The 258,048-nt window shown below is 43.0% G+C and overlaps 2 protein-coding genes across 10 annotated transcripts; one reads left to right on the top strand and one right to left on the bottom strand.

The window, feature by feature from the left end:
- Positions 1 to 37,515: 37,515 nt before the first annotated feature.
- Positions 37,516 to 47,556, top strand: DUSP29 (dual specificity phosphatase 29). Its single transcript, XM_053306961.1, has 3 exons — positions 37,516 to 37,691; positions 44,230 to 44,450; positions 46,314 to 47,556. The coding sequence occupies exons 1-3, from the start codon at positions 37,516 to 37,518 to the stop codon at positions 46,601 to 46,603; spliced, it is 687 nt and encodes a 228-aa protein (XP_053162936.1). The 3' UTR covers positions 46,604 to 47,556.
- A 6,962-nt stretch (positions 47,557 to 54,518) lies between these two features.
- Positions 54,519 to 257,505, bottom strand: KAT6B (lysine acetyltransferase 6B). Of its 9 annotated transcripts, none has more exons than XM_053306954.1 (17): positions 257,284 to 257,505; positions 228,083 to 229,014; positions 171,777 to 171,885; positions 147,538 to 147,653; positions 147,209 to 147,290; positions 141,602 to 141,734; positions 136,392 to 137,332; positions 135,126 to 135,247; positions 133,647 to 133,762; positions 127,779 to 127,920; positions 123,037 to 123,198; positions 110,723 to 110,816; positions 74,541 to 74,772; positions 70,449 to 70,608; positions 69,609 to 69,944; positions 64,321 to 64,621; positions 54,519 to 58,373 (listed from the first exon to the last, which is right to left on the bottom strand). In XM_053306954.1, exons 2-17 carry the CDS (start codon positions 228,698 to 228,700, stop codon positions 55,942 to 55,944), a joined length of 6,096 nt encoding a protein of 2,031 aa, XP_053162929.1. In that variant the 5' UTR covers positions 228,701 to 229,014; positions 257,284 to 257,505; the 3' UTR covers positions 54,519 to 55,941. The 9 variants fall into 9 exon arrangements, with proteins under 9 accessions (XP_053162929.1, XP_053162928.1, XP_053162930.1 ...); XM_053306953.1 differs by lacking the exon at positions 257,284 to 257,505 and adding an exon at positions 243,097 to 243,216; XM_053306955.1 differs by lacking the exon at positions 257,284 to 257,505 and adding an exon at positions 242,816 to 242,905.
- Between the last annotated feature and the right edge of the window lie 543 nt (positions 257,506 to 258,048).

Genomic DNA, 258,048 nt, shown 5'->3' with positions numbered 1-258,048 from the left:
CCAGGAACCACAATTGACTCACAGCCTAGGCTAAGGTGGGTCATGCCACTGGCACCAAAACCATATTTGTTGTCTTGTTTTAAGCGTTGTACAGCATCTGTAGCTGCCTCTCTTCCCCCAGTGAGCTAAAGCAGGCAAGGACCACCTTAGGGGGCAATTAATGAATAATTTTTTAAAAATGCATTGGAGATTCATCTCACCTTTCCTCCAAGGAGCTCAGAGTAGCATACATGTTCTACCCATCTTATCCTTACTGAAACCCTGCAGGGTAGGTTAGGCTGACTGATTTTGACTGGTCCAAGGATCTTCGGAGTTCATACTAGGACAAGAGCATGGGAGGAAAGGGTTACAGTCTCGTCTAACATGCTACTGTCCTAACCTTCCAGACAGTCCTATGGGCCTGCTAATTATTTTTTAAAAAATCCACAGCAGATCCTGATCATGGATCTCCTATAACATGAGTTGTTCTTTATTGCAGTTGTTTGTTATTATTATTTTCCTCCTGTCTACAACAAAGTGCCCCAAACAGCATACAATTACAGCAAACAATTTTTAAAAAACGGAATGGAGGCAAACATTTAAAATAGAGGCTCCATAATATAATAGTCACTTTAAAACAGTTTGGTCAACTTAAAAGTAAACTCTGCCTGCCAGTAGCAGCCAAAGGAACAAACAGAAAACTTCTGCTATTAGTTCCAGCCCTTGACTGCACTGATGCTGCCCAGGAAATAGAGGTTCTGAATCAAAAGTTGGCAACCCTGTTGAGCATCAACCTGGCTGTCTTGCTCCTTCCTGTCCAATCCTCCTTTCTGGCTCAGCTCCTTCCTCTCCATCTGGGCTTAGTGAACTAAGTAACTTATTTGGCTCTGCTTTCTCTGCACTAGGCTCTTCACAGGACTGATTTATTACCTCACTTTCCTGCTGCAAAGAAAGCCTCATGTGCAAAAGCCAAAAAGATAAATAATACAACATGGGCATTTAAAGCACCCTGGACTCCAAACAGAAAGCAGGAGGTCTTTTTCATCTTAAGGCCATGGATGTTTATTACAGCTCTTAGCATGCAACTCCTGAAACAGAGTAACTCCCCTCCTAACAGACCCACACCCTCGCCCGTCAACAAAGAGAGAAAAGTGAAGGGAAAATTCCATATAGCTTAAACTAGTTGTCAGTCCTGATTATTAGCCCTATGACACAAATCCTTATCTGGAGATGCTGGCAAGGAATGAGGCCACTTACTACAAAGCAATGGTTATGGGGAGACAATGAGACCAATTTTAATTTGCATAATATTAGTTAATTTGCTTGAACATTGTCCATTGCTTAACATTGAAGGGGGGGGAGCCACATGGCAAAAAACAAAACTGCTCCCCAACCCCCACATTGGTTTCAGATTATAATTTTGTGGGCTTATAGCCTGCCTCTTCCCCCTTCCTTCTCCTCAGGAAACTTTTAAACTTGGGCACAGTCAGGTTTAAATGTTACCTGAGGAAAGGGGGTGAACAAAAGGGAGGGACAATTATTTTATAAAAAGCATTGGAGACATGAAAACCCCCAGGAGACATGAAACTGCTGGAATTGATCATCAGGAGATTTGGTGTGGGGAATTATCAGTATGCTGATGACACCCAAATCTGTTTCTCCATGTCAACCTCATTGGGAGCAGAAATAACCTCCCTAAATGCCTGCCTGGAGGCAGTGATAGGCTGGATTACAAACTGAATCAAAATAATATGGAGGCACTTATTGTGTGGGGCTGGAACTCAGGAGACAATTTTGATCTGCTGGTTCTGCGTGGGGTCACACTTCCCCAGAAGGAACAGGTACGCAGTCTGGGGATGCTTCTGGATCCTAACCTCTCCCTGGTGTCCCAGGTTGAGGAGATGGCCAGAGGTGCTTTCTATCAGCTTTTGCTGATACGCCAGCTGCATCCATTTCTTGAGATCAACAACCTCAGAAAAATAGTGCATATGCTGGTAAACTCCAGACTTGAGTACTGCAATGCACTCTATGTGAGGCTGCCTTTGTACATAGCCCAGAAACTGCAGTTGGTACAGAATGTGGCAGCCAGGTTGGTCTCTGGGTCATCTAGTAGAGACCATATTACTCCTATACGAAAACGGCTACACTGGCTACCAATAGGTTTCCAAACAAAAAACAAGGCATTGGTTGTAACCTATAGAATCCTCCCTAAGCAGCTTAGCCCTGGAGACTTAAGAGAACACCTTCTTCGCCATGAGCACCACCGCCCATTGAAATAATCTGGAGATATTCATCTGCAGTTACCACCGGCTTGTCTATTGGCTATGCAGGGACAGGCCTTTTCTGTTGCTTTCCCAAGACTCTGGAAGGCACTCCCTGCTGAGATAAGAGTCTCCCCGTCTTTGACAACTTTAAGAGAAGTCTCTAAAGATATATTTTTTTCACCCACACTTTTTAACTTGACTATGGTTTTAAATTGTTTTAAGGTTTTCATTTTTAATCTGCTTTATGTTGTTTTGATATGCCCAGTGACAGAAATTTGGGGCGGTCTACAAATCTAACAAACAAACAAACAAACAAAATAAACTACTCTACCTACTTTCCTTTCTCTCTAATCTTAATTGGTAATTACCATCTTCACAAGTTAGCCCATTTCTGTCTCAAACATTCACATATCCACCCTCTTGAATTGGGGTAGATGACATCATCACAAACTATGCCATTGAGGTGTCCCTATGTGCCCCAACAACTGTACCAGATTTGGTTCAAATTGGTTAGGTGGTTCACAAGTTATCCCTCTTGCACCTCAAATGTTAATGCATCCGTCATCTTGAATTGGGGTGGATGACATCATCACAAAACACACAATTGAAATGCCCTTACAGGTATGTGTGCCTACAACTGTACTAAAATATAGATCAGATTGGTTCCCACTTGCACCTCAAATGTTCACACATCTGCCATCTTGAATTGGGGTGAATGACATCATCACAAACTACACCATTGAGGTGTCCCAATGTACCACTGCAACTATACCATGAGGAAACCTCCATGGACTGCCTCCTATCAGGTGAACCTTGGTTCACTCTGTTGCCATCACATGAAGGCTGTGCACACAGGGATAAGGAGGAGGTGATTCTGAGTCCTGGACTCTTGGAAGCTGCCCAATGATGTCAGCTTTGTTCCTGTCAAAGTTTGGTCACAGTAGCCACTGGGGTGACTTGAAAATAGCAATAATGCCATCATTTGTAATTACCTGGTTTGGTATATGCATTTTTCCTATTTGTAATGCTTGGATATATTATGAATCAAGCATCATTACCCCCTGGAAATTCTTCTGCAAGTCACAATGGTAAATAAGATTCTATGCATACATGGTCAGCAAAGGTGGCTGCTTTTTTCTGATGTGCATAGGAGTTCTTACTCCTGATTAAACTCTCAGTGTGAGACAATATGAATTTTTAAAATAGTAATGTCAACAATATCCTACTGTATAAGCAAATAAACTAACAATCTTTACACATTTAGTCACATTTCAAGTTCAGAAATCTCCCATAGAAGGTATACATGTGATTAAAACACCCACCAACCTTGTGGAATAACAAAAAATGGCAGCACTCACATGTCTGTTCCTTTTGCTAGGTATCTGCCAGCAGTTAATCACAAAATGGGCAGTTGCAACTTCAGTATGAAAGCCAAACTACAATTCCCAGGGAGCAATGCAATAATGTGTACCATCAACATGTCTGCAACATTACAAGCCAGGAGAGAAGTCACAGAAACAAAATGAGCTTTTTTCAAGTTTTTCAGGGGCTTGACCACAAATCAAATTGCCCTCAAAATAGAGGGTCCAGTTTGGGGTTGAGAAGAATCACCCTCGATTTGACCCAAATCGATTTGGGTTATTCAAGTGCCATTTTTCTAGGGAGAGCTGGTCTACCAATTAGAGTTGTTGGGTAGACCAGCCCTCCACTCTAGACTTTGTGTGTCTGCCGTCCTTGGAGGACAGCTCTCCCTGGAAAAATGAGCCTCAAAATGGCACTTGAATCACTCGAATTGATTAGAGTGATTTGAGGTTGATTAATTGAGGCAGCTGGCCAAACCAGCTGTTTTCAACAAATCAATTTGAGTTTTTGCAATTTGATTCAAGCTTGAATCTAAAATTGATTCATGCACACTCCTAGTCCTGATTGTGAGTCAATTTTCCGACAACATGATTCCACCAATCAGGAAGCAGTTCTTAAGATTGTTGAAGGTGGCATGAGAGAGCCATTGAACTGAAGGTGGTGTGATAGAACCATTGTCACCTCTGGTATGCACATTCATTTCTTTGAGGGATTAATGTTCCGCTGCGGGCAACAAGCCACCTTCAGTACTAAGTAACTACTGACCATCCCCAGCCAGCAAAACTCAACTGACACAAGATATGCATATGATTTTATATACTGATAATGGTTTGGGAGTTTTTTTGGTCCTGTACATCTCCCACTGGGAAATCAACTTCTCATTATGTGTTTGAAAAGTGAACTGGTGGTAGGGGTGTGTATAGGACCATTTTTGGTGGTTTGGTTCAAATTCTAACCAGTGAAGTGACAGGGTTTACAGGAGCCACTGGTGGTAAAGTGCCCTCTCACTGCCTCCCCCCACCGGCTGCCCTTAGAAGTCTTTTAAAGGCAGGATGCCCCTTTGCTTGTAAAGGGGAATCTTCACCGAATTCCCCTTTACAAGCATCGCCCCTCGGACTGTTGAACTGTGTGGAACTGGTACGTAACAGACTGGGCCCAGTTCAATTTGAACTCAGACTGACCGCCTTTTTGTGAGGCCAAATCAGTTCAAGTTTGAATCAGTCAAACCAGGTCAAACTGGTTTGACACCTCTAACACCTCTAACTGGTGTCTATCCTCAACCAGAACTCAGTTTGCATTGAATTAAGGTGGTCGCTCTGTTCTTGACAGACATAGCAGTCCTTCACTTACAAATGAGCCCCACCGCTCATTATGATCATCTGGGGAGGTCTGCCTAGAGTTGCCACCAGCTTATCGAGTGGTGACTCAGGATCAGGGCTTCTCTATAGCTGCCCCAAAACTTTGGAATGCACTCTATGTTGAAATGAGCACTTTAACAATTCTGACAACTTTTAGAAAAATGCTCAAAATGCATTTTGTTAATTAACAAAAAATAACTTTTGTTAATTTCTAAGTTTTGCAACAGCCAGGTTGGTCTCTGGGGTTACTCAATGAGATCATATTACACCCATTTTAAAAGAACTACACTGGCTGCCAATAAGGTTCCAGGTGAAATACAAAGTTCTGGTTATAACCTATAAAGCTCTGAGCAGTTTGGGTCCTGTGTTCCCAGATGTTGGGCTTCCCGGATGTTGTTGACTACAACTCCCATAATCATCAGCCAATGGCCACGGTAGCTGAGGATGCTGGGAATTGTAGTCAAGAACATCTGGGAATTCCTATTAGAAGTAACACTGCTGGGGACCATGGTACTTGAGAAAGTCTTCTTCATGAACATTGCCGCCTATTAAGATCATCTGGGGAGGACTGGTTGCGATTGCCACCAGCTCGGTTGGTGGAGACTCAAAACCAGGCCCTTTCTAGGGTTGCCCTGAGACTTTGGAACATGCTCCCTAACAAAATTAGAGCCTCCCTTTCTCTGGATGTTTTTAAGAAGGACCTGAAAACCTACTGCTTAGTCAGGCTTTTAGTTAGACCTCTTGCACCTCTAACGTTCATGCGTCCGCCATCTTGAATTGGGGTGAATGACATCATCACAAACTATGCTGTTGAGGTGTCCTTATGTGTCCCTCCCTACATCTGTAGCAAATTTGGTTCAAATCGATTAGGCGGTTCACAAGTTAGCCCACTTGTGCCTCAAAGGTTTACACATCTGCCATCTTGGATCGGGGTGGATGACATCATCACAAACTATGCCGTTGAGATGTCCCTATGTGTCCCTACAACTGTACCCGATTTGGTTAATATTGGCCCAGGCGTTGTGAAGTTGATCGGGTGGGGGAGGAACACACACGGAATGCCAGGTGATCTCACAAGCCTACTGGAAAGTAGGCTAAAAATGATGCTTAAGTGATGCAGCAGGGTGGGGGGGAGGGTCCTCCAAAGGCCTTTAGGTCCAGGCTCCGAATTTACCTAGGTGCTGCCCCTCCTGCATACATGACGTGCGGCCCTTTGCCCCTTGCAGGACTGCAAAGCATCCTAAAGCCTGTGTGCCCGGTGCTAATGTGCTCCGGTCATCGCTTTTCATTCCATGTGTTCCAGAGATAGCTCTGCTTTTGAGGCATGCCTAGCAGCACCATGCTTTGGCATTAAGAGGAGCTCATGTACAGAATAGTTTAATGCTTTGCAAGATCACTTGAGAGTTCCCAAGAGCGAAGAATGTGCATGCATTGTTTGGAATCATATCAATCAGCTGTCTTGAACCCAACCAGTTTGACCTAGTAAAAATTCCCAGTCCTTGATGTGTTGTACAAAACAGAATACTGATTAACACAAAGCTGCACTGAAATCATCAGATGAGCCTAGGTTGTCACAAGCTCTGTGTCTCCTTTGAATCAAGGCTCAGTGTGGTTTTATTATCCTCTACATTAAAAGGGATCAAGGAGAGACTCTCAAAAGTTGACATATTAACCTGTGGCAAGGTGCAAGCAATTCAGCTTCAACACTTCAAAGTCAAGTCTTTGTTTGCAGGGGCCTACCCTGTATTGTGCTCATTGCATGAAAGGTGGCCATCTGTGAGTCAGACTCTAGTTCTCTTCAGACATTCGGCCAATATGTGGAGAGGGGCAAAGAGAAGGCTGCCAGTTAGCCACACCCCGTTTGTGCTGGTGCGCCAATGTGCCACACCTGTGGGCTAGCTGGTAGTACATTCACATTTCCCCTCATAGATTCACTGAACGTGTGTGGGGAAATTGGGCACTGAAGGAAAGATAAGCAACAGAGAAAAATGTCCAATGCCACTATGATCCTCATCCAGCTTTCTCTGCCAGTCTGAAGGGGAGCTTACATATGGCTGTTTCTTACAGTATTCAGAAATTACATTGTACATGCATAAAGGTTTCTGTACACATGTACATTTTGTGTGTGTGAATGACTGTACAAATGTCCATTTTCAAAGTGAACCTGGGTACTGGGACCCTCAAATGCTACATACAAAGTGTACCACTGTACATGCATTGCACATAATGTGTGCATAAGTGTACATATGCATAATGAACTTAATGTGTAAATAAGTCTATGTATGTATGTATACACACTGTGTACAGATTGTACCTGTGCTGAATACAGCATGTGAGTAGGACAATGGTGTAAACATTGAACCAGGCTCTTTAACTCAACTTCTCCTCCACAATTACAATGTGAAGATAATAATACTGTTCTGCCTTACCAGATTATTATAAAGATTCCTTAAATACTGCATATGAAATGTTTTGAGTGTTCTCAAGTTCTATATAAGATATACATTGAGAGCCAACCTGTGAAGGAACCTACTGTAACTCAATTACCTAACATGAAATAAAGATGATATCTGATAATGTAATAATGTAGACGTTCTGCAGATGTTCAGGCTATCATGTGAAAACTGCAATTACCACATGAATGCAGAATGTGTTAACTCAAACTGAAGAGAAAATAAAACCAGGCAGCTCAACCTCTGGCTCCTCCTCTACTCTTGGCCCCAGGAGTAAGCAAAGAAAAAGGTCGAGAGCAAGGACATGCAGGCTATAACATACCTTGGGGGCGGACCTAAGGCAGAGCAGCTCTATTTTGGCCCTCCTGCAGATGTTGGCCTTCAGTTCCCATCCTGGGGATTATGGGAGCTGTAGTTCCAAAACATCTGGGAGGACCTAAGTTGAGCAGGTCTGACCTAAGGCAGTGAAACCAAATTATAGCAAGTGAGGGCATAGTCCCATTGGTCATCAGCACTTAGCTCACCTAATTGTGAGGCGATTTTTTAAAACCCTCTACAACCCCCTGAGTCAAAGGTACGGAGTCCCCCACGCCACAAGCATATGAGGAGTTCCCTCAAATTGTGCTTCTCTGTCTCCCACAAAACACATTCTCCTCCCATCAAAAGTCCTTTTCTCTCTCCTGCTAAAATGTGAGTAGTTGCTCCTCAAGCTTCCCCTGCATTGAGCTGTGTGAGCCTCCAAGGGAAGGGAGTTCAATGGTCTAGATGCCATTATCAAGAAGGTTCTGGCACTTTGCTACCGCCGACTAAACTTCCAGTGGCAACAGAATACGAAGCAGAGCCTCTAATGAGGATCTCAATAAGTACACAAGCACATATAGGAAATGATGGCCCTTCAATTGTTCTGGGTCCAAGTCAGGTAGGACTTTAAAGGTCACAACCAACACGTTGAATCTGTTATGTGTATATGTTAGGCTCATTTGATATGAGCCTAATGTGGGTCTCCATCAGTCTCAACAGCAGCCTAACCTACTTCACAGGGTTGTTGTGAGCAGAAACTTAAGTATGTAGTACACCGCTCTGGGCTCCTTGGAAGAAGAACGGGATATAAAATGTAAAAACAACAACTACTACAACAACTTGCACATTAACTACAAGCAGCAACTTGCACAGACATCTGCCATCACAGTAGCTCTTTCTCTGCCCAAAGGTGAATCCACAGTACTAATGTGAACACATTTATAAGGTAACAAAAGCACTTTGCAAAACATTCTCTTCAAGAAAGACAATCTTTTATGCTTCTCAAAAAGGTCGCCCCCACCCCATGGTGTGCATGTGTATGTGGTGAGGCTCTTTAACATATTCTTTCCCTCTCTAGCTAGGAATTATTTGCTCAGTTCTACTGACAACTGGCTGTTATTTGATAATTCTGACACAGTGTTCTAGAAAACATCTGTTTCCACTTAGGTTCTTTCAACTTTCAGATGTGAATAACAAAAGCGCCTTTTCATGTCATGCCTTCCCTCTCCAACTGGCAACTACTTCATGATTGCAGCATTATTGTTATGCTGGACATTCTGGCTATCACTTAGTACTTTTTAATCATATTTATTTCTGGAGCCTCATTAAGATTTCTTGTGCCATCCTCTATCAGTCTTACAACACTTCTAGCAAAGCGGCGCCATGTAACTTACGGAGGAAACAGCTAAAGAAAAACCAAGCCGATTCCATCCACTTAACAGAATCACATTTGTGTCTTCTCTGTTTTAAATTCAGCCTCAACAGTTCCCCATCTGCTCTTTGTATGCAACTGCCCGCTCCACCAAAGTTTTATTATTCCTATGAAGCTTTCAAGTGCTTTTTAGTTAGCTTCTCTCATGAAAGATTTGAATTTGAGTTCACTTTCTCACCCCATTCAGACAACTGATAAGACTACAATCCTCAGTTCCACTAAGACAAATGTTATTCCTTCCCAGTACATGTTTCCTGGACACCAGCCTTGGGGCAGGTAGAGAACCTGTCAAAGGTCACTCCTTTTCCTTGGCCCCTCCAACCAAGGATGTATGTGTATCTGTGAAGGAACAAAAGAAACAGCTTTGGATTGGCCAACAGTTTTGTGAGGAAGACAGAGTGGACACAGAAAGAGCCTGGTGGGTTGCAGTGGCGTTTCCAGGAATTCAGTGTGACCTGGGAATCCAACTGTAGGAGTGCACGGCTGCTTGCCTTCACCTGAAGTCCAGCTTTTATGTTAAAAAAATAAACCAAGTATCACAGACCCTATAAATCTACTGTAAACTCTCTTCCAAAAGAAACAGGAACCCAAACTTGCCAGCACCCCTGGGACTTCTCACCACTCAGGAAAGTTAAGTAAAGTGTGCCGTTGAGTCAGTGCCAAGTCGACTCCTGTCGACCCCAGAGCCCTGTGCTCATCTTTAGTAGAATACAGGAGCAGTTTACCATTGCCATCTCCCTTTGTACTGTCCTTCATACAAAGACAGTATGAGATGATGCCTTTCAGCATCTTCCTATAGCACTACCAATATAGGGGGGATTCGAACTGGCAACCTCTGGCTTACTAGTCAAGTCATTTCCCCGCTGCACCATTAGGTGGCTTACTTGGGGAAGTAGGAAGCACATAATGCAAAATTGGCTGATACATTTTTGGTAACCTGAAAAACATTCCCAGCATATTACAACAAAAAATAATTCATGTTACACAAATTTAGAAATGGCAGCTGTGGCCAATACTCTTACTGCTCTAGCCATCGCAATGAAGCTGCCCATGTCAAGGTTAAAGCTGGATGATTAGAGAAGCGATCCAAAAGTGGAGAGCCAATTGAGAGAAACTCTGGGTTCTTAATAATCCAGTCCTTGGCGGCATGTACAAACCACACCGATTCAGCCTTTTGTGGGGTTGGGCCTTGAAAGAAGATAGCAATTAAAGCAAGAATCTTTCACTTTTAAAAAGCCAGATTTTTCAAAAGAAGATTCCATATAATAACAGAACCTCAAGGCCTCTTGTTGGGAGGAGCAGGATTGCTACAACAGGCTCTGTGTGTGCCTAGGCTGACTCATGTGGCCCTGCTTTTTGCACACTATTCCCTAGAATTGTCGGTCTGAAAAGGACTTTTCTCTATAGCCCCTGCTAAGCTCTTCCAAGAATTTTTCATGCAAAAATGATGTTGATGAGCTTGAAAAGAAGGCTGACTGGTTCCGCTGTTGATGTCATCCTTCTAGGGCTAAGAAAAGGTCGCCAGGGCGCTTTCCAGATTACACGCCGCTCTGCAGTAGTTCACCCTGGCTTGGCAGGATCATCTTGAAACCATAAATAAAGGGTGTTGCTCAGAGCCTCCAGCAAGGGGAGCAGTCTTATCTAGCTTGCGCAAACCTCCTACAATGGGAAAATACAGCTCCCCCCCCCCCGCCACCCAACGTTGTAGAACTGTAACACAAAAATAAAACCCAAAAGACGACATTGGGAATGTGAACGGCACCTTGCTGACAACACAGGGAGTGCAATGTCAAAACACAGGCTGTACAGAAGCACACTTAACAGACACAGAGGGACACGGTTGAAGGGTGTAATCTGGAAAGCACCCTATTGAAACCCCCCACACAGCAGTTAGAGGTACAGGAGCCAGTGCTGTCATCTCCTCTTTGCATCTGATCATCTCAACGCAATTAGCTAACTCCCAAACACCCTCTTGTGCTACATATGCCACAAAAGGAACTCTAGGTAACGTGGTATTTTGGTTAATCCATTCTTGATCCAGGCCAGCTTTTGAATGGGGCTTTAGTTATTATTATCATTATTATTATTATTATTATTATTTTACATTTATATCCCACTCTTCCTCCAAGGAGCCCAGAGCAGTGTACTACATACTTAGGTTTCTCCTCACAACAACAATCCTGCGAAGTAGGTTAGGCTGAGAGAGAAGTGACTGGCCCAGAGTCACCCAGCTAGTTTCATGGCTGAATGGGGATCTGAACTCGGGTCTCCCCGGTCCTAGTCCAGCACTCTAACCACTATACTACGCTGGCTCTTCTTTTTTACTTGTTATTGTTACTTGTATTCCAGTCCTGGAGTAAAGGTGGGGCTAACAAACAGCCAGTAGCAAGAGCACTGAAAAGCAGTCTGCCTTCTTATTATATGGAGTCTTCTTTTGAAAAATCTGGCTTTTTAAAATGAAAGATCCTTGCTTTAATTAAGAACCCAGAGTTTCTCTCAATTGGCTCTCCACTTTTGGATTGCTTCTCTAATCATCCAGCTTTAACCTTGATATGAGCATCTCCATTGCGATGGCTAGAGCAGTAAGAGTATTGGCCACAGCTGCCATTTCTAAATTTGTACATAATATCTGTACATAATATCTATTTAATTAAACTAATAATATACCTGATTCCACTCCACTGCCTTGTCCTTGCATACTACAACGCTTTCTCTTGGATTCCACAGGTATGGGACTGAATTGGCAGCAAATGTAGTGTGTGATCTTATCTTTAGGATAGACGTTCTCCTGTAGAGAAGAGGAATTTTCAGTGATTTGGTCTAACTTTAATGAATTGTTTGAATTGTGAAGGGTTTCTTTCTTTCTTAGGCCTGAATGACTGACTGATTGACTCACTCACTCATTCACTGACATGAAACTCCCAGACCAAACCATGAACGATAGAAACATGCCATTTTCGCAGATAGGTTTCAGACCTTGCCCAGACCATCAAAAAATGGGAAACCTCAGAAAAAATGTATTAACTTCCTTGAAAATAAGGGGAAACTCCCATTGGAAAAGCATGGGTTAGGGTTAGCATACATGTGAGGGTTCGCTTTGGCGTTCAGGTTGGGATTAGCATGAAGCTTAGTGTTAGCATTGGGGTTAGGGTTGGGGTTCAAACAATCTTTCAAGGTTGGAGGTACTTGGAAGTATATCACACAGGAAGTTCAGATGTTAGGGTATAGGATGCATGCTTGTAAACTGCAAGTCATTTTATGATGCTCGGGAGTAGTTTGGGGCTTGGAAGAGTCCTTACCCGATGCAGAACAGACAAGCAGAGTCTCTGTCAAGCTCTGCAAACCGTGCTCCCAGACATCTGCCACAGCGACAAGCTCGGATCAGGCAGTCCACTGAGAATCGAGGGAACCTTCCCACAAGGCACCGTGCTGCCAAGAGAAGGAGAAATGAGGGGGGGGGAGGCTACAAGTACAGCAGCAGCAGACCCAGCACTGGGTTTTTAAAATATGAGCCCTTTCATGAGCAGTGAGGAAAAGGGCTAGTGGGGAGGAAGCCTTAAAAAGCTGACCTCCTGACAGACAACCGAGGGCTCCCTCTTTGGCAGGTGGAGCACCCACCCAGACAATTACCAGCTGGTGCCGGCAGCTTGGAGGGTCGGGGTGCTAGGACGCATCACCCTGCATTGCCCCACCCCACCCCCTCCTGGAACTCCCACTGTGAGAGTGCGCAGTGCATTATGGGCATTATTACAGTGCATTATGGGCATTATTACAGTGTATTATGGGGATCTCCCCTCCCCAGAGCTGGCCAGGATCCTCATAGTCTCCCTCATAGGTTTTATTATTCAAGTTCTTTATTGCTTCACACCGAAGTCATCACAATGTGAAATGACAAATACATTTACAAAAATTTAAAACAAGTGTTCACAATAGTCCACCTTATAGGTTTTATTATATATCCATCCTATTACTGAATAAATATTCCAATTTGTTGAAATGATTTTTCCCCTTCCCTTTAATCATGTGGTGCATTTTCTCAGCCAGTATGAAAAATTTTCAAACACTTCTCAGCCAATACAGATTATTTTTGTTTGTTATCAGTTAAACACTTGTATGATGAAGACTGTTACCCTACGCATATTAATTTGGAAAGACGTCTCATGCAACTCAGTGGGACATTTCTGCATATATAAGCAGGCTGTAAAATGTGTAGTGTTCTTTATGATCCAACACCATAATGCTTTAGAGATTTCAGTTTGTCAAGGGAAAAGCTCCATTTCAATTGGATCTTAACCAAAGACCCTCTCCTGAGTTTAAAAAGAAAACTGTTTCACAATCAGGCCTCAGTATTTGCTTGATGTCACTGAATCTGAAATGCAACTGCAGTTGTGCTCAAGGTTGTCAGAAAGATTTGCAATAATCACTTGCAGACAGAGAAGTTGTACAATTGTTCTCCACTTCTGTATGGAGCGAACCATATCCACTTGCTCTTCCGCAATAATACCCTCATATTCTGCTTCTAATCTCTTTAAGCAAATTACGTGCAGAGACCTTTGATGTATGCGCCAGTCAAAGTAACTCATTCTTCATTTGTTGGTGAAGCTGTGAGCATCTCCCATCTTTATGCATGCAGATGATAATTACTACTTCAAAGCCCCCATAGCGATGCTTAACTCTTTGCAATTCCTATGCAGGGCATCAGCTGTGGTGGGGCCCACACTCTTATGATGGATAAAGAGCTATATTGAATGCTAGTTCCTCACACCATTTATGATCTTTCATAATAAAAACCATTTATTTTGCCACTTTAAGTATTTGTGGCATTTAAACTCCATCCCAGTTAAGAGTGGGAGAAACAACTCTGTTGCCAAGTCCCTGCTACAGCCTCCACAAATATCACCAAGCCAGACCAAGTTTAAACTAGAGATGCCACCAAAGTTTAAAAGCAAATGCCTCAGAAATGCACCTGCCCAGCATACCCAGTTGTACTCAGAGGTGAGATCTGATGCCACATGCCCCCCCCCCATCCAATTTTCTTTGGATCATAATTTAGCGTGCACATCCCATTTTGCACCTGAGTGTCTGTCTTCCTCAGATTCTGATACCCAAAAGGACGTAGTTGTATTTGTGGACACAAATGGCTGACGTAGTCTGACCTCTGGTAAGACCCTGATAGGCTGCCTCCCTCTCCCTTCCTTTGGACTTGCTTTTGGGTTACTGACTGGCACTGTCTGCAGGGAATACACCTTGCCACTTTGTAAACAGTCTGTTTTAGCTGCCAGTCTGTTTTAGAGCACAATTCAGTTCTAAGGCTTACGTTTAAGCTCTAAATGGTTTGCTCCAGGGTGGCCAAGTTTCAGGCATGCCCAGAAGTTTCAGAGTTTTAATCTCTTCCTCAGGATCTCCAGGATAACGACTAAAGTTTCAGGGCAGAAAGCAAGAGTCAAAAGGGGAGCCTATTTTCTGCTTGGCTTGATGAGAGTTTTTATTGTCCCCATATCCACCAAGTTCCACCATGGAGGCATCTGGCATGACCAGGTTCTTCCCCTGGACACACCAAGTACCATACTCTGCCCACACCCTGCTCCATCATCTTACCAACCAAGCTCCGTTCCTTTGAAGCTCCAGACCTTTGCTTTCAGGTTCCACATCCTGAACCTCAGGGGGGACCCTATAACCCAAGGTTGATGAAAGGCTCCCAATAGCAAGAGGGCTTTCTGATGGGAGGCGCTGAGCCCAGTCGCAGGAAAAGACATCTGATCCCTTCTTTTGCATCAAGATCTGGAGAGAAAGTGACAAGCTTCAGGGAACCATCCTCTTGTCAGCCCCATCTTTTTTTAACCCCTTTCCCTCTTATGTTAGAGGGACCGCCTTCTCCTTGTCCAGTCACCTAGATGTTGAGCTATTTTACATGGTTTTCTTAATCCGGTTGAATATCAGTTACGTCTGCAATAGTCCCCACAATATTTTGTTCATGGCTGTACTAGATAAGGGAAATAATACATTGGTTAGAACACAACATGTGAGCCAGCCCCTAGATTGACCCAAACCCTGCCATAGGTTATTGTCACCTTATTTTCTTGGTATTCATTTAGTCATGAGAATAATAGAAGTGCTGGGGTCTGCAGCAGTACATGAAGCTACTAGCAATTCTTTTCCCATCAAGTGGGAGTTGCAAGCAAGGGTCCTTGCAAGCCAGGCAGTGGGAGTTGCAAGCTGGACAGGTGGGTCTACTCACCCACCTGCCCGGCTGTCGTGTGCATAGCCTTTACATGAAATCAACTCCCACTTGACGAGAAAAGAATTGCTAGTAGCTTCATGTAAAGGCTATGCACACGACAGCCGGGCAGGTGGGTGGGTAGGCGGGGAGGGAAGGTTGTGCCTAATATTCCTCCCCCGCCCTCCCAGATAATTTTCCCTTACTGGTGGGATGTGTCGATTGCACTCCCACCACACAATCCATGTTGCTCAGAGCAGCGCAGATCTCCAGAGTCCAGGACAATGCGTCCTGACCTCCAGATATCCCACAATGCACCACTCAATGAGCATAGTGTATTGGGGAAGTTCCCCAGGAGCTGGCACTCTAGGCACCCAACTCTGTGCCTGAGCATACACACAGCCCTGGTGCCCATGTTAAGGGCATGCTCGCATCCTTAACCCTGGCTAAAGGTTGGGGCAAAAAAGTAGGGTTAGGCAACATGGCAGCTCCAGGATCAGGAATGATTCCAGCACTGCACACGAGCAGCCTAAACCAGGCTGGGCTGCCCTAGCTTGGGTTAGGCTGCTCATGAGAATAGCTTTGTGATGTCATAAGCATTTGTGCTGCTCAGCCTAACATACTGTGTCCCAAGCAAAGGTCATGTTGGCTCCACAGATCACAGTTTTATTTTTGTAATGAGGTTCTACAGAAACATGAAGACAATATTCCTCTTGAGACCAGTAATCTCCAAATTTTGTGCTGCAAGAGAATGGCTAGTGTGCCACAATAAATAAAGTAATTAAACCACAAATAATTCACCCACAAAGAGGGTTAAAACCAAGGTGGTTTCCCTGTGTGATACTGGATAATGTATGGCTGTCTTTTTCTAATGGGCTTCTACTGGGGTGGGTGATTCTGTACAACGGTGCACCTAGGTGATTTTGGAGCCTGGACCTAAAGGCCCCCCTTGCCCTACAAATTAAGCATCATAATGCTCAGCCAGGTGACCACCCCACCTGGGACAAACTAAATAGGATTTGGTGAGCCCCAGGGGCTGTGGAGGCCCTGGACTTTGCCCCCAAAGTCCAGGGGTAAGAACACCTCTGATTCTGCTATATCTCTGTCTCAAGTGCATTTGGACCATTATCACACCAGACATACCCAAAATTTGGCCAGTGTTGTGAAGCTGCCCATGCCATCCCTGCATACGTCATGCTCTGAGCTTGCCTCCTGACGGCTAAGCTTGCTGTGATGGGGGGCAACTCACAGTTGGATGATTTCTCAATGACTTTTGCTTTCCAAAAAGAAAATCAGCTGGGGGAAATCTAAAACCAGACTGGGGCATTTAGTGTCAGAGGATTAACCCTTTCCCTGCACCACACTCCCAGTCCAAATCACCCTCATGAAGGGTAAACAGGTAGCTGTAACCTTAATCCAAATTGAGACCGGGGGGGGGGGAGAGACAGAGAGGGAGGGAGAGGGAGAGGGAGATGTCTCGAGTTCCAACCATGGATCTCCTATCTCACATCTAGTTTTATGCACTAGTAACTCATTCAGAATCACAGAGGATGGAGCTGCTCTGAGAGTGGATATTTCTTACACTTACACAGTCTACAAGTACACTTTGGGGATATAAGAATGAAGTGTGCCTCCAACTTTACTACAGAGGGGAAAAAAGTGCCTCAGCTATCAAAAGTTGTCACACTGCATTGGACAATACCATTCAGCCTCAAAATCCTTGCATCCCTGGGACAGCTCTCCCGTGAAAATTTTGCTGGGGTGTGGAAGGCAATGAACATTTTCCAGATGGAAAGCTGTGAGTACCTTATAAAATGGGGTTCTTTGAAACCCAATCCTCTTGCTCTTGGGTTCATCCGCAATAACCCAGGAAAGTTATAGCTGCCCTGGAGTAACGTGACTAGTCTGAAGCCAGCTTGTCTGTGCTGGAAAGCCATATGGATTTACTTTACATTTAACGCAACTGTTGTTCAGCAGACGATAAGAAAGTTCATGTACACATGTTTTCTTCAGGGTAATGGTTTTGGCATGCTCTCTCCATTGCCATGCTGCTATAAACATCCATTAAGATAATCTTATGTAATTATATTTGTAAAACGTCCCATACAGTTGTGAACAAAAAAAATCCTTCTTTTCCAAACAACATCTTGTATAATTTAAAAAAGGAAATCTGCTCACCAGAGAAAAATAATCTTTGCAATCAGAACTTTATTCAGGGTTTTTGAATGCATACAGATATACATAATTTGAACAGAGGTCACTGTGCAAGTTCATTCAGTGCATTTTGTTCAGACGTATACTCTCTTCTCCAAGATCTAACTCAGAGGAAACCAGCTCTGCCAGTTTGCAGCAGAAGCCAATGCTGATTGGCTGATACCTGTAACATCACAAATATGCCTCCCAGAGCAATTTGTTTTTTAAAGCTGACTTTTGTGTTTTAAACCTTTAATTGAACAAATGTAGAAGACCTTTGCAACTATTTTTAAAAGATAGATAGGCTACCTGTAGTATGGGGAAGGGACAAAACTAAATAATAAATTAGCATTCAAATCAGTGCCAAATGTGTCTGTCATTATATACTAAATATTATATTTAGAAACTAGATGCATGTGGCATAACCCAGTCGTTTTGATTAGTTTGGGCTCTGTGTGTGTGTGTGTGTGTGTGTGTCTGTGTGTGTGTGTGTAAGAGAGAAATAAAGGGCATACTTGTTGCAATAAAAAGAATAGTCTCTGAACCAGAAACATATTCCTAGAAGCCAAGAGCAACTCTGAAACATTTGGTTTAATTCTAGAGAGGCAAAAGGAGTATGTATTGTTTTGACAGCATGAGATAAACATGAGTATCCATTTCAGTTTAATATTTCAGGCACTCAAGAAGATATCAGAAACAACAAAACAATAAAAAAACTAAAATCTATTCATACTGCCCAACTGGCTTCCAAACGCCAAATATATATACTGGAACTCTGAAAATGAGAATATGTCATAATTCATCTAAATAGAATAAGACTGAAGTATGCCTAAAGATAATCCAGTTTGACTTTTTGAATGAGGCTGGATTCTGCATACTCGAATTAAAATGGTAAGGCCTCAGAAACAGATGGCCAGCTATTGAAAACCTTTCTTGATGCCTGTAAAGCAACTCGTGTTTGATATTAATTGACGCATTTCTTCATGGAATGGCAGAAGTCCCAAAGTTTTGGAAAACAGCAAAGATAGTGATTATCTTTAAAAGAAACATGAGCAATATCTTAAGGTAATGATACTATTCCTCTCTCAAGATATAATGAATTGAAATAATAAAATAAAATAATGATGATGATGATGCTTTGAATTAATCTGAAGTTTGACCCAGGGTTCTCAAATGCTATGTCTGACTGATCCCACTGACCACGCAATTAGAGATGTGAGTGCCCACATGTCACTCCCTCTCCAGGTGTGTCATTCTATTTCTCATAATTGCATCCAAACTGCCCCCTCACATGGAATTTAAATACTACATTCAAGTAGAATTTAACTCACAAGTAAGGAGGCAGTCAGATATGTCCTGAGAAATGCCAGCAGTCTCACAGAAACTCCTTTGACTTTTCTTTGAAATTCCATAGATGGTTCATCTGAAAAGAAACCCCCAAATGCACATCTATTTCATTTTAGGCAAATTTTCAGTGGCAACCATCTTCCAGGTGGTAGCTGGGAGAATATAATTTTGTTCAAAGTTTAAAATGAATTAGACAAGTTTTGTTTTTATTTTTTTAGGACTCCTTTTATTTTCAAAGTAAAACAGAACAAAAATTAAAGTAGACAAAACTAAATCAGGGACAAAACTCCCCACTCCCCTGCAACCATTCAACTTCTGATGTCAACAGAAGTTTTAAAGGACAACCCCAAAATCCCCTCCCCCCCCAAAGCAAACTAGGAACCAAATGAGGACAGTGATTCACCAAGGACAAGCACAAGAACATAGAGAACATCCTTGGTCATCAGTGACAGGCAGGACACATGTTTTCTGTGTGACCTGGGATGACCTTCTTGCTCTGTAGCAGAACCTCAGAGTGGATATGTAAATAGGAGAGACTGGGGTTCCTTCCCTATGTGGCTGCCACAAGCTCTTCAGCTGAATGTTAGGGCTGCCACTTTTGGTTCCAGATACTATTGGAGAAACAAATAAAAGTAACAGTAAGTGTGTCTGGGGGTGGATGAGTAATGCTGGAAAGGACAAAGATTGGCCATGTCATGCTATTCCCTCCTCTTTCACGTCTGAAGTCAGCCATGCAAATCAGTATCAGAGCAGAGTGGTGTGAGTCTGGGCTCTGGAGTGAGTGACAGTGGGTGGGACAATGACAGTGAGGAAGAAGGAATTTCCTGTTCTGAAAAGCATTTTCCTTTCTTCTTCCTCCCACAACACTCTTTGTTTCCAGCTTCCTGCACCCCACACATGTGGGCTCTGTGCCTTACCCGCTACATGGGAAGAGAAGATCTGGATTATACTCCCAATTTTTAATATCCATTAATTTTAAACAAATAATACTAAACACATGCTAAATTACGCAACTTCACACAGTGTGTTCCATCAACATTTACCAAAAAATTAAATACTGTTTTAGTTTGGAGAGTACTGTCTTCAGTACGTCTGGTTTTTGGCATACATATTTATGGAAGTCACAACAAAATATGTCAAATGTAGCTTGCACTGATGCAAATTACTACCTTTACTAAATCAACATAAAGAAGATTTTGTCCATTTGTCTTAATATTACCCATTATGAAGAACACATGCTCCATATTACTATTGCTAACGGACACTGACATTACACACTGCACAACATTTTAAGATTTTGCTACAGAGTCAACTCCACATTTTTCAAATGCTAGCACCAATCACTACAGGAACTGTCCGTTGTGACTATCATTGACATTACTTTTAATAAATTTTCAGAAACAAACTCTAACACAAAATCTCTTGCAAGACCTTTGTTCCATTTCCATCACTGCCAAGAAGCAATGGGTGCTGTGAAATCAAAGCTTCAGAGTAAGATTCTGAGGTAGAGGCACTCTTCTTGTGCAGCTGTGAAGATAATGGATTCTGGGACTGACTTTGGAGCACGGATAGGCCTGGATCTCTTGCTCAGGGGTTCATAAAAACCTAGCCCAGGTGGGTTTTTAAACAAGATTAGACAAACCGATAGAGAATTGGTCCATTGATGGCTATTAGCCATGATAGCTAAATGGAATCTCCATGTTCACGAGCAGTATACTCTGATTTGCACAATGATCTACATAATAGGTAAATTAAGCCATCTGGATTTGAGACACTAGGATAGGATAACCCAATAAGTAGTTTAAAAGGAAGGAAGGAAGGAAGGAAGGATAAAGCAATGGAAAATGTAAAGGGAAGTGTAACATGTAAAAGCAAGATTTGGCTCTCATTCTGAAAAGAGCTGCTGTCAGCAATCTAGAGTGGAATCAAGGTTCAGGATGAGCAAGTGGGAGTCAAGATCAGGCATTAAACCACTTGTACAAGGCTGACCAGAGAAATAACAAATCTACAGAACTAGTAGCTGGTAGCATCTTTTTTCATTTTTAAAAGCACTATGTGTCACAGTTATTCAATCTAGATAATATTTGTCCTCTTATCATATATTTTATTTAATTTTTATTTTATTTTATATAAGTGTAATCACATATTTAAGCTGCAAAACAGTTCTGAAGAGGAAGTTTCCATGAATCTACGGCAGCTGGTTTCTGCTGCAAATTAGAAGTTTTTCACACCCAGCTTTTAGTTCGCATCTCCTCCAGAATGGAGGTGTGCATTCACATATGGGCCAGATTTACCCCGAAGTCCCTGAGAGCTATCAGGGAGCACTTCACACACAATCCGGGTTTTTCACCGCGCATTAGAGTGTAGCCCGATTTATATCTGGGGGGTGGTGGTGGTGGCGGTTAACATTTTGTTTCAGTTTTTGTTTTTGTTTTTTGCAACTTCGAACTCGCAGAAAACCTGCAGTAAGGCCTACTGTCTGGGGAAACTCCTGACAGAACTTGTTTTTACTGTGTTTAACTGGAGGGAAAACTGTCCAACTGTCAAGAACGTAGTGAGTGAACTTCTAGAAATGCCCTACTATGCCATGGTTTTTTTCAAACCAAGGTAAGTTTTTTGTTGTTTTTGGGGGGGCAGCAAAAGAGGGAAGAAACCAGGATAGACCACCAAGGAGGTTTCTCAGGCATGGAGTTCCAAGACAGGAGCCCTTTAGCTAGATCAGAACTGCATAACTGTGGGCCACCAGCTGTTGTTCATCTACGACTTCCATCATCCCAAGCCATAGTGGCCAATATTCAGGGATGATGGGAATTATAGTTCAACAAGAGCTGGAGGACCAAAGTTGTGCAGCCATAGGCTGGATAGCATGACAGTAGGCCTTTCCTCAGGCCAGGAGAGCTGGTCTCATGGTAGCAAGCATGAACTGTCCCTTTTGCTAAGCAGGGTCTGCCCTGGTTGCATTTGAATCAGAGACTATATGTGAGCACTGTAAGAAATTGCCCTTAGGGGATGGGGCTGTTCTGGGGAGAGCATGTCCTAAGTTCCCTCCCTGGCATCTCCAAGACAGGGCTGAGAAAGACTCCTGCCTGCAAGCCACTGCCAGTCTGAGGTAGCTAGCCAAGCAGCAAGCAATGAGGGGAGTGGCTGAGCTAGAAAAGAGAAAGAGGTGGACAGTGGTGTGCAATGCAGAGGCAAGGACAGAGAGGGGTACATAGTCACCTTTGTGACTACAGCTGACCCTGACTGCAGATCATTTCTCCTACTAACTCTTCCCAAGGTTTATAAAGGGCTTGTACTGTTGACCTGGGCTCTGACCTGAGGCTAGGGAATGTACCTGGGTGCCCGGGCCTTTTTATACACTCTTCGAGCCTACATAGTGTACCTGAGGCTCACTGACTGGAGCCGCAATCTGCTCCTTCAGCCTAGTTGCTGAACTGCCAAGGCCAACGGTTTCAGGTCACATCAGGGAATAGTTTTAGTAGCAGATGTAAAGATTCTCCTCTTCCAGTGGGTATCACACAAGGTCAGTCAGCAAATCCCACTCTAAAAATAGAGGCCAGATTCAAAGTTGGTAAGATTTCCTTTGTCGTCCCTGTCACACTCCGAAGATCCACGCTACCTACAGCTCCTCCTGGATAAGCTCACAGGTAAGACAAGAGGAGAGAGTGCAGGGCTGGCTTTTTCCAAATGCTCACCCTTTCCCTTTAAAACGCAATGGCAGAAAAGCAGGGCAAGGAAAGGGCCAGGCATTCAGCAAACTCTTTCAAAGCAGCTGGTGACTTCTTGAAACAATTTGTAGGGCAGAGACAGGCGTAACTCTAGATACTCATACATTGGCAAATAAAATGAGATCATTTAAACATTCCAAAATATTATACAGTGAGCTGTACTTTTAGCCTATTGGCTGAACCTCTTGATAGTTTATGTTCAGCTTAGTGTTAAGCTGAAATCTGTTTTGGATATCCTTAAATCTATTTGGGGTATTATATATATATAGATGGAATTATTTTCCCTCATGCTGTCTGTTGTTTGTGTGTTTGTTTGTTGTTTTTGCCTCTTTTCAATGCTGGTTCACTTACCACTTCTGGATGGCTCATGCCTGCCACTTCTAGGAAATTCTAGTGCCTTATTTCTCAAAACCCAACAAAACATGTTTCATATTAAGCATTTGTGCTGACAGTAAAGACCAAATGCAAAAACGATTTATAAAAATAAATCGCTGGCTTTGAGAATACTAGTAGGTAAAGGAGGGCAGAGAGGAGGGCAAGGGAACCGTGAAAGAAAATAGATTACACTTGGACTCATGAGTTGGTTTAAGCTACAACTGCATGCCTTGAATGAAGCAAATTCATAATAAAAAAAATACCTTCAATACCTGCAATGCTTTGAGAAGATGGATTAAATTAAAATTTCTGAGGAAACTTAAAGGGAATCACATTTTAATGAACTACTCCCACTTAATCAACCAAGAACCAGCCCAAGATTTACATAGATTTTCTGCCATTGTTCTTCCTTTAATTTCTAGCTCAAACAGTTTTGGTGGGATATTTAAGAGAAAGCCATTCCTGTGCCAGGGAACGATTGATTAGTAAGTAAGCTAGTGCGAGAATAGCATATTTTGATCAGATATTCGTTTAAAATGATCTATCTATCAAGTGCCACTCTCAGCTACAACTATTATTGCTCATTCAGTAAGTGGCAGATATACCAGGAGTCATGAGGCTCTTTTTGGTGGTTGCTAGGATTTGCAAAATGTCCCATGGTAACAAGAGGAGTATGTCAACGTTTCCATAGTATGGGTGCCATTTGGAGGCAGGGGCAGGAGGCAGTTGCACCTGCTGCTGCTTCTCCCCCCCCCCCCCCACCTCACTGTTCACAGTGAGTGATGATTGTTTTTGGCTTAAAACAATTGGGTGACTATCTGTGCCAATAACAGTATGCTTGTTATTGTGAGATATATAAAAATGTAACTAAACTAAATGCACTTAAAATACACTGCTTCCTTTGTTTAATCTCGAATCTATCCAAGTGGGTCACTTGGACCTAGCTGAGAATCTCCCTTTCCCACAAAAAACAGAGAAAAGGCAATGGTATGCATGTTTACTCAGAAGTAACTCCCACTGTATTCAATGGGGTTTGCTCCTTGTACATATGCTTAGGATTGCAACCTGAATCGTGTCCCACTCGGAAGAGATTGGAAACGGTGTCCCTGATCTACAGACATGGGCAGCCTGATCTCCCGAATTGTTTGGCACAGGTAGCTCCCATGGCAATGCTAGGTCACAGCACTTAGTCCCTGACACAGTGGAGAATTCTCACAGGATGGGGCTTAGGAGGGTTCTACTACAGCTCAGAGCTATATTTCTCCACAGCACCATTCAGAAGCTAATATTTGCTTTATTTATTTATTTATTTATTTATTACATTTATAACCTGCTCTTCCTCTGAGGAGCTCAGAGGTACATGGTTATTTTTATTCTTACAACAACCCTGTGAGGTAGGCTGAGAGATACATGTCTGGCCCAGAGTCACCCAGTGAGTTTCATGGTTGAATAAGGATTCGAACTCGGGTCTTCCCGGTCCTAGTCCAACACTCTAACCACTACGCTATGCATTCCAATTCATATTTTCATCACAGAATCAGGCTATAACAGATCCTTGGGTTGGCTACTTTCCCCTACCCTTTTCCTTTGAAGTCTTGTACCTATACAGAGCAGGGGCAGTACAGGGTGCAGGTCTCTAAACATCAGCACTGCTGACACCAAGGAGATAACATGGGAGTAATGCTAACCTTGAAGGAATTGGTGGAAATGGAACAGACCCAACAAAACTGTCTGTCCTATGGGAAATTTTTCTAATGCTTTACTTATTTACCGCAAATATACTTTGTAACTGTTATCATTTAGTTATCCATCTTTAAGTCAGGAAAACCAGAAGATGCTTGCTTACTTCACCTGCACCCTGTGCTGAGAACTAGCCTTGACAGAGGGACCCTTTGAGGAGGCAATAGCGGCTGAGAGGCCAATTCCTCTCTACCTGCTTCCATAAAGTAATTTGCTAACAAACCCCAGCATCAACCTATCATCAAAGGTAAGATCAATCATTTGTTTTCTGCCCCAGATTCTGTGCATCTGCATGACAATCAGAAATTCCACAGGTGCAGTGGTATGGGAAAAGAGCACCTGTTGCACTTCAGCCTCACCTGCCAGACTCTAAGGGTCAGCTGCTAAAGGCATCGGAGCCTTACCAGAGAAAAACATTTGCACAGTTGCTGCTCCCCTGTTCCCTCTGATATCATGGTCCTCAGCATCCCTGCTCCCATAGGCAGAAAGACAGGAGAAGTAGAAGATAACAGTGAACATGCCTCTGTTTGTAGTAAGTAGAATAAATCAGGCCAGACTGGCCAAGTAAAATCCAAAGAGCTACTGCTGGGGCTGGCATAAATAACACCGTCATGCAGAAGTTCAGAGAGGCAACTGTGATTTCCAAGAGCTGGTGGCCCTGAATATTCAGTGATATCATCAAGTCTTGGGGGGTGTTCAACGGGCTTTAAGGACTCTAAAAACTATGTTCTTTCATACCTACATCCTTTCTAACTGGTACCTACCTACCTATCTTTATTACAGTCATGGACCAGCATAAATTGTTAGGGGTGATTACCGTATTTTATGGACTATAAGACTCACCTTTTTCCTCGAAAAATATCCGCCAAAATTCAGGTGCGTCTTATATGTTTTAACAGTTTAATATGTTAAAACTCTGAAAAACTGGATTAAAATTAAGGTGCGTCTTATAGTCCGTAGCGTCTTATAGTCCGTAAAATATGATACATATTATATATTAAAAGTAAAAGTAGATATTAAAAGGCCAGGGGTGCACAATACAAGTATATAATGAAATACTATGATAAAAGACTACCGTATTTTACGGACTATAAGACGCTACGGACTATAAGACGCACCTTAATTTTAATCCAGTTTTTCAGAGTTTTAACATATTAAACTGTTAAAACATATAAGACGCACCTGAATTTTGGCGGATATTTTTCGAGGAAAAAAGTGAGTCTTATAGTCCATAAAATACGGTATAAGAATCAGTAGAAGTAAAATTTAAAATAAAACTATGGTTGTCTAAAACAGAACAAGACTGCAAACTAAATGACCCTTAATGGCCATGATCTTAGAATTGCAGTTAACGGTAGTTAAAAATGGTTAAAAAAAATGGGGACAAATATTTGTAAAGGCATCATAAAAACATCATTTTAAAAAATCATAAAAGAGCGAAGCAAGACTGCATTAAAAAGTTATATGAAAAACATGGAGGCGTATAAAATTATAAAAAGATGGGTACAAATATTTATAAAAGGCATCATAAAACATCATTTTTTTAAAAGGCGTAAGAGAGAGAAGCAAGAATGCATTAAACAGTTATATGCAAAATGTGGAGACATATAAAACCATACAAGGGCAGCTATAGACATAGTAAGAGTTTTATCAATTTAGGGCAAAGTGAAAAACCAAGAAGCTGTGGGACTATAAAACTGTAGGAATGCTGGGCTGCCATGTGCGCTCTGAGGCAGCAGGCAAAGGTGTGCTCGAGTTAGACCATAAAGCTGGGCACTGGGCACAAACAGGTCATCATCCGCCGGATTTTAATCGCTGCTGCGCAGAAACTGACAACACTATCAGTAGTAGTAGTAAAGAGGTGTAAAATTGGTCCTATGAACATAAGAACAGCCCTGCAGGATCAGGTCCAAGGTCCATCTAGTCCAGCATCCTGTTTCACACAGTGGCCCACCAGATGCCGCTGGAAGCCACAGACAGGAGTTGAGGGCGTGCCCTCCTTCCTGCTGTTACTCCCCTGCAACTGGTACTCAGAGGCATCCTGCCCTTGAGGCTGGAGGTGGCCCACAGCCCTCTGACTAGTAGCCATTGATAGACCTCTCCTCCATGAAGTCATCCAAACCCCTCTTAAAGCCATCCAGGTTGTTGGCTGTCACCACATCCTGTGGCAGAGAGTTCCACAAGTGGATCAAGTGATTAGGATAGTGATGTAATAATGGTAGAATGAAGGTGGCACAAATGTCTCTGCAATACAAACCCGGAAGGAGGACGTGCCCTGTTGCCTGAGTCTTGTCCTGAGTCGCAGGGGCATTGAATTCTAACTGGTAGTATCTCTTTTAGTGGTTTCAAATAGCCAAGCTTCCTGAAGGAAATTGTTCCTCCTGACTCTTCTTTTTAGCATTCCAAGCCTGTTTTTAAGAAACCCTCTTCTGAAAGAAAATGGGATTGTATTGAATCATTTTCCATTCTTTCATATGCCGAGTCTCTTCATGTTTTGGTTTCTGTTTCCAAGCAATCTGATAACACTTACGCCTTGCACAGGATCCTCCTGGGTATCATACCACTCAGTATTAAATCAAGGGTTATCTCACGTCTTCTCAGTTCCATGACTAACTGTTCCAAGACACAATAATTTATTGTAACAAGGCATTTTGTCGAGTTGCCCTGCCCATTCCATGGGTAGTTGAAGTCATCCAGTCTTCCAAGACCTTCTCCTTTGGCTCTTTGAAGTCTTTCTGTATCTTCAGATCACCATCAGAATGTTGGTTTGGAGAGCAATATTATTTCTCCATCACCCTATGCAGTTTGGGCCTGATAATTCTATGCATAATGATTCTAAGACTAAATTTGTTTCTTTTACAATTTATTGTGTGCTAAGCAACACCACTTACAATACAACCACCCTGCCCCATTTATGGATTTTATATAGAACCATTTCCCATTATTCTACCAGGGTTCTGATAAGTCTCATTCCCTTTTAGTACTGGGATTAATCAACCCCACCTAGACTTTCAGTCTTCTAGCTTGAGCATAAAAACCACATATATTCTGTTATCTTTCTTGAAATGCATTCATTCTGTGTCATTTTTCCTATTACACTGAAATCTTAAAAAAAAAAAAATTGGCTGTCATTAGTTTCCATGTATAGACTGTCAACTTCTATCCTACCCTCTATTTAACTGTATTGCCTGAATTTATATACTATCTTTTTGCCAAGGCACTTAACACTGTTCAGAACATTTACAGCATTGTCTCCAGAGTTCTTCACACAGCAGGCTTTACCACAGATTTTCTGTGAGGCTTTACTGTGAACTCATTGTCCCAAAAACAACACCACAAAAAGTGGATTTTTCTACCCCGGATATAATTCAGAATATAAATGCACACTGAAAAACACCAATGTGAAGTACTCCCCAATAGCTCGCAGGGACTTTGGGGTAAATCTGCCTATGTGAAGTCACACCCTCCATTTCAGAGGATATGGGAACTAAAGGGCTTTAAAAGCCCTGGGTGGAAAACACCAATGGGGTGAGTCATCTGAACTCAACACTCGTCAGCTCCAGTTGGGCTTTTCTCTAGAAGTCAGTTTAAAAGCTGCACTTGATTTAAAGCCCAGCACTTTGTTTCTATTACAAGAAGCTAAGGACACCAGAAGGCTGGCCTGAACAATCCCCATTTAAATTAAATCAAAACTTCACAAGCGTGCTCCTCTAGACAAAAGACTTATAAGAAAATAAGAACAGCACAAGGCCTATCTAATCCAGTATCCTCACACAGTAGCCCACCAGATGCTTCTGAGAAGCCCACAGGCAAGAGGTGAGGACATGCCCTCTCTTGCTGTTTCTCCCATGCAACTGGTATTCAGAAGCATCTTGCCCCTGAGGCTGGAGGTAGCCTTTAGCCACCAAACTATTAGCCATTGATAGACTTGTCCTCCATGAATTTTTCCAAGCCCCTTTTAAAGTCATCCTAGCTAGTGGCCATCACCATATCCCATGGCAGAGAATTCCATAGATTAATTATGCACTGTGTGAACTAGTACTTCCTTTTGTTGCTCCTAACTTTCCTGGCCTTCAGTTTCATGCGATGACCCCTGGTTCTAGTGGTGTGGGAGAGGGAGAAAAATTTCACTCTCTCTACTCCATGCATAATTTGATGACCTCCAAGGACCCTTCCTACTCTAATATTGTATGAATCTAGTAGGGCTTCTTGCCTGTGATTTCCAAGGCCAGCTTTCATCCTTGAATCTCACTCTGGACCAATCCAGAAAATATTTACGATACTTATATACTGCTTTTTCCACTATCACGTCTCCCCATAGTCACCTCTTTTCCAAACCAAAACACCCCAGATGCTGTAGCATCTTTCTTATGAGGCAAGGCTGCATAAGTGAAGACCCCTGGTTCTAATACGCATCACCCCAATATGCATCACTTTACACCTGCTTACAGTGAACTGCATTTGCCATTTTATCACCCACTCACCCAGTTTGGAGAGATTCTTTTGGAGCTCCTCACAATCTGCTTTAGCTTTCACTACCCAATCTAGATCATTTATGAATAAGTTAAAGAGCACTGGTCCCAGTATATATTGCCTGGGGACCCCCACTTCTTACTTCCCTCCATTATGAAAACTGTCCATTTATTCCTAACTTTTGTTTCCTGTTCTTCAAAATGATAATAGTCCGGACCAACCCCCACCTCCCACCCCTGACGGTTCAGAAGGTTTGCGGGTTTGTTTTTGGGGGGAGGGGTTTGGAGAAAAATATATATTTTTAGCTTTAGTCCCTTCGGGTGGCTTTCGCTAGGCTGTGGAGGGGGTGTGTGTGTGTCCGCAAAGATTCCCCCTCCTGGCCAGCCTCGTTCATCACTAATGCAGCCCATTTTAGCCCCTTTTTTGGCCCATTCAGGCCTCCGCAAGTTGGCGTGGTGGCCACTTTCTCCACCATGCACTTCATTTGCACATGCGCAAATGGCCTCTGCGAGGCCTGGCATGGCCCAGGGCCTTGCAGAGGCCATTTGCGCATGCATGGTGGCCATTTTAAAAAATTAAAAATGGCCACCACACATGCACAAATGGCCTCTGTGAGGCCCTAGGCCATGCCAGGCCTTGCAGAGGCCATTTGTGCATGTGTGGTGGTGGAGAAAATGGCCGCTGCACCAAATCACGGAGGCCCAAATAGGATGAAAAAGGGGCTAAAATGGGTTGTGGCAGTGATGAACAAAGCCGGCGGGGGGAGGGGGAACCTTTGCGGACACACACACACCCCTGCAACCTAGAGGAAGCACCTTGAAGGGACTAAAGGCAAAATAAACCCCCCCCCAAAGACACTTCACGAAACCACCCCCTGGACCAGACCGAACCGGGGGGGGGTGGTTCTAAGGGGTGCCGGATCAAACTGGTCCAGTCAGGTTCGAGTTTGGTCTGGTCTTGAAGCGAACTGGGCCAGCCGGTTCTGTGCACATCCCTATTCTCCTGATCTGTCCTGGCTTGCCTCTGCTCTATGACGCCTGCTTTGACTCCTCAGGTACTTCCTGTAGTGCGTCAGTCTTCTTCCTTTTCTCCTAGAGAGAAGATGAAAACATATCTCTCTCTCTTTCTCTCCCCCTATTCATTATGTAGCTGATTGATAGGATCGGTCTTTCCTATTCCAAATGTATTTCACTAATACACCTATTTAGTTTAGACTCTACAGTGATCTCCATGCGTGTTACTTAAATAGCTGCAACAACTAACTCTGCACTCTCTAACTAGAGTGGTAGCTTCCTTGGTGTTTTGCTAAATAATCACAAACCCCAACAGTTAGCCATGCTGGCGTCATCCTGAATTTGGTGGTACCTTTTCTTCTTCTTGGTATACATTCCAACTGAGCTTCTATTGTTATGGTTTTAAATGCTTTCTGGAGTGATTCGACCCTCTTGACCTTCCTTTTCAGCTTCCTTTTTATCAGTCCCTCATTTCTGAGAAGTTTCCTCTTCTGAAGTCCAACACATCTGTGTTGGACTTCCTTGGAAATGCTCCTCTCGCATATAAAATAAATGGAATCACACTATGATCACTATTTCCTAATGGTTCTACCAAGTCTACAACTCTGACATCTCACACCAGGTCCTGGGCACCACTCAGGATTACCGCTGGCACCATTCCAAGGTCACCTTCTCTCTTGTTGGTTTCATGATCGAATGTTTTTAGGCACTGCCATTTAATATGTCTAGAAATTTGACCTCTCTATCATTACCTGAATGTGAATTTGCCCAGTCTTTGTGAGGGCAATTGAAGTCACCCATTATTACAGCTTGCTCACTCTCTTTGACACCTCTCTGATTTGCTTCTTCAGGTCACTCTGTGTTTTGGTCTGGAGGGCGATAGCACGTTCCTAGTAACACGTTTCCTTTCAGTCCTCATCTTGTCACTCATAATGATTCTGTGGAGGACTCTGGTCCTCCTGGGTTTTCTAGCTTGCTCGATTCTACCCCTTCTTTAATATACAGACAGTGCCACTCCAACCACAATCTACCCCTCCCTGTCCTTTCTGTAGAGTTTGTATCCAGGAATAACAGTGTCCCGCTGGTTCTCAGTGTCCCTCCAGGTTTCCATTATGCCTGCTATATCTATGTTTTCATTAGCAACCAAGCACTACAGCTCAACTCTTCCCAAGTGACTTTTACCAGCCAAAAGGTTCCTTTGCTAATGCAGCTCTTGAAACCTGGCCATGACAACAGAATTAGTGACAGAACTCCCGCACAGCCCCTGTCCAGGAAACCCTGTTGCTTCTATTCTGCTATTCTAGGCACAGCCAAGTTCTTTGTTTGCAGATGTTTATTCAGCAAGTGGCCACCTTAGCAGCTAAGCCCAAGCAGCTTGTTCGAATTGACCCCATCTGTTAGATCCAGAGACAGGTAGGCTGGTGTGTGAGCTTCATTATGATGGCCGCTTTATTATCATCACCTTAGTCTACAGAAATACAATGTCCGGCAAACCCGCAGCCAGTTTAACTGCTTCACAATGAAAATTCTAATTGGATGTTTAAAGGGATAGTAAACCCCCACATCTAGTAAAACTGGCTGACATACATAATTTCTGGATGGGCAAGCTGTGTCCTACATATTATATTACTGAAACAGAAATGGGGAGCAGTGGGGGGGGCAACTACTTTTGGGGGGGGCTTGCCCCCTTTGCCAACATGCCTTACACAGTCTAGATCCAGTTTTGTGAAGGAGCACCTTCTCCCCTTGGCAAGCAGTAAGGTTACCCACCCCCATCCATTTAGATTGTCCGCAGTGGGGAAATGACTTGATTAGTAAGCCAGACGTTGCCAGTTCGAATCCCCACTGGTATGCTTCCCAGACCTATATGCTTCCCAGAACAGCAGCGATATAGGAAATGCTGAAAAACATCATATCATACTGTGCAGGAGGAGGCAATGGTAAACCCCTCCTGTATTCTATCAAAGAAAACCACAGGGCTTTAACAAGCTAGAAAACCTAGGTGGACTGGAGTCCTCCACAAAAACCCTGTGGGTGACAATAGAAGGCCTGAGAGGGAACGTGCTACTGGGGACATGCTATCTCCCTCCGGATCAAAATGCTGACAGTGACTAGGAGTTGCAGCAGAAAATCAGGGAGGCATCAAGGAGACGCAGGGCTGTAATCATGGGTGACTTCAATTACCCACACATAGACTGGGTAAATCCACAGTCAGGTAATGACAGAAAGGTCAAATTTCTAGATACGCTGAATGATTGTGCCCTAGAACAGTTGGTCTTGGAACCAACCAGAGAGAAGGCGACCTTGGACTTAATCCTGAGTGGCACCCAGGACCTGGTGCGTGATGTCAGTGTCATCGACCCTTTAGGGAACAGTGACCATAGTGCGATCAAATTCAGCATACATGGCATACATGCAGGGAGAGAATTGCCAAGGAACCAACATAGACATTTTGAATTTCAGAAGAGGAAACTTCTCCAAAATGAGGAGTATGGTGAAAAGGAAGCTGAAAGGGAAAATCAGGACAGTCACTTCACTCCAGAGTGCATGGAGTTTATTCAAAACCACAATATTAGAAGCCCAGTTAGATTGTATTCCCAAAAGGAGGAAGGGTACCACTAAGTCCAGGAGGATGCTAACATGGCTAACAGATACCATCAAGGAAGCCATAAAAGGGAAGAAGACTTCCTTCCAAAATTGGAAGGCCTGTCCAAATGAAGAGAACAGAAAGGAACACAAAGTCTGCCAAAAGAAATGCAAGGTGACAATAAGGGAGGCAAAAAGAGAGTTTGAGGAACATTTAGCCAAAAGTATCAAGGGGAATAACAAAAACTTCTTTAAATACATCAGAAGCAGGAAACCTGCCAGGGAGGTGGTTGGACCATTAGACATGAGGGAGTGAAAGGGATTATTAAGAAGGATGTGGAGGTTGCAGAGAAGCTCAATGAGTTCTTTGCATCCGTCTTCACGGCAGAGGATACTGAGCATATACCTGTTCCTGAACCAGGCTTTTTAGAGATGGAGGCTAAAGAACTGAGTCTGATAGAAGTGACGAGATGATGTTCTAAACTGTCTGGAAAAACTGAAAACTAACAAATCATCAGGGCCGGACGGCATCCACCCAAAAGTCCTCAAAGAACTCAAATGTCAAATTGCCAACCTCCTTGCTAAAATATATAACTTATCCCTGAAATCGGGCTCTGTATCAGAGGACTGGAAGGAAAATAGAAAATGTAAGATCAATTTTCAAAAAGGGATCAGGGGGCGATCCGAGAAATTACAGGCCAGTTAGCTTAACATCCGTTCCAGGCAAATTGATGGAAAGCATCCTCAAGGATAAAATTGTAAAGCACATAGAAGAACAGGTCCTGCTGGGAGTGAACCAGCATGGCTTCCACAAAGGTAAATCTTGCCTCACAAACCATTTGGAGTTCTTTGAGAATGTCAACAAGTGTGTGGATCAAGGTGATCCAGCTGACATAGTATACCTGGACTTCCAAAAAGCTTTTGACAAAGTTCCTCATCAAAGACTCCTAAAGAAACTTAGCAGTCATGGGATAAGGGGACAAGTACATGTGTGGATTGCAAACTGGTTGAAAGACAGGAGACAGAGGGTAGGTATAAAAGGAGAGTTTTCACAATGGAGGGAAGTAAGAAGTGGGGTCCCCCGGGATCTGTACTTGGACCGGTGCTTTTTAATTTATTCATAAATGATCTAGAAGCACGGGTAAGCAGTGAGGTGGCCAAATTTGCAGATGATACCAAACTCTTTCGGATAGGGAAATCCCAAATGGATTGTGAGGAACTCCAAAAGGATCTCTCCAAACTGGGGGAGTGGGTGACAAAATGGCAAATGCGGTTCAATGTTAGCAAGTGTAAAGTGATGCACATTGGGATGAAAAACCCCAACTTCAAGTATACGCTGATGGGATCTGAGCTGTCAATGACTGACCAGGAGAGGGATCTTGGCGTCGTGGTGGACAGCTCGTTGAAAGTGTCGACTCAATGTGCGGTAGCTGTGAAAAAGGCAAATTCAATGCTAGGGATCATGAGGAAGGGGATTGAAAATAAAACGGCTAACATTATAATGCCCTTATACAAAACTATGGTGCGACCGCACTTGGAGTACTGCGTACAATTCTGGTCACCACATTTAAAAAAGAACATTGCAGAACTGGAAAAGGTGCAGAAAAGGGCAACCAAGATGATCAGGGGCCTAGAGCACCTTTCTTATGAGGCAAGGCTACAATACCTGGGGCTTTTTAATTTAGAAAAAAGACGACTGTAGGGAGACATGATAGGTCTATAAAATCATGCATGGTGTGGAGAAAGTGGATAGAGAGACATTCTTCTCCCTCTCACATAACACTAGAACCAGTGGTCATCCCATGAAATTGATTGGCAAGAAATCTAGGACAAACAAATGGAAATATTATTTTATTTATTTATTTATTTATTTTATTTACATTTATATCCCTCTCTTCCTCCAAGGAACCCAGAGCTGTGTACTACATACTTGAGTTTCTCCTCACAACAACCCTGTGAAGTAGGTTAGGCTGAGAGAGAAGTGACTGGTCCAGAGTCACACAACGCATAATCCACTTGTGGAATTCTCTGCCACAAGATGTGTTGACAGCCAACAACCTGGATGGCTTTAAGAAGGGTTTGGATAACTTCATGGAGGAGAGGTCTATCAATGGCTACTAGTCGGAATGCTATAGGCCACCTCCAACCTCAAAGGCAGGATGCCTCTGAGTACCAGTTGCAGGGGAGTAACAGCAGGAGAGAGGGCATGCCCTCAACTCCTTCCTGTGACTTCCAGTAGCATCTGGTGGGCCACTGTATGAAACAGGTTGCTAGACTAGATGAGCCTTGGGCCTGATCCAAGAGGGCTGCTGTTATGTTCTTATGTGGTCTCCAGGAGTCGACACCGACTCGACGGCACATTTTACCTTTAAAGAAGGACTAGTATAAGTAAAGCGTTAAGGGAAAATACACGTTTTGTTTTAATCACTGGGAATTCTTAAGAATTTTGGCAAATGCAGTTTCACATTCTACTCTGACACCATGAAGACAGATGTGGTTGCTTGCTGCTGCTGCTGCTTCTTCGTCTTCATCTTTTTTAAAAAGAGGACTCTAATAGAGACAAAAGGAGCAGCTGCAGCTGTACTTCATCTTCCCGAGCCCCAGAAAAATAACACTGATTGGAGATGTGCCCTCTCTCTTTTACTAGCCTTTCTCCCAAAACCCGTGCTTCAGCTTTTTCATTCCAGAATTCATAGACTGAGCCAGCCAATACTTTACATTTCCTCCATTATTTCCTCCATTGTTTCATCACAGCAGAAACCCATGTTTTGCCAGAGGGAGCATACCTGCCAACGTGTCCGTAGTTTCCCATTCATTTGGAAGGGAAAATAGGGACATATTGGCAGGTATGGAGTAGGATGAAGTTGAAATGCCCTTTCATCCCCAAGACCCAGTTTAAATTGCCACCACAGCAGAGAAATGTAAAAAACTGCCTTGTACTGAGGGTCAAACAACGTATGTTAAATACATAGCCAAGCCCTGAGTAGGCACATTTAAAAACGTTTATAGCAGCCTGGAGAGAGCCAGTTCAGTTCAAATTTGGACTGAACTGCACCAAACAATCCGTGCACGCCCCTATGATTAACTAGCCTCCTTGATTTCAATGGTGCTTAGCCATTGCTAACTAGCCAAGATATTGTCCACTGCAGTGGGGGGTGATTTTTGCCCTGCCAAATTTTTTTCACATAAATTGTCCTCCACCGAAAATGTAGGATGTCTGAATAACAGCAGTAGTAGCCAACTTCCATATTGAAGCACACATGCAGGTGCTGCATTATAGACTAAAAGCAGCATGGGTTCACTAAAGCTTCTGTATTCCAGACTAAAGCAGTTCATGGCCAATTTTTGTTATTTCCCCCTTCCCTCTGAAGCACTCTGGGCCACCTCAAAATATGTTCTTGAGGGCTGCGTGCCCCTCAGGGATATATTTTCGGGTGGCACAGAGCTCTTCAAAAGGGATTTGGAAATCAGCAAAATGCTCTTTCTCATGAGCTCCCACGCTTCTTTAGTCCAGAATGCAGCGGGCGGCACCAGCACTTGCTTTGCTGCACATGCGCTTCGTTAGTCTTGATGTCTGTCAACATCTTTAATGCCAACTTGAGAAACAGCTGTGGCTCAGGGGTAGGAGCACATGCTTAGGCTTGCAGGCAGTCCCAGATTAAATAAAGCGTACAGATGTAAAATTCCCAGAAATGTTGAAACCATGGGGTTTTATGGTCACCAAAAATTGCGGAAGGTTGAAATGTATGCAATACTTAGTAGTGTATCCTATTTAAACTTGTAAAGACACAAAATGAACTGTGCTACAACTTACTTATTAGGGCTGTAAAGTGTGTCATCGAGTTGGGGTCGACTCCTGGTGACCACAGAGCCCTGTGGTTGTCTTTGGTAAAATACAGGAGGAGTTTCCCATTGGCTCCTCCCACACAGTATAAGATGATGCCTTACAGTATCTTCCTTTATCACTGCTGCCCAATACTTCTGTTTCCCATAGTCTGGGAAGCATACCCATGGGGATTCGAACCGGCAACCTCTGGCTTGCTAGTCAAGTAATTTCCCCGCTGCACCATTAGGGCTATACACCACCAGAAATGTTGGATTCCGACTTGAAAGTGAGACTGTCCGGAGGAGCCAACATGCCTCCTCCCAACCGCCATGTCGGCTTTGTCAAGTAGGGGACAGCTGGGAACCCAGCATTTCCACCTGAGTCGCCCTCCCCCTCCTTACCTGGGAGAATGGGGGCCAGGAAACAGCCTTCACAGCATCAACTTCATTCCCTATAGGGAGCACTCCCCCAAGCAATCCTTACGGGTCATTCGTCTTGCAGCTTGTTTATTAAAAGAATTCCACTCTCACTCCTTGAATTAGGTTTAGATCCTGAGGAGGTGTGGGAGGTTATAGGAATTTTAGTTTTTTCAAAAAGATGATTCTCCGCCCCCCGTTTTTTCATTATTATTATTTTTTAAAAAACACTAGACGTCACACCTCTAATCTTTGCTGTCTCCTGGTAGAGGTGGTCCGTATGGGCAAGCTGAGCTAGATGGACTAGAAGTATGAATTGGTGCAAAGCAGTTTCCTGGGTTCAGGGTTGTTTGAATGCTTCCCACAGACCTCATCCTCTTCTTGTCATTGTGTTGCAGGGCTCCTTCCTATCCATCACATACCAATAGCAAACTAGACTTTTTCTGAGACCAGATGTCTTCGGCAGGCTTGAAATCTGGGAAGATGAGCGCTTACACAGCAGTCAAAGTGGACCCCGATGGGGACTACTGCACCCCAGGAGCATTTGATCTAGAGAGGCTCTTCTGGAAAGGCAGTCCCAAGTACACACATGTCAATGAAGTCTGGCCCAACCTCTACATAGGAGATGAGTAAGTTATGCAAATGCACACAATGCAATAGGATTGTCATAGCCACAGAGATCACCACGCTTGTGATCACATAGCTGAGGTGTGTTACTGACATCATAACCTTTGGGCTATGCTATGTATTTGTATATAACCCTAACCCCTGCTAACTGAACAAAGAGACACCTTTTAAAGTGGTGATTCTCTTATATTTAGCAGGGGGAGAGCAATTTGCCCTATCCAACCCCAGCACAGCACCCCTCCAGTGGCTGTTTCTGGTGTCAAAAGATTATGTTTCTTTTTAGACTGTGAGCTCTTTGGGACAGAGGACCATCTTATTTATGTATTGCTTATTTTTCTGTGTATGTCGCTTTGAGAACTTTGGTTGAAGAGCAGTGTATAAAAATTCATCGTAGTAGTTGTAGTATATGAAAAACAAGAGGACTGGATCCTATGTGCATCAGCAGGGCAGTAGTGGGTATCCAATCGGCAAGAGGAAAAGAAAGAATTGGGGAGAGTTACAATGGAGGCAGGTGGAAGGGAAGACTGTTCATTGTCATCCCTTCAATCCACCATGCTGCTTTCCTCCATCCCCAGTTCTAACCTTTATTTGCACTCACAGAAGGTAGTGTTGCTCAAAATGCACACGCATACATGTCCATTCCTGCTTTTTAAGGTGGGAAGCTTATCCCATAGTGCAGACCGTCTGCAAGTGAAAGAGGGGAAGCAAGTTGGGACAACCCATAAGGAATAAGCAACCAGGCCACGTGCTATAGCTGTACCTATTGACCAGAGATGTTTCTGGGTCCTGTCTCTTGTAAAACACAACCTGGATTTTTGTTCCCATTTGTTGCCTTTTTGAAAAACTTTGGGATGCCTTTAAAATATATATTTGCTTGCACTTTTTAATTTGGGTTTCAACAACGTCCTCCAGATGTCTTGAAATTAAATTACTGAAAGGAGTATGTCTATCAATTTGACTCTAGCATGCATGCGCACAGAAATGCATGTAAGTGAACACCAAAACTCTAGAAGTAACATGCTCTACACTGCCTGTCAGTTCAGATGCTGCTTCTGGTGGGGCTCATTTTGGTCCAGAAGCCAGGGTGTGATAAGCTCGTGTAGAGGAAATGACTACACAGTACCATAGGTGAAGAAGAGCCTTCAGTAATAAAGTGTGTGTGTGTGTGTGTGTGTGTGTGTGTGTGTGTGCGCGCGCGCGCGCGCAGAGGAGATGGCTCCTGGTACCAGACGAGGGATATTTCAAGTACACAAAACCTGTCCCTGTCTCATCTGTAATATGTCTGAGAGATCACCAGGCAGGAGTAGCAACGCAGGAGCTGGACTGGGCTTCAGGTCTCCCAGGATGCAGGACTTGGGTACAAGAGAAGTGCTGGCATCTCCCTGACTATACACACACACACAGACACAGACACAGACACACACACACACACACCAAACCCAAACCAAACCAAACCAAACCAAACCCAAGAACATAACAGTGAGGCCAAATCCTGGGGTGTTTTTTTTTTGAGCCATCGTGCAGTAGTATATGAACTCACTTTTATGAATTCCAGAGGGTCACATTTTGCTACAATATTCAGGGAGCATTTTCTTTTAACAAATTACCTAGTAAACGACCCCTCCCCTTTTTCTTTTCTGTGTCCCATAATGCATGCTGTCTTGTTTATTTCTGCATTTATTTCAGTTTGTTGAAATTTCTTCTTCCATACAACCCTTTTGTAGTACAGGAATCATGTCTTTCTCTCAATGATAGCGGTGACTGGCCCTAGCCATGGGAGTTGGACATCATCAGATGAAGAGATTCCTGTCCGTCTCCCACCCCTACCCATATATTCTGAACTAACAAAGGCAGGGGTGGAAAGATCCCAGGTCTACTTTTTTGCCACTCTTTTACAGGACTCGTACCTTTAAAAAGCAACTTCATTACATTGGCCCTTAGGAGCCTGAATGTTCTCTAGCCTTTCAAGGTGCACTGGGGGGGGGGGGGGCTAGAAAAATATGAAGACAACTGGGGGGGGGCATTTTTTCCTAGGAAAAATGTGTTCTCCGCCCCCGCCTCCGCCCCTACACACCCAGTTTCCCCCCCCCCCCAGGCCTTTACTTCTCTCGTTGGGAGTACTATATTTCCCTGGTAATGTCTAGTTTGGCTTTCAGGAGGCTGCAGACCCATAGTATTTATCTTTCTTTAGAAGAATGCAATTATTGTATTTCTAAATTTGTTAAATTTGTAGCAGAGCCAAAATGGTTCCTATGTAAAGAAAAAGCTTTTGAAATTGATATGCATTACACAATTGCTCCCCTCAACACTGAGTCCTGCCTGTTGATAGCCTGTCTATGGACTTGTTTCCTGAAATGTCAGATCGATTCAAAGTTAGTTGGAATGATCTGATACAATGTTGCTGTCGTAACCCATAGGGAAATGCTGTGGCTGGTTAATTCCATGGCCTTCACATCTCTACTCCCAATGCCATTTCCCCCTGTTAATGTCATAGTAGAGGCTGGTGGCTAGTTGCAGGAGAAAGTGACAAGCAAAAGGGAAGAGGCTGAACCCTTTCTCCATCCATTGATCTCCTTGCAAATGTTCTTCCAGGCCATTAATATATACAGGGGTGCACCTAGATGATTTTAGAACCCGGACCAGCCCTTCCACAAGCCCCCCCCCACCAGGTGCCCCCCCACCGTGAGGCCCCCACAACAGCAGAGAGGCCCAGTGGTCTCTCCAGAGCATTGCCCAGTGGTCACTCCCCCCATTTAATTTGGGTTTCAGCAACTTCCTCCAGATGTCTTGAAATTAAATTACTGAAAGGGGGATGTTTGTCAGCTTGTTTGTCATGTATGTTTGTCGACTTAACAAAGCCACCGCCAGCGGAGAGGAGGTCTACTACTCAGCTGCTCCCCCCGCTCCCCGCGCCACCCCTTGGCCACATGGTGGCTTTGGTTTTTTTAATAAATGGCACATAGGTTAGTCGCGGTTCGGGGTGGCTGTAGAATGGCCCCCCCAGCCATTTGGAGGCTCCCTCGGACCTTGGAGACTACAGACCTAACCCCCCAAGGTCTGGGGGGTTAGAGCACCTCTGAAATATATATATATATATATTCCACGGCAAGACTCCAAAACCAGAAATTAACTCTTTTTGGAGGGAGGGGAGTGCCACTGAAATGTATTTGCAGGGAAGAAGGTGTGGGCACAGGAGGGATTAAATGCCTTCCTTCTGCCAGCAGATCCTCCCCCTATAAAACCCCCCTTGTGCCAGTCAGCATTGTAGGTAGTAGAGAACGTTGTGTGACTTTTTTGAATCCTTTTACCCTACTTTTTAAACGCCTCCTGATCCAAATACAGGTATTGTCAAAGACAGTAGCAACACTGTCAGCCTTTTGCCTGTTCGGTCCCCAGGAGACAATATCATGGTTACAATATTTATTGTAATTTATACATTCTTCTCCTGTAGTTTCTCCACTGTCATGGGCAGACCACTTCCTAGTTAAGGTTGGTCTCACAGTCACGTCTGACCCCTGCAGGGGTGGTGGACCTATTTGAATAGTCCACCCGAAAAGGATGATGAATCCAATAGGATTCCAAAGGGCCTTGGAGGGTGTAGGAGTTGGCTCTGTGGGTGATTCTGTCAGTGTCTTGGTGGATACCTGGAAGAGGGAACTTACCAGGGCAGTAGACACAATCGCTCCTAAGTGTCCTCTCCCACCCACTTCAAAATCAGCTCCATGGTATACAGAGGAGCTGAAGTGGCAAGGTAGACAACTGGAGGAAGATTCATCTTGAATTTGAGAAGACACAGCATAAAGCCCATTTGAAGGCCTATGCCAGGGGTTCCCAATCTGGGTGTCTCCAGATGTTGCTGAACTACAACTCCAAATTGTGGCTGGGGGTCCTGGGAGTTGTAGTTCAGTAACACTTGGAGGAACCCGGGTTGGGAACCCCTGGCCTATGCTGTGGCAATGGGTGCAGCAAGGAAGCAATTTTATTCTGTGTGTATTGCATCTGCAAGTTCTCATTCAGCAGACCCATTTTGGATTGTTAAGGGTTTAATTTAAGTGTCTTCTGTTTCAAATCTGTTTCCAGAAGCAATGTCTCACTGTGACACATTCAATGAGTTCTTTGCAGATAAAAATCTCTCACATTTGGGCTGATCTGGACTCAAATATTTCTGCAGGGCCAGTTAGGGAGGTGTCCAGCAATCCCTCTGGCAAGATTAGACTGGATCAGATTCAGTTTGTGACTCCTGAGGATGTGGACAAGCTGCTTGGAGCGGTACGGCCTACCACCTGTCCTTTGGATACTTGCCCAACATGGCTGATTTCATCTGGCAGGGAGGTTGGCCTAATTGATGTCATTAATACATCACTGAGGGAGGGCAAGATACCACCTTGTTTGAAGGAAGCAGTGGTTAGATCCCTTCTTAAGAAGCCCACTTTTGATCCCCTGGTGATGGATAATTATAGGCCAGTCTCCAACCTCCCCTGGCTGGGCAAGATGGTTGAGAGGGTGGTGGCTGATTAGCTCGAAGCAGTTTTGGAGGTAACTGATTATAGAGACCCATTTCAAACTGACTTTAGGGCGGGTGAGGGGTTGAGATGCCCTTGGTTGGCCTGATAGATTACCTTCACCAGAGAATTGACGGAGAAAGTGTTGCTCTTCTGGTTCTTTTGGATCTCTCAGCACTTTTGATACTATCAACCATGGTATCCCTCTGGGCTGCCTGAGGGATTTGGGGATAGGAGGCACTGTTTTACAGTGGTTCAACTCCTATGTCTTGGGTAGATATCAGATGAAGGCACTCTTGCTCTTCAAAATGGGAACTACTATATGGAGTCCCTCAGGGCTTCATTTTGTCACCAATGCTTATTAACATCTGCATGAAACCCCTGGGTGAAGTCATCAGGGGATTTGGTGCAGGGTGTTATCGGCTGATAACACTCAAATCAATTACTTCTTGTTGTCAATATCAGGAAATGGCATTAGCCCCTTAAATGCCTGTCTACAGGCAGTAATGGGTTGGATGAGGAATAAGAAACTGAAACTGATTCCAAGCAAGATGGAGGTGCTCATTGTTGGGGGTTGTAATCTGCAAGATGGGATAGAACCTCCTGTCCTGGACAAGGTTACACTCTCCCAGGTTCATAGCTTGGAAGTGCTCTTGGACCTGGGTCGCACCCTGGTGCCTCAGGTTGAGGTTGTGGCCAGGCTCACTTTTTACCAGCTGTGATTGTTTCAACAACTCCACCCGTTCCTCGAGGAGGATGACCTGAAAACAGTGGTACACCAGCTGGTAACCTCCAGGTCGGACTGCAATGTGCTCTATGTAGGGCTGCCTTTCTACATAGTTCAGAAACTCCAGTTAGTCCAAAATGTGGCAGCCAGATTGGTCTCTGGGATATCCAGAGAGAGCACATTAACCTGTTCATAAACAGTCGCACCAGCTGCCAATACGTTTCTGGGCAAGATACAAAGTGTGGGCTATTGCCTTTAAAGGCCTGAATGGCTTAGGTCCGGGTTACCTGAGAGTGCCTTTCTCTACAAGATCCCCACTGTTCATTAAGATCACCAGGAGCAGGAGCATAGCTATAATTGAGCGAAAGGGTTCAAAGAACATGGGCCCCCAGCCCTTGAGGGCCCTCCAGCTCCATCCCTCCCTATTTTCTTTATTATCTCCCTCACTCTGGGGGGGGGCACCAGAGAGAGGGATGAACACGGGCCCCCTCTCTCCTAGCTACACCCATGACCAGGAGGGGTCCATCTTCATGTCCCACCCATTCATCTGGTGGTGAGTGGCAACCTGGGATCAGGCCTTCTCAGTTGTCACCCCTGGGTTGTGGAATGTGCTCTCCGTGGATATAAGAGGATTATCTTCCTTGGAGGCCTTCAGGAAAACTTTAAAGACCCATCTTTTTAGCCTGGCTTTTAATATCTAGTTTTAGTTTTAATTTTAATTCGTTTTAAATGTTTTTTAAATTTTTAGTTGTTTTATTATGTGTATTTGATTTTAATGTAAATTGCCTGGAGCCACTTTAGGGCCATATAGAAATTGAATACAACGAACAAGCCAACAAACATAGGGTCTGAATATCAATCATGCCAACTGTGCTGCAGAGAAGCTGCATAGAACAGAAGAGCAGTGGCCATATTCCTAGGTTAACTCATTGATGCATATTAAAGAATATGATATGATGATGAAATTCTCCATCACTTGCTTGATCAAAACTAGACTCTCATCCACATGATGGGAACTAGTTCAATTGAAAAGCATGGGCCAACCAGTCCAATACAGAATTAAGTATATTTAAGGCAACTGAGAAATCAACATAAGCACATTTGGACTGGAGCCATTGTGTTTGAGGTAATACACAATGAAAGTTATAGTTGCTGTGGTAGATTTGTGATTGCATATGTTCATTCACATAAGCAATCCATTGCTTGATGTTGCCATTATGAAGTGAAGATGTCCTTGGGTTGCTTAAAATAACCAAGTTGTTTCCCCCTGTGCTACGCATGTGTCAAACAGCCTTTTCCACTTTGAAACAGGAAAACAGCCCTTGATCGTTACAGCCTCGAGAAAGCTGGCTTTACTCATGTTCTCAATGCAGCCCATGGTCGGTGGAATGTGGACACAGGACCTGAGTACTACAGCGACATGGCCATTGAGTACCACGGGGTCGAGGCGGATGATCTTCCCACCTTCAATCTCAGCCCATTCTTTTACTCTGCTGCTGAGTTCATTGATAAAGCACTCCAGTGGGAGACAAGTAAGGGAACAATGGACTGCAAAGACTAGAGTTAATTGCAGTAACTGAATCTGCACTGAACATGAGCAATTAGGCCCACCTAAAACTTTCTGTAACCTGTAATCAGTGGTATAATAGAACAAACTGTTCATCTAGCTATTGTTGGTCCTAAACCCAGCCCTTCCCATCTATGTCCTGTTTAAAGAAATGAATATGAACTAGTGATAGCCACAGTAGGAAAGGAGGATCTTTTCACATGTGCAGAGGGCCGCTTTCTCTGCAGTTGGCATCTGCATCCTGTTCCCAGCCACTCAGGATTAAGGGGCAGGGCTTCCTTTCAAAACAGATGGCAGGGCTGAGAAAAACCGGCACCTTTTTTTGGGGGGGGGGAGAATTTAAGCACTGGGTACTGTGAGCAGCTACCTTAAAAGCACACTGGGAACCTTTAACATGCATAAGCTTATTGCAAGCACTCCATTGCTGCCAGTACTTGGTGCCTGGCTGTAGCTGTTCACTTTCACTGCTTGTGATGAAAGCACTTATCTCTTTCAATATTCAGACTTGGGGAGAGAAGGCGGGGGGAGGGAGAGAGAGATTTCACCACCCTTTGGCACATTCAACCACATGTAGAAAATAAAATGTTCATGTGTGCATTTGCCACCTATGACTGTGTACACGTGGTTCTGCTCTAAAGTGATATCTATGTTGGAAAATCTTCTTTAGTAAAGCAGAGTTAAAAGACACCTCCTTGACTCTTCCAACTCCTAGTCAAGAACTTCTGTTCCAACTAGTGGGCACACCACCCTACCTGGAGCACTGCTTTGTTCTACCTAAGGAATATGAGAACACACACACACACACACACACACACACACTTTTTAAATTTGTGACAGAGCAACTTGTTTGCTTAAAATATGAGACCATAATTTTAGAACAGGAAATCTTGACAAAACTAAAAAAAAGTGGCAACTGATTCCCTCCATCCTCAAGTGGGCATCAGGTAAGGTAGTGATTCCTACCTGAGCTGCCCAGCTCTTCCCACCTAGAACTCCTCTGGCTCTCAGTGTGCTTTTCAAGATCACTTTCACCTCAGGATGCTTCCATTATCCAGGGGAAAAGAAAAACACCCCCTTAGCTACAATGGCTGAGCACAGCCGAGCCATTAAAGGGGTTGCTTCAATTAGGACCAGCTTCTTCAGTCTGGAGACTGGATCTTTCTGAGTCAATCTGGACAGGGGATGGTGCCCAGTGTGCCCAGAAATGGTGCCCAGTCATCACCTCACCACTACTTCCCCCCCATCCCACCCACAAACACTGGGCACCATTTCTGTGCTGAAAATCAACCGTGAAGTAATTATTTGCCCTCGCAACAAACTGATGCTGCAGCAGACAACAACTGCTTTGTCGCAGGAGAGGAGGGATGGACAATTTTCAGTGTGAAAACTGTGGAGGGTGGGGATTTAAATTCTCCTCGCCACATGTCATAAGTCCCAGGCCAGATTGGGGGACCCTGTGGAAGATTTTTTTAAAAAATATGTAAGAAGATGCTTCTGGTCTTTTTTCCTTAAATCCGTTGATCAGCGACTGTGTTGACATCAGTGTGTGTAGTTTGGTCCTCATTGTAACCATACAACTATTGGCTTCCTCTCACTCAGGATGAGCCATTGATTAACAAAATAATAGGAAGATCTGCATCTCCAATAAGTATCTAAGTCCAACCACAGAGTACCAGCAGCATACTAGAGAGGAATTGCCCAACAAAAAATATAAACTTTCTAAAGATCACTAAATGAGATGAAACGTCATTTCACCACTGAGGCAAATGAGGAAATGCCAGTGGCACATATTCTGAATGGTTTCTCTGTCTCTTTTCTTCATTTTTAGACAAGATTTTGGTCCACTGTGCCATGGGCCGCAGCCGCTCAGCCGCATTGGTCTTGGCGTATCTGATGATTTACAAGAACATGACAGTGGTTGATGCCATTGACCAAGTGCTCCAGCACAGGTGCATTCTTCCAAACCGTGGCTTCCTGAAACAGCTCAGAGAACTGGACATAAAGTTGGCTCTGGAGAGGAGGAAGGCCACAAATGGGATTGATTCTAACAGAGAACAGGAGACCAGCATGGAGGGAGGAGATCCAACATTCCCTATTTCCCAGAAAATAAGTCACTAAAAAGGGATTAGGGAGTTTGAACAACTAGGTCAAGAGAGTCATTTATTACCAAGTTAAGTTGCCAGGGTGTGGGCGCGAGGAAATCAATAGCACTTTAAATGCTTTAAAGATATTTTTCAGCTGGGAAATACACAAACAGAGAAGGGAAGAAAGGACTTCAAATCTTCCTTAATAGGGAACTTGGAGGCCGCTCTTTTTGTAAGGTTGCTTTTCAGAGCTTTGTTTTATAGAGGAGGGGTTAGCGATGAGAGTTGGGGACTTTGTAGTTACCCGATAGAGTCAAATGTACGGAGGATTAAAAAAAAGACGGACTAAGATTCACAAGAAGCCACTACTGGAAACCGAGTGGGCACTTATTTCCACACTGGTGTGCTGCTGCCATTGCCCTAGTTTACAGCAGAAGGCTGCAAAACCCAAATATGCTTACCCACTAAGGAACAGGATGCATCTCTACCCACCCACCCACCCCCACACTTTTTTGTGCAAAACCTTCTTGGCAAAATATATTAGTAAGGCTGACTGGTTGCTTTGTATGCCATGGACCTACCCAGATTATCTGCCTCCTGGCTAAATTTATTTCTAATCTCACCCTCAACAATATGTGGGGCTATTTTGTATTTGCATAGATTAAAAATGAACATATGCAAGCGAGCAATTATCACTTCTTTCCCTCTCATGGGAAAAGGCTTTAAAGCCTGTGAGCGTACCCGTTTATCTCTACATCTTCCATAAACAGTTCTGCATACATTTCATACCAAGGTATGTTATTAATCAGTACTTCATTCTAAAAATTAAGCCAGTTTACATATCTTTTATGTCACTTCCCAAGATTTAGATGGGTGTAGAGGAGTCTGAAGATTCAGATCAGATGGGTGCAAGAGCTGCAAAGAACACTTAAACTTCCCTTACCCTGACTGCAGCTGGTTCAACAATAAACCTAGTTTATTATTTGATTTATTAAGCTCTTGTTTCATTGATTTTAAATTCTTTTCTATTACGCTGCTGAATACTGCAGAAAGTATTTAGGAAGATATAGACCCATGCCGGAGTGGCTTACAATCTAGGAGCCGTGCTTTAAAATGGAAGAGCTGCACAGCAGCAAGAATTCAGTTTCCCTTCATCAGTGGCCAAGCCTCCTAAACATTTTAACAACCGACTTTGCAAGAGAAGACCTCAGTGCCATCGACCAGGCCAATGAAGGGGGCCAGGCCAACTATGTCTCCCTCCAGTTCTGACAGCTCCTGTGACTACAGATGGAATGGCTACTCTCTCCCAGACCCACAGCCAGCATACTTTCATGGCAACTACAAAGACTGAAGTCAGCTCAGAATGCACACAACCCTGACCTTGGTCTTCCTGTGACGTTTCTTTGAGCCACTACAGCTTCCAAATCCACCATATACTGCACCGACTCCTGAACAGGGAGCTATGTGAAATGTGACGTAAACAGAAGTACATGGGTATAGGGAGAATATCATAGGATAGCTAGCTCCACGTAGGACACTTCCCATGTCAGCTTCCCTGCTCCCAAACCTTTTGTCCTACTGGCTTGAACAAACCAAAAGCTTTAGTCGAGTGTAGTCCCTACTATGTTTTCCATGTCTTCTTCAGTATCAAGGCCACAAGCCAGCACTATTGAGTACACCAGCGATTATGTCTTTTAGTCATAAACTGTAAAATTCATTTAGCAAGTAGTCTGACTTTTTCCTTTGTCAGTGCCAGATTGTTTCCCCTAAATTCTCCTATTTCTGTATAGCACTTGTCTTATCTGTTGGAAGATATGCTAAACTTGTAGCTGCAAAGAATTGACCAGGACACCATGCAGGAAATGGCCTGTCAGCTCTTTATGAGGAAAGCTGAGGGGCACTGGTTAAGATCTGGGCCCTGCATCCACCAGCCTGCCTTTCTTTGCTGCCGCCATAACTACTACTGCTTCTCAGTGCCACCTTAGCCATTTAGTCTGTGGGGAAGAACCACACTGCGACTGAGAACAGCTTATTCCCCAATGTCTCTCCAGGTCCGGTAAGTGGGCTGGGCTGGGAGGAGATCGCCTTCATTCCTGCCCCAACTGGAAAGGCAATTAAATGATTTTGGAAACGTTAGCACCATTCAAGCTCCCACCCACCCATAAATTAACAAAATATCAAGCTATTCAGTGCTCAGGCCAAGAAGTATAGTTGCAAGATGTCCCTCCATGCCAGCAATTTAGTGTATCTGATAAATAGATTCAGGCATGTCTTCAAGGGCCCACCACTTTGTACATAACTATAGTATGAATACAATGTGAGGAAGAATTAAGATGCCTTAAAAATAAAAACCTTTGTCAGGTCCACAAAGTTACCTAGATCTACATCACACATACTTAGGTTTTAGGGTAGGTCTCAAAACAAAAAAGACAGGCCCAAACACATAAGCAACTTTGTGAAGAACTCTTTTGAACCTAAGACATGAGGGGGCCCATGAGCTAGAGTAATATTTACCTGCTGGTATCCTATTCCATGAACTCTGCTACTTGAATTTCTGAGCAGGTCAGGCATTCCAAGTTTTAAAAAGTAAGTGGGTATTTTGCTTTTAAGACTTGCACAGTGAACAAGAGTTATGGGAGTGGGGGCAGTACCAAAAGGTGAAGAACACAGAACGATCATCTTCAACTTGGTGGTGAATTAGCAGATTCTTCACTGAAGAGCAGAGGATATTATAACAACCATTTAGTGAGGTATGTGTGGGGGACTCATCTTCGTAAATAGGAAAGAATGGAAGTTGGTGGAGAGTGCATCTAATACTTTGTCTCCCTCAGGACTTCACCTGGTCACCCTTCACCCTCTTTCCCTGCTATTTTACTTTGAATAATTTTGGGGGGGAAACTCCTATGCATTAAAGTATGCTTAATAAATACCTTTTACACACACTTAGCTATGCCAATATGAGTAAGTTATCGCTACCGATGCAGTAGCACCTCTATTACCTGCATCAAAAGTAACTGCTGCTGATATATGTCCAGAACTCATCAAGAGCTATAGCTGCTGTATACACTCAGGCACCATGCTGAACTTGCAATAAAGAACAGCATATTAAGAAAGAATGGGATGGTCAGCCCTGATTGTCAGTGAGAGGTCCTTGAAGATGCAGTGACCTTCCCTACACTTTGAAATACTACTATGTGGCAGAATGCTTGCTTGGTATATATGAATCTAGTTTTGTCTTCTTCCACTGAATGTACTTCTCTGACTGCACAGCAGGCACTCCCTTTAACAGCCATTTATGTTCTCTAGAGGTCTTAGTATTAATGTGCATTAGAGTCAATTGAAAAGCACTAAACTTTTACTGAAGTGCTATTTAACTTGTCAGCAGGTTGAGCTATCACTTTATTTCACAGTTTTGTAAGAAATACTCTGGTTAAACATTAGCCAACTTGTAGAAAGGCATTCTCCCCCTTCCTCCTCCAAAGGCAGTAAAATGATGGACTTTGGACAAGTGGTCAGGAAAAAACCTATGGTATTTCAGGGCGAGAGTGGAAATATTAGAAGTCATGTACCTTGGACCTCCCTCATCCATGCTGTCCCCTGCCTTGGAGGAGCTTACAGTCTGAAACACTGGTGGAGGTGGAAACAGCAACGGCACTATCATAAAAATTAGTCAAGTCCCATTTGATGGGTCAGGGACCTACCCATGAGTAATAGGGTTCTTGTGCTTCTAGCAACAGAAACAGCAGAGACAAGGGATTAGTGAAGCTCACACCTAAGGCTAGCGGAAGAACCAAGGAGAGTGCAGAATCTCAGTTGATGATCAGTGACAAAGTTCTTCAGATTTACTAAACTGTTTACTAAACACTACAGGGGCCCACGAGCCACTTCACACATTACATGTTTGAGATGCACACCTAAGACATTGGAAATATTTGAATATCTTAAAAGAGTGAATGCAACAAAAACATGCATTTCCAAGTAGTATCACAGAGGCACACTCATCAAAGAGCTGTGATTGACTGCAGCTCTGTGTTGTGTATACTCTGTGGCAAACCTGCAGTTGTCTCTGCATGTATGAAATTGTCTAAAGAGTTTGACAGAGAAGCTAGCTGGAATAGGATAAATGTGTTAGATATATCCTGCTTTTTGGCCATCAGGTCCTCCAAATGGCCTATATTTTAAAATACAATTGTAATGACTTCTTGCATTTCTCTCCTCATTCCCAATAACCTTGTCCTCACTACAGGGCATGATTCTGCAGTAGATGATCCCTACCCCTCCATTTGACACCCAGTTTGAATAACCCTTACACTATGATCCTCCCCGCTCTAAAGTGCTATTCCCAAACATAGCGACATGTCTCCAATAGGTTCACATCTTTAGGCATCACTTTTTGCCAGCTGCTGAAGGCTGTTGTTCCTTGGGGCTGCAGAGGTTTCATGCCCCAGAAGCCAGGCTGAGGTGGCCATGGAACAGCAGTTGCCTGCATGGTACGCTCTCTTCCTCCTGGGGCTAGAGAATAGATCTTGTAATGGTCCAGGAGCCAAAGCAGGGAAGAGGCAGATGCTCTTCTGGGTGAGAGCAGGTTACCCCACTTGGATAGCTGAATTTAACATAGCAATGGCATCTTATAAAAATAGTCTTGCTGGAAGACCAGCAAAATTGCATGATCTTTTGAACAACATTAGGAGCTAATTCCATCAGAAGGGGCACTTATAACTGCATGGCTCTAGCAACCCCAAAGATGTAGTCAATCCAGGGTTCACATTGAAAGCATTAAAGAAAACTCCATCTTAAAAAGCAGCAGATTTCCAAAGCCAATATATTCCAAATTAACAAGACAACTGAAAAAATGGGAAGGAAGCATCTCCCAAACGGTTGAGGATTTTCCTTTTCATAAAAAGGCTCAAGGAAACTTGCCTGGTATTTTAACAATTCCCCCCTCCTTGTGAAAAATGTTTTCCTTTGGGTTGTTAAGAAATGACTTAAGTTCACCATTAAAAGCCATAGATTTTCACAGCTCCTGTTCATTTCACTGGAACTTGTGCAGGAGAACTGGCCACTGGATTTTGCCCAGTGCTTCAATAATGAACAAGATCAGCAGGTCTGTTTAAAAACAAGAAGATACGAGCCTGTAAATGGAAAATTGGACACCCCCACACCACCACACTGCATAGTTTCTATTTACTAGCAAGCTCTCTGTCTCTTGGGCCATTTGTTTCATAAGACAATTAAAAGTCAAGATTGACACAAACTGGACACAACTTTGTTTAACTTTGCCAAGGACTGATAACATTTCAGATACATTTCAGATAACATTTCAGATACAGAAAACCAGAATTCTATACTCAAAAGAAACACATAGATATTGCTTCCATTGCATATATTTGCTTGATCTGCAGGCTTTATTTTGAACCTGATATTGCCACAGAGTGGCATGGCAACACCTGGGAAGAAGATGCCCTTCATCCAACAGGGCATGGCTAGCTGATTCTTCATGCATGTCATTGGCATGCAGAACACAACACGAGCCATCTGGGGTAACCCAGGAGGCTCATGTCATCTGGAGAGCTGGGAGCCCTCCACTTGCAGCTACTCCAGGTCTGGGTTGCTCAACTTTGTGCTCCAGGTTTTAACCAACGTTAAAATGAACTTGTGGTTCATTTAACTTCTGTAGGTGATCATGTGGACGATAGTCCTCCATCTCTCTGCTTTTGCCTTTGCCACACAGGTGGGTGCTGCTCTTCTGCCGGGGAACATCTCAACATCATCCCGTATCTAGGACATGAATTTCCCCGTTTTCAGCACTCAAAAAGAAACATATGGAGTGTATGGAATATTGCCCAGCCCACATGATGAGCCATACGACATGAATGGCTTACCAAGTGGTAACAGTCACCACATGGACTTATTGAAAAACAGGCCCCATGCATGGGAAGGAAGCTAACTGTAATCATGAAAACACCCGGGAGGGCTGGAAGTTGGACTGGAAACTCTCAGGAGGGTGGAAACTAGATTCATTGCTGGGACGACTCCTCTGTTTTTAACTGCCATTCTTTGTGATGTTGTTCTTCATTATAGCCTCACTTCATTGTGACATCAGCATCTATGCATCAGAATTCAAGGCTTCTGTAGAGATGGCTATGAACATTGTTCAGGCTCACGGGTTGCCTGTGTGAGTGCTTGTATTTATTATGTTCCTCTGTGGCATCATTTTTTCTTTCAGAGAAGTATGTGATACTCTAAATTCATTGATGGTCTCAAGGCAAACAAAAGCCTGGTGGAAGACAAGTAGACAAATGGACTAGAGAGAAAGAAAATAAGAGAAGGGAGGTGGGGTGGAAGAGCAAGTAAAAAGTGAGAGGGAAATGGGAAGAGTAAAATGGATATGTTCTGGAAACAACATAGAACAGTGTGCTGCTTTGAGGCTTGTCTTGGCCTATCTGTAGGTCTAAAAATAAGAGAGTAACATCCATACATACAGAATAGCAAAATATGTCTATGCCATATTCTGTACAAGATTTATCTGGTCCAAGTTCCCCAATGTCTGAACATTTTAGAAGAGACAGAACATGCTCAAAGACCTTTCTTACACCAAGGAGCTGTTCCCCTGAAGAACTCATGCTGGGTACTCCGTCTTATCTATAAAAGGATCTATTTATCTTTTTTTAAAGAGAGGTTCAGATGAATCCTTTGTCTCTCCCAAAGTGACATAGACATTTACTTCACTACATCTTTCAGTTCTTAAATGCCCCCAGAAGATAAGAGCTTCTGAGTAATTTGATTTCTAAGCTATCTTTCTCTTTGCACTTCAAAGACTGAGTCATGTTTCACACTACATTGTCCATCCAATGTCACATAAAACATTTGAAGTTTATAATAGGTCCCCCCCCCCCATTTGTATAGCACTTGTAACATTCTTAGTACTTAACACATTTTCCTTCACAACCACCCTGTGTATGAAACCACTATTGGCAGAAGACTTGTCCAAGTCTATCCAGAAGGGTATGGATGGGTGAGCTGGGATTTCAAGCCACATCTCCCTGACCTTTCAATATTCCATCTACTAGGACCATACTGGTCCTCCTCAATCATTCAGTTTACTACCCCTTTTATAATTTTAGAAAGCACACACAGTAGTGCATTCAAGGGCGAGGGGGGGGGCGTGTTGCACAGATTTAATTTAGTCAGGTTTTGGTTTTTTTAAGAAGCTCTCCAGAAATGTGATGCCACTTGTTCTGTGAATAAGTACATAAATGTCCAGATCACCCATGACTGAAGGATTTCCTCTGCTTTCTCTGCAGAGAAACCTCACATCAGCTAGTCTGAAGCCTGCTGAATACAAAGCCTTTTGCTTTTGCCTCAGATTGTTCCTACTGAAACATACCTGCTATCATCAAGAAGCACGGTGCCCATCATCACTAGTGCACTGATGAACTCTGACAGGAAATCCACAGGATGCCAGTTGATATGTTCAACATCACCAAGACTCAAAGATGCTTTAAAACAAATACTTCAAGTTTATTTAGATAGCTTCAAACCCAGAGACTGGAATCTAAGCAACAGAATGCTCTAAATAAGGGGTGGGCAGACTTAAGGCCTTCTGTGAGCTACTTGGGAGGCGAGGGAGAAAATGGAGAGAAATGGATGCAACTGTAATGTTAACAAATTCACTCAAGTTGGCCACTGCTGTCTAAAATGTTTAATCAAATTTTCAAGTTTGTTCAAATTTTAAAAGCCTAGCTTTCCCAACGGTCTATCACAGATGGCATCAAGTGTGTGACTCCAAGCTACTTACACAATTGTAAGCATTGGGTTAAGGCCTCCTCAGAGAGAGATGCTTCTTGACCTCCACGCAGTGGGAGCTACACCCTTAATCCAAGAGAAATGACAATCTGGTGTATCATTCTCTCTCCACATCAGAGGACGACCAGACACAAGAGACTAAAAATGGCTCATCATAATTTATTTTCATGTTAAAATGTACAGCTCATCTTTGCTTTATTTAAGTGACTGACTAAAAAGGTAAACAGATAAATACAAGAGTGTCACTGGGTCTTTATACATGAATCAAGCCACTTCTTGGCCCTTACAGTCACTCTGTACAGGTACAAAGGCTACAAAAAAGGAAGCCATATAAACAGACACAAATACCTTCTGCTTTTTTACATGCGCTGGGTAAGCTTTGTTTGAGCTATTCACACGCTACTGCTCTATTTACTTTTTTTTAAAAATAACTCCAATATTTTATAAAGATAGAAAAATCTACAGATGGAATGAAAATGTAAAGTTAGAGGCATTTCCATAAAATAGCAACTTTACACCAAATTCACTAATTTTTTTTTAATCCTGCCAAGTATCTGGACATATGAAAATGTTTCAAAAACTTGATAAACACTGATATGCTTCATTCAATCAATAAAGGTTTGCATTTCTTAAAAAAGAGAACAGAAAGCTGCCTTTTTTCCTCCTTTGGGGGAAAAAAAAATCTGACACCAGAATAGAAAGAGGATTCACCTTTACACCAAACATTGATCAATAGAGGGGTGCAATCCACCAGAATATTCTCCTAGTGCCAGCCCTATGAAACTCAATCAGACTGTGACAAGAGCATAGTAGTCACACAGGAGAATATTCCTATGGATTACAATGTTCGAAACAACCAAAATCAGAATAGCTTTAACAGCCTTTTTTAAACAAGATTTTTTTTTAAATATAATTAACAAAAATATATATATATATATATATTTAACCCCCTTAAACTGGGGTAACCTAATCAAGGCAAAAAACACAAATTAAGAAATGGCTTACTGTTAAGCACAACACTTGTACAGTACTACGAAATGCACTGTCACTAACAAAGACATTAGCGGCATGCGAAAGTGTCACTTTGAGGAACAAAACAGACCATGAATGCAATGCAAAAAGGCATTTACATGGCGGAGGAAGGGAGGGGGGAGGAAGAGAACAGGAGGGAAGCTCACAGTCCAGCACAACATCAGGTATTCTCCAAAACTATGGTCCACATTTCGAATGGGAGCAGGCACATAAAAAATGGCTGTGAACCATCAGCTGTTTTGTGTATTTGAAGTACAATGGAAGAAGTTCCTCCTTGCCACAGAACTTCAGTTATACAAAAAATGGCAAATAAAACAAAATTACAAAAAAATTAAATGAGAACACATTTATATAAGGCTTTCTGCTGCATACAGGGTTTTTTTTTTTAAATGGTGCCAACAAATGTTTTTGCATTCACACCAATTGCTGGTTTTGAAATCATACTCTCCAAAGGAACATCTTTTTGTGCAGGTCGAATCCTAGCATTCCAGTGGGGTAGGTCGACTGTCCCCCACCCTCTCCCCATGCAAGGTCCTACCTACGCATGTAAGAACCATTCAGAGACTGTTTAGACATGCCAGTATTCATATAGCCATGATGCGCTGGTGGAGTATACATCATGTTGCTGTGGGGGGCAGTCTGCATTGACTGTTGCGCATATGGCTGGCTTCCCATCATTCCCATTTGCATCTGCATAGGGTACTGGGCTGTCTGATTCATGTATCCATGATTTGCATGATAACCACCATTCATCATGGGCTGGGACATACTATACCCATTCATAGCATTAAGAGTATTCATATTCATGTTCACAGAATTGACATTGTAAGCTGGAGCTGGCATTAAGTTCACGCTCATGTTCATGCCACGCTGCATGGTTAAGGTGCGTGCTGGCCCTTGCATGGCCACAGTCTGTGAGCCACGCCCATAAATCTGCGGCTGGTGGGCTGCTGCAGCTGGTGGCAGAGGTGCCGACTTAGTCCTAACCGAAACATGGCCTTTGCCAGGCATCTGGGTTTGCAGTCTTTGGGCATGGGAGAGGCCAATATTGGAAGTGGCCATGTTACGCTGCAAAAGGGGAGGTGGCAAATTCATGGGAGGAGGCGTGAGGTTAGGGGGCGGAGTCATTGTTGCCTGGACTTGGGGCCCCCCTGGAACTGGATGAGACTGAGAAAGCTGAACAAGTCCTGTACTACTGAGAGTAGACAGAGAGGCACTATTTGCATAGGAAGTGACAGCAGCTGAGTGGCTGTAAGGCAATGAATGGTCCATAAGCGTATTGGTTAGCTGCTGCAGTTTGGCAAGGCTGAAGGTGGCTGATGGTTGTGGATAGTGCCCCGCTGCAAACTCACTTTGGCCCATTCTTTCATACAAGCCAAGGTTGGCATTGCCAGTCTCGGGAATTTCACTTAACTGCATAGGTGGGGTGAAGTTCGCAGCCATGCTGCACTGAGGGAGCTGCTGGTTGCTGCTAGGGGGCCTCTCAACGACACAGCCTTGAGGAGATTTCACATTGCAAGGTGGGGGGGAGTTGATGCTGGTGGTTTGCATCATACTGCAGCTTCCATTCATGGTGGACATCTGCTGGGTCACTGCACAGCTACTCTGCGTCATGTTACTGGATGTTAAATTGCTATATGAACAGCTGTTTTGTGAGGAGTTGTTTCCACAGATACCATTGCCCAGAGTGGAGTCATAGCTGCTTGGGTTCTCATAGTTCTCTGTTGTGCTCTCAATGCTACCCAGGTCACTAAAGCCACTATCCACAACTTGCTGTGAATGGTCAGAAACTGAAGGAACATCCATTATGGGACTGGTTTCCATGTTTTGTAAAGATGGCACAGAGATGGCACTTTGATCAGGACTGATTTGAGCATAACTGTTTTCCAGCGGAGGCACATTTGGACTATTAACAGAACGAACTGACTGGCTGGGATGGGACTGGACAGATGAGACAGGGCTATTGTGATCAGACTGTTGACAGTCATCCAATGTGGTCATCTGTGGGCTTTGGTCACTATTGGTATAAGTCTGCAGGCTTCGACATGCCTCTTGAGTCTCTGTGCAATCCTGGAACGTATCTTCCTGTTCTGTCGTTTCCTCTGTTAAGGCCTTTACTGCCTGTACTGTCTCAGAGTCTATCTCCATGGCTTCTGCATTGGTGTCCTTGAATGAAGAATTTAGTTCATCACTTTGGTTTTCGGTATTTTCGTGACCTGACTCAGACACAGGCTCTGGAATAGCAGGAAGCTCTTTAGGGTCGCTGTTGCATGCAGCTGCAAGGTCAACCCCACAGTCCATTAAGTCCTCCTGACCTGAACTGTCATTCTGTTCATTTGCACCTAAAAAAGACTCCTGATTCTCGAGTACTTCTTTGAGAGCTTCTCCTGGCACCACCTCTTTCTCTACTTCAGTTGAACCCATGTGGCTTTCATCCTCATCATCTGCATCATGATCTTCATTGTGAAATTGCTGCTCCTCCTCGTGTTCTTCTAGATGCTCAGGCTCCTCTTTTTCCATTTCTGGTTCCTCTTGCTGATCTTTATCTTGACTATTTGCACTTTCCATCTCTTCTACTGTGTTGCTCTCATATACTTCTGTTACATCTTTTTCCGTTTGTTCTGCTTTGGGGAGCTCCAGATATTTAGATACTGACTCTCTGACCTCATCCTCATGTGGCAGAATAGTTTCTGTGTTTTTAATCTCCTCTGTTACCACAGAAATCTGGCATGGGTTGTTTTCAGCCATCTCTTTTGATTCCTCTCCCATCGCCTGATAGTCAGGCTCCATGGGAGTTTCAGGTGGAGTGTACAAATTCAGTTTAAAGCCTGGTTTTCTCTCTTTGTTTTGCCTCCATTTGGATGAACATCGTTTCACTCCTTTAGGCCATCCTTGTTTACACATTACAGATTCAGGATTGTCTTTACTTTCATCTTCCAGGATGGCTACATCCTCTTCTGCACTAACTGTGAGGGATGGAGAAGAAGGCAAAGTGAATCAACACAAGTAATCCGTAACTGATGTATATAAACTTATTTTTAAAATGTGCACTACTATAGCTATACCTATTCTAACCATCTTTTCAATAACGATATACTAACATGAGCACGCATGCCACTTTCATTGGCATATGCACACACAGGTGTAAATACAGCACATTTATCCCATTCTAACCAGCAAGCAACCCGATTTGCCATCTATGTTAGCAGCTGCTGTCAACATTCAGCAATAAGCTCAATGTATGTATAGAAACAATGTTTCATATTGTTTGCCCTTCTGCATCTGTAGAGTGCTGAATACATGTTAGAATGTGGCAGATAAAGCAACACCACCATCATAATTAGAAGAGAGATACCCAATTTCATTTTAAAGGGATATATCTCACGTATGTGTATGTGCACGTATGCACATACACATGTGAAAAAAGTGTCACCCAAGAATACAACATTCGGAGACTCTTGCTTGCTTCACCTCACAGGTACTTTCTGCAAAATTCATGTAGATTTTGTATTCTGACTATATATTTTTTTAATGCAATTGTTTATTACAATCCACAGACCAGATCTGACATAATGTTTTATACACACATTGTTCCAAGAGAATTTCCATGTGGAGTTAAAACTATCAAAGCTGGCCCTAACAACGACTTTTGGGTACATAGAAAACCTGTTTTAAGTGCTTTTAAACAAGTTAGCGAATTATAACAAATCTAGAATACAAAATAAACTTCTTCCTTATCTTTGGGGCTCCAACATTTAGGGGACAAACAAAACCAAATTAGACAGCAATTCAGTATAAACTTTACACTTTAATCTACAATACTAGTAGTAATAAAAAGAATTCTAGACACTATATTTACAGGCATAAGAAAAGAGGACAGATAATTTTGAACAGATTCGCAAAGCTGTTTGGGGGAAAGCAAGTGTTACGTTAATGTTTATCTTTTCTGTTCTTACAAAAAAAAAATTTGATGCATCTGAATTACTGGGTAAATTTAGCACCAAACCTCAAGCAATCATATTAAACTGAAGAGGAATGAATAGCCTTGAAAGTCTTGAGCAAATCTGAGTGCACGTTTCAGTGGAAGCCTGGGGCTTTAGAATAAAATACCTTCACATCCATCAAGGAATTTAAGGGCTTCTTCCTGTGTGACATTATTCTTATATGACTATAATTCCCCTTTGTGAAAAATAAGGCACACCATTATATAGAAAGTGAGGTGTCAGAATTTATTCTGCCATGACTACAAAGATCAGGCAGACAGTGTAAGGGGTAGCTGCTCACTCTGTGTACTCAGGTTCATAAAGTGCCCATGCTGCTTTCTACATGGAGATTATCTCCATGAAAAATGCCCAAGAATGAAGAAAGCAATTAAAGCAACTGTTAAAGTGTTCCAGGTGACTATAAAAATGTGATTAAAAGCATCTCTCTAGCATCACGCTGAGCCAGCGTGGTGTAGTGGTTAGAGTGCTGGACTAGGACCGGGGAGACCCGAGTTCAAATCCCCATTCAGCCATGAAACTAGCTGGGTGACTCTGGGCCAGTCACTTCTCTCTCAGCCTAACCTACTTCACAGGGTTGTTGCGAGTAGAAACTCAAGTATGTAATACACCACTCTGGGCTCCTTGGAGGAAGAGCGGGATATACATGCAATAATGATGATGATGATGATGATGATGATGATGATGATGATGATGTTCTCAAAGGTGGTGAGGAACTTCAAAAATTAATACATTAAAACTGCCTTAGCAAATCTCATAAAAGAGGCCCCACAGATGAGCCCTGTGCAACGTGCTTAAAATATCTAATGAAACTGATAAATAAAGCAAACCCATATATGCTAAGCATGATATAGACTTTTAGGGACACAGACTAAAACATTGGACCAGCCAGGAGTGTTCCCCCTCATCAGTGGATTTGAGGTTATCTTAGAGGCATAACTCCTCCCCATTGGTTTCTGGAGTCAGGGATCAATCAGACTTCCCACCTTCTGATGAGCAATTCCCCTTTCAGTTTAAGGCATGCTGCAAGTGGAAGATCCTCAGGGGAAAACATCTTTAACCAATAGGTGCCACAAAGAGTAAAACCAGCACCCAAAGACTAAGCTATATACATCTCCAAGTAGGAACAAAAGAGAAAATAGGAAAGTCTTTCTTGGACTCGGAACTAAGCCTGGCATAAAGCATGAAGGAAACTAGCCAAAGAAAAACCCTCATGTTCCATCCTTTACATAAATAGCAGAACAATCTGTGAAAGACATGGTGAGACAAGATATCCTCCAGCCCACTAAAGAGAAGGAACATTCCTGGCAAGCCTAGTGTTCTGTTCTCCTTCAGCAGAGGAAAATATCCTGGAGAAGGATGTCAAAAAGAAATGTCTTTTATTCCACCTGCTAGAGAACAGGATTACAACATTTACTATAGCATCTTGATCCAAAGAGTAACATCTGTGGAGGTCAAGCTCCAAGCCAAAATAGATGCCTAGGCCTTGACAGTGACTCTGCATTCGTCCTCTAGAGAGGCATTCATGTTGGACAGTAGCTCCCTGCACACGTGAGCAGTGGCTCCGTCCAACAAGGTCTGGTTTTGTGCCTTGTCATCATAACACATTCTCTGATCCAAGAGCCTAAAGTGGTTTTAGAAAGTGTCTGCCCTGAACATGAACACAAGAGCTTTTCAACCTGTAGCTAAAGGTTAAAAGGACAAGCCTGATGCTTTGAAGCTCAAGCCAACTAATGCTCTGGGTAGCCTCCTCCCATGATCACAGGCCCTTTGTTGATAACTTTGGCAGTGGGCTCCTCAGCAAGAGAGGCTGTTCACAGTGACCCAAATCTGCACTGGAACCTGAAACTAGAGACACCTGTTACAAAAGGTATTTATTTCATATCTGTACCACCAAACTTACAGTATCTCATGGTGGTTTATACTAATGGTACTCCTTGAGTCACCAGCTGAGAGTCTCACATGCAGACAAAAGGAAAGGCATAGAGAGTGATGCCTCAGTGTGATGGAGAGGAGAACTGGTCTTGTGGTAGCAAGCATGACTTGTCCGCTTAGCTAAGCAGGGTCCGCCCTGGTTGCATACAAATGGGATACTTGATGTGTGAGCACTGTAAGATATTCCCCTTGGGATGGAGCCACTCTGGGAAGAGCAGAAGGTTTCAAGTTCCCTCCCTGATTTCTCCAAGACAGGGCCGAGAGAGATTCCTGCCTGCAACCTACATGCAACCTTGGAGAAGCTGCTGCCAGTATGTGAAGACAATACTGGGCAAGATGGACCTATGGTCTGACTCAGTATATGGCAGTTCCCTATGTTCCTATGTCTTCCTGCTGAGGCAGGAGCAGCCATTGTCATGGCCTGGAGTGGAATCTAGTCCAGGAGCTGCCTCTATCTCACTCTGAAGATACGTTAGTAACATTAAGTATGCACCAAGAGATATCTGTATGTGTATATGACTTCCCTAAGTGGGTCTCTCTAACTATACCCAAGTGTGAGAGACACTGTACCAGCTAAAGGGAGCTTTCCATATAGATAAGAAAATCTCAGCACTGAAGGTAATCACCCTGTCACCAAAGGAAGGTCAAATGAGAAGATTGTCCAGTTATGGGAACAGATGGATTCTTGGGAGCCTGAAATGTGCTACATCCCAAATTTAGTAAATACCAATGGGACTAACGTGCAGGTAAAGGGGGAGTGAGGTGTATTAGAAATGAGCACCCTGATGATCTGAGGTATTTATAGTGAGCCGGAGAAAGGAGACATAGAGGTAGGCCTTCATGAAGTCTATGGAAGTCAACAAGACATTGGAAACAGAGCTTCAGCTATTGACTATGCAAAACCTCCAGTGTTTGTGTTATTTCTTTAGGTATATGAGGGCTAAAAGAGCCCTTCAAGCTCTGTTCTTCTTTGGCATGGTGTAGAACAGTGTTTCTCAATGTTTTTGGAGTCATGGACCGGTACATTATTCATGTGCAGGTTCCTGGCCCAGCTGTTAGTAAGGGGGTCGCCCCCCTTGCCCCCAGCCCCCCCCCCAAAAAAAAACAATTTTGGGCAGCTCTCCGGAGCTAATTTCCAGGCAGCCCTTACTGCTGGATAATGTTCATTTCGAGGAAGTGAAATGAATGTTATCCAGCAGCGAGTGCTACCTGGAAATGAGCTCCGGAGAGCTCCCAGAGGTCCCTGATGGCCCAAAATTGTATTTTTTTTGGGGGGGGGTTATTAGTGATGCCTCACGGACTGGTACCCAATGTCTCACGGACCAACACCGGTCCACGGACCAGTGGTTGAGAAACACTGGTGTAGAATACCAAGAAGGTCTCTTGCAATGGCATCGCCCCTATTTCCAACAGGTGATATATGGTGGCTAAGGCACATGGATATTCCAAATGAGTGTGTGTGTGTGCGTGTGTGCACGCGCAGATCCTCTTGATTAGGTTCCACTGACCAGACCACAACCTCTACTTTGTGAGGAGGTTGAAATCTTGTAAGATGAGTGGAACGGGTGGCAGAACATGATTTGGGTGGGGGCCACTGGGCCCTTTGCTCACCTCCATTCTATTTTATAATTGCCAGCCACCATCTTGTGATGGGGCCCTCTCTGTAGAATATGCTCTAGAATGGCTACACCTCATTCTTCCAAATAGGTGCCAACATACTCCTTTAGCGACCTTTCTGGCTCATTATTATAAATGACCATGATGTGGTATGATTGGAAGGCATTCCAGTTGTGCTGCCATCTTGCCCAACCAGGGTGGGCTACCAGCATATAGCTGCCACTCTGTTGGCTGATCTTGTAGTTTACTATAGCATGGAGCTTCTTGCTGCCTCTCCCTCCAATCTCCTCCCAACCAATGAGGCTGGGGAAGAGATGAAAAGAGAGATGGAAAACAGCCCACTAAAAACTAGAGCTAGCCCCAAACAGCTCCCTCCACACACACTGTAAGACAATGTGAGGGAGTAGTTTTGGCTATTTCAGAGGTGGGGATGAAAGTGAACAGAGTTTTAATTGGCTTGCAGCTGTCCTTTTGTTTTTTGGAACATTCTGGGAAAGTAATGGCAGCCAATCAGAGTTCTGGTGAATTTCATTCCTCCCTTCTGAAAAAAACTATTCCTCACTCTTGAAAATGCAAAAGGAGGAGGCAGTTTTCCTCACTCGTTTGCTCTTAACTCCCTCTCCCCAAATTCAGGCCAAACTTTCAACCTTTAAAAAATTTAGCATGGTTCTAAAATATACCAGACCCTGCAATCCTGGTAAAGGCAGGATGAGAACTGGAAGGGAAAGGAATTATGGTAGCTCAATGGGAGATATTACTCTCTCCAGGATATATTCCAATCACTGAAGGAGAGCTTTTTCATTCTGAATTGGTATGGCCAAGCATTCTCTAACTGAAACAAAATCTGGAAAACCAGTTACAGAATACTAATAGGAACCATACACATTAAATTGGCTAAAAATAAAGCATCAGGAAAAGAAGGAAGTGAACACATTGTTTAACATTTAGACAAAAATAAAAAGACACAAGACTATGACCACTGTCAGAAGGCCTTTAAAGTTGTAGGTTATTCAAAATGTAAAGAAAACTCCAATAACTTTTAACAGGCTTACTTCACACTTTGATCCTTATAACCAAACAAAGCAAGGAAAATAAAGACAATGGCAGCCAAATCCTCTCCTCAAAAGAGGAGAGGCCATAGCTCAGTGGTAGAGCCCATGCATGGCATGCAGAAGATCCCATATATTTGCAGTTAAAAGCACCATGTGTTGGGAAATACCTCTGCCTGAGACTGTAGAGGGGTCCTGCCAATCAATATCAAGAAGCTTCAGATCTCAAAAACAAGTCCCACTGTGTTCAACAGGGCTTATTCCCAGGTGAACATGCACAGGATTGCAGCCTATATCCATTTCCCACTCACCTCGGCATGGAGTGTCACTTTGATAACAGTGATTGTCTTTCTCCTGCTCCTCTTCTTCTTGCTCATTTTCTTCCTTCTCCTCAGATTGACACTGGAACACTTTTTGAATACCAGGCTTTAAGTCATCATCTTCCCCATCTAGCTCATGACTGGACTCCAGCTGTGGTATGGGCCGCTCTTCCTCCAAGTTATCAAATGGCTCGTTCAGCACTTCTGTGGTTTCAGAAATGGTCTCCGTTGTAACACTGCTATTAATCCTTCTGCGTTTACGACCCCTTTTCTTTTTCAATATGAAAGGTCTCTAAAAATAAACGTTAAGAACAAGTGAAAGTTGGGCAGAAGACTAACATTCTTTTTGCTAAATCAGCCCAGTTTTGCAATAAATATTTTTGGCAACTGAGTCTGCTTGACATTTCAAGTATTACTGGCCCTGGCCACCCTTGTACACACACTGAATCTCAATCTCACTCACCTACCCATGTGCTCGTGCAGCTACAGTTGACATGTTAAAAGCTTTACCATGCACTCCATGGAATGCCCTAGGAACACTGTTCTCAATGTTTACTACACTGGGAAATCCATTTGGACAAAGACAATCAGATCAACTGTACCAAAACACCACCATGATGTCCTCAATGTATCTAAGTAATATATATGACTAGCTGAACCCGCACAGAGCATCTGTGCGGTAGTTCACTTCCTTTTGGGGGTTATTTGGGAGAATTTGTTTGGCTGGTCCTCCCACAGCTCTCTCGCTCGCTCTGTCCCCTCCACAACAGCTCTCTCACTCTGTCTCTCCCCTCCGCGCGCCTCTCTCGCTCGCTCTGTCTCTCCCCCCCGCGCCTCTCTCGCTCGCTCTGTCTCTCTCCCCCGCGTGTCTCTCTCGCTCGCTCTGTCTCTCTCCCCCACGCGCCTCTCTCGCTCGCTCGCTCTCCCCCGCGCGCATCTCTCGCTCGCTCTGTCTCTCTCCCCCCGCACGCCTCTCGCTCGCTCTGTCTCTCTCCCCCGTGCGCCTCTCTCACTCGCTCTGTCTCTCCCCCCCGCGCACCTCTCTCACTCGCTCTGTCGCTCTCCCCCCGCGCGCCTCTCTCGCTCGCTCTGTCTCTCTCCCCCCACGTGCCTCTCTCGCTCGCTCTGTCTCCCTCCCTCCGCGCACCTCCCTCCTGCCCCACTCTCTCTTGCCCTCCCCCTCCCCACATTGAGTTCTTTACCTCTGCTGCCACAGGCCTTACCGGGTGGCGGGTGGCTGCAAAGGGCCCCGCCGCCGCTGCTCCTCCTCCCAGGCGGCGAACAGGTAAATTTCACCGCCCGGTTCCCTCCCGCCCTGGGCTCCCACAGGCGCCTTGCCTCCATGGGCAAGCTAGCCTCCGTGGCCCGCCGCCTGGCTTACGCGGGCAAACCGGGCCCACTGCCGCCTGGCCTCTGCAGGCAGGCCAGGCCCGCCACCTGGCAGGCATGCCGCTGGGCCAAGTACCGGCTCCGCAGCCCACCGCTTGCCTCCACAGTACACTCCCCCCAGCCTTCAGCCCCAGTCCGCTCTCCCCTCAAGCCTTCTGCCCCAGTCCGTTCTGCCCCCAAGTCTTCTGCCCCAGCTTGCCCCCTCCTCCATTTCCCCCTCTTTCTCTCTCATTCCGCCCCACCCCGCCGCTTTCTAGGCTGCTTGTGTTTTCCCCGCTGGCCGTTGCCGCCATCTCCTTGGGCAGCCAAGCGTTCAGCTGGCTCCTTCCTGCATGGCCCTCCCTCTAGTGAGCGTCTTCCGAAGCAGCCAGCCGTTTCCGTGTCTCTGCCCAGCCAGGCTCCACCGCTTTCTTTCCCCACAGCTTCCCCCTCCCCCACCCCAGTCCGTTCAGTTCTCCTCTCCGCTTGCCCGCTTTTCTTCTTTTCCTTTCCTCCCTAAGCGGCCACTTCCCTTGCCCAGCCAATCCGCTGGGTTGCCGGGACGCATCCCCACAGAGGCACGTCTACGAGAATTAATATAATAGATTCTAGTGTTGCAGTTACAATTAAGATGAGATATCCTTTATGTTCTGTATATATTGTTTGAAGAGCCACATAGAATTCAACAGTCTCTTAAAATAAAATACATTATGTAGTGGGATACTCAGTTCTGTAAATACAGAAAGCCATATAAAGCTATACACAAAGAAAGTTATTTCAGTATGCTGGGGTTCAATGTTTTAACGGTCATTGAATCAAATTTTGAAACTGACTGAAACTAAAGTCTGATCAGCAGTTGTGATTATGATTTTTAAGCCAAGGCAAAATAAGCACGGAGAGAGCATCAGAAGGAGGCTTCTTAACCTGCACCCAGGTACCCATCATTCCCCATGCCAGCAGCAAAATGCCCTTAGGCCTTCAGCAATCTTCCTGTGTGTTTCACTTTGAAGAAGGGCAGCATCAGCAGCAGTTTTTGCTGCTCTTTCTTCAGACAGCACCATAAGAAAAAACTACCTTTCTTCCAAGCTCTCTGCACTTGTCAGAGGGCTCCAAGGAGAGATGGAGTCTTGTCTTACAGCAGGAGAAACTCCTTTCTCCAAACCTTTGTGTAAGTAAGAGAAGACTCTCCCTCAAGCTCTCTGAGGTGACAACAAGGGCAGATGGCTTGAGAGAAAGGTGGGGATTTCTCTCAGTTGCACAGAACTTTGGATAAGAGAAACAGCAAGTGTCTCTCCGGCTATTTCTTATATTACCCAAACCCTCAATGGAAACGAGATAAGACTCCACTTCTCTGTCAAGCCCTCTGTGCTTGACAGAGGCCTTGGGAGAAAGGCAAAGTTCCCCCTCACTTGTGCAGCACACTTTGAAGCAGGGAAGAAACTGTAGGAGTGTCTATGTGCTGTGCAAATGAGAGAAAGTTTTGGCTCTCTCTCCAAAGTCTTCTGCACATGGGAGAGGACTTGAAGGAGGAGGAAACAGAGGCTGGCAAGAAAGCCAAGCCAGTATTCGTGAGTGATTGAATATATTCATTTAATATGACATTCCAGCAGCACTGTAAAGATCCCTGAGCCAGTAGCAAAAATCTGGCTTGGCCACTACCATGTCCCCTTTCTCCTTCTCCACACAATTCCCTAGATGCAAGGGACACCGCTGGGAAAACAAACTAGACGCTTTTCCTTGTCCACTGGGGAGGACTGACAAGGACCGTCACCCTAACCCAATTAGCAGGGGAGGAGACACTGTATCCGCTGCTAGTGATGGACAAGCCCCTCAGAATTTGACTACGGCTGTTAACAAGGCTAGTCTGGAAATGATCAGAGTTCTTTCCCCCCCATCCCCACCCCAAATCAGGAAGAATTCAGATCCTTGGCTGAGGCTGGGTGGTTCAAAGCTGCTCTTTGCCTCCTCCACACCAGCCTCCCTAACAGGACCCCCCACCCCCCACTTTACTTGCTGTTTTCTGTGGCAGTGGGGCAGCAAGAGAATCAGGAGAGGTGCGGTGGGGCGTGAGGAGAGAGAAGGGAGGCTTCCCCTCAAACAAAGATAAAAGTGTTGGGGCTGCACATATGACCCAAGAGGCTTTCTGCGGTTGCTCCTGCTATTCACCCAAGCAAAGCCGCAGTGGCTACTGCAATGTACTGCTACTTTGTTCTGCAGCACTACAGAGCAGTAGGTCAGTAGGGGTAAGTCAGGGTCCTATTGCTTCTTTTCTGGCATGGGGGACAACTTCACTCCATCCTCCATAATGCTGCTGTTGATTCTCCTGCTGTCAGGTCTTTGAGCCCCGAGAAATAATTCTTAGGATGTGGAAAGTTTGCCTTGGATGTGGGGATCAAAGATCCAGTATTTAATCTCTGAGCAGAGAACTTTGACAACATCCCTGTCCTTCACCTGTGTGTATCTGGAACAGGAAAGGTGACCCCTGAGAGTCCAGTAAGGGGGACTATGATAGAATTTTCTTATTAAAAGTCGGGGAAGGGAGTATGGGAATTCTTGGTTCAGTGACTTACAGAAACTGCCCAACCCCCATTTAAAAAGACAAGTCCAAGATTCTACATTCTAATCAAGCCACTAAACCAGCTTTCACTGATGAACCTAATTCCTTGCTCACCTTTGCTCTAATACACCTTAAAGTGAGGTTGTGACCCACTAATTAAAAATTAATGTTCTAGTGCATATAAATGCACCATTTTGTGAGGCAGATAGTGTACAAAAATGATAGTCAAGATTACATTTGCATTTAAGAAGTACTTTCTATTAATGGAAAAAAGGTTAACTAAAAAAAGGTTAACTAATTGCTAACATTCTCAAGCTAATATTTACATCCAACCCAACTGGGTTCCTGTTATAGGTAAGCTGGTGATATATCCTTACTTATTAGCAACTAAAGCAAAATTAAAAATTAAAACATTACACTTGTGTTTTGGTAATATCAGAGCTGATCTGAGACAATTTAAAAATCTTGGGGCTAAACCAGTGATCCACTCCTTCTGATGCATCAATAATGAAAACTTCCAAACAGAAATGAAAAGGGTCACTCCTTCTTTGTAGCTTGGGTTTCCACTGCATGTAGTCACGGAAATCTGGGACTTAGAAACTGCACACCATCAAAGTCAAAACCAAGATTGTATTAATCATGTTAATCAGGAGGGAAAAAACACAAACCCTCTATGTTGCAGGCAGGGGGAAGCAGGGATTGAATTTTATTACTAAGGACTTCCCTACCCTTGCAATATACAATTATAGACAAAGTGGGGATTCCAAATGCTATTACTGAATGTGCACAGGAAGTAGTGGGGTGGGTGGGGTTAGCTATTTATATTGAGTTAACATGGAAGACAAAAGGTGTCATACCAGTTCATATTGATGTTTTAGCTGTCAAGAAAAAAGATGTGTCATGGCCAGGAGTAGAAAGGGGTAGTGTTGCATGTACAGGGCTAATTTAGGACCGAGAGAAAAAGAAGCATCCCAATTCTACCTCCAAGAAAACCTAGCTGGCTCCAAATTACCCTGCCATCAACTAAGCTGCAACTCAACATAGTAAGTGTATCTTTTGCAAAGATAAAGGCGGAGGCGGGGGGGTGGGGTGGGGGACAGATCAATACTGAAATGACATTTTAGTTAGCACTACTTGCAACCAGCAGAGGGCAAGATTTTAATATAGTTCTTGATTTTAATGGTAAAAGTCTAAAGGGTATAAAATCCATTACAAACTTGAAGAAGAGAAAACATTTGAATCAGAGGAAAGTGTTTAAATGCTCATAAAAATCCCTGACTGCAGTCTTGCAGATAATCTTTAGCCAATTACTATTACATTACAGTGAGGCTGAATCAAATTGTAAACAACTGACCTTTCTCTTTACAGCAAGCAACTGGGGTTTTACCAGTCTGGGAGGAGAACTTTGATTACGGCCATCGACATCCTCCTCCTCCACCTCCTCCTCCTCCTCCTCCTCTTCCTCTTCCTCCTCCTCCTCCTCCTCCTCCTCTTCTTCCTCCTCCCCTCCATTGCTTTCTTTTGGTGGATCTGTTGACTGTTCTCGCTCTGCTACAACAGTCACATTCTCCGGAGGTCGCAAATACTTCTTAGATTGCACTTTTGCAGGCAATTGCCTACTAGCTCTTGTGGGGAACAGCTCTTGCTCTTCTTTTTCCCAGCAGCTTGCTTGTTCCATCAGTCGCTCAGCCTGAGGGGCAGAGAGGTTAAAATAATGGGTCACTGAAGCAGCACTTACTTCGCCATCATTCTTTGACTCCAGCATTTTTTTTTTAAAGCTACAATAAGTCAGACCTGATTACTACTGAAGGCTAGCCACACAACAGCATCTCAGCTGAATCATCTTAGAGGCTCTTCTACAACAGTCAGGATAACAAACCAAAGAAGATTACATTTCATGGGATATTTAGCACTATTAATGATGCAGCAAATTGATTTTAGTTCTTTTAGCACTGTGTTACATGCCCTCTGACATGGATCATTTTCAACAACTTCATAAACACAAAAGAATCAATTGACACCAAAAGCATTTGAGCCCTACACCAATCCAATTGCTTTAAAAGTAGTGAAAACAAAACTACTCCATATTTTGTTACAACAGTTCAACTTCACTGAACATGATGTTATGACAGCAGATATGCTTTTACAAATATTTAGGATGCAGTTACCAGACATGTTTTGAGTTAACTATTACCTCTTTTTCAGCTTCTCTCTCTTCCTCAGAAACTGCTGCATTAGGAACTAAGAGGGGAGTCCATCTCAAGCTCTCTGGATCTACCTCATTGATGCGTGGATTAGTTTTCAGTTTCTCCATATGGCTTGAAATCAGTTTCTCTCTTCTAATCACTACAAACCTACAATTTAAGCACATCTGAAATTAGGAAAAGAATATCACTGAGGGAAATATACAAGCCGGGAGAGGAGAATGCATTGTGTAGCTGTAGCACCCAATAAGCTTTATATCTGGGTTGGGAACTTATGACACAGAAACCATTTCTGCCAATCTATTATCCCTATTCCTGAAACTGCCTGCAGACCACAAGCAGCCAAAACTGTGACTGAATCAAGCATCATGACTGGATAAGTTAAGAACAAAGGTAATATGATATTAGGGTATTTTTGTTCACCACCATCACCTAGTCCACATCATCATGAAGTTTTATGAAACACTAATACTAAAGTGACAGATTGTGCAAAACAGTCAACTTTCCCCTTAATCACTCCTTCTTTTTATATGTTTAACACTGAAATCAGCGACGCTATAAACAAGGGGGTGGGGAAAGAGAAGAATGTTGAGTGGACCAGTAATATTGCTTTTCTCTGGAAGCAAGCAAATATTATTCATCGTCAAAATAAGTCCCTCCTTTGGAACCAGATAGGGGGAAATGTAAAGATCCAGAGGGAGGAGGGATTTTCCCCAGACCTCTTCTTTGGTAGTGAAAATGCAGAACCATATCATTAACAGAGAACCTAGGAACAGATAACCCCCAATATCCATAGCCATGGCCCAGATACTTCAATGAGGAGAGCTAGTCTTGTGGTAGCAAGCATGACTTGTCCCCTTAGCTAAGCAGGGTCTGCCCTGGTTGCATATGAATGGGAAACTAGAAGTGTGAACACTGTAAGATATTCCCCTCAGGGGATGGAGCTACTCTGGAAGAGCAATTTCCCTCCCTGGCTTCTCCAAGATAAGGCTGAGAGAGATTCCTGCCTGCAGCCTTGGAGAAGCCGCTGCCAGTCTGTGAAGACAATACTGAGCTAGATAGACCAATGGTCTGACTCAGTATATGGCAGCTTCCTATGTTCCTAATGAAAGCAGTAAGAACAGATCTTCATGTCCCCTGACACAACAGAGCAGAATGAGCCACAATATATACTCCTATATCCATAGTGGAAACATTTCTCAGTAAGATCAAGACTTTTATCTTCTCTGTCTGGAGGCAGGAGGGCATTTTGAATTAGAGTATAAAAAAGCATGGCATCCCAAAGAAGATAAGCAATTCTGCTCAGACCTAGACTTTTCAGGACAGGAAGACTCTTCAGAACTCTTTTCCTTAAGCTGGTTTCTACCAAGAAGGAGCATCTTGTGATGCCTAGTAAACAGTCAGATGTCCCGGTTGCCATCTGACATATCTATTTGGGGAGAAAGAGACTCTCACAAAGCATCAGCAGAAGCCACATCTTCACCAATATTTTGCAGTCACAGTAGCAATACCCATCTTTCTTTGCCAAAGCTGCTGTGTAGAAACCAACCACTGTGCTTATGGATATATTTTAAATGTATCTATAGAATTCAGAACCATACAAACATCCAAGTTGGGCCTCTCCCTCACCTGGGGACTGAAAGAGAGAAGAATGAGCTGGAGACATGGGAAAGGAGGAACTCCACTTGGGAAGAAAGGGAGGGTCAATGCAAATCATTGCTTTTATAAAGGAGAAATACCCCAACTCAAAAATCCTACTAATAGAGTTCATTACCAGCAGAAAACATGACTTAGGAGTCAATGTCCAGAAGTTCAATTTGGGGTCTAAGCAAAGGTCACAAAGTTATACCTCAGTTCCACGAAGAAAAATGACAAACAGCAGTGGGAGTAGTAAGGGAAGCTGTTTGAAAGGATCTCTTAATGTGTGGGTGCTCCAAGAAGGCTTTGCCCTGAAGGCACCCTATAACTCCTGAAATGGAAAAAGCCTTCTCATCTCAAGATGTTTGGCTTCAAGATAGCCCTCAAGGCTGCTTGATGAAATTCCAAGAGATCAGCTAACAAGATAGTTCACAGGTCCTTCCTACATAGTCTGTACTAATTTAAAAATGTCGGCCAGATAATGAAATGAACTCTGTTGGTTGAACTTTTGGATAGGATTAAAAAAACCCAACACATTTTCTGAGTATTCGCTGCTACTCAGCTTTCATGCAGTCAAGCAGAAGAGTCTTGGCTCTTTATGGCAAAGCAAGGCCCTACAGCAGAACATATGGTATTCTCAAGGGGGCCCATGGCTTCTGAACTGACAGAAAGATCAATTCAGAAAACCACAGTCTACTTAGTCACTTTGGGATAATAATGACTGCTCTCTGACTCTTTACCAGAACTCTGCTGATCAATAGAAACAACAGGAGACAAACAGAAACCCACCAGCTGTAGGAGCTTTAGAATGTCTACCCCCTCTGTGCCTTTGCAGGGAAATGTTGACAAGAACCTTGGGACTTGATTGTTCAGTATGGAATAGGTCTCACGGCAAATCCACCAAACCAAGTTTAATAGAAAATGGCTTCAGGTTCCCTTCTGGTCACTGTCAGAGGGGTGCTAAACAGCAGCAAGGTGAAAGTCAAACAGTTCTTTCTCAATAGCACAGACACAGAGAGTAAGGCATCGGAACCTTGCTTGCAACATTCTTGGTCCAGGACTCCTGGTGCCTTACAGCTCCTCTGTCTCATCCCTCTCACAGCAGCCTGGTTCAAAGTCAGGCAAAGGCCCTAACGAAGACTCCTCTCATACTTCTTGTGGCATGGATTTTTTATGGCAGCAAATCATGTTGCCACTTGCTCACCTGGAATGTGAGCTATTTTCTTGCTTCTGAGGTGATGGAGCTAGATACGAGAATGAGGCTTGGAACTCCTATGGCAGGGCTGCACAACCTTGGCCTTCCAACTGTTGTTAGACTACAGATCCCATCATTCCCAGCAACAGTGGCCAATAGTTAGGGAAGATGGGAGTTGTGGTCCAACAGCAGCTGGAGGGCTGAAGTTATGCAGTCCTGTGCTATGGTATCTCTTACGGAATCATGCATCGGTCCCCTCCCCTTTTCTGGACTTGTTCCATGACCTAATGGAGCACAAATGATCATGATGCCTCCTGCACACCCTGTAGAGTGAAGCAGGCTGGCTTTCTCTAGCATTGACCTTTGGGGAATGCTACTGGCTATTATTCTGGAGATCCTTGCTGTGAATTCTGGAATGATCTCTTCCCCACTTAATTAGAAGGGGAGCAGAGGTGAATTTGACTCACCACCTTCAGATTAAGGTGAAACTCTATCCTTAATAAGGCGGGAAGCCAGTTGGGATCCTCCCTCTCAGTCAGAAAGACAGACTCACTCTTGCAGAGCTTTTGTTGTCAGCTAAAAAAGTAGAAACACACTCACGTATCTGGTGTCATTACCATGCTGCCTCCCTGCTGGACATCAGAACATGCCAATGCTCCAGGAGGAAAGGTTGCTCTAAATGCCCTCTTTCCTTACTGCATTAATCTGCAAAGTGCTCAGGTTGAGTGGGCAAGCTAGAGCTGACTCTGTAGACCCTAGAGGAGATCTTGTGTGGCAGTCTCTAGTTCTAAGTTCTCAATTTGACCCTCCGTTAGGAGGCAAGATGAAGGGAGCTCTGCATAACCCTGACCTGCACTTCTCTCTCCTTTTTCTATTCTACTTATTTATTTCCCCAAGGAAGTAAAAAGAGAGAAAATGGCCCTGGGGAAGAGCCACAGCAAGCTTCGGTCTCTTCAGGAGGAACTAGAGAGGTCATTCCTGTCCCAGACCTTCAAGATTGTTGCGGACATCACACAGCAAGATTGTTCCTACCCATGTGATTTTGGAGGGGGACTTTTTCCAATCCAGAACAGCCTCCTGCCTCCAGAGAATTGTAAGTATAAACAGACATATTTTATCCTTGGTATGGATCTTCCCAATACAACACAAAGGAGATAAGAACTGGGAAGTGTATGTAACAACAAAGGTGAGGGGAAAGGCTAGCACTTAAAAGTAGCATATTTATTCAAGCAATGTAATCTTTACTGACTTTTCCTCTCTCCTGTCTATCATGCTGTGCTGCTGTAGAGTGGTGGCAATGTCATGGGGACACATTCCAGTCGCTCGGCTCATTCCCTTGATGCTGATCTGTTTCTCGTGATGACAATAAAGATATTCCAATACGACACTTTTCCAATAGGCCAAGTAGGAGACACGACCCAGATCAGAGAGTGGCTTTTCAGGCGATCCTGCTTGTCCCTCTCTTCTAGAAAGTAAGTAACCTAATGGGGGTGGGGGGAGGGAGCAAAAATCACAAATGTGTCACACACTACTAGTCACAAGTGTTTAGAATCTATCCTCTTAGAAAAGCTTCACGGAAAAACATTAAAATGAATATTTTAATAGCTAACAGTGGCTAGCTAGCTGTGGGGTTGAACCTCATTTCAAACCAGACTCAAATTTCAAAGATCACGGCTCTAAATGGAACAAGGCTTTTTGAACTGAGGGGATTCATATTTTGAACTTTCACAGTTATGAATGTGCTATCCCCACTACACAAAATAGGCATGTGCATAAGAGTAGCCTCTTCAGACCTTTTTTTAAAAAGGATGCTATACCGCACCAACAGTACACCCACAAGCCCCACTCCAACACTGATGTGCTCCGATGCCTCCCTTCCATGTCGAACACACTTGCACCCCAGCCAGTTCTAACCATGGGAAGAATCTCTTCATGTCTCTGCAGTAAAATGCTGTAAGTGTGTTCAGTGAGGGAGTGAGGCTTCTGAGCGTGTCAACACCAGGGCAGGGTTTGCGGGCACACCCTTGGAACACGACACATGGGTCCAGCATCCTCTTTTCTTTTCTTCTCCTCTTTAACATCTGAAGAGGGCTTGTTACCTTAAAAATTAATATCTGAATGGACATTTTAACTGGATAGGAAATTTTAGAAAGACAACTCAACATACATATATCCCTATTATCACTGTGTGGCAAACATTTTGTTTTTAATACACAAGGACCCGCAAAACAAAGACGATCTCAAAAGGGACCCAAGATAATGAAGGTCAAACCAATTTTTGAGAAATCCTGTTGATCTGTCTTATTTGTTCCTTTTAATGAAATGTAAAAAGTAATGTAGAAATATTCAAATGTACCCAGAAGTTCATTTCTGAGAGATTGTCAATGTCATTACGGGGTAACTCAATGGGTACTGCTGAGTAACTTTGTATGCCCGCTGAACATTTAGTGCAACAACTAAGAGGCTTTTTATTCTGTAATGTTGTTCTTTGAGAACACTTGTGCACTGGGGATTCCAAATATCTGCTTGTTCCAGTACATGGTTTGTCCTCTGTGGATGAAAAAGTGCCTTGGGAAACTCTGTACCCCAAGCATGAACGAGGCTTTACTATCAGGATACAAAGTCACTCCAAACCCATTTTAGTGACAGGGTAATGTTACTCCAATGCAATTTCTGCTTATAGGACTACTTGGATACGTTTGACAGAATTTGCAAATGCAGCTCAAGGTACATTCAAAGTACATTCACATTTGTTCTGGCTTCTCTGGCCATATATCGACCCGTGTTCATGCACAGGAAAGCAGACACAATTCTGGATTGCAACAACTATAAAGCAGGACAGATAACCTAGGTCACTTGATCCACATGACCTCCTGCAGACATACTATATTCAACGGGTGGCCAGTGACATGGTTTTTCAATTGGCTGAATGCCGCTGGCATTGCCAGCCATTATTGGCTTCTGTCACAATCCCACTTGGAAATACAGGTCTTCTCAAATAAGATGGTGCCTCTTCCTCACGGAGGTTGAAGAAAAGCTGATTGATGGACAAATAAAAAGAAAAATGATGCATGTCCATCATCTAAGCCAGTCCATCAGATCAGCAATGATCTCTGTGGCCTACACATTCACACAACCTACTGCAGCTGCAACGTCTTCAAGCTACTGAGGGCATTGTGCTCCTTTTTCCAAGAGCACTGGACAAAACTAGAAAACCAGGAAAAGATGTGAAGACTGCCAAAGATTTTCCTGTGTACAGCACATCACAAATATGATATTAAGCAAATAATTTATTAAGTGAAAACGTGAAGAAAAGTCGGCTTCTCTACCAGAGTGGGGGTGGTTGATTCTTGCTGGAGAAATAGAGAAACAGTTACTTGGTTAGTGCTGAGAAAAGACCTGGTACAATGACTGAAGTTTTGAAGCATCTGAACACAGCTTCATCTTTTTCACAAATATTGTTAATATTTGTTCTATATTGTTATAGAACAACATCTTGCGTTCCAGACATCATAAATACACTTTCAAACAGTAATGTTAATGTCTAATAAGCAGTTTGCTTCCAGTCAATACTATTGTCACTGATTTCTGATTGTGCATGTATGTGGGATATATATTATTGAATATAGCACCAATATGGATGTATGGAATGCAAAAATTCCTCACAATGACAGAAATGGATTTATTTTCTGTATCTTTGATGCTATTTGCATTTTTTAAAAAGTTAACTGTGTTCTACAAGAAAACACGTCAATGTAATTATTTCTTTAAGAGTCAGCTAATACTAACAACAAACAACTTTTTTCCAGCTATACTGAGATGTCAATAAAAGAGCTTATACATTATTACGACCTAATGGTACTCCAAGGTCCTCATCATGGAACATATCAAATCATTGGCTAGTGTAGGTGTCCATTGTCTCCTGCCTGCCACTAATATGACTTCTAGTACTGGAAATGTCCTGCACTTCCAACGAACAGTGACATCAAGCATACATACAAGGCAAAGCTCAGTTAATAAACTCATTTTTCAAAATATCCCCTTCATGCACACAGCCACACTACCAAGTAATTATTCATTTTATTTATTAGATTGCCAAATGGCTCTGGTTTTAAAAGGCTGAAACTTCTTGCACATTCCTAGGTCTTTGATTTACTAGATAAAACCAATGTTTGAACCTGATATTTAACATATCTCAGACAACTGGCTTATTTAATTGTACTGAGCATTTATCTAGCACTTCAAGAGGATTCAAAGAACTTCATGTAAGTTGTCTTGTAACCCTGACAGCAACCCTGTAAAGTAGGTCAGTGTTATTCTGCCCATATTGCAGATGATGAATTGAGACAGAGTGTGTGCTTTGCCTAAAGCCACTTAGCTCATAGCAGAGGTGAAATTCAAATCGGAGAGTTCTTGAGATTTAGCTCAGCTACTATGCTGCGCTAGCTTTCAGCAATATGAAAGGACACTAGCATAACACACAACAGAAACAGCAGGGGCCTAACTATAATAGGGCAAGGGGAGACAGTTGTCTGGGGGCCCACTGCTGGGGGGGGGCAGAGGCAAGTCACATGACTGACTCCCCCCAATCGCGCACCCGCCCGGGCTTCCTTCAGTTCTATTCATCCTCCGAAATTGATGTGAGTGTTAAGACCTGGAGCTACCAGAACAGCATGTCTTTCTCTAGTACCATTAAATGACTAGCATTGTCCACAATTTACAAAACCTTTTTTTAAAAATAATTTAGGATGGTGTTCTATTGTTACACATAGGAGATCTCTCTCTCTCTCTCTAACTCTCTCTCTATATATGTATGTATAATTTTACTATGCTTTTTGTTACCACTATTCAGCCTCATTTAAGATTTCTTTACTTCATGAGCTGAGCTTCAGTGTGTGTGTGGGGGGGGCATTTTAAAATCTTGTCTCTAGGCCCACTCCAACCTTGCTACGCCCCTGAGAAACAGCACTATATAAAAGCAGCTGCCCTAATAAATGTTTGTATTGGCTCAAGTTCTTGACTTCAATGGATACAACAGAACTCAAGAGTAACTAGAAAACCCTGCCAAAGGCCATTACAGCATGTTGAGATATAATGAAGCAGGAGCCTCTCTTTAAAATGATACCAAACTATGTTCTGGGGAGTTCTAGGATTACCTAGAAGCTATCAGGGGTGGGTGGGCTCCTCAACTAGAAAGATTTCTGCATGAGGAGACACCTTGTCAACTGCTACCAAACCTCCCTTTTAGTGTGCCGCTTCAGAGGACTTTTGGGTATATTCTAGGTCACACTCAATTCACACGAACCAAATGATGAGGTCCAACAGTCCCAGGTAGTGCCCTGCATGAATGAGAACATAACTCAGAATCCTATGCAGCATTCAGGGAGAGTTCTGTAGCAGACAAGTCAGTTCAGAAGATGTTTCCTGAAGGTAGAAAGCTGGAAAGTCACTGCATTAAAGGTATATACAATGCTATTCTGTGGATTAGAACTTAAATTCTGCTTTGCAGGATTCTTTCCTGTGCAAAGATTGCTGCTTCCTCTTGGAGGGTGTGGGGAGGAACCTGTAGCATCTATGGAGGAGGCTATGGTGGTTCACAAAAGAGCAAAACTACAAGATGTCACACTACTTTGCAATTTCCTGCTGTTACAGATGAACACAACTGCTTCTTTGGCACTTGACTTTTAATAAGTGTCACCCTAAGTACATGGAAAGCAACAACATCCTGTACACATTGACTGTAAGGATCATATCACTTACAGCATACATTATTTATTTGGCTGTATGATTTAAGTTACATCCATTAAATTAAACTTACCAAAAAGATTCCAAACAATTGATCTAAGTTGCAGGTAAATAAAAAACATTGATCTTGGCTGCTCGTGTATTTATCCTGAAGCATCTGAAATGAGTACAACATGCCCCTGTTAAATAGATCACCCCAATCTTGTAATATCCATCTTGTCTAAGCAGTGGATATCCTTAACCCTATAAGTAAGCTACAACCTTACTGGAGAACACCAGAGCTGGCTATGTTTCCATGGGCAAAGCACTATATCTGCAGCACACAACTGTTAGTGAAATGTGTGTGTTACAAGATATAATGAAGCTGGAGTAGGAGTAAGGTAAGTAAGTCTCCCACCTTCTTTTGAAAAGAATCCATGGTATGGTCCCAAGACTGCCTGATCCATGAAATTTTAAAGCCAGCAGTCAAGCAATTAGACAGGGAAACAAACGTTGAGCAATGCCAGTGCCTCCTCTTATCTTAAGAAGAAAAAAATCAATCTAAGTCAACATGAGGTTTCATGTTTTGTCAAACTAGTCTTTCAAAATCATTTCATCAACACACCAATGGTCCATGAAACTCAGTAATATCAATACTCTCTTATGGTGGGAATATTGGATTGTCCTGGTCTGAGGCAAGGACTTCTCCGAGACCTGCCACCAATATCCCTTGATAATACAGGAATGAGATCCAAGTCTTCCATATTCACAAAGCATGCATTTCTACCACTGAATTCCAGATATTCCCATCTACTGAACTTCATTTGATTCATCATATGGACCCGTCATTTTTTTTTTAAAGCAGAACAAAATCAGGGAGGGAGTAAAGGGAAGAAAAATTCATGGAACAATAATGCTAGATGGCTGGATTTACCCACATTTAATTCATTTGCAATAACCTTAAGCCTCTCTCAAATATATATATGAACACACGACGAATGCAGACTTTCTACAGAATAGTTACTTTAGGCATTTGAGATGTGTTATGTTACAAAGCAATCCCACAGTCACCTGCCACAAAGCAAGCTGGATATACCCTGCTCTCTTTCATTTCTATTCTTAGGGCTAAAGGAAAATGTCGGAAATTTTAATACCAACATATTTTGTACACTTGCTAAACACTCTCATATTAAATTTCATTTCACCAACGAAAACCTGTACCAACCCCCGCCTCCCCCCAACAACCTCAAGTCTCTACAGTCTGTGATCAGAAGTGGAACAGGCAGTGTGTGGTCTTTGGCACCCATCCAGCAGGAAAGAGACCCCTCTATCTGCCATATAATGCAACTTGTCTCCCAGAATAAACTACCAGGGTGGTACAAAACAATCAGCATTTTTCATGTTAGTAACTGCGGGTGGGAGAGAGAATGCAGGTGCTATTGGACAGACATGTAGGAAAAAATGCTGCCAATTTGGGGGACAAAAAAACCCCACAGAATAAATAGCTGAGTTAGTAGTTCATCTGACTTACCTTTTCAAAGCAGGCTTACTAGCAATTCCAAGAGTATAGCTTCTTTTCCCCTACAGGTCAGTCAAACTGGCAGAGCCACAGTGTTTTTCTGCTATACTAATCCTTCCCTCTGTTGGTCATCTGAGTAACCAGTTATTAAATTAACCAAGCAGTTATGTACAATTTGTTATGGGGCAGCTAACAAATAAAGATGATGATGATGATGGTGGTGGTGATGATGGTGGTGATGATGATGATGAATCCTTCAGAATAACATCCAAAGCTCAGTGGGTTCATTGAGGAAATAATGGAAAATATTTCTGAATTGTCTATCCATGATCAGGAGGTAACGTACTGCCCTGATGAACCAAACTGGAATACACACATGACCTCACTACAGCAATCATATACATACAATAAAGTGGTTTAGAAGTGGTGTATATGAATGTTGGATTCATACTGGTGTTTGTAGTATTTTCTCAAATAGATACTATGCAATAATGGCAAACTGAGATGCTTCTATGGCAATATATACCAACATTTTTAGGATAGTCCTTAAGATACTATACATGTATGTATAGTACACACATATGGACACCACATGGGGGAAAATATAGTAGGCCTGTTCACACAACTATTTGGGGTTGGGTTGGAGAGCTCCTCCACCATTAGCAGGACATGACCAGAACTTCTGTTTGGGTCCACAAACCCAGGAAACACACAATTAAACCAGGCAGCATCCATTGTTGAAATTAAGAACTGCAAGCATGGGAAATCCTCCAAGGTCTTGAATGCCTTCCAAACATGCTTTGCAGCATGCTTATGCCAGCAGACTAAAAGCTTCATGATATCAGCGTGAAGCACCAGGAGGCAAAGCCAGCCCTGCTAAAGCTGCTCCAGTTTCAGGACTACTGAATGTACATTGCAGAGTGGCACGTCCATTGATAGCAGCCCCAATAGCCACAGCTCTCTATTGTTTCCATGTGAAGGCTGGTGTCTCGGTAGAAGAGGCGAGTGGGTTCACACGACCAGAGAATCAAGGCAGAACTCTCCTTTCCTACCTCAGTTAAGAGCAGGGTAGGAAAGTTGAGTGACCCTGGTTTGAGTAACCTGGGCTAGAGAATTTTTGGGAGTCCACACAATCATGTAAACCAGGGTAGCCTGCCTCCTACCCTAATTTTGAAGATTGTGTGAACCCAGTGTTTCTTTACATGTTATGGACACTGATATTTATATAAATAGCAGTAGTAGTATTTCACAAGACAACAAATTGCACATGAGGAACAATAGCAAGCAATCCGATTCATTTTCAGTACTTGTGGTGTAGCACATTTTTGTGGGTTCAGTCTTCAGAGAAAAAGTTGCTGATGGGGGGGGGGTGAATAAGGATCCTCCTGGAAGACAAGCCACTCATCAAGAACAGTTGCTTTTCTACCCAAACAATGCACAACATGATTTCTTCTGCACTCTTAAAGCAAGGAAGAGGAAGGATGGAGATCCCCTTCTTTACGTTGCCATTTCAAATGAGAAGATCTGCAATGCAATCTACATACCTATTCCCTCCCCCTGCAAAAGTTATTGGCAAACATTTTGACCTCTGTTTGCACATGCCATGGAAGATTGTTGGAACAAGATCTGGTGAGGATTCCACAAGGTTGGGGTGAGGGTTCCACAGACAGCAAAAGATTTGCAAAATACCGTCTCTCATCTTGGCTCAGAATAGTCATCATAAGACCCAGAGAGCCATAATCACAAGAACCAATTTTGTTTTGTTTCATTAAATGAAAGGGATTTAAAAAAAAGGTTCAGGTGAGTTTCACAAAGCTGCAGAGGCAGATTTCAGAATGTGATGACAAAAGAATCCAGGTAATGGTTTCCCAAACTTTGCCTTCCTCACCCACTTGGCTGATGGGAATGTTTCACATTTGGAGGATTAACTATTTCAGAATGAAGTTACTATTAAGTATGTAAAAACATGTCTAACAATAGTTTGGTTTTTGCTATATTAACATACAAAGAAACTAAAATAGATCACTGAAGCATGTAAATTGAGAAGTAGTGCTCTATTTCATGATGCACTTCTGATATCACCCTGAATGCTGGAGTTCTGCATGAGAGTTTAGCAGGGCTGGGGAAGTGTGCAGGGAGGCACACAAGGAGTCCCCCTTTATCACAAAGGAGACACCCAGCATGAGTTGAAGATTACTACTACCCCACTTTTGTAATTTTCTTGGAGGACAGAGCTTGAAACCTTTAATTAGCTGACAACTGCAGCTAAGACCTAGCTTTCAAGTAAACAAGCTCTATATATTCTAAACAGCCATTAACATCAGATATGACAGTAGAATGCCTGCAGAGGAGGGGGTGCTTCCCAGTGAATTGCACAGAGTGTTGCATGTAGAACTACTGTATATGCTTGAAGGGTAGAAGTTGTGGGTGTGCGCTCAGTGCAAAGAGCTCCTTGCTCTAAGGGAACAAGTTTGTTCCCTCAGAGCCAAGGTGGCTGACCTGAAGAAGCTCAGGGAGGCAGAAAGGTATGTGGATGAGACCCTCAGGAATCTGTTTTTATTTTGTTGTAAACCGCCCAGAGACGTAGGTTTGGGGCGGTATAAAAATAGGTTTATTATTATTATTATTATTATTATTATTATTATTATTATTATTATTAGAAAGAAACAGAGGGTTTAATATTGGCTGTGCAGGAACAGGCACTAAGAACAAATGCAATAAGAGCAAAAGTCGAAAAATCCACCACAAACAGCAAGTGCCGCCTTTGTAAAGAAGCAGATGAAACCATGGACCACCTAATCAGCTGTTGTAAAAAGATCGCACAGACTGACTACAAACAAAGGCACGACAATGTAGCAGGGATGATACACTGGAACATCTGCAAAAAATACAAGCTACCTGTAGCCAAAAATGGGTGGGACCATCAAATTGAAAAAGTTGAAGAAAATGAAGATGTAAAAATATTATGGGACTTCCGACTACAAACAGACAAACATCTGCCACACAATACACCAGATATAACTGTAGTCGAGAAGAAAGAAAAACAAGTTAAAATAATCGACATAGCAATACCAGGGGATAGCAGTATAGAAGAAAAAGAAATAGAAAAAATCACAAAATACAAAGATCTACAAACTGAAATTGAAAGGCTGTGGCAGGAAAAGACCAAAATAATCCCAGTGGTAATTGGCGCCCTGGGTGCAGTTCCAAAAGACCTTGAAGAGCACCTCAACACCATAGGGACCACAGAAATCACCATCAGCCAATTACAAAAAGCAGCTTTACTGAGAACAGCCTATATTCTATGACAGTATCTATAATAATAACAACGACGATACTGACAATAAAATTCAGCCATCACAGGTCCTTGGGAAGGACTCGATGTCTGGATAAAACAAACCAGTCAATAACACCTGTCTGACTGTGTAAATAAATAATGCACTACCTTGACGTGGTTGTGGGGCTTGAATGCTCTGAGGAAGGTGAAACCTATGCCAGAGGTCCAACCATACTGGACAGGTCTCAGACAAAGAATGCCTCTCCCATCAACAATATGGTGAGACGTAACTTTAATAAATCTATACCGGATTGGTCGTCGCCCGGGTCAAAAAGGACCACACCAGGTGCTGGAGTCTCTGGACATCTGGTGGCAAGTGGGCTACAGGATCTTCAGTTGAGCAACCAGGGCTGGAAACTGCAGAGTTACTGGAAGAAACGTCGCTTAACCGGAAACATTATAAGAAAAATGCCAACAAGGAAATAATGATCTGCTATTACAAGTCTAGTCCAACTAGAAGAGGTTATTTTAAAAAAATGTACCAAATTTAGAAAGAGAAGCATCCAGATACAGAAATAATAGGACAAAGGCTAGCAGACCAGAGAAGAGTCATAATAAGAAATAAAGTATTCACAGAAGTTGAGCTGGAAGAACTGCAAAGAGCAACACAGGCTCAAGATATGGAAGAAGAATTACCACCAACTGAAGAAGTGGCTCAGGCGCAGGTGGAGGAGGTGTTGGAAATAGAGGATGCCACTGTTGCTGAACTGTTTCAAAATCAAAACCAGGCAACCTCCCCTCAAAAACCCAAATGCTGTTTAACAGAAAAGCAACAAGAACTAAAGCAAAAAATAACTGAGCATATGAACCAAACAACCACCAGGGTTCGACTTCCAGCTCTAAAAACAGTTGCCAAAAACCAACTTGCTCAGGCATTAAAAGATGTCAATGCTGCACTTGCAGAAATAACAACCAAGAATTTGCAAGAAACAAACCAACTAATGTACAGTGCAGCAACAATAACAACACAAGAGCTCGGATATAAGATCAGTGGACCTGTAAAAAAAGAAAGTAGTACATCACCTAAATGGAAGATTAGATTAAAAAATAAAGTCGCCAGGCTTAGATCAGATGCTAGTACACTGAAAGATATGAAAGACAAGAAGCTGAAGAATGAAAACACCAAACAGTATCTGATCCAAAAATACCATCTAGATTCAAAGAAAATTAGAGAAGTCCCGGAAATAATAAAGCAGCAAATAACAGCAGTGTCAAAGAAGATTAGCAGATACGAAGCCAGAATTACACAACACAGGCAGAATCTCCAATTCTAGTCGAATCAGAGACGTTTCTACCAAAGTATAGAAGGAGAAACTGCAAGAAACACAGAAACACCAAATAAAGAAGAAACAGGGAAAAATTATGGGACAATCCAATAGATTATAATAAAAAAGCAGGCTGGATGAAAGAGGTCAAAAAATGTAGCCAACAAATGCAAGATCTAATAATAACACCAGAATTAATAAGTGAAAGAGCAAAGAAAATTAAAAATTGGACTGCTCCAGGAGATGATGAACTGCATGGCTTTTGGCTTAAACACCTAACAAGCCTTCATAAACAGTTCAATCACATTTTGCAAGGAGGGTTATATTGAACAATGGCTAACAACTGGGAAAACTCATCTCATCATGAAAGACCCAGCAAAAGGTGCAGTTCCAAGTAATTATAGACCAATAACCTGCCTGCCAACCATGTTCAAATTATTAACTGGAATAATAGCAGATTAAGTGATGCAACACTTATTAATTAACAAACAGCTTCCAGTTGAACAGAAAGGAAATTGCCCGAACACCAGAGGCACAAAAGACCAGCTGCTGATTGACAAAATGATTTTAGAAAATTGCAAGAGAAGAAAAACAAATCTAAATGTTGCATGGATTGACTACAAGAAAGCCTTCAATTCATTGCCTCACAGATGGATACTAAAATGTTTAGAAACAACTGGTGTCAGCAAAAACATTCAGATATTTATTTTAAAAAGCAATGAGCATGTGGAGTACACAGTTAACAATCAATGGCAAGACACTTGGACAGGTTAGCATTAGAAGAGGCATTTTCCAAGGGGACTCACTAAGTTGTATGGAAAGTCCCACTCAGAAATCGAATCACTGCTAAACACTGTCCGTATATTCAGTAGCGATATAGCAATGGAGTTTGGACTAGACAAGTGTGCTGCATTAATAATTTTTGGAGGGAAAATAACAAAAACAGAAGGAATAGAACTGCCCAATGGAAGCCACATCAAGAACCTGGAAGAGAATGAACATTACAAATACTTGGGCATTCTCCAGGCTGATAACATGGCACACACTGAAGGTAAAAGAAAAATTGGAAGTGAATACATCAGGAGAGTTAGAAAAATCCTCAAGTCCAAACTCAATGGCAGGAACACCATACAAGGCATAAACACCTGGGCTATATCTGTTATCAGATACACTGCAGGAATAATAGACTGGACCCAGGCAGAGCTAGAGACTCTAGATCGTAAGACCAGGAAAATAATGACCATCCATCATGCCCTGCACCCCCACAGTGATGTCGATAGGCTATACCTCCCTCGCAGCTCAGGTGGAAGAGGAATGCTGCAAGTCCGTCAAACAGTAGAGGAGGAGAAAAGAGGCCTTGAAGAATATATAAAGGGCGCTGAAGAAGATGCACTTCAAATGGTCAATGACGAGAAACTATTCAACACCAATGAAACAAAGCAGGCCTACAAGAAAGAACTGAGCAGAAAAATGGAAAAATAAGCCACTGCATGGTCAATATTTGCACAATATAACAGGAAAATCAGACATCACCAAGACCTGGCAATGGCTTAAGAATGGCAACTTGAAGAAAGAAACTGAGGGTTTAATATTGGCTGCACAAGAACAGGCACTGAGAACAAATGCAATAAGAGCAAAAGTTGAAAAATCAACAATGAACAGCAAGTGCCGCCTTTGTAAAGACGCAGATGAAACCGTGGACCACCTAATCAGCTGTTGTAAAAAGATCGCACAGACTGACTACAAACAAAGGCACGACAATGTAGCAGGGATGATACACTGGAACATCTGCAAAAAATACAAGCTACCTGTAGCCAAAAATGGGTGGGACCATCAAATTGAAAAAGTTGAAGAAAATAAAGATGTAAAAATATTATGGGACTTCCGACTACAAACAGACAAACATCTGCCACACAATACACCAGATATAACTGTAGTCGAGAAGAAAGAAAAACAAGTCAAAATAATCGACATAGCAATACCAGGGGCAGAAAAAAGAAATAGAAAAAAATCACCAAATACAAAGATCTACAAATTGAAATTGAAAGGCTGTGGCAGAAAAAGACCAAAATAATCCCAGTGGTAACTGGCGCCCTGCGTGCAGTTCCAAAAGACCTTGAAGAGCACCTCAACACCATAGGGGCCACAGAAATCACCATCAGCCAATTACAAAAAGCAACTTTACTGGGAACAGCCTATATTCTGCGACGATATCTATAACGACAGCAACAACATTGACAATAGAATTCTGGCATCCCAGGTCCATGGGAAGGACTCGATGTCTGGATAAAACAAACCAGTCAATAACACCTGTTTGACTGTGCTAAATAAATAAATAAAGTAAGTAAGTAAGTAAGTAAGTAAGTAGTAAGTGATAGAGGCATCCCACTCCTAGGATGATAGCTTGTCAGCTGTTATGGAGAATGAAGGTCTCGGGGTAGGAGGATATCATTCTGAAGAAGAGGTGAATGCTTCCTCAGAAGGGACCCATTCCTTGGGTAATGCACCCATATCCTTTCGCAAAGAGGATACGCCTCGGGGTATTGGGGGACTCCTAGTAATGAGTGATTCCATCATTAGGGGCATAGAGCGATGGGTTTGTGACCCACATGTAGACCGCATGGTGACCTGCCTGACTGGTGCAAAGGTTGTGGGCATCACACAGCACCTAGACTGTTAGTCAGTACTGGGGAGGAGTTAGCTGTGGTGGTGTATGTCGGCACCAATGATGTTGGGGAATCCAGTCAGGAGGTCCCGGAAACCAAGTTTAGACTGCTAGGTAGCAAAGAAGTCCATGAACCCAGGGTAGCGTTCTCTGAAATGCCATCAGTTCCACGCACAGGGCGAGTGAGACAGGCGGTGCTAAGGGGTCTCAAAGTGTGGTTGAGATGCTGGTGCCAGGAGGAGGGGTTTTGATTTGTTAGGCTCTGGGGTACATTATAGGGCAAGCAAAGCCTGTACAAAAGGGTTAGGCTCCACTTGAACCAAAATAAAAAAGGTTGCAGAGCAATGATCTATTTTTAAAATGACGCCTGGGGAATTGCTGACAGGAACTGGGTGGTATCTGGTTTGGCAAGCAAAATCCCCTAAGGTGCGAGGGTGCAAACCTTTCAGAAGGGACAGAGTAGAGCCAGGAGTAGAGCAGACAGAAATACATGACAGCTGGTCAAAAAGGTCAAATGGCAGTAAGGGAGATAGCGCATGTGGCATAGAGGTGTTTATATCCCACTGCCAGAAACCTATGAGCCAAGATGGGCGAACGGCAGTGCTTGGTTGCTAATGAAAACATAAGATATAGTTGACATAATGGAGACTTGGTGGAATGGTAAGAACCAGTAGGACACTGTTATTCCTGGATACCAACTCTACAGAAAGGACTGGGAAGGGAGGAATGGGGATGGAGTAGCACTGAATATTAAATAAGGGATAGAATCCAACAAGCTAGAAAACCCAGGAGAGTCCTCCACAGAATTATTATCCCCTGCTAACTGAGCAAAGAGGCACTTTTTAAATGTGGTGATTCTCTTTATTTAGCAGGGGGAGAGCAACTGGCCCTATCCATCCCCAGCACAGCATCCCTCCAGTGGCTGTTGCTGGTGTCTATCTTAAGTTAGGAGAGGAGAGCTGGTCTTGTGGTAGCAAGCATGACTTCTCCCCTTAGCTAAGCAGGGTCTGCCCTGGTTGCATATGAATGGGAGACTAGAAGTGTGAGCACTGCAAGAGATTCCCCTCAGGGGATGGAGCCGCTCTGGGAAGAGCAGAAGGTTTCAAGTTCCCTCCCTGGCTTCTCCAAATAGGGCTGAGAGAAATTCCTGCCTGCAACCTTGGAGAAGCTGCTGCCAGTCTGTGAAGACAATACTGAGTTAGATAGACCAATGTTCTGACACAGTATATGGCAGTTTCTTATGTTCCTTTTTTAGATTGTGAGCCCTTTGGGGATAGGGAGTCATTTCATTTCATTTTTTAATTTTATTTCATTTTTTGTATATCGCTTTGGGAATTTTTCTTGAAAAGCAATATATAAATATTCACTGTAGTTGTAATCATTATGGGTGACAATATGAGTACTGAAAGGAAATGTGCGATCACCCTCCAGATCAAAACATAAAATGACCTAGAGTTGGAGAAGCAAATCAGAGAGCCCTTAAAGAAAGACAGAGCTGTAATACTGGGTTACTTCATAGACATAGACTGGGCAAATTCACATGTATTACAAACAGTATTACTGTTTGTTTTATCCACATTTTGGGGCTGTGCATGAGTTCTCAAGCACTTAAGGCAGTCAGCCCTGATGTTTTACCACCCGGGGCGGATTGAGCCTTTTGCCGCCCATAGGCGGCAAAGGATTTTCCGCCCCCACTGCCCCAGTGAGGAGGGTAGGGGTGGCGAGGATGAAGCCCCCCCTTTTACTTCTAAACACTGCTGCAGTGGTGGGATAGGGGGCAGCCAGTGAAGGCTGCACAGTGGCTGCTGCAGGGAGCGGGCACAAGAGGCAATTCCCCCCTTTCATATTAAAATGCTGCTGCCTGCGTGGCAGAACGGGGCGGCTGCAGCAGGGACTGGGAGGATTGGGAGGGGGGGATTCCCCCGTTTTACCTTAAAGCAGCTTCCGCTGCATGGAGGAACAGCGAGGGAGAGCTCCTTCCAGCTCCCCTCCTCCCTCCCAAATGAGCGCACGCCCCAGCACTCAGGAAAAAGTCAACGGAAGTCCTCTTTGGCAAAAGGTAGTGGCTTTGTGTCAGGTGCTATGAGCATAAAGCCAGGATTTATCCAATAAGAGAAGAAAGGAGCTGGAAGCCAATGTATAAAACAATTAACAAAAAACCTAACTAACCCTGGCGTGGTCACAGACATGTCAAACTCAGTTCTGGTCAAGTTGGGAGTACAGGGTCCTTGGAGCAAGGCAGAGACAGGGAATCAAGATAAGAGCACAAATCAAGACCAGAGAGTGAACCTCTCCTAGAAGCTTGCAGAGAGGTCTAGAATGAATACATAATTTGCTTATTGCAGATCAAGAGGATTCCTCAGCTCTATTCACATGTTTCAACACTTGTATGAGTGTATACACAAGTACAGATCTGTACACAGGCACAGTTATTCACACATTATGTTGCACACAGGTACAGCAGTATACTTCCTATCTATATCATGCAATTGAGGGGCCTTGTACCTGGGTTCACTTTTAAAATGAATGTAGGTACTGTCATTCATACAAAACCATGTACTAGTGTACAAATATACACTCGCACAACACAGTGTCTGAAAAAGGCATTTGCTAGTCTAGCTATAATTTCCTTCTGCAGTTGTAAGGAATCTGCAATTCCCTCTTTAAGTCAGAATTTGATGGTGGAGCCTGGATACTCACCTAATAGCCCTTAAGCCACAGATTCAGGATCGGCTGCAGGCTTGTCATGATAGTCCTCTTAAATTTACTTGGCTGAGACTATGTTGGTTAAATTAATACAGTCGTAAATGAAAATATTTTTTACTCAAGACTTTTAGATAGGACATTTCACTTTTGATGAGTTATATACCTTTGTTTTTATTTTTAAAATTAATATTTTAAACATACGAACTGAAGTTTAAAGCGATGTTTTCCTTAGCCTACAACAGAGTACTTTTGGAAAGACTTCTCTCTTCCACTTGGCGCTTCCACTTGCATTGGTGGTGACCTCATTAGTCTCCCTCAGTTATACCAGTCAAGGACCCCCTTGATAGCCTCAGGATACTTTTCTGCCAACAGCAAACATGCAGTAGTCATACTGGGAGCTGTAATTTTGTCCATCCTTATTTTTACAATTGACAATACACACTGAAAGCTGTTTGTATACCTTGATTAGGCAGAATCTCATTCCAGCTGATCACATGTCCAAGGCTGTGAAGAGTAACATATGGACCTCAATTTGGTAGTCAATTAATGTGCATAGTTAGAAAATGAGCTATTAGGGCAACATATGGAAACTACGATGAGGACTGCCATGCTGGTTTTCTTCGCTTCATTATACAACCTAATTACATGCACTGAAGTCCTACAGTGTTCAGTTTGTTGCATGTGCCACTGAAGTGGAAAGTCCACTACATGGGAAATGGAAGCAACAATCCCTTGCTTCTGAGATGTGCACAGAGAATACCAATAGGAAATAGACTCTTTGATAAGTGAGTAACAATAAAACTAAGTATTAGTTGCAACAGAGTCAAATATTCTAACTGGAGTATTATAGGTAGCTGGCTTCAGGCTCTTGTGTTTTACTCCTGTTTCCATCATCACCAGTAGAAGGTAATAAGTGTACAAGAAGATCTCATGTTTATGGGATTTCCTTTACCCTGCAAGACAGAACCTGATAGAGGGAGTGCACAAGCCCAAGTTCTCTTCCCAACCTTATCTTACGTAGAATCCAAGGGTCCAGGCAACATCTGAACAGCTTACAACATGGAATATTGTACATAACCCTTAAACACAGCCACTTTTTGGTGGTAATTTGTATTTTTATGCCAATCAGAACTACATTCAATCAGCTATCCCTCCAACACAGGTATAGTGACCAGCCTCCCCTCCCTCTAGTTAACAGGAAGCAAACCCTGCCTTGACTGACAGGCTGGTGTACTGATGAGTTCAGCCAATCAGAACACCAGGTGGGTGGGACCTAGAGAGCTGTTGCCAGTAAGAAGGGAGTCCTTTGTTAGAAGACTCTAGTCTGGATATGCACAGTAGGACATGTGGCCATGGAGGTTGGCTGCAGGAGAATAACTCTGCAGATCCTTGAGAGGCAGGAGGGCAGGAAGCTTGAATTCTCATCAGGAGTTTAGTGAGTTCAAGGCAAGGAGCCAGGGCTTATGGCTTTGGGACATTTAGCATAGGGAACAGTTTCTTTAGTCAGACTGGCTGTTAGAATGTTATATTGCTTTGTGTGTGTGTGCCCTGCATATTATGGATACTGTTTTATTATAGTTTACCTACAACGTAATTGAAATAAGAAACACTAGCCTATGCTCAATACACCTACGGCACTGCAAAAGCCTCTGTAAACATTTAAGTGTGCATTGAGACAACCTATTTTTGTAATCCTAAGTATTCTTAACTGTATCTAAAAACTGAGAAAGCCTCAGATGAAAGCAGTCTGTAGTAATTGAATAAAATTGTTTTTTCGTTCTTTTTACAAGCCTCTCAGAGTTGGTTTTTAACTCAGGACAAGGGGGGGCTGAAGGTGGGGGGTTCTCTGGTACAAACACGTCCTCAAATGGTCAGAAGCTATCCGTTTTCTCACAACGTGTAGGCTTGCATGTGGAAGATGTTTGTACTTGCCCAGGAGCCAAATTAAGACAGTTTTTCTGGGTTATCTCACCCCAAGCCCAGAGAGTTTCTGTAGCCAAAAGGGGCAGTATGGCAGCATTTCGAACCTACTAATAATATAGAATAGTTTTAGGAGAAGCCTAGCCAAGCAGTTCAGCAGCGATGATTCAGTATTTCTTTCCCTCATGTGAGCTTGCTCTGAGACAAAGGCTTTAATCCACTACAACAAGGTATTATCAACAGCTTCCAGAGCTACATATTGCACCCTGCTATTTCTGTATAACACAGCCAATTTCTGCTATGACTAAGCTCTTGTCGAGAAATATCACACATCTAATGTACCTAGTGATTTAGATTACAATGATTTTTGACTGCTAATGTGGCACAGTAGTTCTCTCACAGACATGATCAGCACACACTGTATCTATCTATAGATTTAATTCTCCAAGGCATACCCATGGCTAATCCCATGCGTGGTAGCTCTCGCAAGAGTTCAGAGAGCTGCTGGATAGGCTAGCCATGGGATGGGTTGGAGAGGGGAAAATTGCAGTGGCAGCAGCGGACGAAGAAAACTGCAGTGGGAGGGTGGTCAGCAAGCAGCAGGATGAGCGGGCGGGCAAAACGGCAGTGGGGCACGCCGCGTGGGCAGGCAAAATGGAGGGGGATGGGCGGGAGGCCGGGCGGGCAAAACGGCAGTGATGGTGGCCAGGGAAGAAGGTAGTGATGGCAGCCGGCTTGCAGGCAGGCCAGCAGGCAGGGGAAAGAAGAAGCCGGGTGGGCGGGAGAGAAAACAATGGCAAAAGGGGAAACAGCAGCGGCGGGAGGGTGGTGGTGCGGCAGGCAGCTAGAGGTGCAGATTCTCTGCACCCAGCCCAGCTAGTTTCTAATAAATATTTATAACTTACAGTAATTAGAATTTCTAATTTCAGAACAATGTAAATATGTGTAGCTATATTCCAGTTCATAAATGCAATAAAGACAGGTCTCGCATAGACAAGGGCAGACTAATTAGTTAAAGCTTTCCAAATATAAGCTGCAAATGTGGTAATTTATATACATGTATGTAATACATGAGAAACAGCAGTCAAGTAGTTGACTAGATTTGGCTACAGGTTATGATCCATATACTTCCAAAGTCTCAGTAGTCAGGAATAAGTTTTGTTTACTCTTGTCAGGGGCTCTCAGCTGGGACTGGCTGTGTGTAGGAGGTGGTGTTGCCATGCCCGCCTGTCCAAATGCACACCAAGTTAAATCTGTTTCTAATGTGAGAAAGCCTCCACCTGAGTGCATTCCTGATTCAAGTAAAAAAAATGGGTCATTCTGATGAGGTTTTCTTAGTGTCCCCCAGGTCATTAGCATGGTTGCAAAGGATTAGGAAATACCACTCTGATAGCCACTGTCCCTGAGCATTCACAGAAAGTGCCAGAATAGACAAAGCTTTGGAACACTGGGTTTGGAATGTAGTTTCCCTCTCCTAGGGAGTGAATACCTGGATAGGCCAAGGAACCAAGGACATATCCCACAGATAAAACTTTTAAAGCCAATAAAGTAAGTCACGCTGAAAAGCAGTCTCCTCCCTCCCATTCCAGCTGCCTGCCTTGGGAGAACACATGTACAGCCTTTTGTTTTAAGATAAATGTCTAAGAGAGAACCCGGAGGAAATCACTACTCAGACACCGGCCTGGCCAACCTACAACATCTTTCGTTTAAGACTGTCTCCCTGTCCCCAGAACAATGGACGTACCCAGAATTATGCCCATAGGCTACTTTTCAGCTACATCTCCGTCTTGGGCCATTCAAGGTGGCAGCACCTATATGGAAGGTGACTAGTATACAGGCATACCTAGTCACCCATGGATCCAGCATCCACGGTTTCATGTATCCGTGGTCAGGGAACTGACACCTGACCTCAGCATATGTAGAAAAAATGGGAGGAGGATTAAATTTGTGTATCTGTGGGTTGGGGGGCACGGGGGGGGGGTTGGCTGGAAAGGAACCACATCATAATCTCTCAATTTAAACCTTCCTCACAAGAATTTTGTTGCTGTTGTTTAGGATAAAAATGGAAGCAGAGAGAGAGAGGCCATGCATATCAGCTTAAGCTTCTTGGAGAAAAGATGTGCGTAGGGTGGACTATTATTATTATTATTATTATTACATTTATATCCCACTCTTCCTCCAAGGAGCCCAGAGCGGTGTACTACATACTTGAGTTTCTCTTTCACAACAACCCTGTGAAGAAGGTTAGGGAGGAGAGAGAAGTGACTGGCCCAGCTAGTATCATGGCTGAATGGAAATTTGAACTCGGGTCTCCCCGGTCATAGTCCAGCACTCTAACCACTACACCATGCTGGCTGACTAGGAGTGTGACATCTGAACTAGGCCAAGAAGTGTCTCAAGGTCATCTAGACACGTACAAAAATCTATTGAAGTCTTTTTATTATATTTAGTTATACTTCCGCCCATTTGTCTGCAATTCCAACCCACTTATTTAAAAAGTATGTTTCACTGAAATCAGTGGGACTTCCAAGAAAATATGTTTAGAATTGGTACACTAAGCACATGAGTTGCATACACAGCTATTAAAGGTTACCGTTCACATTTTCAGCCTTCATTGTTAGCAAACATTTCACCCTCAGTGCTTTTGCAAATGGCAAATCACTTGCAATTGAAATACTGATGGTCTATGCTTAAAAAAAATTGTAATATCTGAAGCAACATGACAGATTTCTTTTTTCCCCAAGAGCATGCATGCCTGGGAGCTACATAAAATAGATGCAGAGTAATCTTCAAATGCTATTTCTCTTCAAATCACCTCGACTCAATCAAAACCCATCCTTTTAAGAAGCTCCTCATGTCAGTTTGACAGAATGCGCGCTTATTGATTTATTCAGAGAAGCAAGTGTTGCCTTTGGACAGACAGCAATCAATTTTCATAAAAGGCCATCAAATTTTTTAAAAGTCAGTGTTTCTGCCCAAAACCACAACCACACAATTCCACCCTAATAAAGGGGACATATCTACCATCTGTTTGGTGAAATCACAAATCCATCATCCTTTATGCTACATATAGTAAATGCTGTCTCTTGGGGTTTGAGAGAAAAGACAGAAAAAATGAAGAAAAGAAGGTGGTCGGGACAAAGATAACATCATAGCTTTCAGGTAAGCTTTCAGCTCAGATTTCAGATTAATTGTTTACTTATCCAAGTCCTTCCATCACTGGTACTCAAAATGATAGCACTGTTTATATAAAAATAGAAGAGGTACTGAAATAACATGTGCATACTGTATTTTATTTATTTGTTAGATTTTGTACTGTCTTTCATAAACTTATCCCAAGGCAGTTTACAAGGCTAAAATACAACAGCAAAGTCCAGAAAATAACATTAAAACAACCAATACAAAACAATGCAATAGTACTGTGAACCATAAAATACAGAGACAGAGCCTCAAGAGAACAGAAAAACCAACACCCCCTAAGGGGCAAAGGACTGAATAAACAGCAAATATTTTATTTGCTTCTTAAATACAGCAAGGGAAGTCAGGGAATGGACTCCAAATATTGGGGGGAATAAACGAGAAAGCATTGTCCCGTACGCATGGCAATCAAGCCTGTCTCCATGTCAACACATGGAACAGAGCCCCCTCCGATGACCTTATTGGGCAGGCAGAATCATTTGTAAACAGGCAGTCCTTCAGGCATCCAGGCCCCAAAGTGTTACATAGGAGTCGGTTCATTGGTCCATCTAGCCCAGTATTGTTTAAAGTGACTGGCAACAGCTCTCCAAGGTTTAAGGCAAGAGTCTTCCCAGTCCTACCTGGAGATGCCAGGGATTGAACCTGGGACCTTCTGCATGCAAACAGATACTCTACAACTGGGCTATGGCCCCATCCCCTAAGGGGAATATCTTACAGTGCTCACATGCAGTCACTCATCCAAACACAAACCAAGGTAAATCCTGCTTAGCAAAAGGGGCAATTTTAAAAGGTGATAACCAGCAAGGGCTCTGGTGTGGAAGCAGCTTTTCAATTTCTGCATCTATGCAACCCCTGCTAACTGAGCAAGGAGACACCTTTTAAAGTGGTGGTTCTCTTATATTTAGCAGGGAGAGAGCAACTGGCCCTATCCACCCCAACACAGCATCTCTCCAGTGGCAGTTGCTGGTATCTGCATTATGTTTCTTTTTAGATTGTGAGCCCTTTGGGGACAAGGGACCATCTTATTTATGTATTATTTATTTTTCTATGTAAACCGCTTTGAGAACTTTGGTAGAAGAGCGGTATATAAATATCAGTAGTAGTATGCTGTATTCTAATATTATTTTGTAGAATAGTGAGTTTCTGCATTGGACTCTAAAACATTCAATTCTATTTCTATCCTTGCTTTTCTTTTTAACTTCCAACAATTAACACACACATTGTACAGTACAATTTTTCTAGCTTCTGCCCAGTAGATATGCTGTTCTTTTCAGCATATTTCCAATCGTGCAAGCATATTATGGCTTCCTGCCTCTCCTCTCCAGTCTATTCAAAGGATCCATTACGGACAATGAGGGCATCAGTCCAGTAGTGTCAGATTAAGGTGTCAACAAGGCCCACATAAATTGTGTATTTTCTCAATGCCCTCAGGTCCCAGTGGACGGTAGCAGTACTTTCAAGGAAATGTGCTGTGATGGCCCTTGAGAGAGGTTTTAGATTGCCTTTAGCAAGGCAATACTCAAGTTCGCTCACACAAATAAAATTCCAGCAACAATATATATTGTTGGAGCCTTCTGAAGCAAAGTCTGCAAACTCCTAGGTGGGGAAGGAATGTAGGAGTTTTGAACAACTTAAATCATACTGAGGCCATAAAACACTCAGGGCCATTTTTTACATGAATTAAATCCAAGTCACTCTCAATATATTTCAAGCTTATTGAACTGGTCTTATAAAAGCTTTAATCCTTTTGTTGATGATGCTTGTAACTTCCTGGAAAATCTTTTATGAAGCGGCTTGAACCAGAATGTACATTTGTCATCAATTTGAAATAGTTGTTCAACACTTCAAAATCCACTGAAATAGTTAATTTTTGCCTCATGCAAACATGTTTTTGTGAATGAGCCTGTGGATGCCTCCCCTGCTACTCACATTCAGAAAACAGCCTTTAGCTATTGGTGTAACCTCACAGTGCCCAACACTTCCATCACAATAACATAGATAGATTAGATGGGGAACCAATCTGACCAAGGGATAGTTCAAATACCAAAACATTCCAAGACTTTTAAAATATTACATTGAAATCATCATTGTCTGGCTACCCATGATATTCCTCATTTCCATCAGTGAAGCAAGACATTATATAAAAATAATCACACTAGAACAGTGTTTCTCAACCACCGGTCCCTGGACCGCTGCCGGTCCCCGAAGGGTTGAGTGCCGGTCCCTGACTGGGAGTCAACCCCCACACACACACAACTGAAATCAAGGCACTCACTTACTCAATTTTGCACATGGCACGGAAGAGGAAGAGTATCACGGAGGCATGGGACCCTTCTTGTGCCTTGCCTCCACATGCTGCTGAGATCTTCCTACAGCTATCTTATTCCCTATCTTTACAGCTTCAAACTGTATGCGATGCGGGGGCATGGAGGAAAAAGTATGGCAGTGGGCGCCACTTGAAGGGCTGCTGGTTCTTGCATGCTCATTGTTTGCAGCCAAAGGTTGGTTGATTGAAACCCAGCTGCCTGTTGTGGTCGAGGCGCCTTGAGAGGGAACGCTGTTTCCCTCTTGCATCAGTGGGGCTTGCTTGTATGTTGTTTTCATTGGCCCCATGTAGCTTTTGAATTTTTCTAATGGCCCAACATCCCCTCTCCATTGAGTAATCACAAGCACCTCCACTCCAGACATACTGGAGACAAATTTGTTCACCCAGGCTTTTAGATTCAGGGGTTCTCAACCTTGGGTACCCAGACATTGGTGGACTTCTACTCCCATAATCCCCAGCCATAATGGCCAAATGCCATTGTTGTTGGGGGTTATGGGAGTTTAACTGAGGGACCCAAGGTTAAGAACCCCTAATATTCCATGTTTGCAAAAGATTCCAAATTTAATTATTTTAATGCTTATATTATTTTCATTCTAAACTGCCCAGAGATGCAAGTTTTGGGCAGTATAGAAGTCTGATAGACAGACAGACAGACAGACTTGAAACCCCTTTACTAACTGCTGGTCCGGGAAACTGCGCATGAAGAATGTAGCAGTCCTTGAAACTCTGCACGAAGAATTTAGCGGTCCTTGACTCCAAAAAGTTTGAGAAACACTGCACTAGAAGACTGAATACCATAACACAGGTATTCCCAACAAAGGGTACCAGTACCCCTAGGGGTACTTAGAGCCCTCCCACCTCCCCACGCTGCAGCCATGCTATTTGTTCCCCATCTGAGGATCATTGGATTTTGTTAGCCAATGCTTCCTCAGTTATGTGTCTGCTACAGATGCTGATTCAAATCCCTGCTGGTATGTTTCCCAGACTATGGGAAACACCTATATCAGGCAGCAGCGATATAGGAAGATGCTGAAAGGCATCATCTCATACTGCACGGGAGATGGCAATGATAAACCCCTCCTGTTTTCTACCATAGAAACCACAGGGCTCTGTGGGCGCCAGGAGTCGACAACGACTCAACTGCACAACTTTACCTTTACAGAAGAGGAGGGCAAGACCCTACTCCTCAGCTTCTGATTGTCTGGCTACGTGCTGAAGCTCAGCACACCTCTCCCCTCAATTTGACTAACAAGCTTCAGATAATTAGCACTGAGTACTCCCATTGAAATGAATAGGACAACCTGTCCTACAAAACTGCTTATGAGTAACTTATGAGTGGATGTGAGCCAGGGACTATAATTGCCTGACTGCAATGAGGTACCCCTGTTTGAAAAGGTTTGGGAACCCGTTATAATAAATCATTCCAGAGAAGAGACTGAAGTTATTAACATGGACTGCAAGAAATCTCTAAATGCAGCTAATTCAACTAGCAGATTATGTACATAACAAAGACAGCGAACTGGAGCCAGGGCACTTTCCAGATTACACACTGTTCAGCAGTAAAATGTTTCAGCTTGGCAGGATCGTTTTGAAAATGTAAATAGCTTGCGCAACCCTCCTACAACGGGAAAATACAGCTCTCTCTTTTTTTTTGGCGATGCACATGCAACATTGTAGGACTAAAAGACAAGGATAAAATCTGAAAGAAGGCATCGGAAATGTGAACGGCACCTTGCTGACAGCAGAGGGACTGTGATGTTGAAACACAGGCAGTACGGAAGCACACTTAGTGGAAGCGCACGTAGTGACACAGTTGTAGTGTCTATTCTGGAAAGCGCCCGGATGAAGTTAGTCATGACTAAATCCTATCAAAATTAATGGGACTGTTTCACATATCTGAATGGTGCTTAGTCATGACTAACTGAGTCTGGATCCTGCCCAAAGTCCTCAAGTGTGACATTGATATGAGATGCCTACTCCAAACCCAGAGCATCAAGTGTGATGCTCTAGTGACATGGGAGAGTTTGCTTTCTCCAATATGGAGATGTACATCAAACAATCAGCAATCTTTCTTAATGAAAACAAAGGAATTAACAAAGGAAATAAAGAGGTAGTCACAAAATTCAAGCAACTCTGGGCAATTTTTCTTTATACAATGGGCAGAATAAAGATAGTGATATCCTTTGAAAATGCTTCCCTCCCCATTTCACTCCTCAAAAAAACCCTGCTTCTGTGGGTTGGGAGACTTCCAGAATACAATAGCACGTGGCATAGAGGGTGGGTGAGGCTACAACTGTGAGAGAGAATGGTAAAAGTTGGGGGGGGGCCCTCTTGCACAAGCAGAGCAACACCTTTGGATCCAAGCCAGTGTTTATTAGCCATACTGTATGATGTTAACTTGCAAAACTCTGCCATATTAAACAAGGAGTCCTGTGGTAATTAGGGGTTAACAAAAAACAAACAAACAAACCTACCTATGCCATGAGCCTGCGTGTGTCAGAGACCACTTTGTCAGAAGCCTATTGTGGTCAGCAGCTATATTTTAGGTTTTAAAAGTTAGCAGTATTGCATTACAATCCTTTTCTCTACATGTGTCCAAAAGATAAAATGAAGGAATAAGTTAGGAGGAGGAACAGCAGCAGTTTCAGACTCATTTCACTAAATGCTGGAGTGGACTGTTCCAGCTAAACATAATTCACTGTAGACCGGCAATGGTTTCGAACTATAGTCCATTCTAGAACCACAAGCAGAAGGAAAATGGCCTCCTATGCTGTAGTGAAAGGCTTGCGCAAGACTCTGCACAAGATGCAGTGCTATAATAGGAAGGTTCTACAGCAGGCCTCGTTAGGGTTGCAGTGATAACTGATTAATCGAACTGATTAACAGATTAAAGTGGTAGGGCTTGGTTAACATTTAGAGCCCAGTTAATTGAGCATTGCTCTGTGCCACCCACTCTCCATTTTAAGATGCAGTTCTCTCCTCAGCCAAGTAAATTTTCTGATAGAAACTGTAAGACTGCTCCAGAGTCCCCTGCAATTATGCAAGGGCCTCTGAGGTAATTTCCACTGTGAGGGGTACCTACAAGGAGGAGGCGTCACCCAGCAAAGCACAGCTTTATATGTTCCTTTGAGCACAAGTGAACCATGTCCCACAACACCCTCCAAGAATCCTTCCCATTTCCCAGTGGGCGGGGTGCCAGAAGAGGAAAGAGTGCAACTCTTTTTCACACTCCTTTTAGCTTTGCTGGCCCTGATTAGGCTAAACAGAAGAAGAGAGAGTTGTCCTCTGCTACTGCTGGACACCCATTCCATTGGGAAGTTAATCTTCCCAGGGGCCCCTGTGATCACACAGGAGTTTCCTCCCTGCAGCTAAGGGAGGGGGTGGGTATTTGCAGTCCTTGGAAAGACACAATCCTGGGAGAGACATTCTGTATATTCTCCAAAACAGAGGTGAGCTCTATCTGGTAACCATTAATCCTTCTTAAGAACCGACAAACCTCACTGCGAAAATGGTTGAAATACTGTGTGTGCCATCCTAACTTTTAAAGATCTGAATTCAAATGTTTTGAAGATGCAAATATTTGTAAAAATGGTAGATAAATCCCCAGACTACCTTATTAAATCATTTAAAATTTCTTTAACTCGATTGCAACTCCAGTATTTATGCTTCTGCCTGTGCAATCTCTTATGCAAATGGAATAACATATTTTGATTTGGTTTCATTTTTCTCACACAACACTCTCGTGCAGGATACACACAACCTTTGAAAAAGACTTGAAAGAGCCCCAACAATGTTTGCTTCATGATTCCAAAGGGACCCTGGTAGGCCCATGGATCTGGTAAGTAAAGAGAGGCTGGAGAGATCAGTGCCACATTCCCACAGAGCCTAGGAATGTGGCACTGGCCTCTCCAAGACTCCTCACTTCCCAAGTAAGGAATTCACTTGGGAAAGGGGGAAGAAATCTCTCTCTTTTCTCTCCACATCAAACGTACTCGTGGAGGACAATACTCATGGAGGACAGGTCTATCAATGGCTACTAGTCTGGTGGCTGTGGGCCACCTCCAGCCTCAGAGGCAGGATGCCTCACAACACCAGTTGCATCACTCATGCCTTTGGGTACTGTTCCCACACAGTCATACAAGATGACTGAAAGGCCCAGTTCAAGGGAACGCTTTATCCATCCTGAAGCAACAACATATTGATGTGTAGCAGATTTGCTACACTAGACCACGACCCTGTATTGAGTGAGAATTCAAAGGAACTCTCTATCTATCCAGACAGGCATTCAGAATCAGGATGTGTCTGTCCAGTTCTGCCATGGACAATCCCACTTTGACTTGAATCATCACTTCCCGTTAGATCAGGGACTCTGTGACCCAAAGGGGAAGATGTACCTCCCAGTTTATTGCCACCCTTGGGACTTTCCCCCCACTTGAACTGAGTACACCTCAGTGATAAGGTGTGTTGCTCCTAGGATTGCTAGAGGGCAAAAGAAGAGTTTGACAGTAGCAACAGACACACTGTGGGTTTTTGGTTTTTTTTGCTAGTTCTGTTAGCTCATCTAGAGGTTGCCTGTCTCTCCATCAAATATGGTAAGCAAATCAGGTGTTCTTTAGTGGAGGAGGAGGAACCAGTGTTCCAGAGAGGTTTGATGGCTAAGCCATCCATTAATGTGACATAGACCAAAAGTCTAGAGTCCAAGCTGGTATGGATATTATTAAGAATGGAGGAAATTCTGTTACCTTCCTGATCTTCAAGTTCATTCATTCATGAGAGAAGGGCTCTGGAGAAATACAAGTTCACTACCAAAGCCCTTAGGGATGATAGCTGAGGCATCAATATTTCTCTCCCTCTTTTAATGTTTGTTAAAATTGACTTGTTTATTTATAATTGATTTATTTGTATATACATATAAATACAAAAAATATCTTTAGAGATTTTCAAACTTGCTGTCAAGAGGGTCTTTGGCTGGAACATTGCCAGCAGTACCCTCAGACAAAACCACAGCCACAGTTCACCTAGGGTGGAGAAAACATGCCTGACTGATTATTAAAGATGTGATACGGCTTGAGAGTGTATTTATTTACTCAAATAGATTTAGTGGATGTTTGCCATTCATTTTTGGCAACCTATTCAAAGGCAGCATCAAAGAATGTGCCAAATCACTCCTGTAAGCACTTGGCATGTATTTGGGACTTTATGCAGAAGAGGGAGCAAATTGATTTGGTGCTTGCTGTTGTAGTCAACTCTAATGTTTTGGTAATTATACAAGCACATCAGGTCCTGTATTGTTGCAGTGAGGAATAAAAGCAGTATGGCAACATTGTAAGCCCTAAACATTCTATTGTTCATAAAATCTCTAACCTTCAGCCAATCCCTCTGAAGTTTTGTACACATCCACTAGGTGACAAACATCACCAGTCCTCCATATTATTCACAGATCTGTTAAAAATGGCTAAGATACTGCAGTTTAAATATCAATGCCTTAAAAAGTGGGGTTTAAGTTTTGGTGACCATTTCCTACCACAGATAACATACCTTTAAATTTTAATGCCTCTTTAATATACTACAAAAGTTTGGTATTCTCCATGATGGATTAGTGCGTTTTGCATGTTTGGGGGGGAAATCCATCTAGCATTTTTCAAGTAAGTAGTGCTTGAAGTCCCCATTATTCATATTGTGGCCAAATATTGTTATATAATATGCCAAATGCATATAAATGTAGTCTGATTTTATATTATTATTATTATTATTATTATTATTATTATTATTATTATTATTATTATTAGTTTACACAGTCAGACAGGTGTTATTGACTGGTTTGTTTTATCCAGACATCGAGTCCTTCCCAAGGACCTGGGATGGCTGATTTTTATTATCAATATTGTTGCTGTTATTATTGTTGTTTACACAGTCAGACAGGTGTTATTGACTTGTTTGTTTTATCCAGATATCGAGTCCTTCCCAAGGACCAGTATATCATTCCTATCGTCACAGTGTATCATCCCCTTGTCATGCCTTTGTTTGTAGTCAGTCGGTGTGATCTTTTTTACAACAGCTGATTAGGTGGTCCACGTTTTCATCTGCTTCTTTACAAAGGCGGCACTTACTGTTTGTTGTGGATTTTTCGACTTTTGCTCTTATTGCATTTGTTCTTAGTGCCTGTTCTTATGCAGCCAGTATTAAACCCTCAGTTTCTTTCTTCAAGTTGCCATTCTTAAGCCATTGCCAGGTCTTGGTGATGTCTGATTTTCCTGTTATATTGTGCAAATATTGACCATGCGGTGGCTTATTTCTCCATTTTTCTGCTCGGTTCTTGACTTGTTCTTTCTTGTAGGCCTGCTTTGTTTCATTGGTGTTGAATAATTTCTCGTTATTGATCATTTGAAGTGCATCTTCTTCATCGCCCTTTATATATTCTTCAAGGCCTCTTTTCTCCTCCTCTACTGTTTGATGGACTTGCAGCATTCCTCTTCCACCTGAGCTGTGAGGGAGATATAGCTTACTGACATCACTGCAGGGGTGCAGAGCATGAGTGTCATTATTTTCCTGGTCTTACGATCTAGCATCTCTAGCTCTGCCTAGGTCCAGTCTATTATTATTATAGATATTGTTTATTTATTTATTTATTTACACAGTCAGACAGGTGTTATTGACTGGTTTGTTTTATCCAGACATCGAGTCCTTCCCAAGGACCTGTGATGGCTGAATTTTATTGTCAATGTTGTTGCTGTTGTTATAGATATCGTCACAGAATATAGGCTGTTCCCAGTAAAGCTGCTTTTTGTAATTGGCTGATGGTGATTTCTGTGGCCCCTATGGTGTTGAGGTGCTCTTCAAGGTCTTTTGGAACTGCACCCAGAGCCAATTACCACTGGGATTATTTTGGTCTTTTTCTGCCACAGCATTTCAATTTCAATTTGTAGATCTTTATATTTTGTTATTTTTTCTATTTCTTTTTCTTCTATTCTGCTATCCCCTGGTATTGCTATGTCGATTGTTTTGACTTGTTTTTCTTTCTTCTCGACTACAGTTATATCTGGTGTATTGTGTGGCAGATGTTTGTCTGTTTGTAGTCGGAAATCCCATAATATTTTTACATCTTCATTTTCTTCAACTTTTTCAATTTGATGGTCCCACCCATTTTTGGCTACAGGTAGCTTGTATCTTTTGCAGATGTTCCAGAGTATCATCCCTGCTACCTTGTCATGCCTTTGTTTGTAGTCAGTCTGTGTGATCTTTTTTACAACAGCTGATTAGGTGGTCCACGTTTTCATCTGCTTCTTTACAAAGGCGGCACTTACTGTTTGTTGTGGATTTTTCGACTTTTGCTCTTATTGCATTTGTTCTTAGTGCCTGTTCTTGTGCACCCAGTATTAAACCCTCAGTTTCTTTCTTCAAGTTGCCATTCTTAAGCCATTGCCAGGTCTTGGTGATGTCTGATTTTCCTGTTATATTGTGCAAATATTGACCATGCAGTGGCTTATTTCTCCATTTTTCTGCTCGGTTCTTGACTTGTTCTTTCTTGTAGGCCTGCTTTGTTTCATTGGTGTTGAATAATTTCTTGTTATTGATCATTTTAAGTGCATCTTCTTCACTGTTCTTTATATATACTTCAAGGGCTCTTTTCTCTTCCTCTCTACTGTTTGATGGACTTGCAGCATTCCTATTTATCATCATCATCATCATCATCATCATCTTATTTGTTTTATATTGTTGTATTGCTGGTCTATGACCAAAATAAAGTTTTACTTACAAGTTCCTATAACGGGGGGGTGACGGACGACAAAGGCAGAGAGAGTCACTCCAGTCGCGCTGTAAATGTGGCACTGTCCAGACTTAGCTCGCAAATGTTTATTTCGCAAATTATTTCTATATGTAAACCGCCCTGAGCCATTTTTGGAAGGGCAGTATAGAAATCGAATGAATGAATGAATAATGGGGCCATGCTGCCCCATTTGTCAGCTAAGCTACATCCCCTGCGTGTGACATCAGATGCAGGGGGCATGGCTTAATTACGCACCGTGCATCTGATGTCAGACGCTTATGTCTGATGCATGGGGCAGGGCTAGGGGCCACGGCCGCAGGCTGAACACGGGCCACTGCTGGTCTCCCTCTGCCCTGGTTGTGCAAGCAGCACCACTACAGTTTTTCCCATTAGCAATAACTTTATTAAAAGAAGTAGTGGACAAGCCAAAGGAGCACACCTTATCAGTTCCTGAGGGGCCGTCTCTAGCCTGAGAAAACTGTTTTAGTTGACTAGGAGCAGAGTACAGTTACCATATATAGGTTTTTTTTTTAAAAGAAATAAATTCTGAGAGGATTCAGAAGGTCCAAGGCAACTTTTCCTTAGGAGTCATCAGCTTGAATTAAGGCCTACTGATAAGCCTATACTGTACATTAACTGCTTTATATATGAAGGGTTTCTACCTTATTGTTATTTAAGGTGGGATTATGCACCTAATAATTATTTTGTCATTTCTGTAGCTTGTTACTGTATTTATATGAATATATATTATGAAACAATTCTGAGAGAATTCAGAGGGCCCAAGAAAATTCAGAGACAGAAGGTTTTCCTCAAAAGTATCCAGACAGCAGTCTTGGGTTGAGGCCTATAGATAAGCCCATACGTTATTTCAGCAGACAACAGGAAATGTCTGATCTCAACACCCATCCTGAATTGATTTGAATCATGCATGAGAGTGATGAGATTTGTGGGATATTTCTGAGAAGACAGTTTTGGACCTTTAAAAAAAAACACCTGAATATTGTTATATTTTCCTTTTTGGAAAGGAAAGGAAAGGAAAGGAAAGGAAAAACATGAAGCACCAAATTGGAAGTGAAAACATATTGTCAGCTTATCATTCTTTCCTCTTTCACTGCTGCAGCAATTGCTGAAAATCACAAGGTGTGATCACAGTGCCACTACAACTGCACCCACTCATTTCATTTAATTGATCGTATCTGAAAGACTACAAGTGACTTCATTTTAGTTGAAGAGGTTATACTCAAGCCACAGGGGCTTATGGTATCAGCTCCAGAAGGGAGTTGCACTAGCCTGAAAACTTTTTAAAAATCCATTGTAACATTTATTTTGTTGTTTTAGAATTTTAATAATTGTAAATCACCTTGCGTACCTTGGCAGAAAGGGGGTATATAAAGTAAGAATGTCTTGCAGATCCAGGAAAGATATACTTAAGGAATGAATGTAGAAATGGGATATTTCCATTTGGCTTATCAAGTTAGGAGAACTGTTTATAAACACTGGCATCTGGTAGAATATATAGCACAATGTACAAAATGACCAAGTATACCCTACAGGAGAGGACTGACTTTGAGCAACATTTTGGTTAAAAGTAGATACAGGTTATGAAAAGGCTTTCCCCACAAACATAAAGGCACATTCAGCTGAGGTAGTTACTCTTGTTGCATCCATATTTATGAAGGAAAGTAGTTCATGCATCCCACTTTGAATAGTGTACTGCACTTTAATATATTTGGTACTTGTAATACTTCAAATGTTGTTTATAAGCAATGTCTTTGTGGCCTTTCTTACACTGGCCAAACAACAAAAACAAAATTCAAATTAAGACTGAAGAAACACAGGCATAAATTTAATAGTACAGGTGATAGAGCTCTTATCAAACATTTTCTTGTTCAACATAGTTATAGATAATTTAAAGCTATTATTGTGGATAAAAGTGGAACAAAAGAGGTATAATAAATATTTTTAAAATCTTAACACAGAAAGAAATTAAATGTCTTCATTTAACATAAAGTATGTTTCCCAGGAGCTTGAATGAGGAATTTGAACTTAGTGTCTCTTACAGATATGCGTGGAGAGAGGGAGAGAGAGAGAGAATATTCCATTGTGAATGGACTGTTGAACTGCTGAATTTCTGCCTATACATTGACTGTAGTAGGTGGCATTTTGGAGAAGTACTATGCCTTGTAGAGATACATCAGGCAGAAATCAATCAGGGCAAGAGTTCTCAAACTTGGGTCCTCAGATGTTGTTGGATTTCAACTCCCATAATCCCCAACCACTCTTTATTTTATTTATTTATTTATTTATTTATTTATTTATTTATTTGAAACATTTGATATACCGCCCACTCCGAAGACTCTGGGCAGTGTAAATTATCTCTGGCCACTGGTAGGATGTGCCCAAATCCTACAGAGTTACAGAGATGCCAAAATGATTGAAGCTACCACAGCCAAATCATTTCGGCAGGGGATGGGCGGGAGCTTTAAAAGGGAGGCACGCAGCTCTTACCTGCTCTTCCGCCGCCCCCCACCACGGCACTGTCAGTTCCAAAAAACCTGTGCCGCGGTGCTGCTCCCAGAAGCCCACGTGCAGCATCAGCACACACATGGCCGCCACACATGAAATGTACATGCACATGTGGTGGGCATGTGCATGGTCAGAAACACCATGCGTGGCAGCCGTGTGTGTGCCAATGCCATGCACGGGCTCATAGGGAGGCACATGAGGCACAGCTTTTTAGAACCGACAGCACCACTGTGGGGCGGCGGAGGCAGCAGAGGTGCAGGTAAGAAATGTGTGCCTCCCTTTAAAGCTACCACTCTCCACCCACCCACCCCTGCGGCTGCACAAAATGCTTTTCGCGCATCCCTAGCCACTGTGGCTGGGGATTATGGGAATTGTAGATCAACATCTGGGGACCCAATTTTAAGAACCCCTGAATCAGGGGCATCTCTAGGAAGTGATTGGGGAAGCCAAACCTGTTGAATTCCTGCCTGGATACATCCCTTCCGAGCCCAATGCCCAGCTGAATAACAGAGGCAAAGTGGGGGTGCGTGGAACCTCATTTGTAAAAGCCATATACAAAAATATACAAAGTATGACTGCTCATGGAAGTTAAGGTGATCACTTTAACTTACACTAACTTACAAAGTCCATGCTTTTTAAAGCATGAGTGAGAATTGTAGGCATCTTAACCCTCCTCTTAAGTCAAAGATTTTTTGACACTTTAATTCCATCTCAGACATGCTGGTGACCAATGTAACCTCAGGTCTTTGTCCATGGGATGATCCAAACAAAACAGCAATCTCTCATCCATAGAGGAAGCCCAGGCTAGTGATGCCCAATGTAATGCAACAAGTGCCAGTTTAGGCTTTGTCCTTTGTGCCTTAAAGGGAGAAGAAGACACCAAATTTCATCGTAGGAGTTATTAGCAGAAGTGGGGCGGGGGGGGGATGCAGTGCTTGCTCTGTTGGATTTTCTTCTTCCCTTTGTTCCTTCCTTCCTTGCATATACTGCTAGTTCAGGGATGTTGCTTCTAGCCAGATAAAATGTTACTGAGAAGTAGACCAACAAGCTACGCTTGCTACTTGCATGAAGATTTACTTATGAGTGAACCAGGAAAATACATTTCTTTCTCTCCTTCCAAGTCTTCCATCTTCTACTGGACTGGGCTAATAGGAACACTGGTAGGAAGAGGAAAAATAGTAAATGTGTGCCTGACAAAATGGTCATGGAGGGCCAGGGGAACTGCACAGCTCTGCTTTGCACCATGATGTAATTTTCAGGGGCCAGAAACACACTGGAAGAGCTACAGTTTGTGGTTTGGCCTCTCCTAAATGAAGGAGCTTGCTTGGCACCCGTAGAGATGAATGGGAGAGAGTGCCGGAGACAGGCATTTCCCAGCAAAAGGGTGTTTGTTGCAGCAACAGTCTGCCAACACCTGCTGGGGCAGCTAATAATGAGTGACTGCAGGAACAGATGGAGTACTTAGAGAATGAATAAACGACTACCTCTAGAAGTGTGCCTGCTTACATGAGCTGCAACCCTAACCCATAAGCATGGATTGTCACCGGAGGTAACTCAAGGCGAGAAACAACTCCCAGGTAAAAAACCCAGATAGCAGATATCTCACTTCTAAAGTTTTCCATTTGAGCTACATTATTTGTACTTTAATCATCTTGCATTCTCCTCCACAGATGAAAACCAATTAACTACAGTGCTAAATGCACTCCCTGATGCTTTAGTGCTCTAATGCATGGTTTCTAAAGCCAGACTTTAATAAGCCCTTCCAAGTCACAATTCTAAGTTCAATTCAAAAGTCAATTCAAAGTATTCAGTTGCATCACTTGCCTATTGAATTATATTTTATTGGGATATCAATTTTCTAATGATAGAATAATTTAAGAAATGTTTGATTTGTTCAAAATACATCAGATGTACAATGCTGCATAATAAAGAATCAAAGATTTAAAGCACGAATATCAATGTATATATTGTGCCGCAAAGAGTAACATTTACTTCAGAACAAGGTAATGATATTCTTTAAAGACGGGGGGGGGGGGGGGACACCTGAAACATTATGCTCTCTCATCATAAGCATTGTTCAGCTAAAATATACTCATGCTAAGAGATTTGGAAACTACAGAATGCCTTGGCCCTACACCTTCCTTTGCTTTAATCACAAATAATTGCCTCTCTTTGTACTAATGAGGAGAACAAAATGAATGCAATTTAGACAATTCATTCAGTGTAATAGCTTTGAGAGCTAATATTACTGCAGAGAGCTCTATTCTCAGCTTCCTGGAGCACAACAGAGAGGCAGTAGATTTTTCACTTGAGGGAGCTTTCCTGCCACTATGCAAATAGAAACAGAAATCCCATTATCTATTGATAAAAAACAAAACAACAATGAAGCAGGTTAAATAAAGTTTTATATGTTGCTGTATCCCCATAACAACCATCAGCTCCCTGGATCATGAATGTAAAGAAAGCCTTTCACTTACTGAAATCAATGAGAAACCTTCCAAATCCTTGCCTTTGGTACTGGGGCATGATCATTATGCAGGAGACATTGTACTTTTGCTGGCAGAGCTTTTCCTGAGGGAAGGAGAAACAGATCAAGTATGTCAAAACACTGCTGAAGTGGGCAATTCCATGCACCTGCCTCCGTCTTTGTAAAATAATAGAATAAGGTGAACCAGCAGCACAGGGCTGTCTCTGTTTCTTCAGTTCTTCTGCATTTTTTTTTAAAAAGCAAGGAATCAAACATTTAACCAAACAAGGTTCAAGTGGTGCTTAAAAAAATTAAAGTATGGCTAGCCCACCTGACGCAAAGGGTAGCCGCAAGACAACTCAATTGGCATTTGTTTAGCTGATAAATCTATATCAAAAATGTTGCTAGCTTCTGGGGGGGAGAGAAAATGTTGCAAGACCTCTTTTCAAGGTATCCCTGTATATACCCTAACATTAAACTTATATCATTACATCCATAATTATTCCTTGCCAAAAAAAAAAGTTTTAAAATTTGTATATATTCCTTGGGGAATAAGTACAAGAGTATATGTCCCCAAGATACAAGCAGTGCTTCCTTGATACTAACATACATAATGAGTCAAATAGTGGTGGGGAGTTGGGGGGGTGGTATATAAAGTCTACCATTATGCAAAATATGTTAGCTGTCACTCCTAATAACTGGCATATGGAATAATAATAAATAATAATAATAGGAGGAGGAGGAGGAGGAGGAGGAGGAGGAGGTAGTAGGGCTCGATGTCTGGATAAAACAAACCAGTCAATAACACTTGTCTGACTGTGTAAATAACAACAACAACAACAACCCTTGACCACATCTAGTAACCAGATTGATTAGATGACAGGATTTCAGTCCAGCTTTGCCTAGTTTGCTGGAGGCTCACCAGAACACACTGGGAAAGGGCTACAAGGAAGAGGAGAGAAGCAATGTCTGGGGCAGGTTACTGTGACTGCCTCACTTTTCCAGCTGGGGGCGGGGGGGGAGAGAGAGTATGGGTGTGGGGGTCCCACACCTCCTCCCAGCCCACTCCCGCTCCAAGCTGGTACTTCAGTCGCTCAATTCCAGTAGCGGGGGACAGAGGCAGCCCCCACCACCACCGGCTGCTTTCTCTACTCTGTGACAGAGTGGAGAAAGCAGCCAAGGGTGGTGGGGGCTGGGGAGAGAGTGCAGGCCACATCCCTTTTCTCCAAGTGGCAGCTGCTCCAGCTGCAAGAAAAGCAGTCATGGCCCCAATGGTGGGGGCTAGGCCTGCCTGACATCTGTTGAGAAGAGAGTGCAGGCTGCTCACTCGGCCTGTGTGGGGCCTGTTTAAGAACAGGGCAGGGGACGATCACCCTGTCATCCCGCCCAAAGGACAGCCCTGCAGCAGCAGGTCAACACCAAAATATAATAGTCCTGTGTAAAGCAATATCACTTGTGGGTGATATTATATATTATCAATGTACAAGTGAATTTTAGCCCGTTGAAAAACGGGCGCTAGTAATGCTTTCGGCCCCCGCCGCCGAACCTCCCAGCTGCCCGATCCCACCATTTGTACAGGAAAGAGGAGCTCGCCAGCAGAGCTCCTCTTTCTGCAAAGGCTCTTCTCAAACTGGCGCTTTGAGCGGAAAGGGCGCCCTTTCCGCTCAAAGCGCCAGTTTGAGAAGAGCCTTTGCAGAAAGAGGAGCTCTGCTAGCGAGCTCCTCTTTCCTGTACAAATGGTGGGATCGGGCAGCTGGGAGGGCGGTTCGGCGGCGGCATTTTTCAGGGCCAATTTGGCCCTTAGTAATTTGGCGGGGGGACGGGAATGGTGGGATCGGGCCCCAAGGTTTCCCCCCCCCTGCCCGGCTTTACTGGCAGCGCCAGGCCTCGGCGGCGGCTCCGCCGCCACCTCAGCCAGCTTCCCCGCCGCCTCTTCCCCCGGCGCCTCTCTCCTTTATTTGCGGCGGCCGCTTCTGGCCCCGCTGCCGCCTCACCCGCACTCCCGCCGCCAGTTGCCCCGTCGCGGCCACCGCAACCTCTGGCCGTGGCCACGGCTGCGCCGCCGCCTCTCCCGCACTCTCCTCCTGGCGTAGGCGGCGGCCACTTCTCCTTCTCCCGGCCCCAACATGGCCGCCGGGTCCTGCCGTTCGTGCCTCCCTTGCCCTGTTCTGGGCATGCCCAGAACAGGCCAGGCACGAACGCACGCTTGGTGTCCGTCCACGGACGGACACCAAGCGTTTTATTAGAGAGGATACTTTTGCGGATAAAGTCTCTCGTATTCGGGCCAAGCTGGATTCCACAGTTTTATTTATTTATTTGTTTGTTTGTTTGTTCAATTTCTATACCGCCCTTCCAAAAATGGCTCAGGGTGGTTTACACAGAGAAATAATAAATAAATAAGATGGCTCCCTGTCCCCAAAGGGCTCACAATCTAAAAAGAAACTTAAGATAGATACCAGCAACAGTCACTGGAGATACTGTGCTGGGGGTGGATAGGGCCAGTTACTCTCCCTCTGCTAAATAAAAGAGAATCACCACGTAAAAAGGTGACTCTTTGCCAAGTTAACATGGGTTAATGCAGAGTCTGCTGTGACAGTGTGCAGCAACTCCTCTTATAGGATTAGATTGGATCACTTTCCGTTTGTGTCTTCTGAGGAAGTGGACAAACTGCTTTGTCCTACAACCTGTTCTCTTGACCCTTTCCCAACTTCACTTATCTCATCTGGTGATAATATTATCTGAGCGGATCTCGTAAATATTATAAATGCTTCTCTGAGGGAGGGCAGGATGCCTCCTTGTCTTAAGGAGGCTATTAGACCTTATTTGAAGAAACCTGCATTGGATCCCTGAAAATTAGCTAATTACAGACCCGTTTCTACTCTTTTGTGCTTGGGGTAAGGTGATTGAGCGGGTGGTGGCCTCACAGCTCCAAGCACTTTAGGATGAAACAGATTATCTAGATCCGTTTCAAACCGACTTCCGGGGGGGCTTTGGAGTGAGCTGAGATTGTCTTGGTCGGTCCGATGGATGCTCTCCAATTGGCTATCAACAGAGGGAGTGTGACTTTTCTGATCCTTTTGGATTTCTCAGTGGCTTTCATTACCATCGTTCATGGTATCCTTTTGGATCACCTGAGGGAGGTGGGATTGGGTGGCACTGTTTTACAGTGGCTCCGTTCCTACCACTCTGGTACATTCCAGATGGTGTTGCTTGGAGACTGCTGTTCTGCAAAGCAAGAACTGAAGTGTGGAGTTCCACAAGGCTGCATATGGTCTCCAATACTCTTTAACATCTAGATGAAACTGCTGGGAGAGATCATCAGGAGCTTTGGTATAAGGTTTTATTAATATGCTGATGACACCCAGATCTAGTTCTCCATATCAACTTCATCAGGAAATGGCATATCTTCCCTAAATGCCTGCCTGGAGGCAGTAATGGGCTGGAAGAGGGTAACAAACTGAAGTTGAATCCAAATAAGATGTAGGTACTGATTGTGGGGGGTTGGGACCTGAGAGATGGTTTAGATCTGCCTGTTCTGGATGGGGTTACACTCCCCGTGAAAGATCAGGTATGTAACTTGGGAGTGCTCCTGGATCCAAACTTCACTTCAGCTGATATGTCAGCTAAGTCCATTTCTGGAGGTAAATGACCTTAAAAGACTAGTACATATGCTGGTAACCTCCAGGCTTTACTACTGTAATGCACTCTATATGGGGCTGCCTTTGTACATAGTCCGGAAACTGCAATTGATACTGAATGTGGCAGCCAGACTGGTCTCTGGGACAACCCAAAGGGACCACATAACACTGATTTCAACAGAACTGCACTGGCTGCCAAGATGTTTCCAGGTGAAATACAAAATGCTGGTTATTACCTATAAAGCCTTTAAGAACTTGGGCCCAGAGTATTTAAGAAAGTGCTTTCTTTTTAATAAACTCTGATCCCCATTACAATCTTCTGGAGAGGTATGGTTACAGGTTGCCACCAACTCATTTGGTGGCGACTTGGGACCGGACTTTCTCTGTGGCTGCCCTGGGGCTCTGGAATATGCTCCCTGTTGAAATAAGAACATCTCCTTCTCTCAAGACACATCTGTTTTCTCAAGCTTTTAACTGGTATTAATTTTAATAACTTGTTTTATGAGATTATTTTTATTGTGTTTTGAGGTATTTTAATCTGTTTTTACTCTTTCATATTGTGTTTTAAAACTTTGTACACTGCCTAGAGATTAGATATCAGGCAGTATAAAAATATGATAAATAAACAAACACACACACACTCTTTAAACAGATTTTTGTTACTGTATGAGATGGCATCTTAGAAATCAAGAATAAAAGAAACCCAAAAGTATCTGTATGAGCAAGTTCAAATACAGGGAGAAAGAAACATTCTTTTTGGCCTTCTTGTCATTTACAGAGGGAAAGAATATCTACATGCTGATTGAAGGCAGCAAGTTGGGTCAGAAAGAGTTTGCCATATTAAAAAAATCTTACTGGTGTTCACTTTTAGTTCAACTGCCTCTGAGCAAATACTTGGAACTGGCAGAATGGTTGTTTTTTTTAAGTACATGTAGCTTTCTCACAGACAAATTCATCCTTCCCAGAATACAATGCAAATTCATGGAGTTTAGGCCATCAGGGCCAACACAGACCAGGAGGAAAACTAATCACATGCCAACAAACAAAGCAGAAGGAAAGACTATACTGGTTGCCTGACAATGGGAAACTCAGAAAACTGCACTTGCAAGCGAGTTTCAAGGGCTGCTCCAATAACCGGGCAGGCGATTGTTGCCAATGAAGGAAGCAGGAAGCCATCTCAGCAGCAACATCCTCAGCACTCTCTTTGGAACTGAGGCATGGGCGAAACTACGATCAAGCAAGGGGAGACAGTTGTTTGAGGGCCCCACTGCCTCAAAGGGCCCTCCAGAAACATGTCACATGACTCCCCATTGCCTACCCGCCCAGCCCCAAGGCCCCTCACTCAACCAGTCCCCTTTGCCCTGTTTGCCCTCTCTCCTGCTTGCCCTCCTGGACGGCAATCTAAGCAGCCTGCAAGCTGCTAGAGCTCCTTTTCTCTCTGCCTCTCAGCTGATCGGTGGGTGGGCAGGGCTTCCAGAGAAGCCTCTGTGCAGGCCTCCCTGAAGCCTGAACTCAAGTGCTGGAAGGCCCCAAGGAAGGAAGGAAGGAGGGAGGCAGGTAGAGTGGCCAGCGCTGGCTGCCCTTACCCACCACAGTAATGGTGTAGAATGTGAATTCCTTTTTGTGGTTACCCGCCACCCCATATATAGGGATCTGCTTGCTTGCTGTAGGGCTTTGATGTGGGGGGGAGGAGAGACTGAGAAGTCTCTGAATATTTAATTTGAAACAGATTGGAAAATTTGCTGGCTTTTTAAAAAAAAACTATCTAAAAGGTCCTATAAGTGGCTTGTTTCATGGCAGAAAATTACAAAAACTTATGGAACAAACAATATTATATTCATTCATTCATTCATTCATTCATTCATGCACTTATGTTCAAGTGGTTTTGCAACCCAGAAGGTCTGAGTGAGAACTGTGAAGCATGTGTTGTGCTTTTATTTTATTTTTCTTTAGAAATGCCAAGCTGGTTGGACATATCCAAAAACCTCACTCACACTATTTACACTGTATGTCATCAGTCAGTATGACTCTGTAATGATATAAAATGTTTAGGAGGCCCTGCATATGCTGATTTGCTCCCCAGTCCAACACCCCACTAGGGACAGCCCTGCTTCTGAGCACCCGCAGAGAGTGGTTTTTTATCTCAGAACAGTAAGAGACCACAACAGCCCTACATCCACATTGGGAAGCACGGAGAATGACTTTTAGGACAGCCTAGGGCATAAATTCAGGAGCTCCTTGAGCCCTGGCATGTCTCATCTATCTTAAAATTTTACCAAGAAGAGGCAGATTCCTCATTCTCTCCCCTCTGCTCTTTTTCTCCTGAGGAATGGTGCTAATTCTTGCTCTTTTCTCTATTTCTTCCCACCTATCTTCCTTGCTTCTATGAGACTTACTGGTCTCCTATACGGAGCAAAATATGCTGGGAGCACAAATTAGTTTGGTTTGGTTTACATTCCCGAGCATGTGCAATCCTATATGCACTTACCAGGGAAGGATCTCAGACAGTTGAATGCAATGGAGTTTATTTTTAAGTAGACATGTTTTCCTTGCTAGTAAGTCCTTTAGGTTTCAATGAAATGTTAAATGTGGTTAGATTTGCTGCCTGAGGCTGCAATTCTCCACACACTTACCTGGGACTTTTACACACAGCAGGCTTTACTGCAAGTTTATTGGGAGGCTTTACTGCGAAACTGAAGTTGTCCCAAAGAACCAACGCAAAATAGTGTTGTTTTTTACTCAGGATATAAATCAGGCTACACTATAATGAGCAGTGAAAAACCTGAATTGTGTGAACTGCTCCCCAATAACTTGCAGGGACTTCAGGGTAAATCTGGCCAACATGTGAATGCAGCACCTCCATTCCAGAGGAGATGTGTGTTAAAGGACTTTAAAAAACTCCTGTGAAAAACTTCCTGGAATCAAACTTTACCGAATTTGTTCAGAATTCTGAGAAAACATACATAGGCTCACACTGCATGGTTGAAAGTCTCCTTTGCTAATCTGCAGCGAGGGCCCCATTTTAATAATTAGTGTTTCTAGGGTGTTCTAGGCATTAAAAGTAGCACAAATAAATAGTATTCAATGCATATCACTATATATTGTGAAGTGTGCATGTGTGTATTCAGTGAAATGTATTTCCAGGCAACATACTTATTTTGAAATATCAGACTTAAATCCTTGGGTGCCTGGGGTGTGCAGAGGCCCTGGACTTGGGGGGGGGGGCATTTTAAAATCTCATCTCTGGGCCCAATCCAACCTTGCTACACCCCTGGACTGGGGCCAGATAGTTCATTTGCATGGTCCTGCCCCAATGCTTGGGCTGGCACTTGGGGACAGAGAATGTCAGGAGGAAAAGTCTCTGTGCACTCCAGCCCATTCTCTACTTGTACAAAGAAAGGTGGCTGACTCCATCATTGGCAAGCCTTTGGTGAGGACCCCCAGTCCCATCTTTTTAAGAGTAGAAATTACTGCATCTGCACTGCAGTCCTTTAAGCCCAGTGAGTGCCACCAGCAGCATGACAGGCAAGTGGATTTCTAGTTGCTACATGCTAGCCTCTATCTCCCAACACAGTCATCATTTAAAAGGTAATGTGCTAGGATGCCCACCACAAATAGTTCATGGAGAGCTAGGTAGAGAGAGAGACAAGGGAGAAGGAGTCCTGAGCACCAAATGGAAGACAGGGCTTTGGAAGGAAGGTGCTTAGCAGGCAGTGTGATTCCTCTAAGGCGTGGGCATGCACACTGTTCTTTGATGTCTGCTCTGGATCATTTTAGATCCTGCTCCGATTGAATCAGGAAGGTTCCACTCTGAATGCATGTGCACGCATACTGCCTTGATACTGCCACCCTGAACAAAATTCATTCCACACATAGATGAAAAAAATTAGAGGGAACTTTGGAAAATGGTATTTCTCTGCCGCTATGCTTTGGGCAAACCACATATATCAAATATATTATTAAACAATTATTAAATAAATATTATTAAATTATTAATAATATTTAAAATAAATTATTAAATTTAATTTTAAATTAAACAATTGAATTATTAAATATTAAATAATTAAAAACCGCTTTGCTTTAAAATGAGAGTTAAAGTGCTTACAATTTTCACTCGTGATCTAAAAGGCATGGAAACTGCAAGTCAAGATGGTCACCTTAAGTTCCATGTCATATACATAATACAGATTTCATTAAAAATATATATATTATGCAGGCTTTACAAAGGAGGCTCCATGTACTCATGCTTTGTCTCTGGACACTGGGCTGAGAAGGACATATCCAGGCAGAAATTCAACTAGTGCCGCTCCCTCACTTAATGGAAATACACCTCATGATGGTCTGCCTGATATATATCTACAAGGCACAATGCTTCCTCAAAACACTTAGTATAGCAAGTGTCCACAATCTGTTGAATTTCTTCCTACAAATGCACCAGATGGAGTTTCTCTGATTAACTGTTTCTCTGATGCACAGCAACTCATGAATGGGCTGCTAAGAGAATGTGCCATCAATATCATGCAGTAGACCTATATTCAGTTGTCATCCTCAGATAACTTGCACTGCATCCTGGAAGTACTGTCAGCCCTGGAAAGTTGTCTGTTTTGGCACCAACTGCTCACAACTCAGCCCAAAGTAGTAGCAGGCATAAGATCTGCACAGAACTGGACCTAGTCTCTGATTCTTCCCAATCATCGTTCAGATTTGAAAAACTGCATATTAATAGCATGTCTGAAAATGAAAAAAAATATTCATAGCCCATAACCATTTATTTTGCCAATTAATCTGTGGAATTCGGCAACACTGGATATAGTAATGACATATATTTTGATTATATTCAAACACAAAGCAAACTGAAGTGGCATCTCTAACTGCAAATGCAAACCATGGTTGAGGAACATTATCAAGTCCACCTCAAAAGCACCCTAAATTTTTGCATTTAGAGGGAGAGAATGTGTCTACATATGCTGAGATAACCATGCAATATTCCCCATCGTCTTGATCTGCATTGGCAGGCAAAGAAATACAATGGGCTTCCTGCATTTGGACTGGGGTGAGGACTGTTATCATCTTGTCCACCCAGTTTTTGTAATCCATACAAGACTATAAACTGTTTACTGCTTACATGATGTGGAAGTTAAGGTGACCACCTTGACTTTCAATTTACATGTTTTTCCACTTGGAGCTGTGAAGAAGAAGAGACAGCCGTGAAAACACTCTTACACCTGCGGCTACGTGCCTGACTTCAAGGTCTTCAGAGAGTGCTTGGCCCACAAGATTTCATTGTTTTCATTAAAAAAAGAGAGTGGGCCCCAAACCCCTAAAAGCCACATCTTAGGTTGTCTACCACAGGGGTTACCAACCTTTGTGGTTGGGGATACTGGAATCTGAGAATCCAAGGTTGGGAACTCCTCGTCTACCATATAGTTTTTCAGTAAGACCAATTGCTTTTCAGATCCATTCAATTCCCACCACATTCATAAAGTTGTAGACTGATGGAGATTCTTGACAACAGATTACCGTTAACCTTTGAAGTGCTGTACAACTTAGTTCCTTTGATCAGGTCTGCTCATCTGACCTATGAGACAAACTTGTTTGTGGCAGCCATCACAGTTGTGCTTTAATATGTGGATAACTAGGCCCCAATCACTAGACTTGGCACTACATCCGCAGGATGTCTGTTTCAATGGCAAGACAGCCAGGCACTTAAAAACCTGGCAGGTTAGAAGTGCACCACCCACTTAAGAGTTTCGCTCACATTAGGACTATGTCTAGTTAAGACCCTTTGCCACTACCTTCCAAGCTGGCCAGACCTACTCTGGGGTCCTCATTTATCCATGGGAAGAAGTTATCAGCTGTGACCTGCAACACAGATCACCATTAAAGTTCCTGCTCTTAGCCAAACCATTTGGAAGTGTTCTGGGTCATAAAATTGTGGCCTGTTATTCATTCTGGTCTTTGTATGCCTGTTCCCCTTTCCCCCAGCTATTTTCACCATGGGCACAAATACTTTTTTGTCCTAGTTTAGGATGCATCCTAAACCCATTTTTGTTTTCAACAACAATAGCAACAAATAGCAAGGGTGGATAGCGATGAATGAAGCATTTGCTTCATTCTATTTTGATTTATTCTTTGATAACATGATGAAAGAAACAACTGCAATACCGATTTCCAGAAGAAATAAGCTAGTGTGAACTATTCAAAGCACTACATTTCAGTACATTTCAATGGGCATTACAATAGCTCTGGATCTAGCATAAGCACAATACCACAACCTCAAAATAAATTCCAGTCTTCTCATCTCACAGCCCCTTTGACAATAAATTTATTATCAGCTAGACAAGAGAATGCACCAGAGAAGAGCTCAGTTTGTCATCCAGTCCAACAATGTCACTTATTTTGAAGCATCACTTCCAGATCAAAGATACTAAACTTCTTGCATGACAGAGAATATGCTTGCTTAGGGAGAAGCACAATATTGCAAGTAATCAAGGATATTCTTGCAAACAAGCCAGGGATTTAACATGGTTTTAAAGTGCATTTATTCCTATTTCAGTGTCTTATACTTTTTGAAACTGCCCTCCTCTCTAAACTTACTCTGCCTTGCTCTCCTGTCCCACATCCTCCCCCTCCCCGTCCAAGTCTCTGTTAATCTTGGCATCCCCAGGGTAGCTCCCTGTCCAGTCCTACTTAACTGTAGAGATGTAAAGTTTCCAGACATTTTGAAGCCACAGAAAAGAAACAAAAAAATCTCCTGGGGGGAAACAGTAACTCTGGGGGGAAACTGAAATATATGTAGTACTTATTTCTGCATCATATTTAAACTTATATACTGTTTCGGAGACGGGCTTCTAGTAAAAGGAACACACCTTGCTAGGGCCCTTCTTACTAAAATGCTTTTTCGAATTTCTATCTCTAGCCCTGTGTAAAAAACCAAAAGAAAAGCACACCTCTTTCCATCAGCACCCTCCACTGCTGTGCACACCCATCACAAAATATTTCCATTTTTCCCTCATATTCACCATTTATATCCACACAAACATACCATTAAATGTATTAGTGCCACCACTATTACCAGTTCTAATGTGCAAGGTAATGTGGATTAGATCTGGGTAAGTAGGTGACTTAGAGTCCTCAAAGACTCTTAGGCCATAGGTCACCACACAGTATGAAGTATGTGTGAAGTAGAGGTCCCCCATTTTGAGTTTTATCCCAGTATAAAATTGTTTTTTGTCAGCCATTACCATCAATTCAAATCAATTTTCTCCCTGGTCAACAGACTTGAATGACAAGTCCAGTACTAGGAAGATACAATTTTGACTTGCAAATCACCTAAGAATCATTTGCCAAGATGATAAATGGCTGCAAAAATTATGGACCAGAGGCAGTCCATTTAAAGAACAAGAATGACAGACAGATATTTACCAGTTACTACATTTGTTAGTAACCTCATTCTTGAGTGCCTGCTGCACATGTCTTTGGTATTGACCAGATGCGCAAGTAGAATGCCCAGCCAAAAAAAATGCAAAATATAGATAAACAATCTACTAACTTCACATGTTGTAAACCATGTCTAAATTGCTTAAGTCTGTAAATATTAAAATACTAAGTATTTTTAGGTAGATTGTAGACTGAATGTTCACAAGTGCAAAAGCAAGCATTTTCACAAAAAACCCTTTGCAATTGCTAAGTGGGTTTTACAAGAACTGAAACTTTAGAGAAGCAGGAGAAAAACATGCATGTCTGAATGAGAGAGAAAAAATAGCCCAAGTAAGCACCATGGGATGGTCTCTTTACAGTTTCAACAATGCCCTGACTTCCTCTGATTTGTCTACATGTTTAAGAGATTAATCATAGACCAAAAAGGGTTGAAAGACAGTCAGCAACTTCTGCCAATTCAGGAGCTCTTTTCATCTCCCTTTCATCCTGTAACAAATGATCACATACAACAGTAGGGTGTATCCTCTGGTATACAGTGATGGGTAAGGTGCCAAATTTTCTATAGATACACAATGTGCTTCAGGACAACTAGCAAGGAGGCACATTTCAAACACAATAGGATTCTTTGAAAATGTAGACAGGGAGCAGGATACAGAGTAAGTTAATAATGACTAATGACTAAATCGCACAAATTAATAGGACTTAAGTTAGTAATGGCTAACTTGTCTGATTTATTTCAATGATGCTTAGTCACAGCTAAGAGTCTGGATCCTGCCCAAGGATTATTTTGTCAGGATAACAACTCACTGAACGTCATAATAAACATGGGTTCTTGGTGTTTATTTTGCTTTTAAATCATACTAACTACCTTTCTGCTAAGCACGCAAGAACATGTACAAAGATTATTGAAAAAATAATGTAAGCAACATCAAATAAATTACATTCAAAATGCAGTTCAGTGAAACAGAACCACAGCAGCAAGTGCTCCAAAGGACAATTTGTTCTTGGCCTGTACTCAACATCTGCCCAAGATCTGGTGAACCAAACAGCAGCATTGTCATTTGCAAACAGAGAGACAGAATTACAGGTGTTCAGAAAATCGTGTAAATTAAACATGACACTGTATTTGTTTATATCCTGAAAACAGCATTCATTTCCAGTTGTAGTTATACATACCAGAACAGGAATTATTAAAGTTTTGGCACAACAGCAAGAAATTATTATCATGTTAAGATCAAAGGTTTACCTTAGAGAAGTATCCAACTAAGTGGCACCCTTTCTCATCATTCTTTGTGAGAACATAGAAAAGGAATGGCTCAACATCATAATATAAGGTTTTGTGGTCCAGAAAGAGCTTTGCTAACAAGCAAAGATTTTGGCAATAAATTTTGCTCACATTCCCATCAACCTATGAAGGAGGAGAGAATTTTCTATATCAGTATTTCAAAAGTTATGGATTACTATCTATTATTTTACAGGGAACACAAAACATCCAAATTTTGCTCAAAATCTTTTAACTTCTATATTATATTGAAATAGACAACCACTAATGCCACTTTTCAAGTACACAAGCATCTTCAGAAAAAACCTACACTTTTAGAACAAAGAAATCTAATTTGCTACACTTTTTTATTTATTCCCTTCTAATTAAATAGATACAACCTGCAAACAAATTTGTGAACACATGATTCAAGCCATGTTAAGCTGTTGATTATTGAATGGGTTATACCACAAGGACCGTAGGGTGAATAGCATTATTTCAAGTCTGCAAATAGGAAGTTAATTTGGCTTTTAGATATAATTATAGAAGACAAGATGCTCTTTGGTGAAAGAAGTGTGTTTCTGAACTCAGTTGAAACACGAACAGTTTCAGATTAACTCTGCACAGGATTAAAATGTCTCTGATCCTAAATAAATTGCAGTATGAACCAAACTGTTAACAGCTGTTCCATTGTATTTGCTGAGGGGAAGATCTGCACTTCCATATGTTCTTAAGTATGTTTGGGATACCTCATATCTTGCTTTCCAAATTATCTTGTACACTCTCCAATATTTATTTATTAAAACATCTGAATCTTGCCCATCTGAATCCTGCCTATCCGTTTAAAAAAAGCCACAAGACTAAAATCCAAAACAAAACATCTCAAACAACCAACAGCAAAATAAAAACCAACAGCACTGGCACAACCAAAAGCTTGCAGCAGCAATTGATAGAAATCCATTCCAGACATCATACAAGTCCACAAGGGCACCATAACAACACAGCCTTAGACAGACACACCTAAAATAAAACAAAGAGGAAGCAAGGTGCATATCCCCAGGGTGGGTATTCCATAGAATATTGCTACCCACAATATTTCAGATGGAATGGGCATACGTAGCACGGCATCATAGGAAGATCTTAATGTGTAGGTAGATTACTATGGAAGAAGGAGGTCCTTCCAAGTATACAGGACATACATTTTAGGACTTTAAAAGGTCAATGCCGACACTTTGAAATAGGCCCAGAAATTATCTGGAAGCTAATGTAGCTGTTGCAAATTGCAACAACCTGGCAGTCACATTCTGTACCAACCAAAGTTTCTGAATATTCTGTGAAGGCAGCCCGCACAGAGAATATTATAAAAGAACTCTCTGGGTATGACAAAGGGATGCATTATTGTGACAAAATTAATTCCTTTCAAGGAATGGGTGCAGCTAAAATATCAGCCTAAACTCGTAAAATGCAACTTTGGCCATGTCCACCATGTCAAGGAGCACACCTAAGTCAAGTTCAGACTTAGCAGCACACCTAAGCTGCGATTTGGACACCAAATTGCGTTTCAAGTGCATCCCTAGTTCACATGATCATTGATACAAGCAGGGAAGGCGGGTGGGGGGAGGCAGGTTCATACCTACCTACCCACCCCCAGACAATCTCTCACGGTTTTCTGGCTGCGTGGCTCACACTCCCACACAAGCAGCTCTCCCAGGAGCCGCACAGGCATCTTGAGGCTGGGAAAACGCAGCCCAGCCTCCAGATATCCCTAAATGTACCGTGTGAGGAGCGCCTGTCTGTGTCTGCTCAGACTGCCTGTCTCCAGGTAAAAAAAGAAAAAGGAAAGATTGTGCCATTGAGTGAGTGTCAGCTCCTGGCGACCACAGAGTCATATGGTTTTCTTGGTAGAATACAGGAGTGGTTTATCATTGCCTTCTCCAGCACATTATGAGACCTTCCTATATCGCTGCTGCCCGATATAGGAGTTTCCCATATTCTGGGAAACACACCAGTGGGGATTCGAACCAACAGCCTCCTGCTCTCTAGACAGGTTGCTTCCCCGCTGCGCCATTAGGTGGCATTCCAGGTAAAAGCCTGGGGGGGGGGGAATTCCTGGGCAACCTGGAGAGGCAGTGCCGAGATCAGCCACAATCCTGCCACTTCACACAAGCAGCCCTAATCAGGTAGGGCTACTTGTGTGAACAGCCTCTGGGTCTTCAAGGGAACTGCAGTTCTATTACTGCATACGGTATCATATTCCCAACTCATAATTCCCAACTCATAATTTCTATCTTGTCTGGATTAAGTTTCTGTTTGTTTGCCCTTATCCATCCATCTCTGACCCTACACTTCCACTTCTTTCCTAGGACTGGATGGACAGGAGAAATGGGATACAGTGTTATCAGTATGCTGATGACACCCAGCTCAAAGTCTCATATGGAAATCCTCCAGTGCTTTCATGTAGATGTAAAAACAATAAGGGGGACAACACATACTCCTGCTGTATCCCACAAACCAAAAAGACTGTGAGGTGGAGCAACAATCCTCTACTACCACTAGTCTCTCAGATATTGTGCCAGCTAGAACAGCAACATAAAACAAATGGAGGACCGTAACATACCGCAGAGGTACCAGATAGTTCAATACTACAGGTCATCCTATCCTGCCTTATAGCCTTATCTATGCAGTGGTAGCATACAGAATAACAGAATAAATTTCCTTTTACACAGACTACTGGTCTGAAGTTCCAGCCACAATTCCTCCATCTTCTCACTTAATTGGATATACGGTATTTGCTTGTGGAGTCCGAAAAGTAAAATTAGACTTTGTATTTGTTAATCTAAACATTTAGCTAAGATTTTCTTCAAAGCTGTTGTCAAATGCACATAATAACTATTATATTTTGCATATTTCAACAGCTTCAACATAATATTTGGCCACAAGAGATCTAGAAAAACATAGTTTGTTAATAGTTCTGCAGACACAATATGAAGCTGGAAGGATGAAGAGGCTGAAGGTTTGAGGAAATCATTGGTGCAGGGGCAAATAGCTGTTTCAACAATGCAAAGGGAAAGAGTTAACTGCCTCCCACCTGCAGATGCCCCAGTGCTAACCAGAGCTGCCCACTCCCAGCAGTTGCTGAGGTGGGGGCAGAGGAAGGATGCTTCTTTTTGAATGCACACTTCTCTAAAGCACTTTTGTGTACCTATTTAATCTGACTCTTAAGATATCAAGGATTTGCAAAACAGGGAAGGTGTAGAGTTCTTTCAATCTCCATTATTTCCTGGGGCGGGGTGGGGGTGGGGGATGACACCCAGAATAAAATAATTCCTCACTGTATCTTGTTAAGTATGCAATGCATGGTGTAAACATTAGGACCTCAAAGAGAAATCACACAAGCTCTCATTGTTGGCCACTTCCCATATCACACTTTCCAATCCATATTTTTAAGATACATTTTCAAATTAAGGTGGAAACTGCTCATTGAGTCATCTACCTGCATACAGCAAAGATTAAAAAATGGTTTTGGTGTCTAACATAAAAAGATTAAGGACCTCAGTATCCTCGACACAAATAAAAAGAGCTCCCTGAGCATCCTTTAAACTAGCTAATAATTTAAAGTCTAGATTTATCTTGCAGTCTTCAAATTCCAAACCAGAAAGTTATAGCAATTCACTACATAGGAGAGCACCCTTGTGACAAAAGATGATCCGGCCAAGACTTTTTAGCTCTTTGAAGAATCCCAAGGGGCTGCCCTACAGTTTTCCTCCCAGGTAGAATACGCACAGAACACTGCTGAAGCTGCTGCTCCCCATAACAAGTCCACCATTATGTCAGCAGGGAGTTCTCAATGTGAACCTCTGTAGTAAATTTATATCATACAGAATCTAGGTTCTCATGACAAAATTGTGCTTGTCACCCTAGACCCCAGTTAGGAAACTTTAAGAAAGTCTCTCCATTTCTACAAATGCCCTATCTATATGGATGGAGAGAGAGCTCTTATATTCAACGGATTCCATTCCCTTTGCTATGAATGAGAGAGAAGATTACAATACTTAAGCAGAATATGCTTGAAAGCTGCAAAACAATATTCCAGAGCAAGGCACTGGGAGAACAATCCAATGGGGTGGGGGGTGGGGGTCCAAGGCCAGAGGTATCCAAAAGGCTATCTCCTGCAACATGCATGCAGTTCCAATAAATGAAGCCAGAGGGAAAGGGAAATCAGCAACCTTCCTTTGCACACACGAGGGTTCCTATTCATACATGGGACCCTTTGAACTCTGGCAACAGATTCCAAAAGAATAAAATCATTTTACCAAGCCTTTTAAGCAACTGTTATTTACAACTAATGAAATATACTTAAAATTAGGAGTTCTACCAAGTAAATAGATTGGAAAACTGAAGCCATTAAAGCTCTAAGAAACAAATTCAGTACCCAATGAGAGAGGTTTCCATTTTCACACTACCCTCCTAGCAATGAGAGACTAACAGTCAGCTGGTGTGTGGGTGTGGGTGTTTGTGTGACCTTTCCAAACTACATTTCAAAAGCACACAAGACCCACAAGACTTGAACTGTTGTTTTCTACATAACTTCTAGCCACACATGATGTCAGGTGGAAGGGTGAATCCTTAGAGAAACGTTTTAACTCAGAGGTTTAAGATCTCTCTACTATGTTCTTGCTTTTCAAACAGCATGCAATACCTACTGAGACAAATGAAATCTTGCCTACCTCAAACACTGAAAGATCCTTCCTTCTGTAGATTTCATTGGCTGGAGGATGAAACCAGCCACACTTCTTTGCGTGTCTTAGCAAAATATTTTTACTTTTCATATATTTAAGACAGAATTCACACAGGAAAAGCTTTGACAGTCTGTTGAAGTTTAAAAATCAAAGTGGTCAGTATCTATTTTTTATTATGAAAAAAACCAACATTTTTATGCATACTAACGCACTGTAAAGGAAAAAAACTAAAGCATGCTGTGTTTGAAAACAGACAAGGCTGAAGCATTCTCCTGCTCCCCTCGCCAGTTAACAAGTTAATTATTAGAAGGTCAGAGCCAGGAAACATATGTAATTCAGAAAATTCTCCCATCATAGCTTAGATATGACTTATGAATGTCACACTAGCTGCCACATCTAAGCAATTTAAATGGAGACCAAAATGGTCTGGGGCAAATAAAGATATCTTAACACACCAATTTTCTCAGTAGCCTTCTGGAGGTCTCTGCTTTCTTTGTTCAAATTATTTTTAAGCATTGTGGATCCGAAGAGATGGGGATGACGTAATTAGAGAAATGCAAATTGATTTGAGCTTGAATTGATTGGAGTGTTTCGAGCTTGAAATGAATTGCCTTTAAAATAAAGGGCCTGTTTCAAGCTCAAATCGTTTCAGGTGTTTCAAGCACCAATTTTCTGGAGAGAGCTGGTCTACTAATTGGGGTCAGTGGGTAGTCAAGTCCCCTGAAGCAAGCCAACGTGTTAAGTCCAGAGCAGAGGCCTGGCCTACCCACCTCACCCTATTCAGAATAAACTTTGCTAATTAATACAATATAGGGGCCAGTATGTAGTGGTCACTGCAATGTTGGGCTTTAGAAATGAAAACAGATCCATGCTAGGACAATGAAACTCACTAGTTGGCCTTGGACAAAACAGAGTCTTCTAACCTAACTGGTAATACAGGTTTGTAGTCAAACTGCCTCTCTGAGCTCTTTATACAAAGGGCAATATACAGATGTAATAACAATGTTCAGGTTTGCTGCTTTCTTCTGAACTCTTCATTTCAGGTGTTGTAGAATATGGATTTGTTGTGATGTTAGAACAGAAGGAGAAAGATAAGTAGGCAATGGATAATGTACAACTGAGGACCTCCAATAAAATATTGTAGTGTATTCTGAGCCCCTAACATTAGTAGTCCTGTTCAGGATTCCAGCCAGCTTGGAACAGCAGCTTTGTGGTGCTATTTGGGGCTCAAAGAAAGCACCTCCCGACATCCTAAGGAGAGGAGAGCTAGTCTTGTGGTAGCAAGCATGACTTGTCCTCATAGCTAAGCAGGGTCTGCCCTGGTTGCATACGAATGGGAGACTAGAAGTGTGCGCACTGCAAGATATTCCCCTCAGGAGATGAAGCTGCTCTGGGAAGAGCAGAAGGTTCCAAGTTCCCTCCCTGGCTTCTCCAAGATAGGGCTGAGAGAAATTCCTGCCTGCAACCTTGGAGAAGCCGCTGCCAGTCTGTGAAGACAATACTGAGCTAGATAGACCAATGGTCTGACTCAGTATATGGCAGCTTCCTATGTTCCTATCCTCGTGAGACATCACTGCCCTCCCCTGTGCTGTGCTATGTGGTGCTAAGGTCTCAATATTAGGGCTGCCTGCCAACCCTGAAACTGAGTGCTTTATTGCTATATTGCTGCGGGGGATGTGGGGGGGAATGATTTTGTTTAACTTTGTGGCATTCAACTCTTCCTAATGTTCACTTTCAGGATGTTATAAGCTATTGGAGGTTCAAACAGACCAATTTACTTTTTTTCCCTCCACTTTCCTTTCCCCCTCAACTGGCACCTTCAACATGCATGGATCAACTCTCCTCAGCCACTGACTTAGCGGATAGACTCACATAGTCTGCCCAACTTCCAGTTCCTTTTGACTCCTTTCCCCCCTCCCCCATGCAAAAGTGAGTACTGTCCATTAAAAAAGAACAACGAAGAAATCCAAGATTTTAGTGTAGCTATGGCTTTAGTGTAGTTATGCAGCGTGTTCCACAACAAAAACTAATGGCAATAGCAGGAGTTCCTGTCTTCGGAATTCAGTGTGAACCTAGAAGTTCCCTCTAGACCAGTGGTTCCCAGACTAGGAACCTCCAGATGTTGCTGAACTAATTGTAGCTGGGGCTGATGGGAGTTATAGTTCAGCAACATCTGGAGGCTCTCAGTTTGGAAACCACTGCTCTAGACAATGGCATGAGTCACTGTCATAATTTCTTATCTCTGTGGCTTCAACCTTCCATAGGTCCTTGATACATACACAGCTGTGTTTTGGTTTATTAAAAAAAAAACTTTTAGTTTATAAATATACAGACTTCTGGATACCTGGGGAACCCCCCAATAAAGCACCACCATATTTTTGAGTGGCTTTATATCTCTTTCAACCCAATAGGCACTTGACCATCCAAGTCTGAAAGGCATGGGGAAGATGCATGCTACAGAAGTTCCAATCCCTGAACACTGAAATAGGGGACCTTTTGCAGACAATGGTTGACATCCAGACTAATGTTGTGCACTCCAAAAAAAAATGTTTCATAAGGACAATGCGGGGGGGAGATCCAATTTTTGCTGTGTTTCTTGAAAATATGTCCCTGAGAGTCCAGAATGATGCTAGGTGCTTACAAAATAAAATCTGATCACTTGTGCACAAGTCTGAGTGCCTCATATTTGACTTTTGAGAACCAGTTCATACTGGATTCTGTTTTGAGGTCTGGTAACCAAACTGCTAGAAGGACATAGTCACTGCGAACAGCAGCAGCAACTTGAATGGTCTGCAGTTTCTCTGATAAAACTGAAAATTATATAGCAATAATTGTGGTTAAAGCAATCAGGGATGAGTGAGCTGGCTCGAATTGAGCCGGGCTCAACAGCGAGCCAGCCCGGTTCAGGTGGTCCAAGTTCAAACCGCACTGCCCCCTGGTTCAAAGAACTGGCTCGCAGGCCGGCTCGGGGGGTATACTTGTAAAAGGGAAGTATACAGGAAGATTCCATAGCTGGGAATCCGGCTAGGATTCCCATTTTCAAATAAAAGGGGATTCCCTAGACTAAGAAGGGGCAGGGACGAAAGGGGAATATTTACCTTTACTTTCCTGCCTGCGGAGGAGGCCGCAGCAGCGACATCGGAGGCGGTGGTTCCTCCAACCCGCACTGCTGGCCTCCCAAATGTCAGGCTGGGCCAGCTGTGACCAAATTTGGCATTCTATTCTATTAGAGTGGTCTCTGCATGTGTACAGGGGCCCAAATCAGGCGTCCTGGCCTGTCATTTGGGAGGCCAGCACGGGGAGGGGATTGGAGCTCCCCACTACGACCTCCAATGTCGCCACCTCTACCACACCTGCTGGCAGGAAATTAAAAGGTAAATATTCCCCTTTACAAGTATATAACTGCTCAGAGACGCAGGTTTTGGGCAGTATAGAAATACTTTAAATAAATAAATATATCCCCCAAGCCGGCCCACGAGCCGGCTTGGCCAGCTCAGTTTGGCCAAGCCCGGGCCAAGCTGGCCAAATGGCCAGCTCGCACCCACCTAATAGCAATGGTGGGGGGAAAGCAATTCTTATAGGCACTATATGGGAAGGAACATAGACAAATACCTAAGTGGTTATAACTGTGCCTTAAACATACATAATATATTGCATAATATTTAAATCATAGTTTTAGGATGGTATTATTTAACTTTAAAAAACATGTGACTGGGAAAACACAGTTCAAGAATTAAGCATTTTACGCAGTATATTTTGTAAAATAGTTAATATGCTACTTTAAGATTTTGAAAATTGGATTGCTTAAATTCAGGTACAAAGTGAAACTGTGAGAATGCATAATGGTGAGTCCCACAATTGAGTGGAGAACCCGAAAGTCTTGGAACCTTCCAACCCGAATATTCAGAATAGTATAGATAGATGTACCAAGTAAATTGGAGCATACATTCATTTCATTCCTCCTGCAGTAATGAAGAAGTTTAGTCTTTGTTACACATTACATGATGACCCATGTTACATTACACATTACAAATTCATCATAAATATTATGTTTAGTTTATGTTCTCAGTGAATATACATACAGCAATTAAGTAGAGGAGGAGACCTGGTCTTATGATAGCAAACATGACTTGTCCCCTTAGCTAAGCAGGGTCGGCTCTGGTTGCATATGAAAGGAAGACTTGATGTGTGAGCACTGTAAGATATTCCCCTCAGGGGATGGAGCCGCTGCTCTGGGAAAAGCAGGAGGTTCCAAGTTCCCTCCCTGGCATCTCCAAGATAGTGCTGAGAGAGATTCTTGTCTGCAACCTTGTAGACGCCGCCTCCAAGTCTGTGAAGACAATACTGAGCTAGATAGACCAATGGTCTGACTCGGTATATGGTAGTTTCCTATGTTCCTATGTCTAGAGGAGTGCAGAAAATGGATTTTGTGTCTTGAGCTCAAAATAAAACGCAAAATGCTCAAAATAATTTGTCAAAACAGCAGCCAAGCCTGCTGTTTTGATGCAAGACTCAAAACAACATGCGATGGGTAGACCAGGACTCCGCATCAGCCTGCCATGGAGGACTGGTCTACCCATCAACCCCAATTGGTAGACCAGCTCTCACTAGAAAAATGCCGCTCAAAACACTTGACTCATTTTAAGTGTTTTGTCAAAAATGCAGGCTTTGAGTTTTCTTGGTACGTTAGTTCAAGGCTTCATTTCAACACCAATTAAACATTATCTACAAATTATAACTGTTTTAAGAATTCAGTTATGCTTGAAGTGTACACATCTATAAATACAAAATATTTGTATAGAGTCATTCATTATTTTCTTTATCGAATTTGAGTTTTCATGGCTCAGAATTTTAAGGATACTTTAGAATGGAAGGAATACAAAAGTTCTGTCAACAATTCTGCTGGCAATAATCAAGTTTTTATTTCATGACACATGAAGTCAAGGGATTGTCCAAGAACCCATTATCATTATGTGTGATCATTGTGTGGGAAGGACTATGGCTTTGTGGGAGAGCATTGACCTTGTATGCGGAAGGCCTTGGTTCAATCCCTGGCATTTCCAGGTAGGGCTGGGAAATATCCATCAAACTGTTGTGGGTCATTGCCAGTTACTGTAAGCAATAATGAGCTAGATGGACCAATGTTCTACTAGGAATAAGGCAGCTTCCTATGCAAACTATGTTTTCTTCATTTTGTAGGTCTAATATTAGTTGAAATTGGGTTCCAACTCCCTAGTAATGAAGAATTTCTTCAAGAATGTCATTTCAGACTGTAGCTGAATAAGTTACTCCCTAGTCACTGGCAGACATCCAGATTAATGTTGCTCACAATGAAAAATATTTTGCATATCAACATGCAATGGGGGAGAGCCTTGTTTGTTTGTTTTTGCTTGTCTTCTCTTCCCTCTGCAGCCTATTGTGCTTCTTAAAAATATGTCCCCGAGAGTTGCGGAGCCCTCAGTGATATATTTTTAGGAGGCACAGAGGGCTAAAGAAGAAAGAAGGGACATTGCCAAAAAGAAAAGAAAAAAAAGTCACCCTTCCACCACTGCACACTTCTCATGTTTTCAAATGCATGCAACTTTAGTCTGGATGTCAATCATTGTATTTCCCATTCCTTTTATTACTTGCATAGCCAAGTTCACATCACATCCACAATGACAATATGTAGGCTAAGCTTATATAAATATAAAATTAATTTAAGGTTCCAGATACTAGCTTCAGAAGTTTTCCAAGGAAGTGATTTACATCCCCAAAATAACTGCTTTACAAATCTTAATGAAATTTAATCACAGTCATGAAACAGCCTATCATTCCTTTCCATCCTGTATATAAATACAGGAACTGTTCCCCTACCTTGCATACTCCTGTGGGTAAGGCGAAGAGTACCAGGTCTGGATCTCATATTTCCCAAATTCTATCACAGAAGGGTACCGTCCATTTGTTTCTCCACCATTTTTACATCCGATTTTCTATTAATCATGGGGTAAAACAAATTGTTATGAGTGTGCAGGAGAAGGTCACTTTCCACCATGTCTCACTATCAGACTACTTTCCAGATTGTCAAGTACTATACTAGGTGTTAGGTAGCATGATGTCTTCTTGGAGAAGAATAAGCAGCAGCAAAAATTGCTGTGGTGTGGCACCATTGCCATACCATAAATAAATCTTCCACTATATCCATTAAAAACCAAAATAAGTCAGCAGATATCCAGCCCAACCAAAATACATAATTGCAGAACCACTTGCAATTAGGCTAGCAGGCACTAGAAACTATTTCATCTTTCACAAGTTACCAAGTTTGCTTCTAATTTTCTAGATAACATTAGCTTGGACAGAGATAAATAGAAAGTGGATGAGAAACATCATCTCTGATCAGAAGAGATCAAGATTACTCTAAGAGGAAAAGTGAGAAAAGGTTAGTTTAAACAAAAAAATATATAAAAGGAAATAGGAGAACTGATAATTTAATAAACAAAACAAAAGAAATAGCTGATAGGAAACAGCTGGAATTCTCAGTTATCAGGGACAAAATGCACATTAGTGCTGAACTCTCTATCTTTATCCTCTACATGCCAAGAATGCAGATGCATAATTTTTTTTTTTTTTAAGTGAAACCACCTAGTTTGTATCTAGGACTTTCTGACCCCAGAAGAAAAGAATCAGACAGCATTAATGCTACATATCAGAAATAAGCACAAGGTAATAGTCAGCACCAACTAAATGTTGCATAAATCCCATGACAATTTTACTAATCTTGTTTACATATTTTACCGTTTTAAATAAACTCATGCGTACATCTGGCTGCTCTACAATCTCAGATTTTCCCTGATAGCATCTACTTTCTTCATAAAGAGGAAAGGCATAAAAATCTAGAGCTTGGAGACTAACATGAGTTTTAAAACATATGGTGCACATATGGACACATATGAATGAGACAATTTGTTGTAACCCCTAATCACAACTTTCTCCAGTGGCTTTCATCAAATGTGACACAGAACAAAGCATGGATGTGTGGAGAGATCACATATCTTCAGAAGTGTAGTGAAAGGCACTGTGAACCACTCATGTTTCTGCACTACATCATGTCTGACACTTCCTAAAGTTTACTGTCCATCATCACTGCTAGTCCACTCCCTTGAAAAAAATGGATTCCACGCTAGAGGAATACTTTTAGTACACAATCAACTTTAAAGAATGGTTTATTAAGCAGAATTAAAAAAAACAAAAACAAAAACTTAAACACCAGCAAGACTTTCCCCAGACATTAGGGAAATCTGGTAGTCAACAGTACTGTGGTGTTAACTAAACATACCTAGTTCCCATGAGCCTTACCTCCATTGCAAGTTCCTGGGCCTGCTTAAACATTTCCAGATCTTCTTCTGTTACAATGTCCTTGCTTCCCACCAGAAACAGATCTGTGTGTTCTTGTTTGATGCTTATTTTGATTTCTGTTCCTGTTGTTTAAAACCAGCAGAGAGTTTATTCACCAATATGATGGTGATAAGCACCTTTCCACTATCAGATGGGAATTTTCAGTCTAGTTCCTGGAGAGTTACAGCTCTAAAACCTGCTTCAAAGTTGAGCTTTCCAGCTGAGGTAGCAAGCTTTTATCAATATTATAATGACAAATAATTGAAATGCTCGCACATTTATTTTAAACAAATGCCATCAGGATCATCTGAAGCATTTGCATTCCTGCCCTTAGGCTTTTATTCTTTACCCTCATCTAAAATGAAAATTTGAAAATAAAATACGTTAAACAATTGAAGGAGCAGCAGAGATTTTACATACAGTATTTTGCACGAGTTAAGAAGTCCAGGCCAGAGAATTCATACCATCAGCTCCTTAAGAGACCACCAATGGTCTTAAATAACTCTGCTGTTTTACCTTTTGAAACCTTTTGTTTGTTTTAGTATTTTAAATTATAAACTGCCTTTGATACCTTGGCAGAAAGGCAGTATATAACTGCAATAAATACAATTTTCTAGCAAAATTGCCAATGCAACCTCTATTTAAAATTGTTTTTTCCCCTCTGAATGTCAGCACTAAACTAAGCTTAGATAAACCATTCAAACAGATTAGAACAGACTAGAGCTAGGAGTACAGACATTTTTTCTTACAGAAAGAGGATTTTTTTTTATTTTTAAAAAATGGGAAGAGTAAATTTCACAGCAGTACAGATCCAGTGTTGTGCAGCAGGATGGAATTGGTCATGGAAAAGCAATGGAGGAGAGGAAAATGAAGAGTTGAAATGGTCATTCTGATAAATGCTGACAGTGCTACGGCCAGAGAAAGGAAAGAGACAGAATGGAGTGGCTAGCAGTACGGTACTACAAAAGGCATAAGCAACATTATGAAGACATAGGGGCGGGGCTAGAGCCACTACATATGCAAAAAAAGGACAAACAAGGTGGGATAGTATTAGTTGGAAAAAAACACTTTGAAGATTTAGTCAGCATTAGTTACAAGGTCAAAGTTCACCGCTTTTGTATGAGAGTGAAGTAAGAACAAGAAAAATAGCTGAGACCTATGTGACAAAATAAGAATTTGGATTTGGACGGGACGCAGGTTTGGTTGGCGCTTTGACCTGTTGCTTACCATCATCCTGATCAGGTTTAATCCTTCCGTCTGCCAAGCTCCCCTTCCCTGGTGAGGGGGTCCCCATCTGAGGGGTCACTTTATACTTTAATCTGCCTAGAATCCTGCGCTTTTTAAGGAAAGTTGTTTGCTTGAAGTGAGCAATTGCTTTAAAAGCACGTCCTCTAGACATACCCCATCCAGAGGTGGAGGAATGAGAAATAAACCTACTTCTAATCTCTTTCTTTCCATAGAAAGCTGTATTAGACTTGGATGTGGAAGAGAATGCTGCTTTACGATGCAAACGCTTGGGTGGTGCATAACTTGGGTGCCCCTTTTTTCGAGACTGTCCCTGAGTGGTATAAATATGAGAAAGTCCATCAAAGAGTCCCTTTAGCTGACTGTTATTGGGAAGGCTGCTAAAGGAGGGTGCGCTTGACTGACTGGAGGAGCTTTGGGGAGAGTTAGAAGAGATGGAAGTGCTGGATTTTTGTGAACTGGGGCTCTGACCAGAGATGGGGTTTGGGGGTGGAAGTGAAGAAGGTTTTAGCTTTTGTGTGGTACCTGTAGCCAACACATGAGAAGTACATGATTGTTTCTGAGAGGTCATTTTCCTTGGACGATAATGCTTTGAAAAGTCTATTATTTCACCTCGTGATCTGCGACCATCGGGTGACGGTGTAAAAAACTTAGTAAGGCCATCAATAAGCCCTTTGGTTTTCTTGTTAACTTTAAGTGTAGAGGCAGATATGTAGGTGGAGGTGGTGGTGGTGGTGGTGGTGATTTTGGTGGCGGTGGCACCAGGCCGGGTGGGGTCTGTAACAGCCAATCTGCTGCTTGAATCCTTCACAGATGCAGCATGACCAGATGAAGGTGTGGTACAGACTTTAGTCTTTTGACCCCTACCAGGTGACCCCCTTCCTGTGAATGCATTCATGGATCCTTCATCACTGGTTACAGACCTAAGCAAAGAAATTTGGAAAATACAAAAGAAAAAGAAAGAAAGAGAACGAGTAAGCATTAAAGAAAGGGGAAAAAAGAATAAAAACAAATAGCATTAATGCTGCATACAAACTACTCAAGCCATTTAGCTTTAAAATGAAGGGTTTTGTGACCATCTAAATATTTACACATATCTGAAGCTTTTACCAGATAAAACTAGGTATCCATGCTATTTCACAACAAAGACCCCCACACAACACACGATGCTAAAAATTTATTTTTGAGTAAGTGGAGACTGATCCCGGGAATAAACTATTAAAGGAACAGTGCGATCCTAAACATATTACAAATACGTAAGCCCCTTTCAGCTCAATGGGGCATTTCTGAGTAAACAATGTTAGACTTGAAACATTAGGTTTCAGATCCATCTTGGCCATCAACTTCCTCCTGGATGCCTTTGGGCAAGTCACCTTCTTTCAGCTTTAGTTCACCAGCCATAAAACAACAAAGTACAGGGAACCACTTCAAAGAGCAGTTGCAACAAGATAAATTGGCAAAAGTTGTAAAGCACTATATATATATATTAAATAGTAGCTATTATGGGTTCAATGGGACAGTGCAGGCGATTCTCTAATAAGTCCAGTTTGACAAGAAACCAGCCCGAAACGCTCCTCTCTCCCCACCACTTGCTCTCTCTCTTCCTTAGAGAAAAATCCTTCCTTAATCAAAGGTTATCTTGTTGAAAAATCCTTCCTTAATCAAAGGTTAGCTTGTCAGCCACAGGCAAACCTGTATTTCTTCATCATGGCCATCTGTGTAGTCCCACTCATAATTCTGTGCCTGTGTAAAGTCAGCAATTGGAACATGGAGGTCTAGTCAAAGTGTTTGGTACAACCCCACAAAATTAATAGGAATAATTAAAAGTGGAGCAAGAACCCTAGGAAATAAGAAGGGACATTAGGTAGAGACTTCAGTGAAGACAAACTCCACAGAAAGGTTCTCTTTGTTGTGACAGTAGTTAAAAAGAAGAACTGAGCAAACAGATGCTTACCCACTCCCTGAGACATCTGTGGAGAGCCAAGATTTTCCTCCAAGAGCCAACTCTTTAAGCTAGAGCTCTAGAATGTTCCTCGAATTGGCTCTGTGCAGGTGCAGAACCTCTAAGTGGTACTGCACAGATGAAGAATACAAGCTCTGAGTAGGGATGTGCATGAACCTGTTCGGAGGCCCTTTTACGGGCCTCTGAACAGATATGAACACCAGGGCCGGTTCAAAGTTCAATGCTGGCGGGAGTGCCACTTTAAGGGCAGGGGAGCATGCACTCACCCCTCCTGCCGGCGCTTCTTCCCAGTAAAAACCTTCGGGGCGGCAGTATACCTCCCTGCCATCTCTTCCCCGTCCTCGGCCGGAAGCACGTGATGGGCACACGCCCACCCAGTACTTCTGGCCACTTCCGGCCAAGGACAGGGAAGGGGCAGCAGGGAGGTATGCTGCTGACCCAAATATTTTTACTGGGAAGGCGCACCGGCGGCGGCGGGGGGTGGGGGGGGAACGGCGTGAGACGTGAGTGCACCCCTGGATCCTTAAAGTGGCACCCCTGCCAACGTCGAACCGCACATCCGCGGTTCTGTGCACATCCCTAGCTCTAAGTAAGCAACCTGTCTTTCCTTTAAGCTAAGCTATGAAACTGTGGATAGAAGTGTGTTTCAGATTCTGAGTTGACCTGCAGGGAAGTGTGCACATTTGCAATTGTTAGCTGATATGTTAATCATTGGGCACAAGAAGCTAGTTACATTTACACCAGTCCAACATAATATACAATTAAATTAGATGCACTAATATAAATAGAGTTTTTGCCTCTTGAATGCTATTACAAACTATAATATGCTCCCAGGAGATAATGTGACAAATTTTTGCTGGTTTCTGACCATAATAAAGAAGTTTAAAAACAAAACAAAAAAGGCTACAAAAGCTAGTACCATGTTACAAAATCTCTGAGACATTTGACTGATTCAAGCTAACAACTGTAAGAATGACATTCCATACAGGGGAATACAACACCCCAAATCCAATATTATAAGCTCTCCTGTGCTTCATTACTTACAACTCTAAAATAACATTTAAAGTAATAATGGTGTTCCTAAAGAAGAATTGTTGTATTCCATATAGCACTAAGACAAAAGGTTTCCTGTAGCTTAGTGCCCCATAGAAAACATGAATAAAATAATGACCAAAAGGAAACAATGTGGGGAGGGGGCAGGGCATGAAGAATACTGAGAAGCGGCCCTGAGATTTACTGGAAATCTCATAATTTCACAGAACATGCTAAAGGAAGTGCTGATTTAGCTAAAGGCTAATGACTGAAAATGCAGATCCCAAAAAAGAATAGTGCAGAATGCTATTTTCTTGAAGTGAACGCCAAACCAAATATGTAAGGTTATTTGCATTTAAGGAAAAACATGTGCACACATATGTGCACCCGTGCAGCCAGGCAACATTGCTATTTTGAAAGCCATCACAAAACTGCATAATTACTTCAGATCAATTCTATTCCCTTCCATCTTCTTATTACTATAATTGTTATATATTCTGTAAAGAATGGCACATTTTTCTCCCTTAAATTATGCATTTATTTATTTATTTATTTATCATATTTTTATACCGTCTGATATATTCATCTCTAGGCGGTAATTTAATACCAACAGACTACTGTTTGAGATGGAGCAGTCTAACAGCGGTCTGGGTTGTTGTATTCAAATAGCTATGTAGTCTTAAGATTTGGCCTCTGCCTCTTTCCATACTCCAAATAAGTACAGATAGTTGTTAACATTCACAGTCTTCTTAAAATCCTCTAACCTTTCCCCATAAGTCTCTTGAGTATTTCGAGGCCAGAATTTTAGTTGTGCAGCTGCAAAACCCATTGCTTGGTGCCACATATGTTAAATAACCATCTGCTATACAATTCCACACCACCATTCAATGCCACAAAGGTTTATGAAGCAAGGATGTTCCACTGTTAGCCCTTTTAATTAAGATGTAGCTAAAATCATTTCAGCAACAGAATTATATTATTGCCATTTGGTTGCATTCTATCAGCAGAATTAAATCTAACTTTTGCCTTATACCTACTCATACCCTCCCAGTGTGGGATTTATTCCGGAATGGGTTCAATATGCCAAAGACTGTCACCCTTGCACTCTCACAATATATTTCAATCTGTATTTCTATGTCAAATGTATGCATCATAAGACTGGTTTCACATCCCACTTCCATGTCAAAGATCTCCACAAAATATAACGTGGGAAGGGTTGCAATAGTGTGCTTCTACTTCTGAGGAAGACACAGACACTTGCAAGTGATTTCTGACATTTTGCATCATTTTCTGATACAAATACAGATCAATATTGCAATGAGCAACTCAAAAATCCACATACCTTTCTCATCACTTGATAACCCAATGCTGCACACATGAACTGCCTCCACTGAAATCTAGATAAGGTGATTTCCCCATTTCCCTGTTCACCAAATAATAAGTCTGCCTTCACAGCCAGTAATTTTTTGATACTGGAAGACAGTGGCAGCAATGGCCAGACAAGCCAAGAAATGAGCTACCACCACTGGAGGGTGGTTTGTTTGGGTCAAGTCATATGGAAGCTCTTTACATGGTGCATGTTTTTATTTATATTCCCCCTTTCCTCCAAGGAGCCCAGAGTAGTCTACACAGTTATGTTTATCCTCACAACAATGCTGTAAGGTAGGTTAGGCTGAAAAGTGATTGGCCCAGAGTCACTCAGTAAGTTTCATAGTTGAACGAGGATTTGAACTCAGGTCTCCCCAGTCCTAGTCCAACACTCCAACCACTACACCATGCTGGCTCTCTTATATAAACAAGCAGTGAACATGCACATATTAACTTGTCTTAAAATAATTTTAGATATGAAAGAGAGATACCATACATGCATAATGGACACCAGTGAGATGCAATATTGAAAACACACCTCATTGGCATACCAGAAATTATAGGAACAGAACTGCATTAACTCTACCTACCAGAAGTGTGTTAATGCTCAGGAACTTCTACTTACCAGTAGTTTTAAACCTATTTTCCTGTGCATTTCTGTTTAAGGAAACAGTTATAGGGGAAAGCCAAACACCTTATATTTTAGTAGCAAGAAGTTGTGCAGCCTGGAATAGTGAGCGGAGGAAAAGAACTCTGATTTCTCCCCATACAAATCTGATTGCTAGTTCAAGACTGCCACCAAGGGTGGAAAACAAACAAGAATACTTACAACATTCGTTGCTTTAGTTTATTTTTTGGTCGTCCAATAGGTTTTGTGTATCGTCTCCTTATCTGTGATGCTTTCTCATGAAGTAACTTTCTTCCTTTTTTCTTTGGTCTGCAGACCTGGCAAATCCACATCCCTGAATTGATGTTAAAAATAAATCCAGTTAATTTTGCAAACAGTTCAAACTAGCATTGTTCCTAACTGGTCCTATTTGTGGAAACATTTTCTACCCAGTAAGAGAGAGAAGAGTTCTCGTTTGTACACAAATGGCGTGCATGCATCCCCATCACACTGTCAATTCTCCTCTCCCTGGACCTCTTCATTTTTGAAAGAAAAAAAGGAGAACATCATAGGATAGCAAAAATATTGGTTTATCTGTATCCAGGAACTCTTGAAAGTGCCACCAATTCTCCTCTTTGAACCTTGGTATTGACCATGGGTTCATGGAGATCTTGCAAACAAGTGAGCTTGGTAATTCATCATATTCATTGGCCCGAGGGGTGCCACAAGGTTCCATCTGGTCCCATACTGTTTACCATCTCCATGATCCCACTAGGTGAGGCCATCTGAGGAACAGAGGCACAATATCAGCAATCTGCTGATGGCACCCAGATCTATTTTTCCTTTTCATCAAATCCTGGAGGGGCACTTGGGATGATTCACTAGTGATGGACTGGGTTCAGTGATGGACTGAATAACGAAAAACTGAAATTTAAACAGTGCATGTTAAGAGGTGTGGATGTCTAGAAATAGTTGTATAGTCCATTTTGGATGGGGCTGTACTCCACTTAAGACACAGGACCACAGTTGCTGGATGTGGGGGGGGGGTTCCTCCTGGATCTAGTGCTGCTCCTGATTGTTTTTGCAGAATCTGTGGTTGGGGTGCTTATTAGCAGCTTGGTATGCTAGCAATGGTCTCTCCTGGACAAGAAAACACAGGTTTGTCTGTAATGTTCTTTGTATATGCAGGCACAAATATGGGTTTTGCACCTGTGCAAACCATGCATCAGAAACTTTCTAGAGCCTGAGCTCTGGAAGTTGCCACCCCCCACCCCCACCCCCATCAAGGAAGTATTTTGTGATGTGAATATGTCTCAAGGGACAAGGCAAGTACCCTTCCATTCAATTCTCTCATGACTACCACAGAACAACTTATTAATCGTTAACAGACACTGGAAGAAGCAGCCATGACCTTACGGGACAGCATCCTTGAAGTCTAAAAAACGGGTATTTTACCAGCTCTAGCAGAGCCTCAGCATAGCAGTAATCCACTGCAAGAGTTTTTTGAGAGAAAACAAGATGCCCCTTCTGGGATTTGCCATAGCAAAGGAAAAGGTTCAGTCAAGATGCAGCTCTGGTTAAGATGAAATTCTGAAGTGATCTAAGGAAGGAGATATCTGACAAATACTTTGCTCCTCACAGATTCACACAGTACAAGCAGAGTGTAATACACCCAGTCACTGACTCTCCTGGAAGAGCTGGTGGTTATCAAGGCAGCTTGTCTTGAATAATAGTAAACACAGATCACAGTTAATCTAAGGCTAAAATGGGTGTCTCATAAATTGTGAAACTATTAGAGACTCTAAGAGGGTATGGGTAGTTGAGTCAGTGGGTAGAGATTATAAAGGTGTCTGCCTCCTTCCCCCATGGAATTAGATGCATGTTAGAAGAGTCTGGGAAAATCCATGGGTCAGCAGAGGGACTCAGTTGTGGTATTAGAAGTCCAAGCTATGATTTGTGTTTCTTACCTGGTGGCCTATTCCCTTTCTTCAACAACTAAAAGATGGAGGAATTGGATTCAACACTTCTCCTGTCCTTTAGTCCAGGGATTCTCAACGTTGGGTCCCCAGATGTTATTGGACTTCAACTCCTATAATCCCCAGTCCCAGTGGCCTTTGGTTGGGGATTATGGGAGCTGAAGTCCAATAACATATGGGGACCCAATGTTGAGAATCCCTGCTTCAGTCTATCTTGGTATCTCTCTGGCCCCTTGGGATAGGTCTTTTTCCATCACAGTCCCTCACCATCAGCCTGGATGATCTAAGTCTAGGATCATCTAAGTCTGTACTAGGCAGAGACCTATTATACCTCCCTGGTGGCCTCAAGGGGACCCTCCAGCCCAATCCCTGGAGGTGTCTGGTGACCTCCATCTATAAGGCTAGCTTCCCCACTTTTTTTGCTTTCATCAACCAACCACACAGCCCCAGCCCTTCCTTTCCTTCCCTGGAAAGGGAAGCAAGCAAAAAAGGCCAACATCAGAGATTCTGCCCCTCCACCACTCTCTCTGCCCTTCTTTGGACCTACAACCCTGAGTTTGGCTCATTATATGGCACCTCCAGCTAATGTCACTTCCAGGCACCATTGGCCATGGTCGAGCCCTCCAGGTTTCAGCAGCAGACATAGCACTGAATACCAACACAGGAAAAACAGAGGGCAGAAGCAAAAACTGAGTTTTTAAAAAGAATACTGGATAGGTGCATAAAAATATGTTTATTACAAAATCCTAAGATCCCAACATGTTTTGAGCTAGATGCTCTTCACTGATGAAAGAGTTAAAAAAAATTAGATACTTCTTACTTTAAAGTAAAGTAACTTAATCAATATCCATACCTATCTGCTATTTCTTTTTATGAAACACAATCAACCAGAATGAAGGTGCATTAGGGCTACAGAAGATCAATTGAAGGAAAAAGTAAGTAAGGGGGGGGGAGAGAGATGGTCTTGTGGTAGCAAGCATGAATCATCCCCTTTGCTAAGCAGAGTCCACCCTGGTTGCATTTGAATGGGAGACTTGATGTGTGAGCACTGTAAGATATTCCCCTTTTGGGATGGAGCTGCTCTGGGAAGAGAAGAAGGATCCAAGTTCCCTCCTTGGCATCTCCAAGATAGGGCTGGGAGAGACTCCTGTTTGCATCCTTGGAGAAACCGCTGTCAGTCTGTGTAGACAATACTGAGCTAGATGTACCAAGGGTCTGACTCAGTATGTCAGCTTCCTGTGTGAGACAACAGAACACCTGTCAAGAGGAGACTGATACATTAAGCTGGCATATTCAGAGTATATGTATGAGGAGATGCCAAGACTCTGAGAAAGAAGCAGCAGGATATAATTTTCTTCACAGAATTGAGAAAAGAACCCAAGTAGTAAGACAAGACATAGCTAGCATGGGTCCACTTAGAACAATACGATATTCTTTTGAAGAGCCTTCTAAATAGATGCTCTGTCTTTAGGGAGAAGGCCCACCCAACATGAAAGTGAAAGAAAAAAACCTAGAAGTAATTGTCTCTGCTATGAAGCCAGCAAAAACAAAACAAAACCCTGCTTTCCTGTTGAAAGCAGGATGAGAACTGGGAGGAGGCAGGAGGTCTGCTTGATTAGTCCGGCCTCTGGAGTGTGAGCAGGAGCTATCCTAGTCAGCATTCCCTGCTCCTTTGATGGAGACAAGGAGGATTCACTAACTACAGAAAAAGAAACTCCCAAAGCTCAGAACAGAACTCTTGAAGCAAGTTCTCTAGGATGCTGCTCTTGAGACTGACAAAAGACGAGATCTGGAACACGTGGTGTGCACATGTCTCAAGGGATAGACAACTGACTGCCTACTCATCAACTGTCCTATCCATGAAGAGATGAGTACACCGCAGAAAAAAAACTCTTGAAAGAAGGGGACATGAGCACTCTGCATAGGTGTAGAAACAATGTCTGCATTTGCACAGAGACTATGAAGAAGATCTGGCAACTATCACTCGTGTCCTGGCAACATCCCAAGGGCTGCATTTGAAAAGTGCCCAGAATGCATCAGCAAGAATGTATTAACTAGGGCATCCACTCAGAGCATATTTTCATCAATTGCACTGATTTCCAATAGATTTGCCACACAACTCAACATACTGCTTTTGACATTCAAAGTCCTAAATGGCCTCATACAAAGCTACCTGCTTATTTAGATCAGTTTCTGCAGTCCTGACCTGTATCTGTCAGCTGTCTGAGGTGCAGCAGGCAACTACAGAAGACAGACACCACCACTGGAAATGTCCTAAGTTATAAAATTCCCTTCCTAGGGAGACTCACCTAGCCCTCTCATCCATGCAGAGTTCAGGTGGCATATTTTAAAGGCCTATTTTAGAGGGTATTTTCCTTTTCACTGATGTTTTTATGATGTGGCTTTTTAGATATGGTTTTTGTTGATATTATTTAATATTGTTAGGATAATTAAAACATCACACATTACTTTTCATTCAGGAAGAGAAAAGGAAGAAAGCACATGCAAGTGATCCCACTGAGGTCTAGGTAGAAAAAATATTTGTATTTAAGAGCCAGTTAGTGTAAATTTTAACCAGTCCAAGACAATGCAGCAGAAGAAAGTTTCATTCCAGATATCTGAAACTATTATTCCTTCTAAAGGCAAAGAAAATTATAAGACAGGGGACAAGTAGCCTAATGTAGACAAGTAGCCTAACATAGACAAGACAAGGAGTCTTGCTTTCTGCTGCTTGATTCTTCTTCAACTATGCAGAGAGCAATGAACAGATTCCCCGTCACCCGCCACACAGAAAAGCATCACATGATAATTTGGAGGTGGGAGGAGATCAGCATTGTTAATGATATCTCTGCCTTTTTAGAAATCTTTACCTTCTAGATAAGAGAAACTCCAGAATAAAGTCAGTAGATTTTCAACATACAAAACAACAAGATTGTGATATATCTATTTTGCTACCATACTGGAATGCTGCTGGATAAGAGAAGCAGGGCTGCTCATTTGTAAGCTTATTTTGTTTTTAAAACTACCAGTCAGTTATCCAATTGAAATATTACACTAAATCAACAAATGACTAAGCATACAAGAGATCAATTTCCTTTGACTATAGCATTACAAACTAACTTCATTAAGAGAAGTACAAACAGTTGAAAGCAAGATTATTGGTACTGAAAAGCTTTTCATGCAGTGGCTTAAAATAAAGACTAAGACCCACATTTTAATCAGTAGACAAATTAACGGGTCATTGTATATTACCTTCTATTTTGGCAGTAAGGGGGTGGAATGTGAACACCATTTCTCTTCATTTAGGAAATTAAGAAACTGATGTATAATTAGCGACTTCCTAAGCTCCACAACAAAAAAACTCAAATTATATTTGATAAATCTCAATCTCAATCTCTTTATTTCAGTCAGCAACCAGCATGAGATTAAAACAAATGTAAAAGATACTGTAAATAATACTGAAATGTAAATAATACTGAAAGAGAATTGGGCTTTGTTCTGGGAGATTTAGGTTGGCACCCATGCTCTTCTATGAATTTCAGAGTGACCTTTGGTATATTGCCAATTGCCATCACTCCCCTTCTCTAAGAAATTGCTGCAAATGGACAAGGACAAAAAGGCTTCTACAGAACTCTTTAAACGTGTTACAGAAACAATCAATAAGAGATACAAAAGAGAGGCTGTTCCAAGTGTTCAGGATGCTCAACAGTGAATACAGCATTCAAGGACTAACAGCTTCTGTATAAATAATTCACTAAGTCAACATGAGACTACACTGAAAGTCAAGATATATACTGACTGAGGTAAAACAAAACACCAGGCAATAGAGGGTGAAATGATTGTCAGGGATCACCTTTTGGCATTCGGGAAAGCGGTGGGTCACAGCACTCCATGTGGAATCCTCTATCACAAGAATCACAGAAAAGCATATTATCCTGAAATTGAAAAGAGAAGGAGAGGGAGAAAGTTATGAAGTACCTTGGATAAAGGCTTGTTTCATGTTAAGGAAATGCATATTTTCATGATTAAACAAGCAAAACACTCAAATAATCCTTGCTCACTATTTCCACCCTTTAAAAAACAGCCCTTACCTATGCCTGTAAGTTAGAACTCAATTAACTCAAAATAATTATACTGAAAATTAAATTGAACATTATACTGTATTAAGGAATTAAAACTTACTGCATTTTTGCCTTGGATTCTACAGGCACTGCATGTTTTGCATTCAATACACTGCCATCTTAAGGCCTTCACATTTGTTGTCAACTCAAGACAAAATTTCAAACATGATGGATGTCCTATAAAAAGGCAATATTTATACATGAGGTTTATTTCAGTGCTCCAGAAAACCAGAAGTTCTATGACATTTCATAATAGAGCCGCAGCAGTGCTGACTATTCTTAGAGTTCACTTTTCTTCCCTCTCAGTGGCACTATGACAGGTGGCTATGTTGTTATAAGTTGTTGTTATAGACATAACAAATGTGCATTTATTACAGTGCATTATGCTGCATAGCAGAGTTTGCAAAATGATTTGACCCATTCATTTTAAACACATTAAAAACTACAACTGCCTTTGAAAAAATATCCACTTGTTCATTTTAACCCATTCCTCTCACACAAAGCATTCGAAAACCAGTTCACATGACCAAACAATGGTTTGTTCAATTTGGAAGGCAAGCAGAACCCCACACTTCCTCTTCCATCTCTCTCCTTTACTCCTTGGTTCTGGTATAGAGACATGCTATTTGTTATTAAGAACAAAAGGGTTCTCAAAGTAATTTTCATAGAAAAAAAGAATAAAATGATTCCTTATTCCAAAGAGGCTCACAATTGGGGGTTTGGGGGGAAAATCACAAGGTAGACACCAGCAACTGGTGTGTAGGAAGCCAGTGGTGGTGCAGGGGCAACCCACCACCAGCGGCCCATAGGTGCCCTAGCAATACCCCTGTGTCTGACGTCAAATGCAGGGGCATGGCCATATAGGTACATAGGAAGCTGCCATATACTGAGTCAGACCATTGGTCTATCTAGCTCACTATTGTCTTCACAGACTGGCAACAGCTTCTCCAAGGTTGCAGGCAGGAATCTCTCTCAGCCCTATCTTGGAGAAGCTATGGAGGGAACTTGGATCCTTCTGCTCTTCGCAGAGTGACTCCATTCCCTAAGGGGAATATCTTACAGTGCTCACACATCAAGTCTCCCATTCATTTGCAACCAGGGTAGACCCTGCTTAGCTTGCTGCCACAAGAGCAGCTCTCTTCTCCCGCAAAGCAGGGCCAGGCTGAGAACTCAGCGCTGGCTGAAGCATTTCACAAATGGGGCCCTGACACTGAGTGCTCAGTTCCCAGAGCTGAGTTCCCAATCTGGCTGAAAATGCATCTCTCTGCCTTTCCAGTCAAGGAAAGGCCAAAGCACCTTACGACCGGGACCGTGCAGCCCTGCTTCTGCATATGGCCACACCCCTGCATCTGACACAGGGGTGTGGCTAGCTTGGATGGGATGGCTACATGGGGAGTGGTGGCCGGGTTGGGGCAGAGCAAATGGTGGCTCTGATCAGCAACAGATACTGAAGAGACACTGTGTTGTGGTTGGATAGAGCGCCACCACCTTAAAAACTGCCTTTTTGCACAGCTACATTCTGGCTTGTTAAATCACAGCTTACAAGCCAGGATATGAACCCAGTTTGAAGTTGGTTTCATGTCTTATTTTGTAAGCCCCTGCTAACTTGGCAAAGAGGCACCTTTTAACGTGGTGATTCTTTTTTATTTAGCAGGGGGAGAGCAACTGGCCCTATCCAGCCCCAGCACAGTACCTCCTGTGACTGTTGCTGGTGTCTATCTTATGTTTCTTTTAGATTGTGAGCCCTTGGGGACAGGGGTCCATCTTATTTATTTGTTATTTCTCTGAGTAAACCGCCCTGAGCCATTTTTGGAAGGGCAGTATAGAAATCGAATGAATGAATGAATAGAATGAAGCCAGCAATAAACCACAGTTCCCAGCTTCACATGAGCTGCAGTTTAACAAGCCAGGATGTACATGCGATAAGGGGAGGGAGTAGGAAGTGTGTGGATTCAATTCACATTCCTGATCGATAAACTATAGCTTATTGATTGTGTGAACCAGAACTATGTCAGTGCTCAACAGCTTGCTTCATTTTTCCGAACCATACAGTTATATTTTTTTCTAGTTCTTACAAATGCACTGTTCAGTTATATATAACATGTATAAATTATTTCTAATTGCTATCCTGAAGACTACAGTATCTGTGGGGGAGGGGACTGAGGTAGAGATGATGCTATGCCTGTGGACGCTTGTAATATAGCACTATTAATGCCTAGAAAGAGCCCCTGGTGGCGCAGTGGTAAAACTGCTGCCCTGTAACCAGAAGGTTACAAGTTCGATCCTGACCAGGGGCTCAAGGTTGACTCAGCCTTCCATCTTTCCGTGGTTGGTAAAATGAGTACCCAGAATGTTGGGGGCAATATGCTAAATCATTGTAAACTGCTTAGAGAGCTCCGGCTATAGAGCGGTATATAAATGTAAGTGCTATTGCTAGAGGCAAAGATGGGCAAGGACGCATGCAGCCCGTTACCCCCAGCCTGTCTGGATTGAACTCCTGTAGAAGTTCATAGATGTCTAAGAGGAAAAGGGACCCTAGTAAAGCCTAGTTTGAATAAACAGAGTTGCTTGAAATCAACCTGTACATCAAACATAATGCTGTTCTCCTTAATCAGCAGAAGCAATAAGGATACAATACAGAAGGAGAACAGATCACTCCAAGACAATCACAGGTTTTTGAACCCTTTGATCTTGCCAGGAATCATTTTCATTTCTGACCTGAATATGGAGATCTATGAGTACATGATGAATACAAAAACCAAGCCTTCATGTTCCAGGATATTTTCTAGTATCTGCTGTTCTTTTTCAAATCATGTGTATCAGATATATGCCTGTGTAAGTACATATATATAGCACACCTGGAACCTGTAGGTGAGGTCCCTTCTCCTTGCTGAGCACTGTAACAACCATGTTGCAAGGTGAGATATACACTTTCCTTCCCAGTTGCCCCTGCTGACCACTGCAGGTTTCAGTGATCTCGTGTGCATTCATTTCATTTTAGCACTTTCAAGTGGGAATCACTTGCCTCTAGAGATTTGAAGGTCTGGGGCTGGGGGAGGGGGCAGGAAAATTGGAGGGAGGCTGTTTTTAATTTCCCTCCTCAAGGTCAGGAACAGAGAAATTGAGAATTTTGGATAATTCGAACAATCAGCTTATATATTCCAATATATATACTGTATTTTCTCTCTTGGAATGATGCATGGAATATTTTACAAGATGTGGTTTTAAAATATTGTTATAACTTCCTATCCACAGCTCTTTTAAAAGGCTGGCTACCATTATGATTTATTTTTTTTAACACAAGTAAATGAAAAGTATTAGGCAATTACAATTCTAATGCTGCATAATTCAGAGTTATATATAACCCTCAAATGTCAGATGTTTTTCAAACTCTTCCCAGGATACTAGAGGAACATACAGACCTAGCCCTAGAGATCCTAGGGCACTTCTTTGCTTGTGAATTGTTGCTTGCCTCTGGCTTGCCTTCAAGGTATATGGTAAGGATGTGCACAAAATGGATTTTGTGTTTTGTTTCGAGCTCAAAACAAAAGCTTGAAAACAATACTTGAAATGTTTTTTAACAATGGGGAAACTTAAAACACCCCATTGTTCCCATTGTTCCCTATGGATAGATCCTAGGGACACCAAAGTGTGTTGGGTGGTAAAGCATGATGGGTCCTACCTATAACCCAATCCACAAAAGAAATGGGCAAGCAGGTGATTTGTAAACAAATTTTTAACCTTTCCCCCCAAACCCCATAGGATTGCCAACAAACAACAAAAAAACAAAACACCCCACCAATCAGCAAGGGGAAAACAGGCCTCCAAAATGGCACTCAAAAAGTTTATTATCAAAATGGAGTTGTTTTGTTCCAAGCTTGAAACAGGCCCTTTATTTAAAGGGTGTTTTGTTTCGAGCTCAAAACACTTGAAATGGCCTGTTTTGAGTTTAAATGTTTCACATATCCCTAGTATATGGATATCAGCTTTCTCAAACACAATACATTTGTGTTTATTGATATAAACTTGTTTAATCTAGAGCTCACTTCCTCTATATGAAGAGAGAGACACACACAAACACTAAAAAGTTGGTCCAAAAGACAATGATATCCATTGTCTAGATAACATATTAACTAGAGGTATCATCTCTATTACATTTCTAGCCAAACCTCAAACATATACAAATAATAAAGCACTGTGACAATTCACAATAGTCGTAATGGTTTTATTAACACTCTTCTAACAATCCTGGTCTCAACTGAGTCCTAAACAAATATACTCAAACTTGAAACTTGAGTTGATTCTGTTGTTTGGCACTACACAAAGATACACGTCATGTGTCTAGTTAAGTGGGCTCCAGTGGCATACGCTTTCATGGACAATAAATCTGTCAATCAGTTGCAAACAAGGTTGTACTACCTTAAAGATTAACATAGTTACCCCTCTGGGATTGTTCTACCAATCCCTGTAGTTTATAGGGAAGCACCTACACATATTTTGCCATATTTGTTAAATATTTTTATTGAATTGATCTTTCAGTTATTAAATTTGTTAAATAATTTTGCCTAAATAGAATCTAGACCCTTTTCAATCTGGCTTCCATCCTGGATTTTGGGACTGAAACTGCCTTGGTCACTCTAGTAGATGACCTACATACACTCGAACTTGACATGGGGCGCACATCCCTGTTGGTTCTGCTGGAACTCTCAGCAGCATCCAATACAATCAACCATGGTATCCTTCTGGATCACCTTTTAAGTATGAGAATTGGAGGTACTGCTTTGGAATGACTTTGGTCCTTTCTCAGGGGAGCATCCAGAAGGTGGTGAACCCAGCTCTGCTTTTGGAACCTCAGGTGGAGGCGGTGGCCAAGGGTGCCTTTGCACAGCTTCGGCTAATGCATCAGCTACATCCCTTTCTTGAGAAGGCAGATCTGGCCACAGTTACCCACACCTTAGTCATGTCACCTCTGGATTACTGTAACACACTCTACATGGGGCTGCCCTTGAAGAATATTCAGAAACTGCATCTAGTGCACCTAGGATTTTATCCAGAGCTGTCTGCTGGGATTATATTATAAAAATTTTGAAAAAACTACATTTGTTCCAAATTTATTTCTGGATCCAATTCAAGGTGCTGCTTTTGACCTTTAAAGCCCTTAACTGTTTGGGACCTGGATCTCTGAGGGACTACCGCTCCCAAGGGTTTCTGCTCTCTTGATGAGGTCATCAGAGTGGGCTCTGCTCTGTGTGACAATGAGGGAGGTTCAGCTGTCATGCATGTGGGACAGGGCCTTCTGAGTAATTGCCTCCAGATTTTGGAATGCTCTCCTGGTGGGCATCTGCTCTTCAGCCTCCATCACAGTTTATAGAAGCAAGTGAAATCTTGGTTTTTTACCCAGGCTTTTATATGAATGTTGTTTTTGTTGCTCCTGCTCTGTATTTCAAGGGCTCACTGTATTTTGTGGGCTCATTTTTAAACTTTTAATTAGATTTGTATTGTTATATTCCAATTTAATATTTTAATTGTGTAACTGTTTATAGTTTTATATTGTTTTAAATGTTTTGAAAACCATCTTGAGATTGTTTTAATGAAAGGTGGTATAAAAACCAACAAACATTCAACAGGATTTTCTTAATACCACCATACATATTTCACAGAATAGGTAACTATTACACAAAAGCTAGGTTCTAAATTGTGGTGTGGCATATGTGCTTGTAGTTGAAAACCTTTCTTTTACGGTGGTACACAGAATTCCATCTTGGTATACATCAGCATCACAAAAATATATAATACATTAAAATACACACAATTAATATGTTCTGTAGTATCAAATGCTATTTACATATTGAAACATCTTTAGTTAATTCAAAAACCAAATCTATTAACTCTTATGATTATATCTATTTCAACACTGGGGGGAAAGGATCCATTCACTATCTCCCACACATTTCCTTCTGTGATGCACATGAGGTCAAGTGAACTTAAAAAACTGCAACAGGAATCAGCACCTAATTTCCAATAATACTACAGATGGATCTCATCTGTCTTCCAGTATTATGCTATGAGAATTACTAGCAATTACCAGCTTAGAAACCACACCTCCAAAGTATCCTAAAATGAGAACTAGCAGATCATACCATACCATAATTCTAACAATTTATGAGAGCTTACCTAAAACCTGAATCTAGAACTCCTGGTCTTTGGGGCATCTACACCATGAATGAACTGGATCTACTTTCTTGCAATTACATAACCAACCATGACAAGAAACATTAGGATAGACATTTAGACATAAACATTTGATGGAGTTTTTCTTTTATTTCAAATAAGACAATACAAGATAAAATAATAATATAATCAAAAAGAAAAGAAAAACCTTAACATAAAGTGTAGAAAGACAGAAACTTTTTCTAAGGATATACTTCTTCACAATATAAAGAGTTGGTGAAGTTGGACCAAATTGCTAAAAATTTACTCTTCCTTACCATTCTGTCAAAAATTAAACAGAAACAGTTAAAATGTTGACGGAGAACACACACCAGTAAATCAGGAGTAAATTTGTCCCTCCAATGAGGTATGATAATCCTTTTGGCAACTCCCCAAATAACCCATAATTCTTGTTGTAAAGATAAATTGCATACACTGGGGATGCAGCCCCAAAAAATATAATCATCTTTAACAAAAGAAAGAAAGAAATGACCGCTGAAAAGTTATATTAACAATCTTCTTCTTTTTAAAATTTATTTTAATAAATTACATACATTACACATACAATACAAATAGTTCTAAAAACTCAAACTGAATCCCCTCATACTTAGAAAAACAAGATCTAGTCTTTAAAAAGAACATTCATGGGCTGCTAAAGTATGTAAAGCGAAGATCCATTTTTCAATATCTGGAAGGCATTTACATTTCCAATTTTGTAGAATAATGTGTTTAGCCACCAGAAAGGCCCTATTAAGCCATATCCATTGATTAAGGGTTATTCCTACTACATCAGGAGGCAATCCCAACAAAACTGAAATAGGATCTAGAGGATATTTCCTTGCTATGACTAAACTGACGTAATCACTTATCTTTTTCCAGAATGGAAATATTACCTTACAGTTAAGGAACAGATGTAAGAATCCTTCCTCTCCTTCCTCAAATCTCCAACATTTGTCAGCTTTGCTCAACCCACATTCACAGAGTCTAATCGGAGTCCAATAAGAACAAAAACTATTTTTCGTTGGACTAACTTAAGCTTCAAATCTTAAATTGAAGATTACTGAAGATTTGAAGATTCAAATCTTCAAATCAAATTATAACTTTTGTTGTAACTGCCCAGAGACGTAAGTTTTGGGTGGTATAAATATATGTTAAATAAAGAAATAAAAGAAATAAATCATAAGATACGTTGGCAGTTTCAGCCAAAATCACATTCTATTGATGTCATGAGATTGAAATATTTCAGGTACCCCGGTGTATGCCCAGTGCTGTCCTTCGTCTGGAAGCAGAACTGCTTAAAGTAGAGTAAAGTAGATTAATATCTTCACATTCTGGCTGAAGCTGGTTTTCCACCCTGTAGGTCTAGCTCCACTTGTGCTGAAGGATATCTATCACTCCAGGTGGAAAAGAGAACTGGAGAAGAGGCTGCATCATTATGGTTTCTCCCCTTTTGCAGCCAATATAGAAGGACTATACCAACTAGAATGTTTCACACATCTAGCTCCTAATGCAGCTTCACCAAAAAGAGATGTCAATTGTTGGATCTCAACTTTTTCCCATAATGGAGCCTCACTCATTTCAATACACTTTCTCCAATACAAAGCTTGAAAAATAAGAAAGGAATTATGATATATCTGAAAACTGGGCAAATTAAAGCAACCTATCTTTAAAGGCAATTGCAATTTCTTATAAGAAATTCTGGATTGCTTGTTTTCACCCCATAAAAAGGATCTCAATAAAACATCCATTTTCCTAAAACAACAAAGAGGTATAAATTATTGAAATGTATTTCCATTTGCACACTGTAAGAATGGACTGGTAGTACTGCTGGGAATGTGTGCTGAAAATACATCCCTTTCTCAGATTATGAGGAAACAGCCCAATGAACATGTCAACATGGTTGTGGAAGGGGAAAGAAGAAGAAAAAAAAGAAAGCAACAAAAGGCAAAGAATACAAAGGCAACCCACGTAACAAATATATACGTTTAGGGGCAATATGATTTAAGAATATTCGGCCAGAATAATATATGCGCAGAAATGGAAGAGTAATGAACTGCCTTCAAAAGAAGATTGGCTGATAAAAATTTTGGAATATGCGGAGATGGCAAAACTCACAGTACTGATAAGAGATCAACATTTGGAATGTTTTAAAGAAGATTGGAAACCATTTTTATTATACTTAAAGAACTATTTCCCTAAAACTGATTTTACAACAGAGTTTGAAATTTAGTAATAATAGCAGGTTGGGTAGATAAAAATCGAGTTTGTAAGTTTAAGATATATGTTTTGAATTACTATTATAGCAAGGGTTAATTTTAAAGTTGGTGATTCACGTGGAGGTGTGAGCGGGAAGTCAATATTTGTTTAATGTGATGTGAATGTTAAGCTATTGTTAAAATCAATAAAAATTTAAACATGAAAAAAAAGATTTAAGAATATTAATCTTCCCCAAGAAACTAAATTGAAGCTTTCCCCAATTGTTACGATTCATCTCAGTTTGTTTAATGAAGGGATTTAAATTAATAGGAACCATTTGCTTAATTTACTTAGAAAGTAACACTCCCAGATACTTAAAATGACTATCTGCCCCTTTAAAAACGCACTTATTCAATATAGGATCTTTAGGGGAAGCACCAAGTTGTAAGGTCACAAACCTGATAAGGTCCCAAACTTAGTAATTAAAATAGTTAAGAGAGGCAAGGATGTTGTAGGATTAGACAAAAAACGCAAGGTCTCTTCTGCATACAAAGCGAGTTTGATTTCCTCACCACATATCTGAAATAATTTGGTCTTGCCTAACAGCAATAGCTAAAGGTTCAAGAGATAGATTAAAAAGCAGGGGAGCAAGCGCTTGACCCAGGTAGAAAACCTGGATGGGACTGTGGACCTGTAGCCCTACCATGGTTGGAGGAGGTTGTCCACTGCTGTGTCGTTGTGAATTTGGCAGTGATCGCATTGTGTATTATTAACTGTGGGACATCTGGAAGGGTGAGCAAGGCCAGAAGGGCTGTCGATATGAACTACCTCCCCTGCTAGCTGGAAGTAGACGGAGCTATCCTTAGGCACTTAGTTCGTGGGTGGCATCTATCCAGGTGGCCTCCCTGAACCACCTCAAATTACTAACCCAAAAATCCAGAGCCAGGAGGGTGAAGGAATCAGCCTCTTAAGGAAGTCTGACTCTAGGCTCCATGCAGCCACCCTATGAGAGGCTAGGGTAGGGCCTTGGGAGGGGAGAGTTGGAGAGGCAAGGCTATCAGTGCCTGTGGTTGTAGGCATTATTAAGGTACAAATTAAATGCATGAGAGCAGCGAAGAGAGTATGAATGTGTTCCCCAATAATGGGACATTCAAAGTAGAGTAGAAGTACAGCAGAGGATCCTATGTCTCATGAGAGGGCATGTGACCTCCTGCTAGTTGCCTGCCTTTAGTATGATATGCAAACAAGCACCTCTCTGAAGTAAGTACCCTCACTGGAAGAGGGCATACCTAGTGATAAGAGAGCCACCCCAGTAGTGTAGATGAAAAGGACATTTAACCTTACTGAGGTCTCAAGGTGGTAAAGACGAGACCTGTTCCCTTCCAGATTTTGGGATCTAAATTTATGTTCTACCGGTCTGGAGACATAGAATGAATCATTGGCACTCCTCAGAAGTACAGGTTGTGTCCTTCACGGATAGAACCCTCTTGTGAGAGAGAATATTAGTGTCCCTGGAAGGTCATTGGAAGAAAAAATTAATTATGTCCTTTAGGGTTAAGGGTTGTTGATCTGCAGGTGCAAGGGACTGCGTCTCTAGCCCCTGTGATTTGGAGGACCACTATGTGAAGAGGGGCTGTACTAGATGGGCCATGGGCCTGATATAGCATGGCTATTCCTGTGCTGTTACAGAACTGACAGTCACAGACCTTGTTGTGCATGCCCAAAGCCTTGGATGGGGTGGTATGGAAATGCAACAAATAAATAATAAATAATAAGTAATACTGTGGTCTCCCATTCAAATGCAAGCAAGGTTGATCCTGCTCTGCAGATGAAAACACCCTCGCTCGTCCCAATGTAATCAGTTTTTCTGGTCATAGGGGCCTATAATGTAATAAATCTGTCAGAGTGTCCCATACAAGGTGTGGCGTAAACACATTCCATAGTAGCAGCAGTGGCATGGACATGGTTATAAGGCTGTAACTCAGCCTCTAACGGAGGAAACTTCAGCAGAAACTTCAGGAATGCCATATAGCTGGTCCGAGGAGCATTTTTCCTCCCTCCACTAGCCCTTCACACCCTGGAGGTTCCTAAGGAAGGAAAAGAATAGTTATCAAATACGACCCCTAGACTCTAGCTGGCCATGCATGATTGCACCCTCACAAAATGGGCTCTTTGGCGAAGCTGCACGGAGCTCCTCTGCAGCCGTGCCCTCCCAGGTTTGCTAGGACACGCTGCCTATAAGCCAGCCAACTGAGCTTAGTGCAAACAGCTCTTGTGGCCCAGGGGAGGGGCCACTGCTTAGGCAGGTCTGTGGCCATAAGGAAGGTGCCTGCTGGCCCGATCTCACCAGTTTTGGTGGGCTCTCCGGCCTGGGAAGTGCTTGCGGGAAGAGGTGGGGGTAGCAGAGGCTGCAGCATCTGGTACAGCTCCCTTGCTGCCCGCAGGGTTGGTTGCAGTGCTCATGGGCTGGCACCAGGAGCTTTGCCTCGCTGCTGAGAACGGAGCTCCACTGGAGTCAGTAGTTGCTGCTGCTCCCATCTGCTCCCCACCAATTAACTGAGCTGCTGGAGGCTGTACTTCTTCCTGCCGGAGCTCCAGCCATTTGTTTGGTGCCGGCCTGGGTCCGCGGCTGCCTTATGGAGGCAACGATAAAGCACCAGAAGGGGCGATCATGCTGAGGCAAGGGCTGCAGAGGCAAATGAGCAGGCGGGGATGGAATGTCGGCCCGGGGACAGGGAGACTGCGGAGACATGCAGGCCCTCTCCCCCTTGATCAGGCAGGCAATGAACAGACCCAAAACCTGGAGAAGCAGCCTCCTTCAGTGTTGCTGCAGCCCAATATCTGTGGAGGAAGCTCCAATATCTCCGAGTGGGGGGTGGGGGAACGGGGAGAGACTCTGATGGAGCTCGGGCGCGTCTCTGGGCTGTCTTTTGCAGGAAGCCTGTGGCATTCCTGTCCCTTTTGTTCCTCGGAGGATCCCTGCTGCTTTGCGATAGCTTGAAGATAAGCCTTAAGAGCAAGGATGAAGGGAAGGGGTGACAGAAGGGGGGATTCAGAGGAATGCTGAATCAAAGTTTTTGTTTTTTTTAAGCTGGCTTGCCACCCCGGGTGTACTGATTTAGGCAAGCTGGTAGGCTTATTGGGGGGACCCACCTTTGAGCAATGGGAAGAGTCACCATTTTTCCTTTGTCCGGTTCCCTCAGCGTGTTCTTTTAGGTGTTCCTACCAGTGCTGTCTATTTTGGTGGGCTTTTTATTGCGGGCTCCATTTTGTCTCGACAGAGTTGTTGCCGCAATGCCTCTTGCCACCTCCATCACACCCCCTTCCCTCAGGGCTCTGCCTGGGTTTGAGGGTGGATTAGCCAGGGGGATTGCCACCGCCACCACTCTGATCGGCTCTCCAGCAGGAAGAATAGCTCTAAAGCCTCTGCCTGCCTTTTTCCCTGCCTGTATGTCGCCTCACACCGAGTCTCGCAGCCCGAGGGCAGGAGACTGGGTACAACCTCATCCTGCAGCCTGTATGTCGCCTTATGCCGAGGCTCGCAGCCCGAGGGCAGGAGACTGGCTGTGACTTCATCTTGCCTCCTGCCAGACGGCTCTCAGAAACCGGCAAGTACGCGACTGGTGGTGGAGATCCGGGCGCTCTTGTGCACTTAGGGAACACACTCCTCGTTTTACTCACAAGAGCGGAGATATTATAGGCGTTCCTGCACGCTCCATACAGTCAGAGAAGGTAGGAGAGGGGAAGAGGACAGAGGATTGAGGGACTGAAGGAGGTTAACGGAGTAGAGGATAAACAGGAAGGATTAATGGAAAATTGGGTATAAAATATAGCAAGGGAAGATCGGAGAGAAGAGAAAGTCTGACTGGAGCAACGCAGGACTGTAAGAACTGGGTGGGGTCATCCCTCTCAGGCTCTAGAGACTTCTGCCATTCAGCTAATTAACATAGTCCTGCCCTGGAGCAGGTGAGGGGGATAACCCATCGAGATGGCCTTGATTGCAGCAACTGAGAATGTCGTTTTTGTTTCTTTGTCCGAGCAGTCTTTGATGTAAACTTAAATCTCTCACCTAGCAGAGGCTAATCTAAAGTCTTTATAAAGTCTCCTCCACTTCAGATCAAGACGGTTACGAACTACAGACACTGGGGCTTTTCCACTGGGGCATATCCATTAGTGTCCCCAAATGTTGTTGTTTTTAAATTATTATTAAAACTTTTATACCACCCTTCCAAAAGGCTCAGGAAATGAGCCTAAATACATTTTACTTTACATCAAGTCTGAAAAAGAGTTATGATGAACTCAAAAGTTTGTTAATTACTGTGTGATATTTTAAATTGATTCCAATAAAAGGTATTCCCATATTTCGGCTTGTATTCTAATGGACCAACATGGCTTCCTAGTTTTTATATATCAGGACTGACAGCCTCAAGATCACTCCTCTCCCACGCCTACAATTTTTATGACAACAGGCTCCTAATTATTTAAAACAGAAGAATCTGCATGGACCACAAGTAAAACTATTTCCCACAGACAAGTAAAAGTATGCAGCTACTATTACTTAATCCCACAGTAGGAGGAAGTGACAATGTAGTATTTGGTCCCCATAACTACACATTATTAGCAACAATCATTTGACTTCAAGTCACGCAGGACATCCAAAGCAGCATTATGTTAAAAGTAAGTATTGCTCACACACTGTGGAAGGAAAACATATGAACAGTGCAGACAACCCTGTTTAAAAATGTAGTTTCACTCTCTCTCACACACACAGCATTTGTTCAGTAAAGAGATTATTCTCCAAAGCACAGTTAAGCTCAAAAGTCAAGTTACAAGAAACCTCTAAAATGCATGAAGATTGTTTTTTGTTCAGCTGAAGTCACCTGCAGTTAAGGTTTAGCCATCTGGCAATTTGACTGCCAATCTCAACATTTCATACTGTATATCTAAATACAACCAATTAAACATAATTTAGCTTTAATGAGGCAGAGAGAATGCATCAGTGTTAATTCAAAAAGAAGCTGAACCATGAAAATCAAGGTTTCCAATTCTGATGTTCCTTAGAACTGTCAGTGAATTGTTATAAGGCAAAAAGAAGCAGCAGCTGATATGTATTATTATGCACTGGTTAATGAAACACCATATTTGCAAACAGCAAGATTGTAACAACCAATCTCAGAAGAAATTTCATATACCTTTAATAGATGAAGTTAAATTGTGTTTTCATAAACAAATTGCGAAGTCAATAGAGTCTACCAAACAAATGTGAGAATGTGAAGTGGCAAATCTGCTTCCCATCCATGAAATAGTAGCTTAGTGACCTATTCCATAAAGCAGTCATGAGAGTAAATGAAATAGTAGAGACTGTAAAAGGACTGTGTGCTACAACTGCTATATAACAGAAACAAAGACATCTTCAGGGCAAAGGCTTTATTCCATACATAATCATTCCAAGATGACATTAACCAATGCAAGATTTTTTATTTTTTTTTAAAATGCCTTGCTATTCCCAACGTTTTCACTCTTTCAATCTAGGGTCACTTCACACACGACAAAATATCAAGAAGTGTTTGCAGTGTACACATATGTGATATGTGTACCTGTGTAATAAACCTTTGCAATCACATGCATGCATTACACCTACATAGATATAAGTAAATAGCATCCCAGCAAACCGTTGAAAGAGCTAAAGACTGAGATTTGAAAAGAACCCGGCTTCTCGGATTCTAAGAAACAAGTGAGATTGTTAAGTTATCGAATAGTTTAGGAATTAATTATGAGTTTTTTTATTAGCACATGAGACAGCCTATTGATTAACAAGGTGCTGTCTGTTCACCATTCAGTTTTTCAATTATTATTCACAGTTGTTTTTAATAAGAATTGACTCTGCCTCTGTGGACACAGAAGCATACTGCTGGGGGATAATTTGGTACTGGCTTGGCAGTTGAAGCTAACAGAAAATTATATTAGGCAGCTGACACCCACCCGAAAGGAACAAAAAGAGGGAACCCCCAGACACCTCACAATATTCTTTGATTAAGCCCAATACATTCAGATAGATATATCATTTTCCAAGAGCCTTTTAAGGGCTTAAACAAAATGTGAGTTTTAGCCTCCATCATAAAAAGACAAAACACAAAACCTCCTTGGATTGCACCTCTGCTACTGCTACCAAAGTACAATGTGCGGTTGTTTGTTTTTAGCCTCCTTGTTATAATGTTGGTGTTCAAGATCTTAAAGCGCTCTTGAAAAGGATATATCTATTCAAAATGTGTTGGGCTCAGTAAAACAATACTGTGAAACATCTGAGAGTTCGCTTAATGAAATTCATAAATTAGCCAGGGCCGGATTACAACATGCTGAGTCCCTAAATTATGTCAAGCATAAAAGGCCCCATAGAATTATTACTATTACTACAACAGATATTACAAAATGGGTGGGAAATCCTGCCCCAGTGCGAGGGATGTGCACAAAGTGTTTCAGTGCCTCTAATTCGAGGTGCAGAAACACTTCGAGCTGCTTTAAAAGGAGGAAGGCAGGTCTTCTCTGCCCCTCAGTTGTTCCTCCGCCACCGCACTGCGGCGCTGTCGGTATTAAATGCTACATGGCTGCAGGGTTGCTCCCAGCAGTCCGCTGGTGGTGTCAGCTGATAAATGGTGTCTGTGCATGCGCACAGATATGTGCCATTTGCAGCGCCAAATGCAGGCACCATTTGCGTGGTCCGCAACATTACGCTGACCACAAAAATGGCATCCATGCATGCACAGACGCCATTTATGTCCTCTTGATCCTTGTCCAACATGGCTTGTTCTATCTAGCAGGGAGGCTGTTGTGGGCGGCCTGGTAGAAATCATAAATGCTTCTCTGAGGGAGGGCAGGATGCCTCCTTGTCTTAAGGAGGCAATTATTAGACCTCTTCTAAAGAAGTCTGCGTTAGATCCCTCAGAGTTGAGCAATTATAGGCCAGTCTCCAATCTCCCATGGCTAGGCAAGGTAATTGAGGGGGTGGTGGCCTCTCAGCTCCAGGCGGTCTTGGAGGAAACTGATTATCTAGACCCATTTCAAACTGGTTTTCGGGCGGGCTATGGGGTGGAGGATACTGTCTTGGTCAGCCTGATGGATGATCTCCAACTGGCAATTGACAGAGGAAGTGTGACTCTGTTGGTCCTCTTGGATCTCTCGGCGGCTTTAGATACTATCGACCATAGTATCCTTCTGGAACGTCTGAGGGTGTTGGGGGTGGGAGGCACTGTTTTACAGTGGTTCCGCTCCTACCTCTCGGACAGATTCCAGATGGTGTCGATTGGAGATTGTTGCTTTTCAAAATTTGAGCTTAAGTATGGTGTTCCTCAAGGCTCCATACTCTCTCCAATGCTTTTTAACATCTACATAAAACCACTGGGAGAGATCATCAGGGGATTTGGAGCTGGGTGTTACCAGTATGCTGATGACACCCAGATCTACTTCTCCATGTCAACTTCTTCAGGAGTTGGCATATCCTCCCTAAATGCCTGCCTGGAAGCAGTAATGACAATATCACAAAACCCATGAACAAAGGCAATGAATACAGAGGCACACCACAGGTTGAAGCCAAATTACACATATAATAATAAATTCCCACAGGCACCCATATTATAACAGCAAATGAATACAGTGATAAGGGCTACAACAAGCCCCACACGATAAAAGATGACGACAGTCACTGGAATGCTGGTTGTTGATAATGAAGTAAGTGGTGCTGCTGTGCTGGAAATCAATCGTCAAAAATGCGAAGTGCTGCACTCTGCACAAAAACCTTGACCTGAGAGGCTAGGCACAGAAATCTTGAGAGTAGAAACTGGAATCTTTCTTGACAGACTTCCTAGGTTGTGGTCTGTTTCGCAAGTGTCTTCATCAGAAGTATAACAGTCTGTGCATCAATAATCATAATAATCAAGCCCCAATCATACAAAATGCATAGTGAAAACATATAATGAATGCAAACCAACCAACCTTAAATCAGGAAAAGCCATGTGGGGCTTGTTGTAGCCCTTATCACTGTATTCATTTGCTGTTATAATATGGGTGCCTGTGGGAATTTGTTATTATATGTGTAATTTGGCTTCAACTTGCGGTGTGCCTCTGTATTCATTGCCTTTGTCTTTGTTCATGGGTTTTGTGATATTGTTTTTGCATCCATTACCCGTGTTCCCCCAGTTTTTTTCTTGTTCATTAGTGGAATCAGTAATGGGCTGGATGAGGGAGAATAAACTGAAGCTGAATCCAGATAAGACGGAGGTACTTATTGTGTGGGGTCGGAACTCTAGAGACGATTTTGATCTGCCTGTTCTAGACAGGGTCACACTTCCCCAAAAGGAACAGGTTCGCAGTCTGGGAGTACTTCTGGATCAACGTCTCTCCTTGGTTTCTCAGGTTTAGGCGGTGGCCAGGGGTGCTTTCTATCAGCTTCAGCTGATACGCCAGCTGCACCCGTTTCTCGAGATCAGTGACCTCAAAACAGTGGTACATTTGTTGGTAACCTCCAGACTGGACTTCTGTAATGCGCTCTACGTGGGGCTGCCTTTGTACATAGTCCGGAAACTTCAGTTGGTTCAGAATGCGGCAGCCAGGTTGGTCTCTGGGTCATCTCGGAGAGACCACATTACTCCTTTGTTGATGGAGTTACACTGGCTGCCAATAGGTTTCCGGGCAAAATACAAAGTGCTAGTTATAACTTATAAAGCCCTAAACGGCTTAGGCCCTGGGTATTTAAGAGAGCATCTTCTTCGCTATGAGCCCCACCAGCCGTTGAGGTCACTTGAGGAGGTCCGTCTCCAGTTGCCACCAACTCGTTTGGTGGCTACACAGAGACAGGCCTTCTCGGCTGCTGCCCCGAGATTGTGGAATGCGCTCCCTGCTGAGATACGATCCTCCCCATCTCTGGCAATTTTCAGAAAACACCTGAAAACACATCTTTTCAACCAGGCTTTCTAGCTTTTTAAAACTTGCTTTTAAATTGTTCTGATTATTTAATTGTTGTTTTATGATGTTTTTAATTGTTAATCATTCTTTTATGCTTTATAATTTTTGTTTTAATTATTAACTGATTTTAATGGTGTTTTAATGAGCCTTTTGGAAGGGCCTGAGCCTTTTGGAAGGGCAGTATAAAAGTTTTAATAATAAATAAATTAAATAAATAATAAATTTATGTGCCAGCACTGCCCGTACTCTGCTGGGAGCAGCCTTGGAGCCACACGGTGCAGCGTTTAATACCGACAGCGTCGTGGTGAGGGGTGGTGGCAGAGCGATGGATGGGTAGGTAAGACCAGTCTTCCTCCACTCCCACCATGGATGTGCGCAAAACACTTCATGCACATCCCTACCCAGTGCATCGCTCAGCTCCCTTCACCAAACTGTTCATGTTTACAGCAGCATTTGTCTGAAGAGGTGAACATTGCCTGGAACCGTGATGGCAAGTGTTGGTCTAAACCAGGACCTGATCCAATAAATCTTTGATATAACTTGCAGTTACTTCTGCACAGGTTAATAAACTCAGTTTGATAAATAATTGTGTAGCCATATAAATATAGGCTTGTCTTCTCATAACAATCATGTCTGTTTTAAAGTCTTTTTTCTTTGTCCTTTATTTTCCAACCAATTATATAAAAGTTGAAATTTAGTCTTTTCCCCCCCTCTTGGGCAATGTCACAGGCTGTCCAGACAATGCTCAGCACATAACTTTTTTTTAGCATGAACATACATGAGAATGTTCTAACTACTTTTTTCCTAATTTGATAATGGAAGGGGGAAATATTGCACATGGAAGAAAGGTGTGGATAAGTCATAGTACAACCTGTAGAGGCATGGTTATCTGCATAGGCGGTGATGTATTGAAGAACTAGCTCTCAATTGGGATGTGCACAGAACCAGGTGGGGGTGGTTCAATGGTGTGTGTGTGGGGGTGCTGCTTTAAGTGTGGGGGAGGGTGCACTTCCCACTCACTCCGCTCTTCCCCCTCCAGTGCTCCTTTTCCCTAAAGTTCATCGGGGCAGCAGCATACCTCCCTGACGCCCCATTGCCCCCGTTTACTGGATACAAGCAGAAGTATCCAACACACCTGTGTGCGCGGGCACAGGCGGACGCACATCACACCGTCACACACACGTGGTGGCGCAGGGATGTGTCAGATACTTCCAGCTGTATCTGGTAAACGGGGGCAACGGGGTGGCAGGGAGGTATGCTACCGCCCCAATGAACTTTAGGAAAAAAGAGCACTGGCAGGGGGAAGAGCGGAGGGAGGGGTAGGTGCACCCTCCCCCACTCTTAAAGCAGCACACACACCCTGCCATAGAACCGGCAGAACCGGCCACCTTTCGAACTGGTTCGCAGGCCCAGAAAGGGCCTCCAAACCAGTTCCGTGCACATCCCTAGATCCCAAGGGATGTGGCTGTAGCTCAGTGGTAGACCATCGGCATGCAGGCAGAAGTTCCCAGGTCCAATTCCTGGCATCTCCGGGTAGAGTGGGAGAGACTCCTGTTTGAAACCTTGGAGAGCCACTGCCAGTCAGTGTAGGCAATGTGGAGCTAGATGGACCAATGGTCTGACCGGGTGTAAGAGAGCTTCCTAGGTATGCTCCCCACGCACCTCACTTCTGCACCTAAGCTCTTATTTTCTTCCAGTTCTCTCCTTGTGCAATCCTTTTTTCCTTCAAAATCTGTTGAGCGATATTACAATCTTTCAGTCCGTTTTTACAATTAATTATTTATGTTTGCAATACAGTGCTCTTCTTAGGCTTTAGGAAACTTTGCGCCCCGCCCCGGCTGCCATTTAGTCTGTCCCTAGCAGCTCAGCTGATCCCTTCTCACTCTCCCTGTAAATGACTGAACCAATCGCAACAATGTTGCAAAGAGCTAGATGCACTTCGAAGCAGAAATCAGCAGTTGCTTTTTCTTACTTCTCAAGAGAGATCAGGAAGATAACACAGTTAGATTTAAATGGCCAAAAGTCATGTATGCCCCAGTAGAAACGCTTAGAATGATTTGGTTGAGATTTGAGTCGTATAATGGCCTCACAAGAGTCTACCATGCATCAAGGATTTAATTTGTTCTAACAAAAAAGAACCCAGTTACAAGCATTTAGTGATTTCCTATTATAGCCAATGCTGAAGCACCAGGACAAGAGGAAGACTTCAGAGGGTAGGAGCAGTGGCAGCATCCTCTCTATTCAGGCTCTCAAAACCTAAGGGATTCACCTCCTTTTCCTCCTGTATTGTGTTATGTTATTTGCTCTATATCACGCACCCCACCGCCCCCGATAATTGAAAGAGTATTAAAAATAAAAAGGAGGGAATTGTGCTCTCAATAAATGCATGTTTACTTGAACTTATGGGTGTTTACCCAGATGTAAGTCCCACTAAGTTCAATGGGACTTACTCTCAAGAAAGTGTGTATTGGGTTGCTGCCAAGTTATTTTGGACGATCAGGAAGGAGGAAAGAGGAACAATGCAGCCAGTTTTCAAGAGATGATCAATTAAGAGAGACAATTAAACAATTTTAGTCAAAGTTCCACAGGAGTTCCATGTGAGTTTCAACAGGAGTATGTGAAAGGCAGAAGAGGATTCTGCAGAAGTATGTGAGTGCATTCTGTAAAACATATTGTAAACAAATATTTATATATTTATATACCGCTTTCCAACAAACATTTCCAGAGTGGTTTACATAGAGAAATAATAAATAAATAAGAAGATGACTCCCTGTCCCCAAAGGGCACACAATCTAAACAGAACCATAAGATAGACACCAACAACAGTCACTAAAAGTACTGTGCTGGGGGTGGATAGGGCCAGTTATTCTCTCCCTGCTAAATAAAGAGAATCACCACCATAAGTCAGAGATACTCTCTTGAACAAAATAAAAAATAAAAACGTGATGCTTCTGTGCATGCACACATCAAGCACTTTAGGAGGTGGTGAAAGCGGAAGAGACAGTGGAGGGACCACACCCCACAGTGTGGACCTCGGTGTGGACAGAAAACCTGCAAGAAAATAGCATAAGAACTGCTAGGTGAAAATGCCCAACAATAGCTCCTGCAAGCAGTTCTGGCATGAGCCCACTGAACGCTCTCCCCCCAAAACCCCAAACCATCTGGAAACACTCTATTTCTTAAGGGTATAGTTGAAATAAAGGCTTTCAACCTCTAGAACCAGGTGGATAACAATCAATGTTTTTAAAAAAAATAATAATAAAAAAATCAAATTTTAAAAATTTAAATTGAATGTTTTTAATTTAGATTGGATTTTTAAAAAATGTAAATACAATACTAAATTCCCAATTCTCATGTAAAACAATCCCCAACATGGGTAAAATTAAATCTCATCACAAACATACTATACTATAACAAATCTAATCAAATCATCTTTATTACTGTTAGATTTAACAGCTAAAATACCGAAGGATTGGGGAGTAGCTATCTTAATCCCCATCTATAAAAAAGAGAAATATGATGATCCTGCCAACTATCGACCCATAAGCCTCTTAAACACAATCAGCAAACTATACGCCAAACACCTATTAGGCAAACTGACCGATTGGATGGAATCTAACAATGTTTTAGCTTCTGAACAGGCGGGCCGTAGAGCATGCTTTCACTCTCCATTTTTTAGCAGCCAAATATACGCAAAACCCTGGCTATGCTCTCTACGTAGCCTTTATTGATTTAAAGTCAGCTTTTGATTACATCTCTAGGGAACGACTTTGGAAGAAACTTAAAGAACTATCAATTGACACCCGCCTTCTGCTGTTAATTATTAATCTACACAAGAATTCTTGTTTAAAGGTTCGATATACCCCGAGAGGTCATTTATCCTCAAATATTTCCACCTCTAGAGCAGTAAGACAGGGCTGCATACTAGCACCTACTTTGTTTAACATCTATATTAATTCTGTAGTGTCCTGTCTTTCGACTCCTGTCATTCATCCTCCAAAACTGGCCAATAGACATGTTCCCATTCTTCTATACGCAGATGATATGGCCATAATGACCCAGACTCCCATAGGGTTAAAACGTGCCCTTGGTATATTATATGATTTCTGTAGGGAGGAATCCATTGAGGTCAATTATCATAAAACAAAAATCTTAGTGTTCACTAAACATCCAAGATATCACAATTGAGTTGTGGTCAATAGCAAGTCAGCTCTTTTAAATATCTTGGAATTGTTTTCCAGTCTTCTGGCTCGCAAAATGCCCACTTAAATTTGTCCATACAAAATGCTCAAATTTCTACAAATAAAATAAAATCATTCCATTTTACGAGAGGGGCCTCGTTTATCCCAGCAGCGATCAAGTTATTTGTTGCTAAAGTCTACCCCATATTTTTTTATGGTACCCAGTTGGGGCCTCCTAGTAATTTTGGCCCGCTGAAAGCGGTACAGTCTAAATTTATTAGAGCTATTCTTCAGGTTCCCCCGCGTTCCCAACTCTCTTACCAGACAAGAAGTAGGTCTCACTAGGGTTGAATCGGGTTACTGGACCTGTATTATAAAGTTTTGGTTAAAACTGTTTTTTGCCAATGTAGGCCTGGCTTCCTTAGTAATGATTGATGACTTTAATTATAAGTGGAAGACCTTGGTTAAAAACAAACTTCTTCAATTTGGTTTCTCCCATGAGGAAATTCTTAGATTAGGACATGATCAGGCCTGGCAAGTTATTAAGCAGCGTATTGCCGATACAGTATTACAAGTGGATACAGCCTGCCTAAAGAGTGGCATCTATCTGGGAAAACAACTTTTTAATTCCAATCCAGCAGCATATTTAGATAATATTCTTATCCCTAAATTTAGGTGTCCATTTACTCTTGCCCGCCTAAACGCCCTTCTAACGGCTGTTAGGGATGGTAGATATAAAAGGATTCCGTTTAATTTAAGGATTTGCCCCCGTGGAATGGGCTCCATAGAAACTACCCCTCATGTTATTTTATATTGTAAATTTTATAGTGATGCTCGTTTAAAATTAATTACTCCCCTTTTGGGGAAGTTTCCAGATCACTCCGATGAATTTTATTTAGAGTTTTTGTTATCTAACTTTTGTAAAGAGATCACTTTCAAGGTGGCTAGATTCTGCTACATTGTTTGTATTATACGCTATAGTTTTATGTAATGTTTTTGTTGTTGTCCAGTCTGATCTACGATTGTAATAAAGCTTATCTATATCTTTATTACGGTCTTAGACGAGCATGACACATACTATACCAACACTAAAAGGTAAAGTGTGCTTCGAGTCGGTGTCAGCTCCTGGTGACCACAGAGCCTTGTGGTTGTCTTTGGTAGAATACAGGAGAGGTTTACTATTGCCTCCTCCCACACAATTTGAGATGATGCCTTATAGCATCTTCCTATATCGCTGTTGCCTGCTATAGATGTTTCCCATAATCTGGGAAACATACCAGTGGGCATTTGAACTGGCAACCTCTGCCTTGCTAGTCAAGTCATTTCCCCGCTGCACCATTAGGTGCCTACACCAACATTTACTGATTCCTAAAAATGTATAGACTCTCTCACACACACATTGCCTACAAATCAAACACTGGCATTCGTTTCAGTTTCATCTCATAAATATTGTTCTGTTCTGACCAGCAACTACCAGTGTTTGCTCTTGGAAATGTCTAGGATTTCAGTTGCTGTTTCTAGGCCTGCTTTCATTTGCAAAGATACAGGCTGGATAGCAAAGTGGCTGTTTTATGGCAGGACTGAGCCAAGGCAGAGCAGTTAAGAGACAAGATTAATATCATTATAAATTTTTCACATTTCCTGCCTTTTTTCCCCTGCCTTTTTTTCACATTTCCTGCCTTTTTTTCCACATCCTACAACAGCACTTTTAAACAGCTTTTCCTGATTCTTCACAAACACTAAATTATGGAAACTAATCATCACAATATTTAGTCCTGTACAATCAGGTCTCCAGAAAACAAAATTCTGAACCCCTTTTGAAAGGTAAACTTTCAACCTTGTCACTTTCCACTTTTATGCTTTTAGTTTAGCAAGTTTATTTCCCATGTTCATCCTCACCATGTCAAAAGGTCCGTTGGATATCAGATTAGAAGAAGTGGATGATATTTCAGTATCATAGCAAGACCAATGAATGTATGAACCTAATAGGGATGTGTGCGGAATGTTTTTTGCTGTTCAGTCCGAATTCAGACTGAACTGTGGGTCCGTGAACCAGTTTGACAGAACTGGCTGGCTGGGCCAGCCAGTTAGACCAAGCCAGCTCAAACAGGTTTGGCACTTCGAGTGGCGGACTCAATTGAGGGGTGAGGGTAAGAGGAGTAAGGGCAACACCAAGGGGGGTGCGGCAAGAGCCATCTTTCAGAGTAAATTAGGAGGTCCTTACCGGGTACCAAAGCTGCCTGGAGCAGCGGCACAGCACTCCCCCCAGCAGCCCACATGGTATTGTGGCTCTGACACTGGTGAGTGCCACTGCCGTACAGTGCAGGCTGCTGGGGGGCAAGAGCCGCACCACTGCTCCAGGCAGCTTCAGTTCCCAGTAAGGACATTCTCAGTTACTTTGAAATATGCTTCTCACCATCCTGGTGCCACCCTCACCCCTTCTGCCACCCTCAGTTGAGCCTGTTGCTCTAACTGCTGAACTAGTTTGCTTCTAACCGGGTTCGTTTTGATCTCAGACTCTGCCCCTTTCCTGAAGGGCAGTCCGGTTCGAAACTGGACTGCTCAAACTGCCTCAGTTCATGGTGGATTGGTTCAAGAGCAAACCATTTCTGCATATCCTTAGAACCTAAGCACCACAGGTTTAACGTTCTAAAACTCCAGAAGTCCAAACTAGCAACAGTCTTTCCACATGTAGAGCAATCAATTCACATACAAAATCTACATGAAACTCTAGTTTGATCAAAGATACACTTACCACTGCTGCCACAGTCAGCACAGGAAAGGAGTTCTTCTGGCTTTTTCTCTCGGTTTGATTCTTTTGTCCCCAGACAGAAGCTACATATTGGAATGGGATCAGCTCGTGGCTAGGAAAGAAATTAAGTCCAATCAACAATCATTCTCTCTTGTTCTTTTTCCACATAGATTTGTGTTTTATTGACCTCAGGTAAAAGGATTTATTGTGTTTCACTACAGAATTTAGGCATTGCAGATCAAAGCCCTATTACTGTTGGAAATTAAATTTCCCTAATATATGATTTTGCATAGACAGTTTATTAGTATAATACCACTTTAGCTCTTTTTGTTCTTTGAACAACACTGATCACATGGCATTCTGTAAAAAACAAACAAACCAGCCAACAATCTCTCTCAGTCTCTCTTGTGTGCATGCACGCACACACGCACACACTTATGGGGAATCAGAAATAGCCGTGGGGGCTAGAGTTAATCATCCCCGATTTGTTCATTAACTGGTTTCTTAAGACACTTTTTAAAGACTTGAGTGTGCATCTGCAAGCCACACCTTTGGTAAAGTTCCATGAAAACCAGATACAAAAAGTCTTATAACACCTTAAATACTAACACATTTATTGTAGCATCAGATTTCATGAATTAGAGCCCATTACATCATATGCATGAATCCTTATCCTCAGTTGACAGGAAGAAAATGTATACAGGGTAAATGGGTCCAAACTGTCATAAAATGCAAGCGGTACAATCTGTGACAGTCTTATATAAATCTTAATGGTATATAAAAGGTAAGCACATTGACAATTCATTACAGCAGTAAATGGTGAAATCACTATCTTCCAAGTTTGGCTAACTAAATTAACACCTTTAGTGGGAGAAGAAACCATGATCTTCATTCAAGCTGAAATTAATGCTATTGTCTAACTTTCTTATTTATTATTTTATTGATTGATTGATTGGATTGGATTTCTATACCACCCTTCCAAAAATGGCTCGGGGCGGTTTACACAGAGAAATAGTAAATAAATAAGAAGATGGATCCCTGTCCCCAAAGGGCTCACAATCTAAAAGAAACATAAGACAGACACCAGCAACAGTCACTGGAGGTACTGTGCTGGGGGTGGATAGAGCCATTTTCTTTCCCCCTGCTAAATAAAGAGAATCACCATGTTAAAAGGTACCTCTTTGCCAAGTTAGCAGGGGTAACCTCTTACTTGAGGTCTGCATCTGTTTTCATCAAATAAACCCAGAGTCACACTTGTTTTACTGACAAACAAGCCTATTGCATATCACATTGTAATGACCATATTATTCCTTTGAAAAGCTGTACACTCTCATTGCCTTCATTTGACCCTTTTTGAACCAAACTATGCTGTCTTAAAATCTCATTGGGCTTCTTTTCCCCTAAGCGGATCATCATTTTGGCCATGTATTTGTTCCACAGCCCAAAATACAAACTCAGTGGACTTGTGGTCATATCTTGAGACATATTCTACCGGTCACTTAGGTAGGGGATAGCACCGAGGTGGTGGATGGAAGGTGCCCATCTCAACTTCCACACCATATACGCTGTAAAGACTTACAAATTAGGCTCCACGCACCCACACTTTGCCTTGGTCTTTCATCTTAAGATTGGGGGATACATCCATGCAAAAATTCAATAGGTGCATCTTCCCCAATCACTTCATAGATTGCATAGTTTGGTCACTGAAAAATCTTTGCTTGATGCATCTCTCCAAAATGATCTCAGTATAGTATAGTATAGTATAGTATAGTATAGTATAGTATAGTATAGTATAGTATAGTATAGTATAGTCAACCAGACATTCATAATTCCTGATACACTGTGATATAGCAAACTGCTAATCTCACAAATGGGCTGCTAAGTGAATATGACAGCAACATCTTACACTAGATCTGTGTTCTCTACAGCATGCAGCAGTAGTCCTCAAATAACCTGTACTGAATTCAATAGGCAATTTCAGTTCTGGAAAGTTGTTCAGGCTGACACCAATTCCTCCCACCTCAGCCAAAACTGTTAAGATGGGCACATTTCAAATTTCCATGCTTTTTGCAGCACAAGTGAAAACTGAAAGCATCTTAAATAAAAGGTTTTTAGGTTACTTTTAATCAAAGACAACACTTTTTTACACTGAGGAATTCAGCTCAGTGATCTTCAAACTATTTTTTTACAGTCTGGAAAATTAAGATTTGTCATATACCAAGGATTATGGCTATTATCTCTTCTCTAAAGCATCTCACAACTGACACAGTAAATACAGAAATATTATATCTGCTGTATTTACCAAGATCTAGCCTATTGAAGGTTGTACAGTACTTCCAAAATTCCATACATTTCCAATGGCAAATAAGAAAAAGTGACAAATGATGAAAAACATCGAGCCCTGCTTTTTAAATCATCAGAGGATGTCACTGGCGGCTTGGTGGCACAGATCCCAGTGAACCACGCTGCCCTTTACAGAATGGTCTTTTGGAATTGCTTTCATTTTTATCCAGTGCATCTTCCAAAGAGCTCAGAATGGTGTTTCAGGCTCAGAGCAATCCTGTGAGGTAGGTTAGACTGACAGACTCAATTCCCAAGCTGGTCAGGAAGGCCTATAATTGGGCAAGGATTTGAATCTGGGTTTTCTATATCCAAAGCCTCGTGTTTTGGCTGCTGCTATTACTATTTTAATTGATATACTATTTTCCCCATGAAGGACTCAAAATGGGATACAGAGAACATGCTATAAAATACAGCATGTCCAGCACACAGTACTCAACAACATCTAGCTCTCTGGCCAACTCTCTTTGTTTCTGCTGACCCCAGGCAAGTGGCAGTTAAAGCAGAAAATTTTATAGAGAGCTCTAGACACAAAGATGTCCTGAAATAGAAGGTCCTTAGATTTATTTTTTAAATCTGTGTTTAAAGCATATCAAATCACCTTTTTAAAGAGCACCATACTGGCCAGACCAGACCTGAACTACAACTAGGTCCAAATAAAACTATAAACCAAGTTTATCACAACATCAAGGAATACATAGTTAAAACCAAAGCTGTAATACAGAAGCTAAATCCACTAGGGCTCTTTAAATATTCTGTATTCACCATTTATGAACTGAAATGTCAAAGTAATTCAAACTACACTAGTTTGATCCTATTAAAATAACATACTGAACACTGTGTTCTAAAGACCAATAAGGAAAACAGCATTTTAATAAGAAAACACTCTAATGTAACTAGATCCAGACTGCAAACCTTCGTCTGCAGCCAAACACATAAAAACTATGATCTAATTATTCCACACGCACACAAAAAAGCATTTTATGATAAGCTAATTAATCATCAACAGTTTCAGACATTACATAATTTTACAGACGGGCTTCCAGCTCTGCCAAAGATAGCAATTTATTCAAGGCATAAATCCATACTTGAAAAGTAAGAACAAAAACAACAACAACAATAATACACAGTTGAGGGGGTGAGGAATATCTATATCTATATCTATATAAGTTTTACTGCTATTTCAAAAGGTCTGGTATTACAGAGGAACAAAAAGGAACTAGTATTTCAAAATCCATGAGCACCAGAAATGTTTTGGGTTTTTTTGTTTACTTATTGACTGGGTATATTCTATACTGCCCCAAACTCAATGTCTCTGGGCAGTTCACAAGAAGCATAAGAGAAATTAAAAGAGTTTAAAACCACAATTCAAATTTAAAAGTTTGGGTGAAGAAATGTATCCTGAGAATCTTTTTTAAAACTGTCAGAGATGAGGAGACTCTTATTTCTGCAGGGGGCACATTCCAAAACCTCGGGGCAGCAACAGAGAAGGCTCATCCCTGAATGGTCACCAGATGAGCCAACTGCAGATGGACCTCTCCAGAGGATCTCAATGGGTGGCAGGGCTCATAGCAAATGTTCTCTTAAGTACCCTAGGCCTAAGCTGTTTAGGCAAGCACTTGGTGTGATGGTTGGCAGCAGCACCAGATCTGTCAATAATCTTTTGAGACCAAGGAACCGCCTTCCGGGGTAGGTGCTTTGCAATGGGTAGGTGCTTTGCAATGGAGTGGAGAGGGGCAGGTATAAATTAAACTGGGGGGGGGGGGGACACAGATGTTCAGATAGGGTCTTCAATAGGACTACAGGGGTTTAAGGGAGGGACTGGGTAGGATAGGATCTGAATCAATAGACCAGAACATGTGGGAGACAATCCAAGTATCGAGACCTTAGTCATATTGTTGATCTATCTGCTCCAAATCCATGGTGTCAAATTAGTCCCAGTTGTTGACGTCTAGTTGTAATAATGGTCAAGCCTTGTGTTAAGAGTACCAATACGAGTGTGTCTCCCTGCTGTGGCAGAGATAAATCAATAAGCTTGTTATACTCAAACAAACGGTTTTATTATAAAGTTAAATCTGTATCAATTGTGTTTTTACTCCCCTCTCGCATGACCCTCAGCCATACTACTGGGATAATTCAGTAACAGCAAAAAAATTACTGGTAACTGCAAAAGCTGAAAGGGAAAAAGGAGAGGATGGAACATATTTCTCATTAGCATTGATCCATTTAGTTAAAAGCTGGATAACCTCACTCATTTCGGTTCCCTCATGGGCAATGTCCAGGCTGGGAAGCAGGGTACTGTCCATGACATCTGGCATCAATCAGGGATCATATATTTATATAGGCAGGGCCGGAGCCACCACTGAGCAGACAGGTTCAAAGAACCCGGGCTGCCACCCATCAGGGGCTGCGCCTCATGCCCCAGACAGACACACACACACATCTGACGTCAGACACGGGAGGAGTGATTTAGCTCCCAAATGAAGACCCAGGGCCCTGTTTTTAAGCTAAATCAGCTTGCGCAGGAAGAGTTGTTTCTGCCGGGCTTGTGAATGCAGCCCTGGCCGATTTAACTCCTAAATGGGGCCCCACGGTCCTGTTTGGGAACTAAACCACCCCCCCGCATCTGACGTCAGACACAGGCAGCATGGCTAAATGCTCACTGCATCTGACATCAGATGCAGGGGGCGGGGTAGGGAGCCATGGTGGAGGCAGAACACGGGCTGCCACTGGCCTCCCTCCGTTCCTGTATCCAGGTTTATATCCTTGTTTCCCCAACATGTCACTTCGGTAGAGCTGTCATACAACCCCTCCTTCTGGGATGGCTCCTCAACTATCGTTTTGAAACTACAGTATAACAGGCCTCTGAGAACAGAGGCTGACCATCAACTGTGTGATATCAGGTAAGATACTCTGGAGACAAGTGTTGAGAATATCACTAGGAACTTGTGGATGAGGTTTTCAATACTGAAGCTGGAAAGATCCATCAGCGGAAGTTTTACTAAGTGCTCTAATAGACTTAATAAATCTAATAAATAATAGGTAAGTGCTTACATACTCCGAGTAAGCAAGGCATGTGAATATAATGACATGCCTGCACCCAGATCCTAAACTCAACACCACCTCTTCCAAAGAGGAGGAACAACCCCCTACAATAGCTCCCAACATTGACTGGTATTCTGGGGAACCTAATAACCCTGGAAGCCCATCCCTTGGAAAAGGAAAAGAGAAAAAAGAAAACCCTGCTTGCTGCAATATCAAGGAACTCAGTAATTCCAGTTAGGACTCCTCAAACCAACTCCAGACCTTCCCTCATCACCCCTGCTGCCTCCAAAGCAGCAACAATCATGGGTTTGACAACTGGCAACACAACAGCTAACTGAGGCCTCCCCCAAATCAGCCCTATTGACGAGAAGCAAGCAAACACAAGCTCCAGATCAGCTGACATCCAGCAAGAGGAGGAGGAGGAGTCAGCTCCACTTATAAAAACCCTCTTCCTGTTAAATCCTGGGAGATTGTTGGACAGCTCCCTAGCTGTTCCGAGTCCATTTGATCAGTACTTACTCCTACTCCTTACATCCTTCTGCACAAGTCTCCAACTGGACAAGTCTTCCTTGCTTATATATCTGTTCCTGCTGTTTGTGTCCTCCTGCACAATGAGGGTTGGTGAAGCGGATACTCTCTCTGACACACAGGTGGTGCTCTCTCACTTGGTTCTGGTCTGTGCTAATGCTGCAGCCATACAGGTTGGGTTGATAATATGGAACTTTCTACCCAATGGGCAGCCACTCCCAGTTGACTGTGAATCTGCTGGGAAAACCCACATCATCAGACATGTTCACACAGCTGCAATGATCAGCCACAGGTTGTAGCCTCACAGAATAAAATAAAGTAGAAACTCTGGTAAGCTATGTAAAAATCTACAGTAAAGCAGACCAAAAAAAGGAAATTGCAAAAATTATTCAAATGTTTATTATTGAAGATATTTTAAAGTACATCAGGAAGGACATGAAATTAGGGCAACAGAAGCTTGCCCTCCCCCAGAGTTGTCAGCAAAAGATATGATGCCTGAACCACTTTTTCAAAGTAGTTAATCTGAAGCACTATTATTTAATTAATTGCAAGGATCAAATGGCATTAACCCAAAACTCCAAGCTAATATTTCTATTGCACATGGAAATTAGTATTTGTATTTGCTTTTTTCCTTGGGGAACTGGAAACTTTGTAGGTCTCTGTAAGTCCACCCACCCACTCAACAAATGTTGAAAACCTCAAAGGGGGGGCGGGAGGAATGTTCAGGGTCTGAAAAGAATCCCAAACATATCAAAAGTCTATGAAAATCTAAGTTTTGGGGATCAGGGAAGTTATCTTCAAATAGCAGCCACACAGAGACCCAAACTAGATTAGACAGCAGCACAGAAGTAGAAGGTGCTTAATCCTGTAATTTGATCCACCACCTTAAACTGTATTTCACCTAAGATACAGTTCAGATGTACACATTTTCAATCAGAACATGTTGCCTCTTGTGGCCAAGTGAGGTCCAAAGGAAAGAGGAAGAGAGGAATGGGAGCAATTCATGTTTTTCATGAATTCATGGAGAGTTCATGTTTTTCATGAAAGCAAAGACAACTGCTACACCAGGAATTATCTCTGAAGGCAGGAAGTAATTAGTTTTTGCCCAAAAGCTACCTTCTGCTGATGGAGTGCACCAACAATGCGGCATGAACTTTAGGAATGGGAACACAAATCCATGTTAAATCAGGACTAATGATGAGCTCCCAGTTGAAAAGTGGAAATTTTTTAAAAGGCTAACCAGAACAGGTAGAAGTAGTATCTTCCTAGATGTAACAAAATACCTTAAGAGAACGATGATGAACAAATAAGCATAAAAGATTAATGGAAGAGATCCAAAAGGTTATTGGTTCTATGGAGCATTCATATTAAGAATATCACATGAACTAGGGAGTTCAAGACCACTTTAGTGACACTATTAACAACACATTTGGTTGGTAGGAGTAAATGTTTCAACATTCAGAAGCACTGCTTTTGTTATTATACACAGTGAGCCCAAATAGACACAGTGAAAACGTGGAGAGAGAGAAATTTCAACCTACCATAAATTTCCTTTCTCATGAGGTTCTGAGATTGGGCAGTCATTATATATACAATGAATATTTATATGTCACTTTTGAACAAAAGTTCCAAAAGCAATTTACATAGATATATAGATACAATTAAATAAAATAATTCCCTGTTCCCAAAGAATTCACAATCTAAAAAAGAAATATAAGATAGACACCAGCAACATCCCCTGGAGGGATGCTGTGCCGGGGATGGTTGGGTCAGCTGCTCTCCCCCTGCTAAATAAAGAGAATCACCACTTTTAAAAGGTGCCTTTTTGCTCAGTTAGCAGGGGAAGTATCTGCATTCCTTTTGGGAAGTGCCTCCCACTGGTTGACAGGCAGGATCCATCAGCAACACCACCAAGGGGAGATCCCCTCAGCTCCCAGGCTAGCCCTGCCTGGTTAGCAGGCAGCAGGGTTCTAGCACTGTTTGTATCCAAGCGGTTGCAACAACATTTGAATTTTACTTATACAGTTTATTTCTTTTCTGGGAGATAGACACTATTTAGGGGCAGAGGCTTGGGCTGTGGATTTATTACATCCTCCCAATCCCAAAACCGGGGGGGGGGGGTGTTTATGAGGAGACAACCGTCCCTCTCCAGCATGGCTACCTGCTGCCATCACAGCCTCACCTCTGTTGCTGCCCCTGGCCTGCCACCATGTTCCCAGTCCACGCCCATCCCCTCCTCCATGGCCCCACCCACTGGATCAGAGATCAGTGTTGACACTGGCACTCTTCCCCCTCATCTTCTGGGCACACACAGTTTTGCTGGTCCTTGTGTCTCACTGTGCACTTTCCCCAGCACAAAAAGTAGACAAGTTTGGTGTTGAGGGACCATGATGCCAGTGAGACAGCAATGCTGGTGCTGGGGAAAGCCCCTCCTTTTTCTTTTTAAAAAACAAATTGCTGATTGCGGGGGGCAGGGGGTGGAGGTGGAGAGAATATTTCTCTTTACTACCTTAATTTAAACATTAGGTTTTGTCGTCAGTGAGTGTTACATTTTTGTTAGACGTTTCAGACCTCCTGGCCAATAACTGTCAAGGCATGGGTTAAACATGTATGAATTACTGTTCTTCAAACATTTCTCTACAAAATGACACCAATATTGGACAATGTACACAATTTTTCATTTTTAACCATCCTGTTGCTGTTTTTATGGAATTGCCATTATGTTCACACATGCTCCTGTTGTCTGCAGCAGATTTAAAGCTATAATGAGAAACCCCCAAGTTAAAGATAATTACATGATAATTTCTGCAGCATTTGTGAATTTCTAGAATAAGCCGCAGATACAGCATTTTAGGTACAGTCAATAACTGTTTATCTTCAGTCTGGCATATGTTTTAAGTGAATGGAACTGACGGAGGTCTCGTTATGTGAATTTTTCAAAGTTCTCATTGCTCGGAATAAAAATCAATAATAGCACCCCATAATGTCTTTCCAGGACCGGAAGGGTTTCATGTGTCTCAACACACATATCCAGCTTACCTGGTTGACAGGATACATATGTTCAAACCTGTGCACATCCTCCTTTACACATTATCATTACATTTTTGGATGTAAACAGGGGGAATGAGTGAGACATACCTGTATACAGCTTCTCAAAAATGTAAGGCGCATCATTGGCATGAAACAAGCTATCATCTATCACCCAAAATATCATCTAATCAGTATGATTTGTGCTAGGAGGGCTGAGGCAACCCTTTCTTCACACTCCAACATCTTCAATCGAGCAATATGTGTAATTCTGCAATTCTGTATTTAAGACACTTCTGGGGATAGCCCATTTTGTCTTTGCAAGTGCTACTTGGCTCTATCACCTCTCCCTCAAAAGGTATGCTAACTAAATCACATTTGGTATCATCCGAATCCTTTCCCCACAAACCTCAAAGCCACTATTGCTGGGAAATTCACTGTGACAAGATCTGAGAGACCAATTTTCAAACTTTTTGGATTTCACATTTCAGCAACATGCAATCTGCAACAATCAAGAATCAATTTTCAGTTCATTCTCCAGCAGACCACCACTATAAGCCATTCAACTCTTCTTCATAGCCACAAGCAGCTTATAGAAGAGAGAATTGTCAAAAATCAGTGCCTAGTTAGACACACGACTCAGTAGGGCTTAACTCCAGGAACCGTTTCCAATGAGGGAAGGTGGTTTTCACCTATTCTTGGGTAGCCACAATGAGTTCCTAACACTGTAAGCCATTCCAAGCTGGCATCAGCCCCAGAGCGTCTTATTTTAGAAAACAAGACACTGGAAACCATGCACCTAATACAAGGTGTTCAAGCCCATGCACACATACACCCCTCATATTTTATCATGTTATTTTGCAATTAAAGGGAAAGGGACATTTCTTGAAATCAGAAACATCCACATACCTCAATATGAAGGCTCCACATCATTCAAGTTACTTGCTTCATTATTATGACGGCCAGCAGCAGCCATCACTTTATATGCAGTTTACTGATTACAATTTTATTTTTTTAAATGCCAGATTTGTAGAGTACCAGCCCAATATTCCTTAGGTTTATTTTGAAAGAAAGGGGAATGAATATGCAGTATATACAACAATTAAAGAACTTCTTAAGAATATATATGACACTGACAGAAGTCCAATATAAGCTAGATTAACTAAGAAAGATCTATTCTTAAACATTGTTGCTTCGTCAAGTACACACCAATGTATTTTCTCCTCCTTTTCCTCCCTGCCCCCAGCAAGACTTGATACTCATTCATCTTCAGGATTTCCATACAACTACCAGTTTAAGGCTGGATCAATGCGTTTTCACTTGACTGAACAACCCAATCAATAGTGACAAGGACATTCTGCTGTCAAAGCAACCTGCTGTTGACACCATCAAACCCCACAGCATCTCCGACTCAGAGGCTTTATGTTACAGAACCCTGTTAGATGGATCCTACTCATGTAAAGCGCAGCATAACACTGGCCACTATCTGGGCATAATGAAGAGAATTGTGGCCAAGCGACCACATACAAATTACTTTCCATCTTCTAGAGCACAGTTTCTCAACCACCGGTCCCTGGACCGCTGCCGGTCCCCGAAGGGTTGAGTGCCGGTCCTTGACTGGGAGTCAACCGCCCCCCCCCCAACTGCAATCAAGGCACTCACTTCCTCAATTTTGCACATGGCACGGAAGAGGAAGAGTATCACGGAGGCATGGGACCCTTCTTGTGCCTTGCCTCCATGTCCTGCTATGATCTTCCTACAGCTATCTTATTCCCTATCATTACAGCTTCAAACTGGGCATGCAGCGCAGGGGCATCAACGAAAAGGTATGGCAGTGAGTGCCACTTGAAGGGCTGCTGGTTCTTGCATGCTCATTGTTTGCAGCCAAAAGTTGGTTGATTGAAACCCAGCTGCCTGTTGCAGCCGAGGCGCCTTGACAGAGAACACTGTTTCCCTCTTGCATTGGTGGGGTGTTGTGGTCCCTTGGTCCCCTGTAACCCCCTGGTCTGCACTGCTGGTGGAAGACGGCGGTCCTCTTTGTGACCTCGCCAGGGGTGGAACTTCTGGCCGGGATCATGCCGCAGTGAGGGCCACCTTGGTTCGGGCTTTGCAGAAAGAGAGTGCAGGTGGACCTTCCTTGGGGGAGGTGGAGCAAGCATGCGTACCAAGGAGGACTAAGTGGAGGAGGGAAGCAGCATGGAACAGGGAAGAGGCAAGATACCATTTTGTGCATTCATGCAAAAGGGTCATTGGATGAATGGCACTGGAATTAAGTGATCCTGGGGATTTGATGCCCAGCACGATTTGTGTCCGATCCAAACCAATTTAAAACCAGCTGCCTGTTGCGGCCAAGGCACCTTGAGAGAAAATGCCATTTCCCTCTTGCATTGGTGGGGTGTTGTGGTCCCTCGGCCCCCTATATCCCCCTGCTCTGCACCGCCAGTGGAAGACGGCGGTCCCCTTTATGACCTTGCCAGGTGCGGGGGACAACCTCTGGCCGGGATCATGCTGCGGTGAGGGCTAAGCAGAGGAGGGAGGGAGGAGGGCTGCCTTAGCTCACCTCGCAGGTACATGCAGGCAGCATGTGGGACCACTTGAGCTGCATGGCCCCAACGGCAGGCTGGTGTGATTGGTGCACACAGGGGAGTTGGGAGGGGGGCACAGAAACGCGCGTTGTGAAAGAGGATAGAGGAACACCTGCTACACTCTGGTGCGCAAGGACAGTGGCAGCAGCTCTTGGACCCAGGCGAACTTCCGAGCGCGGTCCGGTGCACCATTGCCTCACCCACCCTGAACAGTGCCTCGTCTCCCCAGCGAGGAAGATGAGGCATCCACCACTACAACGCCCCACGCCTTCCGCCATCTCAGAATCACCCCCTTCCCTTTAATGCCAGGTCCCCACCGCTCTTCTTCACATTTTCTTTCACTGTTAAAAAATAACCCATTCCCAGCACCTGCCATGTAACCGTTTTTAAGGAGTTTTGGAGGAGCTGCATGGGTTTCATTAGGTCCGCCTCACAAAGTGCACATCTAAGAGCAGGATCCAGATCAAGCCAGGTGATCATGACCAAACAGCATTGACACAAATGAGAGATGACTAAATTAAATTTCAGTGGGTGGTCCTTACTAACGTCGTCTGGATCCAGCCCTGCAACTACACAACTCTTGCTAAAACTCCACCTCCATCATGAGAGGGTTAAACTGTAGACTTCTGGCTCTACTGAACTTACCCAGCTCTCCTCTCCACACCTCCTTTTTGCTTTGCTTGACATCCAGCCTGATGAAGCGTTTGGGGGAATTCAAAAGCTTGCTTGTGTGTTGTTTTCATTGGCCCCATGTAGCTTTTGAATTTTTCTAATGGCCCAACATCCCCTCTCCATTGAGTAATCACAAGCACCCCCATCCCCACCCCACACATACTGGAGACAAATTTGTTCACCCAGGCTTTTAGATTCAGGGGTTCTCAACCTTGGGTCCCCAGATGTTGGTGGACTTCAGCTCCCATAATCCCCAGCCATAATGGCCAAATGCCATTGTGGTTGAGGGTTATGGGAGTTTAACTGAGGGACCCAAGGTTGAGAACCCCTAATATTCCATGTTTGCAAAAGATTCCAAATTTAATGATTTTAATGCTTATATTATTTTAATTGTAAACTGCCCAGAGATGCAAGTTTGGGACAGTATAGAAGTCTGATAGATAGATAGATAGATAGATAGATAGATAGATAGATAGATAGATAGACAGACAGATGTGAAACCCCTTTACTAGCTGCTGGTCTGGGAAACTGTGCATGAAGAATGTAGCGGTCCTTGACTCTAAAAAGGTTGAGAAACACTGAGGGGGGGAAATAACTTTAATTGTCACTGATAGATGTTATGTGAATTGCCCTACCACAAAGGGAAAAATATACTGAGTTAAACACTTTTCACATGCATGAACAGTTTGCACATCCCCTTCTATGCAACTTTCTTTATGGACAGCAAAGCAGAAGCATGGGAAGAGACGGGAACTGGCACAGCCTCTGCGCATGATTTGAACAGCCACTCATTATAGCGCTTACAGCTGTTCTCAAGCCCTTTGTTGCATCTAAGTCCATTCAACTACACTTAACTAGATCACAAATCCTTTATGGGGAAACTTTGGAGTGTTACAGAGGGCACGGCTTTATTCACACCACCTGGCTGCTGCTTGGTCTTGGTGAGATAATATAACTCTATGTATGTACAATTAATAAAAATTCTGCAGAGTTGGATGCAAACACCATATGGAGACACAGATGCACGGTGAGCAAGGGTGAAGCAGTCTCCCTTTGTATAGCTATAACTGTGGACCACTTACTTCATATTGGGAGATGCTACCATGAACACCTTTGTTGATGACAAATGGAGTGCTGCTAAACATCTCAACATCCCCACCCACAGAGCAAGGACATGTATTTTGCAGTTTCAGAATATTTATTTATTTTTGAAAATGACAAACCCTAATCTAGAACCAAACTAGAAACGATGTTACTGTCAGCAGTCTGGCCACCCGGAAGGGAAGTCCAGGAAGATAGTTCACAAAACAAACTGGGTTGCAGAAGCGGAACACGGCTCGGAAGTTTCTCTCTCTCTCTGACTCAGGCTGAAAGCTGTCAACACGAGGGATGACATACGTTGTCTTCCAGCAGCTAACTGAAAGCTGTCGACATACTTTATAGTCCAAGCTGATATCTCTCAGCTGGCAGGGATTCAAGGCTTATCAGCCTTCTGCAAGAGGTGCTTACTTCTCCGGATGGTTTCCAGCTGTGCCCGCAGCCTTGTGACGCGCCTCTGCTGTGGAGTCAGTGGGGGTGGCCTACACAGCTCATCCTCTGGTTCATCCATCGCTGTCTCTGCTGCCTCAGACTGCTGTGCCTGCCTGCTCTGAAACATCAGCCGGACCTGCCTCAGCCGCCTCTTGGGAACCGACAGCTGGGCTCTGCCCCTCAGGCACCCCTGCATCGGCTGAAGGGCTGTCAGCTTCCCCTTCCTCCTCGCTATCTGAGAGCGAGAGCGTGGCAGTTACACATGCCACTGACTACTTTATTTTCCTCTTAGAAAAAGAAGTTTCAGGGCCTCCAGTCTTAATCAGGATAACTGTACAGGGCCAACCCTTTAATTCCATGCCATTTTCCCTATCAAAAATCTTCCCCCAGCAGCTACCATTATTTCTGCTGTAACTACAGCTTCAGGGGCAAATAGTTAACAGCAGGGTTAATTTTTGGCTGCACAGAATTAAAGACCCTCTGCATCTGTACTGATCCAGACTGGAGCCTCAATGACTGCTATTTTAAGAGGAAGAAGTCCCTAACCTAGTCATTCCTGATTTGGTCCTTGCCACACCTAGCCTTAGAATCAAGCTGGCAGATTTCAGCTCTCTTCTTCAGAGGAGATCAATTTCATTCTATCGGTCACACTTGTCCAAGTGCCATACAATGGTACAAACCATTCCTTATGTAAAATAGTGGCCACAAGAGAGAATTCACAACATAAATTTGATTTCATAAAGGCTGCATCTTACAGTTTTTGGTTAGATTTAAATAACTTTAAACAACATTTATTTATTAGCATGTAAATAACATTTATTTATTTAAATAACATTTATTTTAAATTATTATTTTCAATTGTACTGGAGTGTTTTATTGTGAGCCACTTTGGCCAACAGCAGAAACAACACACAAATGTTTATTAACACTCAACCAAGTAGAGAGATTGTAGAACTGGTAAACAGCAACATATTAGGAAAAGCCAGTCCTTGTACAGCTCCAAAAATAGACAATCTTTACCAATCAGAAGTTGAAACAATGAAACTGTGTCAAAAGTTTTACCAAATTCCACAGAACAATCAAATTCTGAATAAAAGACATCTGGTATTTCTATTTGGCAGACATGCTCAAATCCCACCACAAAAAAGACACAATTGTGCCAAGTAATTTAATTTCAATACATTTTATATAAACAGAGAAGCTTTAGAAGAATATGGAGATAAATGGAACAGATTGATTTATTTTCCACAGATCTGCCCAATGTAAGTTGAGAGATTCTAGCAAAAGCCTGAGAATCCATTTAACCTGGCAACACCACCACATAAGGATTAAAACATATTTCCTGCGAGCAAGCAAGTCTTAATTAAAATATATATATATATTAAGAGACTTGCTTGAAAACCTAGTAAGAAGCCTCTAACTAGAGCTGGTTTGCAAGTCAGCTGACAAGTCAAATACTGTCTCCAAGCAGGAACACAAGAAGTCACCAGTGGCAAAGGGGCATAAGACCCTCTATGACTGCATTTGGCTTGTTTCAAGAAACAAGGAGTTCCCATTTCCATGCTGAAGCCAATGCTGACGAGGCTTAAAGAATTGGTCTGCTGCCTACTTGGCTCACCTGCCTTTAAAATAATACTTTAAAGGAAGTTGCTGTTACTGTATCTCTCTTTTATTTTTTTATTTTTTAATGTTGTAACTCTAGGTCAACCTTGAATAAATGCCAGAGAAGAACTGTTCAGTGAATCATTCATTTATAGAAACCTTGCTGAACATCAGACAGGTTCAAACGATACAGCTGGCAGCAAACGTTAAGAAGAAAGAAGTGCTGAAAGTGTGCCCATTGTGATGTCCCCCATGAATGCCCTGATGCATCCTCTGACTGTGTGTGGGGTCTCTTTATCCAAAATGGCCACAAAGCATGTGCTCCAAGTACTTGTAGGACATGTATTTAGGGGCCATTCAGATGAACAGTCAAGGGGCACACAGAGAGGGCGTTGGGATGTTCATGGAAGATATCATGATGGGCACACTCCCAGCACACACATGTGCTGCCAGACATATAATTTGAACTGGCCTCACGATTAAAAGTTATTTTTTTTAAAAATGTAAAAAAACACTGATTTGTTTTTGTGATTAAAGTATCAAACCTGTTTGCACAATGAAAATTGGTTGTTCTAATAAAGTTAATGCTTTAAACATACTTGACCATCATCTGACAATACCTGGACAGTCAGTTGACCAAATTGGTTTTCTCTGGTCAAATGTCAACCCAATCTGAGGCATAGCCTGAAACAGCTGAAGTTCTGCTCAACTAAACAAAAAATTCCTTGGAGATTTTTCAAGTAAATTCAAAATACAAAAATGGATGGATTGTTACTTCCAGTTAAGGACAGGCCACTGACCCCTCCACCTAGCACTTTTCTCAAAACACAAAAGGGGAGAAAGCTGCAGGGAAAGCTAATTAGCAATAGGAGTACGGCCAAACCTCACTTTGAGCCAGACTCTAATTCAAAGGGGTTTGGGTCTGGCTCAAAATGAGATGAGGCTTCTTAAAATTGGGGGCTCTGAAATTCTGTCTCTGCCAATAATTTAAAAAAGGACTAGATCAGGGCTGCTCAACTTCGGCCCTCCAGCAGTTTTTTTAACTACAACTTCCATAAACCTCAGCCACAGTGGCCAACAGCCAGGGATTCCATGGGAGCAGTAGGGCTGAAGTTGAGTAGCGCTGGACTACATGTTCAGCCACTCCTACAGCTGATGGAGTAAATAGCCCTTCTGCTTCTAAAATACACCACTCAGCCTCTTCTAGACTACACACACGCAAGCATCATTGCCCCTCTTAGCTAAGAAGGGTCCACCCTGGTTTCATATGAATGGGAGAATAGAATAGAGCACTGGAAGATATTCCCCTTAAGGGATGGAGATATTCCCCTTAAGGGATGGAACCACTCTGGAAAGAGCAGAAGGTTCCAAGTTCCCTCCCTGGCAGCATCTCCAAGATAAGGCTGAGAGAGATTCCTGCCTGCAACCTTGGAGAAGCCACTGCCAGTCTGAAGACAATTTTGAGCAAGATGGACCTATGGCCTGACTCAGTATATGACAGCTTCCTATGTCCACACACAATAACTGATTTTCAGAGAAATTATACTGGTATGGAAGTTTATATTGGCATAGTAGTGTCAGTATAGTTAAGACGAGGAGTTGTTTCAACATTGTACCACTGGACCGCCTATGAAATCAGTTATCAACTTTGTGACATGAGAACCACTTATCCAAATCAGGTACAGATCTGATGTATAGTCTTGATCCCACATTAAGCAGTCAGATTGCACATTTTAAGATGCAGGAATGTCATCTCTACCAAATAGTATCAATTTCAGGCATGTACCTTATGATGTTAATTCATGGCCCCCGTTACCCCTTTTCAGAGTGGTCTGAAAGAGGTTAAGCCTCAACAGTCAGATTGGACTGTTAGGAATTATGTACATCTTTCCCCAATGTATATTTCTTATTTCATCCACGTACCTTATGATGTAAGTAATTGCCCCAAGAAGGTATTTGGGGGGACTTGTACCCCATAAATGCCCCAGCAGCTGCTCATAAGACTGGCACTTTTGGAAATGCCAGAACTAGTTTAACAACTCTAGATGGTAAAATCTTATATTAAATCTAGATGGTCATACCTTATCACGCATGTTTTTTGACACGGGCTCTTGAACTATATAGAAAGCTATGCTATTTTGCTACCAGATAAGAATTTTTTTAAATTGTCCCCTCAATTATTATTTTTTTAAACTGTGTGTATGCTGAAGCATGCTTCTGGGGTGCTGTTTTTAAAACATCGATCCAGTATTTCCTGAGTTATTAGCCTCTGATGTCCCCATGACAAGATAAAGTCAACTAAGGGTGCAGATTGCGATTTCGTCCCCAAGGTGTTGGAAGCTAGAATTAGGACGGGCAAGTCCTGAAAGTTCTGGAGAGTAACTTAATTAGTAGCTGCTTCAAGGGCAGAGCTTTAATTGAGCAGACAGGTTCAAAGAATCGAGCCAATCAGCTCCTGCGAGCCGCCTGACTGGCCCCTCCTCTGAGCTCTGGTGGTCTAATTTCCCAGCCAGCTTTGTGACAGGCTGGGTATTTTCTTTGTTCTCTCCTTGCTCCAACCAAATACACATGCAGCCCTTCTAGGTGCTAATCACACCCTCTGTATGATGTCACATGCAGGGACATGACTTGTGTACGCAAGGGGCCATCAGGGAGAGGGGCGAACATGAACCCAAGCTCCCCTAGCTATGCGCCTGAGCAGCTTGATATGGAGAGTCATTGAGCGCTCTGGCACTTGAATAGTTAAACAACCATTTCCTTCCTTTCCTTTTATGGACTTTTGTTTTCTCTCATTGCCCCCCTTCTCCTACCTCCATCAAATATAATAGAGAAGACAGCTGTACAAACTCTTTATGTGGCACAGAAGTTAAGAGGGTTACCTTAACTTTCAGTTTCCATGTTTTTACAGCACAATTGAAAACTGAAAGCATGGTAACTCTCATCTCGAAGATGTTTGGATTACTGAACAAATAACATGATCCCATGTTAACAACAAGTTTGTGTCAGTATGCTTAAGACCACTGCCAGTGTTATTTAACACAAATATTCCTTCAGGTATCAACAAATTTTCTTTGGATCTAGGAGCCAGCCCCCAAATTTAAGAGCCGCACAATGTACACTGATCAAAATTACCGGACGTAGTGATGGGCGTTGTGGGGGGAAGGGATAGCTTCTCTCTATCTTTTTTACAAGTAACTTACTTAGAACAGAAACAGGACTGCAGGTGACAAATATACATTTTATTAAATAACTCTTATATCCTACTCAGGAGTACCAATGTCAACACACCCATATGAAGAAAGGAGTGGAGACAGAACATGCTGTATCTTTTTAACAAGTTCTATAAACACATATCATGTTTTTGAAGCAGATTACTCAAGCATCCTTAAAAAGCTGAACATATATAACATGGGGAAAGTGGAAGAAAGGCACCTTCTATTCATGGTGAAAGCATTTACATTTCTCTTTTTCAGCTTCAACAAAATAATTATTTTAAGTGGAGGGAAAAGAATACTTTGAGTAGGCAATCTCCCCTCCCCCCACACACACACACTTCCCCCCCCCCTGCTTCCCTCTCCTGGGGCATGTTCTGATGCCTGATGCCACATGCCACTATTATTGCCACTGCTTCTGCTATTCTGACTTTGCACAGCCTGTGATCCATCTGTGCCTTTCTTGGAAAAAGGAACAGGAAAGTGCAGACAGTGGCAATGGGCAGGCCAGCAAGTGAGCAAGCCAGTTGCTGCTGCCCAAGCACCAGTGGTGCTGGCACCAATGGGTCACAGTGTTAGATATCAGAGCATGCCCCAGGAAAGGGAAGTGGGAAAGCAAGAACGGTGGTGGCAGTTTCCCAGAGGGGAAGGAACACACAGCCCAGAACTGCTTCCTCTTTGCACAGTTTGCACAGCCAGCCTTCTTGCTCACTCTCAGTCGGCAAGCACACACTCACCTCCTACTCCAACTCTGTGGCAGTCAATACCGACTTTGGCCAAAAAAGTGGGTGGAGGAGCCCCTATAGCAGGTTCCTCCAGTTTTGCCAACAACATAGCATATGGATATCCAAATTTCATTGGGAAATGCAATATCTTGAATTCTCAACACTTGTAGTTACCAGAGTTGTAGAGGTTGTATGTAAAGAAAAACAGAAGGAAGCATAAAGTGGAATTCTGCACAACTAACGCAAATGCAAATCTAAAATGGAGTAAAGAAAAAAATCTACTGCCAGTTGAATCCCCTCAAAGTAACTTATAGCATGCATTTCCCTCTAGAAGTCAGACAATGTATGATGTAAGACAATACCCTGGTGAGATAGGTGAGCCACCACAAAAACCATACATTTGGTGAATAATGATGAGACTACAGAAAGGCTCAAATGAAGGGTTGGTATGGAAATACCATCACCAATAGCAAAGCAGAAGCACTTCCTCCACTGGGGATGGATGGCAAAATGAAAATAGGTTAATGAGCAAAGAGGCGCCTTTTAAAGTGGTGACTCTCTTATATTTAGCAGGGGGAGAGCAACTGGCCCTATCCAGCCCCAGTATCCCTCCAGTATCTGCTGGTGGTGTCTACCTTAAGTTTCCTTTTAGACTGTGAGTACTTTGGGGACAGGGATCCATCTTATTACATTTTTATTGTTCTTTTCTCTATGTAAACCGCTTTGGGAACTCGTGTTGAAAAGCAATATATAAATATTTGTTAGTTTATTAACATACACCATGATCAGCCATTGAGCAGAAGGATGGGTATCTATTAGAATAACTAACCTGAATCTTCCAGCTTTGAGGAAGGAGGCCAAGACCCAAAGACCAAGGATAGGTCAGAGAATCAGAGGTTGTACTGTGAATGTAGAGCTACCTCTATGGCTCCCTTGCAAAGGATGGTGTTCACCTTTCAAGTGAGGAGTAGTACCCAAAAAAAGAGGGGTCAGCTGTCAAATTCTATAGCTGAACTGATGCAAACAATAAGAAGCACACATTCATCTCAAGTAACATCCCCACACACTGAGGAACCTGGAGCCAATGAAATAGTCACATTGTTTTATTATAGGGATTTATGTCCGACCTTATCTCACATAACCACTTCAAGACCTAACAAGCTTAGTATACACACATCGACATTAAGAAGAGAAAACACAATGCAGGATCATCATCAATCCTCTTCTTGTACGCTGTCTAATCCCTTTCCTTGCAAGAAAGGTCCTTGGGCTAGGAGTCTCTTGTGAGAGGGGAGGCTCCGAGCTCTTGGCATAAAAAGGATTGAGGCACACCAGAGGGAACAAGGAGGTGGGGGTAAGGTGAGGAGGTTTTGCATTTTGTCACCAACAGCTCCCATTGCTTGGACCTGCCAGCTCCAGGGTTCAGATGGGAAGATTTATTACTGCATCCTCCCGACTCCCCCTGAAGACAGGCCTGACTTCGCGTTGCTCTGCTGGCTTGGCAGGCCTAATTTCAACTGCACTTCATTCACGATTGCCAGACTGTTCCACCTGTCTTGGGCTCGGAATCTCTTCAGAGAGGGGAGGCTCCAAGCTCATGGCATAAGAGAAGAAAGGAGGGAGACATGCTGTCAACTAGGGATGTGCAAAAAATTTCGGGCACCGATCGATCTGTGCCCGAAACGAGCAATTTTGGGTGATTTGGGTCCGAACCGAATCACCCCCCAATGTCCCCCGATATTTTGGGGGGCCGAGCCAAATCACCCCTGATTCGTGCCCAAAAAATTCGGGTGATTCGGGTTGACGTCTCTTTGAATTTCCCGCCTTTTTGCCTCAATTGATTTGAATGCAAAAGGGTCTGATGTGACGTCAGCTCGAATTTCAGGTCCCAGGGGCAAAATAGTGGGGTGGGGTGGTAGTGCTCAATGGATGGAGGCTACCACCCAAATTTCAGGGGAATTGGGCAAGGGCTGATTTTTGGGGTATTTTTGAAGTTTTAGTGTCTTTGGGACAGATCGGGGGCATAGCGTGGGATCTGGGCAAAAAGAGTGGGGTGGGGTGGTAGTGCCTAATGGGTGGAGGCTACCACCCCAATTTCAGAGTGATTGGGCAGAGGGCTGATTTTTGGGGAATTGTTGAAGTTTACGCGTCTTTAAGGTTTTTCTCCATAGAGAAGCATTGAGGTGTCAGCAAATGTATAGCTTCACGCGGGGGGCAAAGGGGTGGCCTAGAGCAGTGTGGGGTTGGTGATAGTGCCAGGTAGGGTCAAGAAAGCTACCTGAATTTTTTCAAAGGATTTGGGCAGAGGGCTGATTTTTGGGGAATTGTTAAAGTTTACACGTCTTTAAGGTTTTTCGTCATAGGGTATACATGGAGCTTTCAGAAGCCCCATAACTGCACTTGGGGGGTGCTGGGGTGGCCCAGAGCGAGTGGTAGTGTAGTGCACATAGGGTGCAAACCACCCCCATGGGTTTCTAACCCATGGGGTACAGGGTTCTGTTGTTTCAGAGGTATTCTGAGTGTGGATTCTATGATAGCTAATGAGATTTTCAATGAAACACCATGAATCCACTCTAATTTGCTATCATAGAATCTGTTTTTCTTACCCGAATCGATTCAGATTCGGATTTAATCCGAATCCGAACCGAATCAGGGGTGATTCGGGTAGCCCAGATTCAGGCACAGAACAGAACGGGGGTGATTCGGTCCGGGTCCCGAACCGAATCACCGAAAACCTGAATTGCACACCCCTACTGTCAACACTACTTCTGCCTGGAGGGTGGGGGCTTGGTGTGGGATTGAGGTCCAGCAGGGGGTTAATATTTAGATTATACTTGGAAATAAATTAGGCTGTGTTTGGGGGCTTGGGCTACTCCTCCATTTTATTGGGTTGTGCCAAACCATCTATAGATATGTGCTTGGGCTCTCTTGGGGAGGCAGTAGTGGGGTGTGTGCTCTGCAGCTCTGTGGCAGCTATTACTGTAGTGGTGGGGAATAGAAGAGTTGGTGCTGGCAGGACATCAAGCCATACCAGGGGATGGGATATTAATAATTTAGTTACTGATTCCACTTCTGGCTGCCCTGTCAACTCTGAGGGAGCAGTTCCAACTATTCACAGAGCCTAGCCATGCTCCTCTGTAATGCCAGGTCAGTTCAGAATAAGGTTGAAATCATCCATGACCTCATTGTAGATGAGGGTGCCGACCTGGCATATATAACTCAGGATCAGGAGGGTGCTCCACTGGTGGGGGATCCTGTAGTTTCCCCATTGTCATGGACAGACCACCACCTGGTTAAGGTTGGTTTCACAGTCACAACTCACCCCTGCAGGGGTGGTGGACCTGTTAGGATGGTTCACCCAAAAAGGTTGCTGGATCCAACAGGATTCCAAAAAGCTTTTGAGGGTTTTAGTGTTGGTTCTGCTGGTGACTCTGTTGATGCGCTGGTGGGTACGTGGAATAGGGAGCTCACCAGGGCAGTAGACACAATTGCTCCTAAGCATCCCCTCCGAAATGCTTCAAATGGTGCCATGGTAAACAACAGAGCTTCTGGGGCTAAAGCAGCGAAGTAAGCAACTAGAACATAAGTGGAGGAAAACTCGGCTCGAATTTGACAAGACACAGCATAGAGCCCATTTGAAGGTCTATGTGGTGGCCATGTGTGCAGCAAAGAAGCAATTCTGGTCTGTGCATATTGCGTCTGCGGATTTGCATTCAGCAGAATTATCCCGAGTTGTGAGGAGCTTAATTCATGTTCCATCTGCTTTAAATCTGCCCCCAATGACTATACCTGTCTGTAACGCTTTTAGTGGGTTCTTTGCTGATAAAATCTCTTGTATCTGGGACTATTTGGACTCCACTACCACCTAATGGTGCCGAGGGAAAATGACCTGATTATCAAGCCAGAGATTGCCAGTTCGAATCCCCACTGGTTAAACACCTATATCAGTCAGCAGCAATATAGGTAGATTCTGAAAGGCATCATCTCATACTGTACAGGAGACGGCAATGGTAAACTCCTCTACCAAAGAAAACCACAGAGTTCTGTGGTCGCCAGGAGTCGAAACCAACTCAAGAGCACACTTTATTTCTGCAGAGTCTATTAAGAGGGGTGTCCAGCAATCATACTTGCAGCATTAGATTGGGTCAGTTTCAATCTGTGACTCCTGAGGACGTTGACAAGCTGCTTGGGGCAGTGTGGCCTACCACTTGTTTTTTGGCTCCTTGCCCAACTTGGCTGCTTTCATTTTGTAGGAAAATTGTTGACATCATTAATGCATCACTGAGGGAAGGCAAAATGCCCCCTTGTTTGAGTGAGGCAGTGGTTAAACCGCTTCTTAAGAAGCCTACCTTGGATCCCTCGGTGATGGATAGCTATAGGCAAGTCTCCAATCTCCCAGGGTTGGGCAAGGTGATTGAGTGTGGTGGCTAATCAGCTCCAAGTGGTTTTTGAGGAACCTGATTATCTAGACCCATTTCAAACTGGCTTTAGAGCTGGCTATGGTATCGTGACAGCCTTGGTCAGCCTGATGGATGACTTCTATCGGGGAATCGACAGAGGGAGTGTGACTCTGCTGGTTCTTTTGAACCTCTCAGCTGCCTTCAATACCATTGACCATGGTATCCTTTTGGATCGCCTAGGGGGAGCTGGGGATAGAAACATTGGTAGACTTACCGTGAAGGGTTCTTTTTCAGGTATGGGGAGGGCATCCGTCATCAGATGGGTTGTCAGTCACTGCATGCTCCGAGACAGGGCCAATAAGATTTGAGCACTCTCAGTACTCCCTCTGTCGAGCCCCAGCATACCCAGTTCTGGTCTCGTGGAGTGACGAATATACTCTTGACTAAGGCACAGCTCAGCACAGCCCAGGGGGGAAAAGACATATATATGCATAAACAGTGAGACAGAAAACATGATGGATAGGAAGCCAAGAAAAGTGATAGCTGAAACTATGCACCCTAGGAGTTGTTCCGCCACCCGCAAGAAAACACCACCCAACGCATCCGCCGGCAGGCCAGATGCCCTCCACATACCTGAAAAAGAACCCTTCACGGTAAGTCTACCAATGTTTCTTTTTCCAAGTATGGGGAGGGCATCCGTCATCAGATGGGACATATCCAAGCTAATGCCCCGGGAGGGTAGCGGATGCCTATAATGACACTACAGGACCTTTTGTAGAACCGTGAGACCCAATGCCACCTGCGGTTCATAAAATGATGGAATTTTATAATTTTTAACAAAGGGCGATGTGGAGGACCACGCCGCTGCTTTACAGATGTCTTCCACGGGAACCCGCGCCAAGAAGGCAGCAGAAGCGGACGCGCTCCGGGTGGAATGCGCCGTTACCCCCTGCGGTACTGGCAAGTGAGAGATTTCATATGCCAAGGTAATGGTTGCCCTCAACCAGCGCGCCAAGACATCCTTCGTGACCTTGGCACCTAATTTGGACGGCAAGAAGGAGACAAATAGAGAATCCGACCTCCAAAAAGACTGTGTCCGATTCAGATATATACGAAGTGCTCTCCGAACATCTAGAGTGTGCCAGGCACGTTCCTTTGGATGTTTTGGTTTAGGACAAAAGGAGGGCAGGACTAGCTCTTGTGCCCTATGGAAAACCGAATTCACTTTGGGCAAAAAGGTAGGATCCAATTTTAATATGATGGCTTCCTTTAGGAAAATGCAGAGTTCATCTCGTATTGATAGTGCTGCTAACTCCGAGACTCTTCTCGCCGAAGTAATTGCGACCAGAAAGAGGACTTTAAAGGACAGTAAGTGCAATGAGGTCTTTCACAGAGGTTCAAAGGGTTCCCTCGTCAGGGCTTGTAGAACTTTGTCTAGATTCCAGGATGGAAATCTAGGAATCGAAGGTGGATTCAGGTTCGCCGCCCCTTTTAAGAAGCGTTGGACATCAGATTGTAACGCGCAAGAGTGTTGACCGAGATGTCTAAAATGGAAGAAAGCGCCGAGGTTTGGCGCCTCAGGGTATTAGTGCTGAGGCCTTTATCTATTCCTGCCTGTAAAAATCTAAGGACCGTAGCCATCCCTGCATGTAATGGATCCAGGCCATTAACCTTGGCCCAAGAACAAAAGGTTGCCCACGTCATCTGACATATTCTGCGTGTGGACTGGCGCCTAGCCGCCAAAATAGTTTGCTGAACTGCCACGGGGTAGCCCTTATCTTCTAGTGCCCTGCGCTCAACCTCCATGCATGAAGGCAAAACCAGCCTGGGTCCGGATGGATAAATGGCCAGCAAATCGGGTCTGATGGGCAGCACCCAGGGTTCCTGAACTGAGAGGTCCAGCAGATCCGAGAACCAAGGGCGCCTTGGCCAGCATGGAGCTATCAGGACCACCTTGGCTTCCTCGGCCACTACCTTCCTGACGACCATCCGCAGAATCATTAATGGCGGAAACGCGTAAAGCAGCATGCCCCGTGGCCACCTGGATACCAGGGCGTCCACTTGTTCTGCCTTGAAGCAAAGGTGACGGGAAAAGAACCTCGAGCACTTGTGGTTCAGCGGAGAGGCAAAGAGGTCCACCGCAGGCAAGCCCCATATCTGAGATACTCGTTGGAAAACCTCTGGGTGGAGAGCCCACTCCCCCAGGTCCAGGTACTGCCTGCTTAGCCAGTCCGCCAAGACATTCACTTGACCCGCCAAATGCTCCGCCGTTATGGATTTCAGGTGGATTTCTGCCCAAGAGAACAGTGCGTCCGACTCTCGCATCAGGGCCCGCGATCTTGTGCCCCCCTGATGATTTATGTGGGCTTTTGTCATCACGTTGTCTGTGCATACCAGAACATCTTGGCCCTCTAACAGGTGTTGGAAGCTCATCAGACCCAGACGCACCACCTTCAATTCTAGCCAGTTTATGTTGTGTTTGAGGTCCTCCTGACCACAAACCCCTTGTGCTTGCTGGTTCAAACAATGAGCTCCCCATCCGATCAGGCTCGCGTCTGACATAAGGATGCGTCTCTGCGTGAATTCCAAGGGAATTCCTTGAAGCATAGCTGGCGATGTCCACCAGGCTAGAGACGTTCATACTTTCAACGATAACTTCACCAAGACGTTTTTTCGTTTCATGATGTTCTCCTGATAGGGAAGGAGGAGCCACTGCAGAGGCCTGGAATGCCATCTTGACCAGGGAATGCAATCGAAACAAGCAACCATCATCCCCAGGAGTTGCGCCAAGCGCATCAGTGGAACTTTCCTCTTTCGTAGGCATAAGGAGACCATCTTGGAGATCTTTAACCTCCTCTCTTTTGGAAGTTGAACTACGCCTGCTTGTGAGTCGAATAAAACTCCGAGATGCACTAAGGTCTGAGATGGCTGTAGCTGGCTTTTCGCCACATTGACCAGGAATCCATGCTCCCGCATGATCCATACCATGTGACGAACTCTCACCTCTGCATCTGCTGCGGAGTGTGCTCGAAGTAAAACATCGTCCAGGTACGGATATGCATGAATACCCTGCATCCGGGCATGGGCGACGACAGCTATCATCAGCTTTGTAAACACTCTCGGAGCTGATGAGAGGCCGAATGGAAGGGCTGCGTACCGGTAGCAATGGCCATTGTAAGAGAAGCGAAGGTATCTGCGATAATCCGGATGAATTGGTACGTGCAGATAGGCTTCTGACAAATCGAGCGAGGCCAGCCAGTCCCCTGGATGAACTGCTGCCTTGATGGATCTGAAAGACTCCATCCTGAAATACCTTTTCCGCACGTAACGATTCAACCTTTTGAGGTCCAGTACCGCTCTCCAGGAGTCATCCTTCTTTGGGACGAGAAAAAGCAGGGAGAAGACCCCTTCGGAAACCTGATGCCTTGGTACCGGCTCTATCGCTCGAATGTCCATCAGATGTTGGATGGCATCCTGCATCAGTTTCCTCTTTACAGAGCTCTTGGAAAGGGGAGTACTGAAGAAGAAATCTGGAGGGGGTGAAGTGAACTCTATGCGGTACCCCTGAGAAAGTGTTTGAAGGACCCAACGATCTGACGACGTGTGCCCCCAAACCTTGGCAAAGGCCCGCAGTCTGCCCCCTACGTGGGAGCCGTCATTGCTTACGGTTACATCGATCCTGTCCGGCACTGAACAAACCACCTCTTCTGCTGGTACCTCTGGGCTTGGTATTCCAGGACTGACACCACGGCTGCCTGAACTGGTTCCCTTTGAACTCCCTGACGTTGTCTCTGAAACCAGAAGATCCCGATCTTCCGTAGGATCTAAAAGGACGAAAGGAAGTTTGAAATGAGGTTTCACCCCGAAAGGGCCTCCTCGTCTGGCCCCGTCCAAGCGGCATTGCCTTCTTATCTCTAGTTTCTACAAGCACTGGGTCCAATGCTTCCTCAAATAGCTTAACCCCCCGAAAAGGCATAGCAGCCAGAGTCGTTTTTGATTTCGTGTCCGCGTTCCAGTGCCTCAACCACAGCCCCCTGTGGTTGAGGCATTAGCTGCCATAGCCCTGGAAGCATGTTGTAAACAATCCAGGCTTGAATCTGCCATCAGTGCAGAAGCCCTGGCAATTTTATTTAGACCTTGACGCAGTTTGGTCAGTTCAGGAGGTACTAATTTGGCCAACTCTTTCGTCCACAGGATCGTTGCCCTTGCGAAGATGGAATTGGTGGACGCTTCCCGGATAACCGTTGCCGAAGCCTCGTGCGCCTTTTTCAACAAATGATCTGTTTTCTTTTCTTCAGGTGACTTTAAGAACTCCTCGCCCTCTTTGTTTACCAGTGCTCCAGTCACCAATTGGGCCACCGGGGTGTCAACCACAGGAACGGCTATGAGTGACATAATATCATTAGGTAATGTATACAACTTTTTTGGAAAGTTAAAAGTGGGCTTAGATGCCACCGGTACCCCCCATTCTGCCAACATCACCTCTTTAAACTGCGAAGGAAAAGGAACTGTGGCTGGAGAGACCGAGGTTGAAGGAAAAACCTCTTGATCTAGACCAGTTGCTGGTTGAGAATTAGCCTCGCTAGATACATCCTTGATAGCCCTTTTAGCCTTAGCTAACAGGATCTCAAACTCACTCACTGAGAAAAGCCATGAAGTAGAGGGCCTATCTGATGGGGTTTCCTCATCGGAGAGTTCCCCTTCCTCCTTTTCCGATTGGTCAGAACCCAAACTCGGGTCCCTCGAACAGTTAACCCCGCGGTCAGAGGCATCAGGAACCCTGTGGGCTGCAGGCGGCTCTTGGGTTTCCTGGTTTGAACCGGCTACTACTGGAATTGTATTGGAAGCACCAGCCTCCCTTGACAAACAGGAGCGTTTTCTCTTGGAGGAGTCCCCTTCCTCCAACACGCCTCTGTGACGTCTCTTCCTCGCATGTCTGGACAACCAGACCCTCTCTCCCACCGGAATAGCCTGCCTAACGGGGCTGGAGTCTGGGGAGGAGGAGAAGGAAGGGCGCCTCCCCCTACGTGATAAAGGTGCCTGTAATGAGGGGTCCCCATTGTTATCATCATGGCTGTTTGCAGCGTGGCCGTTTGCACGGAGGCACCCGTGATCCGGCTAATAGCGCTACCCACCCCTTGCACCCCGGGACCTTGCACAGAGACAGGTAGCACAGGATTAGTCCCCTGTGTAGAACCTTGCTGGAACAAGGGTGACACAATTGCTAAACAATTTTTCTGTACAAAAGCACTCAGCCAGGCAAGTTCCTTAGCGGAAAGCATTTCCCTGCTCGGTCCCACCGTGCCTTCCTCTGTCACAGTACTCACGGTATCACTCACGGCAGAGACAAATTGCTGGGAATGCCCTGAGCCTTCCGGGCGCAATTCCGGGGGGGGGGCAATCGTTTTGCCCAACACCACCAGAGGTGCCTGATTTGCTGCCATGACTGGAGCTAGATTAGCCCAAATGGGCTGCGAAAGCACTGAGGGCGGTTCGGTAGCAGGGAAAATGGCGGGCGCGATTTGCACGGGAAAAGCCGTTGGCTCCTTCCCCAGTTGCTGCTCCCTTACAGCCTTCATCTGTAGCCTTTCGTTCAGGGGCGATTTGGCTAATAGCACCTTCTTCTTTTTCTTTTTTGGTTTGGGGCCATCGGGCTTCAGATGTTTCGATTTCTTCTCAGCCTGAGAGTGCTCTTTCATTTCTCATCTCAGGTGCTCTGCGGTGGTACTGCACCCAGGCGCGCTCTCCACAGGCAGCAAAACCAGCGCCAGAGACATTTTAATTTCCCCAGCCCCCGAGGGAACTATTGGGGACTCACTAGCCAAAGGTGCATCAGACAGCGGCCCCTCAGAAAGGGGAGCAGTCAACATATCGCCCGTATGCGCGATCTCCATTGAGAACAGACAAGGAGGGGAATACCGAAGGTGAAACTGACCAGACTACGATGAATGGAACTCTCAGAGCTAGACTGCAACGATCGGATTCAAGCAGATGAAAAGCGAATCAATCAAAGAACAACAACTCCTTTCCCCCCCTCTCGCACACAGTAGAAATGAAGGTAAAGGCAAAAGACAGCTGAGTCAGCCAAGTAGAACTGCTCTGGAGCGAAGACAGAACCAGAACTGAGTATGCTGGGGCTCGACAGAGGGAGTACTGAGAGTGCTCAAATCTTATTGGCCCTGTCTCGGAGCATGCAGTGACTGACAACCCATCTGATGACGGATGCCCTCCCCATACTTGGAAAAAGGAGGAACTGATTTTCAGTGATTCTGCTCCTATATCTTGGGTAGATTCCAGATGGTGATGATTGGTGACAGTTGTTCTTCTAAACAGGAGCTATTATATGGGGTCCCTCAGGGCTCCATTCTGTCACCACACTGCTTTTTAGTATCCACATGAAACCGCTGGGTGAGGTCATCAGCACTGTTCCCTCTAAGGCATGTGCATGTGCGTTGTCCTCACAAGTTTTTGGATGTCCACTCAGTTCAATTTAGATCCCACTCAGGTTGAATCAAGAAGACCCCGTTCTGAATGCAGGTGTGCACACACTGCCTTGATACTGCCTCCCAGAACAAAACTCATTCTGCACAGAGATGAAAAAAATTAGAGGGACCACTAGTCATCAGGGGATTTGGTGCTGGGTGTTATTAGTATGCTGGTGACATTCAAATCTATTTCTCCTTATCATCATCATCATCATGTAATGGCACTCATTCTCTAAATGCCTGCCTACAGGCAGTAATAGCCTGGATGAGGGGATAACAAACTGAAGCTGAATCCAAGTAAGATGGAGGTGCTCATTGTAGGGGGCCCGAATTTGAGGGATGGGATAGATCTTCCTGTTCTGGACAGAGTTAAACTCTCCCAGAAGGAACAGGTACACAATTTGGGAGTACTCTTAGATCCAGGCCTCACCCTGGTATCTCAGGTGGAGGCTATGGCTAGGAGCGCCTTTTATCAGCTTTGGCCGATTTGACAGCTGTGTCCATTCCTTGGAGAGAACGATCTCAAAACAGTGGTGCACCATATGGTAACCTCTAGACTTGACTACTGCAATGTGATCTAAATAAGGCTGCCTTTGTATGTAGTTTGGAAACTTCAGTTAGTTCAAAATGCGGCAGCCAGACTGGTGTCTATGGCAACCCGGAGAGATCATATTATGCCTATACTTAAACAGCTGCACTTGCTACCGATACATTTCCGGGCAAAATACAAAGTGCTGATTATTACCTTTAAAGCCCTAAATGGCTTAGATCCGGGTTACCTTAGAGCAGGGATCCTCAACGTTGGGCCCCCAGATGTCCTTGGACTTCAACTCCCATAATCCCCAGGCACAGTGGCCTTTGGCTGGGAATTATGGGAGTTGAAGTCCAAGAACATCTGGGGTTCCAACATTGAGGATCCCAGCCTTAGAGAACACCTTCCTCTGTATGATCCCTACCACATGTTCAGGTCGTCTGCAGAGGTTCGTCTCCAGCTGCAACTGGTGTGTCTAGTGGCAACTCGGGACCAGGCTTTCTCTGTAACCACTCCTAGGTTGTGGAATACAATCCCCACAGAAATTTGAGGTTTAAATAAATTATCAGCCTTTAAAATGGTAAAGTGTGCTGTTGAGTCGGTTTCGACTCCTGGTGACCCCAGAGACCTGTGGTTGTCTTTGATAGAATACAGGAGGGGCATACCATTGCCTCCTCCCGCGCAGTATGAGATGATGCCTTTCAGCATCTTCCTATATCACTGCTACCCAATATAGGTGTTTTCCATAGTCTGGGAAACATACCAGTGGGGATTCAAACTGGCAAGCTTGATAATCAAGTCATTCCCCCGCTGTGCCTTTAAGAGTCTTTAAGACTTGTTTGGTACGGCCTTCCAGGGTTTTAAAACTGTTTTAATTGTTCAGATTTTATGGTTTTACGTTTGATTTTTGAATGATTATATTTTGTTTTAGTTTGTAAACCATCCAGAACCATTGGATGGGGCAGTGTAGAAATGTAATCAATAATAAATAAGAAACTTCATAAACAATGTTCATTACATATTTTCCAAGACTCCAAAACTAAATCCTCTTCACCCCACCCACTAAAGTATGCATTCTATGTTAAGTTTCCCCTTGAGGGAAAGCAGACATGAGTGTTAGCTTTCTGATTAAAGCCCCAGAATCATCCTGAAAATGGCTTTACACAGATGCAGAACCAACGTGTGTAACTGCAGAGAGACTATGAAGAACTAGATTTTGCATTAACTTTAGAAACAAGATGTCACTCTAAGCTTCTTGCTTAAAAAAACAAACACTTTCCTGATTACAAATTGTAAAAAGAAGATACATGTCTTCTTCCAGCAAAACAAAGCACACCCAGCAAGGAATGGCTGCCCATTACCCATGCTACTTCCACAGAGACAATAGACTTATTAAAATTACAACTATTTGAACAAGGTCAAGCACTCAAGTGTTTCATTCAAAGCATTTCCAGGTATAATGTTGTCAGGTCAACTTAAACAAGCCAACAGAGGCCTGGAGCCTGATTAAATATTTAAAAAAGAATTGTTCACATCTGTTTTTATCCAAGAATGAAGTTATTGTACATCACTTCAAGCAGCTTATTAACATACTACACACATCTCTCTCTAAAAGGTTACAGGAATATAAATGCATTCAAAAGCATCTGTAGTGAAACCTACACAACACATTTAGAAGAGAGGTCACTGAACATTTCAGCAAGATGTCAATATTTATTAATTAATGTGAGAGGCAATGAAACTTAGCTACATTTTAAATTTAAATGATGAAAACTTCAGTGAAACTAAAGTAGTTATTTTTGATCAAACCTTTTCATCATGCACATTTCTTTAGGTAGACCACTTAGCAAGTGTTTCAGCAAAAAGATTTTGATCCAACAGTAATTATTTTTTAAACTGAACAGCTGTCTTGTTCAAAATGATTATTTTTTAATCATGAACAGCTGTCATGTTCATCTATAGCACTTTAATTTGCCAGGCACAATTTTTAATCAGTCTCAGGTTCATCTATTTAAATATTTTTAATTATGCTTTCATGCTATAGCAAGCAAAAGGATTACCTAATCTCAGAGGAGGTTTGCCCAAAGCTCACACAGAAACAAAATGGGTGGTCTCCTCTGAAGGTGGATAGTTCTTAGTCCTACAAATAATGGCCCACATGATCCACAGCATTAGAAGAGTGGAGCAGGAGCCGTGCCCTCGCAAGAGGCTGCTTCAGAGCATTGACAAACAGCGACCACGTGCACAGAGAGAGAGAGAGGCAAGCAATTTTAGTTGATCTCCCCTCCCATTAAAAGTGCTATTTGGCTGCCAGATATATATCCTTGAGGGCCAAGCATATCTTTAAAACATTGCCTAAAAAGCACTTCACATAATTTTAAATGAGAAAGTATTTCGTAGAAGGTTCTCTCATTTTTTCACTGAAAAGCTGAGAAGGGAAGGGAACCAAAAGTACATTTTCCTCCAGGTTTTCCAGGCCTTCACATCTCTATATCTCTTGCCAGGTATCCAAATTAGTCTATGTTTCACAATATCTTTGCAACAGATTCCAGGACGTCACTGAACAACAAAATCGACTCCAATTCTCTTATTTTATGTAGTCTTTCCTCTCAAAACAATCTATTCCAGGGGTTCTTGAATGGGAGACAACTTAACAGGGGGTCCAAAAGAACTCAGGAAGAAGCTGTCAAGAGGGCAGGGGCCTTACTCAACATGCCAAAGATGTAGAAACAGACAGGGAAAATAGGAGGCAGGTGGAGACAGAAGCCAAAAACTACTTGGCTCCTCCATTGCTCATAAAGCCAAGGGCAGGTGTTGTGAACCACCCTGGCTGTAGGTGAAATCCATTGCTGTAATCTGTCTATATACTGCTTACATTGATGGTATATATTATCTAGGGATGTGCACGAATAACTTCAGCGCTGGCAGGGGTAGTACTTTAAGGGCAGGGGAGGGTTACCAGCACTCTGTTATCTTTAAGTCTCTCGGGGCGGCAGCATTCCTCCCTGCTGCCCCGTTTCCCCCATCGGCCGGAAGTAGCGAGCGCGCATGCGCCCGTCGTGCATGTGCACAGCAGAAAGGCACGCGCATGCAACAGGTGCACATGCACTCACTACTTCCTGCCACTTCCAGCCGATGGGGGAAACGGGGTGGCAGGGAGGAATGCTGCCGCCCCGAGGGGCTTAAAGATAACAGAGCACCAGCAGGTGAAATGTGGCGGGAGGGGTGAGTACACCCTCCCCTGCGCTTAAAGTACTACCCCTGCCAGCACCAAAACGCCACCCCCACCCCAGAAACCAAAACGTTTTGGAGGCCTTTATAATGGCCTCCTAAATATTTTGGGCATGTGCCTAATATTATTACTAAAGCAAGTTGTACTAACGTCCCAACTAGAATGTAGAGAATGCATGCATGGAAAGAGTGAATGGGCTTTTGTGCCAGAAGAAAGTCAGAAATGGAGGCCATAGAGTCTGAACCAGGAGAGCCTGGATGTAAAAGAACAGCCTGAGGACAGAAGCCCAGAGGAGGAAAAGTACAGCTTGCAGCCAAAGTGCTGAGTTGAGAGGCAGTTCCCTGAGAAGCAGGATGGTTGGACGAACAGTGCATTCATAAGAAGACAGAATCCTCTGAGGGAGGGCGTTGGTTTGCAGATCATGAGCCTTTGAGATCAGTGGCTGACAGATAAAGCCATCAAATGAGACATCGGCAAAAAAGACCCAAGATGGTGACCAGAGAGAGAACAGTATAAAAGGGGGTATTCTGCAAATGGTTTCTTCAGGAGCCAACTGACAAACTTCAAGGCAGAGATGAGCATCTCCAGAACTCCTGGCCTTATCTTCACCCTACATCTAGAGTTGGCCGTTCTAGATTGTATGCACATGTGTGAGTATTAACAGGCAAGTTAGCAACTTAAACCCATAATAAATTCTATCCTCTGAACTTTTACTTGTTGGTCAGTGTGAACTCTGTGGCAACAAAGCCTGGTCATACACGCTTCCTTCCTACTCAAGGCAGCAATCCCTTCTAAGGGCTTGAGCAGGGGAAGTGCCTGCATAGTGTGGCACTCTTCTGGCTGACAGGCCAAGGGAGAGTTCCCTCTTGAGACACACTCGCTAGAGCTCATCTGGTGAATGATCAGAGTGCCATTGCTGTGCTGCCCTTGGCTTTGTGAGCGGCAGAAGATCCAGGTGGTTTTTAGCTCCTGACCCCTCCTCTGCCTCTCCATGTCTCAGAGAAGGTGGAGCAGCTCTTAGCTTTACATTCTTGACAGTGTCTCTTTCTGAATTTTGGATTCGTGGGCAAGCTGATTACAAAGAATTACGTGAGAAAGCAATGGAAATACTGACTTCCTTTGCTTGGTTCCTACTTGTTGTTAGAGAAAACTCTACTCAGAGTTTTCAGCAGTTTCTGCTATATGAGCAAATACCTAGCAAAAATAATTTGGAGCCTGAAATTAGATTGGCTGTCTCAGTCATAAAACCCAAGTTTGAAAAACTAAGTAGGAGCAAGCAAGTTCATTTAAAAAGATAAATGTGCTTTCTCTCTCTCTTCCAAATCAATCATTGGCTGACATCTTGACTAATAAAGTGTGTGTGCTCCTAACTTCAATTAAGCACAAGCCCCTGTGCTGGTCTACCATGCTTCCAAAGCGTGTGCAATCTTCCACTCTTATGCAAGAGTGCAAATACTTTTCAGAGTTTACCTGCACTCTAGGAGCACTTTGCTAAACTGGAAACACGTTGCTTGGCCCTCAGCAACATGCTTCTGCTTTACACGTCATTAGGCAGGATGTCAATCAGTCGCTTTAAACATGTGGGATGAGTGTCATGTATCTTTATATATTATTTTAGGGGGTCACAGTATGAAGACGTTTGAGAACCCACGTCTATTCCATTCCATTCTTCTTTAAACTACAGTATACCAAGTGGTCTGGCATCACAGAAATCACTCTTAAAACAATTCCACATAATATACACCACTGGGTCTCAGTTTAATTCCTGACAAGGTTTAAAATGCTTTGCCCTGCAGCAAACACACGTTTGATTTTAAAAGGACTGTACTGTAATTAGGTTTAAGCAATGAAATTACTTAAGAGCAACAAACTAAGTGGTAGAGCTTCTACAGTAACAGACTGAAAGGAAAAGCAGCCTGAGTATGTTAGAGAACTAGAAATTAATAGATTTAGCTCCTGTGACTGCCACCTATGGGATACACAGATATCAATCTTTGTCCACCAATGACAATTAATTGCAGAACCCATACCACCGATTGCCTTATTCATTTTGGGAGCAATGAAATTTGCCTAATTCACTGGTACTTGCATAAACAACATTCAAAAGAAAATTCCACCTCCTTTATAGAACAAAAATATTTATAACGCCAATCTTGTCACTAACAACTCATACAGAGCCCTTTGGGGACAGGAATCCATCTTGTTTGTTTGTTATTTCTCTGTGTAAAATTCCCTCAGCCATTTTTGGAAGGGCGGTATAGAAATAGAAGAAGAAGAAGAAGAAGAAGAAGAAGAAGAAGAAGAAGAAGAAGAAGAAGAAGAAGAAGAAGAAGAAGAAGAAGAAGAAGAAGCAGCAGCAGCAGCAGCAGCAACATAGACATTTTGTAGGGCAAGTGGTGTGGGGGTGGGGCGCTTTTTAATTTTAAAAAAGCTTTTAACCACAGCAGCAGTTTCAAGCAATGTCTGGAAGTACTGAGAAGAATGATACTGCAGCTGGCTGCTCCCAGTCAACCCAACCCCTGACTCCTTTTGAGCCTATAATGAGGCAGGAAATGATCCAGAATCATTTCCTGCATTGATCAAAACCATTTTTAAAAACCAAAAAGACGACAAGTGGCAGCATCCAGCCCAGTGATTCCAAGCACTGTTTGAAGCTGCCACTAATGCAAAAGCAAGCTTTACACACACACACACACACACACACACACACACACACACACACACACACACCAGCATAGTGGAGCAGGCAAGGATGGTGGGGTGGGTGGGGGTGGGATTGCTTTCAGGGTCTATTTTAAAGAGCCTCAGAAGCTAGATGCTAGACAAAGATGTTAAAAAGAACAAAACCTGCCTGGAACCTTATCATCAAAAGGGGGGTGGGGGCAAAGTTAGAGTCCAATTAGGCATTATATAGCTGACATGATTCGAAAGCCTGCCCACCCACTCTTCAGACAGTGTGTCTGAAAAGGCAAACGCCATACTTGAGACATTCTCCCCATGAGCCAGAAAGCTGGGGTGCCGTCCAATAATAAGACTTCCAAACAAAAACAAGATAAAGCAGAAATACTAAACAGACAAAGGGCAATTGGAAGAAGTACAAAAGGTCATCAGCATAACGGTGATGATAATAGGTCCCCCATTTTCTTTGGCCTAAGACAGATCCTTAAAGAATTCCTAAGGAAACAAACATTACTGTCAATAGAAATGCAAAAGGAATACTCCAAAGGATAAAGAATGAAACTAAGAAAGCATGTCTCATCAGAACCCAACAAGCATAGCAGAGACAGAAGATCAATGGTATCAAAAGCTATTTGTGAGAGGCTGTAGCTCAATTGAAGAACATGTGCTATATATTCAGAAGGTCCCAGGTCCAATCCCTGGCATTTCCAAGTAGTAGGGGTGTGCATAAAACCAATCAACCAATAATCTTTTTTACAGTCCAAGACCAGCATAAGATAGAACAGTAGAGCAGGATTCAAAATAATAATAAAAAATTATGGAACCATAAAAGTATATTACTTTAAAATTACTACTCTAATAGTATAAAGCTATATTATATAATACTATAAAGCTGCTATCTTTAGAAAAGAGGGTAGTTATGAGATCATTAAACAGCTGTATTTGAAAAATTATGAACATATACAATGTGAATTATATAAAATGCAAAAAGCAGTGGCTAAAATGGGGTATAGAAAATAAGGCATCTAAATAGGAACACAAAAAAAGATAAAATAGTCAGCGGTTTAAGAACTATGCAGAGCTGATGCAAGGAAATGGCCTGGCAGTCACAATCCAGCGGATCCTACCCGCTGCCACACAGTACTTGGCAGTGTTATATGCGAAGGCCGGGTCTTCATCCAAAAGCAGCAACTGGATATAGACATGGTTTGGGCAGCCAGGGTACTTACAAAGTAGCAGAAATATACGCTTGGGCCAAATTTCTCTGTAAAAGGGGGCAAAAGAGGAGCACATGTTCTGTGGTTTCTACCTCCCCAGTAACACTGGGACAAAGTCTCTCTGCAATTGGGATCTTTCTGTTCCAGCTGTAACAGGTATGTGGTGGGGGAGGCAGAGTATCTGAGACTTTCCAAGGACAGGAAGGATGGAACCCTGCCTAGGTCAGCTTGATGCTCAGTGTCCATTATCCTCTGTTTGATGACTGTTTTTGCCTGGTCACAGCCCATAACAAATGGCGGGGGGGGGCGTTAAAGCCCTGGAGCGACAATTTAGTCCACATGACCCTTTTCCAGGAAGATTGAAAATCGTCCTGTAGATTTCAGAGGGGTCAAGTCCCGAAGGATGAGGGATAATTTAAACCAGAAGTTAAGAATGGAAAACCACACTCTGGTCTCAACCTTTATCATGCCCATTTCCAAGTGTAGGGCAGTGTTTCAGACACAGCGAGGCACTTGGAGGGCCACTCTTAGAAATTTGTACTGCACCAGCTCCAAGGGGGCAAGATTGGAGGGGAGGCCCCCATTGCGCACCATAGAGTTGTGCCAACATCTTGGCCTCAAATAATTTGAGCACTGCAGGTATGTATTGGCCCCCTCTAGTCTGTAGGAATTTTAGAATGGTGGTGGAACTCCTCTCAGCAGTGAAGTCAACAAGGTTGCAACAGGCCTTTCTTGAGGCAGAGGCATGTAGGACCACTTCCAGATATTTGAAACAAGTGACCAGGTCGACCTTGTGGCCATTTATACTGCAGGGATGAGTCTTGAGTCTTCTGGTGAAAGCCATAATTTTAGTTTTTTGATAGTTGATTTCTAGTTGATCGTTCTTACTGCACTGAGCTAGAGCTGTCAGCGCTCTTTTGAGACCTCTACGGGTCCTAGAGAGCATTGCAGCATTGTCAGCATAGAGCAGAGAGGAAATGCATCTATTTGCCAGCTTGGGAGGGTGAAAATCTGGGCTACTAAGGTGTCTCACCATGTCACTGATGTAAAAATTGAAAAGCAGCGGGGCCAGGATGCATCCTTGTTTGACTCACTTCTGTGTCGGGACAGGCTTTGTGAGGTACCCTTTTGGGTTGCACCTTACCTTGAGGGTCGTGTCTGCATGAAGAATGCAAATCAGATAGAGCAGACGTCAATTGATCAAGGAAGCTTCCAACTTCTCCCACAGCTTGACTCAAGAGATGGCATCAAAAGCAGCTGTAGAATCAATGAAGGCAGCATAAAAGGAGGCTGAGTTACTGGAAGAATATTTCTCAATGAGGTGCTGAATCCCCAGGCATTGATCTGTTGTGGATCTACCCTCCATATAGGCGGCTTGCTCCTCTGTAAGCAGATTTTCTTGGTCTAGCCAGTTTCCCATGCAGATATCTAGCATAGAGCTTGCTGAAGGTATTCAGCAAGCTGACAAGTCTATAGTTGGCGGGGTCATCTTTTTTCCCCTTTTTGAATATGGGGACGATAATCGCCATCCCCCAATCCTTGGGAATATGGCCATGAGAGTCAATGTAAGTAAAGAGTAAGGCCAAGACTGGAGCCCACCACTCTATATTGTTTTTTTATAAGCTCCGGAGGGATAAGATCTTCCCCGTTCTTGTTTGGGAAATGATAGACCCAATCTCAGCCATACATCCGGTGGGGGGGGGGGGCGCATCTTCTGCAGTGGGGTCTTCATAGAGCTTCTGAAAGTGTATTTCCCAGATCTCTGATGGGATATCGGTGCCTAACTGAGCCAAGCCATTGCCGGTGCAGTTGGTCGTGATGCACCTAAACATTGCTGAATCCTTTGCTCTGGCTGCCTGGATGAGCCATGACCAAGTGGCCTTCATTGCCTCTCTTTTCTTGCATGCCAATAGGTGTTTATATTGCCTCTTAAGATTCAGGAGGATTGGGAAGACCATTGCGGCGTTGGTTCCTGAACTGGATTTGTGGATCTGGTAAGTGGAAACAAGAGCTTTCCTGGCATCAACAGAGTCCTTGTCAAACCACAGTTTGGATGGATAGACAGGCAGCTTTGAGAGGGGGTCAGCCTTACAGATTAGATTATTTTGTAGCTCGGGCACTAGGGTTTTGTAGGTCACCAGCGGGGGGGTGGGGGTGGATGACAAGTGGGATCTTTTGAAGTTAGGTCTAGCCAGTAGCTCTGTAGTGTTTCCTCAGCAAGCAGCTCCTTTACTGTTTGGTCTAACTGGGGGGACCATTTGGCTTGTCTTACAGGTAAAATTGTAGGGGAAAGTGGGCCTCCAAGCAGATCTTCTGGGAAAGAAATGATAATTGAAGACAGATCGAGAAATGATCGCTGTCAAGGTGAGGTATTACCTTAAAATTCTCAGCAAAGGGTGGCAGGTTCCCGGAGATAGTGATGTAATCAATGGCACTTGTTTTGGAGCCAGATAAACAAGTACATTCTCCTGGATGGTCCTCTTCAAAAGAGCCATTTAATATATAGAGATTGAGCCTGGCAGTTGATTTAGCTAGACAGAGGCCTGCATAATTTGATCTCTGCTCCTTGTGGTGGGAGTGGGGTGCTCGGACTCCAAGCAGGGAGGTGGAAGCTGGTGGGAGAATAGGGTGTAGTCATCAGGCCCCAGCCTGGCATTGAGTCATCGCCCCCACCCAACACCACCAGTGCATCAGGATTGGCCAGCACAAGGTCTTCTATATAATCTTTGAGTTCAGCCCATGCAGAACTGATTTCAGGTTTTCTGCACTGTGGTGGGAGGCAGGCGCGGGCCGTGAACGTGCCTCTGGGGGGGCAGCGGGCAGCTTCTTTAAGTGTAAATGGAGCTGCTGCTCCTTGCCGCCCAGCAGCCCCCACAGCGGGGAATTGCTTCCGCCACTTACCTGTCTCCAATGGAGGCGAGCCCCGCCAGCAGCCAGGTGAGTGGCAGAGGCGATTCCTTGCCGCGGGGGGCTGCTGGGCACTTAAAGAAGCTGGCCCCCCCCGGAGTCACATTCGTGGCCCGCGCCTGGTGGGAGGTATGTATTGATTATCAGCAGTGAGCTGGACCCAGGTGAATTAAAATAGCTATAATAGTTTAAGCGGAGTGAGGGGTGATAGCGTTGCACACAGGGTAGTGGAGAATAATATCCCCAGGCCATCTTTAAGATTCCCTCAGCCTGCCCCAGGAACCACCTCCACTTTGTATGAGTGGTATGTATCCATTAAGTCTAAGTTGTCTAGGTTTCCTGCACCAAGATTATATCGAACTGGGAGAGGAAGTTGGTGGAGTCTGAATCTCTGAAACGGAACCAGCCAGCTACATTCCATGACAGGACCTTGATCTGATGCTGGTCTGTGCTGGGATGTCACAGGGTTGAGGTGGTAGCTGAATTCAGGGTTGGAGAACTCCGCATAGGAATCAGAAGATCTCCGGCGGCCATGCTGGGGGACTGGGGCGCTACAAAACCAGTTTGCCTGGTTCAGCTGGGCATGCAGGTGTCCATTGCACATGCACAGCGCCCTCCAAAATGGGCACTACAACTACACAGAGGCCCAGAACAGGCCAAAAACTGCTGAAACCGGGCCGTTGTGATACCAGGGGAGGCTGGCAGGGGAAGGGAACCTCCGGAGACCCACATGGCCTTGCCCCAGGACATGATGAGTTTTGGTATGTGTGTGTGTATGTATGTATGTGTGTGTGTGTGTGTGTATGTATATATATATATATCAGTTAGAACCCCCAAAACAGCCGGGGGTGTTCAGCTCAATCTCAAGCCAAACCAGGACAGGTTCAGTTCTAGGACAATTTGACATCAAGCCCTCAAACCAGACCTGTTTGATATCAAACCGATTTGAATTTGAATTTTGAACCGGTTTGCACATCCCTAGGAAAAACTCCCACCTGAAAGACTCCTGGAGCGCCACTGTCAGTCAGCTAAATAGACAAATGGTCTGACTAGGTATAAGATCAATTCCTGCAACTGGTGACAAGAATAGAAACTAGATAATTTGGTGCTTGAAAGGAAATAAAGACAAGAAGATGGTGTTCACTTTAAGAGTAAAGTGAACAACATATTTATAATACTTTAATGCTAAAATACTAGTTGTATGCCTACATTTTTATTCTAACCAGTGGATCTAAAAGAAAAAATATCCTCAACCAATATTTGCAGAACAACTATAATCCCAACTGGCTGTAGACTCTCTAGTACAGCTAAAGTACTGTCAGTTTCAGACTAAAAATATTACAACAAATGAAACAGGCTTGTGAACTTTGGCTTAGGATCACTGCATTCCTGGAAACTGGAAAGGAAAGTCAGATTAAAATTTCAGCACATATAATACATTAAGACAACAGTTCCAAATTCTGCAAGCTAAGTAACAAGTTCCCCACGGGACACACACATTGTCAGTGGACAGACAGTATGCACATCATAATTCCAGAATTCACAATTGTCTTCCAAAATGGATATTTCTTCTTTTTCTAATAAATTCGGTTTGGTAAACCAAGCTACATGGACTCCAAGCCAATGCAGTGCTTAATGTAAGTGCAGTAGCAGGGCGCACAAGAAAGCCATTTTTAAATCCCCCAAATTAATGTATTTGCTTTCTGTTTGACATAGAGCTGCTAACATAGAGTTTATGCACAGAAATCTGAAACTTAAACACAACAGAAAAGTAGAAGTGCCATTTTGCCAAGTGTACCATCATTTCTGCCAGCATGGAAGAAAGGTACACCCATCCATATCATCATGCTTTTAAATTAAAGTGTATAGTATCTATTTTGCTAGAAAGCATAAAAGAATTGGAAAGGAAGAGTTCCACTGAAAGATTCCCTGTCATACAGAGGTTGACCAGGATTTTTTAAAATTGTCATATTGCTAGCAGTTCATAGCAATTTAATATGTTGATATGGACACTTCTTTCTATCTATTATTTCATTCTTTTATTAATCCAATCCAGGCTGTTACCTCTGGCCATTTTTACTTCTGAAAATAGCTCTCCAGGCTTCAGCAGAGACCCTTTTCAGCCCTGCTATCCAGTATTCTTTTTGCTGGAGATGTCAAGGAATGAACCTGGGACTTTACAGATACAAAGCACGGGTTCTGAGCTATGGTTCAGACGTTGAGTATCTGAATAAACTGAACTTGCCACACTGCAATATCACACCAATGATATTTCCTAAAATCATCAGGTGAATTTCTTGCATAAGCGCTTTGAAATGTTTTCTACACTATATTCATACCATGCAGAAGGTTCTAAGTTCCCTCCCTGGAGGCATCTCCAAGATAGGGCTGAGAGAGACTCTCGCCTGTACCCTTGGAGAAGCTGCTGCCTGCCTGTGTAGACAATACTGTGCTAGATGGACCAATGGTTTGACTCAGTATAAGGCAGCTTCCTATGCTCCTACCACTGAACTAACACTGCCACTTCAATGCATGCAGGTGACAGGGGGATATAAATACAAATCTATTCTGAACAATACACAGAAAGGACAATTTGGGACGCTGACAAAATCAGAACTGTGATATTCTGATTTTCAGAATGTAGTTAAACTGAACCCTGACATTCACCATCAAGAACCTGACACATTGCAGCCAAGAGCTGCCATGACAGAGTGTCAAAATACAATGAAGTGCCAGCTTCATTTGTTTGCAAAGACTGTATACTATTTGTATCCACCACAAGCAAATGAACTCAAGTTCTCATGACTAACAAGTCCAAATTACAATATTTTGGCCAAAGCTTTTGCAAAGAACAGAGACACACATTACTATTCTTTGATTTTTGAGGGAGGCAGGGGGTTGGCAAACAAGCAAAAGAGCCTGTGAGCCTCTATATTCTTGTGTGGGCTCGCTCTCATTTCTAGCACCTGTTGCATGCCTAACACATCTGCTTCACCATTATTAGAAGTACTGATGGGCTCATGCAGGCAAGCTTTGGGGACAGCTGGCAACCAAGCACACCAGCAGAGCAGGTCTGCCACCTAAAACTGCTGCCAAACTCTCTGCGCGCCCCATGACTGTAACCCTGAAAGGCACTGATTTTGGGAAAGAGTGTGTAAAAATTAAGATGTGTTTGAATATTCCACAGGATTTTCTACTTTAGGCTGCAATCCTTAATATGCTTACTCTTTAACTAAATCGCATTACACAAAGTGATCATACTTCTGAGTGAACATGCAATAGAAAAGAATCACCAACTAACAACTGTATGTGGCCCTGAAGCACCTAGCAATCAACGTGTGGTGGTGACTCTGGGCCAGTCACTTCTCTCTCAGCCTAACCTACTTCACGGGGTTGTTGTGAGGAGAAACCGAAGTATGTTGTACTCTGGGCTCCTTGGAGGAAGAGTGGGATATAAAATGTAAAACAACAACAACAATAACTTGCAAGGAAAGAAACAGTGGGTCTGCAAACATATTTCACTGCTAGCGTGCCATTTGAGGGGAACTTTCAGGAAGCACGTTCACACATCAGCCCTTCAATCTATGACCTTAAGCTCTCTAAGTGCACGTGTTCCATACTTCCAAAACCTTCCAGTCAGGTTCTGGTTTGTGGACTAGCATCAGAAGAATATTGTGTCCACTGAGATTATAGAAAGTGGAAATTCTTACATCAGAGGCTTTCAAGATTTAAGAGCATTTCAATGGCATACAGTTAAAAAACAATAACGAAATAGCCTGAAGAAGAGACTTTTACTGAAGCCACTTTCACTGTAATTAAAGGTTCTAGCAGAAGTGCTGCTAATTCTTAACAAAATGTATCATACCAAAAAATATGTACTGAAACTAAGCCATGGCAAGTGCAGATAGAGCCAATAAATGGCAAGTGCAAACAGCCTCAGCAGCATGAAGTTGCACTAATAAGAGTGAGCGCAGCTTTCCATACTATATTATCTTTTTTGTTCTTGTACACAGAGATTTAGTTTACTTGCCTTGCAAACTGTTGTGAGCAAGATCCATCCAATGCTAGTATTTAGCCAGATATTATACATACACACCACAGCAATGTTAAATAACTCCTTTAGTGCAAGGTTTAATACCTGGCATCAGCCAGGACACTCTTTAGCATAATCTTTGTATGGAACAAATGGAGTGGGGGCGGTGGCGGGAGAGACCCTACAGCAGCTGTTCAGTGACTGATCTGAGAAACTCTATGAATGACAAAAGGTTACCTTAATTCAGTAAGATAATCAGCACACATCTATCCCACTATGAAGAGTTTTCGAACCATCTGCAAAGCGACAGGCCTAACTGCCTCTAAAACAATTGGAAGCATGCTGACATGCCCTCATGTCAGTGAACATTTATCTCTTAGCAACAACTTTTTTACAAAACTGAACTCCACAGACATTAAGAGGCATCATGAGTTGAAGACTTAGTAAGAAGCACTCATTACTCCTGCTTGCCAAACAGATGTCCAGTCTCACTGGCAAAATTTGCATCCAAAGCTGAGCAAAAGTTTATACCCTAACAAAAAGAAGGGCAATGGAGGCAGCTTTTGGTACACAATAGCAAGAACTACCACCCAAGGCAGAAAAAACTGGGGTGAATAAAGTTACTGAATTACAAAATATACAATTTGTTGTAAGTGCATCATGCTGCTGAAACAAGGTTGAACAGGGTCAGTTTCACAGTAAAAATCCAAACACACTTTTTCCTCCTCCAGTGTTGTTTTTTTTTTTAAAGAGTATTGGGCCAAAGCTCCTTTTATATTCAAAGAGCACAGGTTCCAAGAGTGCTCTTGGCTTGTTGGCCATACTGCATTCAAATACAAGCAAGCACACAGCGGACTTCCATCAAAAAGTCATAATTCTAGCACTTATATGGTCCAGCAATGCTCTCACGTCAGGTTGTTGTTGTTAATTTCCACATTAATTAAACATTCATGCCGGTTATATACGTCCACCATATACAGGAAGTAGGGAAAGATTAAGAAGGTAAGAACCACATTCTTCTCAGTGTCTGAATGACAGCTTTCGCTCTTGAAAGAGCCTGCAAGTTATTGCATCATTGGGAAAGAATACAGTTTGGTCACAGGTATTAAGTCTAGAAAGCAGCACAATCATCTACTGCAAATGGGGAAAGTTCATTGACTTATGAAGTGCTTTGAATGGGGCAAAATTACAAAATGAAATTGAAATGTACGCAGAGCTGCATTTATAATTACATATCACCCATTGCAACACAACATTATGTGCTACACTGAAACAGCTGCAGAAGTTGGAGATACCCAGGTTGCTGTGTACTATTTGATGCATGAAACAACAGGCCCCAAACAAGTTTTCAGGGAGGGGGGCTGGGGTTGTAAATTGCATGGAGATTCTTTTATATTCAAATGCAACCAATACATATATATTATTATTATTTTATAACATGGCTCCTTTAATAACTTCTGAACCCTCCTGGATATTTTCTCAAGTGCTTACTTCAATCAAGTCCACTTTGCCTTCCAAAATGAAGTTGTCCAAGGAGGTAGAGATGTGAAGGCCTGGGGGGGAAACCTGGAAATGTTCAAGAAAAAGCTTTTTCTCTTTAAGAGACATTCCCCCACCCCCACACCCACACCCACTATTTTACATGAGAAAAACTGGAGGTCGGTGGGGGTTGAAAAATGTAATGTAATTTAATTTCTTCAGAATGAATGTTAGATTTCTAGACTTCTCTTTAAAAATATGAGCTTCTGTATGACAATGCTAAGGTATACATTCCATTGCAAAGCCCATTTAATAAAAACTACCTTTTGTTTACTACAGTGTTGACAATTTCAGCTTTCAATTTGTTCCTATTTTTTCCAATTGGCAGAACTAACGTTGTGGCACTGGATATCTCCAGCACTGGATTTTTATGGAATTATTGTTTTAATTACACAAAAAGATAATAGCAGCTCTGGTTCAGGGCTTGACAAATCCCAGGCACCAGGGAACCATGGGCCTTAGCAAGGATATTCAGAGGTGGAATTATTTAATAAAATTATTGTCCCAGGCAGCTATTTCTGTTCTAAGTAGGTTATTGTAAAGGAGATCAGGAGAAGTCCATTTGCTCTTCCCCTCCACAATGTCTGTCATGACGTTTGGTAATTTTGTTAAGTCTGGCTCCTAGATTTTTGGGCTGGCTCCTAGCTCCAAAGGAAATTTATCATGACCTGCTCTCTATATAACCAAAGCCATACAATTTTATCTGCTAATTATACTAGACATGATACTTTACTTCTTTAAAAAAAGTAATATAAGTTTTGGTACAATAGAATAAGTATTGCATGCATTACAATTTCCGCCAGAAAAAAACATCTTCTTTCTTTCTGGCTTTAAAATAGACATTTTATATTTGTACAAAAATGGTCAAGAATATATAGCACTTCCCAGTATCATTAAAGCTACTGCCTCTGCCAAGGAGCGTGCAGCTTTAAATTTCATAAATGTTACTGGCATGTGTTCACCCTGAGCCTACTAACGGAGTATTTTAAACAAACTAACAAAAAGGCAAGTATATGCTTGTGTGAAGAGAAAAGTGAACCAATGAATGTGAAAGACTTTTAGAAACATGCTTTTGCACTTAAGTATACTAGGTCAGAATGAACTGATCGTCCAACATTCTTTGCAAGAATCCCAGCAGTTAGCATACAATAGGTAAAATGTCAAAAAGTTGACCCATGGTCTATGATGACCTACCTTCTGCCCACCCATGCACTAAATGAATTTATAATAGTGCAATATATTAATGAATAAATACAGAATCCCACTACTGTAAGAGAACTAGGAGTTGGGGGGGTGGGATATTTTTCTTGGCCAAAGATACCATTACCTAAGAAGTCTGATTAAATAAGTACAGTAATATTGAAGGCAAATATGAAAATATTAAATATGTATGTGTTTTTATAAAGAAACTTTCCAGCTTGCCCTTAAAAAAAAAAGCCTCCAGTGGGAGGTGCAGTGGGGTTTTTGCATCCCCCCCTCTCCTTTGGACAGCAATGACATGAGACTGAGGCCTATTGGTCAACATTCAAAGCCTAACTGTGTACACACTGTGAACCCAATCACAGTGCATGCACAGAAGCCACATGCGTGCCGATGCTGCCTGCAGGCTTCAGGGAATAGCACTGCAGTCCTGGTCTTTGGTAGAGCAAATGCAGCATCCAGAAAAGCAGCAGGGTGGCAGCAGAGCAGGTAAGGACCTACTTACCTGCTTCTTAAGGAAAGCACTGCCCGCCCCGCTGAAGTGGTTCAGCTGTGGACACCTGAGCTGGTTCGGCACTTCCCTAAGGAGGCAGCGAACCAGTTCGTGCATATCCCTAGTCTTGAGGCCAAAGCAGTTTGTAATCACCAGTCTCTTAGCCATCCCCATCAGTTCTATTAATACTGCAAGTGAAATAGTAGATGATTTTGATTCTGCACAAAAATTCATCATCAAATCAATCTGTTCAACTGTGCAGAAGTAGCACACTTTGAATTCAGAACATTCACCACAAAAACATAACTGCCAAAGGAGAATTTTGCTCTCATGATTAGCACTCATTTTCTTTGACTCCAGTGCTAAAAAGAAACAAAACTCAAAAGTACCATTCCCTCTGTTGATGAGATGGGATGCCCAGGTGTGGACTCCCCTGGAACCTAAGAGGAAGGAGGACAGGTGAGTATTTTTTTTTATGGCACCCTATCTTGCGGAAAAATATCACGGGGCAAGAATGGCCCCCCACCTTCCTTCCAAACACTCAAAGACAGTGGGTGCCCAGTGCCACACACTGGCAGCAATGGCAGCTTTCTTCCCCAAAGAGAAATAGCCAACAGCTCAGAATTTTTGACTGGCCTCTGGTTCCCAAGCCAAAGCTGTGGTTGCCTCCCACTCAAGTGCTGATCAAGGCTTGACCAAGCAGCAGACAAGGACCACCCCTTGTCCAGTGCATGCACTTCTCCATTTAAGGGAGGGAAGGGAGGCGTGGAGTGTGCTCATTTGGCTGACACTCAAGCCAAGGTATCCCTGGCATCTCAACCAAGTGACAGCAGAGAACTCCCACCACCACCTTTCCCTGCTTCCAACAGGTAAGGGAGGTATAGAGTGTGCCTGTCTGGCTGCTGCTTGGCTGGGTTCCAGGCACTAGCTGAATGCTCCACACTGCCTGCACCTGTCCTGAAACAGAGAAGGATGGCAGGAGAGTTGCCAGTTTGGCCCTGCATGTCCAAAGCACCACAAGAATCATGGCCACACAGAGGACAAACAGCTCCCAGTCTTCCTCACAGCCCCAGAGGTGGGGATCACTGTACAACTGTGAGGACAACCTGCACCCACTTCTCCAGCTCCAGCTCCAAGGCCTGTCATGCTCACAAGATGGCTCTGGCTCACTCACCACTGTGAGCATGACAAGAGAAGTTATGGAAGCTTGGAAACAGCACACACGGGGGGCGGGGGGGAATCTGAATCAGCTGCAGCAGGGGCAAAGCCCCACAACCACCCCACCACTACAGTTCATGAACTCCCACATGCTCATTACAAACAATGGAAATGCAGGGTCAAATTACACATCTAGATTAACATCTGGATTTGACTTCAATGGCAACACTTGGAGTGTGAATTGACAAATGTTGTTTGGTTTGCTTTTATAAGCAAGCTTACAATAAATTGCTCATGTGGTAAGAATTGCTCCTAGCAAGGTCCCATTCTCCCTTCTGGCTCAGAAGAGTCTGCAGCTATTTAAGACTCAACTGCAGACAAAACCTGCTCCACCCACAGCCTCCAAAACACAGCCCTACTTAAACTGAGCTGCATTGTGCACATTCTGCATAGGCCCATCTCCCTCCCAGCCTTTAATCTAGGAATGTGAGGAAGTGGAGAAGTGGAAAGGAGTGTAGATGTCAGGCAAGCAGACAAAGGAGTGACTAACCATCCCTGAACTTCTATTTGCAAGGCTAGTCTACAAGACAAAAGAGCTATAACAAGTGACAGTGAAAGGTTTTCCTCGTAAGAATAAGCAAGCACACAAAGCTGAATACAAGTATTCAGTGTCCAAGAACCGAAATAATACAAAATGACTATCAATAAAACAGGAGTGTTGGAATACATTTTAAGGGCATCCTCTTTCCATCTTTGATCTTAAACATTTTAGCAGTCCAAACAATATATACTACTAATATAGCACCTGTTCGAGGTAGCCTGGTGCACCAGTTGCTCTTTATGTGTGTGTGTGTTTTGTTCCATTTTAGATTATGTATTATGTTGTTTTCCAGATGTAGTAGGATGCCCTGAGTATATTTTAATACAGGAGGACAGGATATAAAACAAACTAATGCCAATTCCATGCATAGGTGTATCCCTTTCAAATGCTCAACTCACAAGCTTTCATACAGTCTCTAAAAATCACATGGCTTTAGGCTCCAAGAGATAATGGACCCTTGGGCATAGCTAGAGGCATGTCTGGTAGTGCATGGGCACTCCTAACCTCAGTCTTTCGTTACTGCAGACTACCAATGCTGGTAGTTGCACTGCACTCCCTCCTCCTGCCTCGTGTTTGCTTATAGTGTTCCCTGGAGATACATTTATTTACAGAGTGAGACACTGAGCTCTAGTTTGCTAAAGCCAATAAATGGCTTCCTCTTTCAGATCTTTGTTTGGGGATGTAAGTAGGAGATCCACAGATCCTTGGCCTTCTCCACCAATTAACCCAACAAATAGGGTTGATTCCCTCCCAAAAACTGTGTTCCTGGCTCTGAATCGGAGGGATGCCATCTCCTATTGGTAATAAGGTTCATTTTGGCCCCATCTACTCCCACATGGTTTGGTGAAGTCACATCTGGTAGACTGTAGCCCGCACTGTTAATCCCTGATGAAGTTGGCCCAGTTGAGCAGGCATGTAAACTGTAAGTGATCTTGCAAAATTAGGCCTGTGAAGCTAAAAGCAAGTTGTTATTTTCCTTATATGCCTGGTTTTTTCTCTACCCCTAATCTTTGTTCCTAAACTTTTTTGTGTGTTTTGACTGCGTGAGGTTAATATTGCGTTTGAATGCTCCGAAGGGAGATTATCCTCCCATGTGCCTGCTTGGCAGTCACAGTTTCCCCCGAAACTCAATACAAAGACAGGTTGGCTGTCTTTGTGTAGATAGGAAGCTGGAGGCTGCCAATTCCTAATGAACAAACCACAAGAGTCCTAGGTGCTCCTTACTGGGATCTTCAGGGTGGTATTAAGGAGGTGGTGGCAGCAGCAAGAACGCAAAGAAAAGAAAAATCTGGAGAGGGTGGTTAGCACTCAATTGCCCTCTTCCCATCAGATTAGCATTTTGTTGTTATGCTGAAAAACAAATTAAAAACAGAATTGTCAAACAAAGTGATTGCAACACTGGTATAATTTTAAATCAATTTTGGCTTAACGTATAAAATTTCTAAACAGAAATTAACTTATTAAGATTTTGCCTATGCTGAAGTACAGAAAGTAGCTGTGCATTGACATACATCCCTTCTTAATGTCTGATACAGTAGAGTTCTGGGAAGTATCTCATAATTATTGTTTTTGAGCCATATGGCAGTAAATTGTGGGGTGCCTCACCAACTGAAACAATCACCCTACACTTCTGAATACAGCTTTACCAATGGTCATATATAAATTAGGCTTGTGGCCGAAACGTTTCGGAGGCCATTATGAAGGCCTCTGAAATGTTTCAGCGCTGGGGGCGGTTTCGGCACCGAAACGCTGACGGGGTAGCAGTTTAATGGCGGGGAAGGGCGTACTCACCCCTCCCACCGCATCTCCCCCGCCGGCGCACTGTTGATTTTAAGCCCCTCGGGGCGGCAGCGTTCCTCCCTGCCGCCCTGTTTCCCCCATCGGCCGGAAGTGGCCAGAAGTCGCGAGCGCACGAGCGCCTGTCGTGCGTGCGCGCACACATGGCAGAAGGGCGCACACACGATGGGCGCACGCGCGCTCGCAACTTCCGGCCGACAGGGGAAATGGGGCGGCAGGGAGGAACACTGCCGCCCCGAGGGGCTTAAAATCAACAGTGCGCCAGCGGGGGAAATGCGGCGGGAGGGGTGAGTGCTACCCCCGTTGGCGCCGAAGATTTTCGTGCACATCCCTAATATATCTAACGCTTTAGAATGAGCTTCCAGAATCTTACATATATAAGGCTGGTTCATACGGGCATTAACTGAGTAGGGCAAGCATCCAAACCAGCTTCAGGAGCTGTGCATGCTCCCAATTTTGGATCGTGTACAGTACAAGTAAAAACCCAAGTAAGAGGATCAGAGATGATTGTGTGAGAGTACTGAGCTAGGTAGGGGGTGTGCACAGCAGTGTTCCCTCTAATTTTTCTCATCTGTGTGCAGAATGAGTTTTGTTCTGGGCAACAGTATCAAGCATGTGTGCACACATGCATTCGGAGTGGGGCCTTCCTGATTCAATCTGAATGGGATCGAAAATTAATTGAGCAGACATTAAAAAACATGTGCGCACATGCACATGTGTATGTCTTACAGGGAACACTGGTGCACAGACAGTCAAACCAGTCCGCTGCAAACTGGGCGATTTGAGCAGTTCGCTCATGAACTGCTCTGAACCAGTTCGTCGATTCAACCAGCCCAGCCAGCCAGTCCAAAGAACCAGTTAGTGGAGCGGCAGTTCGGTCCAAATTCGGACTGAACCACCATACACAGTCCATGCACACGCTTAGCACTGGGAAGGACGGCGTCATTCTACCCAGCACTTGTACCCAGCTGTTTAGAGAGATGGGAAGAAAAGCTGTCCTACCCAGTGCAAGGCTCCCACACAATCACGTCTCCCTCTTCCTCCCTAGGTTTTTACTTACACAGGATCAAAAACTGGGAGCGTGCACAGCTACCAAAACTGGGTAAGATTCTTGTGCTACCCAGTTTATGGACATGAGAACAAGCCTATAATCTGTCACAGGAAGGATAAAGAGAGATGCTAAGCACTTAGATATATAGAATGTTCTTGTTTTGTTAAGTTGACAAGCAGCACTGTCCAAACCGTATACATTTTCCTGTACCTAATGTATTCACCAAGATGTGCAGCCCCTTCCAGCTCTTGGCCTTCTATGGCTGCTACATGCCCTCTTGCCGAGATGTAGCAACAAGATAAGAAACTATATGCATGCTCTTTCTACAAGAAGGATGCAACATCCAAGAGGCTTCACTAAATGCTGCAAGTCCTTCAAGATTCATGTTGATCTAATGTTGTCCCGCTTCTCCCATAATTTTGTTTGCTTGCTTTTTGGTGAGAATGACAGAGACATGGGCACATACAAAAACAAAGAACAATCAGAACTCATGTTGCCTGCTCTTGTACTCCTATCATGCAAATTCACCAGCAACAGATATAGGAATGGTAGCAAAGGCTAGCGGAAAAATAAACAGAAAATAAACAAGCAAGCAATTGCGGCCTAAACTTAGCAGCTCTGGTAGGGTGTGCTAGGCTGTAATTCCGTTTAGCGGACACGCTGCCCTTCAATAAAACTATTTCCAGGGTAGCTCACAAGAATGCAATAAAAATACAATTCAAATAAGCTGTTCTAGTAAGAACTAATCTGCCTACTTTGCTTTTACTATCTATAAAACTGGACTAAATTTGGTCCAAATTGTTTAAGCAGTTCACAAGCTAGCTTCAAACATCCATATGTCTGCCATCTTGAATTGGGGTGGATCACATTATCACAACTCACTACACCTGTAGCAAATTTGGTTCAAATTGGTTAGGCAGTTCACAAGTTAGCCCAATTGTGCCTCAAATGTTCACGTGTCCATCATCCTGAATCAGGCAGGATAATATATCAAACTATTCCTTTGAGGTGTCCCTGTGTGTCACTCACTACAATTATACCAAATTTGGTTCAAATCAGTTCCCACTTGCATCTCAAACCTTCATGTGTCTACCATCTTGAATCAGGGTGGATGACATCATTACAAACTATGCCCTTGAGCCGTCCCCCTATGTGTCCCTACAGTTGCAGCAAATTTGGTTTGAATTGGTTAGGTGGTTCATAAGTTAACCCAATTGTGCCTCTAACATTTACACTTCCGCCATCTTGAATCGGAGTGGATGACATCATCACAAACTACACCATTGATTCATACTGGTCCAGGCACTGCGAAGTTGATGGTGTGGGGAGGGGAGCACACACACGGACGAACATATGGAATGCCGGGTGATCTCATAAGTCTACTGGAAAGTAGGCTAAAAAAGCAATGCAAACAGCAGCCTAATCATAATTCAGTAAAGAATTTAAAACACTGAGCTTCACACGGTACTGAAAGAACATAAAAAAAGATGCCAGGCAAATGTCTTTGAAGAGAGCGTTCCACAAACAGAGGAATTCCTCTGAAAATGTCTTCAAGTTACAGGCAGACTCATGTTAGAGAAGGCAATTCTTTAAATACCTAGGCCCTAAGCAGTGGTCCCTCTAATTTTTTTCATCTCTGTTTTTCATTCTGGGTGGCAGTGTGTGCACACCTGCATTCAGAATGGGGCCTTCCTAATTCAACCTAAGCGGGATCTAAAATGAACTGAGAGGACATCCAAAAACTTTTGAGCGCATACATGCCTTAGAGGAAACAGTGGCCCTAAGCTACAAGGGCATTAAAGATAAGTACTTTGAATTGTGACTGTAAAAAGATTGAGAATCAGTTTAAACACTGCAAAATATGTTCTCATTGCCTAGCCTCAAGTAGCACTTTAGTAGTTGTGTTTTAAATTAACTGCAACTTCTGAACAATCTTCAGAGCCCTCTCCCTTCCAATTCATCATGGCGGTCTAATCTGGAGGTCATTAGGGCATGGATAAAAGTGGCCAAGCTATGTTCAAGAAGAATAAAAATTGACACCTGTGCCATGGATGCCACTTGGACCTCAAAGATGGATTTAGGAGCAAGACTAGACTGCAAACCTGATCCTTTAGAGGGAGTGCAACTCCTCCAGATGGTGTTGAAGAGGGCCAACACCATCTCCCCACACAGATGAACCATTCATCAATAGTACCTTTTTCTTATTGGCCCTCATCCAGTCCATTACTGATTCCAGGCACTGATTTAGCATTTCCAGTTAGCTGAGTGGCAACATTAACTTCAGGAAGCACCAACATGGCATGTGCAGGCCACCACAAATGAGCCTACTCTCACCACTGATGAGAGTAAAGATAAAGGGGGCAGGGGCGGGGGGGGGGTTATCCTCACAAGCACTGGAATGAGAGTCCCATCATCCAGTCACAACACTTTACAATCAAGATGTAGGGATATACTATAGGGAAGATACAAGTAATAATGCTATTGCGGCTTTCTTCTAATGCATATTATAATCTCACAACACAAATGAACAGTAACTTTGACAGGTATTAAAGGACTGAGAATTCCATCAAATGCCTCAGCTGGAAGCAAAGTGTAGCAAGGAAGAAGGATGTGCTACACTAGAAGGAGCAATGATCTAATGTAAGGAAATTCTTCAAGGTTTCAATAGCAAAAGTTTTCCAAAGATCTGTTTATATATCTTCAGCAAATTAGTATACTGAAAAATATGCATACTGGTTTTTAACTTGAGAACAAGGTTTCAATCCCATGCTACACTATGAAGAAATTAAACACTAAGCAAGAACTGAATTGACTAGATCTTCTGTGAATACCTTTCTAGAAGTCTAGAAGACTAAAATGACACTTTGAAACACAGGAATGAATTATTTTGTCTTATTCTTAAGACAAATAAACCCAGTCTACAGTGCTTCCCCTTCCAATGTTTCATACTACCACATTCTTCAGTACATGTATAAATGACATCACATAAGCAGCAGCCATTTATATAAATTCTAACTATCTTCCAGGCAAGCTGGGACATGTATAGTTTGTTTACAGACACGAACATCAACACCTTTTTTAGAATTATTATTCCAGAAAGGGGGGGGGGCATTCAGAAGATTGCAGTTCTTCATATTTTAAAATTTTACATTAGCGTCAATTATTAATATATGCACTATTTATTTTGGCCATCATTTATCAACTGAACTCAGGGCAGCAAGTATAAAAACATATTTACACAAGAAGTTAAGAAGAGATTAAAACACAGACACATAGAACTCAGAAGCAAAACATGATAAATATGGCACCACTAACAACTCCAAAGGATTCCATCAGGACTCAAAGGTCCGCATGAAGAGGAGAGGATGGCCTTGACCCATTTTTGAAAAGCCATGAGGGAGGTGAGGCAGCATGTTTCCACACACAGAGAGTTCCAAGATCTGGGGACAACCACTTAATTCAAACCTTTAAACGCAGCAGTACATATATGTACAGGACACTTATTTTCTCAAAAAAATGAGTGCTACCTGTCTCAAAAAATTACAAACATTAAACAAAACTTCTCTGTGAACAAGGCAAGCAATTCATTTTCATAAAGTAAAAAATCATTCAAATGCTAATAATTCTTATTAAGGAAGTTTCCTGGAAAAAACCAAACATGTTATATCAGTACAGTATTAGCATTAACAACTTGTATCAATAAAATATTGTATGCTTACCTGGTCTTTTTCGTGAGGCAAAAGACTAACAGGTGGGAGAGACAATGGTAGAGAACTGTATTTAGATGTTCCTTTGCCTTCCAGGCTACCGTAGTTCACTTTATATTGAGGTCCTTCTTTTAATAATCTCCCATTATTTACAGCACGTTTGGCCCCCAATCGTAACCTCCGCTGAAATACAGGATTGTTGAAAATACTTGCAAGGTCATGTTGGCTTCTCAGGAATTTTTCTATGTTTCTGAGGGAAGAACCATTTGGTTCCTGAAGCCCTTCAATTCCTCTGCGCAAAAGTTTATTCCAGTCCACATTCCGAAGCTCGTTACAAGTTCCTCGTGATCCTTTAGTGGGTTTAGGAAGCTCACCAGATTTAACAGATGAAAAACGCCCAGGATTATCTGGATCCTTGTAGGAAGCAAGGCCTTTGTTGGTAACTTTGAGAATAGATCCATCTTGGACACTTAGCTCCAGCTGTTCCGAAACTGTCTTCTTATCTAATCCATGGGATGCACACACAGCATGACAAATTCTTTCTTCAGATGGCCTCTGCTTTTGCCTTTTAACTTTTTGTATAGCTTCAAGAATCCACTCCGTATAAAGTGGGTTGGCAAGTTTTACCATGGTTGACCAGTAATTTCTTGAAGATAAGGGTTACCCATAGGGTTCCTTCTTAATTCTTTTAAAGAGCCTTCCAAGATGTATTCACTACCAGAAAAACAGACTGCTCTTTGTACTACACAGCAACAACTCAACAATCCATCCTTAGGATATCAAAAAGAACAGGAACAATTCAAAGGTTTGTTTGTTTGTTTAATCCCTATTTAATCAAAATGGAAAGCTGGAATCATTCCATTATACCAAGCAGAAGAAATCTCTAGTTAACAGATTCTTCTTCTTCCTGGGTATGGCAAGCAGCTCCAGATCTTCACAGAAATCTAAAAGCATTTTAAAAAAGAAAGCCAAGCAGTTATTCTTATTATGCAACAAATCAATCTGCTCATCTCTTAGTGAACGTTTAGATATTAAGTGTTATTAAAGAAATTGCACCTCTACAGGTCAAGCTTACCCAGTACATTAAAGCTACTCATTAAAATTTGTTAATGCAACATAGGGCGAGTGGGAGGAAAAAGTCACATTTATCTCATAAATTTAAGCTCCAGATCTGATCTCAGGGCAATAGTTCAAAACACGTTTGAAGATACACAAATCAGTTAATTTTATATCACTCTTTCTTCTTCTTTTTAAATTTGGGTAGGCACAAAACATTTATTTAGTAGTTTGTTTAAAGATTTGTATCTTGGTTTTCAGCAAAAGCTTCCAAGGTGGCTAAAAATAAAAATGGACAAATTCAAATAACTGACATTATCAATTCAGTCTTCAAACATGTAGAGTTGAAGCAGTTTATATATAAATGCAAAGAATGTCCACTCTGCTAACAATCCTGGCGAATGTTGTAAAGCATGCACTCTATTCAAACGGAGTAAGACTCAACCACAAGAGACTAGCATTCCATATGAACAGACAGTGCACCCTAGAGAACACCCAGATCTCCCTGCAGAGACATATTGTAGCAGACAGTAGTGTTAGACATGCTGTCTTTCAGGGAAACCAGTCTATGGTTACTGAATTTCTAATCCAGGGATCCTGCTAAACTTCCAAAGAATCCTAGGGTTGCCAAGATCATAGACTGAAAGCAACAGATCTATGGATAAGAAATACAACCACTGTCCACAATCAATATTGTCATTATCACAACTTTCCCTATTTGAATTCCTCGATCTAATGGACCAGGCACCCTGGGAAGAAGTCAAGAGCGCCATTTGGCCACTAGGCCTCTGTTTTGCAGCAAGGACCAACATTTTACCTGGCTCTGCAGCACAGCTAGCAGGCTGTGCTAATGTTATCTAAAATAAATGGGGTTTTATTGTTGGAACCTTGCTGAATTTAGAACATTCTCAAATACAGGAGCTCTATTTAATTAAGAAGTCAACTTTACAATGAAGCAATCTCAGTTCTGAGGCCATTTAAATCCTGTATGACATCTGAACAATAAAACAAATGTCAAGTCCTTCCAGAACTCCTACTCTATCAAAACAATATGCTAAAACAACTCAGCTGAGCAGAGCCACAGAGTTCAAGTAGTATCCACTTAAGGCAACCATAGTTGTAAAGTCATTTATAAGTTTTACTCAAGTATATATATGTGAAAGTAGTACTCTAAAACAGTTTCACTGCTGCCAATAAATTGCTCAATACACAGAGTAAAGTCTGTGTTATGTAACTAGGATACCAATTCAGTTTATAAAGCTAAATGACAGAATCTGTGGGGTCTAAGAATTTTTAATAGTCCATCACAATGATAAGACACACCACATCCATAGGACCACATGGAATAAAATCTATTAATGTCCTACAGTGTATTGATTTTTAAGAGTAGCAACGTGCGTATTACAAATATTAGAATGTAACATGAATTTTCACCACTCTACTGGTGAAAAAAGGGGGGAAGGAAAGAAAGCTATGCCTAGCTTGCTTTTTGTTACAAAACAAAAATACAAAAACCATAGCAAATGTAGAAGGAGTCAAAAGTTCACTACAACACTACCATTTATAGAGCACCAGCAATGTGCATAGCACTTTATACAGAGTGAGAAGAAAGGTCCCTATCCTGAAGGCTCATATCAAACTTGAGGTTTATCATAAAGACACACCTCAAACATGTTAGACAAACAAAACAAAAACCAAAAGCAAATATGGAGGCAAACCTTTACCTACCAAGAATCTTGCAAATTCTTTGCAAGAGCACTGTTGAGCCTTCTAGCAGGCAATAGGCTGTTGTGTTTTCAACCATCAGTGTGCACGCACACACACCCAATTAAAAAAATTCTAGAGTTCTCAAATGAAATCATGGAAGTGGCTAAGGAAACACAACTTCTAGCTAGGGATGTGCAAACCAGTTCGAATTCGAACCAGGGTGGTTCGAAGGTTCAAATTCGAACCGAACCAGCCATCAGGTGCGAGCTGCAGGTTCGAATTTGAACCGAACCAGGAGGTGGTTCGATTCGAACCGGTTCAGACATCCAAAAATTGGTAGGATGGTAGCTGGCACCCAGGGGTACCTGCCACCCAAACCCCAAAGCAATCGGACACTCGTACGATTATTTTATGAATTTTTGAAAATTATTTTTATTTTTTTTCTCATAGGGTATAATGGGATTTGAACCAGCCCATTATTCCTTATTGTGGAGCACCCATGGGTGCCAACAACCATGCAAACCCCAAAGCAATCGGACACTCGTACGATTATTTTATGAATATTTGAAACATTTTTTAATTATTTTTCTCATAGGGTATAATGGGACCAGAACCAGCTCATATAACCTATTGTGGAGCACCTAGGGCACAAAAGCAGGGTGGGTGGTAGACAGACAGGGGTGCCTACCACCAACAAAACCCCAAGGCAATTGGACACTCCTCTAATTATTGGTGAATTTTAAAAGTATTTTTGAATTCCTCATAGGGAATAATTAGGATTTCAGCAAATGTATAGCTTCATGTTGGAGGGAAAGTGGTGTCCTAGAGCGGAGTCTGATGGGTGGTAGTTCCTAGGATGGGCAAGGAAGCTATCAGAACTATTTGAAAGGAATTGGGCAAAGGGCTGATTTTTAAATGATTTTTGAAGTTTATGTGTCTTTAAGGTTAGCAGATGAGAGTGGATTCATGGTGTGTCATTGAAAATCTGATATGCTACCAAAGAATCTACACTCAGAACACTTCAGAAACAACAAAACCCAGTACCCCATGGGTTAGCAACCCATGGGGGTGGTTGGCACCCTCTTTGCACTAGACCACCACTCACTCTGGGCCACCCCAGCACCCCACAAGTGGCTTTAAGGTTTTTCTCCATAGGGAACAACGGAGGTTTCAGCAGCCCCATAACTGCACTTGGGGGGTGCTGGGGTGGCCCAGAGTGAGGGTGCCAACCACCTCTATGGGTTGCTAACCCATGGGGTACTGGGTTTTGTTGTTTCTGAAGTGAGCTGAGTGTAGATTCTTTGGTAGCATATAAGATTTTCAATGACAAACCATGAATCCACTCTCATCTGCTAACCTTAAAGACACATAAACTTCAAAAATCACTTAAAAGTCAGCCCTTTGCCCAATTCCTTTCAAATAATTCTGATAGCTACCTGGCCTCCCTTGGGCACTACCACCCACCACACTCTGCTCTTGGACACCCCTTTCCCCCCGACGTGAAGCTATACATTTGCTGACACCTCCATGCTTCTTTATGGAGAAAAACCTTAAAGTTGCTTAAACTTCAAAAATCACTTAAAAATCAGCCTTTTGCCCAATTCCTTTCAAATAATTCTGATAGCTTCCTTGCCCACCTTTGGAACTACCACCCACCACACTCCACTCTAGGACACCCCTTTCTCCCTGACATGAAGCTATACATTTGCTGCAATCCTCTGGTCCCATTATACCCTATGAGAAAAATAATTAAAAATATTTTAAATATTCATAAAAAAATCATAGGGGTGTCCGATTGCTTCGGGGTTTGCATGGTTGTTGGCACCCATGGGTGTTCCACAATAAGGAATAATGGGCTGGTTCGAGTCCCATTATACCCTAGGAGAAAAAAATAAAAATAATTTTCAAAAATTCATTAAAAAAAATTGTAGGAGTGTCCGATTGCTTTGGGGTTTGGATGGCAGGTACCCCTGGGTGCCAGCTACCATCCTACCAATTTTTGGATGTCCGAACCGGTTCGATTTCAAACCGAACCAGGGGGAGGCTCGAGCAAAACCAAAACCAAACCACCCCCTCCTGGTTCGAACCTGGTTCGAATTCGAACCGAACCAGGGAAATCGGTTTTGTGCATATCCCTACTTCTAGCAGCCCACATCAGCCCAGTGTCTGTGGAGCTGCTTCACACAGTGCATAACTGTTTCAGGTTTTTTTTTAAAAAATAATTTTGCCACTGTCAACCATGATCAATGGCTTTGTAGACATGTTGATCCCACTGAATAAGAACATCAAACAAAACATTTTGAACTTGGGCTGGACCAATCAGATTTATCCTCTTATTCGTTCTGTGTGAGAGGATGACAGCAATTACTCAAATCTACATCTAAAGTCTTTCATTTGTATCTGTTTGATGTTGGAATAATATATGCAGGTTGAGTCAGCCACAGTCCTAATACAACTTGCTTGTACCTTCTGTAAGCAGTATGAGATATTATCTTTTTTAAAAAAAAACAACAACAACCTATAAACCATTTTAAGATCAATATTTTAATAGAGACAAAGAAATTATGACTCCTAAGGTGACTAGGACATGCACAAAACTCCAGTTGGATTAGCTCATTTATCAGAAGGCCAGAGGAAGTTCATAGATCCCCCAACTAATCCTGAAATGGTAACTTGCTTTAGATTCAACTTTTAGAAAAAATAATTTGTTTTTAAAACCTGTATGTTCAGGAATGCAAGTTCATCTTTTTGATGCCCAACCTTTTCAACACACATAGAAAAAGACCATATGTGGTACTGGAACACACTATTTGATCAGACTTCTGTCTTGATCCCACAGACTTGATCAGACTGAAGACTTCATCCCACAGAATGAGATACATATAATTGACACAGATTATTTTACATGGCTAAAGTCAGTTGCTTTAAGAGAAAATCTGATTTATGAATTCTGCTCTGATCATCAGTACCTGAAGAAGAAGCTTTGCATGATTCAAAAGCTTGAACTTATTCCTTTTTTGTCAATTTAAAAATCTGCACCATCATCAACTGGTTTAAAAGAGACTAGCTGGGTTAGTCAGCAGAGCATCTATGCCTCCGGCCGGCCCATCCACCACCACTGGCATGCCCGGCTTTCTGTCCACCCATCCACCCACTCCCAGGACTTTCTGATGGGCCAGCTGGCCGGCCCACTTCCTCCTCCCTCTATGCTTTATGGCTTGCAGGCCAGGCGGAAAGCTGGCCTGCCACAGCCTCCCACCCCCAGATCAGCCCACCGCTGCCTCCCAACCCGGGGGCGGGCACTCCCTCCCCCCCCCGCCGGCCCGGGGGCGGGCACTCCCTCCCCCCCCGCCGGCCCGGGGGCGGGCACTCCCTCCCCCCCCGCCGGCCCGGGGGCGGGCACTCCCTCCCCCCCCGCCGGCCCGGGGGCGGGCGCTCTCCCTCCCTCCCCGCCCGCCTGGGGGCAGGCACTCTCCCTTCCTGCCGGCTGGTCTGGTAGGAGGCGCTTTCCCTCCTGCCAGCCCACCGGCAGCCACCATTTTCTCTCTCCACACCGGTCGCTAATCCCGCAGCAGCTCGCAAACTCTCACGAGAGCTGCCACACATTGGATTAGCGACGGGTCCGCCTAGGAAAAATAAATATATAGATAGTGCTCATTACAAGCAGCTCTCAGTGACTGGGATTATCGGATTATCTTCTTTAAACATTATCAGAGTTCAGAGGGAGCTGTGCTTTTCTTGTTATTGTTTTACACAAGCAACTCTAGCTGGCAAATATGGATAAAATTTAGTATGCTGAATCCATAACGCTAAATATTTGCAACATTATATACAGGTAGAACTCGTCACACACAGTCCTGACAATTGCAGTTTCGCATATTCGCAATCGGGCCACCCCTAAGGTCTCTCCCAACCTTGGTCTATGCGGTTTTTAAAGGGTTTTTTTAAAAAGTGCATCCACAGTTCTTAAATGGTCGGAAACGACCCCAGAGTGGTGCATATTCTTGCTGGGGTGGGGGGAGAGAATATCCCCACTATTTTTCATGGGGAAAAGGAAGAATTGGGGCTTGGGGACATTGCTGAACAGCTGGAGAGCGACAAAGCACCTACAGGGTATTTTCCTACAGGTATTTTCTTTCTCTTATTTCTTCCCGTTTCAGCCAGTTTTTTAGCCTTCAAGAACCTAATCCCCCCAATTCCCATTGCCTCAATGCCTCGTTATCATGGTTGTAGCCAAGAACAGAACCCCCACGGATAACGAGATCCACCTGTTAAACAATTCTTTCAAACTGTGGTAATACACACAAGTATAACCATTCTGAGAAGAAACTCATACATATATGGCCAATGTGTGCCAAATTCTCGTCTAAAGACCTTAAAGATCATCAACAAATAGTGGTTGGCTGACACGAGAAGGAAAGTAAGTAATCCAACTGAAACTAAAATGGGACTATTTTGAGTAATTTTCCACATCATGTAGGCCAATAATACCTAGCATTTGTAAGGTGGCATTTGAGTGCTGAAAGCTCTTCACATGTATTATCTTGATATAATCCTAACAACCACCGTGGAAGATAAACATGTATTACCGCCACCCCTAAGGTCTCTCCTAGTGAATTCATGGCAGAAGGAAAAATCAAGACAAAGAAACTGATTCACAGCTCACATTCTTATTCACTATGCTACACTTACTAAACATTAATGACAGGATGGGGGTGAGATGAACCCCGCCTATTATTCCATTAAAATGAAGAACACTCTATAATAGCTGGGGAGTAAGTAATTTATAATCTCACCTATTGTCAGAAAACAAAAACACTAGGGTTCAAGTCTAGAAACAGCACCCTCAGATTTGAAAGCCATTTCCCTGAATCCTGATATGCAGGGATTCTAGGTTTCTCAGTGGTAAAGAAAATGCACCCTGCACCTGCTCAAGTTCACTTTAATCCAGTGGTTCCCAAACTGGGAGCCTCCAGATGTTGCTGACTACAACTCCCATCAGCACCAGCTACAATTTATTGTGGCTGGGGATGATGGGAGCTGTAGTTCAGCACCCATTGGAGGCCTGCAGTTGGGGAACCACTGCTTTAATCTATTCTTCATGTTTTTCCAGGATTGAGCCCCAATATTCACAAGCAATGCCATTACTAAACTGTGCCATAAGTTAAGTCCTGGCCCAGTGTACTATTTTTTTTTTTAACCTGTGTGCAGAATGAGTTTTGTTCTGGGCAGCAATATCAAGGCAGTATATGTGCATGTGCATTCAGAGTGGGGCCTTCCTGATTCAACCTGAGCAGGAAATAAAATTAACTGAGCGGACATTAAAAAAAATGTGTGACCATGTGCACGTACACATACACATGCCTTAGAGGGAACACTGCCCTGGCCTCTGGTACTCATCGAAAGGAACTTGCTTTTGGAAGACATCAAAGGACAACTTGCAGAAGAATGATTTGAAGCCAAACATTTCCACTTCTGCAAACATCCAGGCTTGCAGAAGGTCTTTCACCAGTTGCAAGAAAGAGTTTTCTGCACATAGATTGGCCCGAAACTTTGCAAACATTGGTTGGTTATTTTTACAGGTGAGAAAGCAAACTAGTAAGAAATGGAGTCACCCAAGGATCTGTACTGTGACCAGTGCTTTTAACATACAGGCAAACCTCGTTATAAACGGATTCAATATCCATGGATTCGCATATCCACGGATGGAGGAAAGACACCTGACCTTGGCATGCCTAGGGAAAAAGAAAAACCATGTCAACCTCCTGTATCCGTGGGCCAGAGGTCAGAGGTGACCGGAAATGACTGTGGTCATTTCTGGCTGCCATTTTGTTTCTCAGAGCCACAAAATGGCACCCTTAAAAAAACACCCCAAAATGGTGATTTTCGGGCATTCCAGGGGAATTCAAACAAATGCGAGGGGAGCAGCAAAGCATGGTGAGGAGCGTCCCCCCACATTTCTCTCCCAAACGGGAACCTAACCCCCAATTCCCACTCAATCTCTCAAAATTCATGTTTTCCGTATCCACAGTACAACCACAGAATGGAACCCCAATGAATATCAAGGTCCTCCTGTATTCATAAGTGATCTAGAAATTGGTGTAAGCAGCAAGGCGACCAAATCTGCAGATGACACTAAACTATTTAGTTTAAATTATATAATATACTACTGTAAATGTCTCTTTAAATGTAGATGGAATGTTTGCCACCACCTGCTGAAACTGACTATCCTTGCTTTCACATTATATTTGAAGAAGTGGGTATAATCCACAAAAGCTTATATATTTTTTAAAAATCAGTTAGTCTAAAAGGTGCTATCCTGTGTTTTTTTAAAATTCTATATAATTGACTAAAGGGCATACCACAACTGTTTTTACACAATCTAAACTATTTAGGTTAGTGAAAACTCTCTGAACTGCATGAGTAGGCAATAAAGTGGCAAATGTGGTTCAAAGTAAATAAGTGATGCAAATTGGGGCAATGAATCCCAAATTCACATATATACTGATGGGGTCTGAGCTGCTGATGACTGACCAGGAAAGAGATCTTGAGGTCATGGTGGACAGAAGCAAGGGTGGGGAGGAGGGAGAGAGAAATGACACAGAACGAACTAATCAAAGGCAAAAAACGGGGGGGGGGGAGGGGAGGAGAACTCCCAAGGTGCTGACACATTTTTTCAATATGTTTTTATTGGTACACTTTCATAAAATTGATTTAGTGTTGCCTTTCACATTTCAAAGCAATGCTCTTCTTCAGATGTCTATATCCCCAAGAATTGCTTCTGAAGAAGAGTATTGCCTCTAAACACATAAGAAGGACAACCAACAAGATCAGGAGCCTAGAGCACCTTCCTTACAAGCAAGGTTATAACATCTGCAGCTCTTTAGTTTAGAGAAAAGGTGACTAAGGGGAGACACAATAGAAGTTTATAGAGTTATGCATATTGTGGAGAAAGAGAAGTTGTTCTCCCTCTCTCACAACACTAGAACCAGGTGTCATCTTACAAAACTGATTGCCAGAAAATTTAGGACTGATAATCACCTGAGCTTGTTCAAACCACTGCATTATGTATCCCTTATATGGCTGTTCTCTTGAGATTTGGGGTAACCATTTACCCATCTACACCAACTAAGAAAACAAAACAAAACACCAACTAACTGAGACAGGGACTTTTGTATTTGGCTGGTGACTTGTGAACAAACAACCTCAATCAGACCTGCTAGACAGAAGGCAGAGATATCAGCAAGACATTTATTACAGCATTTATTTTATTTATCATTTATTGCAGCACCTGCATCAGCACTGGGTTGCACCAGAAATGGGAAAGGAAAGAGCAAAAGAACCAACATGGCATTAGCTACAACCTATGCTCCTTTCATTCAAGCAGTTATTTCAGATTACAGAGAACCATAACTATTTGCTATGCTGGCAATTAATATATCAATCTACAACTTTTTCAAAAACATCAACTGGGTTTAAGACAGGCTACCTAGTGCTAGATTACTCTCATAAGTCACAGTCAGCATTTTATTTCCCTACATTCAAACAAATAAACCTGTACCTGTAAACATGGTTAGCAAATGCTGCTGGGCTGGGGAAAGGTTAGAAAAAATAAATTATACTCCAGCTACAATAAATGGAGAAAACATTTAAATATTGGACACCAGAAAGTACAAAGCAATAACTGATTTAAGCTACAATCCTATGCATAGTTACCTGGGAGTAATTCCCACTGAATTCAGCAACAGAAAAAGAGGAGATAAACAGCAAAAGGCAGCATTACGTCCCCAACAGGCCTTATCTGCCTTTTCCATTGCAACTTCTTAAGAACTGAATATGCAAGAGACAATGTCAAAGACCACTTAAAATAAAATCACGTTTTCTTAGAGGAGACTTATTTCTGGTTTTTAGCATTTCTTCTGTATCTGGGGGGGGGGGGGGCGCAAAGAGGAAATACCTATCTTTCATTCCTGAAAACAGGCAGAAGATAATTTGCTATACTCCAATCATCTGTATTGCTGATTTTTAACTTAAAAAAAAGAGGGAGGAAGAGAAGAAATCTGAAGTGTGAAAGGAGTGGGAAGAAAATAACTACAGCACCAAGAGCTGACTTTTATGTGTGAAAGACAACACACTAATTTAACCAAGCAACAATGCTTTTCAGTAGCCTCACAGTTCACATACTTTTCCCAGCCAGAGATAGAAAACCCACAGCAGAAGAACAATGGATTTACAAACATCCATGAGATAATGGTAGCTGTAAGTGTAATGCAGAGAGACCCCAATTCTCACAAACTCTTCTCTCATAAGAAGGGGGGGGGAGATGGAGGAGAGGTCATGCTTATGACTGTACATGTATAAAATTTGCACTACACATTTATCTTGTATTCAAAGGGGGGCACATATAGCTAGATGAGGGATGAAGAGATGAGAGATCAAGTCATAACTCAAGGCCTGGTTCACACATGCATATTTGCCATTTCATGACTGAAGCATATACCATGCATGCACAAGCCCTCATACATTCAAAAGCATAGACATATCACCACAATTCCACCTGAATTGATTAACAAGTTTAGTTGCCAGTTATCAAATGTACAGTAGTCACTTGCTGAGAATTCAAATAAAGTACATGGATGAATATATAGGTCTGATAACGTAAGTTTTATTACATGTTTATGTACCTGTACATCCTTCTTGTAGCAGGTGTAATGCCATGAAAACATAAATGCATTCAGCACATATCCAGGGGAAACTTCTTACCACTTTGAGGATGTGGAATATAAAATGTGTGTGCACAACCCTCAGTGTAACCCTCAGTGCTGATGAAGCCTTAGTTAAGAACAGAGGAAGTGGCCTTATACAGAGTCAGACCATTGGTCCATCTAGCTCAGTATTGTCTACACCAGGGATTCTCAGCGTTGGGTCCCCAGAAGTTATTGGACTTCAACTCCCATAATCCCTAACCAAAGGCCACTGGGGCTGGGGATTATGGGAGTTGAAGTCCAAAAACATCTGGGGACCCAACATTGAGAATCCCTGGTCTACACTGACTGGCAACAGCTCTCACAGCCCTACCTGGAGATGCCAGGAAGGGAACTTGGGAACGCTGCATGCAAAGCAGATGCTCTACCACTGAATGATGGCCCCATTCCCTAAGGGGAATATTTTTACAGCAGACAGTGCTTACATATGGTCACCAATATGTTTTACAAGACAGTGCTTACATATAGTCACCAATCCAAATGAAAGACACTGCTCAGAAAAAGGGACAATTCATGCTTGCTACCACAAGACTAGCTCTCCTCCCGTCCCCGCCAATATGATGAACAGTCCACATATACACACATTCATCACTCAGGGGACTTCAACATCCAGTGATGATGAACATGCATGTGTGAACAGCTCCAACATCACAACCCTGAAGTGTTCTTGCCACCTCATACAAGGTTTCCCCATGAAGTGTGGGCATTCACACATGTAGCTGCCAACTCATCAAGAAACCATACAGCAGCCAGAGAAATGAAAGGAGGAGCATGTGTGTGAACCAGCCACCCCAGTATACAAGTCAAGTGTGGCATAAATATATGTGTGAACCATACAGTGAAAGAGCCAATATGGCAATAAGGATAGACTGGGGTCCCCCTGAGGGGTATTCCGGGCTGAATTTTTAGTTTCCTTTTTTTAAAGGGGGCGGGGGAGAAGTCTGCAGCCTTCCCCCATTCTGTGTACGTGTATAAACACACAGAAAGGGCTCTAGTCAATTGCTCCCCAAGAACTAAACCAGCGTCCACCTTCCAATGCTTTTAATTGCCCAATGAGTGCAAAGACAGTAGGATGGCTGACGAGCACGTAGGCACTTGTTTTTATTAAGTGTTATAAAATAGTAAGATGTTTGCTTTATTAACATTTATGCAAATTAAATAACTTTAAGCATATTACTAAGTCTGCCTCATTAAGGTCCTGACTGCTCTGCATTGATCCTCCTCTGCCTGTGAACACCCACAAGATTTCTTGCTACTAGCAGCGAGGAGGACGCCCTTCCCGAGCTCACCTCACCAGCGAGCGGCACTCACGGCCCGCCCCCGCCACCGGGGGGGTGGGGGAAGGAGGAGAGAGGCGGAGAGAGGGGGCGGGGCCACGGCCAGGCACTGCCCCTACTGCTCCCCCTGCTGGTGCCTCCGTCTAGACAGCGCCTCTTCTTCTACCGCCGCTCTCGCCTTTTAAGTCGCCGCCATTTTGTTTCGCCCTCTCGCAGTCAGCGCGCATCCATGACACTAGATGATGGCCCAATAGAGGCTCATTAAAGCCTCACCTCCTGTCTTCCCTCCCTACTCTTTGCAAGATTCAGAAAAGCCCGCCTACCAGCTAAACACCTGCGCTCATTGGCAAAAGCTCCCCGTCCATCATTATCACAACTATCACCCAGCCCCCTTCTCCGATGCGCCCGGCCGGGCTATGCCATTGGAAGGCGTGCGATGTCAATCACATTTCCTCTTTTCTCCCTATAGGGGAAAAATGCGCTCTTGGCAAAGTCTATGCGGGGTCCGCCCCCGACGGGGACTCTTCTTGAGTCTCATTGGTGGACGTTTACGAATAGGAAGGGTGAGATTGTGCACTTAGCTCTTTTATAGGCTGTCCAAGCCGCCAATCAAGCTTTATTCCCTACCCCTTTTCCTTTCCCTTCAACCTCCTTGCCGCCGCTGAAGTTTCTTAGCTGGCAAAACAGCAGAGATGGCCTATCGTGAAAGAAATAGGAAGGGCGGGGGGAATTAAGCGCGCCTAGAGCGGAGGGGCGCGGGACACACACTAATAAGCGGCACTTAAGTATTTGAGTTTCATGTTATTAACACTTTTGCTATCGGTCTGGTCGGGCGAGATTTTAAATTCGTTCCCATTATGATTCATAAATCCTCCTCCCCAAGATGCTTGGCACCAGCAGCAAGCCCCGCACCACGGCATAGCGGGACAATGATCCCCAGCTGTATAACCGTATGCCGATCCTAACTAGTCTTATGCGTGTACAGATGTCCACACACAGGTTTCCTGAGATGCGATGTACAGAGGCCTCCCCTAACCCGCCCTTTTTCGGCAGAAAACAATTACAGCCTAAAGACATCGGGTGGGAGTATGCCACACACACCAGAAGAAAAGATTAGCATCCACCCCATCGCCCTCCCAGCCAAGCCTGCTGCTGCTGCTGCTTCTCACTCTAGCCCCAGCCCTCAAAATGCATGGGGCCACCGCAATGCAATGCATGGACCCGGCAGAAGTGTCTGTAAACACGTGCATGGGCCTCCGGTTGCACACACACACACAAAGGGAGGAGGGAAGAAGAGGGAAAAGAAAAAGTCCCCAAGAACATAACAAGAAGCCCCCTTTATAGAGCTAGGAAAAAGAGAAGAGAAGGAATGGGAGTTATCACGTTTTTACAGGACACTGCAGCCTTGTCATCTAACGCAAAGACAATCCATCTCAGGCTCACTATTCTCACACACTCGCGCAAGCACACACACACACACACACCCAAAAACTCCTGCAACTCTAACCTCTTCGCTGCAGGCTTTTCCCCCCTTTTTGCGCTTTGAAAGTGACCTCCTCTTCCCTTTCCTCTGCTTGGGGATGTTTCTGCAGTAGCGGTTCCTGCGGAATGTTGCTGCTGCTGCCGCTTCTGCTCCAGAAAAGGCGATCGCAGCAGCAGCTCCTCTCTGTCTTTTCCCTCCTGGCCGCAGCAACCCGAGCCAGGAACACAACAACACTCACAACCCCTTTCCCCTCCACCCACCCCCCTCTTTCCCCAAATACACTGAGAAGGAGATCCAGCCAGCAGAAACATACAAGGAAATAGGCGGGGGGGGGGAGGCGGGGGAGAGAGAGAAACCCAAAATAGCGGATTTGGGGTTTTGCATCAAAGCGGTGGAGGGGCGTTTTTGTTTTGTTTTTGGCAAAATGCTCCTCAATAATATCACGAAAAATTAATACCTTTTTGTTCCCTCCTCCTTCTCTTGCTTTGCGGGGCTTCTCTTCATATTCTCCCACCCTCCCTCCCAAATAGGAGGGGAAATCACAGACACGTATAGAAACACACACACACACACACACACACACACCAAAAAGGTTGCAAAACATTCAGATTCTAATGGGAAAGAATCAGAAGAGGGGCACGCGCATATCCCGCAGCAAAGAACTGGTATTATTAATTCCCTCCCTCCAGCCTCTTTCCCCCCGCCCCCAAAAATGAATAAAAATTACAGTCTTCAAACCTTTCTTGATGCTAAATGGCCGCAGATCGCAAGGACTGGTTCTAAAACACAGGACTTGATAACAGCTAATTGAAAGGTTAATCTACATAGGCTCTGACAGACGAGGTCCCTCCCCGTTTGTGTCTTTTCTTTTTTTTTTTAATCTGCTACTGGCAAGTGGGAAATTGAGCTTCTTAGGAAAGGGGGTGTTGGGGAGGGTGGATTGCTTCTAGTGAGCCCACCAGCAGGATTAGATGGTTCACACGTTAAGTGACTAGGTGGGCCACGAATTATTTTTTTTAAATTGGAGGTGATGATGGAAAGAGATGAAGATTTCATAAACAGCACCATGGAAATTGAATTATTAGTCCCCTCTTTATAATACTATTTCTGAAAAGGGTTTTAAATCACCCTTCTGAGAGTAACTGTCATCCTTTGAATAATAATTAATACAGGGGAGGGGTGTAATTTTTAATCTCTCCATGAGACTTATGCAGCCCAGTCCTATACATGTTTACTCAGAAGTATGTCCTGATGATTTCATTCATGCTTACTCCCAAGTACGCATGGAACTGCAGCCTCAGTGGAGAACATAATATGTAAACTGAGAATATGTGAGAAATAAACTATCCCTTGGGATGGGTTTTATGAAAGGCGATATATAAATTGAACAATAAATAAATAAAACCGCATATCATATTTTCAGAAGGGTCCCACTCCTAATCTTAGTGAGGCAATCAGCTTAATTTAAACCAAAGTTCAGCTAACAAGACAGATGAAATAGCAGAAGCCATGTCAATCGTGACCAAAAGGGCTTTCAGCCTAAATTCTGTGGGGTGTGATGACAAAACTCCAATTGTAAGTACCGCTTATAGAGAATTGGGTGCTATAGAAGAAACTGAGGGGGTTATGGGGTTTCTACCAAATCCCAGAATAAAATAACAGAGACATTGGAGCCTCATATCCATGACTTGCGATATCTATGCACTGATGAACAGAATATGGGGAATGAGCTTGAACTCCTAGTACAGGTAGGGAGGTACAGCTTAATTCTCTTAATTGTGACTTGGTGGAATGAGTTCCACGATTAGAATGTAGCAACTGAATGGTATCCTATCATATACAGATGGAGAAGGAAATAAAAATGTAGTAGTTGGAGAACCTGCGCTATGCTAATGACACCACATCAGAAGAGGGCTACCAAGATATCAGGGGCCTGGAGCACCTTCCTTATAAGCAAGGGCGTAGCTAGGGGAGAGGAGGCCTGTGTCCATCCCTCTCTCTGGTGGCCCCCCAGAGTGAGGGAGATAATGAAGAAAATAGGGAGGGGTAGAGCTTGAAGGCCCTCAGGAGCTGAGGGCCCCGTGTTCTTTGAACCCTTTCGCTCAATTATAGCTACGTCCCTGCTTATAAGGCAAGGCTACAGCATCTGGGGCTTTTTAGTTTGGAAAAGAGGCGGCAATGGGGAGACATGATAGAGTTGTATAAAATTATGCATTGAGTAGAGAGAGTGGACAGAGATTTTTTTTTTCTCCCTCTCCCAACACTAGAACCAGTGGTCATCACATAAAACTGAAGGCCAGGGAATTTGGGACCAACAAAAGGAAGTACTTCTTCACACAGCACAAAATTAATCTATGGAATTCTCTGCCATGGGATGTGGTGATAGCCGCTAGCTTGGGTGGATTTAAAAGGGGCTTGAACAAATTCATGGAGGACAAATCTCTCAGTGGCTACTAGTCTGGTGACTATAAGCCACCTCCAGCCTCAGAGGCAAGATGCCTCCGAATACCAGTTGCAGGGGAGCAACAGCAGGAGAGAGGACATGCCCTCACCTCTTCCTTGTGGGCTTCTCAGAGGCATCTGGTGGGCCACTGTGTGAAACAGGATGCTGGACTGCATGAGCCTGATCCAGCAGGGCTGTTCTTATGTTCTAACCATTTTTCTCTGCTGTGTGGCTGTTATCATGCCCTGTGACTGTGCCATGGGATCTGTGTGGGGGAACTAGCTCTAATTGCTGCAGATGTGTATACAGTAATGATCTTGTATAAGATAGTTGGAAAACTGATCATGAGTAAAGTCAGGGTCAGAGTTAGGGTACCCTAAATGGGTACAACAGACTCAAGACAGATTTCTTTGAAAACAAAGATTATTAAAGAACAGAAACACACAAGATTAAAGTGGTAGTTGGCAACTTCTTGGGGAGCTAACTACAAGATGCTAGTCCTTAAGCAGAGCACCGAGTTCTATCGAATGCAAGTTTTAGAGGATCCTAACATAGAGGGGAAGGGAGAAAAATGGGGGTGATAGCCAAAGTAAAAAATGATAGAGTCATTGTCCATACCCTGTCCCTAGTCCTCTGCAGCTGGAGCACATGGATTGCAAAGGTTGTTGGTCATCCTTTTCAGGTTGGAAGGTGGCAGTAATTGACTTTAGTAATTGACTTTACTAGGAGTTATGGATGCAGCTGAGGGACCTAGGCAGTTCAGCACACATGTTCCAGGAAATCATGCTGGTCCACTTCAGGAAGACTTTTATGGTGATGGAATTGTGGGGAAGGGAAAAGAAGTTCAAGTTCTCCTAACTTGGCAAAGAGGCACCTTTTAATGTGGTGATTCTCTTTATTTATCAGGGGTAGAGTAACTGGCCCTATCCACCCCAGCACAGTACCTCCCCTGACTGTTGCTGGTGTCTATCTGATGTTCCTTTTTAGATTGTGAGCCCTTTGGGGACAGGGATCCATCTTATTTATATATTATTTCTCTGTGTAAACCACCCTGAGCCATTTTTGGAAGGGCGGTATAGAAATCAAATTAATAATAATAATAATCAATAATTATGAAGAAGAAGAAGAAGAAGAAGAAGAAGATCAGCAAGCTCTCAGTCACCATTGAAAGGCAGCTTTGGGGCCACCAGTCCCCTGACAGTAGAACCAGAGTCGTGGTTGGACTTGGGGCACGTAGGAGTGTAAGTTGGGGGAAAGCAGACACTTTGTGCAGGTTGGCACATACAGGATTCATGCTACAAAGTTTAAGGAGAGAAAGGGCATCTCTTATAGAGATTGTCTGCCTGGAGGGCAGGATTAAGCAGGTGCCCATTCTGGAAATAACCCTCTAATGGCTGGAAACCTCGAGTAGATTGAAGTTGGCAGTGCTTTGCCTCTATTTAGGTACTCCAAGAAACAATAGGCCAGTGGCTCTTGCCCTTCTGGTTCTCTTTTGTTTCTCATGGTCAGCAGTTCTCAAGCAATTACTCAAGGGATTTGTTCTAAGTTGCTGTAAAAGGAAGGGGTTTGATTCCCTGTACCCCACAGGGTGCCAGATTTAGATACTCCCTGAAGCAGAGATGCTGTTTAAATGCCACAATAGGGTGGCTGTTAATCTTTGATTTAGCCAAGCCTCAGGCTGCTGTCAGACTGGTATGACCCTTCTTTGCCCCTTGCTCTCACTCTGGGCAGCAGGAAGATCCACATCAATGCATACCCACTCTTTGGAGTCAAATCATGGGCACAATGGAGGTTGTGAGAGGAGAGAATTGAGGGGTTCAGGTGGTTTGTCTTTAACAGGCTGTGCTATCAGCACTGCATGTGTTTCATACCAATCTTGCTCAAAGGATCATTTCAAGTTAAAATGTAAGCTTTTACCAAAACACTGCACAGTTCAGGTTCCTGCTTGATCAAAAGGTGATGCAAAGAGATAAAGAATCTCTTTATCCCAGTTTCAAACGGAACCCATACTTCCTAGATCTTTGATGTTAAGCATTGTCATGTATCTTAGCAGCTGGGCTACCACATCTGTATCACTAACAACAATTGCAACATGCTGGGGGCATACCTGAACTGCCCAGTTCAGATGTGGGATAATAGGTTGAGCACCTCCTCAGTATTGCTACTGAGTTCTCTAGCATCTCCCTTCTCAGCACTTCTATATGTTTCTGCAGTGACAACTTCATTATGGATGACCACACCACCTGCAATGATTGGAAAATTTTGTTTATGGACTAGTTGTGGCAAATTCACTTTATTAGTTAAAGGTGATCAGATTCGTCTATTTGGAAAGGAACTGGTTATAGGGACTGTTACATTTCTACTCAACAATGCAATTGTTGGGCTTCAATGAAGCCTCTCTGATTCCTTGGCAGAAAGTTCTATCAAAACCAATGAGTGTCTCTATACACTCTTGACCATTGTGATTACTGCTTGACCAAAGTTGGGGGGGTGGAGTTAGGGATCCTATGCATAATTCTAATTTGTGGCATGAAATCAATGATAATTGCTGTTTTCAGTGAAGTCACTGATTCAAGTATATAATCTGCAGTATTGAGAGGTTTCTCCGATTCTGTAATAAGAGTGTTTTTCACTGATATGGTTGCAACATCTCCTACAAACAAGGAGTTTGATGTCAGCAGATCTTGAGTCAAAATGTTCTGAGGACTCTCTTCCCTTTCATGTATCATTTCAATTGCTCTCTGTGCTTTATCTAGCATCTTTACCATTGTTACTGGTATGGTAAATTGTGAGTGTTGATCTTTTGAGTAATTGAAACATGGAAGATTAACTCTGCATATTCTGCCTGACAACATTTGTCTTGAAGAATTAATTTTCCAGTTCTGAAGAAGTTGTAAGGTTCACATCTATGTACAATGACACTGATTTGACCAATAACCTCAAAAGGATTTCCTTTTTCCAGCAAAAACTGAAGATGTGTGACACTGACATCAAGCAGTTTTGCTTTTCTCCCTGGCAGCTCATGATGCAATGTTTCTATGTTATCTATCACTTTCCCATTTGTTAGCTCTCAGAAGATATTAGTGATTGCCATGATACACAAGCTGCCATTCAGAAACACAACTACCCTGTCCTCTTTGTTGTAAAAACAGAGAAGGAAAGTTTAATGTTGTATCTGCTGACACAAAAGAAATCATTGGTCGAAGTGCTGTGGATAAATTTATGGTAGAGCAATCAGTATTCCACATCAACCTTCTTGATCCCTTCCAAGTATCAAGAACCATGACACACATAATTTACAGAGTTGAACTCTGAAAGCACAGAGATCAATGACTTAACTGTTTGTACATGCAGTTCCCAGTTCCCTTCATGGTCAAATGTTACAAGGCTTTTCACAAGTTACAATAAAACAGAAAAATACTTGCACCTTTCAGATCTGTCAGTTTATTCTTCAAATAACTCTTCAAAGTCTTACTTTAATGCAATAATTGTTGAAACAAAAGTTGATGATTAGCCTATGTGAAGAGGAATCACTTCACTTGGGGGACCATTTCTGAACTTCTTTTTTCTTTTTTCCATGCAGTTCTGGAAATGGCCTAGATGCTGCTGGAATTTGTAGTCTTTCCTGAGGCTGCAGTCTCAGAAAAGACTACAAATCCCAGCACCAGCAGCTGCACCATTTCCCAGAATTCCAGGGAAAGGGAGAAAAAGTGTCCTTTTAAAAGCCAAGCTGCAGAACACAGCTGTTTGCTTTCTTGTGATGGGGAGAGAAAAGAAAGATGAGAGGCGTTTCTCTTTCCCCCTCCTATCTTGGTAAGTAGTATGAGGAGTGGGGTTAAGCAAAGCTTCAAAGGGCTGAAAAGTTAACATCAACCCCACTTCATTCCCCCCCCCGCCCCGCTCCGGATGGCACTTCAATTTGGGCTGAAGGGGATCGAAGTCGTTCAAAGAATGCCAAACACAAATAGTCCACTGAAGCTTTGCCCAGCCCTAGTAGACAAATTTGTTTGTGTTTGGATTGCAGTGCTTTTCTGAATTCTGTGGTTCCTAAAATAATGTCCTGAAGTTTACCAGATTTGGTTTTTCTCCCCAGAACACATTCCATATCATTGCTACTAAGACTTCAGCACTGATAACTCCTTAAGGGAAGTAAGCTTATGTATCTATCTATCTATCTAATTTGTAGACTGCCCTAAACTTCAATCTCTCGGTAGTTTACAGCGACATAAAACAAATTAAAACAAAAATGAAGACCTTAGAACAATTTAAAATCACAGTCAAGTTTAAAAGCTTGGGTGAAAAAAAATAAGTATTTAAAGACATTTTAAAAGTTGTCAGAGACTGGGAAGCTCTTATCTCAGCAGGGAGTGTATTCCAGAGTCTCAGGTCAGCAACAGAGAAGGCCCATCTCTCTGTAGCCACCAGACAAGCTGCTGGCAACTTCAGACAAACCTCCTTGGATGATCTCAATGGGTGACAGAGCCAGAGGTGCACCTAGGTCATTTTGGAGCCTGAACCTAAAGGACTTTGGAGAGGCCCCCTCCCCTGCAAATTAAGCATCACCACGCTTGGCCAGATGACCATACCACCTGGGCCAGACTAAAGAGGATTTGGTGGGGCCCAGGGGCTGTGGATGCTCTGGACCAGCCTGGAAATCCAGGGGTAAGAACGCTTCTGGATGGGGCTCATAGTGAAAAAGACATTATCCTAAATACCCCAGGCCTCAGCTGTTTAGGGCTTTATAGGTTATAACCAGCACCTTATATTTTGTCCGGAAACTTATTGGTAGCCAGTGTAGGTTTTTTTTAGTATAGGAGTAATATGGTTCACTATAGAATACGGTGAAAGGAAAGTAGGCAGATTAGGCAAAATCGGCTCCCGGCTTAAGGACTTTCTCTCACATCAAAGCACAGCTTTTGTGAGATTAAATATTCCCATAATTGGGAAGAGGTTCTTAAAGGTTTCAGGTTTTCTCATGAGGAAGTCAGCAACTATGTTTGGTGGTGGTGGTGGGGGGAGACCATCACAGATTACACAGGCATGACAGGCTCAAACAGCTGAATATGCACATTCTCAAGAAGTTCTCCATGGCTTAGTAAACTGTAGCACAACCTGTGGCTGGGAATGGAATTACTAGAAGGAATCCTATTCACTTTGAGGAACTTGGATGTCCGGTTTCAATTCATGAAAACTTCCCCATGGAGTTATTTGCACTCTGCCCCTTTCTGGCAGTCCACATCTTGTCAGAATCCTGAGAAATTCTTTGCGAATAGCCTCGTGTAATTCATTGTCAGATGGTTGCAGGCCCATCAGTTCAGCTACTCAGAATGTTTCTGGCTGATACCTTCTTGCAATATTGCCCAAAATGTTGATAATGGTAGAACCAATGTCAAACTGCAACTGTGTTTCCTAGAACTGGCGATGGAAACAATTGGTTTCCCTGTTTAAGCATTACCCGTGCACTCTTGAAATAACACCATTGCCATTTCAAAGATGTGTATTGTTGAGGTGGGTTAAGTTATTTTGACTAAAACAAAATCCTATATTTTGCCACCAAATTGAGCTTTCCACATGCACTCATTCATGAGATATCACATATCCATATTTGCACATAAACTATCTTGGAAAATGGCAGCTTCAGAATTAATGCCACAGAATGGACATCTACACAAGTTACCCATATTTACCCAAATCGAAGATGACCTGGATTTAAGATAACACCCTTACAAAGTAAAATACAGGTCACACCTGCATTTACACAGAAGGAACAGGACTCTGAATTTAAGACAACCTCCTTATTTCCAATATCAAAAAACTTATATCTAATTTTTTTAACAGCAGTTGCCCATGGGAGATACTCAAGCAGACCAATCCTGTTCATGCTCCTGAGTTTGATCAATTAGGATTGCAATATATTTTTCCTTGTCTCATTAAGAACCCTGTGATAACACTCTTCAAACTCCTCTTTGGACTGAAGTAATGATTTAATATCTCTTTTAGGTGTTGGGCATCCACTTTGTATTCTGGAGAGAGAGAGAGAGAGAGAGATTTCCACACCTCTAAGAATTCCCGCATATGGCAGGAAGCTTTTCACTGTGTGTGCTCTTTTAAAAGATCAAAATGTGTATTCCCCAGATCCCAGAATATGAAAGTGAAACTCTTTTGCTGCATGTCATACCATCAGACTTACATGGCGGGTTTGTCACAGGAATCCTTAGAAAGCAAGAATGCATTCTTCTGGAAGTTGTGAAGAGGCAGGAAAGCTGAACTCCATAGTTCTTGGGAAATGAACTGCCTTTATGGCTCAGTCTGAAACTACAGATAAGTCACCACTGGCGCCATGAGGGCTACTGTCTAGATAGAGCATTCCAAGAAGGCATATATGTCTTTCATAGGACCATATGGTGTGCAAGTCATCCAGCATAGCATATGCATAGTCAAGCTATAAGTGTCTGGCCACTTCTACGATATACACTTTGCTAAGGTAAACAAAGGTCAATCCAGAGTCATTGCTAGAATCTCTGCTGTGCTGCAAAATTAAAGAACTTAACTTGTACTACCCATGCCATGTTTAATCATGACTAGAATAGTACATTTCTCATAAGAGAGGGCACTCAAAGCTGGAGGGTGTTCTACAGCAGTGATAAACATTTTTAAAAGAGCTGTGGGGTTATGCATTTTTACCACCGACATCCACCATTTTGGAATTCAATGTCATATTGATCTAGCAGGCAAAACTCACACAAACCTCTAATCACGGAAATCCCCACCATCACGCTTATGGCATTTGCCTCTTCAGACAAACAGCCAGGGCCGGACTGGGGGCACTAAGAGGGTGGTGAAATGTATGTGGGGAGGGGTCAGGTTTTGAGCAGAATGGGTAATTAAGGGTGGGAGTTGGGGCGCAGGGGTGGGGTGGGGTGCACCGGGTATATGCCCTGTTGCCCTAAGGGCAGTCTGAGCCTACTTCTCACGACCAATTGGAAGGAGACGAGGTGGGGCTCTCCGGACAGGGAGAGGGGGGAAGGGGAGCTGGGCAGCTGGCGCAGGGAGATCACAGCGAGCGCAGGAGGGTGCACCAGGCGAAGGTGCACCGGGAAAATGCCCTGCTGCTCGGTAAGCCAGTCCGAGCCTGCAAACAGCTTAAGCTTAAGCTTAGAGAGTGTGAAGAGGGTGATACTTCTCAGCGCTTCAGTGCCAAGGTGGGATCTCTGGGCATATTCTCAGGATGCTGTATTCGAGTACAGAGTCCTTTTTGTCCATGTATGAACAGGGAATTCTCAAGGTCCCTCCTTTGCCTCCTTACATTGTTTGAATGCCACAGCATTTCACGTAACTGCCACCCTGATTTTGGGTTTTCCCCTCCTAATCCCTTCTAGAACAGCATTAGAATTCTCACCCTGCAGATTCATCAAAATCTGAGCCTGAATCACTGAGGAAGCAGTTTTCTGTTTCACATTGACATTTAACAGACAAGGTGAAAAAAGCATGGTTTTAGTGTTCATCTGTAAATAATTTATATATTATTTGGGGAATTCTAATTTTATTGTGTGTATTTTTACCCTAAAACTGACGTGAGTCACCTCAGGCCTTTGGGAAATAGTAAGACCAAAGATGAACTAATGACCTACATGCAGACAGAGAGAAAACTTAAGAGAAAACTCCTCACTATATTTTTTTGGAAAGAGGAAAAATATGTTTCCCCCCGGATTGTATACTAACCTCTATAGCAATGAAACAAATATCTCTGAAATAGAGACACCTTTCCTTTTTTTCATTTATAAGGGAATGAAGTGTACAACAGAAACAGCCTTGGGGGTATAAATACATACATGTGTAACATGCAGTTTGGTTATAAGAATGAGGCAATATTAAAAGCCCAGAAAACCAGAAGCACAGTTCCCCCCTGCTACTTTTCTCTGGAACTCTACTTTTATAGAATTAAGATTCCTACCTACTCCAATATTTGATTTACACAATCCCCATAAATATCTTAAGCATGTTGGGTATTCTATCAATATTGTGGAGGATTGCACCGACAGTCACATTATTTGCTGGAGTTGCCTTATAATTTATTGAAAATCTGTACACTGCAGCTTGATATGAGTCAAAACACATCTTGGGAGAGTCAGTAATTGTTGTTTTCTGTCTGAGAGAGAACACACATATTTTTCTCAACAGAATAATTTTATTCTCTGACTTTGCCCTATGTAATGTGAATGTCCAAAATCCCAGATGCATGTTGTAAATGTCCAAAAATACTGGTGAGTCCATGTGGACAGTCACCTAAACGTTGTTGCCAGAATGCAGTCCTCAATGTCCAATGAGTGGATAAATGTGTATATATATAGTTGATGGTGAAGGGGAGGGATTCATAAAGTTGGTTTGGGATTGTCAAGCTTTGGTAAATTTTGGACATTCACTGTAACTTTATATATATCTGCCACAACGTTTTCTTAAGGTATACCTGAAAAATTAAAAATGTGATTCATTGCATAGGGCCCTGGGATTCAGGGCCAAACTACACATTTCATTAAGCTGTCATAAATTCATGGGTTTAACAGAAGAAGTGTTCCAGGGGCAAAGAGTCACTTTAGGAGGGGTGATTTTTGGTGGGAAAACAGCATGGGGAGAAGTTTTAACATCACACGGCTTTAAAAATAAAATGAATGAGGGACACTTCCAGTACATTTCCGGGGTTAAGCCTGTCAGTTCATGTGACAGCCATAATGTGTGGCTGGTTAGGAAGACTGGAGCTGAAATCCCTGCTGAGCCACAGTCCTCCTAGTTCTCAGAAACACACAGGGGTGTTTGAAGGAGGGATATGAAAGAAGACAGAGTGCATTAAATAGGTGTTTAAGCAGGGAGTTCCAGGCATGCAGAGCACCAAGAGAGAAAGGGCAGTTTCTTTGAAGACAAATCAGAGACTTTTGGATGTCACAGAATGGTGGAGCTGGAGGAGCAAACTGTGCCACAGGAGTATATCAGGGTATGAGGGTGGAGAGATGAGAGGAGAAACAAGGCCACAGAGGGCTTTGAAGGTAAGAATGGGGATTGTTTTCATCCTAAAACTGTTGTTAGTCACTCCAGGCCTTTGGGAAATAGAAAATGAACTAATGAACTACAGGTGTGCAGACGGGGGGAAGTTGAGGAGTGAGCAGCGAGTAATATTTTAGCAAGGAGCAAATAATATTTTTGGCAGAGGAGAAAAGTAGGTTTTGAGGTCTGAATATATGGGTTATTAGGTTTGGTGGGAGGGAGTTCAGTAAAATTAAAGGGGACTTAAATGCTTAGGGCGGGATCTGTACCCCTAGATCTGCTCAGAAAGAAAGAAAAGGAAGTTAACAAGAGCTGGAAAACATAATGAATTCCAGCAAAAAGATATCCAATACATTTTGAGCTAGGATAAGTTCTTCACCAAGGTAAAAACGTTTGTGTGTTTACTCAGAAGTAAGTTCTGTTGAGTTTAATGTGTGCAGAGCTGCAGCCTTTGTTCTTTAAAAGATATCTGTAAATTTCCACACAGGTTTAATTGTCTCTCACCAAAATCAGTGGGCCTAAAGGTTCCTAACTTTGGCTGGATCACTCCCTATTCTTGGCAGGGCTTTACTCAGAGTACCAAAGCCATACATCCTCTTGAACACTTCAAGGGTCTTGTAAAAAGGGAGGGAACGTGCACATGTAACATGTGGGATCTGAAGGGCCCAAACAGCAATGGAATTTGTAAGAGAGCATTACAGGTAAAACTAGTGATGAGCTATATGTATGCAAATATTCCTTAACAGAAACATTTAACTTAACAATTCTCACACATGTCTTTCCCACTCCCCCCTTTTGTCTTTTAAAGAATAGTCCAGTGTTCAACTGATCCAATCCGCTTTGGGAATAAGGAAAATTAAACAACTGTCCAACTTGAACTCTTGGCTTGATCCAGCTCTTTTCAAGCACTTTACTTGCAGCTTTCCATAAAGGTCAAACTCAAGAATTACAGCCCTAAGCAAGGGTTTAGTTCTGGCTCAACTTCTGCCTCATGCATCAGACAGACATGCATCCCTTATCTCCCTCTGGGTCTACTCACAGCAGAGTAGCTACTTGACCACACCTACCAGCCTGAAACAAGTACTACAACCTATTGGGGAGCGGGGGAGCATTACACACACCACCTCCATGAGAAGAAGTGTGTACTGCATCCACATTACAAGAGCTGGTCTTGTAATAGCAAGCATGACTTGTCCCCTTAGCTAAGCAGGGTCCACCCCTGGTTGCATCTGAATGGGAGACTTGATGTGTGAGCACTGTAAGATATCCCCCTTAGGGGATGGAGCCACTCTGGGAAGAGCATCTAGGTTTCCTCCCTGGCATCTCCAAGATAGGGCTAAGAGAGACTCCTGCCTGCAACTTTGGAGAAGCCACTGCCAGTCTGTGTAGACAATACTGAGCTAGATGGACCAATGGTCTGACTCAGTATATGGCAGTTTCCTATGTTCTTTAAAAAACATCCTATCCAAACTTAAATTCTAATTTGAAAAGAAATTTTCTAAAAACTTTCAAACTTCTGATTGGTTTACATTCTAACAGAAACAGATAAAAGCATCAAAAGTAAACATTTCTTTTGCTGCCAAAATGGTGGCTTTGCATAAATATAAATGCTGTTAACACCTTCCTGAATACACAGAGATGTCTAGACCTCTCTGATAAAATTTCTCTTGCTTACAAGAGGTCCTCCAGCAGTATATTTCAAGATCAAAAGCAATATTTTATTACACCCATAGAAGGAAGTTGTATGATCCAATTCACCTCAGTGTGTGAATTGTCTCCTTTCTTCTCCATTGTGTTTATTCTTGAGAAACTTCTCCAGCCCACCAGATACAAAGGTAATTAGGTTAAATAGCCCACCCTTCCTACCTCTGTAAAGCTGGCAAAAGATAGGACATCCAACTTCACCTCTAGAACAGGAAAACTAATTGAATTTGAAAGTGTGGCCAGAAACCCTCATTTACGTAATATGTAAGTAATATAGTCAGTATTGGTGGAGATCTGATTGGATCATCAGGTATAAGTGAACACTACCATGTGCCATAAGCAACAGAAATGGGGACTAAAGATCTCCAAATCGTGCAGCAAAAGATTAAACATTGATTTCATTCTGCCTGGTTGAAACAATGTCTACATCAGAATTCTATTTACTTACTTTAAATTTATTTCCCTTTCCACTTCCACACAGAATAAGCTTTAAAAAATGAGGACATGCCCTTATGAGACATTCCTGGATGATTTATGATTGCAACGGAAGGTAAGTAAGGGAGCCAACTTTTAGACATACATGATCCAAATCATTTAAGGGTTTATATAAGGTCCCACGAAACCAAACCTAGAATGATGCAGGGAAAGTGGCATTTCTTTCCTCACAGCACTACCAGGTTCTCTGGCTGGGGGAGGAAATGGCAGAGTTTTGTCAGGCCCCGGCCTGTCTTCATGCTAGGCCAAAGCTAGCAGGAGCTATAATTGAGCGGATGAGTTCAAAGAACCCCGGGGGCCCCAACTCCTGGGGGCCCCAACTCCTGAGGGCCCCCCAGCTCCACCCCTTCCTATTTTCTTCATTGTCTTCTTCACTGCAAGGGGCCACTGGGGAGAGGGGCAAACATGGGCGCTCTCTCTCCTAGCTATGCCCAGTGGTGGATTAACAGAGAGGCAGAGTAGGCATTTGTCTATGGCAGCAAATACAGCATGGTGTCGTGGTTAGAGTGCTGGACTAGGACCGGAAAGACCCGAGTTCAAATCCCTATTCAGCCATGATACTAGCTGGGTGACTCTGGGCCAGTCACTTCTCTCTCAGCCTAACCTACTTCACAGGGTTGTTGTGAAAGAGAAACTCAAGTATGTAGTACACCACTCTGGGCTCCTTGGAGGAAGAGTTGGATATAAATGTAATTAATTAATTAATTAATTAATTAAAATAAAATAAAATTTGAGGAGCAGCAAATTTTGCCACCCCTCTCTGTAGGCAGCGGTGGCTGCAGCAAGGGTGAAGTGGGTGAGGAGAAAGTCCCCCCCCCAACACTTTTCCTTATTTTTAAAAAGGCAAACCTTTTTTGTTTAAGGTAAAAGGGCAGCAAAAGCCTTTTTGCCTATGGGTGACAACAAGCTTAATCTGCCCCTGGCTATGCCTCTGCAGGAGCCCAATTGTGGTGCAGGGAGATTTTAGTGATTGATTGATTGGATTGGATTTGTATACCGCCCTTCCAAAATGGCTCAGGAGATGAGGATGAAAGGAGCCAGCGACAGCAGACATGATCAAGAAGAAAGGTTGGAGTCAAGTGCCAGATAGAGTAGACCAAAAGCAGAAGGGCCTGAACAGCAGACATGGTCAAGAGAGGCTGGGGTTGTGAGCTGGATCAGGCAGATGAAGAGTAAAAGGTCCAAGGCAGAAGTTATCATTGTGACAAGCAGGTGGAAGTAATGGCAAAGCAAGGCAGTCTTACCTTGTTGCTGCTCCACATGAGCGACATCTCTCAGAATGAGGAACCTGGTCCTGGTCCAACTGTTATATAGAGCCAGCCAGGCCCCTATTGGCTCCCCAGGTCACCTGTGCAGAAGAGGAACAGTATTATTGGAGGGGCACAGTGCTGCAGTGCAGTAGAGATCAAGCAGATAGCTCCCTCTGGGAGATGCCTTGCTGGTACAGGGAATAAGGCACTTGAGCCAGAGTCCCCAGTTTGAGACCCACAAAACTTTACAATCTGAAACTGAGGTATCCCGTTTCAAACTCAACAGACCAGAATCATTCTAGTCCTGAGAATCAAGTGACCTCAACAGAGCCAATCCAGTGGCACTGCTCATTACTGAGTTCCAGGATCTGCTGCATTCCCTCCACCTGGGCAACGTTAGTGAGGGAAGTTATCTTCTGTACTGGCTTCAGGAGTGGAGCCACCACTGAGCGCATGAGTTCAAAGAACTTGGCTGCAAGCCACAGAAGGGCCCACATGAGCCCTCCAAAGTTTATTCCTAGCCAATGTTTGCTGGCTGGGTGCATTTATTTCCCTTTCTCTCCATCCAGCAAGGGAGAGAAAGGGAAATACATGCACCCAGCCAGCAAATGCTGGCTGGAAATGAGCTCTGGAGGGCTTGTGTGGGCCCTCTGGCAATCAAGCCACACCACGTGCAATGATGTCATGCTCAAGGGGCATCACTGATGTGTGTGGTACGCACAGGGTGGGGCTGCCAGGGGCAGGGCAGAACCCGTGCCT

Source organism: Hemicordylus capensis, chromosome 3, assembly GCF_027244095.1.
Source record: "Hemicordylus capensis ecotype Gifberg chromosome 3, rHemCap1.1.pri, whole genome shotgun sequence".
Taxonomy (NCBI): Eukaryota; Metazoa; Chordata; class Lepidosauria; order Squamata; family Cordylidae; genus Hemicordylus; species Hemicordylus capensis.
The sequence above is the reverse complement of the archived record's forward strand: the minus strand, read 5'-3'. Positions and strand labels throughout refer to the sequence as shown.

Bases quoted from the DNA above. Each gene is read 5' to 3' on its own strand.
- KAT6B (XM_053306954.1), bottom strand. From the start codon at position 228,700: ATGGTAAAACTTGCCAACCCACTTTATACGGAGTGGATTCTTGAAGCT. The intron at 147,654-171,776 runs GTAAGTGTATCT...GCCTTTTTATAG, and splicing joins TGCTGACTGTGGCAGCAGTG to GACATCCATCATGTTTGAAA. The intron at 127,921-133,646 runs GTAGGGGAACAG...AAACTTCAACAG, and splicing joins TACCCACAGGAGTATGCAAG to ACTGTCAAAGCTTTTCCTGT.
- DUSP29 (XM_053306961.1), top strand. From the start codon at position 37,516: ATGTCTTCGGCAGGCTTGAAATCTGGGAAGATGAGCGCTTACACAGCA. The intron at 37,692-44,229 runs GTAAGTTATGCA...ACTTTGAAACAG, and splicing joins AACCTCTACATAGGAGATGA to GAAAACAGCCCTTGATCGTT. The intron at 44,451-46,313 runs GTAAGGGAACAA...CTTCATTTTTAG, and splicing joins AGCACTCCAGTGGGAGACAA to ACAAGATTTTGGTCCACTGT.